The 243793-nt window shown below is 38.9% G+C and overlaps 5 protein-coding genes and 1 pseudogene across 18 annotated transcripts; 2 read left to right on the top strand and 4 right to left on the bottom strand.

The window, feature by feature from the left end:
• Positions 1 to 263: 263 nt before the first annotated feature.
• On the bottom strand, positions 264 to 168122 carry LOC120418805 (cell adhesion molecule Dscam2). 11 transcript variants are annotated; one of them, XM_039581290.2, is made up of 23 exons: positions 168003 to 168083; positions 166913 to 167168; positions 125169 to 125828; positions 84634 to 84755; positions 79140 to 79261; positions 76815 to 76873; positions 26597 to 26673; positions 23158 to 23347; positions 21798 to 22415; positions 21591 to 21718; positions 21212 to 21348; positions 19863 to 20749; positions 17279 to 18358; positions 17065 to 17217; positions 15861 to 17006; positions 14892 to 15041; positions 14596 to 14766; positions 13478 to 13629; positions 12851 to 12901; positions 11916 to 11994; positions 11684 to 11848; positions 5761 to 5938; positions 264 to 5498 (listed from the first exon to the last, which is right to left on the bottom strand). In XM_039581290.2, exons 3-23 carry the CDS (start codon positions 125221 to 125223, stop codon positions 5228 to 5230), a joined length of 5991 nt encoding a protein of 1996 aa, XP_039437224.1. In that variant the 5' UTR covers positions 125224 to 125828; positions 166913 to 167168; positions 168003 to 168083; the 3' UTR covers positions 264 to 5227. The 11 variants fall into 11 exon arrangements, with proteins under 11 accessions (XP_039437224.1, XP_039437223.1, XP_039437228.1 ...); XM_039581289.2 differs by having other exon boundaries at positions 166913 to 168122; XM_039581294.2 differs by having other exon boundaries at positions 11684 to 11830; positions 166913 to 168122.
• On the bottom strand, positions 115812 to 117105 carry LOC120418806 (40S ribosomal protein S14-like). 2 transcript variants are annotated; one of them, XM_039581303.2, is made up of 2 exons: positions 116723 to 117105; positions 115812 to 116665 (listed from the first exon to the last, which is right to left on the bottom strand). In XM_039581303.2, exon 2 carries the CDS (start codon positions 116622 to 116624, stop codon positions 116307 to 116309), a length of 318 nt encoding a protein of 105 aa, XP_039437237.1. In that variant the 5' UTR covers positions 116625 to 116665; positions 116723 to 117105; the 3' UTR covers positions 115812 to 116306. The 2 variants fall into 2 exon arrangements, with proteins under 2 accessions (XP_039437237.1, XP_039437236.1); XM_039581302.2 differs by having other exon boundaries at positions 115812 to 116660.
• An 11706-nt stretch (positions 168123 to 179828) lies between the features above and the next one.
• Positions 179829 to 211674, bottom strand: LOC120418846 (uncharacterized). 2 transcript variants are annotated; one of them, XM_039581370.2, is made up of 5 exons: positions 209421 to 209608; positions 191898 to 192393; positions 191579 to 191718; positions 185290 to 186017; positions 179829 to 180588 (listed from the first exon to the last, which is right to left on the bottom strand). In XM_039581370.2, exons 1-5 carry the CDS (start codon positions 209434 to 209436, stop codon positions 179935 to 179937), a joined length of 2034 nt encoding a protein of 677 aa, XP_039437304.2. In that variant the 5' UTR covers positions 209437 to 209608; the 3' UTR covers positions 179829 to 179934. The 2 variants fall into 2 exon arrangements, with proteins under 2 accessions (XP_039437304.2, XP_039437303.2); XM_039581369.2 differs by lacking the exon at positions 209421 to 209608 and adding an exon at positions 211036 to 211674 and having other exon boundaries at positions 179831 to 180588.
• Positions 211675 to 221983: 10309 nt separating this feature from the next.
• On the top strand, positions 221984 to 228720 carry LOC120418815 (transcription factor Jra). Its single transcript, XM_039581326.2, has 3 exons — positions 221984 to 223042; positions 227287 to 227548; positions 227620 to 228720. The coding sequence occupies exons 1-3, from the start codon at positions 222728 to 222730 to the stop codon at positions 227937 to 227939; spliced, it is 897 nt and encodes a 298-aa protein (XP_039437260.1). The 5' UTR covers positions 221984 to 222727; the 3' UTR covers positions 227940 to 228720.
• Positions 228721 to 235747: 7027 nt separating this feature from the next.
• LOC120418844 (ribonuclease kappa) lies at positions 235748 to 236737 on the bottom strand. 2 transcript variants are annotated; one of them, XR_005605630.2, is made up of 4 exons: positions 236548 to 236737; positions 236299 to 236418; positions 235942 to 236231; positions 235748 to 235878 (listed from the first exon to the last, which is right to left on the bottom strand). XR_005605630.2 is itself a non-coding variant. In XM_039581367.2 (3 exons), the coding sequence occupies exons 1-3, from the start codon at positions 236614 to 236616 to the stop codon at positions 236133 to 236135; spliced, it is 288 nt and encodes a 95-aa protein (XP_039437301.1). In that variant the 5' UTR covers positions 236617 to 236737; the 3' UTR covers positions 235748 to 236132. The 2 variants fall into 2 exon arrangements, 1 of the variants encoding a protein (XP_039437301.1); XM_039581367.2 differs by having other exon boundaries at positions 235748 to 236231.
• Positions 236738 to 239148: 2411 nt separating this feature from the next.
• Positions 239149 to 243793, top strand: part of LOC120418853 (uncharacterized) — a 5634-nt pseudogene continuing 989 nt past the window's right edge.

The raw sequence follows: 243793 nt of genomic DNA, 5'->3' as shown, positions 1-243793 counted from the left end.
TACTTGGGAAACTCTCCGCTTATCCTATCTTACACCTTTAGCATGAAAAAGTTGCTTGGATTGTTTTTCTCTGACATAGTTGCTTGGATTGCTTAAAAAGTGAAAAAATATCCCAAAAATATTTATTGTCTGACACACTCTAATCGAGATCCACTCCTATTTTCAACCAAGTAAAAGATGCCCCTTTCCATTTGCAACAACTCTCTTTTGAAAAATCAGCTGATTTATAACAGGTGAATTTCTTTCAAAATAAAACAACAATCTCACACTTTTTGTTATATAGAGTAAATTTTCTTTTCGTTTGTTTTGTTCTGGATTTTGTTGTGACAATTCATTATGTTTACAGTAAAATTCCTTAATACCAAAATGGATTTTGACGCCCAGCAGCAGCTGCTGTGCTCAAGTGCTTGTGCAGATTGTGTAATTTTGTTTGTCGGAATTGTGAGTTTTTTTTCTGGTTTTGCTTTCTTTTCCTATCGGTTCGCAATGCATTTTTTCTTCTATTTCATGTAAGCATCTGAGAAAGGAAACTATGTTCGAGGTATATTCCTGCTATTGTTTGTTTTGTATGTTTTTTTTTTTTTCATTTGTGTATGTCTGTATCGTTATGCTGTGTGCCGAGGATTTTTCTTCTTTTCTGTTTGTTTGGATGATGATACATTAACTGTTTATTTTTGCAGACACTGTATTTATATGATGCCGTGGTTTTTGTAGTCTATTGCAAATTCACAAATATAATCTTTTGTTTGTGCTCCAGCGTGGTTTGGCTGTCTGTCAATTAAAAACTATAATACGCTAAACACTCCTGGAATGGGTTCTTTCAATATTGTCATAACAGTGTTTGGCCTTCTTTGTTTTTTTTTTGGGTGCTAAACTCCTAGCAGTTCCTGCGCCTCTTGGCGCTTCCGATCGCATTTTTTTTGTTGCTTGCGTCGATCCAGTCTCTCGTTAGGCTCAAGTTTATTTGTGTGAGTGTGATTTATTGGCTAATCTCTATCAGTCGGATACACGTTTTGGCAACATTGGCGTGCCAGCATGGTTTGATCGCAAATTAAATGTGTCGGGTGAAAGCAGGTAAGGGTCATGTTTTCTTTTCTTTTGCTTCCTTTTTTAGTAACTGAGTGTGGACACGGTTGAGCGTGATGAACATATTTGCTGTGCTGTGAGTGAGTTTTCCTTTTGATTGATATTTACAGCGAAGAAGGCGGTGAAGCTATCGTTCTTACAAAATTATTTTGGTATTCCGAAACTTTGCCTACTGTGACGTATTTGGATCTGTACAGTATCTTGCAGGTAAGAGAGATATGTTGTGGAAAAAGTGTACTAAAAGTGGCAACAGTGATTTAAAAATATCGCATACCAAAATAAAATAAAAATTTCAAAATAACTGAAAATAATCTAATTTGTTTATTTTAATTAGTACCGAATTAATTGAAATTTAAAGTGGGGAATTTTACAATCAATTTCGTGTGAAGTTAGGTCCAAAGAGTTGCGAAGAAATGATTTTGTAGTTTTGAAATTCTTTTTTGTTATAATAAGCGAGATTTTAATTAGCAAGTTTCTTCTCTTTATTTGAAAATGGTTGTTATTATTTCTTCGTTCAACCTTTAAAAGAGAAAAAGTAATCTTATAAATTTATAACAGCTTAATAATCACATATTGATCACCATTAGTACATTTTTCAATCTTTTTTAATCGTGATTTCGCTTCTTATGGATTTGTATGTACACTTTCAATTTATAATCGATTTTTGGCTTTGCCTTTGTTTCTAATTTTTGTTTTTAAGATTTCCCTAGGGTTTTTTTACACAACTATAGAACAAAATTTCCTCCTTGTTAGGACGTCACTAAACAGGTGTAACTGAAGTTTCCGATCTGAACTAGTTTTTAATGCATTTTCTGCTCAACATGGCGACAATTGCGCGTGAAACATCCAATCAGTCGTGGTTGTGTTTAATTGTGTGAGTGTGCGTGTGTGCAGTAGTTATTCAACCTAATAAAATTTCCTATAAAAAATCAAATCGTTATCAACATGAATGGCGCGCGCCCTTCGTTCGTTAGGCTTATTGTACTCGTCACTCGACACTGGGTGAAAAATTGTTGTTTTCTTTCTTCGATTTCCTCGCCCTCTATAACTAAAGCTCGATAACGAGTGTGGCGACTCAGGAGGGAACGAACCTTGGGGTTGTGTGTGTGTGTGTATTGTGTATGTGTAGAGGGTCAATTGCTAAATTTTAATCCTATTTTCGCCATCAAGGGTTTCCAATCATTTTCTTAACAAAAAACAACTAGCTACTGGTTTTGCGTTGGCTTTGTGGGTGATTTGTGTGTTGTTCACCTCAATTTGTTAACCTAACATGTTCAAGTTCTCACTTTGAGTGGGGAATAACTACCGATTCGTTTTTAAAATACACAACTCCAATATAAAATAGTTTCGAGTAATGTACACTGCGGGTTCATTTGTGAGCAGCTCTTTAGATTTTACTCTCGAGATTTTTCTTTGTATGTTTGGTTTTGGATGCAACTTGATGTGCTCATTCTCTTTGACCGAAGAAACCATGTTGTGAACATACGTTTTCATACGTTTCTGTAAACGATTCATCAAAAAAGTACCAATAAACTCTTTCCTTCACTTAGGCTTTAAGAGTTTTTGCGATTTCAATTGATTTAAGGAGACCTTCTAGTATAAAGCTTTCTAGTTTCAGTGCAAAAAAATAAAATAACTTGAAAGTGAGAAACTCCTCGTCAGAGTATCGGGCGAAATCCGACCCAAAATCGTACTTAATTAAACGCAGCAGGTTCTCGTATATGAAAAGTAGTATCTCTTACGTAAAAAAATCCGGGGAATCGAGTGGTGATGCTTTTATCCACCATTTGGCCCCTATTCCCTGTTTTTAAACATTTTTACTCCATTGTATATTTAGAATGGAGGCGTTATGTGGCCATGCAAAATTCACATAACTTATGTGAAATTCAAAACTCACTTAATTTATGTGAAAATGTCTTAGGAATCCAGTAAAAATAACCAATTGCATCGCAAAAATCATCTAGGTTCCATTTACCCCGATACCGTTATGAAAGCATTTTTGGACGTTTTCAAATGTTCGGTCAGATTAAAAAAAAAATCTGATAATATTTTTATCGGAAAGATCAGACAATTTTACATAAGAATGACTATTTGCATTTGATAGTTTGAGGTCTTTTGTGGTCTCTGTTGCAAGTTTGTGCTTATTTCTATAGGCGTCCGAAGGTTATGTGTGGTGAGTCACCCAAAACCTGTTTTACGCAAATGGACCGGAAAGGGGGGGGGGGAGGAAAGCGCCCTTCTTCCACGGTGCCAAATATCAGACATACCGAATTTTTATAATTTGTTTGTTCTAAAAAACACACCGTGGTAAAGAATACATGCAAACTCCTTATTTTATACAACATTTTTTTTGGTTTAGTCTGTTCTAAAACGTTGTATAACCCTATTCGGGTTATTGCAGACTCGAAAAGAACATCAAATTTATCATAAAATGACATGTAACAAGAAAAAGCTGAGATTTTAGAATCATTGTTTAACCTTTTTTATGAAACATACGCTTTGCTGGGGTTTTGTGTACGCCATTATACACAAAGGTCCCGTTGACACCAAATTTCTATCTCCTCACGGTTTCGAGCTACAAGTCACTGGATCCGTTACGTCACCAGATATCGAAAAATGGATCTCGTAAGTAAAAAGTAAATCTTTCCTAGCTCCTTGGAGAGGAACACCTTTGAAGAGTATCGGGGCCGGCATTTACAAATCGGATTCAGTTGCAGTTTCTAATCAACTAATTTTAACATGTTAATTGTTCGTGTTAACATTCCATAGGTCCCCCCCTAAGTTTTGTGATAAGTTCCAGCTTAAGATGATACAATACCTTCGAATCCAGAAACGATCACCAGTTGTGTTGGTCCGAGCCGGGATTTGGACCCCGATCTTCCGCTTACAATGCGAATGCTTTACCACAAGGCAACGTGGCTCTTCCTAGTGCCAATTTCCACGGAAGTCGAAGGGGGTTCGAGGCAACTGCTGTGTGAGTTGGCCCATCAACTTCAAAAAGCAAACTTGATCGCAAGCTGTTGACCTACACGCCTATGATGATGGAATACATTCAAAAATGGCATATTTCGAACCGCCGAAACTGCCGAAACTAAGAGGACCGCAAACGGTTACCACTTCTTACTTCTCAAGTTAAAAAGTTCGTAGTGCATCTGATAAATTTCACAGATGTCGATATGCCCAATTCACATCAATACACCACACCACAACTGGTTCGGAGCGTCTGGTACGGTACGTCTACCGCATGCTTCCTCCCTAGTTGATTCGGTGAAATTTGTTCCGTTCACAGAATCTGTCTCTGCGGTTAATGCAATGCTTTATAGGCAGAGAGAAGGTGCTGTAGGTCTGACCACTTTAATTTTTACAATACATTTTCGGGATTACTTGGATGCACTGCAACCACTAGTGTTGACAAGAAAGGCATCAGTCTAACTCCACTCTAGTATCCAATCATCATTTTCCTCCTCCTTTGACTGTGATTGGCACGAACGGCACCAACCTAGCTTCAGCAAGTTTAATGCCTAGCACAACATTCAGCCAACTGAGCTTATCAAACCTTGTTTTGTAAGGGTGCATCTAAAATTGCACTAACATGTAATACAAGATGGCTTCTTCGACCACAAGGAACGCACGGGAAATGTTTCATCCAGCCAACAAAAAAATCATTTCTAATCTAAAATCCTGCTCTGGTCAAGTTTCGCACATTTCCACTCTATTTTCCTGTTGTCGCAATAAATTTTCATATCAAATAACTATCTAATATTCTGCATTGGTTTGCCCTAAATTATTCAATAACAATCTTTGTTTTCATCATAGTTTCACTATTTTCATTCGTTAGTTCTGTCTTCTCTACTGCACAAACGATGGATTGCTTGAGAGTATTTGGGGGGAAAGTGAGTGTTGTTTTTGTAACGGAATGTCTTAAAAAAGTGGGACCAAAACAGCCGCGGTTCAAGTCGTTGTCGTCGCGTGTTAAATTTCCAGCTTCAATTTCTTCTCCTCATCGTCCGCGTAGTTCAAATTGTAAAGAGATGCGTTGTATTTGTTGAGTCTTTCTTGTCGTTCGATTGATTTTGTTTTTGGTATATTAGTGAGCGGGTCAGCATTTTCAAAAATCCTGAAAATCGCTGTAACAATCCCATCACACATTGATTTGGAACGCTTCGCGCTGAAGCTTCTGATTGGCACGTGGTCGCGGCGAGTGATTGCTGCTCGTGCTCGCGCTCGATTTTTTCGTGCTCACCGTAAGCTGCTCGCTGGCAGCACTGCCGCCCAGCTGCTGAATCAGCCCGGTGGCCGAGGAGGGATTCACGGACGAGACGGCCAACGTGGCGTCCCGCCCGGCGAGCAGATCGGAGAATCTGGCCGGCGGCGTTATGTGGTGTTCGGAGTAATTGGGATAGTTAGATATACTGGAACGAGGAAGAAGAGAAGCGAAGTGTCGCATTGGTATTTGGTTGGCTATTTGGGTCCGTCGGAGCCGGCGACAACGGCGGAAGTTGAAGGTTGTGGTGCGGGTGGTGGGACGGTAGAAGGTGGTTGTAGTGGTGGTGGTGGTTGGGGGCGGTTATTGGGAGGCGGTTGTGGTTTTGTTGTAGTTGTTGTTGTTGTTGAAGAACAAGTTGTTGTTGTTGTTGGAGTTGAAGTAGTTGTTGTTGGTGGTGGCGCGCGTACCTAAACGTTGTCTCCTCGTTGTGGCTCGAGTAGCCGCTCGAACTCCGCACGTGACGCTTCTGCGAGGTCAGGTTCTGGGCCGACTTGGCCGACTTTCGCGGCGGGTAGGGTGGCTTTGCCTTGCGAGACACGCTCGAAGGCGAATTCTCAGAGGACGAAGATGTTTCGTCTTGAGCGTCTGGAAGAGAATGGAGTGTGGCGCGGTGGAGAAAGGTAAATTTAGAATTCGTATTTATCTATTTACTGAACTATTAAAAAACTGTTGACTATTATATCAAAGTCACTCAAAACAATATATAACAAAATGTTATAACTTTGTATTCAAAACACCGACCAATAACTTTTTTTTTTAATTCTTCAATCTTTCAATCTTTTTTTTCAGTACATATTCCTATTTCCGTCCTAAAGATATTTAGCAGCCATTTGCTTTCCTCACAGAGGAATGGCTATTAAAGCACTCGAAAAAATGAACTATTTAAACTCTCCTCCTAGACCCATGTATACTAGGGTGGTCCAAATCCGAGCTTACTCGGGGCTACCCCCTGAAATCAAAGATTGACCCATCACTAGGCTAAAATTCAAATTTGAGCTCATTCTGACCACGGGAACCCCTCCCTCTAATTGCTTGAAGTTTGTATGGGAAAAATTGTTAAAATATATGGAGAAAACTGTTTCACTTTTTTACCTGTAGAGGGTGCAATAGTCGTCCAATCTTTATCAATTCTCAGATGAGGAACATTCATTAAATTTGAAACAACTTTCTTGAAGACACCATATTTCTAGGTTTTTTTTTCAGATTCCTTTGTGGACCACCAATCAGTGAGGTACTCCTCGATATTAGCTCCTGAAAAGTGCTGAAAAGTGCAAAAATGCCTCACGGCAAGAAAAAGAGGCGGTCCTCACCAGCAGGATCGCGCAGATTTGAAGAAGCTAAAGAATGCCGAAGCGCTACCTGCAAAGTCAGGCAGTTTTAGCAAGAACGCTCAAAATTCGTCTGGAAACCAGTTCGCTATCCTTCCTGTGGACGTGAGCGAGAAGGAAGAATTTGAACGACGGGAAAAGGTGCCACCCATTTTTGTGAAAACATCGTCATCAGACTCGGTGCGAATGTGGCTGACCGGATTTATCAAAGCTGGTGCTTTACGAGCTTCCATTCGCTTGTGTTCTGATGGACTCAAAATTCTGCTACCTGGTAGAAAGGATTACAACTACGTTCGGGATTTCCTGAATAACACAAAGATTGAATTCTACAGCCATGACGATCCAGGGAAACACCCCATGAAACAGGTCCTCTGAGGCCTGTACGACATGGATGTGAGTGTTTTGAAAGAAGAGCTCAAAACTCTTAAGTTGAGCGTGATCGTCTTCAAGATGACGAGACACAACAAGGACATCAAATATCGTGATCAACTGTTACTGCCGCTCTAATCTAGTCCGTCCCATATGTATTTTGGTCATTTTTGAGATAAACATAGCAAAAGTATTGTTTTTATATGTACTTTGAGCCAATTTAATAAAAAAGTGATGTTTGTTCTGAAAATTCCAAAATAAAAATCACTTTCGTGCTGTCCCATATGCAAAATAAAGGCAAGTCAGTTCCTTCTAAAGAATTGTCTCATGAATTGATTGTATAAACGTGGAACCTTTTAAATATCAAGGACTAAGTTTCTATGAACCCGCAGAACTTAAGTAATGATTATAAGTAGTTCATATTTGCAAGAATATTTATAAATTTTGATGCGTAATATTGCAAACCATTTGTGCTTTTTCCATGCAAGGGACAACCACGAGTAAACAAACTACATACCATTATGAGTAATAATTCCATAAAATAAGTTCTGTTCAATCTTGAATTAATTGCCCTGGTCCTAGTTCTGGAAGAGGTTCTACTTCCGGTAAACGTAGATTGTGGATCACTAAATTTCAACGGTCCAGACGTTGAGACACGCTTTCAAATATCTCTTGCCTCTGTAGTATTTCAGTCTCGTTTATGATTACTTTTTCATAGTTATGAATTTTACTATAAATGAATGAATCTGAAATAAACATAAAATAGCTTAATTTTATACTATTTGTGAAAATAACTTGGAAATTACCCAACCAAACCTTGGAATGACAGTTTAACTTCTGGTGAAAATGTTCAAGCCTACCTTGATATCATTGACTGACTTGCCTTTATTTATAGAATAATACAGGCAAGTCAGTTCTAGTATGAAAATAACACAAATTTATCACTAATTTTTAAGTTTTATGACACAGATTCATGTTAGAAATATTTGTTCAACTAATATTGAAATAATTGTATAAAAATTTAGCAAAAAAAAAATGATTGGAAATGTGAAAAATGGTGCAACATTTTTTGGCCTTCTCACGTCGTTATCTCAGCATCCACTATTTACATATGGGACGGACTAGATTGGAGCGGCAGTGTACCTGGTTCATCTCGAGAAAGGATCGACAACGCCGTCTGAGCCGAAAGCAGTTCGGGCAATTTTCAACATCATCGTGACTTGGAAACGTTATCGTCCAGTGCACCGTGACGTGACGCAATGTTCGAACTGCTTGCAGTTTGAACATGGTGGAAGGTACTGTTTCGTCAAGAGTCGTTGTGCATCCTGTGGAGGTGAGCACAAAACTCAAGCTTGCGAAACAATCAACGAGAACATCGAAGCGAAATGCTTCAATTGCGGTGGCGACCATTCGACCAGCATTCACGGACGTGGATTTTCCTGCTTTGGCGTCACCAGGAGCGGGATCTGTTCGAGTGGTTCCAAATATGCAGCCATTGCCGGCGAATCAGCGGCAAAAAGTTGAAGAGAATACAACACCTCCAGGCTTCAGCAAACGAGGGAAAACCAGCCAGCTTCAACGGATTAAGGCAGCAGTGACTTGGTGGTGAAACCACAAGAACTTCTGAACATTTTCGTCGAGATGACAACAGCTCTGCGTGGGTGCAAAACTCGCCAGGAACAAGTTAGAACCCTTGGAGCATTCATCTTGAAATACAGTTCTTAGTTTACTCGTTCTAATGATTTTGAATATTTCAATAATTTAAGTTTTTTAGTTTTAAATTAGGATTAGTTGTTGAAGAATGTATTCGATTCAGTGCAATAATGTAAAACAATTTGAAGTAAATAAAATAAATGTAATCAGTTAATAATAAAACGAAAAATACAACAAAGATGACGAGCATTAAGCCATTCCACTTAGCATGAACAAGAAATGTATTTATTATAAGAAAGTTTTATATTAAAAAAAAGGATTTTTTTTCAGGTTAGTTATTAGCTTCTGAAATTGACAACTATTGCGCGGCTGGCTCAACATGACACTAACAGGCGCACTGCCAGGCAGGCATGCAGGTAAGCAAGCACGCAGTTGCATTTAAAAAAGTAGTTTCTAGAGCCGTCTGCGCAAAAATGGTAATTTTCAGAAACTAATAACTTTTCAACAAAAAATCCTTTAAAATATGAGGGCTTTTGTTAATTTGATTTGGTTAACCGCGGTGGATTTTCTTGAAATAATTCGAACTGTCAAAAATCCACCAAAGCATTTACCGGTGGATACTTTTCTACCACAGATTTTTGTGCGATCAATGTGGTAGATGCTTTGGTGGATTTTTGCCAGTTCGAATTACAGTCGACTCTCTGGTTGTCAATATTCAAGGGACCGTCGAGGAAGAGAATCGTCAGTTTACAGAACGATGCAAAATGAAGACTCGATTGAAAATATGTTTTTCTTGGTACTCAGCTATGGGAGAGAATCATGGCAACGTCCAGCAAACAAAAACAAACTAATGTCAAACACCCTTTAAAGCTTCGTTTCGCAAAGAAAAATGTCTATGCAAGTCATGAGATAGTGACAATATTGACAACCGGAAGATATTTTTAAAGCAAACAGAATCCAAGGGATCGTAGAGGAAGAGATGCTTCAAGCAAGAGAAAATATCGAGGAATAAAGCCAATCAAAGTATGCAGTTTGAAGGGACTGAAGAATTCATCGATAGATGGAGCAATATTGATATCGAGAAGATCGACAGCCAGAGAGTCGACTGTATTTCAAGAAAATCCACCGCGGTTAACCAAATCAAATTAACAAAAGCCCTATGGTGTCATCGGGAATGTTGTTCTAAATTTAATGATTTTTTTACATCTGAGAATTGATAACAGTTAGTGATGGGCCAATCTTTGATTTCAGGGGGTAGCCCCGAGAAAGCCCGGAATTGGATCACCCTTTTACACGATATGTATGACTAAGAATCAGGTTCTAAGAAATAATGTCTGGGCGTGGACATGTTGATCGAAAATATGCACAGAATTTTCTCAGCTTACTAAATGAATTTTGTCTAGTTTCGTGTCCCATACACAGTAAAAAATTGTGTAAATTTATAAGTATACCATTAAAAATTTTGGAAGGTTCAATATTACCTTTTTTATGATGAAATTTTAACTCAATTAAAACTGAAAAAGTGACATTACACGAGAAAGAGACACATTTTTTTCTGACATAAAACACTTTCTAGATTTGATACTACCATGATTTTGTTACTGTGTAGCTTGGTATTGAAAATTGTAAAATTTAAAAAAATTGCGCAATAGTTATTGGTAAAAACAATTATGATAGATGTTAAAAGGGTTGATTTTTAGATAACGTCTACAACTACGGGTTAGAAGTCGTAAATCAACTTTGACTTTCGACCTTTTTAGCAAGCAATGAGGCGTAATTTAATACAAACAGAAAGCCCCTGCAATATGAAAATATGAGCGTTTTAAAGTGAAACAACTTTTAGTTTTATGCCACAATGTACCAAAAAATCAAAAATTTCAATTATTTGTTATGTTTGTATAGATACAGCCTAGAAAGCTGTTTATTTACCTTCAACCCCCGGTGGTTGGTCACTTTTTTAGTTTGTATCCCGTTGGATTGACAAAGCCAAACTAAAAAGTGACGAACTGTCACTTTTACACGGATCTCACACATACTATTTAAGTCAAAACGTTTGGTAGTAAGTGTAAGCTCTGTGTAAAGAGTGTGTCAAACTAAAAAGTTACCCCGTTCGTTTGACAACAGTTGGTGTCAAACCATCGGGATATCAGTGTATAGTCCTTGTGGATAAACCTATGGTTTGATATAAGAAGGTCATAGAAAAGTGCCCATATGAATCTTAATAATGTAACAAATAAAAAAATTAAACCTGATTTAATGAGTAGATAGGCAGTGTTCTTTTATTACGCCATTACGGCGCCATTCTCAAAAGAATTAGCCTTTTATCATCGATATTTTTCTTTGAAGTATTTTTTTTTATTTGACTGCTAGTCTTCGACCTAAAACTTTGTCCTTAGACCCCTTAACCCCAGTGCCTCCTTCATTATTAAATTATTTAAAAGCTACGTCTTCTGTGAGTGTGTCTACAATCTGCACTTTTTTTTGGGACCATCCATCAAACACGTGGCAATTTTTTGGAAATCTCAACCACCCACCCCCCTACGTGGGCAATTATCCATACTAAAATGTCCACGTAGTTTATGGACACTAGCTTACACAGGGTAGGGCAACATACGGGTCAATTTGAACTAATTTTTCAATGTTTTAGAACAAAAAAAGGGTTTTGTTTTGAGGAAAACAGGCAATTTTCCAGTTAATCGAAAATAGCGAGGTCAAATTGATTTTAGGGAATTTTTCGTTGTATCAAAAATTTGTTCCTGAGGCAAAAATCTATCAAAATCTGGGTCCGTAGGTTTCCAAAACATCGCCTTTTTTGGGACACACTAATGACCCCTTTTTCAATGAAGATGTAAAGTCTGATCTGCATCATAAGATTTTTTTTTAAATGTATGTGATCTTATAATTTTAACTTGATGATAATTTTATTTTGTAAAACAAAATAAATGCACATAAATTAAACCCCTTCCTTACCCGGACTTACCTCTATGGTGACGGTAGTTGGACTGGTTTGAACGCGAGGCCATGTCGTTGTCGGACTCGGAACCAAGCGTATCATATTCTGTAATCGGTATATGAAGTGTTAGTATCTTCCTAACTTCGGAATCTGTGGATCCGGGATTGTCAGATTCTATAAATTGATTTATATCTAAAAATGGTTTGTTTTGCGGGAAACAGCGAGAAAACACCAACGTTATTCGAACTAGCGTACTCACCTATCGGCTCCGAGGTGGTCGGATCCCGCAGACGAGATCCGCCCTTTCTGCGTACTTTTGTGTACTCGGGTTCTTTGTTCTGATTTTTTGTTTCGTTCATAATTGCAAAAGTTTGGTTCATTTGAGATTTAGATTTTGTTGGGGCAGATTTTTGTTTGCGGAGCGAGCGAGTTGGGTTTGATTTCAAACGGTTTCGATTTTTTTTCAGGATGTCGAGGGAGAGAATCGGTTTTGGCCCGGTTGATATTATTTTGTGGTTTTTGGTCGTCGAAGATCAGGAAAGTCACATGGTTTTTGATTTATTGCAACACACGGAAGTACATTGAATTGTATGTTTGTTGAAGAGAAAAGAAGAAAGAAAAAGAAAAAGGGGGCTTCTGGTAGTTTATTCAAGACGTTTGATTTCTTTTGATTAGACAAAATTTTGCTTCTCTGCACTAATTTGATGGATGATAATGATGACTAAACTATTTTTGCCAATTGTTTTTCCTTTGGTTTTTGTTTGAATGTGATCTATTTTTTGTTTGTTTTTCGCTTGGGACATGAAACAGAGACAGAGAGAAGCTCGTGAGACAGAGAAAGTGAAAAAAGAAAGGTTCGGGCCTGGAATTCTCAATGATGAAGCGAATTCACGAATAACAGAGTGAATGGTTTTTTTTGGTCGGTGATGGTGGACGGGTGAATGAGATGAATATGCATAACATTCTTTTCATTATGGTGTTTTTTTAGCTGAAGATACTCGCACTAAAAGAAGAAATGAATGGTGATTAACGTGAATCTTTGATGAGGGTCAATGCTTCTACCATGTTTGCGTTCTGCTTTTTGGGAGTGAGAAGGGAGTATCAAGGACAGGGTTGGTGGAGGTAGTTTGGAGGTGAGAATTTTTTTTCCTTGATGTGAAGAGAGAAAACAAATGCTGGTGCGTTTGAACTCACGGATTTGTGCTTCTCAGGATCGGTTCTTGGTTTTTCGCACTGGCTGTTCGACTATACCGGGAATTGTACCAAATGGGAAAGAAGATATAAGAACTTGTACAATATGATTCCACAGGTAATGACACATAAAACTGGGAATTTTGCATTGAATTTGGTTGGCCAGATTGGAATATTTTATATGTCATTGTAAATATACAAATGATCATAGAGTGTGTTCGTAGAACACATTGTGATACCTTCATCTGATATCACTGTCAGGGTATGAACATAACAAAACCAACTCCACAATAAATTACTAAACGCAGGGATTTCAATCATGATGTTGAATTAGATGGAGTTATGAACGACAAACAATAGATAACTGAATACCATCCGGTTACATTTTAAGCAATGCAACAACATGACGGTATGATGGGGTGAACCTTCGTGAACAATACAATGATTTTCGAAACGTCTCAATGTGGGCAACAACAACAACAACAAAGGCACACCAATTGGCTTTTTTTGTTTGCTACAACTGTTCATCTTGTTCTCCTCGTTTTAAACTAATGCGATAAAAATGAGTGCAAGAGATGGCTAAAATATAGAGAAGTATAAGAAAGATTGATGGTATAAAAATAAACTTACATGATAGTTTTCGGTTTTTACATCATGATACACAAATGATCCTCTTACCGAATGATATGGTCCACTGTAAACATTTCCACTGTATGAACTTTCACTGTACGTTTGTTTGTTCAGCTGAAATGTTGCATACGGGCAAATGTCTTCAACGTATTCTGTAAATGGAAAAAAATCATGTTAGATGCTTGAGGCATGATTTCACTTGTATTACCCTGAAAAATGAGCAAATTATGTAAGAATTCCTCTAGATTTGCGTCTTTCCCGAATATTGGTCCCTTATTGAAATAATAAGAGCTTTAAAGTGTCTCATTTTATAAAAAAATGAGAAATTTTTTTTTGTGAAATTTTCTGAAGTTTTCGATAAAAATAAAAAATAAAATAAAACGCGGTCTAAAATTTTTCTTTTTTTAAACCTTTTCAAAAGTAAAGTTTGATTTTAAAATTTTGAAATTATTTTTTACTGAAAATATCAGAAAATTTTCCAAAACATTGATTTTTTTAACATTGATAATCGGGCCAAGTTTCCGAGATGTTATCAATTGAAAATTACAGCCAAATTAGGAGACACTTAGAAAAATTCAATTTCTTCTATTCGAATTCTTTGTGAAGCTGTATCACGGAAACTAATTGCCCTACTTTCAATGTTACAGAAAGAAAATTACAGAAAATTCTGAGCTATTGCAAATCATTTTTTTGGGAGTTGGCTTTTCTCAAGAACTGTTGTTCAAATGCAATAAAAACGAAAATAAATTAAACATAACTAGCCCGGAAGCCACCCCAGGCAACGGCACTGGTCTGAGGTTATCAAACATGTGGGAAGCTTTTTTTGGAAATGTGATCGCGTGGTTACAGGCCTCTTATATTGTTTTCCAGAATATTGGTTTGTTCACACACGTTTATTACATTATTAAACTGCAATATTTCCTAATCAAATAGTTTGACCGGAAATCGTCCCAAGGAAACTCTATTCGACCTACTGGGAAAACCCTCGCACAAAATTAACCACTCTTTCTATCATGGAGACGCATGGTTGCGCCATGACGCCCACGCGGCATCGAAAAACTACCGCACGTCCCCATGGATCAACTCAAGGCTTGCTTCGACGCTCCGACTACACTTACCATTTCCCTCGGCTTTGAAGCTGCCGGAATCGACCGAATTGCTGTTGCGACTGTTTTGCTGGGCCCGCACCGCCAGATACTGCTGGTCGCGGTTGTGCTTGTTCTGGATGTTGGCAATCGACGGCGACTCCGACATCGACGTTGACGGGATTCGGTTCTGGTTATTTAGCTCTGGGGACAAATAAATGCCACAGCCGGAATGCAAAAATGGGAAAGAAAAAGAGAAGACATATTTTATTCAGCGAACGAGAGAGGGTAGGCAAAATTTGGCGAAGCGAATGAAAAGGGCGAATTACTTCTTTTCCGGATGAGAAGCGCCGCTGCGATCAGTGCAAATAGGATTAGAATCGAGAGAAACAGCGGCAGCAGGACCTTGAAGTTGGCGTAAAATGGATTGTCCCCGAGGTGCGGCGAAACGGGATTCGTCAGGTCGGGGTGAACCATCACTGAAATGGGATGGGAGAAAGAAAGAGAGTTGGGGAAATGGTCGATTAATTATTGATAAACTTCTTCACAGGGATGATTTTCATTGGAAGTGAAATTGATATGCGTTCGATGGACAGATTAAGTCGAATTTCTATGCTTTATTTGAATTTGCATGCTTTCACTTTGTTGACAAGAGAGGAAAGGTGTCATCCATAAATTACGTCACGCTCTAGAGGAGGGGGGGGAGGGGGACTGTGACGTCAACTAGACTATTTCTTTAATAATGAAAATTCATTTTTAAAATATGGTTCAAAAGTTTAATGTTTGATAAACTTTACTCATAAATCAAACACGATTCAAGGCTTTAAGAAACAGAGTTTTTGATGGTAGATTTAAAATGCATAAAAAATTTGATGACTGATTCTTCGGCTCTTTTTTTATTAAAAATTCCCAAGTTTTTTTCAGCGTTTTGGCTGTAGTGGCAAACATAATTAATTTTCCTACAAAGAATTGTAATGTAGAATGAACCATATAGTACCTGTGCTTCCCCTGAAATGAAAATGTAGCGTGGCGGGGCAACATCGTAAAACTGGACTTTTAAAAGGCACACTATAACAATCGCTGCAGTTTTACTAGTTTGATTGTTTTAGACTTTTGCTCTTCTACACATTATCACGAAATAAAAAACGAATCTTTTGCTCCTTAAACTGATGGAATTGGTTGAAATTTGAGATTTTGCCAGCGATTTCTTTCCGTGACGGGACAACGAAAGAATTTTGGCCGATTTTAGCGTGACATACTATATGGATGACGCCAGAGCTAAAATAATATGATCTTACCTCCAGCCACGGTCAACGTGGTGTAGTTGTAGATGGCCATCGTCGATCCGGCATTGTTGTGTGCCGTCACGCGCAGCTGATACTTGGTTGCGGGCTGCAGTTCAGCCACCGTATAGACCCTTTCCGTCGCATCCACGTGCTTCGAAATCATGACCCACTGCGAGCGGCCGTAGATCCGATTCTCGACGGAAAAGTGCAGAATCCCACAACCGCCGTCGCCCCACGAGTCCAGCCAGCAGGTCACGCTCGTTGAGTTGTGTGTGATCATTTGCGAGTGCTTCGGTTGAACCGGAGGCAGCCCCTTGGTTTGCGAGTGGACAATGTCACACGGAAGACCAGTTCCGATTTTGTTGTTGGCTGTTATATACAGTTGGTACTTGGTACCGCACCAGAGATTCACCAAAAGGTGGGTGTTGGTTTTGGAGTCGATTTGAATTTCTTCCCAGTCCCCGTTCTCACGCTTGTAGTTGATTACGTAGCTGAGGATTGGAGAGCCACCGTTCCTGTTGTCCAACCACTCCAGTAAAAGGCTGTCCGTGTAGGTGTTGATGACTGAAAGACTCGGTGGATCTGGAGGTACTTTAATTTTAATATGATACACGATTTCATCCCTTCCCCAGTTGTTTTCGACGCTACACGTGTAGTTGCCAGCGTCGGAAGCCTGGCAGTCCTTGATATACAAGGTTCCATTCTTGGCAATCAGCTTCCGCGTGCCCGTTTCCATGGGTTGGTCATCCTGACGCCAGATGGTGACCGGTGCCGGAACACCAACTTTTCGGCAAGGCAGCACGAGGGTTTCCTTCCACGGTGTCACAATTTCCTGACTGAAGGATACAATTCTCGCGGGAACCTTATTGTTCGGTGGAACCGTAACAATCTCGGATTTCTCGCCTTCCCCGATTTTGGTCGACGCGGTCAACCAAAACTGATACGTCCCGTGCTCTTGGAGACGTACCGTTTCGTGGATTTCTGCGTATGGCACCAGCGTACGCTTGTGGGAACCTTCCTCACGACCTCCATCTACCAGGCTCATGTAGAACGTGTACCCGGTGATGATGCCGTTCCGGTTTGCGGGTGGCAACCACGATATGATAATCTTATTACTGGATGCCGGCACGGCTTTGATAGCATGCGGTGCAGATGGTACTACAAGGGAAAAAAATATTATTAGCTTGTAAAGCTCCGGATAGTAAATCGATCTTACCATCTTCGTGCGTCGTGCAGAAGAATGACGTCGTTCGAACGCCGTCACCAACCTTCGTGAAAGCGAGCACCCAAAATGTGTAGTTGGTGAATTTCTTCAGATTTTCCAACGTCATGTACTGGTTGTTGGTTTTGGCAGTGTGTGGTTCGCGTTCTGTGAAGGAGAAAGCAAGAATTAATTTACAGAACATCAAAGAATCATTCCTAACACTTACCGAAAAGATCGTCAATTTCGATGTACGACACTTTGTAGCCCTTGATTTTACCGTTTTGTCCCTCAGCTGCCGGCGGTGACCACGTGATGTAGATCGACGTCGAGCTCAGGACGTCACACTTGGGGCTGTCCGGCGGGGTGGAAGGCACATCCTCGAGGGTGCTCAATGAAATCTCCTTGCTCGGTGGGCCACTGCCCTGGCTGGTGTACGCTTGCACCACAATGTTGTACTGAGTGCACTTGTTGAGATTGGTAAGCGTCGTTTCGCCGCCAAAATGCGTCCGAACTTCGACGGTTTTAAAATTAAAGCCTTGGGTAGGATTGATGTCCTTGTCGTTGGGACCGGAGGCTTCCTGGTAGCCTACGTAGTAGCCCAGCAGGTTGCCGTTCCACTGTTCCCGGTCGGGCGCTTCCCACGAGAGGAAGATTTCGGTGGAACTCTTTGGTTCACCTTTGATGTTCAACGGTGGACCGGAAGGCACTTCTTCCAGGGTTGTCACCTGGATTACTTCTGAGTACTCGGACGCACCCAGCTTGTTTTCGGCCGATATTCGAATGTGATATGCTTTCGCTGGTTTGAGATTCTGCAGGGTGATGACGGTTTGCGTTCCGGCCACGGTAATGTGCTCGGCCGATTGCCACGAATCCGTGACCAGCTTGTACTCGACGTTGTACTTTTCGATGGGGCTATTCCCAGCAAACGGTTGACTCCACGACAGCTGAAGAGTTCTCGACTGTTGGGAATTTATGCGAAGGTTCTTCGGCGCCTCGGGAACCTCCTGGATAACCAACTGAATGGACATTTCATCATGCCCGAATGCGTTCGTTGCGTGGCACACGTAGATGCCGGTGTCCTGTCGGTAAGTGTGAGATATTCCCAACTCTGAAACCATTCCATCGTCCAACACCTGCTCCCGGATGTTGTACCGGTTGTCTAACGATTCGTCGATGTGCTGCTGGGAATTTTGCATCTTCCACTTGATGTCGATCGGATTGTCGCCCTGGACGTTGCACTGAATGTGAATTTGCTTATTGCGAGGTGAAGTGATTTGCTTGTTTTTCGTGTTGAAATGAGCAGGAACTGTAATTTAGAGAAAATATTTTTTAGAATTAAACTAATATAGCTTGCTATCGAGATAAAACTTAACTCAATAAATTAAAAACACAACATTTAACTAATCAAAAGGATTGACAAAAAATAATGTGGCTTGATAAGAAGATTATGGTCATAACATGAGAAAGATGGCTCAGAATATATCAATCAATTCATCGCTGGATCACATCATAACGCTCTTGATGCATTCCACCTCTCAAAACCGTCCAACTCGAAGGAAAGCATACTTGGGGATACCGTGGAGAATTTCCCTTATCCCCTTGAAAAAGTGGAGCATCAACACTTCCCATCTTCCAAATCACTTTCTTTATACCACACAGCAAAAAATCCGATGGTAAAATCGCATGCACATCACCTACGTTAAAAAAGACACTTTATATTACATAATACATGTACAATTTTTGTAAATACAAAAAAAGTAGCAGCCGACGGGAATCAAACCCAGCACCAACAGTAAGAAATGGCGCCTTAGCCTGGTCGGTCATCAGAACGATGAAGATTGTTCAGGATAAACGCATACATGAGCTTGACATTCCGGTCAAGTAGGTTTCCCATATTGATGGGCTACATATTTCTGGGTGTAATATTACATAGAATTGCATCAGATAATACAAAATTTATTTAACACCCAGGGCTTTTACGCAGCTGGATTAATACTTTTTTTCCTGTGCAGGTGCGCGATGAAGATGGGAGCAGCCGGGAAAGGATAGCTGTGATGGTGTTGTCTGTCCAGTCCTGGTAGGGTTAGTTCTCTTAACTTCCATCGGGATTGCCTCAAAAGGCAGAACCTCGGAAGGCCGAAATTCAAAATGCCGAATTTTGTCTTTTGCTCAGAAGGCAGAACGTCTCGAAAGGTAGAATGACTATGAAATTCAGAATATTGTTGATATTTTCACGATTTTCACTGATTATGATGTTCAAAGATACAGTAAACTAACGAACTGTGTTTTTTTTTTGTAATTTTAAGCGTCATTTCGCTTATAATAAGTACATTCTGTTTATGTTTACCGACCATATTGTTACCATGCATATAAATGTGAAAAGTAGAATGAATTACAGCATTTCAAAAGTGTATCAATCTTGTTGTTTATTGAATTATGGTGACGATAATCGAAATTTGATCATTCGTCACCAAGTACTTAAATGAATTCAAATAATTAAAATAATTTTTGCGGCAAATAACTAAAAACACAAAAAATGTAGTTAGCAATGCTATAAAGTTACACCATCTTTATTTCGAAACCAATTTTTGTTACATAACTATGGTTTATAAAAATAATAATAGCGAAACGCGCCCTGAAAGGCGGAAACGCATTCCAAACGAAGACGATAGAAAAAATACAAGTTGGTAAGAAGAGTACCCTACCCGAGTTGATACTTTTTTTTAATAACGGTGGTTTTTGGAGTTATGATAAAATGTCCTTTAAAAAAATCCACATTTATAAATAAAGGTTTACATAAAACCTCTTACCATTAACTTTGAGGAAGATGACCTTGCTGACACCGGAACCGATGGAGTTTTTCGCTTCGCATAAAAAATGGCCCTGCGATTCTTTGGTGATTTTCCGAAACTCCAGCGTACCGTTGGCGTGCAACGATACGTTCGGTTCGTACAGGAAGTCTTTGTACTCTCCGGGTGTGTTGCCGATGGCCTTCTTCCACGTGATTGTGGGCTTCGGATGGCCACCGGCTTGGCAGTGCAGCGCAACATCCTGACCGGCCTGGGCGCTCGAGTCTTTCGGTTCGAGGATCCACTTCGGCGGAACGTTCACGGTTAGGGGTACCGTGAAGGTCTCACTGCCGGCGACGTTGCTGGCAATGCAAGTGTAGTTTCCCGAATACTCCGAGGTGATATGTTCGATGACGAGACTGGCCGAGTATTCGTCCAAACGGCGAATCACCTCGTTACCGGTGCCGAGGATGGACTTGCCGTTGCGCTCCCACCGGAAGTTGACCGGAAGGTCACCCTCGAGGATTTGGCACGAGATGGCCGCCCGCATGCCCTCGCGCAACATGTTGGTCATCGCTTGGATGGGCATAATCTTGGGAGGCACTATGACTTGAATTTCGACGTTCCGCCTGGAGGTCTGCTTCTGTTTGTTCTGCGCCATGCATGTGTACGTTCCGGCATCCTCCGTCCGCTGGAGCTGCTCGATGATGAGTGTCCCATTGTTGTAGGCCCGCTGGCGGCGATTAATGGGCAACGTTTGACCGTCCCGCTCCCAGTGGATTTTATCGATCGGATAACCGGCCACCGGACACTTAATCACCAGGTCACTGCCGGACACGCCGGTGATTTTGGGCATTTCTCGGATGTAGGGAGCTCCGTAAACATTCACCCGGGCGCTGTGTGACACCCTAAATGAGCCGGAAAGCAAAGAAAGTAAGAAAAAACATGAATCAAATAGGAAACGACGGGGCAAAGTCAATATCCATTCCGTGTTTGTGTGAGAGTTTGTTGGATCCGAAAGCAATCTAATGGGGTCCGAGTGCCGGATGGTGCGTGTTTGTTAAACGGAGCACAACGAGGAGCAAGCGAAAGATTGATGAGTGAATATTTTATCAGCGTGGAACAAATCTGCCATTGGCAATCTGCCGCTGTTGATCGAATTCAAATAATAAACTTTTGTTGATTGTTTTCAAAATGTTCGAGTTCATGTGCTTTCCGTTGGACGGTGAAGCTGTTATTTGCTCTTGCATAGATTATTTTCTTTTTTGAATTTGTAAGGCAAATGACGACTGCTTTCAGATCCTAGAAATAGTTGGAAATCATACGGTAGGCCACCTCTTCCCAAGGGATCACCACATATGTCTACTTACTTGCCGATGCTGTTCTGGGCCACACAGGTGTACTCGCCACCGTCCTCCTCCTTAACGTTGGAGATATTTACATGGCTGATTACATCGTCGTGTATCGTTACGTACTGACCGACGACGAACCGAGAGTTATCTGGAATCTGGGTCGACGAGAAGAGAAAAAGAAAAGTCGGAAAAAGGACAGCGAAAAATATTTGAGATGAAATAGAGATTGCTTATCGTTGGCCATGCTGTGCTGGGTGGTCCTTTACAGAGGATCTATATAATACACAGATTTGTTGTGCCTCTCGAGATATTGAGCAGTGGGAATAATTTACTTCTCGAGAAAATATGCTCCACGACGACGATGATGGTGGAAAGAGAGACGAGAAAATTATCTTACCGGAAAACCATCCAACTTCCAGGTAAATTGCGGTGGTGGATTACCGGTCCCCACGCACTTGAGCGATACGGTCGGGCCTGGCTGGAGTGTCTGTTCGGAGAACCAATAGATCAGCTCCGGAGTGGCGTCTGTGGATAGGTAAAAAGTACGCTTCCATTAGCATACCGTTGTGGGCTAAATTTAAATGAATTAATTCCAAAAACAAACCTCCAAGTTGGAGCTCGGCCGTGGACTGGATCTGCTCCCACTCGTTCGACACGAAGCACTGGTACATGCCCTGGTCCTCCTTTTGGACGTTCTTGATCACGATCCGGGGTGTGTCGGTGTAGATCTCTATCCGGCTATCCCGGACGATGGGTTTCGCGTTGTGCATCCACAGCACCTCGTGGGCGGGAAAACCCGAGATGATGCACTGGAACTGGGCGTCCTTACTAACATCTACAGTTTGTACTGGGGGCTGCAGGTGAGCTGAAAGAGGTGCCGTCACCGTCAACGTCACCTGGATTGTCTCCTCGCCAGCGGTATTGTTCACCCAGCAGAGGTACTTCCCGCTGTCCTCGAGTCGGGCTTTGGCGATCTTGAGCAGACCGGCCGAGATGATGCTGATGCGTTCGTTCAGCTGCAGTGGGATGATCTGATCTTTGACCTCCTTGAACCACCGGTACGTCGGCACCGGGTGCCCTTGGGCTACACAAGGCAACGTCACTTGTGCGTTCACAACTATGTGTTTCAACGAGTGCTTCTCTACATTAATTCTAGGTTGTACTAGTCCTTTCGGCTCAGTCACTATCACTCTACCTGGATATGTTGAAATTTGTATCTCTCCTGTGAAATGAGAAAGAAAGTAAAAAAACAAATGTTTAAAACATTTTAAAAGGGTATTATTTAGTATTTTTCACCTTTCCTTTTTTGGGGGTTGATTTTAATAACATTTTAACACATTGGAAATCGATACATGAGTCCCTGAGATATCGTCATAATAAAAAAAAAACGCTCTCTTACCGAGATAATTCAGTTGCAGGTTTAATTTTAAAATGATGTTCTCAGTTTTCCTCTTTTTTAAGTTGATGTTAAACATTTGTTTTGAAATTCATTAAAATCAAATTGCAAATTTACCCAATACATATTTTTTTATGTTTAGTGAGTAGAGGTGATTTTCTGGCTGATCAATAGATTTTTTAAATGAAAATCTTATCGGTTAATACCGGCAATCCATCACTGTGTATTACTGTTGTAATACTCCAAACAATTTATTAGCAAGTTTATTGTTCTTAATTTATTTTTTTCATTTATATATAATTTAATGAAACATGGGTTGAAATGGGAAAGCAATTATTGTATATTATGGTCCGTACTTCCTCGGGGCTACCCCCTGAAATCAACGATTGAGCCATCTCAACTTTTCAGCAAAAAATCTTTTAAATATGGTGTCTTCGGAGACCCCGAGAAAACCCGGATGTGGACCACTCTATTGTACATAACACATTTTCTTATCAGGTAATCATCGGTTGCGCATATGTTTAAAATGATAAATAACAAAATTATCTCTGATTGATCGAAAACTCACCTGTTAGTCTATTTACAGTTCTGCACGAGTACGTTTTGTACGCGTCGCTGGGACCGGCGTTGTTGATGTACAGGTCGCCGTTCGAAAGCACGATGTACTTGCCCCCGATGTCGGTGTTCGGGTACAGGTGCACGCCGGAGTCCTGCACCCAGGCCGTGACCTGCACGTAGTCTAGGATGTAGCTGGGCACCTGATGGAAAAGAAAGAACCTAAATAAACTTGGTTGTTGCAAAAATGTAAGCTGCTGATAGTTTCCCAGATTTGCGGTTAGTGAATCAAAAATTCCCCTGACCATCGATTACAGTTCAAGTTGATGGCACGTCGACAAATAGAATCGGAAATGAAACTCTAGAAAGAACGCATGCGAATCACCCTTCTAAATGATTGATGGGAAGTAATTTCATTAGAGGGAAATTGCATTCTGTGATTGAAATTCAACATTTCGATGAAATTGCGGTTACGCTGGACGCTGCTGAGGAATTGATTTTTAATTAAAATCAATGTGGTTTTCACATTCGCTGTACTTCTTTCCCTGTTGGTTACAGCGCAGCATCAGGAAGTGATTTGTGGTCTTTGGGTTAAAGTTCATCGTGTGGCCTGTTAGGTAATATGATTGATTTACAACCATGGGTTTCACTGTTTTTGATAAGGCTGGTACAAATATTTTTAAAATTTTTTGTCACCCCCCCCCCCTTCAAAATTGGCCCGAAAAATCAGGGGGCAAAAAAAATATTTTTACAATAAACTTCAAAATTTCAATGAAAATTCAAGTGCAACCAGCTTAAAACAAATTAAAATACATTTTTCTGCGTTTAAAATCATTTTTAGCATGTTTGGGTTTATTAAAAAATCATAATTTTTTTGAAAATTTTCGATGTAAAATCTTTTTTTTCGATACAATTTTTATTGTTGTCAGATCTAGGATTTTTTGAAAACTAGAGATTGCAAAACAACTGAACTAGTGTAAAATGCATTTTAAAACACTTTTTTCATTTAAATTTGAAGACTATGGCTTGTTATTTAAATTTTTATATTTTTTTATTTTTTTGCCCCCCCCCCCCCCCCCTTGACCTCGGCCAGGGCCGAGGGACAAAAACTTTTTTAAATATTTGCATCGGCCTAATGAAACTGAATGAAAACTCTGGTGAAACGCTGTTATTTTAACGTTACCATATCTGTGACTGAAAAAAAGTATATTTCAAACATTTTTTTACTCATCCAACCTCTAATCAAAGATCAAAACATACAGCAAACCTCCTTTTCTTATTGTCGTTTTTTTCTGAACATAGAACTATTGCTTAAACATACGAAATTTCAAGAAATCGACCCACGATTTGAACGATTCGAATTGAAGAGAATAACTTGGAATGCAATCTTTTTAAACCGCTAATCCTGATGATGGTTTCAATTTTCGAAACCAGCTAAGACGATTCTCAAATTGCAATTTTCGGTTAACCGCATTTCTGCATCAACCCATCGGTAGTGTGTGGAATACACTTGCAATTAACCCTCTACTGCCCAAATTTTTTTTTCGAAAATATTTATTTTTCCCGTGTTCAGGAGGTCATTTTGAGCAACTTTTGTTCTACGAAAAACTTTACTTCTCTTGTTTTATGTTTTTCTTGTTTCATTTTTAGTATTTTAATTTGCATTTATCTTGTTTAGTTTATGTTTGTTTTTGGTAGTATTTGGCCTATTCTATCACCTAATATAATTACATTTTGCCTATTTAATTTTTTCACGTTTTTGCAGTCACTTTTTCAATTTTTTGCATGTTTTTCACATTTTTTGCTATAGAATGGCACCATCATCATTTAAATTGCAAAAAATGTGTAGAGGCATAGTCTGGGACACTACAAAAATTACTGCATACTTCTTTTTACTGAAAATATAGAAAATGTTACTAAAAACACAGCCAAAGTTGACCCCTAAAAAAATGACATTTTTAAAAACATTGGCAAAGTCACATAAAACAAGCTAAACTTGCAACCCTGAATTTTTCTAAAATTTTAAGAGTTCTTCTTTCCAATGCTTTTTAAAGATCAAAAATCGGTTGGAAAATTGATTTTTGGCGATTTTTTAGATCGAAGCCCGTCTAGAGGCAGGGTTAGGTTGTAGAGGGTTAACAACGCGGTTAAAAGTTGAGGCTTTCAGTGAACAATAAATGGTTAACCGCGTACTAATCGAATTTGATAATCCTAGATTGAATATTGCATTTAGTCCTAAGTTTATGCTATTGGAAGGTATTTATGTAAAAGAACTTATGTTACATTCACTCACCATGAATGTATGAAATTGAGTTTTACCATTTTTTATGAAACCGTACTTATTAATAAGTTTAAAGTATAATTTATTGCATCTCACTTCAAGTCAATAACAAAGTGCCATACATGTTCCAAAGAAGCAACTAAATATGCAGCTCTTTGTGAAAACACATGTCGCATTATTCAAATGAAGAGTTCTATTTTATTGCTCACATGTCTCGAGTGTGAGATCAAAGAAATCAGCACGCTATTTAAATCGAGTCTAGGAACAGCGGCAATCCGCCCAGAAGCAACAGGCGAAAGTTAGTCCTCCGGACCAGGGAAAGGGGCTGACAATTGAGTTTCTTACTTTTGTGAGGAAATTTTCTTCGATCAGTCAGTTTGCAAGCATGTGTGGGAAGGTGTGATGTTTTCCATTCCTCCGGTGAAAAGGTAACGACGGTGCTTTTCTTATACGCGTCGGTGTCAGCACGTACGGAAAAGTTATAATTTACATAATGCCATCACGTTCCGTGACGGCACACGCCCTCCCCAGTGGTACCACACACGATAGCAGCAATCCACTCTTACGCCCACACTTCTTCCGTTGATCGAGGTGGCAATTTGTAGAAGATAGGGCAACAATTTATCACACAATTGCAACAATTGTGAAGGAGTTTCGTTGAACTGACAAATTAATTCATTTGTATGAAATCGTTAATTTCGTAAATTTCTATCTAACGATCGATATCAATAAAATATTCCGATATCAGAGGTTGCAGTGAGAGCACATTTTGTAATCTATGTATTTATCTGATTGTTGAGTTTTCCTGCAACGCTTAGATTTTGAAATTTTACGGGTTTGTTTTAAAATTATGAAAATAATAAATCTCGCTTACTTTTTCAAAAAGTCCCATGTACATAGGAAACCCATGGCGCATTGGTTGTTTTGAAAACGTAATCTAGAAAAACTCTTGTTCGGTACATGAAAATAGTTATCTGATTTCCCGTTCCAATCTAAACTACAGAAGGTTTAACCAACGGTGGGTGTGTGAAATGTCAATGTGGTTTACTGGTTTGCTGTTCACTTTCCCAAGAACAACCAGATTCGCAACCCAAAGACATCTATCTAGAAAGTGGAAGGGGCTTCAAATGAGCACACCACGTGGCATGTGGCTTGTGGTTGACACACTTACCTGGCATTTCAGAACCGCCGTGTTGCCCGACATGACGTATTCGTCATGTACTTGTACATTATACTTCTGATTAACGACTGAAATGAGGGAAGAAGATAAAAAACAAGGTTGAGCGTTTTGAGAAAAAGTGTTTGGCTGGAAAAGGACGACGGTTTTTTTTTCTATTCTCACTCGCAAACGTGGTGTCTTATACGTGGATAATGGATCGCCGTTTAAATATGCTCGGAAATGTGCGTCGTCGATGTTGGTGAAATGAGGCCGGAAAGCCATCTGGTGGCGGAGGGAGATATATGAGACAAGCTTTCGCAGGATGATCGTGATGATGACATATATTCATCATATGTGGGAAACGTGACAGAATTAGAGTGACGACCGCAGCTCATAAATTTGCCGTATCGGGATTGCGTGGGTGGGCGGGTTTGTTGGTGGTGATGATGGGAAGTACACAACACAAGTGCGAGGAGGAGATAATGATCCAGAAATGTTGCCACAGGTGAATGTAATGACAGTTTGGAGCGAATTTGTTCCTCGAGTTTGTCGTTTGATTGGGGATGTTTTCTTGGGAATATTACATGCTTAAACAAATGTTCGTCAAACTTGTTTCTTCTTAAATTTTTGCCTTGAATTGAACACTTTTAAAAGATTAATCCAGAAAAGTCCGTAAAATTCTTGCGTTGAAAGTTGCATTTAGCGTGGTTGGGCTTTTTTAATAGCAATTTATGCAACAAGTTGCAAAAAAGAAAATTGTTCTGAGGTTTACCGATTTAGATAATAATGACGAGTGCAACACTGCCGTTTTACGGCGATATGATGTATACGCCATTGAGGTGATTTTGCTGTAGACACGATTTTCTGATTTTGTTCATTTTTTCAATTCTAAATGACTAATTTGAGGTCTGCTCTGTAGAAACTGTTAAAAAGTACAATAAAAATGTGGCCCCTACAAAATTTCTTGTTTTTTCCTATTCTCTACGATTTTAAACCACAAACATCATTTGGCCGAAAAAATAGCAATAAAAAATCACTACTTTTACTGCCCAATGATGTATGTATACATTGCTCGATCAAAGCGATCAAAGCTGGCTTAATTTTTTGTCCCAGCTATTTTGATAGCTGAGTGGATCCCGTAATGCATTGTCCACGTGGATACTTTAAGGGGAAATTTGTATGGAAATTTTGTTACGAGGGGGGGTCTAAAAATCCGATTTTTTGCGTTACGTAATAAAATAACGCTCCCTTAGCGATTGTCTATGCTCCATAAACACATTTTTTGCATGAACAATTGTCAGCAAGGGAGGTGGGTGGGTCTAGAATTTTCAAAAAAGTGTCTACGTGGATGTGGATAAGGTGTCATCCATTAAGTACGTCACATTAAAATCAGCCAAAATTTACTCCACCCCCCTTTGTCACGATTTCCCTTTGCTTTTAACACGCAACGTCACGCTTTCTCAAAACCCCCCTCTTCACTCAGAACGTGACGTACTTTATGGATGATGCCTAATGGACGTCCCCTTAAGAATTAAATCGAAATAATGTAATAAAATATTGCCCAGTCTTGATTTGGTCCCAAAACCTCAAATCAACATTCAAACAGTATTGAATTTGACTTCTATCAATTCTCAATGTATACATACATCATGATGAGTAAAATTGGCGTATACATCATTGTTTGTTTGCTTAATAAAATGGGCCCCAGAGCAGTTTTTTGAAAAATTCTTTCGTCAGGAGGTAGCTTTTAAGATTCTTTATCAGACTGTACAATAAAATTGAAAATGTCCAAAATGGCGTATACATCATATCGCCGTAAAACGGCAGAACAAGTTGCAAACATTTTTTTCAAATCCAAAAAAAAACATCATTTGAATGGAATGTTAAGTCAAACGTTCATTTGCTTAGTCAATCCATCGTTCAAATCATAATATCAGTAATTAGGCCGTTTGGAAAAGTAAGTATTATCATAAAAAAAAACAAAACAATCCACTTTAACGACCCCAAGATCTTTTGTGGGCTCTGTTGCAAGTGTCTGCTCATTTCTAGGCGTCCGAAGGTTATGTGTGGTGAGTCACCCAAAACCTCTTTTACGCAAATGGACCGACGTTTTACTGCCCCATCCGATAGAAGGCCAGGAAGATAAGGCGGGAATCGAACCCGCGCCCATAGCAACTTAGGGATCGGCAGCCGAAGCCGCTAACCACCGCGCCACGAGGCCCTCTCATCATATTCATAATAGAGTAGAAACAAAATATTTTGAATATAAGTGAAATTTAAATGTACAGTAACGTAAATTAATTCTTTTTCCAACGAAGATGTTTCTGAAATAAGGGGTACTCAATATAGACAAGTAGGGCAAATGTCCCTATATTGGACACAAGCGGCGAATTCATTCATTATTTCTTGTTCACTTAAAAACATTCTTAGATTCACTATCAAGATTTTAGCACTTCAGTCTCAATAGAATAATGACATTTGATTAGTTTTCTGCGCAAAACTCAAAACGCGTTTTCATTTTTCGTTTCACAATCACATTTCTGAATTGGCCTCAAATTAGGGACATAAGTAACTGTGCAGTATTGGTCTTGCCATCTTGAGTGCCGCCTTTTGTTACACTTAGAACGTTTTCCAACTTATATCCAGTGTGTAGTAGTACTGTAGTACGTAGAGCACTCTTAAAGAGAAGCGCCAAGGCACTCAAATCACTCAGAGGATCTCAAGGACTCGGGAGCATAGTATATTTTCTCTTCTTAACGAGCAACAAGTATTGAAATCGTAGAATTAAAATAAGCACACATTTGAACAGTTAATTTTCAATTATTCAGCAAATTGGGCATCTGCATAGATCAAGAAGCATTGTAGGTCATAGTGGTGTGTTTGGCGTAAAAGGAAAGCACATTAATAGGATGTTACTTGGCCTACGTAGCATTTCTTGGGTTAGATAGCAATTGATCCTAAGCGGCTTTTGTAAAAAAAAATTATCACAAATTATTTCGATTGTTCATTAAGTGTTCACTTAAAGCTCTCAACTAAAAAACAATGAAAATTCGATATGCTATAAAGCAAAAGGCAAATTAGTGCTGGATGATGCTGTTAGGACCTTTTGTTAATTAGGTAATTCGAAATTTGTTCCAAACAACAGCTTCGATCTTGGGCCTAACGCGATGCCCAGATTTTACCCAGGATTTGGAAGTTTTCCCTGGCTGATGGGAACGAAAGGACGGCAATCGTACCGGTTGTTATTTTGCTTCTCAATTACTAGTGGCCACTAGTTTTACAAGCATTGACTGTATGCCAGCTCCCCGTGCAAAACCTTCATACTTAGAAAACTCGTGAAGTGGAGTCTTGTCGCAAAATGAACGATACACGCTTGAGGAATCGTTGACGGAACATTAAGGTTTAATAGGGTGTCATTAGAAGGTTTTGACGTCGATTCCGTCACTAGTTTTGCACAAGAAAACATCCCATTTTTTGCAAAAAAAAAGTAAAACCCTAGCCAATTTATTGAACTTGGTATGTTTGTTTGGTTTGAAGTGTAAATCGTCTCATACGGTGAAAAATAATTCTGGATTTTTTTTGAAAAGGTTCAATAAACCAAATTTCCAGTTTTTGCTTTTTGGGTGTTTTTAAAACCGCCTTGAGTCAGGGGTATTAAAAAACACCCAAAAAGCAAAAACTGAAAATTTGGTTTATTGGACCTTTTTTTAAAAAAAACTCCAGAATTGGAAAACAGTGCCGTGCAATTGGCATTTTACGATTTTGTTAAACAAAGTCATGCACTTGCCTGAGCCTGCGTGAGCGGATTGCTCGGGAACTCAAAATTTGACAAGTAATGGACGCCTCTCAGTGAGCTACGGCACTTCTCTTTAAGAGTTCTCTAAAGCTCAGTATGATTCCAAGCCAGTCCGTTCGTATTAGATCTCATATTAATGAAAATTGTGAATTATTTTTTTTTGATGAATGCAAGGCAGAATGTCACACAAGTTAATTGCAATGGAGCATTTCCATTCGAGCAGTTTTTGGTTTTTTCTACAATGTATTCCTTATGGGAGAACTGTCATTTATACCACTCGAATCGGGTGCTCCATTGGTAATGTTTTCCATGCCGAAGTAGTTTGATGACGGTAAAAATGTACGAAGCACAGTATTTAATATCTTCACCCTAAAATTTTCAAAGGATCACCCTATGTGACATTCTTCAGCAGATAGAAAGGCCACAATCTTTGATATCATCTTGTCTCCTGCATTGTTAAAGGCTGTCTTTTTTGCCAATCACCTTCGTAACACCGAACAACTCTCCGTTCCCAAAAGATATCCGTTCCCCCCGGCGGTTGACGACGACGGTGGCGTAGCGGGAACAAGGATGTTTATTTTTATAGCTCACCGGTTACATTCACGTCGACGTGAGCATATACCATCATTTGAGCAAGCTCGATTGAGCATAACCTCCTCCCCCACTTTCCTATTCAGTCAAGCTTTAGTGGGAAAAAGTAGCGACGCAGCAAGAGACAGAATAGATAGAGAGAGAGAGAGAGAGAAAGAGGAAAAAAAGCCGGGAAAATCAATTTCACAGACTGTTTGCGAAAGCTCAAGTGTCGTGATTTGTATATTGGCCAATAAAACATGAGACATGGACCATTTGGAAAAAGCGCGCGCGCACACAATATTGGCGCGCACGGTGGCGATGCTCTGGGGACGCCACGCACGACGGTGGTGCACACGTGAGCAGCTTTTGTTTGTCCACCTGGTCGTTCTGGAGAAAGGAAAATTTCATCGCCCCCATTGAGAGGAGGCTCGTAGGCTGTCGTCTCGAAATCATCGACCGTGAATGACAAGAATGGACCACACGAAAAAGGTCGTAGGAATTTTTCTATCATAAGGGTTTTGAACACTATAGTTTGGCAATCGATATTATTTATAATTATAATCTTATATATTGACCGATTGCAAAGCTACACCAAATTTTCATCTTCTATCATGTTATGGTATTGCAAAATTTAATGGAGTTAAAATAGTGTATTGCTGATTCGCCTTTAGACGTGGCAAGTTCCGTCCACTGTTGCATAAGAAACAGGATTATTGACAGAAAAAAGCCCGCCAGTTGTTGGTCCAAGCCGAGCAAACTATTCCAGTACTTTGCTCGAAGCGCTGCGACAAGAACGTCGTTTCCAAGACAATGGCCTCGTCCTAATGAATTAAAAAAAAGTCACACAGCGGCCACAGTTGGAAAGTAGAGAAGAGAACTGAGTGAAGAAAAAAAAACGCCTTCCAATGCCCGGGAGCCCTTGAATGTCAATGAAGAACGAGCTCTGATGTAGCCATAGGGAGAGTTGGAAAAAGTAAGAAAAATAACTAAACAGAAGCCAACAATTGATGAGAAGAGCCAGGGCAATGTCACGGTGGCAGAAGTGACTCGAAACCTGGAGCCATCCGTGAGCTCCTCCCACACCAAGTTGCAACTCATTCGCGATTCTATTCCAATTGCATCTGGTTGTGTGGGTCGAAATAAAGAGAAAATATATAAATAAATTGAAAAATTTCTCCATTTCACTGTGTTCTTGCTCGCTGGTTGTTTTTTTTCAGTATGGGACTGTGTCTGGAACTTTATTGTCCCATGACAATGAGTCTTTCTCAAACCATTAGAAAGGGGCTTTAAAATACGAAAGGAAACTACGTCTAGCCATTCCGAGAGTTGGTCAAATAATGGGCAGAGAAGTAATGGCCTGGATTTGTGTACGTATCATTCGACATGGTCGTACTTTGTCCTAGGGAATTAACCTAATTAATGTTGTTTCAAGATGTTTTAGAACAATACAAGAACAATATAAAAAAAAGTAACGTTATTTTTTTACCTCATCTTTCATTACTGCCGCACATTCATCCGGCTTTCAATGTAAATTTAATTTGAATACTTTATCATTAAACAGTAGGGTGCCCAGAAAAAATGACCCCTGCTCCACAAGCGGAAAACGGTTTATTGGGTTATTTTAAGCATCTGTGTAAATTTTGAGCGAAATTGGATGAGATTAACCCATTGATACCCGAGCCTAAAGTTGGCGAAAACAATGTTTTTCATACAAAAATGACTTTTTTAAATCGCTAATAACTTTTCAGAATCGAGTTTCACAGCTTTGGTATGTTGTACAAAGTTGTAGAGCATTAAATTTTCAAAAAGAATCTCACTTTTGGGAATATTTGGATGGTAATAGCGCACCGTCCAGACCAAACCGTAAGAAACTTGGGTTTTCCATACATTTTTTCGATTTTTCCCATATAAACTTCACCTTCGAGTATCAATGGGTAAATGATTACCGATTTTGCTCATATTTGGCCCAGAGTCCTAAAATAGGTCAAGGAACAATATTCAGCTTGTGGAGCGAGGTTTTGAAAAAAGTGCCATATTCTGGGCACCCTATTAAACAGGGTTGTAGAATTTTATTGATCTTTGAATTATTGGAAAGGTTTTGGAAACAAATACCATGATAAGGTTCCTTTTTTTTTTTAAATACGATTTAAATTTTTTATAGCAAGTACACACATACATTTTCTTAGAATGTGATTCTAAGTAAATATGTATTTATAAAACTTCATCATCCCGGTACGAGGATTGAACTCACGACCTCTGGATTGGAAATCCAGCATGCCGTTAGTCGAAACCAATCCCCTACCGGTCAGTATTCCCAGTGAGCAGATTTACTCTTTGAAGGGATCTGAACATTGCCGAGCCAGACAGGAATCGAACCCATCACCTTCCGCTTGCAAGGCGAAACCCGTAACCCCACGGTTTCGGAAGCTCGGCAATATTGTATACGTGAATGTGAGCCTAGGTGGTCTAAATAAGACATTAATTTTTAAAGTGATGTTATAGCCTTTTATTTGTTAGAAAGCCAAAAAGATGCAGATGTTATGCTACAGACAAAACGAAATTGAAAAGAGAATTTAAAAAATAGTTTCAAACATTTAACATACATTTGTTATCACGAAGAAGGGGAACAGCAGATAATTGCATTGAGCACCTAATGTTATCATATCAGTTTTTTAACGTTAAATACAGATTTAAAAAGGAAAGTATAACACAAATTGAGTAATACATAGCTTAATAAGAAAAGAAAAAGCAATTTTTGATCAAAAGTCAAAGTCACTGTTCTTTTATAACAAACATGACTTACTGTAAAATGATAAATTCAATTACTTTAAACTTATTCCGATATTTCGATATTTTGATACTGAAACGGACTAATTTCCAAAATACTAATCCAAACTAAAAACTAGAGGTAGACAAAAAAGAGCGAACGAACGAATAAAAGTATTACGCAAAAAAACCATAAAAATCATCCCATTCTTAAAAATAGCCATTTTATGAAAAAAATGCTAATAAGCAAAAGAGCCGTTCAAAAATATATGTAATGCAATATAATCCCATTTTTTGTATCTTTTTATGTCTGATTTAGAATGTGATAATATGTTACGTTTTTCTTACACTTGCTAGTGCCTCAGTTAAAGAAATAAAACGAAACTATTGGCACTACGCCCCCCGGGGCATGGCCTTCCTCTAACGTGGGATTTCTGCTCCAGCGCCTCTGACGAGACAGGAGAAACCGGGACCGACGTTTTACTTCACCATCCGATAGAAGCTCAGTGGATAAGGCGGGAATCAAACCCGCGTCTCATAGCATCATCGGGATCGGCAGCCGAAGCCGCTACCCCTGCGCCACGAGACCCACAAAGAAATAATTGTTCCTAAATGGATTATGATGCAACACACAGCTGTAAGGAACTCCAAAACTCTGTTATGCACTTCAAAATAACTCATTGTATCTTGATTATTCACCAATAAAACCGAATTGAATTGAATTGAATAATATGTTACTTTTTCCATTCTTAATCATAGATAGGAACAACGTTTTGTGGAAACATTGGTTCTTGAAGTTCAATTTATGCACTTCAACAATATATTATAAATACATTATTTTTCTACCTTTTTTGATAACCATATAGTTTGAATATATCTGGGTGGCTGCAAACTACAACGCCAGTTTTTATATGGTCCAATGAACAAAAAAATATTTTGCTTTTTGGGTGTTTTTGAATACCCCTGACACAAGGCAGTTTCAAAAACTCCCAGGAAGTAAAATAACAAATTTTGTTTATTGGGCATTATTTATGACAAAAATAAACAAAAATCTCAAGATGTTTTCTTTTGCTTGGTGGTAATTCAAAAAGGAGATTTTAAACCCAATTTATTTAATTACGTGTGCAAATTAGGATGTCTACAAGATTACACCTAAACGGCGTCGCATGATTATGATGCATGGCTGTATGAAAGTATATCAGATTCTGCATGAAATCTGTCCTCATGCATTTTTTTGCGATCCCTATGATAAGGCATTTTTGCCCGTTACCGACAATTATCGACATTACCGACTGCTGTTACCTGGTATTGCAAAAAATAAATATATTAACAGAACGTGGGTTGAACCCCATTTTCTTGATTGTTGATCCGACACACTACCACCGCCATGGATGATTGATGAATGAATATTTTTCCTTTGGGAGTACATATGGTATTGATTTTGGTCTTATGACAAATTGTTGAGTTGTTAAACATTAAGTGTAGTATCCCAAAGAATAATACCGTGAGGTGATTTGTACATTAAAGAGTAACAAACATGAGTATTTTACGGGCATTCTGGTCGGTGAATCGAGACCAAATCCCAAATATGATCTTGATTGGTCGTAACAGAAGCTCTGCCCTTTGGACACTTATGTGATTAATTTCAACGTCAGTGGCAAGTAAACCAGATCCTTGCGGGGAATTTTGATAAATATAACATTGAAGTTGGGCATTCTTGAGCTCTTCACAGACCTACTCAAATAAGAAATGTAATTTTAATAAAACGCTTTTCATTGAAACATACTGCAACTCGGTAATTTTTCATGCAACACATGATGTGTCTTCTAAATGGACACAAACGTACTGCGGATTCATTCCTCGAAAAAGCAAAAAAAAAAAAAAAAACTTTAAATTCCATCTGCACTCTGCCTCTGACAGGGCTTTCGGAGACCGTCCAGAAAGAAGTGCTAGGCCTAACCATTTTTTTGTCTTTAATTTGATCGTTTTTCAGGCTGGCTGTCCTCTGCCCGGGGACCGAACCGGACTCGTCCTCGTAACGTAACTACATCTAGTCACTGGCAGCACTTTGCATGGCCACCATATTGTATCCTGCAGTATGCTAATGGCCTCTTTCACTTCACAGTTAGTGACGGTCGTTTGCCGCTTGTATCGTCGTCGTTGATGTCGGTACAGTCGTTTTGGCGCTGGGAAAAAATGTTTGAAAAAACTGACAGTTTTGTAACTCACTAATGTGCTCTGCACACAAGTAAGAGCTTTTAACTTTTCTGCACTAAACAGTACATGTTTGTAAATTGTTTTATTTTAACATTGTGGGCGCAGATAAAGATGCCTAACGTGTTTGAAGGATGGAGCATCACAGTTGGGAAAGTTTGTGATTCGTAGCATGAACATTTAATTAATTTACAGTTTCTGAGTATATACTTTCATTGTCGTTGTGCTAGATTTTGTTTAGATTAGCATTAAAAAATAACTTACGTTGACAATAAACATTCTTAGCGTTCTTTAGAAGACGAGCTAAACTTAAAACAATTGTGTAAGGTTACATTATCAATTATTTATCTTTTTTGATTGTAAATACATTTTTAAAAGCTTCCCTTTGGTTGATTTTATGTTTCGCCCTTTAAAGTGGTATAAATATGACTTTTCTCGAACATCTTAACACATGAAAAAATAATGGGAGACTGTGTCGAATTATTGAGTAATGATGTAATCCTTTACTCATTTCCTATCGATGTCTGCTGTATGATTTTGATGGCTCAACTTATTAACATAGAAGTGAGGTAAAGTTTAGATTTAACCCACATGAACAAACACATAAAAAACTATTTTTTCACTGTGCAATGGGATGATAGCTCAAAAGGGGTACAACATTCTTACGAGCTTCATCGCCACGAACAGCGGAATATTCTCCCCAAGCTGATGGCAAGTTGGTGGCAAATTTATGACCTCTGCGCGTTCATAAATTCACCCTCAACATTTCGCCACGAGAGGACGACCCTAGTGTTCTACCAGTCCTCTGATGCCTCACCATCCATGGTTTATATTACTGCCAGAAAAAGGACACGAAAGCCATTTCGAAGCCATGACCTTCGGTGCTGCTTCCTAAATTGATAATAGATCAAGTGGGGAGGTAATACGTTGGACTTAAGGGAAAAATTACATTACATTTTTAAAACTCCAACCATTATTGAAAGCCGCTTTGTGACATGAAAATCAAACTAAATCCTAAAAGAAATTTAATGCCAATAACTGGTAACATAATATTTGACTGCTTAATTATGCCAGATAGTATGTACTTTTCATCCGTGCTATTTTGACGTTCGGCAATCTCTCGGAGGAATAATTAATTTAAAAATATTTCAAATTAATTACTTGACACTGAAGATTTATAGCAGAACACGGACGTTTTAATTGCCTTAATTCAATATTCCTGGAAATGAATGCCGTGCAGTAGAACACGGTTGATTGAACCGTGGCGGTATCTAATTAGAATAAAGAGCCTTTTTAGGGGATGGGTAGGTTTTCTCAAAAGTGGTACTGGCATAACTTCTGCTAATGAGGTGAAGTATTATGATTTCATTTCATATTTAAAAAGTTGTTCATGTCAAACTTATTGAAAAGGTAATTACAATAATGACCAATCATTAAACACTTTAGAGCGATTTAAATTTTATCATCCATCATTGAGTATTTAATTTGATCTAATTGATTCAAATTATCATACATTTTTTTTAATGATTCCGTGGGTTTCGTGTACTGTTTTGTTTTTTAAGTCACGAGTTTTTTTACAAACATAAAGACAAGCATGCGAATAATTGCCTCAAAACGCATGTGCGCCAAGATAGCACGACAACGACGAATTAAAACTTCTTCCATTATGGCGAATCATGTAAGCTAAGAGCAAGATTGTCCGTCAGACGCTAACGCAGCCGCAGAACTTTGCGCCAGTTCGATTTTCCATGATCTGTCAGTGGATCAATCTACAGGGGTTGCTTTGTTCAATGGTCAATGTCAGGCAGGCTTGTTCTCAATTTAGTCTGAGTTTGTCATAACAATTTCCCTTTAGGATGGGATAATGGGATATTTTCTCATACTCAACTTCTACATATTCAATAAATAGTTAAATCTACGAGAAACCCCCTGTTGGTCGTCTTGCAGGGTTACCAAAACCGTCTGTTTTCCGACCTGAAGAAAATTCTTTCGGACGCCGGAATAAAGCCGCGGGAGATAAAAGTGCTCTCGTGCAAGTCAACAGTGACAGGTATGCAAACCCTGGTACCTGTTGTACTTCGACCGCGGTAGCCAGAAATTCGGCCACGGGTTGCGTAGCTGCAACCTTAAGCCCCGCTGCGTGAAGTGCGGTGGACCACACCTCTCTGAGGCGCGGCAAGGTGGACTTGGGGGACAAGGCAAAGCAAACCAAAGCGCGCATCAAGTGCGCCAACTGTGGAGGTAACCATACCAGCAACTACCGTGGATGCCAAGGGCAATTCAGTGAGCAAAAGAGTTCCTCAATTTTGCCCAGAGTAACGAGAGTTTCTCAATGTTCCTCCGAGTTACTCCGGTTGATTTTCACCGTTCCCACCTACATAGTTGAACCTTGTGTTTGGAAAAAATAACAAGAAGCCGTTGCTAGGGCTGTTGTTTGTTTTGGAAACTGACTTTTCGAAAAAATCTTCCCGTATTCCATACAATTTAAAAGCCATAATTGGCCGGAAAAGGGCTTTTTCACGTTCTTTGTGGAGACAGGCCATAAGTGGACGGCCAGGGGTAATCGGTTTACCGTTGCACCAAGGAATTTTGCAGAAACCAGATGGCAGAAGCGTGCAAAGGTCAAGTCCTTCCGTTCGTAACCTGTCCGCTTTTGACCTGTTTAATCTGTTCCTGATGCCGCTGCCCAACCAGATCCCGATCCCAAAAAAGGTGTTATGTCTATGAGCGGAAGGAGGAACAGAAACTACAATCGTGTGCCCGGCAATTCAGGCTTCCGGAATGACCAGGCCACCGTCCAGAGACTCCCAGCTCCTCCTCGTTTCTTCATAAAGGCGGTTCAAAGTCAAACCTAGACATGAAATCAAGATTTTCCAGGCTACCAAAGGGCAGCCACACCAACAGCATTTTCTAAAATTGTGAAGTTGTTAAATACATTTTATAAAATCCTTCATTTTGTAGTTTATTTTTAAGTTGAATCTGGATTGGTAATAATAAAGCACTATATTTTCGTTTCAATTGTTATAGCAGGAGGTCTTTTGGGGGCAACGCCAAGATCTCCTCATGCAGCGTTGATTCTGGAAAAATGTAGAGGTCCACCGGGGAAGAGATGGAACCACCGACAGTGTCGGTGATGGAACTCAGCCCTTGGGTGGTGATTACTGAGCTCGATTATGGGTAGAAACCTATCGCTTTTTAATGTCGCTGTTGGGCGTGAGTTGTTACGGGGAAGAATCGGTGGATTTAGTTCAGCAACTAATATAGATGTTCCATCAACTCTTGCACGACATCTGGTGCAGTGCTACTTCGCTCTAGAGAGAACCAGGTTGCAACTCCTCCAGCTCAGTAGGGGCCGCGTTTTCCAGTGAGGAACCAATAAGTTGCAGAACTACATTTACCGATTACTCCTCATTACAACTCGGACCTCACAGCGGCTCCCAGAAGAGAGGAAATAGCTTCCCACAACCGATCTATCTCCAAACGAATTGCCAAAATTTTCTGCTGACAGCCTGTCATTAAATTTTCTTTTATTGTTTGCAAACATTTCCTGACAGTGACTTTTCAAAAATCAAGGTACGGTATTAAGGTGGGAATGCAAATTTTTCTGGAGTAAGCTGAGGAAGCTGAGAAACTCGGAGTTACTCCCAGAGTTTCTCACTGAAATGCCCTTGGTGGATGCAGCGCACGGAAAACCTACCTCGAGGAGCAGGAAAAAAGGAAGAAGAATGCAGCAGCGTCCCACCCTCCTTAGCGAAGTACGGTACCTAGCGACAATGTGGCCCAGCAAGAAGTCACCGGGGAAGATTTCTCTACCCTGCCGGAGTTCTTTGCTCTCGCGGGGGAGATAATGACGCGGTTCCGGACCTGCGTAACAAGGCGGAGCAATTCCTGGCCCATGGGGAGCTGGTGATCAAGCACATCTATAATTGATTTAAATTTTTCTGTGATCTAGTTGTAAGCTGTCTCTATTCCTATCATTAGCAATTGTGTTAGTTTTTTGGAAACTTTTTCTTACTCTTGTTTTTGCATTTATTAACAGTAACAATTGCTCTAAACCGAATTATGACGTAACACACAGCTGAAATGAACACAAAAACTCTGTTAGGTTCATAATATTTACAAATTTTAATTTGATTATTCACAAATAAAACCGAATTGAAATTGAAAAAAAAATATTTGAAAGAATGGGAAGTAGTTCTAAATGCTTCTAATTCAACGCATTATTTACATTTGTTTCAATTTAGTTTTTAAAAATTGATTATTTTGATAAGGTAGTTTGGCTTGTTTCATTTAGTTTTGTCAATGTTTGAAAAATATCAGTTTTTTTATGCGTAAACAAACATCAGCATTAATTAAAGTCAAATTACTTTTGTAGTATTTTAGGCTTAGGCTCAACCACAGCCTGGTGCACCGAAATTTTCGTTTCAAAAAATTTTGTATCTCTTAAATTACGAGTTGTCCAAAATAATTTTGCTGAACACAGGATAAAAAAACAAAAATTGGGTGACTTAGTCAAATTCTTGTCCATATGAATAAAGTTCTATTGTTACCACCACTACACTGCCTAATGCGAAAAATTTTAGCCCACATAATTTAGTATACCATGTATCTTTTCGTTCAGGCCCAGCTTCTTCTAGAAGAATGATGAAAAAGTTTTTAACTCTAAAAAGTGAGAAATATAAGAAAACTCACTTTGGCAAATTTATCACTCAACTTTTCTTTCGTAAAATGTGTGCTTCGCATGACTTTGATACATGAATAACCTTTCTAAGGGCGAACTTTATCTCACTCAGCTTAGTTTTATGTTTTTACTTTTTGAGACTATGCTTAAGCACGGCGTTGCGTGTTTCATCTTTTAGCCTGATAGGTAAATTGCGTAACTTTGCTGTTAGCGCTACACGTGGCTCTACTTGAAAAATGGTGTTTTTCACAAAATGTGTTTTATTCTGCGTCTATTTCACGAAAATTTAAACAAAAAACACATTTTTGTTGCACAAGTAATGCAACCTTATGAAATAGGGATTTCACCGCGGTAAAGCGAAGCAAACCATTAACATCAAGATACGATTGAAGTGTTAAAATGAACTCTTTTTGTGCAGGTCCTTTACCCTTGGCTTATGCCCCCCGAGCGCGCCAAGGTTGTGCACCAACTTCCCACGGAACGGAACCGGGAGCCTTTTTATCAATGCCGGAAATCAGTAAACGCCGGGATGGAAATGAGTTTTCTTTGTTTTCTTCCGTCTCCTCGTGGCTGAAAAGGATGCCACCGGGTAGAGTAAGGTTTGAACTTTGCGTGGGAAAGGAAGGGGGGGGGGATTGTCCTTAGCACACAACAATAAAAACTAATTTTATTCAGCGTTGAGATCACGGAGCAAGTTGGATTGATTAATATTTAACGAAGAGATGTTTTTCTTTCAATTTATAAAAAAATGAACTATGTTCAATTTGTTTTCGTATAGCATGTTTTTTTCGTGCAGGAAACGTAGAAAAAATCAATTATTTTGCAAATGTTTTGAAGAAATTGCAGTTGGTTGAACCGTTTTCATCCAATTTGACTCATGATTGGGAAAAATCAATTTTCCTCCTTCATGAATATTACACGTATGCCCTCAGATAATGCTGATCCCACGTACGGCAATACTCGTTTTCCCCATTTGTAACCGGAAATATGAACAAATAGATCGTACGACGCCAATACACCTTAGTAAGAACCCCCATCAACTACGACGACGACGATGAATCTCCCTGAAGATACCAACCGGAATGACCGGAGCAATTCTTTTCCGAAAGAATTTAGACTATCTCGAGCTGGCGCCGAACGAAGGGAGAAGAAAAAACCTCGTCGGCATCCTTCTTTCCGGTTTCTCATCTTGTGCCCGATAATGGAGAAAATCATCCATCTCGACTCGATGTTTTCTATTAATCTTCGGCAAAATTGGAATGACGATGATGAAGGAATTTATTCATTCTCCAACCCCGTTCCTCAACCCACCGGGAGCAACAAGAAAATAAGCAATAGACAAAATGAGCTGGGGTGAAAAAGGTCATGTCGCGACATTTTTGTTCACGCTCTGGCGATCCTTTTCATATCGTGGAACTCGATAGCGCCACTATCTATCTATGCAAGCAAGCAAGGAAGCATTGTGTGCTTGAAGAATGGCACTACTAACTGCTTTGCATTAAGTTTGGGTTTGGGAATCAAGGCGAATCAAATACAAGGTCAGTCAAGCATTCGTCTGTAAATGGTAAGCCAACGGAGAGGGTCCTCCTTAGACAAGGCGAAGTGGATTGTCAGGCCGTCGCTGTCGTGCTAACTTGTCATACGTGCATTTTGAGCCAAATTGAGTTGAGACCGCCATTTTGTGCAGCTCACAATGACTCATCTTTTGACCACAAAGATCCCAAAAAATCGATTTCAATAGAGGAGAAAAACAACTCGCGACAAAATTTTGAGGCTAGGAATTTTGACAGGTAGGATTTTCATAAAGTATTCGCCTCCTTTTCTCTCCCACAGAAAACTGGGGACAATGCAGCTGTCAAACTAGGCCAAAATGTTAAAGTCACTCACAAAATTCCTAGCCTCAAAATTTATTTTGTCGCGAGTTGCTTTCCTCCTCTATCCTGAGATATTACAAAAAATCGAAAAATTCCGTGTTTTTTATCACCTTTCATATGAAAAAGTTTTCAGCTTGTCGTGCTATCTTGACACAGCCTGAAAATTGACAAAAGTGCGACAATTGGTCATAGGGATTTCAGGTCAGAACGCGTTTGACACAGGAACGAGCTCGTCTACCGTAAACATGTTCAGTTATAACTCGGGACTCTAGCAACCAAAATTAACCAAACTTCAGGACAATGCACATAATGGTCAACCAAACAAAACGTGTTTGTTATTGTTTACAATCGGTGCTCTAGTTCTTGTTTATTCAAGGTCAAACATTAAAACGCGTTTCTCTCGGAACATCAAAAAGCGACATACGACAAGTTAGCACGACGGCGTCGATACAATGATGAATACACAAAAAATAAAGGCTGTAGGGAAAATCTCGTTTTAGTTGTCTACTGTTTGGCAGGCATTTTGGCATAATAATGATGACAACAAATTTACGTTTTGGTTGCATGATGGAGTAATTCCATGCATTTTTTTTACAATTTTCCATGTATTCTAAAAAAAGGAACTCTGAAATAGATTTATGATTGACAAAAATACGTATTTTTCTACATAAGGTTGTTTCAAATATTTTTGGCATCCTCACCTTGCAGGGCAAAGGCCATAAATCACTTGAAACTGAATAAGATCTACTATACCCACTTTCACGTATACATATCTGCGCATTGATACGTGTTTGGTGGGATGTTTATCAAAATGATCGACTAAAGTCCGATAGATTGTAAAAAGGGTGGTTTTGGTATGAAAACCGTAACTGTAATGTAACCGTAACCGTTTTTATCGTAGAAGGGTATTTGAAATACCTTTTAAATGAATCCATAAGAAGAAGCATACACAATCTGGGATAAATATTGATCATATATAAACTCATCTACCGTAATCTGGGGTGAATCGGGACTACAGTCTGAATAGGGACAGCAGTTTTTAGAGCACTTAAAGCTTTTAAATTTAAAAATTGATGTACACATTTTGTTGGCCTGAGTCTGTTCTAACCGAAACCATCATGAAAAATCAAAATATTGTGCTCCAACATGGTTAAAACTGCTGTCCCAATTCGCCCCATTTGTCCCAATTGACCCCAGTTTACGGTACTCATCATACATTTTAACACTCAAACGCTCGGGTAGACATTTAACCCCTATTTTTTGCTTACGTGTACTTTGTACACACTTTGTAAGGGCAATTGTTAGAATGGCCAAAGCACGCGACTTCCCAAAAAATAAAATCTTTTAACTTTTGATAGAATTAATCAACTTGAATGCTTTGGATTTCTGAAGATCCAGATTTGTCTATTTGTTAAACTGCCACAAGGGGAAAAATATGGTCTAATTTAGCGGAGATATTCCGGATTCCTTCGGGGTACCTCGGGTTTTTGGTCAATACAACAAAAAAAAAATCCACAGAACAATGCCGGAAATGATACACCAATTGAAAGCATCATCCTATCAAAATAATTGACATGGTAAAATCTTACGGGGCACCGGAGCCGGTTCCGGTTCGACATCTGATCTTTCCGTTTCTGTTTCCGGTTGAATTACTTGTTTTGACTCTGTCTTTGTATTTGAGCATCAGCATAAGGGGTGAGATATGGGCAATTTTTAAACAATTGTTAATAAAGGTAGAGTTCATCAAATTCTAACAAATTTTGGGAACCTTTTGGTAAACTAGTTGAGAGAAATCCTACGTGAAAAGTTTTTCGATATCATTAAAGTTGTTTTGTTATTGAGAAATTACGAGAGGTTTTATCTTTTGTTGAATAGCGAGGAAAATTTTAAAATCTTGAGAATCTTCATCCTTTATATTTGTGGGTGTGTTAGGTTTTGATGGAGACGCATGGCTGCTTTAAATTAATAGAAGGTTGATGTTATTGATTTTGATACTCATACAATTTTTAACTCAATTTAATTGCAAAAAATGATCTAAAACTGTATCTTTTTGATTTTTTTGCCGAGCCACGTAGCCCAGTGGTAACAATTCCGCCTCATAATTGCTAGATCGGGGTTCAAATCTCGGCTCGGACCAACACAACTGGTGATCTTATCCCTTCTAGAATCGATTGCTTAGTAAAGGGGAGGGTGTGTATCGTCACAAACTGGACCTTATCACGACACCTCAGGGAGGTGACCTATGGAGTGTTAACATTACCCGAACATGTTAGGGTAATGTTGAGAATGAAATTCCCACTGAATCCGCTTTGTAAATGCCGGCCCCGATACTTTTCAAGGGTTTTCCCCCACTTGGCTCCGACAGCTCCGAGAGAGTAGGCGTGTGTGACGTGCGCGCTAAAGGCATCGTGCCTCGAGTTGTTTGACGGATGGAGGTGGAAGAGACCTCCGAGACGAATGATTTCCAACTCATCCCCGGAAATCGGAAGCGGAAGAAGACCCCTGAGATCACCGGAGCTGTCGTCGGAAAAGGAAAAGTGGAGCAGAATGTGCTCGATAACAACAAGTTCAGCTCGCTAGCGGAAAACGAAAACAACAACAATGCCAGCCCAGCAGGAGGAGGAGACGCCCCGGCGGTTTCACCACCCGGCCAGCAACCACCTTTGGTGGTGTAGAGCACCACGGATTTTTACAAGCTCGTGGCAATAGTGGAAGGTTGTAAATTTGGTTTCAACTCGATTTACAAACTAACCCGATTTGGAACCAAGGTGACCTGCTTCTCTGTCAAAGATTTTGACAAGTTGCAGGAGCTTCTCCAGAGGAAGAAAGTGGAATTTTACACCCACGGCCGAAGAAGCGAACGAGTTCACCGGGTCGTTGTTCGTGGTTTATGTAGAGGAGTGCTCGACACCTTTGTTAATCATCACCTTGAACCGAGAGGGTTGAACTTACAAAAGTGGTGAGGAAACGGGAATCAGCGTGTAGCAGGGGAAGAGGACGGAAGGTAGTTCGCGGAAGGAGAGAATTGGCGTGATTCAGGAGCAGTTCCGAAAAGGAACCTTCTACATCTGGCGACGAGGACAACAGGATGGAGTGAAAGTGAAAAAGTCAAGCGGAATTAGTGGACGGATTTGCAGTGAATGGAACCGACGGATTCTAGTTTTGCTGTTTTGTGAATTTCGGTGCCCCATCGGGGCGTAGCGCTGCCATGTTTTTCCATTGTGTTCTACGATTAGCAGGCGTAGAAAACTGTTATACATGCTTGGAATTTGACGTTGGATTATTTTTCGAATTCTGAGGAATTTGACGTGGGATTACATTACATTTTTTTTAAAGGTTGATTATGTTCAATTAAGGAATTTCAGAGGACTACAGAATTTTTACAACTTTGAGAATTTGGCGCATTTACTGAGGAATTTGCTTGATACTCTGAGGAGAGGTTGTATGTTCAAAACAAATAAAGGTTTGTTGTTACGGAACTCTGAGGAGTTTTCGCATTTTCTATGCACTATGATAAATACTCTGAGGAGTGATTTTTCGTTCAAGACAAATTGAGATTTGTTGTTACGGAACTCTGAGGAGTTTTCGCATTTTCTAAGGATTTGATCAATACTCTGAGGAGTATTTGTGCGTTCAAGACAAATTGAGATTTGTTGTTATGGAACTCTGAGGAGTTTTACGCATTTTCTAGGGATTTTGAGTAATACTCTGAGGAGTATTTTTTCGTTCAAGACAAATTGAGATTTGTTGTTGGAACTCTGAGGAGTTTTACGCATTTTCTAAGGATTTTGATTTATACTCTGAGGAGTATTTGTACGTTCAAGACTAATCGAGATTTGGTATGAAACTCTGAGGAGATAATTTTCTGAGGAAATTGTTGAATACTCTGAGAAGAAGTTTAACGTTCAAAACAAGTTGAGGTTTTCTTCTACGAAAGTCTGAGAAGTTAGCACATATTCTGAGGAGTTTACTAATCGATATTTTTGGTTGAAGATACTTAAGTGTTTAGTTCAGGTTGACTGTTCTCATTTCTCCACGCTGTTCTGGAGCGAGCAGCATTTGTGAGGAAAGCTAAAAAATGGGAAAGCTGTAAGTCGGATATATACATTTGTTTCGTGACACCCAATGAGACTATCAATGAAGGAAAGCAATATTCTTGCATTTCGGTAGCAAACAGCTGCAGAGGGTTTCACGATTTTCCCTGTTCACTTTGCAACACAGATTCTGCATTTGAGCGAGTTCGACTGAAATGAAATAGCGATAAATAAATATACTACTTTTGTCTTGGTGATCAAATAGCAGAAAATAGCGGCAGTTTTTGAAAAGTTTAAGTCAGGTGTGCGAGTCAGATAAGCAAGTTTTTGTCGTGAAAGAGGTCGGAGAGCACAGTGAATTATGAATGGGCAGATAAAAAAAACTTGGGAGGAGGTCCGACATAACCTAAAAGGAGTAATGTGATTTCGTTATGAGAATACGATAAATAACACAAGCTGCACGTTAGGATTGCTGGTTGCTGGTAGACGCCAGAATGGATGCTGACGTGATTGATATTCCACTTGCAACGTAAAAAGCCAGTAGCGTGTAACATGTACATGATCGATAAGATAGATAACTGATTTGTTGCTCATTGCATAGTTAAGCAGTTCCCCGTTAAATAAGATCCAGTAAACTAAAATTCTATTTGTGGAACTCCACCTAATTAAAATGAGGACCTCATTGACGGAGAATATGTTCGACGCGAATTGGGCGTAAAAATCGTAACCTTCGCAGTTTCGATATTACGTGTCGTATCAACTAAATAAACTTTGGGGGGGATGTAGAGGAGTGCTCGACACCTTTGTTAATCATCACCTTGAACCGAGAGGGTTGAGCTTACAAAAGTGGTGAGGAAACGGGAATCAGCGTGTAGCAGGGGAAGAGGACGGAAGGTAGTTCGCGGAAGGAGAGAATTGGCGTGATTCAGGAGCAGTTCCGAAAAGGAACCTTCTACAGTTTACCTGATCAACTGAAACCGGATGAGGTCAAGTACCTGCTGAAGAGGGATCTCAAGCTGGACGCGCTGGAGGTGCATGTCATCATGTGGAAGGAAAAGTCCACCGTGGACGAAACTCCGTACATTGTGGTCTTCCCCAAGGGATACACCAATCTGAAGAAGCTCTCTGCAATGAAAGTTGTGGCAAGCACTATCATCTGGTGGGAGGCCAACCGGAACAAGCGGCCGAACATGACCCAGTGCAGGAACTACTTGCAGCTGGGTCATGGAACCAGGAACAATCACCTCAAGGGGAGGTGCAACAACTGTGGGGGTCCCCACAAGACGGATGAGTGCAAAGTCATAGAAGCCGAGCCGAAGCGGTGTGCCAACTGCTCTGGAGCCCACGAAGCCACGGACCGCAGCTGCCCTAAGCGTGCGGACTTCATCCAGAGGCGCCAGCAGGCGTTGAAACCGAAACCGCCAGCAAGAAAGGCCGTGAAGCAGAGTCCAGCAGTTCCGGCGTTCACGCCGGCGGAGGTCCCTCCGCTGCCGGGCGCAGTTCCGGACTGAAAATCGAAGGATCGCCCTCGCCCCGCAGGAAGCAGCCAAGGAAGCAGTCGCTCCCGAGACGGTGGAGCCACGAAGGAGGAAGCCGGGGAGGTGCTCTACAGTTCGGCTGAGCTGTCGGGCATTTTCTCCGAGTACATCGCCAGGTTCAAGACCTGCAATACCCGTTTGGACCAAGTAACCCTCACTTGTTACATGATCTCGAAGTACGGAGTATAAGAAGTTGTTTTTTGTTATATATTTGTTATTTAACGATCCTCGGTCCCAACCTGGTCACAGCACCAAAAAGGACCTAATAAAAATAAGTTATGAAAAAAAGGGTTTTCCCCTCCAGAACTGGGAAAAAAATTATTTTTTTTAATTGTATATGACTGTATAATGACAGCTTCGAAAAACCAGCAAAGTTCATTTTCATGTTTCTTTTTTTAATCCGTATTTCAATACATGTATTCTATCTTGTGGCAAGCCTGCTTTAAGAAGAAACGTTGAAACTTTTCTCAAAATCACTGCGCAAAGTGTCATCAGCAGTAAGTGCACAACTTTGTATCGAGCCAATTTCATCGACCTCCGAAATTGCCTTCTGCCAACACCCCAACGTATCGTGATGCAACAAAAAGTGATGGCACACAGAAGCACTGAATAAATAACAACCATAATTTCATACTTGAGCAAACTTCCTATAGAGGGGGCATGTACGAGGGACTTTTTATTTTTTGGAAGATTGTCATAAATAGACCGTGCTGAAATCGTCTCCTACATGCGGCGGATGCTGCTGCCTTCAACGGTTTTGCTTCTCTTTTTCCCCGACTATCGTTAGTTGTTCGTCCCCAAAAGCTATAAATTCAATAAAAGTTTCTTTTTGTTCATCGCCCTTCTCTCCCTCCCCCAAGTTTGAAGCCTCCGGCGAGAGGAAGTTTTCACGTTTTTCCGACCTCACTCCACGCCCATCCTATAATACACTATTGCCTGGCTATGACTGTCAGTTTATTGTGCATGCAACAAATACACGTGATGTTCAAAACTTTGCTGTTTCCCCAGATTTACTGTGCTGAGTTGGTGGTCGAGAGTGTTGTTGTCGTGTTTGTTCGGGGGGAGCCTTGCTGCAGCCAGGGGGGAGGGGTTAGTCGGGACTACCGCCTCGCAGGATAGACAACGATGGAGATCGTGCTTTCTTGTGAATAAGCCGGAGCCAAAGCTTGTGGCATGCGTCGAAGTCTGAAGAGAGGGTGCACAATACGGGAGAAGGCTTATACAAGTTGGGCGTAAAACATGACGACACACATACACACAAAGTTTATACGAAAGTGACTTTGCCTGAGGATAGATGGTCCTTTGAAAAGCCACGTGGCAAAAACGATGAACTGAATAGGTTTGAAGATTTACACGGCAGGGAACGAGAACAACAGATTTAACAGCCAAACCAGATTCACGGCGTGATGTTGTGATTTTGTAGGTCGTAATCAAAATAAAGTTTTTCTCTTTTATGATGAGTTAGATTGAAAATGGAGTAATCGGATCCTCTAGTTGTTAACTTTTTTTCAAAATAATAAATAGTTTAACCATTGCAAATATATTCTAAACTTGTTCAAAGTCAGAGTGTAAATAAACTTGATTGTTCAAATTCTTTTCAAGAAACACCAATTTGTTCTTCTAAAATGTTTGCCATCAGATATCCTTTGATATGGCATGAGGTTGCCGCAGAATAATGATATTGAGATCATTGTAATTATAATCTTTTTTTTCCAAAAGCTCAAATTAAGTTTGAAAAAGCCCTCTAAAGCTCCATCATATAGTATTATAACCTACATTTTTCAACCACCTTGACACCGTCGACGTGTTTTGCGTTGGCTTATGCAACCTCGCTGAAAGTGGAGAACTTTTTAGCCTAATTAGCAGAATTATTGAGGCAAACCTTAATTTCCTTATTTCGTTTCGTACCACTCTCGAGCAGAAATGTATGGGTCCTAGTTACTCTATTTGCCGAGAGTGTAGCGCGGCGTTGGTTTGTACCCTGTTTAAGCCACGAGAAGGAGGTCGTTTTGTGAAAAAGTAACCGAGGTGCGTTGCGGTTTAGTGGGCAGAAACCAACCAAAGCTGGGAAGCATAATGAAACAGAGGAATAAATATCACATTAAAATGAGAAAAATACAACGAAAAGTCAAGCTCTTTGAAAGAGCTCAACAAGACAAAACGCAACAAACTACGAGAGTGACTCTTGAAAGGACGAGTCGAAAATACCAGCACGTTACGGAAGACGACCCCCGAAAATAATAAAAAGAGAGAAACATTCCACGTCGTCGCATTCGTCGGTCCCATCCCTAATGAGGATGAACCCGATTCTAATTGGGACGACTTTCGGTTTTGGTTCTCCACAGTGCTGGCCAGCGCAAATAATTAACGTAAGATTTTACATTAAGTCAGATTCCGGGTATTCCTGAAATTTGGACCGGAAACGGTTCATTACGGTGCGATTCGGTGGAAATTTTTCGTGGCAGGGAAAGCCACAATCCGATTATGGTTGGTGGTATTCCTGAAATTAGTTTGATCTTGATGAAATTGGGTGTAAATTGACTTCCTAATGTGGTAATAATAAAAGAAATAAAATGTAGAATTTTTAAATGCTTGGTAATATTCCAATTGATCCCCAACATTTTCAGTGAATCAGGAAGTATTTTTGGGCAACTTTTGTGTTGAGAAATCTTGACTTTTTGCTAAAATATTTTCACGGGGTCTTTTTTGGGGGGATATTATTTTTTGAAAAATAGCAAGAAAACTATCATATACATATGAAAGTGTCAAACATCCCCGTTCTTTTGCGGGGTGAACGAAAATCTTTTGTAGGAAAAAATTAAAGTTATCTTCGTTTGATGTTTTTGAACTTTTTTCCTATGGGACGAAATTTCGCCTATTTCAATTAAGTATTGTTATAAGTTTACATGGACATGACTTATGGTTCAGATCATATAATTTCTCATGGGAAATTATGCAGGGAACATTTTACCTGAAGCTCGCAAATTGATTGGAAATAAGGGGGAAAACTTATTAAGGTTCTATTGGAAATTTGGGAGATTTTCAGATAAAATTGCACACCCTCTTTCCCAAAAACTGCAATGTTTTTGATATTGAAATCATTATTTGGATGGATTCTCTTTGAAAAAATGGTTCTGGGCCCATTAAGTACACAAATCACTACAGAAAAATATAATTGGTTGGGTTTATGCTTAACTGTAAAAGTGAATAATTTTGGGTTTTAATCAAATCAACATGTTTTTGTGTGTACCGTTTTCATTATATTTTCACGTTTGTATTAGTCTTATCAAAACTTACTGGAGACCTCGTACTTATTTTGAGGTCAGATGATAATAAAACATCAATTATTTTTGGTTTTGTTGAGCAAAACAATTCATTTATTTTATTTTTCATTATTTAAAATATGGATGACAGACATTTTTACACATTTTTAACACAATTATTTGAGAATAAATTAAAAATTTCACACGCATTCGCAATTTTTATTGATTTTTTACACAAAATTTATGTTATCACTTATAATTACACTCCAACTTTGAAGTTTCAATACAAAAAATATAGCCCAAATGGATGTACAAATTAACAAAAGGCAAAGAAATAGAAATCCTGTGATTGTATTAAAACTGCAGATCTCAATTAGATAGAAAAAAATCATGTGGACTATGTACTCACAAAAAAGTGAAAATATAATGAAAACGGTACATCTTATAACCAAAACACACAAAAATATGTTGATTTGATTAAAATCCAAAATTTTTAAAATTGACATACAGTTGAGCATAAACTCAACCAATTATATTTTCGTGTAGTGATTTATGTACTTAATGATATTGATATTTGATATTTGATATTGAAATCAAAAACATTGCAGTTTTTGGGAAAGATGGCGTGCAATTTTATCTGACTTATATGATCTGAATCGTAAATCATGTCCATGTGGACTCATAACAATACTAAATTGAAATAGGCGAAATTTCGTCCCATAGGAAAAAAAGTTCAAACCTTTCAAACGAGGATAACTTTAATTTTAAACATTGAAAGGGATTTTAAAGGTATTTATTTCCCTTCTTATCTGCTATATCAAATGATTTTAAGATCTATCCATCAGGCCATGTGAATTAAAAAATCCCGTGGGATATCTCGATGTATAATATTTTGCCTTGTATTATTCCAAATGCAGGAAACTATATTGTCCAGGCATGAGCATGAGCATGGTTGACTGCCAATGAGCTGCTACTCCGTTATTGACAGATCAGCTGAAGTTAAACAATGAATCAAAAAATGATCAGTGGGAGCCAACCATCTGTTCACTGTTTAACCTCTGAAGATCTCTACTTTATTAGTCAATACCGGTGCCCTCCCAAAAAGCCTGCAGTTCAACGAAAGGGAGGAATGTTAGTCCGATAGTTGAAGTTGCAGACTCATCAAGCACATAGTTTTTCGTTATATACTTGTTGATACCGCTTGAGACCGTTGAATCCACAGCATCTCCTTCAAGCATCACGTGATTATTATTTTTTTGGGTTAGTAGGATAAGGTATTGGATTTTCGATGCCTCCTGAGCTACGATGCTATGGGGAGGACTTTCATAACAGACCCGTCGGCGAGCCTTCCGAGCAACGGTGCTATGGGAAGGTCTTTCTGGTTAGCACACACAATCACTCACACACAGTTATTTTGCTCCACTATTAACTCGACGATCCAAATTGTCAGTGCGTCTTTCGATCATTATATAGGGGTAATTCTCCGCCAACTCACACAGCAGTTGCCCCGACCCCTCTTCGATTTGCGTGAAACTTTGTCCTAAGGGGTAACTTTTGTCTCTGATCACGAATCTGAGGTCCGTTTATTGATATCTCGTGACGGAGGGGCGGTACGACCCCTTCCATTTTTGAACATGCGAAAAAAGAGGTGTTTTTCAATAATTTGCAGCCTAAAACGGTGATGAGATAGAAATTTGGTGTCAAAGGGACATTTATGTAAAATTAGACGCCCGATTTGATGGCGTACTCAGAATTCCGAAAAAACGTATTTTTCATCGAAAAAAACACTAAAAAAGTTTTAAAAATTCTCCCATTTTCCGTTACTTGACTGTAAATTTTTTTGAAACATGCCATTTTATGGGAAATTTAATGTACTTTTCGAATCTACATTGACCCAGAAGGGTCATTTTTTCATTTAGAACAAAATTTTTCATTTTAAAATTTCTTTTTTTTCTGACTTTGCAGGTTATTTTTTAGAGTGTAACAATGTTCTACAAAGTTGTAGAGCAGACAATTACAAAAATTTTGATATACAGACATAAGGGGTTTGCTTATAAACATCACGAGTTATCGCGATTTTACGAAAAAAAGTTTTGAAAAAGTTGGTCGTCATCGATCATGGCCGTTCATGGTCACCCGCGACAGACACGGACGACGAAACAAAGAGAAACGCAAAAAGTAACATTTTCAAAACTTTTTTTTCGTAAAATCGCGATAACTCGTGATAATTGTAAGCAAACCACTTATGTCTGTATATAATTTTTGTAATTGTCTGCTCTACAACTTTGTAGAACATTGTTACTTTGTAGAACATTGAGTACTTTGGAGTATTCTAGGGGTCATATTTGAGTTCAGCGACCCCAAATTAGTTAAATTTGACCTGTTGATAGCCTGTTACATTTCTGTATAAACATTTCCAATATTCTAACTTCGCCATATTGGCCGCCATCTTGGATTGCACATTCCCTGAGTACTTTGGAGTATTTTTGGGATCATATTTAGGTGGGTCTCGTGGCGCAGGGGTAGCGGCTTCGGCTGCCGATCCCGATGATGCTATGAGACGCGGGTTCGATTCCCGCCTTATCCACTGAGCTTCTATCGGATGGTGAAGTAAAACGTCGGTCCCGGTTTCTCCTGTCTCGTCAGAGGCGCGGGAGCAGAAATCCCACGTTAGAGGAAGGCCATGCCCCGGGGGGCGTAGTGCCAATAGTTTCGTTTCGTTTCGTTTGTGTTCAGCGACCCCAAATTAGTTAAATTTGACCTGTTGATTGCCTGTTACATTTCTGTATAAACATTTCCAATACTCTAACTTCGCCATATTGGCCGCCATCTTGGATTGCACATTCCCTGAGTACTTTGGAGTATTTTTGGGATCATATTTGAGTTCAGCGACCCCACATTAGTTAAGTTTGACCTGTTGATAGCCTGTTACATTTCTGTATAAACATTTCCAATATTCTAACTTCGCCATATTGGCCGCCATCTTGGATTGCACATTCCCTGAGTACTTTGGAGTATTCTAGGGGTCATATTGGAGTTCAGCGACCCCTAATTAGTTTAATTTGACCTGTTGATAGCCTGTTACATTTCTGTATAAACATTTCCAATATTCTAACTTCGCCATATTGGCCGCCATCTTGGATTGCACATTCCCTGAGTACTTTGGAGTATTCTAGGGGTCATATTCGAGTTTAGCGACCCCAATTTAGTTAAATTTGAGTAGTTGATTGAATTTAAAAATCCTTTTATTGTGATTTTTCCATTCAGCCGCCATATTGGACGCCATCTTGAATATCTCGGTTCCCTTTGAGAATCGGGAAAATCAACAGGCAGATTCGGATTCAGGAGGGTCGATTTAGTCTAGATCCATAAAAAAATGGCCTGTTACACGATTTGCTTCTAGACACGAAAAATGAGCACCTTTTTTGATTTCGTGCCTTGACTAACAGCATCTCCTTCAAGCATCACGTGATTATTATTTTTTTGGGTTAGTAGGATAAGGTATTGGCTTTTCGATGCCTCCCGAGCTACGATGCTATGGGGAGGACTTTCATAACAGACCCGTCGGCGAGCCTTCCGAGCAACGGTGCTATGGGAAGGTCTTTCTGGTTAGCACACACAATCACTCACATACAGTTATTTTGCTCCACTATTAACTCGACGATCCAAATTGTCAGTGCGTCTTTCGATCATTATATAGGGGTAATTCTCCGCCAACTCACACAGCAGTTGCCCCGACCCCTCTTCGATTTGCGTGAAACTTTGTCCTAAGGGGTAACTTTTGTCTCTGATCACGAATCTGAGGTCCGTTTTTTGATATCTCGTGACGGAGGGGCGGTACGACCCCTTCCATTTTTGAACATGCGAAAAAAGAGGTGCTTTTCAATAATTTGCAGCCTAAAACGGTGATGAGATAGAAAATTGGTGTCAAAGGGACATTTATGTAAAATTAGACGCCCGATTTGATGGCGTACTCAGAATTCCGAAAAAAAGTATTTTTCATCGAAAAAAACACTAAAAAAGTTTTAAAAATTCTCCCATTTTCCGTTACTTGACTGTAAATTTTTTTGAAACATGTCATTTTATGGGAAATTTAATGTACTTTTCGAATCTACATTGACCCAGAAGGGTCATTTTTTCATTTAGAACAAAATTTTTCATTTTAAAATTTCTTTTTTTTTCTAACTTTGCAGGGTTATTTTTTAGAGTGTAACAATGTTCTACAAAGTTGTAGAGCAGACAATTACAAAAATTTTGATATATAGACATAAGGGGTTTGCTTATAAACATCACGAGTTATCGCGATTTTACGAAAAAATGTTTTGAAAAAGTTGGTCGTCATCGATCATGGCCGTTCATGGTCACCCGCGACAGACACGGACGACGAAACAAAGAGAAACGCAAAAAGTAACATTTTCAAAACTTTTTTTCGTAAAATCGCGATAACTCGTGATAATTGTAAGCAAACCCCTTATGTCTGTATATCAAAATTTTTGTAATTGTCTGCTCTACAACTTTGTAGAACATTGTTACACTCTAAAAAATAACCCTGCAAAGTTAGAAAAAACACGAAATTTTCAAATGAAAAATTTTGTTCTCAATGAAAAAATGACCCTTCTGGGACAATGTAGATTCGAAAAGTACATTAAATTTCCCATAAAATGACGTGTTCCAAATTTTTTTACAGTCGAGTAACGGAAAATGGTAGAATTTTTAAAACTTTTTTTGTATTTTTTTCGATGAAAAATACTTTTTTTCGGAATTCTAAGTACGCCAGCAAATCGGGCGTCTAATTTTACATAAAAGTTCCTTTGACATCAAATTTCTATCTCATCACCGTTTCAGGCTGCAAATTATTGAAAAACACTTCTTTTTTTGCATGTTCAAAAATGGAAGGGGTCGTACCGCCCCTCCGTCACGAGATATCAAAAAACGGACCTCAGATTCGTGATCAGGGACAAAAGTTACCCCTTAGGACAAAGTTTCACGCAAATCGAAGAGGGGTCGGGGCAACTTTTCCCGATTTCGTGTGAGTTGGTAGAGAATTACCCATAGAAATGGCTTTTTCACCGCAAATAAATAAAACCTCGAAAAATTAAACACAATCCACCCGACGCCGTGCCTTCCGATCAACGATGATATAGGAAGGACTTTGAAAATCACATAACAATAAATTAAGACACACACAATTTATGACCAAAAACACACAAAAAAAAAAAACACTTTTCACTCCGAATATTTTTTACACCACCTTTACAAATTACGCACTTACCCCATACAAATAGCGATACAAAAGCACACACAAAAAATTAACCTGAATAATCACGACTTCGCGTCCCCACTTCCAACGCACCAATCCAGGAAATTATATTGTTCAGATTCATTAGAAATAGTCGAAAACAAACGTCTAATTGTCCATACAAACTTTTGTACAATGCATGGTGATATTAGTTCCACATAGAGATATTTTAGACAAAACTTCTGCTAATACAAAACAAAGCTCACATAAACAAGAGTTGCAAGTTTGTCGAAGATAAGCTTCAAACAGCCACTTAGTTCCTCATCAGCATTTATAATCAACTTTGTTAGTTTGCTGAAAGCACGCAAACAAGTTTATTTTCGAAGGATTAGCGTGACATGTGGGAACATAGCCCAGCATGGAAGGTGGTTCTCCCAACGAGATTTTACAACATCCATATAAAACACCCTCAACCCGAACATTGACAACCTTATTTTGCCTAGCTTTGCAAAAATGTTGTCGAGATTGTGTGTGTGCAGATTTAAAAGGGAAAAATATGCGAGGCAAAAAAAAAAATCAAGTTTCAAGTGATTTCCAGCCAGAGTGGATTCTCAACGGAAACCCCCAAAAACAAGGAGTGGAAAAAAGAGTTCGAGCGAATAAACAAGCGTTTACATAAATTCCCAGCATCTCGGCAAGGGCGTTCGACCGCCAACAGACTGGTAATGGTGCTCTGCCCGGTGACCTGAAGGAGGATTTTTTTTATTTTCTAGAACGTTTGGCGCTTTGTCATGGCGAGCGCTTGTTTGCGCAGGGAAAAAAGGGACTTTGCTCAAAATGCTCCAATGATCCTTTTTGTTTCTTCACGCAAATCTTCTCGGAATGAAGATTATCAAAGGCCGAGATAAATTGAAAGTTAAAGATGAGTCGACTTTCCTGTTTCTCCGGTGCGGTCACCGACAGAATTTTCATATTTACTTTCAACCAAAACTTAAATTATTATTAATTCACTGAAATTTTCTGGAATTTCACGAGAAACATAATCTTTGGCCTCATTATTATTTCATTTAGCAGCTTGAAACTATTCCGAGCTAGGTAGAATTTATATAAAAATCTTCATATCTCGGATTAGTTTTCAAAAAGACGTAAGAGCCAATGGTAAACAAAGCCTTTTTTGCATCGGTATTCGACCTACTTGCGAAAAACCAATTTCAAAAATGCTTAAGATTGTTCATCTACACGTCTTTTAAGTGCCCCAAACTAAAAATAAATGAAATTTTGTTACAATTTGGAGAAAAACGAATATTAGTGTCGAAGGTCACGGTGGCTCTTTCGGCTTTTTGAAAACTCGCCCGAGATATGTTTTGTCCCGCCCGTGTGGATCAATCGGACCGCGCACTGGACTCACAATCCAGAGGTCGCCGGTTTCATACACTTAGGAGACCAGGGCGGCGAAGTCCTTATAGATAAAAAGAAAGACACTAGTGGTTGATACTAGTCAACTTCGTTTTTTCATGTGTTTTAGGAACTTTCTGTAGAATTTATTTCACAGGTAAAGTTCATTTATACTGCAAATTCGGTCGATTTAAATCGATATTTGATGAAGTTTTTTTTCAAGTCTTTTGTTTATCAATCAAATCTCAATTGATTTGTATTTTATAACATGTTTGTACATTATGCTAAAGTACATACAGTATGTAAAAAAAGTATTTACACCCCTTGGGCACAATGCACATTTTGTGATGAAACATGTAAACAATTTAAAGTTTGACAAAAACCTAGTACTACGTTTTGTTCAGAAACTCATGCCGAACATTTTGCTACAAAAAGCTCATGAAAAGATGATTTCTATAAAAAGTTATATAACAAATATTATCACAAAAATCAAAAAAAGGTTCAAAAAAAGTTTGTACACCTTTCGAAAAATCAACATAAATAAAGTTATTTGTTGACAAATCACCATAAATCCAGTCTCCCAACTCCAAATAGGCATCCTTGACTGATTAAAAAAATAATTTGGATTGAATATAAAGTTTACTAACTACTTAGTATAAAAGTTTATAAAACTCTGGAAATTCTATAAAAAACTTATTTAAACTCACTTTTAATTAAACTAAATGAAATATATTACCATAGAATTGCTAAATAAACATTTTGAAGTGGGAATGACACCGTTTTGGGGTTCTTTGTATAGATAGAATAAATTTATCGTTGGAATTTCGTACAAATCCGGAATTTCGTCGTCGGGAAATCCGCCGGCATCCATACCGGTCCACGATTCACAAGTCAACTTATGTGGCATCGGAATGGGCATTAAAAATTTCCGATCTTTTGATACCCAAACATCTAGGTATTCTTTAAAAACCACGTTTTTTAAATACCTAAGCAAAAAGTAAGTTTGATCCACGAGAACAAAAATTACGAAATTACATACATTTTTTCAGGTTGCTCAAACGAAACCATAACCATAATGCCGGCGGATTTTCTGACGACGTAATTCCGGGTTGGTACGAAATTCCAACAAAAAATCCCCCCAAACCATTTTTTTCAAGGAAACTGCTTTGAAATCTACGTTAATAATCAAAATTCCTCTCTTTTGATCAGAAATTTATAAAGAAACTAACTTAATCCACGTATGTGGTTGGTGCCTTTTTCACTCTTTATCAAAAATTAGTAACTCGATGGGATTGGACACAAGTTTCATATATTTTTTTTAATATACGCAATAAAAAGGTAGACAAATATCACTTAAGAGGTCAAAACTCGAGACAGGGTTGCCAGATCTTCAATGTTTTGGACTTGTTGGAAAGGTTTTTCGATTACCTAACCAACGATCGTCAGATGATTGATCCAGCCATAGTTTAAATACATTTAAGTGAGATCCAGCTTCAAGAAAGTACAAAAATATCACTTAAGTGACCATAATTTAAGACTGGGATGCCAAATTCTTAATTTTTTGGACTCGTTGGAAAAGTCTTTTGATTACCTAACCAACGATGTATAACATGATGGTATTTGAGGTGATTTTCGGTCACTTATCAAACATCCGTATAAATACAAAAATGCATTGTCAAAACATTATAACAAAAATGAATAGGTACGTCTACGAGCTTTCTGAGAAAAGTTCGTTTTTAGAGCAGGATTATAGTCTTACCTCAGTGAGGAAGACAAAAAACCCTCGATATCAATATCAAGAATTCCAATGCTAATTTTGTTTTACGTATATTTGAGAAAACATAGTTTTCCCACAAAAAGGGAATTGAAATTGTCTGTCCTACCCAGGTACATGACAAAGAATATAATTTTTGAGTTGTAGTGGTTTCGTACATTGGATCACCCTAAAGCCACCTAAAGCAGAAGTTTCCGCCGCCCTGGTTCGATAGTGAGCTTGAGTAAATCTATCTGTGTTAGCATACACATTTTGACTATGATAATCACATAATCAAGAAGCAAAAACATGTGTCACGATGTGGGTGCTCGGAAATTTCGTACAGTTCTGTTGTGGTTGACAGGCGACGACGAGCAACGAGACGAAACAGATGAGACGAAATGGATAAAGTTTATCGTACATATTTGCACTCTTGTCACCACACCACACCACCACCGCCGTTGTATTTCTATATCACCACTCATCTTTGAGTTAAAGCTTCCCAATATGCTGGTAGAAGACCTGGAGGAGGACATAAGGAGCAAAGTTTGAGCTCTCGAAAGTTCGCTCCAAACGGAAATCCTCTAAGGGAACACGGAGATCAAATATTTACCGAAATTTAAACGAACGAACACAGAACCTCTTCAGTGTTGAATCCAGGTCCCCAACCTGATAGATGAAACTAGACTAGAACCGGTAAGTACCAAACAAAGTACGACCTACAGCTGGACTATGGCTACCGGCGTCGCAATCGTCAAGGACATTCTCCCGGTGTTTTTGGTAGTGCTGAACATAAATTTGTTTTACGGACAAATAAACAAACTAGTGTTGATTCTGCTCGCCCGGTGGAAAACAGACCCCGGTTGGAATATGATCCGTCCTCATTGAATCGAGAGCGCTCTTTTCGACACGTTTTGAAAGTATCGTGACATCGGTAGCAGCGGGAAGGTTTACGTCTTGCTCTACGCGAAGTGAATAATTAATTTTTAATCCAAAAGTTTATCCCAGTTTTCCTTCAAAGACTAGAAATACAAATGTTTGGAGCGCATGAAATTACCTGTGGGAATATTGAACAACTTTAGTGCATTGGTGGAGGAAATGTAAAGCAAGATAAGTTTCTACGTGCATTACTGTTGAGGACATATGATGTAAGATCGACATACTTTCATCCTCAATATCGTTGTGCTATATTGGCAAATAAATAAAGATTACTTTCAAAACGCTGCATATATTGAAAAGTATCCCATGAAATCACGATCAAAAAACGATTTGTCTTGAATTTTCCACTTACTCAAATTGTAAATTTCATTTGCATACATAAAACCACTCAACTTCCTTGCCGGAGATTTCCCATCCACAAAGCCAAGCACCGCAACAATCGTTATTTGCCCCAAAGCCATGTTATTGTGAAGAGACTTCAACGTTCAACTGAATCGTGGAAAACGGAAATGAATAAGGAAAACCGTGAAACACCCAAAACCCGCCCACCGACTCCACAGATTCCACGACAAATCTTGTCATGTATGGCCGTGAACGGCTGCTGCTGGGTTTCCATTGATTGTGTTAGTTTGTAAATTTCCTCGTCTCTATCAGCTGTGTGTCTGTCGACGGTCTGAATGAAATTGGGGGTTGTCGATAAAGAAAGAAAATAAGCACGATGAAAGATAACAACCGGAGCACAAATCGTTCTCGGGCCAATAAACGAAACCGAAATCTGGGATAAAGTTATCAAACAATAAAACAAATTTGCGGTTTGGAAGTTTCCCGAGGAGTGATGTTTGCTTTCGATGTATGGGGAAAACTTTTCATCCTTTGTCTTGTCAGTGTGTAGGACACGTTATTTGTTGATAATATTGGAAAACGAGTGGCTGCCAATAATAAGAGTTCTCATATGTTCAGTCAAATTTGGAAGAGAAAAGAAATATTCTAAAATAAATGTTTAAACGCAACAATTTGCTGAGTACAAGTCCGCTGTAGTTTTTTTTAACATTTTTTGCATACTAGTTGGTTTGTGACCTCTGTTCTTACCATGAAGCTGATTCATTCTAGCGACGCTGAAATTTCAAAGGTCAAAGGAAAATGTATTATAAAAAATAAATGCACACAAAATTGGTAGCTACTTACTCCCATACTTTTCTGCAAAAAACAAAACTTCTCTTTCAGACAGAACTTCTGCAAAGAGAGAGGCACAAGGTTTGAGAGGGCACCGAATACCTATGTTTACACTTCGATTATTTCGATTGACCCACACAGGCAGACAAAAAAGTCTGAAAGTGATGATAAAAATCATGGTTTCCAAACGATTGAACTGGTTTTTCCAACAGCAGTCTCCATTTTTAGACATAAATATTTTTTTTATCACTGATTTACTTGGGGAAATTTTCAAAAAAAGAGGTTGGCAAAAACTTGATATAAAATCTGCATGGGCATAAAAAACCTTTCAAAGTTCTTTAATTATTCACAGATAAAAATTATGGTCACAAACTTAAATGTCAAGTCCTTCAAAATGTGTCCCGAAACAAGGTGATTAAAAAACCCCACAAAGTATGCCACCCCCCTTTCGTGGTAAATATGGGGAATTAATCAAAGTTGATTGTTTGTTTCGTCCCGCCCGTGTGGATCAATCGGACCGCGCACTGGACTCACAATCCAGAGGTTGCTGGTTCGAATCCCGCGGCGGGCGCTCTAAAATTCTAAGTGTAAATATGGGTATCCGGCGCCGTCGCTCCGTGCCGTACTCAAACACTTAGGAGCCCAGGGCGGCGAAGTCCTTGTAGTTAAAAGGAAGACACTAGTGGTTGGTACTAGCAATGGTGGCCGACAGCTATAAAGTCAACTTCGTTTTTTTTTGATTGTTTGTTTGAAAATCTAAAATAAATGTCCTATTCGACCTTTTTTCTGATTCTGACTTCCAAAACAACCTGATTGAGTCTTACAAAAATGCTGGAATTTGTATGACCATTCACCTCCCAGACCCAATGTCACCCCTAATGACAGTACCAAATACCATTTGATCCTGCAAATTTCATTTGTATATTGCCAACAAGCGATGGAAGAATCTTCATCAAAAGAAAATCTCTTGACGCTCATCTAGAGAAAAAATCGAAAGGGAACTTGGCTCTCCTCCCTCGCGCACATCGCGGAACATCGATTTCTTTACTATTTACACTGACAGGTTCAATGCCACACTTCCAAAAATGACCTGTCACTGTTCGTAGATGATCAATGTTTGTAAATAAAAGGAAATAAATTGATTTAATTGGTGCTAACAATGGGAATCACAAAAAAATCTACTGATTGATTTAGTCGAAAAGTTCGGGAGCGATTTTCTTTTGCGTGTTTTGCCTCCACTTCTTTCGTGGTTGAAGAAAGTTCGCAAACGAAAATGTTTTTTTTTTTGCGATTATTCCATCCTTGTTGCCAACACTTGGTAAGATTTTCAAGATAAAAATGCAACTGTTTTTTTTTGTTCTCATGTGAATACATTTCTAGCTCACAATTGGAACCGGAGCATTTATTTCAGAGCATCCAATTTGCCGTCCAGGGGAAAAAATCCCAGGATTTCCCATAAAAACATAATTCCCTTTTGACATTTTTATATCGAATAATCTGATCGTTAGAAAATTACATGTAATGTTTTTTTGCTTACAATATTAATTTCTTTCAAAATTAAGAATAGATTCAAAATAAACTATTACATTTTAGGTTAACTTTTAAAAGTACACAGAAAAAAAAATCATGGTTATATTACATCTGGGAAGGGGTACATTTTTTATATCAGAAAAAAAGGTGTAATTTTACCTCTGCAAATGTGTAATTTTACCACTTTTCTGGTGTAATGTCACTTTTTCAGTCTAAATTGAGGTAAAATTACATCATAAAAGAGGTAATATTCAACCTTCCAAAATTAATGCTTCCAGATTTACATTATTTTTTTCTGTGTATACTAGGTGTTATATCATTTAAAAAATATATAGATATTAGCCGTTTCCCGCCAAAGCATAATTGTTATTTTTAACTTTTGTTTCCATGATCAAATGGATGAAAATCAAATTGTAATCATTAAATATTTCAAATAGGATCATGTAAGAAGAATTAGTTCAATTCGTTTAATCTATATATATCTATATATATACAGTTAAACCTCGTATAAGAGCGCCTCGCATATGCAACTTTGCATATACGAGTCATTCCACCTGATTCGGTTTTGTCGCAAGAGTTGCATATGCGAGGTACAGGGCTTATGGGATTTTGGCTATATGGGAGACATAGGCTATATTTTTATAAAAAATCATCTAAACTATACAAATTTATAGTGTTTTGGAATCGTTATGAAGTCAGCTATACAGCTACACCAAATTTACATGGTTTACGATGTTCTAGATCATCCGAAACTTCGTCAAGTTAAGGCCTATGTGTTCAACGCCGTACAAGTATGAGGTAGGCGATTTGACTGTGGTTTTTGACCACAGATCATATCCGGATAGCCTCAGGGAGGTTCAGAGACTAGTCTACCGATATGTGGTGATGTTCTGGGTCTTCTGTAGAGTCCCGGGAGGTACGTCCGATGGGTCTACCGTCGTAACACGGCAGAGGTCGGTAGTTTTAGACCTCAGATCATATCCGGATAGCCTCAGGGAGGTTCAGGGACTAGTCTACCGGTATGTGGTGATGTTCTGGGTCTTCTGTAGAGTCCCAGGAGGTACGACCGATGGGTCTACCGCCGTAACACGGCAGAGTTCGGTGTTTTTTGACCTCAGATCATATCCAGATAGCCTCAGGGAGGTTCAGGGACTAGTCTACCGATATGTGGAAATGTTCTGGGTCTTCTGTGGAGTCCCGAGAGCTACGCCTGAAGGGTCTACCGCCGTAATAGGGCAGAGGTCGATGGTTTTTGGCCTTAGATTATATCCAGATAGACTCAGGGAGGTTCAGGGACTAGTCTACCGATATGTGGAGATGTTCTGGGTATTCTATAGAGTCCCGGGAGTTACGACCGACGGGTCTACCGCCGTAACAAAGCAGAGGTCGATGGTTTTTGGCCTTAGATAATATCCAGATAGCCTCAGGGAGGTTCAGGGACTAGTCTACCGATATGTGGTGATGTTCTGGGTCTTCTGTAGAGTCCCGGGAGGTACGTCCGATGGGTCTACCGCCGTAACACGGCAGAGGTCGGTAGTTTTAGACCTCAGATCATATTCGGATAGCCTCAGGGAGGTTCAGGGACTAGTCTACCGGTATGTGGTGATGTTCTGGGTCTTCTGTAGAGTCCCGGGAAGTACGACCGATGGGTCTACCGCCGTAACACGGCAGAGGTCGGTGTTTTTTGACCTCAGATCATATCCAGATAGCCTCAGGGAGGTTCAGGGACTAGTCTACCGATATGTGGAAATGTTCTGGGTCTTCTGTGGAGTCCCGAGAGCTACGCCTGAAGGGTCTACCGCCGTAATAGGGCAGAGGTCGATGGTTTTTGGCCTTAGATTATATCCAGATAGACTCAGGGAGGTTCAGGGACTAGTCTACCGATATGTGGAGATGTTCTGGGTCTTCTATAGAGTCCCGGGAGTTACGACCGACGGGTCTACCGCCGTAACAAAGCAGAGGTCGATGGTTTTTGACCTTAGATAATATCCAGATAGCCTCAGGGAGGTTCAGGGACTAGTCTACCGATATGTGGTGATGTTCTGGGTCTTCTGTAGAGTCCCGGGAGGTACGTCCGATGGGTCTACCGCCGTAACACGGCAGAGGTCGGTAGTTTTAGACCTCAGATCATATTCGGATAGCCTCAGGGAGGTTCAGGGACTAGTCTACCGATATGTGGAAATGTTCTGGGTCTTCTGTGGAGTCCCGAGAGCTACGCCTGAAGGGTCTACCGCCGTAATAAGGCAGAGGTCGATGGTTTTTGGCCTTAGATTATATCCAGATAGACTCAGGGAGGTTCAGGGACTACTCTACCGATATGTGGTGATGTTTTGGGTCTCCTGTAAAGTCCCGGGAGTTACGGCCGATGGGTCTACCACCGTAACAAGATAGAGGTCGGAAGTTTTCGACCTCAGATCATATTCAGATAGCCTCAGGGTGGTTCAGGGACTAGTCTACCGATGTGTGGTAATATTCTGGGTCTTCTGTAGAGTCTCGGGAGTAACGGTCAATGGGTCTACAGCCGTAACTAGTCTACCGATGTGTGGTGATGTTCTGGGTGTTTTGTAAGATTTCGGGAGCTACGGCCGTTGGGTCTACCACCGTAACAAGATAAAAGTCGGAGGTTTTTGACCTCAGATCATATCCGGATAGCCTCAGGGAGGTTCTGGGGCTAGTCTACCGATGTGATAGGTCTTTTGTAAGATCCCGGGAGTTACGGCCGATGGGTCTACCGCCGTAACAAGATATAGGTCTGTGGTTTTTGATCTCAGATCATATCCGAATAGCCTCAGGGCCGTTACTTCCGGGACTCTACAGAAGACCCAAAAGATCATAACACATCGGTAGACTAGTCCCTGAACCGTCCTGAGGCTATCCGGATATGATCTAAGATCAAAATCCAGTGACCTCTGCCTTATTTCGGTGGTAGACCCATTGACCGTAACTTCCTGGGACTCTACAGAAGACCCAGAACATCACCACACATCGGTAGACTAGTCCCTTAATCTCCCTGAGGCTATCTGGATATGATCTTAGGTCAAAATCCACCGACCTCTGCCATGCTACGGCGGTAGACCCATTGACCGTAATTCCCGGGACTCTACAGAAGACCCAGAACATCACCACATATCGGTAGACTAGTCCACGAACCTTCCTGAGGCTATCCGGAAATGATCTGAGGTCAAAATCCACCGACTTCTGCCTTGTTACGGCAGTAGACCCGTCGGTCGTAACTCCCGGGGCTCTATAGAAGACCTAGAACATCTCCACATATCGGTAGACTAGTCCCTGAACCTCCCTGAGTCTATCTGGATATGATCTAAGGTCAAAAACCATCGACCTCTGCCTTGTTACGGCGGTAGACACTTCAGGCGTAGCTCCCGGGACTCCACAGAAGACCCAGAATATTTCCAAATATCGGTAGACTGGTCACTGAACCTCCCTGAGGCTATCTGGATATAATCTGAGGTCAAAAAAATCTGACCTCTATCTTCTTACGGTGGTAGACCCATCGGCCGTAACTCCCGGGAATCTACAGGAGACCCAGAACATCACCACATATCGGTAGACTAGTCCCTGAACCTCCGTGAGGCTATCCGGATATGATCTGTGGTCAAAAACCACCGACCTCTGCCTTGTTACGGCGGTAGACCCTTCAGGCGTAGCTCTCGGGACTCCACAGAAGACCCAGAACATTTCCACATATCGGTAGACTAGTCCCTGAACCTCCGTGAGGCTATCCGGATATGATCTGTGGTCAAAAACCACCGACCTCTGCCTTGTTACGGCGGTAGACCCTTCAGGCGTAGCTCTCGGGACTCCACAGAAGACCCAGAACATTTCCACATATCGGTAGACTAGTCCCTGAACCTCCCTGAGGCTATCTGGATATGATCTGAGGTCAAAAAACACCGACCTCTGCCGTGTTACGGCGGTAGACCCATCGGTCGTACCTCCCGGGACTCTACAGAAGACCCAGAACATCACCACATACCGGTAGACTAGTCCCTGAACCTCCCTGAGGCTATCCGGATATGATCTGAGGTCTAAAACTACCGACCTCTGCCGTGTTACGGCGGTAGACCCATCGGACGTACCTTCAGGGACTCTACAGAAGACCCAGAACATCACCACATATCGGTAGACTAGTCCCTGAACCTCCCTGAGGTTATCCGGATATGACCTGTGGTCAAAAACCACAGTCAAATCGCCTACCTCATACTTGTACGGCGTTGAACACATAGGCCTTAACTTGACGAAGTTTCGGATGACCTAGAACATCGTAAACCATGTAAATTTGGTGTAGCTGTAAAGCTGACATCATAACGATTCCAAAACACTATAAATTTGTATAGTTTAGTTGATTTTTTATAAAAATATAGCCCATGTCTCCCATATAGCCAAAATCCCATAAGCCCTGTACCTCGCATATGCGTGCTTCGCATAAGAAACCCCCATATGAGGTGCATATGCGAGGTTTAACTGTACAAAAATATTCGACGGTTTGTTCGAACGCGAATCAGTTCAATACGGAGCGTCGGATCGAGGTGCTCTTTGTTGCGTTGAGTTCGTAAAAGTCCAAGGAAGGTTCTTACGCCAAAAAGTGACAACTTTGGCCACTCTGGAACCGATTCCGGAAAATCGGCAGATTGTATGGGAAAAGCTGCGTAAAATCAAATTTTGATCACAGGAGGCTGAATAAGCAAACAACCCTGTTAGACTGAAGTCCCGCGGTCGTGCCTTTCGAAGCGTTATCTACTCGAAATCGATCTTGTCCTGCCATTTTCGAGCGTTTGTCCTGCGTTTAATCGGCGTATAGAAAATTAGCAGGCGGTGATAAAATTTATGACAGATCATTACTTTTCACAAAGCAAAGTCTTCAAAATAAATTCTTAATTACCAAATCCTTATAATTTTGTTGTAAAATGATATTAGTGCGAACAAACCAAATAAAAAAAATTTCCCTGGACGGAATCCAGCAGCGGTGGATAAATTGCCCTCTCCGGAGAAACCATTTTGATCGGTGAGGATTCGGTCCTCCGAGCAACATGACAATGTTCCGGTGAAGACCATCAGGGATAAGCAGTTGTCGGTCCTTTGGGCGGTGCGGTGGAGGAAGAGGTAAATTCTTAATTTGCTTGTTTTTTTGTTTTTATATTTTCTTATATTACCTTTTCTCTTAGACAAGGACACAAACAAAACATGCAAGAGCTGCTTCTTTGGATCAAAATCGGCACACACTGAAGACCGAGCTGAAGACAAAAATACATCAATCATCAATAGATAAATAAAAATTACTTGATTGCAAAAAAATAATACTTTTGATTGATTAAGCCCTAAATCCGAAACGTGAGCACCCGACAATGGCAGGACAACCTAAATAACAAAGTCGCCCGAAAACGGCCCGACAACGGCCCGTCAACGTCGATTTTCTCAAACGTCGATTTCGACGATCGTCGGACAAAGTGTTGCATATACGCACGAAAAGGGCCCGAATTCCGTCGGACAAACCGACGGAATTCGGGCCGTTTTGTCGAGCCGTCCGGCGGTTTTCGGGCCGTTGTCGGCCCGGTCCGTCTGTCAGGGAAGCTAAAAACGCCAGGAAACCTAAAAGGGCAGGACGAAGTTTGCCGGGTAAGGCTTGTAGTATTCATAAAATTTCAGTTTGAAATAAAAATTTTATGATGCACTGTTTTTTTTGTACTTTGAAAACACTTTCAACCGAAGTTATATATTAAGCTGAAAATCATGTGTCAAAATAAAACCATCAAAATCATAAAAAAACTGCTTCGTATTGTTTGAAAGGTACTCAAAGAATGCAAACATCAATATGTATCGTTCCAAATATTTGAAAGCATTGAGTTTTTTAAAGTTAAACAAACAAGAGAAATTAGATTTTCATGGAAAACTGAAAAGCTTTAAATTTTCTCTAAGAGCTGAAACCTTTGTCATATCGCCGCCGTAGTGCTAACTTGTCGTACGTGCATTTTGGTTAAAATTGAGTTAAGAACGCCATTTTGTGCAGCTCACATTACCTCGCCTTTTGAGCTCGACTGCCGTAAACATTTTTAATTATATTTTCGGGAATCCGGCAACCAAATTCAACCAAACTTCGGGGCCATGTACAGAATGGTCAACCAAACAAAACGAGTTTGTTGTTGTTTACATTGCGTGCTCTCGTTTTTTTTATTCAAGGCCAAAAAGTAAAACGCGTTTATCTCGAAACGTCAAAAAGCAACATATTACAAGATAGCACGACAGCGTCGATATACAACATTGTAGCAACATATTTATCAAAACCAAGAACCAAGAAAAGTTTTCAATTTATTTAAAATTTCCCGGAAATTCCTGGCATTTCCCGGGAAATTTGGTGAAAATTTCCCGTTTCCCGGGATTTTTTGTAACACTGGGAAATTGGACGCTCTAATTTATTTACCTCGTAAACCCAAATGGTTTATTTTTAATTCGAATAATTAACACATTAACCAACTTCTCAGGAAGAATGATTATTATCATTGTTTCATTTACCCGATAGAATCGTACAACAACCATACTAACGAATTATTATGAATGCATTTGAATTGATATGAGCAGGCAAGTCATTAGTGAGGATCACATCAGAATACAATTCTTTTAAAATCGTTTCATTTCAAAGTAATACGAATTGCAATTACAATCGCTGACTGAACTGAAAACATTTCAGAATGTTACAAAAGGGCAGATGAATGGCACAGAACAGGAAAACGTGCAATGCACCTCGCTATTAACGTCCCCATTCACACGGCGTCGGTATACCTTTTAAACCATCTGGAACTGATTGAAAGAGCAATTTCTCACACCTGATAAGTGCCATTGCTGCTGGATGACATTTTCCCAGCACACGATGACACGTCGATACATTCCGGCTCAGAGGACCATCCGGAGCAAAGCAAAGTCGAACTGTACATGACATCGGAAGATGCTACGGTTCTGTTCACCTGTATGACAGTTGAAAACGAGGAGGAAATAATTTATGTAAAATGGTATTTTAATTTCACCTTGCTTTGTTCTGTGTGTGATACGCTCCTCGAAGAGTGATTATCATAATTGCACCTCATTAGCGAGTGTTGCGTCACCAATGATAGCTCACGGCGTAGCACGTTTTGCAGCTATGATATTGGATATGTATCGTGAATACTGTTTTATTTAGTTATGAGAAGAGCAGGAACAAAATTTGAATAAACTTTAGGATTCGCTTTATCAAATCACGTAAATCATTAAAACATGTAAGTTTATGAGATTTGATTGGTGAAGGGATTTTTACTGAAAACGAGGTCGAAATACTACGTTATTCTAGAGTAAAAAGATAAGTGATTTTATCTTGAATTTACCAATAATTACGTCATCTGCGGATGACACGTTACACGGCGTGTTTTCTAGAACAACCTTATCAGAAAAAAATAGTCATCGTCACTTTCAAATGTGTCTTATAGGAAATTTTCTCAGCTTTCCAATGCTTCTAGAAGCGAAATGTTTCATCGGGAAATTCCTGAGATATCTCTATTTTAAGTTTTTTGTTTTAAATTTCTTAATTATTTATTGGAAACTTTATACTAACAGTTCAGAAAACTTATCAAATGATGTGTTTCATGAGTCATTTACTCATCAAAATGTTTGCACATTTTGAAGAGTAAGACAAGAAACAACTTTGTAGAAGGTTGCAAACCGCTAAACATTTTGAAAATTATGTTTTGTCTAAGTTTTTGAATATATGGGATTTATTCAGAAATTAAAATCCTAAAACAGTGTAAAAATGTATTTTTTACAAGAATTATTTGATAATTACATATTTTTTGTGTACAAATTTCACGTGTCTACTTTGATTTAATTTGTTCAACCGAAACTTTGGCAGGTTTGTGATTGTTAATGGTATTATTGAATTTTAATGAATAAATTTGATATTTTCTTAAGCAAACATTAACCAGGAACATAAATACAAATATGATTTGAAATCGAAAATGTACTACATATTACTGTAGCAAGCTTCAAAAGCCATATTTTCATGAGTATAAAATAAAGATGAAATTTTATAAAATGTTTTCTGTACAAAATGCACTTAAAAGGAGCAATAAAACTCGAGTCTTCCAATTCAGAATTCTGAAAACACCGTCGCAAACATTTATTTTTGTTTGAACAAAAATTAAATAGTATTTTAACAAAAAAAATCTAACAGAATTTTTCTTTCCAAACTATTTGAACAAAAATCAATACATATATATTTTTTCAAGATGAGAGTCTTATAAACTTCTAAAATATTTCTAATTCCTTGATCTTAGGAAAAAAATATTTAAAACAAAAAAAACTGAAACAGTCATTTCATACTAATGAAAAGTATTTCTCCTAAAGCTAGTAACAGTAATTTGCAGTATAATTTCGAGTATAAAACATGTTTTGTATCAGTGCAGCTAGTTAGTGTTTGATTAAGGAAATATGATATTTATTCATAAAAATCTTGTAATACCCTATCAATCTCAAACCTGTAGAAATTTCGGTTGTATCAGCTAATTCCAAGCTGAATCAGAGCAGACCGGTGTTATTTGTACACAACAATTATGTAATAATCTATTTGTTCTTGTAAAAATAATATTTCAATACGGTTTTATTATTTTATTATTTGAATAAATCCCACATATTCAAAAATTCGGTTAAAACTTAATTTTCAAAATGTTTAGCGGTTTGCAACCTTCTACAAAGTTGTTTCTTGTCTTATTTTGCACATTTTGGTCAGTAAAATACACATGAAACACATCATTTGACAAGTTTCCTGGACTTTTATTTAAAAGTTTCCAATAAATGATCAAGGATTTTAAAAGAACAACTTTAAATAGAGATATCTCAGAAATTTCCCGATGAAACATTTCGCTCTTAAAAGCATTGGAAAGCTGAGAAAATTTCCTATAAGACACTTTTGAAAGTAGTGATGACTATTTTTTCTCCTTAAGGTTGCCCAGAAAACACGCCGTGTATAAAATCTCTTACATGTTGATTTTTGATGAGTATTATCTAGGGTGGCAAGAGAAATTGAAAATTTTGGAAAAGCTCAAGAGATACCCCCTGGATGATTCTTTAGGCAATAATAAGTAACTGTGTTAATTTTGAGCCAAATCGGTTAAGGTTAAGGGGTTACTTTTTATTGTTGAAGTATGGGGAAAACGTTATTTCAGGATTTTAGCAGCAGGTGGCGCAGGTCTCGCCCAAAGTTGTCCAAGTGGGAGATTCCTGTAGGAAATTTAATTTCCTACAACTTTGTCGAAGGGTGCAAAAAGATCCGAATCGATCCTGGTGAGTTGTAAGCAAAGCGATGAAAAGAAATCGGCATGATTCGAATTCCCGGACGCTTCAAAACCCGGACACTTCGACTTGTTTTATCAATTGTTTGGATATAAGTTCGCATTATGAATGTCAAAACTGTGTTTTTTGATGAATTCCAACATCAACTTTCATTTCAAGTTTGTTTGAACGCTGCAGTTAATGCCAAAACAATAAAATAAAATTATAAGTTTACCAAAAATGCGAAACATTTCAACGGAATCATTTCATAGGCGTCCGAAGCACCGGAAAGGCAATGCAGAAATTTATGTTTTTGATTTTCTTAAATTCTAGCCATTTTTTATATAAACTATCGATTGTTTTGATGTTAATTGCTTATTTGAGACCTAAAGAATGCCATTCACTAACATTTCAGTCCAAATTTGTGCGATTCATAAGCAAAATCGAGTGTCCGGAATTCGAAGCAAAAGTGTCCGGATTTCAAATAAGCTTTTAACAGTGTCCGGGAATTGCAGCATAAAAAGTAAGTTTAGTTATCAAATTCTGATGAAAAATTGTTAGAAAAGACTTATTTTGCATACATTTTCTTAAAACTGACTGTTTATACTAAATCCTGATGGTATTTCTACATTTCCAACTTATTACATGATTTTTTGTCAGCTATAACAAAAATAATATGATACTAAGTGTCCGGATTTCGAATCAGGACGTTACTTAAAAGAATATAAGGGTATATAGGAAGTATATAAGAAAATACTTTTTACTAAAAAAATCACCAAAAACTAGGATCAACTCGGATCGTTTTGTACCCTTCGACAAAGCTGTAGAAAATTTAATTTTCTTCAAGAATCTTAACTTGGACAATTTTGGGTGAAACCCGCGCCACCTGGCAGAAAAATTCTGAAACGATGTTTTTCTGCATACATTTTTGCGATTTTTCTCCGCCAACTCAGACAGCAGTTGCCCCGACCCCTCTTCGAATTGCGTGAAACTTTGTTCTAAAGGGTGACTTTTGCCCCTGATCACGAATCCGAGGTCCGTTTTTTTATATCTCGTGACGGAGGGGCGGTACGACCTCTTAAATTTTTGAACATGCGAAAAAAGAGGTGTTTTTCAATAATTTGCAGCCTGAAACGGTGATGAGATAGAAATTTGGTGTTAAAGAGACTTTTATGTAAAATTAGACGCCCGATTTGATGGCGTACTCAGAATTCCGAAAAAACCCGTATTTTTCATCGAAAAAACACTAAACAAGTTTTAAAAATTCTACCATTTTCCGTTGCTTGACTGCAAAAATTTTTGGAACATGCCATTTTAAAGGAAATTTACTGATCTTTTCGAAATTTCGAACAAAATTTTTCATTTTGAAATTTCGTGTTTTTTATAACTTTGCAGGGTTATTTTGTAGAGTGTAATAATGTTCTACAAAATTGTAGAGTAGACAATTATAAAAAAATGATATACAAACATATGCTTATAAACATCACGAGTTATCGCGATTTTACAAAAAGTGATTTCGTGTGAGTTGATAGAGAATTATCTCCATATAAACTTCAAAGATAAAAAACGACTCCTTAACCTTAACCGATTTGACTCAAAATTTTCAAAGATACTTATTCTTGCCTAAGGAATCGGATCAGAGAGTATCCCTGATTATATCGATTATTTTTATTGTCACCCTAGTGTAATCTCGATGAAAATTCACAGTTTTAAACTGTTTCTCAAATCATATTTTCTCCCTAGAGTTCGCTATCATTTGCGCGGTTCAAGATTCCATGAAGCCTGAAAGTTTCTTGTTTCAAGTTAGAAATTGAAACTCCCCTTCCCCCTCGGGCAAATGCCACCGTTTGCGCTGTTCGCACGTGTCACGCGATTTTTGTGCTCGCAGCTTCTTTCGACACCGACTGGTGGTGGTCCTATCTTGGCTCGCTTTGCTGCTATTCGCGCCCTAAAATGGCTCCACTGGTGGAAGTATATTTGCGTTGCTTTTACGTAATCGTGTCCCTTAATGTCACCAAGTGGCTTTTTCCTGGCACTGTCAGCAGCTCTCCGCACCAAGGTATCTCGGTGAGGACGAGAAAGTTTGTTTGTTGTTTCTATTTTTTCGAGTATGTAGTGTAACGAATGCTTTGAAATTTCCGCACTTACGTTAAGGAAATCAAAGACATTGTTAGTGATTTCAGAGAGACTCCACATTGTGTGTACTAATCTATTTTTTAAAATTTAAAATTAACATATCGTATATCAAAAGAAAACAAAAGTTCTACAGTCATAACTTTAATCGTGAGATTTTTACTTTTATGAACTTGCTCGTCGTTTTTCCATGGTGGTTTGAGCCGGCTTTACCGTCGTATGCATTATGATATTTTACGATTATATTCTGTCATAAATTGTGCTTCTTATGTATCTATTACGGCTTACTTTTTTTTACATTTTAAAGAACGGTGTTACTTTGTAGATTGCTGCCTGTTTGTTCGCGGGGGTGACAATATACTTTGCTGCACGGTCTAAGGATACAACAATGACTGAAAGTGGTGATAAAGTTCTCAAAATATGGATAAGGCAAAGCCTAATCGGAGTGCAAATTGGGAGGTTTTTCTTTTGAGATCGTTATGGAAAATAAGAGGAATTCACTTCATGTTTTTTTCTATTCTGCATTTATTCTTGCATTAGTTAAATATCCAAACTGAATAAACGAGAGATTTTTAAACAAAATACTACAACTGCAAATCGATATTTGACTTTGACTTTTGCTAAAAAAAAGCTCAGGAAAAAATATTCTGCTTGTTGAGCGTGGTTGTGAACAAAAGTCCTATATTCTGGGCACCCTAGTGTATAAATGACTTGTATGGATCGTTATCATTTTTCAATATTGTGGGCCAAGGCTTGCACTTTTCGAAACTGAAATAACCCAGAAGAAGGTCATCATCTAGGACAAAAAAAAAAAGAATTTCGTGTTTAAAGTGCATCAATGTCTTACAAAATTGTAGAGATGACAATTTAAAAAAAAAAATTAAAAATAAAGGGATTGCCTGTAACCATCATGAATTTTCGGGATTAAAAATAAAATTCACGTTTATTTGTGTTTTGTTATTCGTACTGGTTTCCATGACTTTGTGAGCGTTTTCCTCTGAACGCCGAGTTGATTTACGGGTGCCACGATATCTCAAGATGGTTATGACCAATTTGGAGTAAGGACTCGCAAGACACAAGCATGACATTTGCGTGTGCATGACGAAGCTCGATTTAAAAAAACTGCATTTGAAAAAATACAAAAATCATAAACTGCTGATTTTCGTATATAAAAAAAAAAAACATAAAAATATTGAAAATCGGCCTTCGTCATGCACACGGAACCGGTTTAACGAGGCTTCACCAACATTTTGAGCCGTTTTGGTCGAAGCAGTGTGGAGATATCTTGGCACTGGTTTTTTTGAAACTACTCATTTGAAATGTCTATACCTCGGCAGTGGTTCAACCAAATGCCTTCAACATTATTTTGTTGAGACTAGTACACAGCTTCTGGTCTACCATTTCTCCTAAATTTCCTAACATAAGAACAGTTGGAGGACAAATCAAACTTAAAACGTCATTGTATGCTCGCGCATAGATACTTTCACTCCTAATTGAAAGCACATTCAACTGTGTGAGATATTTTCCCAAAGTGGCATGCCATTGTACTCTTTCGTTCTGCACTCAAATGGACCCTCTAATTAAAATGGAAACTGTGCTTCGCTGCACACAAGATGGTTTGTGTGTTTGGAAGGTATGTGTGTGTGGTTGTTTTCACCCCCCTCAGGGTTGGTGGTGTAAATTAATCATAATTACAAAGTGGAAACTTTCGCCCACGAACCGCTGAGCTCCTCGTTACCGCCAGAGTAACTCGCCTCTATAATTATTTTAAACGACAACTTTTGCAACTTTAGGGGCCCCAAAGGCTCCTCCTCGCACCCCCTCCCCTCCGGTAGGACCACGCGATGCAACAATGGCGTCGACATCGAACGAAAAAAAGAAGCAACTTTTCACGAGGAGGTTCACCGAGTGAGAAGAAAATTGGAATCCCGTCGTCCTTTCCGCGCGAACTCAACACCGCGGAGATGAAGTTGATTGTGTGGCATGGTTATGTGGTTGGTACAGGAAAAGAAAAACTTACCTCCTTTCACGTGCACCTCGCGACTCAAAATAGTACCGACTAAGTTTTTTAATTTACATCTGAAATAGAGAAATGGGAAACAAGCAGAAGGAAAGGGGTAAAGTTTAAGCAACGCGTAAGATAATTGTGGTTGAGTGAAATATTTTATTATTCCAGTACACAAGAAGAACAGCAAAAGTTTGATGATGAAGTTTTCTAATTAAAAATAAATGAATTAACTCCTACCGGCTGGTCAGGGAATGACAGCATGCTTGTTAATTTGTTTTATGATCAGATGTTGTACAGTCCAGACTCGATTATCCAAAAGCCTTTGTATAATCGAATCACGAAAAAATATACTTTTTCTGATATTTTTGATTGTTGAGCTTAGGTATGACCCAAAAGCAACTCTGAAGTGATTTACAATTTTTAAATCCAAGATGGCGGCCAAAATTACGGTGATGAATATTGAAAAGGTGCATTTTTTAATTTAATTGAAAATCAAAATAAAAATCACTTAAAATGGATCGTAGAACTCGAATTTGATGTTAAAAATATTAAAAGAAAAAAATACGAAAGCATTGTTCGTCATTCGATAAAATTGATATTGGCAGGAAAAATAGCATCTAAGCAATGAATTTCAGAATAATATTTCATTTTTCCAGCATTAGTTGTATAGTCAGTGGGGAGACATTGGGACTGGGTGATATGATTGGGTAAATGTATTTATTACGGATTTTGCATCAAAAGAAAAACTCAGAAGGGAACATGGCTCTCGTCTCTCGCGCACAAAAGATCGGTAAACACAAACCCAAAAAAAAAAAGAAAATCTAAATCAAACCATCCACTTTAACGGTCCAAAGGTCTTTTGTAGTTTCTATTGCAAGTTTCTGCCAATTCAAAAAATTATCATCTTGATCACGGAACACCGATTTCACTTCTACATTTTTCGTAGATGAAGGATATTTGTAAACAAAATGAAATAAACGAATTTCAGTGGTATTTACTAACACAGAGATGTATGTTTCGGGAGTGATTTTCTCTTGCGTGTTTCGCTTCCTCTCTCTTTCGTGGGTGAAGAATGAAATAAGTTTGTTTTATAATTTAAATTGGGACAGAGCATTTATTTGTTCAAACTGTTCTACTGTAATTTTCAAAAAGAATCTTCAGTCATCCCTCATATTTGTAACAGTATACATATCGGCCAATGTTCAAAATAGCATAGCAAATCGATAATTAAACATAATGATTTGGTTTTACCTTTTTTTACGTTTTATATCAAGTTTTCAAAGAAAAACATTAACCCTTGAAATCCAGAAATTCAGAACACCTTTTTCTTACGGATGTAAACAAACATTGGTTCTCTCCAGGAGTACTTATTTTTACAAAATGATGAATACACCCACTGAAACCAATGAATCTCAGTCTTAGTTATGTTTTATGAATGGTCGGATAACTGTTTTGGGAAAATATTAGTTAAATTCAGGTGTTCCACAATTGTGGAAGGCACAATAACATCACACAATTATGGAACAGGGAATTTGGAGGCAGTGTTTTGCTGCTCAGGATAAAATGGTCTTGAAATATAGTTTTTTGTTTTAAAAGTACTACTCCTAAAAAAAGTAGGGCCGACAAATTATCACAAAAGTGTTCCGAATATGTGGGATGCCTGTATCTGAACAGGAAACCAAATATATTTTCAGAACTTTTATGAGCATTTCCGGTAAGAACAGTCCTTTCTTTTTTTCATTCTTATTGTGCATCCTTTCAGACACATAATGGAATAATTTAGCATCCAGTAAAATTTTAATTAAAATCTTTGAATGATGAAAAGTGAACCATTCCGGGCGGAGAAAAAGTAAATAGAAAATAAAGATAATGAAACTATGACCGTTTGAGCATTCATTCTTTTTTTTCTCTCAGGTCCTGGCCCTCTGGCAAGAAGCAAAAGTGCGTGGAACACTGCCGGAATACTTTGGATCGGTGTCCCCCGGGGGGGGTCGTCGCATTCACACAGCGCGGAGAGGTTTTGTTTTAAGAGAGATATTACACTGACATGAAAAGGCGGATGCTTGGCTAATGATGGCTGGCTGGCTGGTTGGTTAGGCACCCGGCAAAGAACCTGGAATCCGGTTTCCCGACTAAGATTAGAGGGTGGAAATGAGTGCCTATCGCGGTATGCCCTTGCCTTATTATCGTTCGAAAGCCTTTGTAAATCTCTACAAAACGTGCTCATTGTTTGTTCCGGGGTTTAGAGGATGGAGAAAAAATAAAGGGTTGGCTGAAAATGTGACTTCGTTTTAAATGAAAAAAGAAAGTCGCACATGCACAAACACACATACTCACCTATAAACTGTGGAGTGAATTTCGTGGCGGAACTTATCCGCCGTGAAGGGATAAAAAATCAGACTTCCGTTTGGCGATGCGTACACCAGCTCGTGATTAGTTGTCGCTACCGACCACTCCATCTGGAATTGTAAGAGAAAATAGGATAGTAGAGTTATTTTTACAAACCGGCTTTGCGTTATTGGATTTTTGTCCTCAAATAATCACAATTGTTTGTTCTTAGAATCTTAAGGGCAAGGAATATGAAGAATAGCTTTAAACATTGTTTGTTTATTCGAGCTCAGGGCAAAACATTGAACCAAAAGTCGATTTGCAAAATCTTGCTCAGCTTTAATTTATTGCCTACGGCACGCGGTTACACCCAACGCAGACTAGCTCACTCAAAAAACCCTCGTTTCATATTTACTGACAGCTCCCGGACAGTGACGAGTGAAAATTAACACCGACAATATTAAGCTAAGGGTTAGTGCTTAGAATCTAAGAAGATTTTCAAGTGCCAGCGGGGTGGTGGTTTTCCACACAAAAAAGGAGAGGGCAGCATCCAGATTTTCCGGCACAATTTCATTACGGCGTTCATCGTGGGCTTGGGGCTGGTAATTGAGTGCTGAACTTATTATCGGAGGACCCACCGTCCGTGGATAGAACATGAACTTGAGTTGAAAAGCATTGGAAGGAGCAGCAGGAAGTGTCAGGAAATCGAAAATGGAACCAACTTTCTTGTTCGATTCAGTGTGACGGCAGATGGCGCTGAAGGTTAAGATAAAAGTTTAAAGAATATTGGAGGCATTTTGAAGGTGTAGAAGTTTTCATTGCCAAGCTGTTGTAAACGGATTTATCAACTTCTGTACTTAACTTAACATAATTTAAAATTCATATTATTATATTGTTTGATTAACTTATCAACTACAAAACCCCGTACAAACTTGATTTTTTATTTATTGTTCTACGTTTGTTACAATCAATCATTTTAAAAAGTGCCTCTAGGAAAACTTGATCCATACCAATAATCACTGAGATCTGCGATAAGTTTAATTGGTCGGTTTAGTTGCTTTTTTTTCATGTTGCTTTAAATATTTTGAAAATGCTGGTTTGAAATAATTGTTTTGAACGCTCAGCATGATTTAAAGAACTTATTTGATCAAATACCCTGCTTTCCCAAGTAGCACTCATAACTTGTCGACTGTTGAATAATAGTTAGACAATTGTTTTTGATAAACATACGAGAAAAAATCTGAACATAACTTAAATAACAGTTTGTTTCACTGCTTGTATAACTGGCTTATGTAACTATCGTGTTTTGTGCCACAAAAGTGTTAAAACACAGTCAACTTCACTCTTTTCCAACTTTAAAACACAACATAGGGTAAATTCTCACCTATTTGGGAGGTTTAGAACTCGCTCCTTACTCCATCCAATTTGCTGATTTACACTGTTTAAACAAATTATTTTGGAACACCTTCGATAGAAACTTGCTTGCTCACTTCCGTTTGAGATATTTATCACTTGATTTCAGTCGAAAACGCTTTTTATGAGCTGTAATTAAACGTCAAAATGCTGATATGCCAAGAAGCTGTTCCGTCATCTGCAATTTTTTCCTCGAACAGTTTGTTGAATAAGAATAATATTGCACTGTTTGTTTCACTGCTTATCTAATATTGTTATGTGACGGCATCTTCTGAAAAATGGGCGTGGCCAACCATTCTATAAATAACCTTAGGTTTTCTCGCTTTGTTACACAAATGTTATTGGAGAATGGGTTATATAACTGATAATCAACAAACATATTCAACTTGACATTGCATGTTGTTAGGTGGTGTAAATTTGTACGAGAGGTATTTAGAGTTTCAATAATGTTTATTTATCGAAGATTGCAATAATTTTAATTGTTGACCGATTAGTTTGAAACCTTATTGCCGGTAAAAGCTACAAAAATGTCAGCTTATGGAGTTCATGATAGAGAAAATAACAAATTAAAATCACACCGATTTCAATGTTGCTCCGTGGTACGGTAATAGAAATGACAGTTGAAACGGTTTGTTATAACTAAGTTGTATATTGGAGTTATAAAAACTGACTTGAAACAAACTTATATAACTTAATTTCCAATGACAGCCTTTTCTGGAGTTAAGTTGTATAGCTCACTGCTGTATAACAAAGCTGACAGCAGCCTTCTTATTGACGTTTAGGCCAGCTTGTTTACTATGAAGCCTCGTGGAGAGATGTGGAAGCGCGCCTGGACCTGCCGTGGAGATAACAACAAATCGTCGAAGTCATCGGATCGAATCTTGGGAAAGACGAAGTTCATCAAAAAAGGAAAATCTAAAAGTTCGCCATGAAGAGGGTTTCACAAGAATCACAGTTAGAGAGCGCGAAAGGATTTTTTTCATGCAATTTCTATTTTTTTCTAAATAAATCGGGCAGAAACAAGCGTACCAAAATAGTCAGAGATACTGGCTTCGTCGTTGATTGAAATTCTAATAAGAACTGTTTGTTTACATGTAAGTTGGGTAACGGTTAGACAACTGTTTTAAATCTATCTTTCCTTTTCAGTGTGCGCTTTGATTTGACAGCACAGCCGTTAACCACGCCCTCTTTTTTTCGTTGAATCTCTTGTTAGCTAGCACAGTGTTGTCAAATACATTTGTACAACTTACTCTGATAACTTGCATCTTATTCTGGCAAGTTATACATTAGAAAAAAGTGCGCTTTTTCCAATGCACAGGAGTTGTAGAACAAGTTGTGGTAACGAGGTCAATCGGTTATACAACCAGTTAGGAAATACGTTTATCTGACAAAGTGTGTTGCTTGGGTTGCCATAGTTGAATATTTAAGCATTCGACTCATGAAAAAAGTTCATAGTTTTGTATACAAAAAAAGGGATCAAGTCTCGCCATTCTTCCTTACTGGCAGGAGTGTAGCCAGAATTTTGGTTTGGGAGGGGGGGGGGGGTCTGGAAGAAGAAATTTTCTTCTTCTTTTCTTCTTCTTCCCTCTCTCTCATATGTCTTCCACAAATTTCGGGAGGAAGGGGGGGGGGGGTGCTTCAGCCCGAAGCCCACCCTCTGGAGTACAAAAGGATTCTTAGCAAAGATTCACAAAATTTTCATTTTTTTTCAATTTCAAACATGATTTCTAAATAAAAGATTTCATGTTTGTTCAGATTCAATAATTCAAAATGCGTATTGTTGTTTCAATCCCCAAAATTATTGACCAAACCATTAAATGGGAAAGCCAAATTGGCGTGTTTCGTTTTCTATCACACAAAAACTCAAATTTCAGCCATTTTTTTTTTGCATCAAGCTTCACAAGATTCGTTTTTCATATTGTGTGGGTTGAAGAGAATAAGTGTGAACAAATCAAACAGGCTAAACTGTAGCAATTATTGTGGTGTGCTTTTCAAAAGTCCAGTTTTACGATGTTGTCTCGTAACGCTAAATTTTTATTTAAAAAAACGTTTTTTTTTAATAGCAGTAAAGTTATTTTGCAAATCTAGGTATTCAAAAAATCTAAGGTATGTACTTTAAAGTTTACAGTGTAAACCGAAATTTCACGCAATGTTAAAATATATATCTTTAAACTTATTTAACCAGGCTGAAACTGATTATCAACGTTTTTTTAGTTGACTGCATCGATGCCACTCCTGGAGCGGCCGTGGCTGACTGGTTACGGTGTTCGCTTTGTAAGCGAATGGTCCTGGGTTCGATTCCCATCTGCTCTAAACGAGAAAGTATAGGATATTTTAATTTTGAAACTCTGAACATGAAGGAAAAATCAAAGTCACTCGAGTCGGGGTTCGATCCCTAGTCCTTTGGATTGGTAAGCAAAAATGCTAACCCATCGCGGCTAAATCGGTTCTAAATAAAGTTTGAATCCGATTGATGCAAACGTTCTTCAGGGCGGGGCTTGTCGATGGTCAGTGTTGTCGACAGTGATGTCAACCATCGCGACGCTCATTTTTGGTTCGCGGCACATTTTTCGTTTGTAGTGCTTTTCAGTTACGGAATTCGACAAAATGGTGTTCGAAGCACTTGTAGAACTCACCAACAGCAACATTTCTTCAGAACATTGTATAGCTGTAAAATTCATACGCAAAAAGTTACAAGAAGATTCCAGACCTCAGGACCAATGGTTCGCGATGCTTTCGTTTGCCTAACGCATTTTTGGTTGTAACTTTTTTTGTATTCATCAAAAATCAATACTATGTTCAGCAAAGTTGTACGATTTGGTGTGTTCTGCAAGTCCTTCATACACAACTTTGTCAAATTCCGTTTTTGAAAAGCACTACAAACAAAAAATGTGCCGCGAACCAAAAATGAGCGTCGCGATGGTTGACATCACTGGTTGTCGATAAAAAGCTGAGGTACCTCGCGCTCGGTTAGCTAGCGTAGAAATGGGTCACCGAAGCTCGGTAGAGCTAACCTTCCAAATGCCTATGCGAGTTATTTGCATGTACAGAATGTAGATCTAAAAATTTATGGAAACATCTCAATTTGTAAGTAGTGGCTGCAAGGTCCCGTTTGGTTGGTTGCACACACACACACACACACTTCCCCCCGAAGTTATACCGAAAAGTGGTCCCGGGGGAAAAGGACACGGCGTTCAAGGGCTGGGAATTTTTTTTCCCAACCCCACACCACCTGAGAAATGAATTCTCAAGTGTCTGGTAGCAGATTCCGACCTTGTAAAAAAACACACACACAAACTGCATTAAAACTAACCATAACCAACCAAAATGTATGATGGAAAGGTGAGAAAAAATATTACAAAAAATGATATTTTTGAACTGTGAAACAAGCAAAACAGGCTTCAGAATAATTCAATAAATCAGCATTTCAAAAGGAGACATAGCAATATTGTATCTATTAGAAAAGAGATTCAAGTTATTCAATTTTTCACAGAACTTTCTTGCATCAATTTCATTAAAGAGCACTCTTATCACAAATCGTGTCAGAGACTGCCAGGGGCCACAAGTGCTCGCTCATCAAAAGCCACCTCCCTTTTTCCATCCATTGCATCGACGTCCGACCACAGTCATCATCACCACGCCACCACCACCGCTGGGTTGCCAAACTTTTATAGCTTCAGCAACATCCGCTGACGACACCGACGACCGGGGGTCGCCGAAAGAGCACAAAATTAATAGGAAATTATTGTCGTCAATCAAACGATCGCAAGTGAGAAGTCAAAGAAGACGAAGGAGTGCGGCAATAAATGGCTTCGAACGATGCTAGATGGGTCGGTGGGTGGTGAACTTCGCCACATTGGCAACAACACGTGGAGGTGGTCCGGGAGGTAAAGCTCTCATCATACCGAACCCACCCGGCAATCAATGGCATTACCGATAATGGGAACGGAAAATGTTGATTTATTTCGCTTTATGGCAGTGATGCATGTTCGAATTGTGGTTATGTTGGAAATAGTTGAAGAGTTGATGCTATATTTGATCACGTGTTCAAACTCATGATTGAGAAGCTACGAATATGAGTGATACTTACATCGGGCGGTGGACTTCCATGACCTGTACACTCGATGTGAGTTCCAGAATTGTTGGAAAATTCGATGCGATGCAGCGGTTCGCTGAGAAATAACGGTCCCTGAAGATCGAGCAGGATGACACCTGAAAGAAAGTAGCAAAATGTGCAAATGAGATTAATGATGCCTTATGTATGTTTGAAAATGAGGAAAATGTTACTAATAAGTTGAAACATTGCCACTTAATCTCCCAAACATCATTCATTGGAGGAAAACCGACACTCATCGCTGATTGTTGAAATAAAGTACAAAGAAAACGAAAAAAAAAACAAATTATCACCAATTTTTCATCTCCTCTCGAGTACACATTTATATTCAGAGTTTGCCAAAGAACAGCCACAATAAGAAACCTCCATATATTTCAGTTTTCAGCGAGCGTAGCGTATTATTTTCCTATCCGTAGCCCATCTAAAACAATAGAATCATTAATTATTTATATCGGAGAAGATATTTTACTCCCATTTTTGCCACTCTCGCCTGGCTGTCCGAATGCCGGGAGATTTCCACCTGAGGAGGATGCTTCAGCCGGTGCCTTCTCTTCTTTCTTGTAAGATACTGGAGCGGCGAAGAGCATCCCGCCGAGTGCTGCAGGTATTTTATTTTATGAAATATTCCGCTATAAATCAGACGGTTCCGTCCATACCGCCGGCACAGCAACGTACACCATAGCCGGAGGAACGGGTTCTTGTCTGAGCCTCAAGTCAACCCGGAGCCCGGAACACGTGAAGGAATGTGCGATATTTTATTTACATTCCCCAACGAGCGGTGGTAGCTGGTGAAGGAAGCTTCTTGGGCCACAAATTCACATCAAGCAGGGCGTGGAGCAGCCACAAGAATTGAACATATCGAGACCTAGAAACTTCTCGAGTGTTTGACAGAAATGGGGTTCGATACCATAAAGCGGAAAATGGATGTGCCCTGTAGCGTAGCTTCCGCAATTTCATACAAACAAAAATCAAATTATTCGCTCTACAGCATTGCCTTGGCGTTCTCGATTGAGAAAATCCTACTCGAAACTAGGTGTCCGTAGCCTTGATTGTTGAGGCGTGTAAACCTCTTTTTACACCTCAGCTTCCATCCATCCCGGGATTCGAAGTGACGACCTTTGGATTGTCTACCAACTGCCTACCAGCGACTCCACCGAGGCAGGACCCAGGGAGACGTCTTCTACACCTGGATTGAGCTAACGACCTAACCCTCTAGGTAAGACCGGGCCAGCATTTACTACCCCGTCCGACGGAAGGCGTGGTCAGACAAATCCCAAGCCGACTGGGTTAGAGGCAACCACGCTTACCCCTACACCACGTACAGAAAGTCTTCTGTGTTCTCAGCGAATCTTATAACTGATTAATGTATTTTCCACTCACAAACATACTTTTATTTGGTTGTTTTCTAAGGTACAACCGAAAAAACACTCAACACTAAAGCGGCAAAAACACATTCTGATCAACAAAACATGGGAAATATTGATCGAACGGGATCACTTTTTAGTCTGACACCCATTTACACGGAGATCACGCACACTACCAAATGATTGGTTTGATAGTAAGCGTGTGTCCCGTGTAAAAAGTGACAGTTCGACAGGGTAACAGGGTAAACTAAAAAGTGACCAACCACCGGGGGTTGAGTGTATTTCAACTCTAATGTTGATTTATCTGAGAATGTTGTTTGAATAGCGGCAAAGTGCAAGTGACGAGAATAGGTTGAAAAAAATGTTAGGTTTGCACATTTTTAAAATAAATACCATTAGACAAGATGGTCAAACTTATTTGGAAACAGGAAAAATCAAGTGTTTTCTTTTTCAATGAAGGTGAAATATTCAAATACCAATGTATCAGCAGAATTGGGAGATCGTTTTTAATGTTAATATTTAGAAAAGTCCTGAATTAGTATTGTTTTTGGATTTTCTTAATTGCTAATGCCATCCTTTTTTACATTTAAACTTGAAAACGCTTCACGTTATCAAAAATATAACTTACAAAAGAGACTGTCCATTTTTTTTGTCCATTTGACCATTAGCTGGTCAAACTAAGGCGTAATTGTTGACCCTCAACATATTCTAGAATATTTTTTTCAAAAAAAGAACTGCTAAGGACTCTTAAATGAGCATAAACCATTACTACTCGAAACTAGATGTCCGAAGGCTTGATTGTTGAGGCAATTGCAAACCTCTTTTTACACCTTAGCTTCATTCCACCCCGGGATTCGAACTGTCGACCTTTGGATTGTGAATCCAACAGCCTACCAGCGACTCTACCGAGGCAGGACCCAGGGAGACGACTCCTACACCTGGACTGAGCTATCGACCTAACCTCTAGGTTAGACCGGGGCCAACGTTTACTTCCCTGTCCGGCGAAAGGCGTGATCAGGCAAATCTCGTCTCAAAATTTGCTACCGGGACCTTCTGGGATCAAACCCAGGCCGACTGGATGAGAGGCAACCACGCTTACTCCTAAACCACGGTCCCCGTGTTGCTTGCATAAAACGTAAATAGAGTTTTTATTTAAAAATTATATGAATATAAACAAAAACAACACGCATTATTAAATGGGTCTGTAAGATTAATTAGATAGGTGAATTAATAAAAATAAAATGATGATCTCGCACATTTATATTCCAAATTACACAAAGTCAAGAACTTCTCAATGAAATGAAACTCGTTCACATTTCCGTAATGGAAATTAAAATCAAATTTCACAGTTGCCTCTTCTTCCAACTTGCAGAAAATTCACTCAAAAGCTTGCGCTCAGCAAAGAGCACCATGATGAAATGTTTACCGTAATCTGGGGTGAATCGGGACTACAGTCTGAATAGGGACAGTAGTTTTTAGAGCACTTAAAGTTTTTAAATTTGGAAATGGATGTACACATTTTGTTGGCCTGAGTCTGTTCTAACCGAAACCAACCAGAAAAATCAAAATATTGTGCTCCTACATGGTTAAAAATGCTGTCCCAATTCGCCCCATGTGTCCCGATTGACCCCAGTTTACGGTACGAAAGCCATCTAAATATGAAGGTTAATGAATTTGTCAATAACAACGGTATCGTTGGAATGTGAACAAATGAATATCTTTGAATAAGTGTTTCATGCTGGTTTGAATAGCAAATTGATATCGCTTTCAATTTGAGGCGATGAGAGCATAACATTGAATGTTGCATCTTCGTATTTTGCGCCTCACCTTCAACATTATACTCGATATCAATATTATTGATATCGTTAACTGAGTTGAGTCGGGACTACAGTCTTAGTAGGGAAAGCGGTATTCAAGATTTTATTAATCAAGTCTCAAACAACTACTCGTATTCCCCTCATGTGTCCCAATTTGCCCCAGAGTTGAATCCTTTTTTTGGTAACGTTTTATATTATAATTTCTGTCAAAGAAAAAGTGTAAAAACTTTCTGTTTCTAGGCAAAAATGTAATAGCTATTCTCGGAAAGACATCGCATTAAACTTTTCAGTTTGCATTATCAGCATCTTTGGCATGTCTCGAAGATAATGAAGGAAGAAAACCCACCAAGAATTTGCGAAAAATACATTTGGTTGGCAAACATGATGCAAAACCATTATATCTATGTTTTTTTCAACTTTCTGTGGCAAACAATCGTAACTATCCGAACTACCACCTTTCGTTCGTCATGCGAAAACTCCGGAAGGATGCTGGCTATAGTTGAAGGAAAACCTTGGCAAACCGGAGAGCACAATCTGGGCGCCCTTGCCAAGTTTATAACAAAAACATGTCAAGAAACTGCATCTACCACCGTTGTACAAGGTAAGTATTTGCTGCAGAATTTCGTTTGGCACGTTTCGAGAAGTATTCTCGCAATCGTGAACGCCAAGGTAATGCTGAAGAGCGAAGGATTTGTTTTGATTTTTGATTTTTGCAAGTTTCAAAAAGCTTTTTGGAGATTTGAAAAAAAGCTACAATTAGCTTTAAAAAAAATGCAAAAATGTTTCGTCGCTCCCGAGAAATCAACAAATTAGTAAAACGTAACGCACCGCGTTAAAAAAGGGTTCTCTGTATAAATGTAGCCAACCTTAACTTTGAAACAGGGCTCTGAAGTGATCTGACACTTGCCAGATGAAAATAACAGCTTAGATTCCATGAAAATGTTATTGCTTGGCCCTAATTATTGCCAACCTTATTCAACGAGGGTTGTCATTTATAAATTATTCAGAACGCCTAATTTAAGCTCATTAGCCCTCGTTGCCAACTATTTCTGTCAAGTTAGTAGTTGTTATCTGTCAATAAGCTTTATGTGATATACTAAATTTGGCATACTTTTACCGACGATAATTGAAATGTAAAAGTACTCAATTTCAATTAGCCATTCTTGATCTCATTAAAATTTCAATGTTCTAACTCCTCAGTCAAATCCTTTCTAACCCAACCTTGGCACACTCAAAAAGCTAGGCGGACACTTTCTCTATAAAGTAATGAATTATTTTCCTCGAACGCAAAACCATCTGAATAGCACGAACCAACGCCTACTTCACACCTCGAGTATTTTCAACTGATGGATAGCGCCACTTCGGGTCCTGTCAACCGTCATCCCACCGGATCTTGGGCTACCGGCGGCAGAAGTGACGGCAGCGAGATGGTTTTTCAAACAGTACACGTACATGCTGAGGAGAGCGGATACCGACTCAACTCATTTACCCAAAAGTACATCAACTTTGGGGTTCGGGGTGGGTTAGTGCTGTCAGGAGAAACGTGACTCGTAAATTTTCAGCGTAATTTATTGCAAAAATAAATACGAATTATGACAATATCAAGCAAGAGGACGACTTCATTTCAGACAGTTTAGGGAAACATGGGTAAAATCTACTAGCAAAACAAGACCAAAAGGTAAAATTTTCTAATAACCAAGCGCCTCCATTCCAACGCCTTTTTCGTTTCGATTGATATGTATCACATTATTGTCACCAACGAAACGTGCGTACCTGTGCGATGAGTTTTCCCGCATCCATGACAACAGATGACGGAAACATGACAACTAGATGAATATTGCTTTCCACCTTGTGGCATCTGGTGCTCTCGGAACAACTCACCAGAGAATTCAAATTCCGTTTTTCCTTCGAGGGCGTGCTGATGAATTTATTAGCATTCCGAAGGGCATTTGCTTTCAGATTAATGACCATCTTTCGCCTTTGGAGGATTCCGGCAGGCAAGAAGAAAAAACAGTCTGCAGAAAGTTACAGTTTTTTTTCTTTCTCTATCGCACACTAAAGGGCTGCTGTTGCTTTTTGGTGCAGACAGTTTGAAATGCTTGGCATGTTCTCAACCTGACGCTTAATTAAGGCGACATGTCAAGACCTGGAGTAGTCTTGATGTTTTGTTTTTGCCCTGCACGTGCGGGGTGCTCTTAAAATAATGATCGCACTGTTGCTGATGGTCTGTAGGGATGCTGTCAGATACAGTCATGGCTACGTGACTGCATTCGTTGATGATTGATAATTTTTTTTAAATAAGTTTTCATTGGAAATTAATACTTATGTTGACCGCAAGAAAAACATCTAAAAAATCACTAATACTTGATTACTTAGGATTTTTTGTTTTGTTTGAATTGGTTTATTACACCAATTTTGAATAAATAATTTCCTTCTAACGTTTGTTGTTCGCCCTTTAGGTAAAAACTAACTTTATCCACAAGTGTGGTTGGTGCCTTCCTCACTACTTAACTGGTCATAACATGAGACAGGGTTGCCAGATCTTTAATGTTTTAGACTCATTGGAATGGTTTTTTGATTACCTAACTAACGATGGGTCGAATGGTGGATTCTGACATACTGTACACACAAGGTGAGATTCGCCTTCAAAAAAGTACATAAATATCACTTAACTGGTCATAACACGAGACAGGGTTCCAGATCTTCAACGCTTGAACTCATTGGAAAAGCCGTTCGATTACCTATCCAACGATATAAAACATGATCCGGATAACACATTTTTCAACATAACTTTTGAACTACTTATCGAAACTAAAATTTTATTGAAACTCGAACTCAAAAAAAATTAAACCCCCGGGTCTTTTGTGGTCTCTATTGCAAGTTTCTGCTCGAACCTAGGAGTTCGAAGGCTTGAATGGGGAGAGCACCCAAACCTCTTTCTACTCCAAGGAACCTTCCACCCCAGTGTTTGAACTGACGACCTTTGGATTGCGAGTCCACCGCCGCCAACGATTCCACCGGAGCAGGCTTGGTTTGGTGTGTTGTTTGTACTTATGGCATGGAGACGACTCCTACACCTGGAATGACTTAACGGCCTAACAACAACCAAGGCCGGGACCGACATTTTACTTCCTCATCCGATGGAAGGTTGGAGCAGATGGGAATCGAACCCAGAATCATCCGCTTACAAAGCGAACAGCGTAACCATTCGGCCACGCACTGCCACTGAAACTCGAACTATGGGACCCTAAACCAAGTCGAATGGAACTGGTTTGACCAAAATCGGTTCAGCCAGTGTTGAGAAAACTGAGTGACATTATTGGTAACACACATACACACATACGAACAGACATGTATTCAGTTTTCGATTCTGAGTCGATAGGTTTATATGAAGGTGGGTCTGCGATTTTTTTTTTGTAAAAAGTTCATTTTTACGAGCAGGGTTATAGCCTTACCTTAGTAAGGAAGGCAAAAGCCTTTAATTGAAATAGCGACAAAAATACTGGAAAATAAGACCAAATACATAAATTTCCAAAAAAAAAAAACAAACTGTCTATGGAGAAAATCGTTTATTAAACGAAATACCAAAGGCTGTAATAACTAATTGGGATACAGTTGAATGTTTCATAATGTTCTGTTGAATTCAATGTACCTAGTATTCGTCTTAAATATGGAAATGCAGACACTATTTTACCTTTTTTACCTTTTCCGTCTACTGAAGAAAAAGAGATCGTGAGGATGAAAGGAACATTTTTAAACCTCTACAAATTTTGATTTTGATGAACCATCATTCAGAAAATCATAGATAAATCTTTATAGTTTTTTGTTGGCCAATGCCGAATGATTTTATTATGAAATTAGTTCTGTGTTCACAATTAATTTGTTTCGTTTTTGTTTCTGTTTATCTTAGAAATGGTTCTCCAGACCATTTGCAGTCGTTTTTAGCACCAAACATCAAATTAAAGTTATTGACCGAATTGGACATATTGTAGAGCACGTGACTACAGTGCCGCTAAAATCTCGGTCCCTTTGCTTCGCATCTCTCCTGTTGAAAAGAATGGCCCAACATCATCCCCTTTTCTTTTATTTCAGTTTTTTTGTACACTCCTCCAAACGAGCCAGATTTTTCCCATTCACTCTCAACGGAGTTGGGCCTCTCGACATAACGAGAACGGTGTGTTTGTGTCAGTGTTTTGTGTGCGGATCGAAAGGCCAAGGAAAACGGAACGAGCGAAAATCCACAAAATTGCATGTTCGTGCTCGTGCATGAGCGGGAAAGCGGGTGGGAAAAGCCCGGGCACTTTGTTGAAGCTAGGACAAATTTCGGGTCGGAAATGCACCTCACGGAGAATTACTATTTATAAACAACTCCGAAGGGGGTTTATTTGAGCACACAAACACTCACCAAACTTGTACTGTTTGGTATTATTTGCTCGAGTGCTTTTCGTGATTCTGACAGTATGCTTTTTCCCGGCAAGGAGAGCTGTTTTTGTGTTTGATTTTTGCTGTTGTGCTCTGCTCAGAATAATTCTATTAATTTATAACAAACGCTACCGAACAACGACGCACGATATGTTACTGTTTTTTGACAAGAACAATTCAATGCGAACAGCTTTGACAAGACAAGAAGATTTCATTTATCAAGAGAAAGGTTAGGAGACTGACACACATTGAAAATATTTTTTCATCATTTAAAAAACAATAAAGAGTTTTTATAATGGTCAATTCCAGAAAAGTGGTTGTCTTCTTATTACAAAATTGCCAAATTTCCGGACTCAATTCTGCAACAATCTGATTATAAAAAATAACAAACAATGTTGTAAATAGTTTTGTAGACAGTACTTTAGAGGATGAATAAAACATTACATCGAAAGTTCCCGTAGTTTTGAAGATACTAAAATGTCTGTAACAAAAATCATGGTGCAAAAGTTCTGCTTGATGTGTACCGTAAATTCAATATCTTCTTTGTTTGAAGGTTATTCAAATTCAAGGGTAACAAATCGTAAACAAGTCAAGCCAAGCCAAATATCGAAGCTATGACAAAATGTTTGGAAGTTAACCCTCGACTGCACAATTTTTTTTCTAAAGTTTTTATTTTTCCCGTGTTCAGGAAGTCATTTTGAGCAACTTTTGTTTTACGAAAAACTTCTCTTGTTTAATGTTTTTCTTGTTTAATTTTAAGTTTTTTAATTTGCATTTATCTTCTTTAGTTTATCTTTATTTTTGGTAAACTAAACAAGATGGGCTCCTATCATTACATTTTTCCTTTCCAATTTTTCATGTTTTTAATGCCACTTTTTCAATTTTTTGCATGTTTTTCACATTATTTACTCTAGAATTAAATTGTAAAAAAAGCGTAGAGGCATAGTCTGTGACACTGCAAAAATTACTGCATACTTCTTTTTACTTAAAATATAGGAAATGTTTGTAAAAACCACAGCCAAAGTTGACCCCTTAAAACTGTCATTTTTAAAAACCTTGGCAAATTCACATAAAACAAGTCAAACATCCAACCTCAAAATTTTATAAAATTTTAAGAGTTCTTCTATCCAATGCTTTTTAAACATTAAAAATCAGTTGAAAAATAGATTTTTGGCAATTTTTTTAGATCGAAGCCCATCTAAATGTGGGGTTGGGTTTTTTTTTTTGAAATTAAATATGTCTTTATTGAACTTTCTTATAATAATTACATTTCATTTACATTCTAAGTGTTATGGCTAAATGCTCTTCATCTTTGTTGTATTTTTCGTTTAATTATTACTGTTCACATTCATTCATTTATTTCAAATTGTTTTACATTTTTGCATTTAATCGAATACATTCGGGAAAAAAAAGAAAAAATCACTTTAACAACTAATCCTAACTTAAAACTAAAATAAAAATTCTTTGAATTATTCAAAATCATAAGAACTAGTAAACTATGAACTGTATTTTAAGATGAATGCTCCAAGCGTTCTTACTTGTTCCTGGCGAGTTTTGCACCCACGCAGAGTTGTTGTAATCTCGATGAAAATGTTTAGAAGTTCTTGTGGTGAAAACAGGTCACTACTGCCTTCATCCGTTGATGCTGGTTGGTTTTCCCTTGGTTGCTGTCTAAAGCCAGGAGGTCTTGTGTTCTCTGCAATTTTTTGTCGCTGATTCAACGGCAATGGCTGCAGATTTGGAACCACTCGAACAAATCCCGCTCCAGGTGACGCCAAAGCAGGAAAATCCACGTCCGTGAAAGTTGGTGGTGTTTTGCGACGATTTGGTTGGTGCCTCGTCGTCGCTTGCTGCCGAATTTTTACAAACTCAGCTCGTTTTGGGCAGCTACGATTCTTGGTAGAATGGTCGCCGCCGCAACTGAAGCATTTCGCTTCGATGTTCTCGTTGATTGTTTCGCAAGCTTGAGTTTTGTGCTCACCTCCGCAGGTTGCACAACGACTCTTGATGAAACAATTCCTTCCACCATGTCCAAACTGCAAACAGTTCGAACACTGTGTCACGTCACGGTGCACTGGACGATAACGTTCCCAAGACACGATGATGTTACAAATTGCCCGAACTGCTTTCAGCTCAGACGGCGTTGTCGATCCTTTCTCGAGATGAACCAGGTACAGTTGATCACGATACTTGATGTCCTTGTTGTGTCTCGTCATCTTGAAGACTTCAATCACGTTCAACTTCAGAGATTTGAGCTCTTCTTTCAACACATTCCCATCCATGTCGTATAGGCCTCGGAGGACCTGTTTCATGGGGCGTTTACCTGGATCGTCATGGCTGTAGTATTCGATCTTTGTGTTGTTCAGGAAATCCCGAACGTAGTTGTAATCCTTTCTACCAGGTAGCAGAATTTTGAGTCCATCAGCACACAAGCGAATGGAAGCTCGTAAAGCACCAGTTATGATAAATCCGGTCAGCCACTTTCGCACCGAGTCCGATGACGATGTTTTCACAAAAATGGGTGGCAACTTTTCCCGTCGTTCAAATTCTTCCTTCTCGCTCACGTCCACAGGGAGGGTAGCAAACTGGTTTCCAGACGAATTTTGAGCGTCCTTGCCCAAACTGCCTGGCTTTGCAGGTAGCGCTTCGGCATTCTTTAGCTTCTTCAAATCTGCCGATCCTGCTGGTGAGGACCACCTCTTTTTCTTGCCGTGAGGCATTTTTGCACTTTTTAGCACTTTTTTTGGTGAGTGAGGGACGCACGTCTGACTCGCTGCTCTGTCAACCACAGTCTGGGGGGTTGGGTTGTAGAGGGTTAAGTTGAAGAACTCTTTTTTAGTCAATTTAATATCTTGACAGTCTAAGAAGTCAAAATGCTATCTGATTTAACAGATTCAATAAAACCGGAAACAGTTTTTGTTTCGTTTTACTTGAGCAAAACTTTCTCCAGTATAACTTCCCTCCTCGGCTCTCGCTTGCTCGCAAATCTTTGCACGAAAGTTACTGCTCGCAGATTTGTCGTTATCGTTGAATCTGCCCCCCAACCACCAAGCCGCATCATTTTGCCGTTGTCCGCAATAGTTAGTTGCGTTACGGCGTTCCGTCCACTGCAGATGTGGCCATAAAAGCAAATTGTGTTATTTACATAAGATACTTTGTGTCGCGACATAAATATTCCCAGCTCGTTCATCACACAGCGGGCTGAGTTTTTGCATTCCAATTATAAAGGCACTTTCTCGTGCTTGCTAGTACGAAGAAAAAAAAAACACTCTGAAATAGCGTAACACTGTTGCCTTTGCCATATATCCGTAGTAACAGTTCAATAGGGCGAATCTGCGTTTGTAAACAAACAGTCTATCCCTTTCGCTCAAGTGACAGTTCACGTCAAGTAAAAGGGGGACAGACTGCTTGTTTACAAACGCAGATTCGCCCTATTGAACTGTTACTACGGATATTTTTATCATCTGCCATCTACAACCGCAAGATTACGAGGCTCAATTCGGTTCTTTGGGGTTCTGAAGCTGAAGGCTTCTTTTTTCTGCCCTTTCACAGTTTATTTGTTGTTTCATCTTGGGGAAAACTACCCCAGCCAGTTCAGTCCAGTCGGCCACCAAGCTCGTGAAACCGTACACTTTCTTAAAATGTATATAAACTGTTCATGTTTACGGTTCCAGTTTCAGTTTTTCGTTTTTTTCTACCTCCTCCTGGGCAGCTGTTCCACCCTCATAGAGCTCGTGACCAATAGGGTGACCCCTGCGCTCATCAAGTCACGACACCTCAAGCAAATACTTAACGTTTTTGAACTGAAAATGAGCTTAATTTGATGTTTAGTTCAAAAGAAAAAAAAACATTTTGCAAAAGATTCACGTGATATGATGAGTGTCACCCTACTGGCCAAGGGGGGGGTCACTCAAACCACTGCTGCTGCTGAGGCTGTTGGTCATGGATGCTGCACAGGAGTTGTTGTTCCTGTCCCCCTAATACCCTCCTCTACCCAGGTTGGTCGTGCCACTCTGCTATGGTAAGCGGAGAGTGTTTCTCCTTATAATATAATAAGAAGAAAACATGCTTCTGATGTTTGCTTCCCCTTTTTCCGGATTTTACTCGCCGGCTAATACAACAAACACGGGGGTTCGCTCGGTATGTTTTTTTCCCTCTTGGGGACCGTCCAAAAACTATAACAGCGCTGTTTTTGAGTTTTAAAAGGATTTTTGGAAGAGTTTCAGATTGGTACAAAAGAGGTTTGAAAACAAGTGTCAATCACAAAACTGCTGAAAGAAATTTTGGACCTTTGCAAATATTTAGTGCATCTTGCTCACACTTTATATCATCAAAATACTTTGGAGTGAGCGAGATACACTAAACTCTTACAATTGTTTCTTTGGTACTTTGAAAAAGTCTAGATTTGATATAATGTAGAACAAATTCCTCGAAACATTAATTATAAATTAAAATATAGTAGAAAAGAGGTTATGTGTGTTACTTTGTTTCTGAATGGCCTCTCTAGCAAGGCTAGACGGCTCACCCCACCAAATTCAGCCTAGAAAAAAGCAAAATTCTCTTCACTAAAGGCACAGCACAGTTTGCTTTTAAATTTATGTTAATGTTTGGATTTTTCTTCGCGGACTGAGGACTGCGTATAGTTCCAGCAGTCGCAGTGGAAGAAGGTGTATTAGAACTGAATTGCTAGCTCAAACACTTTTGGTGTTGTTTTAGGGTGGCGAACCTTATACTCTACTCCTGCCGTTGCTGCTGCAAAGAATGTCGCTTTTCCAGCAGCGCTCTCACTCAAGTATATTTGCCGTCGACTTAGTCGCTCATCATCATCCTTCTTGCTCCTTACTACCAGCAGCACAGTTCATTATGATCGCTGTGAGAGACAACGACGACTGACAGAGCGCGGCCCCAGAGCATCTTCTCCACTTTGCGAATGTTTAATCATCTACTTTGTTGATTAAAGCTGAAAACGCTGGAAGTTGTTTGGATTCGCTCACGAGACGCTGTTCAAATTTGCGGAGCACTGAAGGAGTCTGTTTGGAGATCTCAGTTTTTTTTATGATTGGGGAGGATTATTGTATTAAATATGAATTAAAAGAGAAAGGGCATGGTTTCCCGCAATTAAAGTTTTAAAAATTGCAACCCAGAAGATTGAACTCATGACATTCTAGTTGGAAGGTAAACCTTGCAACCATAAACCCTTCCTAACTTGGCATCAAACGTCGAGAAGTAATCCCTTTTGCCATTACGCGCGTTACGTAAATCAGTGCTCGACGTGAAGTGACTCTCGTTGAGCCACACAATGAAACAGAAGGCAGAGTCTTGCAAACACGTGATTCGACAGCAAAAAGGACACAGCAGAGAAGGAAAAAAGAAAACGCTGGACCAATTTGTCATCATGGCAGCTCAAGATGCGAAATCCTATCAGCCATCATCATCATCATCAAACCGAACAACCGCACCCGTGTTCGACAGGTAGAATGTCGAACGCTGGCAGCAGCAGCGTGGGTAGTAGTGTGGTTCAGGGCCCCTTGGAAATGCAAAAATGTCAGCTAGACCGTTGCATTGTTGATAAAATCATTGTTCTATGTCTCCTGAAGCTCCCCTGAAATTTTCAGCATATTTGGTTCAGGTTTCGTCACAGCTCTTTAGCATTTAAGTTTACATGGTATTTGCATGGGAAATCTTCAAGTTTTTAATTTTCTTAACGCAAAAAATCTTCTACCGAATCAAAAATTCTGAAACTTCTGATATATATCAAAAATAATATAGGGAACAATTTTGTAGAACACTTCAACTTAATCTGAGCAGAACTGACTTAGTTATAAGTGGATTAAGTGAAGGTGTCGATGTTGTGTTTTGCAAAGGGCCTCTTTCGCCAAATTTTCACCTGATGGCTCACTTTGATCGATGGCAAATCGTTTGACAACTTGTTTGTTGTTGATGTCAGAAGAAAAAAAAATGGAACGGCGGTTTCAACTTCAGTGGAACAAATTAATCCGTTTTCTTCGTCTTTTCAGGTTAAATTTGAAGATAAGCTTTTGGCCAGCGAAGATCATGACTTGGACCCGATCTCTAGAACAAGACGGATTCAAGGATTTTTTTCAGCAACTTATTCAGGGCTTCTATTTAGTGTGGGAGTTGATGTGTTCCGTGGTGGTTTATTGAGGTGCTGACCGACGTTCGCGCTCCGGCGATGTACATGGGGCCAGCTCTACTCTGCCGTTTCCCCCTTACTGGGAGGGGGAAAGCTGGGGGAGGTCTATTGGTTGATTGGTGGCTTGTAGTTGCACCTGCAATCTTCGTCACCGGTGCAGCGTTTCTTCCACATGTGGGATGCAATCTTTAGTGCCGAATATTCTAAGGGAAAGCCGACAGACGTTACATCTTTTTCTAAACCGGGCATGCCGAGAAGGGGGGCCTCATTAGCGATGGAGCCAGCAGACTGAGGGTTGTCATCCTTAATGGCTATGGCGCGGAGGATGCCGCACAGGACTTACACTGACTACGCTGACCAAACCGGATGCACGCACACTAACTTAATCATCTGGTTCCGCACTTCCATGTGTAACGAGCGTGAACTGTCCACTCGGACCCCTGGATAGTAAAGATTGACTAGATTTAGGATAGATTTGTGGGTAATCGTGTGCGGGGTCCGGTGGTGTAATGATAAGCCTCTTGGCCTGGATTAAGTCCTAGTCGACCCAGATGGTATTTTTCGAGACGAGATTTGTCTGATCACGCCTTCCGTCGGATGGGAAAGTAAATGTCGGTCCTGGCCAAACCCAGAATTTAGGTCGTAAGCTCAGCCCAGGTGAGGAGTCCTTGTGAAACAAATCTGCCTGGATAGCGTCGTATTTGGCAGTTGGACTCGCAATCCAAAGGTCGTCAGTTCGACGTTTGGATTGCCTCACCGCCGCGATGTTTGCCCTTATAAGTGGTAATGATGGTCTCTTATAAGTGGTCAGCGTAGTCAGTGTAAGTCCTGTGCGGCATCCTCCGCGCCATAGCCATTAAGGATGACAACCCTCAGTCTGCTGGCCTCCATCGCTAATTGGCCCCCCTTCTCGGCATGCCCGGTTTAGAAAAGGATGTAACGTCTGTCGGCTTTCCCTTAGAATATTCGGCACTAAAGAATGCATCCCACATGTGGAAGAAACGCTGCACCGGTGACGAAGATTGCAGGTGCAACTACAAGCCACCAATCAACCAATAGACCTCCCCCAGCTTTCCCCCTCCCAGTAAGGGGGAAACGGCAGAGTAGAGCTGGCCCCATGTACATCGCCGGAGCGCGAACGTCGGTCAGCACCTCAATAAACCACCACGGAACACATCAACTCCCACACTAAATAGAAGCCCTGAATAAGTTGCTGAAAAAAATCCTTGAATCCGTCTTGTTCTAGAGATCGGGTCCAAGTCATGATCTTCGCTGGCCAAAAGCTTATCTTCAAATTTAACCTGAAAAGACGAAGAAAACGGATTAATTTGTTCCACTGAAGTTGAAACCGCCGTTCCATTTTTTTTTCTTCTGACATCAACAACAAACAAATTGTCAAACGATTTGCCATCGATCAAAGTGAGCCATCAGGTGAAAATTTGGCGAAAGAGGCCCTTTGCAAAACACAACATCGACACCTTCACTTAATCCACTTATAACTAAGTCAGTTCTGCTCAGATTAAGTTGAAGTGTTCAACAAAATTGTTCCCTATATTATTTTTGATATATATCTGAAGTTTCAGAATTTTTGGTTCGGTAGAAGATTTTTCGCATTAAGAAAATTAAAAACTTGAAGATTTCCCATGCAAATACCATGCAAACTTAAATGCTAAAGAGCTGTGACGAAACCTGAACCAAATTTGCTGAAAATTTCAGGGGAGCTTCAGGAGACATAGAACAATGATTTTATCAACAATGCAACGGTCTAGCTGACATTTTTGCTTTTCCAAGGGACCCTGAACCACACTAGTGGGTAGTTCAATGTTGATGAAGTTGCTATTGTTTCTTGCCGCTTTGTCTTTCTGCTGAGCACTGCTCAATGTACTGCTTCAGTGTAACGGCAGATTGCGTAAACATACTTTTTGTTGTTGTGAAAAGTGTAGCTTCAAGGACTAAAAACTTGTTTAGATTTTGTTGTGCTGTTGATAGTCGTTTAACATGCAAATATGTTGGGGTGAAACTGAAATCAATACTGACTTTTTTGTGGTATGTTTTGTTCGTTTTTAGTTTTTTTTCTGTCTGTGTTTTCTTTTTATTTCTTTCGTCTTAGGCTGGATTTTCATGGATCATGCAACGACATCGTAAGCACGAGCATCGAAATTTTTACGATGCTCTTGGATGGCGTTATGACTTAGCTTTGACGCAAACCTAAATAACGGGCAGACCGCCATTTTTCCCGCAAGCGTTTCAAGAAGGAACGGTAGAAAATGGGAGAGAAACGCTTGGGGAAACGTCAACACAAAGCAACACGTGCACGGAAAAACCAAAGATAAAAATTTTAGACAAATGCAGGGGAACTTTTAATTTAGAACCATTCTAAATTTATTTCCGGATAGAACAAAATAATATTAATATTAACAATGTTTGGCAGCATTTAGTAGAGCACAACAAAATAGACCAAAATAAGACCGGCGAGAACGGGAAGTATCTAATTATAGAACGAAAAATCAAAGTATCTGGAGTTTTTTTTGAAAAGGTCCTATAAACCAAATTTTCATTTTTTGCTTTTTGGTTGTTTTTGAATACCCCTGACTCAAGGCGGGGTCCTTTTCAAAAAAAAAACTCCAGGTATGCTATTTGAAGGGACTGAAAAATAATTGATAGATGGAGCCATATTGATATTGAGAAAATTGACAGCCAGAGAGTCAACTGTACAAACATGGGGTGAATTGAAATTCTGAAATTCTGAAATTCTGAAATTCTGAAATTCTGAAATTCTGAAATTCTGAAATTCTGAAATTCTGAAATTCTGAAATTCTGAAATTCTGAAATTCTGAAATTCTGAAATTCTGAAATTCTGAAATTCTGAAATTCTGAAATTCTGAAATTCAGAAATTCAGAAATTCAGAAATTCAGAAATTCAGAAATTCAGAAATACAGAAATTCAGAAATTCAGAAATTCAGAAATTCAGACATTCAGAAATTCAGAAATTAAGAAATTCAGAAATTCAGAAATCCTGAAATCCTGAAATTCTGAAATACTGAAATACTGAAATTCTGAAATTCGGAATTTCTTAAATTATGAAATTAAGAAATTCTGAAAATATGAAATTAAAAAATTTAGAAATTGAGAAATTCTGAATTTTTTTTCTTAATTTCTGAATTTCTTAATTTCTGAATTTCTGAATTTCTGAATTTCTGAATTTCTGAATTTCTGAATTTCTTAATTTCTTAATTTCTTAATTTCTTAATTTCTTAATTTCTTAATTTCTTAATTTCTTAATTTCTTAATTTCTTTATTTCTTTATTTCTTTATTTCTTCATTTCTTTATTTCTTTATTTCTTTATTTCTTTATTTCTTTATTTCTTTATTTCTTTATTTCTTTATTTCTTTATTTCTTTATTTCTTTATTTCATTATTTCTTTATTTCTTTATTTCTTTATTTCTTTATTTCTTTATTTCTTTATTTCTTTATTTCTTTATTTCTTTATTTCTTTATTTCTTTATTTCTTTATTTCTTTATTTCTTTATTTCTTTATTTCTTTATTTCTTTATTTCTTTATTTCTTTATTTCTTTATTTCTTTATTTCTTGATTTCTTTATTTCTTTATTTCTTTATTTCTTTATTTCTTTATTTCTTTATTTCTTTATTTCTTTATTTCTTTATTTCTTTATTTCTTTATTTCTTTATTTCTTTATTTCTTTATTTCTTTATTTCTTTATTTCTTTATTGCTTTATTTCTTTATTTCTTTATTTCTTTATTTCTTTATTTCTTTATTTCTTTATTTCTTTATTTCTTTATTTCTTTATTTCTTTATTTCTTTATTTCTTTATTTCTTTATTTCTTTATTTCTTTATTTCTTTATTTCTTTATTTCTTTATTTCTTTATTTCTTTATTTCTTTATTTCTTTATTTCTTTATTACTTTATTTCTTTATTTCTTTATTTTTTTTTCTTTACTTGCTTTTCTTCTTAATTTCTCCCACTCTTCTAACCTTCAGCCAGAACTATGATGCAATTATCAAATATTTATTCCATAAAAATAAATATGAAAAAAATCTAATTTTTTCCATGTTTTCAACTTTCCGTGCATGGTAAACCGTACACACTTTGATCTAGCGTACTGTTTAAAAATGTTCTATGTTTATGGGAAACACTCGTATCATAGATGGCAATCAACATTTTCCTTGAATGACATACATTTCATGCTGTGAAATAAAATCAAAATTCTTTCTTGTTATTTGAAAACGTAAAAACCCACTTTAAAATAATTTGAGGTAGCCTATCGCCTCTTTTCAAAACTTTGTCGACATCAACATCAGCCGATTCCATTGTTACCATTTTGGCATCGGAAAAATCTCATGTGTTTGCCACAAAACGCTTGAAACGCTTGCCTGCTTGAAATATTCACGGAAATATTTCACAGCGTTACTTGGTTTGAGTCCATGGTGTCGCGGCAGCAATATGGCTGACAGGACAGGCATCGAACTACGATGCACTGACATTTTAGCAAAGCATGGTAGTGACTATGCTTTCGATGTCGGTCATCTTACGATGCTCGTGCATCGAAAATCAAAAGTCGGAAAATCACATTTTCGGGGCTTTCCGGCAATTAGTATTTGTTGTTATTGTTCGTACTGCCATGAACAATCAATCTAAACTATTTTACCACTTAACTTGGTCGAAAAATATGAGTTTTCGACCAAATATGACCACGAGCATCGAAAGCCGCTTTCGATGTCGGTCATCGAAAAATCCATGAAAATCCACCCTTACTTGTTACTTTTTACTTCTTACTTCTTACTTTCTACTTCTTACTTCTTACTTCTTACTTCTTACTTCTTACTTCTTACTTCTTACTTCTTACTTCTTACTTCTTACTTCTTACTTCTTACTTCTTACTTCTTACTTCTTACTTCTTACTTCTTACTTCTTACTTCTTACTTCTTACTTCTTACTTCTTACTTCTTACTTCTTACTTCTTACTTCTTACTTCTTACTTCTTACTTCTTACTTCTTACTTCTTACTTCTTACTTCTTACTTCTTACTTCTTACTTCTTACTTCTTACTTCTTACTTCTTACTTCTTACTTCTTACTTCTTACTTCTTACTGCTTACTTCTTACTTCTTACTTCTTACTTCTTACTTCTTACTTCTTATTTCTTACTTCTTACTTCTTACTTCTTACTTCTTACTTCTTACTTCTTACTTCTTACTTCTTACTTCTTACTTCTTACTTCTTACTTCTTACTTCTTACTTCTTACTTCTTACTTCTTACTTCTTACTTCTTACTTCTTACTTCTTACTTCTTACTTCTTACTTCTTACTTCTTACTTCTTACTTCTTACTTCTTACTTCTTACTTCTTACTTCTTACTTCTTACTTCTTACTTCTTACTTCTTACTTCTTACTTCTTACGTCTTACTTCTTACTTCTTACTTCTTACTTCTTACTTCTTACTTCTATTCTACAAATTTGTGTGAATTGGCGGAGAATGTTCCTTTTCTTATGTTTTAATAATTAAAATTAAATTTTTACTTCCCACTTCAGTTTTCACATCTTTCCATAATATTTGATCGTTTCAAAGTGGTCTTTATATCCAAACATTGCTGACATTGTTTCATTTACATGTCACCAAGTAATCGCAACACAAATTTCAACTTAATTCGTCACCCGTGTCACCACCAAGTTTGAAAATTCTCTGCCTCTAATTTAGTTCGCACATGAACATTTCTGCTTCACGCCATTCAACAGGATGTACACAGGAAGGATTAGTCCGGAATCGATGTGGCTCATGCGGAAAGTTGTGCCTCATTGCCAGACCGTTCGACCGACCTTGTCGCTTGTCAAATTAGGAAGTTTGGTTCATTTTTAATGCGGCTTTGACCGGAAACGCAACCCGCGTCAGTCGAAACGCTAAATCGCAAAGAGCTGAGAAAGCAATCACCGAAATGAGAAAAGTTTTTTCCTACCTGTTTCAACCGATCCGTTTGACGATATCCGTTGTTGGAACGATGCAAGACTAGAGGCAGAGGAAAAAATGTGAAAGTGCGCGCGAATAGAGCTTGCTCACATCACGGGGCAGGTGAAATGCTGGTGTTTCAACAATACCGGAGCAGTTCGAGGAAGATGGAACCAATTTGCGCGGTTCGCATGATATAGAGTGAATAGATAATACTGTTCCATCGTGGTTGCATCCCACGCACCGAGATTCATCTGTGCACCCGGTAGGTAGTAATCATCCAACTCTCCCCGAATTGAATTATTCATTTTAGCAGGCAGATTTACAGCACACTTTTCCTACCTTCCGATTTATAAGGATGATCCCGCGATGCCATAAAGTTACTGTCCGGCAAACGTTTGATTTACTCTCTGCTGCTCCTCAAGAAGAAGCAAAGATGAACCGGGCGACAGGGTGGAACCCTCATCACTTTCGGATGAGTCTATAAATCTGTCGATATTGAAACAAATGGAAGCAATTTGGATGATATTTTTATAAGGATTTAATGGATTTCAACCATTCCCGCGACAGCTCCTCCCAAAAAAAAAAAGATTCGAACGGTATTGATTGTTCTTCGAACTGCAATTCACAGCAGCGCCGAGCCAAAATGAGATCAGCACTGTGAGAGCTCTGGCATCAAACTAAGTAATTTATTCAATTTTGATCCCTTTTTCCCACATCCCGCGAGACTTTTCGCTTTGTTGCCACAGTTTTGTTTGCCCACCACAGAGCAGCCAGAGCGGATTGGGATGGAAGTTTAGTTGGATTATCATTTATTGTGGGAATTTATTTTTGCCACCAGTCGGAGGGTTTATGCATTTTTGTTTTGAAAGCTTCCAGGATTCATTGAAAGCGCTGTCAGAAAAATCGACTGCAAAAACATTGTTGCTCAATGGACAGTATAATTTGATAATCAAGTTTGATTTGGATACCGTCATCAGGGGTGACATTCGGTTGGATGGTGAGTTTGGGTCATATAGGAGTGCAGAAATTTGTATGACCCAATATCACCTCCCAGACCCAATGTCGATGATGACGGTACAGCAGTAAAATGAAGTCAATTTAAATGATTTACTATGTTCAACTGGAGAACTTTTGGGGGCAAAACAAAAGAAATGAACAAGTTTTTTGAAATGCACGAAATGAGCTTTTGATGTACATTACAACAATGGAGGAAAGAAACTAAATCAACGTGGAACTGTTGTTTTCCTTAAGAAACTCGCATCTGCATATCTGGTAAGCAAATTAAATTACTTTTATCCCGTTGTTGGTGGAAGGAGTAAGAATTTTGCATACGTATGGGATCTATTGTTCGGTGAAAAAAAAGTCAGCTTGACCTAACTATGTTTCCATTGTACTACAAAACTACTTCAAGTTCTGGCAGATTTACAAAAATACCTGTCAGTATGCTGAACTTCCAATGTTTGGGGTACATTAAAAGGCCTTATTTTGAAACTGCGTGCCTCACACGGAAAAAATCAATTCTCGAAATCGTGAATTGAATTCACGAATGCGAGAACCACAAAGGAATATATGCACGTTTATGGTGCAAATGCACCATACTCATGAATAAATTCCTTCGTGGTTCTCCCATTCGTGAACTTAATTCACGATTACGAGAATTGATTTTTTTCTGTGCATTTTAACTCTACAATAACTTAGTGTTCTTATTGTACCTTTTAGTGTTAGTGTTGTTAAACTTTTTTTTATAACTATCTTTTTTTATAGGTCATTGCAAAAATTTAAAAGTTATCGCAGTTTTAGTGAAAAAAGTAAATTTTTTCCGTTTTCGTTATTTTTTCGATTTTGCACGCGGCGTGCCGAAAATCCCAGTATTTATTTTCAAAAAATCATATCTTGGCATCCTGTTAATGGACATATACATAATATTTTCAGACATATGCTCTTTGGTACAGGCATAGTAAAAACGACCTTTTAAAGATTGATATGACCTTTTCAAATGTTAGGCTAGATTTTTCGGTCTTCAAACTATTTTTCTATTTTTTTGATACAGTCAAGTAAAATTACGTCAATCGAATTCACAATAACCTTCACTTCCAGTATGACACACGTCAAGTAACGTGGAAATGTGCTCACTTTTCAGCAGCTACTTCATCCCATCTCATATCGTCTGTTGTGTGCTATCTTGTGACAACGACCATTTTGGTCGAAAATGAGTTGATGATGACGTTTTACTGTACTTGACAAACACTACAAGGTGCTTTAATCCTATTTTGGAAATTCGCTTCCGCTTCCCGGATATCGCAAAATACACTTGTGACATAGCCCATTTTATCATCAAAATCATCGTGCACACTTGTGACATTTCATATATCCTCAGCTGTGTGCTATCTGTGTACTTATCAAGAAAATCGATTTTTAAAGTTTGATGATAAATGTTTTCAAAACTATGAATGGTAGAGCCAAACTTTTTGAAGCAATCGGTTCGTATACTATCGCTTAACAAACGCTCCAAGTTTCAACTAATTTGGTAACACCAGTTAAAATATACAGTAAATAATGTAATCAAAAATCTGAAAAGCACGTGTCACAAGTGTGTTTCGAAAGTAAAATTGTACTACGTGTCACAAGTGTGCACAGAATTCCCATACAAACTAAAATAGACTTAAATCAATAGTTTAACCGATTTAATCAGTATAATTTCAAAAACAAAAGATTGCATTGCCTTCAGAAAAATCTAATCTAATCTAATCTAATCTAACCCTAGCGCAGCCAGTCTTTCGAGGGCATCCTGGAAAATGCCTTAGGTTGATTAACGCCTAGCATCCTCTTGTCATTATTAACAATTGCAGTGCCCCAATGCAATAAATTGCTTTGAAACATCACAAACGTTAAAGCGGCCAGGCCAACTGCGTAAAGTTCACCGCAAAGATGATTCGTTGAATTGGATTGAGTTTGAACACGAATGTTCAGACAGCAATACAGTTCTGAATCTACAGGGGAGGAAGAAACGTGGGGATCCCCCGCTCACGTTCCTATTTGAAAAAGCAATGAATCGTTGGGAGCACCATGCTAAGAAGTTTTGGTGCTCCGGGACCCTCGGGGATGGGACATTGTATTTCCACAAATGCCCTGGACACTATTTGCCGTGGTTATAGCGCCACAACTCGCTCACTGTTGGAGAAATATTTAAATTAGATCAATAAGAATAAACATTTTTAAGATGAGGGGATAGCTATGGGTTAGGGTGACTTAAACTTAAATTATCATTTTACAGGGGAATCAAAGGAAAAAAAAATGTCGATTGGGGTTGTTGCCTAGCGAGATCAAAACAAAATTTAAAGAACTCACCTTGTTAAAGCACTAGTGCTGGGCGCACTCACACATGCCCTGAAAAAGAAACGAGCCTACCTCAAATTTGGAGTTCCCTTGGTTAACCTCACCAGCTGGTGCCCGTGTGCGGCACATAACGTCATGATTCGAATTCCCGGACGCTTCGAAACCCGGACACTTCATCTTGTTTTATCAATTATTTGGGTATAAGTTCGCATTATGAATGTCAAAACTGTGTGATTTGATGAATTCCAATATCATCTTTTATATTAAGTTTGTTTGAACGCTATAGTTAATGTCAAAACAATTAAATACAATAAAATTGTAAATTTACCAAAAATGCGAAACATTTCACTTGAAACATTTCATAGGCGTTCGAAGCACCGGGAAGGCACAGCAGAAATGTGTGGTTTTGATTTCTTAAATTCTAGCAAATTTTTATATTGTTTTGATTGTTTTGATTTAACAGCTTATTTGAGAGCTACAGAATGCCTTTCACTAACATTTCAGTCCAAATTTGTGCAATTTATAAGTAAAATCGAGTGTCCGGAATTCGAAGCAAAAGTGTCCGGATTTCGAATCAGCTTTTGTCAGTGTCCGGGATTCGAAGCACAACAAGTTATTTTAATTTTCAAATTGTGATGAAAAATTGTTTGAAAAGACATATTTTGCTTGCATTTTCTTGAAACTGACTGTTAATACTACATCCTGATGATATTTCTACATTTCCAACTTATTACATGATTTTTTGCCAGCTATAACAAAAATGATATGCTACTAAGTGTCCGGATTTCGAATCATGACGTTACTCCGTGTGCTCCTCTCATGCCTTCGGACTCTCGCAGCACCACGAACACGATGACAGCTGATCAGCTCCGGTGTTGTCTGTGTATGTGCAGTGCTCAATCGAGCGCCATCCGGTGCAAAGAGAGCGCCTCCCCTGCTCTCACATTCAATGCTGGCTTTGGTGTACGAGGCGGCTCACGGCTCACCCCCTTTCTCTTCAGTTTGATCAACACGCTTGGCTTGGCATCTCACCTATCAACCAATACAGCAGCAGTCAACTAATCGGCAAACCACTACACACAAGCGTGCTTGGTCGATTCTTCTTTCACACACCAATGTAAATAAAGATCACTTGCTCTCAACCGAGCCTTTTGACAACGACATCAACATCAGCTCTTTGGTGTGTTGTCAGCAATACACACACTATCAACGCTAATGTCAACACATTTAAACTCCTCGTCGCAGCAGCTTCTTTTTGCCACCGCAGCAGACACAAACACACGTGCAACTCCTAGGCTTAGGCTGAAATCGAGCGTCGACCGACAACATAACGGGAGAGTCCCAATAAAAAAACATTTTTCGCTTATTTTCACAAAATTACAAAACCCATCACGCTTCCCACAAAATCACTACTGCCATTCTTAACGGATTCTTTTCTTTTTCACTGTGGTCGAACGCACGATTTTTCTTCCTCTCACTACACACCAATACTGTCTCACTAACACTGTACAAATACCCAGCGAAAGGCAAAGCCCGACTCCAACGCCATGCCACCATCTTGTCGCGGGGAAAAGTGAATTTTTTTTTCAATGAAAACACACAAATTCTATTCAAATTTGACAAAACTTCATCAACTACACATTCCCGTTGTTCGCGCGAATCGATTGAACCACTTTTCATGGATTAATTTTACTTTTTACTCAGGAATAAACGAATTTTGAAATCGCGCAACGAGAAAGAAGACCGAACCACGCAACCAGTGTTGCCTGTCTTTTCGCATTGCCTTCAGAAAAAATGTATTAACATAAATTTTCCAACACCAGGTATAACGTGTCACAAGTGTGCACGATCATTTTGATGATAAATTGGTCTATGTCACAAGTGTGTATTGTATCCGGGAAACGGAAACGAGTTTCCAAAATCGGGTGAAAGCATCTTGTAGTGTTTGTTAAGTATAGTAAAACGTCATCATTAACTCATTTTCGACCAAAATGGTCTATGTCACAAGATAGCACACAGCTGACGATATGTTGTTGGCAAATGTGGTAAATTTTTCAAATTTTTCGCAAAATTGTGTTGATACTTATTTTAAAAAGCAATTCTATTTTTTGTTTTTGAAAATACACTGATTAAGTCAATTGAACCATTTATTTGAGCTTATTTTAGTATGTATGGGAATTCTGTGCACACTTGTGACACGTAGTACAATTTTACTTTCAAAACACACTTGTGACATGTGCTTTTCAGATTTTTGTTTACCAAATTTACTGTATCTTTTAACTGGTGTAACTAAATCAGATGAAACTTGGGGCGTTTGTTTAGCTATAGTTTACACACCGATTGCTTGAAAAAGTTTGACTCCATCATTTTTAGTTTTGAAATTATTTACCATCAAACTTTAAAAATCGATTTTCTCGAAAAGCACTTAATGGTCGTTGTCACAAGATAGCACACAACAGACGATATGTAAAGCGCGGAAAACGGAATAAAACTTGATACGTTCGAAAATTTGTCTGTGTGTATGTGTGACAAATACCAGTCAGCGTGTCATTTCGACAAGTTTCTACCACCCGTTCGCCGCACCGGATGTCTTCCGGCGGCAGAAAAGTGACTCTTTTTGTACGCGTGGATGATGAGGGTGATGCGGCACGAGGCCTCGTGGGAGTTTCGCCAAAGTATTGGCCTCACGGATTCTGTGCGACCCTTTCACTTGTCAAGTTGAAGCGTTTTGGGGACGTAAGACGAAGTAAAGTCAAGAATGACGTCCTAGTGTATGCTGTTCTAGAATCTGGTAGTGACATTTTTATTGAATAGTTGTAGAAAAATGTTTACTCTCAAAAATATTGAGCGTGCAAACTGCTTGTCTGAGGTTTTAAATTAAAATTCTAATCTAATCTAATCTAATCTTAGCAGACCCTAGCGCAGCCAATCTTTCGAAGGGATCCTGAAGAGTGCCTTAGGTTAGATTACGCCTAGCACTCTTCTTGTCATTTATTAACATTTGTAGTGCGCCATTGCATCGGAATGCATTGAAACATCACAAGCGTTAAAGCGGCCAGGCCTACTGCGTAAAGCGGTATCGCAGAGATGATTTGTAAATGGGTTGAGTTTGAGCACTGAGTGTTCGAACAACAACACAAATCTGAATCGACAGGGGAAGAAGAAGCGTGGGGACACCACTATACGCTCCGAGATTTGGTTGTATTCGTTGGGAGCACCATGCTAATAAGGTTTGGTACTCCAAAACCCTCTGGGATGGGGCAATGTATTTCCACGAATTTATCTGAGGTTTCAAATTAAAATTGCAGTTAAAAAGACATATTCACTTCATGGACAAATGTTAAACGATAAGTTCAAGAAGGTATTAGAGTGTGAATAACATGCGCCAGGTAGCCGGCGAAGGTCGTATTTTTTCACTCTCAGTAAAACAGCGATAATACGAACAACATTTGCTATGTATGTGCAATAAATATTCAGCGTACCTATCGACATACGATAAAGAACGAACGACTGCCGGGTTGCACACATAAAATGTGCGCACAGGACAAGTGATGTGGTTTGGTGGCGGGAAACTCAATCAGAGTGAGATCCAGCAGCCCACTCGGGGGTGGCATTCGTCGTAATGATGCGAAGGCGAGTATGGCTGCGTGGAACATGCCAGTATAAAAAAAAGGAAGGCTAAGTGATTATTTGCCAACGGATTTTTTCTTCATTCCTCGCTGCTGCTTTTCAACCCTCAAGAGGTGCGAGGGTGGATTTTACGACGGTAGTTTGCACAGCCGCCTGAGTGATATGGTCCTCACCTATAAACCATCCAGCTGTGTGGAAAATTAGATCACGTGTGGTAGATGCTACGGCCTATACCGAAAAGGAAAGTACTTCACAGCAAAATCACGGAAGACTACACATAAAACAGGTAAATCCATGCATTTAAATTACATGGAAATGTGTAGCTCTTGTTTGTCTAAGATGAAAAAAAATACAGAAATTGATTTCAGCCCACCCTATAACTGTGCTTTAACACGTGAATCTGCGGAATCTGTAAGTTTGTGACCAAAAGTGACCCGTTTTGTGGACTGTTGGAGAATTAGCTCACCAAATCTTTTAGTAATTTTAAATGTAATTTCATACTAAAAAAAACGAAAATACTGCTGGCAAATATTTTGAAAATCGACTTCAGAAGCTATTATACTATGGCAAACAAACAAACAAACTTGCACATTTTGACAATTTGTCTGCTTTATTTGTTTGCCTGGATTTGTTTGTACAAACGTCTGCCTGCATACATTTTGCCTTGTTTGCGAGTTTGGCAAACTGTCAAACACGAAAAAGTGCTAATTTTTTTGTTTGTTTGCGGTAGTGTAATGACTCCTTCAGAGGTGCAGAATGTTTCCAGACCCCAATTATTGGTTTAGCACGATTTTTTTTTCATAATAATGGTCTGTTGGGGATCGCCTTTCTTCAGTGAGGAAGCGAAATGGTCTGACTTTGTTATAAGCCCTTTAGTAGACAATTCTTAGTAAGATAGTGCATGCTCAACATATTCAGGTAATTTTTCAAAGGGTGAAAAATAAACAGGCAAACGAGCAACGGGGTTCAGTATCTATGCATTTCAATTGTTTGAATCGATGATTCTTTTGCACGCCATAAAAACAAACAATAATATAACATCATACAAAAACACGAACATTATATTGTGAACCACCAGACAGTGCTCTTAGAATTCATTTCCAAATGCATCCATACAGGAATGCTTAATAAATACCCCACCTTGATAATTTTGTACGACGTTACAGCACAGTAAAAAACATTTAAATTTATCTGCAAATTCTCACGAAAATTAAGAAAGAGATATTTGCACAGTGTTCATTTGATGCCAAACGTAAGCAAACTCAACCCCACCATTTTACACAACAATACTATGCAAAACTTGCAAACGGGCTGCTGCTGCTGGCAGCTTCGAATATTACACGAGGCAGCGAGAACTTTGCCATCTGGCCCCAAACCCAACCTCGTCGCGAACTTCGACCTGCATTGTAATAGCAGCTTTCTTCCAACCTTCTGGATCCTACGTGGTGGTTCCAAGGCGGCAAAGGATCTCCCGAACGGTAAAGTATTCCAGCTGCTGGAGGAGAAAAACGAGATGCATTCCGCACGAGTTTGTACTTTTTTGAATGTTTTGCTGCTGCTGCTGCACTCTCTTTTCAACGGGTTCTCACGAGCATAGCACGTCGTAGGACCAAAGATATTGAGCAGAAGCTGGCGAATGGAACGAAAGGTGTGTGTGTGTGTTCTTCCGCAGCATCCCGAACTACTAATGAAAACTGCACGGAAAGCGCTGGAATTTATCTTCTATAGCATTCCTGGTGGTGTACGGTATTTGCAAACTAATAAAATGGTTGAATGATTATCGCTGCAGCTGCGGTGGTCTGTGCAATAATTGAAGCTACTTGGTTCTCAGGTCAGGATTGTTTGAAAGTAAATTGCTTGGTTGAAGGGAAAAGTACAACCAATTTTCTCTTTTGCCCTTTAGCATTTATGTTCTGCACAAAAAAGAGGGTCTTGCATTTAACAGAACAATTGAATCGCTCTATGTAAAATGACAACTATTCGTCAATAACTGAAACTTCTTTAAAATGTCTATTTTCAGTATAATTAGATTTTTATGTAAGCTTATTAGCTAACACAGCAAAAAAAAAATCGATGGTAAAATCGCATGCAAATGCATGCACATCACCTTTGTGAAAAAAAGACACTTAATATTACACTCTGGATGTGCAATTTTTGTAAACACAAATAAAAATTGCAACCGACAGGATTGCACCTAGCACACTTCTAATTAAACTATTTTTTTAGGCTGAAAATAATGTAACATAAACCTTCCATTAATGAAGTCATGACAAAACAATACAAATTTCTACACAATGTATTAAAGAATGAAATATACTCATATTTAAATGCAAACATAAATATTAGGGTGGGTCATTTTTTTCGAAAGTGCTCGGATCCGGCTGAAATAAAGACCATATTGTAGAGGGGACCCATAGGGACTCTCATACCAAATTTGAGCTCATTTGGTTGAAAACTGGCTTGTCGCTCGGGGGTTAAAGTTTACATGGAAATTACTATGGGAAAAGCGTGATTTTACTTCAAACGCTCCTACAAGCTAAGCGACAAACTTTAACCCACACTTACACTAGGTAACCGTGTCGGGGGTGGTCCAAGGAACATTTTTCTCTAAGGGTTCATGGTCATCCGTTCAACCCTGAGCTTGCGCAGAGCCGAAACATCCGGTGACGCCGGAATTCTTCAAAATCTCAGGTTTAACGGTCGACGCATGCTATGAAACTATGATTGACGCATCGGAAACACGACGCCAAACGTCAACATACTAAAGTTGAAGCACGAAACAACGGTTCGCCGTCGATTTCGCTGCAAATCCATCGCAAGTCAGTGTCCGGAAGTGTGCTGCAAAAGAAAGTGACCTGACGAGCTAGAAACGCCAGAACGGCAAAATCTTAGAGCGTACCCGCAGGCACCATTAGCAGCATCAACCGAAAAAAAGTTTCAAGTTGGGGGAAAGAAAAGCAGAGTGCGAAAAAGAAAGTCTCGAATCGGTAAGTTCAACTGATTGAACCTAGAACTTAAAAAGCTAAAAATAACCGTCACTTTTATTTTCGCAGATACGAGATTGGCGAAATTTTGCATATTTTTTTAGGAAACACCTCAGTCGGAACAGGTCCCTGAACCTATTGAGATCACCACTCTACGAACCTCCCGGAAACGATGATCAGTCAGTCATGTCGTAAGAACGCAAAGATAAACACCATCATCATTGACCGCTCGCTGCCTAACATCGTGGACAAAATGCGCGAACAACCAGCAGCGGTCAGAGACCTGAGCATCCTGGAAATGGAAATGCGAGGGGGATTATACCATAAGGGGGAGGAAAGCGACCATGCCGACGCGGAAAGCTTCATCGGCAGTTCGTTTCAAAGGGCGTTCCCGGGAGGCAAACCGGCTGTAGCCAGGACCGTGCAGTTAACTTGATCAAACCGCCGTACATGATGTAAACGATGGCCACCAACATATCCGTGTGGGATGTGGATCGGTAATAGTCACTTCCTGGACGGGGATCGTGAACTGGTGATGGAGGTTTTGGTTTTTTCGCGTCACACGGAATAGAATTTACGAATGTTATTATTATTTTTGATTGAAATAAATTATAAATCTTAAGCAGTTTATTCTTGAGCACCTTCTATAAAAGTGATTTATTTTATTGTCTTTCGAGCGGATTAGTTTCTAAACATCTTCCTCGACTTCCCCCAGCACTTGCATCTGCTCTCGCTTGACCTTTTGGATGGCGGCATTCGTGGTCGATTCCTCGTCAATTTCCACACGGCACATTTGCCCCCAGCGATGCCGGAAGTGCATCGACATGTGATTTGCAAAGGAGGTCAACTGTCCGCCGCCGGGTTGAACAAGGTTGTAGGTTCCTTATTCCTCCATTGATGTATCTTGTCCAATCGCCATTATCCACTTCTGATCTCGCACAGACATTCCTCGCAACAAACACTTCCCATGCCGTTGGTATCAGCCCAAATTGTTCCGGAACGTATCACCTCATCCCGCTATTTACCGGAAGTGGATGTACGCAATGATGTGAAGTATTCTCGGTCAACACTGCGGCCACTAGCCAATGGTTAAGCTCCAACGGGGGGTTTGTAAATTTTGGTGGGTAATTGTGTTGACGTTTGGCGTCGTGTTTCGATGCGTCAATCATAGTTTCGTAGCATGCGTCGACCGTTAAACCTGAGATTTTGAAGAATTCCGGCGTCACCGGATGTTTCGGCTCTGCGCAAGCTCAGGGTTGAACGGATGACCATGAACCCTTAGAGAAAAATGTTCCTTGGACCACCCCCGACACGGTTACCTAGTGTAAGTGTGGGTTAAAGTTTGTCGCTTAGCTTGTAGGAGCGTTTGAAGTAAAATCACGCTTTTCCCATAGTAATTTCCATGTAAACTTTAACCCCCGAGCGACAAGCCAGTTTTCAACCAAATGAGCTCAAATTTGGTATGAGAGTCCCTACCCAAGTAACCGCGGGACTGTATAAGGTAACTTTAAATCCCCTCTATATCAACATATAAAGTTTGTCTATAGAGTCTTGAAACTTTATATTCACTTTATACGCATGGAGGTAAAATTGAGTGGCGAAGTCTAGAGTTGATATAAAGTTATACAGCGGTAAAACGTCAAAATACTACTTTACCGACAGAACAAAAATAGAAAAATCAAAAAGCTTTGCGCAGCTCTTTCTCTCTCTTGGGAGAGTGCTTTTACGCTGGGATGACGATTTTGAAAGTTTGTTTGTTTTTTTTTGCTGTGTTGCTTTGCTTTCGAAATTCTAAACTGCGTGTACTGAGATGTTTCACCTAGATGCCCTGCGCCAACCGTCTCGTCCGTCCTGAAATATGTTTATTCAGATGATTTTTGCCGACTAAGTCTTCCTTGAGGAACAACTTCAGGAAAAACTGAAACACTTGCCAGATTAAAACAGAGCATTTATTTATGTTTATACTAATAGCACTAAATCACAAAATTCTTTGACGAACAGGACAGAGCACGGTGCGTCGACTGAGCACCCGGTCCCGGGGTCTTGGTGCGGTTTCCGCCGGTGGCACGCAGCGTGATTCCGAGCGACTTGCACTTATCGGCGACGTCCTGAGCAGCCAACAAAGCGGCGTAGGGCGAGGCCTCGTCACGATCGGCCTTGGCGTTCATGTTGCCGGTGACGCGCGAGGTTGTTTCTTTGCCCGAAAGATCCGTGACGTGGACGAAAGTGTCGTTGAAGCTGGCGTAGAGCGAAAACTCCTCCTTTCTAGTTTTGTTTTTGCAGGAAGCCATCGTAACTAGAAAATTGTATCTTGCGACGATAAGGAGCTGTTCTGGAAAAAAGAATAGTTTAATACTAAGCCCAGTTAAACTAAGTATAATTGACTCACATTTTTATAGACGCTGAACCGTGCGCCGAACGATTTTACCTGCAGCAAACATAAACATACCACGAAATACTGCCAAACTTTTATTGCCCTCACTAGTGTTAAGTTAGTGTTTTGAAACATTTTAAGAAATGTCAAAATGTGATATAACATTAAAAGCTTACTCTACAGTGATATATAAAGCTTACCACTAATGCTTCGAAACATTGTTGTGCTAAATGCTTCGAAACTTTAATTGGCTGTTCTATATGTCATTATACGGTAAGTAATAATGTTTCAAGCTACAAATGTTTCGAAACATTTGGAAAGACTATTTAAAGTGTCATAGCATCGGGAATGTTTATTTAGAGTGAATTTAGAGTTTTGATTTAGTGCTTGTGGTTACTTGGGTATGGGTCCCCTCTACAATATGGTCTTTATTTCAGCCGGATCCGAGCACTTTCGAAAAAAATGACCCACCCTAATAAATATCCTCTATGCTATTTCGATTGTAAAATCTGTAGATAATAAAAAAGTAAGCGTTTTTTTAAGAATGATCCACGGTAGGCGTTCAACTTAAATGGGCTTTTCCCTAATTAAAAATCAAAATCCAAAACTCGTTCAAAACTTGTGAGTTGTGATTTCATTAAAAAAATGTATAGAAAAACAAACACGACTAGTTAGATTTTAAGTTAATCAATAAAGTGTTAGAAGCACTTAGAATTATTTATGGAAGTAAGGCCGTTGCAAATATTTTTTGAAGTTTATGTCCCTCGTTCTGATCGAAGTAAAAAAGTAAAAAAAAATAATAATTACAGGCCATGGTGTGCATTTGAATGAAAAAAGTGTTTTAAAATGCATTATACACCTGTCCAGTTGTTGCAATCATTAATTTTCAAAAAATTCTAAGTGCTGACGAAAATTTTATTTTTGCGGGAAAAAAAGTTTTTGCGGTGCTGTACATTGTAATACCACACAAGTTCAAATTATTTTTAAACGAGCCCAAACATGGCATTTTTTATTATTCTCAGTTGATTAGACTTCTATTTCCATCGAAATTGTGATGTTTGTTGAAAAAAACAATTTTTAAGCGGGAGGGACATAAATTTTGAAATATATTTGCAACTGCCTTATTTGGCATAAAAACATATTTTAACCTTCGGGAAGTCGCGTGTTTTCGCCTTTGTTACAAGTGTCCTTACAAACTGTGAACAAAGTACACGTACGCGACTGCCCGTGGGTTAAAAGCAAAAACGATGCGCACCATCTTAGGGAGCGGCCGTGTCTGACCGGTTACGGTGTTCGCTTTGTAGGCGAATGGTTCTGGGTTCGATTCCCATCTGCTCTCAACGAGAAAGTGAAGAACACAGAAATTTGAAATTATGAATATGAACGAAAAATTCAATCTTGCTCGAGACGGGGTACGATTCCCCGTCCTTTGGATTAGTAAGCAAAATGTTAACCACTGGGCCATGGCGACTTTGTTGGGCTTGGACTGGAATTAGGAAGAGAACACGTTGTGGCGCTATAACCACGGCAAATAGTGTCCTGGCATTTGTGGAAATAACGTCATGATTCGAAATCCGGACACTTAGTAGCATATCATTTTTGTTATAGCTGGCAAACAATCATGTAATAAGTTGGAAATGTAGAAACATCATCAGGATGTAGTATTAACAGTCAGTTTCAAGAAAATGCATGCAAAATATGTATTTTCTAAAAAAAAATCATCAGAATTTTAAAATTAAAATGACTTGTTGTGCTTCGAATCCCGGACACTGATAAAAGCTGATTCGAAATCCGGACACTTTTGCTTCGAATTCCGGACACTCCATTTTACTTATGAATCGCACAAATTTGGACTGAAATGTTAGTGAATTGCATTCTTTTGAGACCTGAAGCTGTTTACATCAAAACAATCGATAGTTTATATAAAAATTTGCTAGAATTTAAGGAAATCAAAAACATAAATTTCTGCTTTGCTTTCCCGGTGCTTCGGACGCCTATGAAATATTTCCTTTGAAATGTTTCGCATTTTTGGTAAACTTATAATTTTGTTTTATTTTATTGTTTTGGCATTAACTACAGCGTTCAAACAAACTTTAAATGAAAGTTGATGTTGGAATTCATCAAATAACACAGTTTTGACATTCATAATGCGAACTTATATCCAAATAATTGATAAAACAAGTTGAAGTGTCCGGGTTTCGAAGCGTCCGGGAATTCGAATCATGACGGTCTCGGAGTAACAAACCTTCTTAGCATGGTGCTCCCAACGAATAAACCAAATCTCAGAGCGTGTTTGGTGATGTGTCCCCACGCTTCTTTCTCCCCTGTCGATTCAGAATTGTGTTGTTTTTCGAACACTCAGTGCTCAAACTCAAACCACTTCAAACGAATCATGTCTCTGCGATACGATTTTACGCAGTAGGCCTGGCCGCTTTAACGCTTGTTATGTTTCAATGCATTCTAATGCAACAGATGCTAATAAATGACAAGAAGAGTGTTAGGCGTAATCTAACCTAAGGCACTTTCCAGGATCCCTTCGAAAGATTGGCTGTACTGCTCTAGGGTTTGGTTAGACTATCCATTTTGATACTGCATTTTTACCTTAAAATCTCATGTTTGGAATTTCCACTAGTTTTAGGGTCAATTTTAAGAAATTCCAAAATAAAGTTAACAAATTGAAACTTGTGAAAGTTACGGACAAATGTCACTTTTGGGTCATTTTGGCCAAAATTTACAAAACTTCAGTTCTACGAAATCTTTGCATCCTTTTATCTAAGGTTTAGCCTAGCCAAATACCTTTCGATCCATTTAAAGAATTTTTGGATTTCCTATCACTTTTCCCAAAAAAATACTATAAGATAACTTTTATTTCTTATAGTAATTATAGGTAATTCTCTACCAACTCACAGGATATCGGGAAAAGTTGCCCCGACCCCTCTTCGATTAGCGTGAAACTTTGTCCTAAGGGGTAGTCCCTGATCAGGAATCCGAGGTCCGTTTTATGATATCTCGTGATGGAGGGGTGATACTACCCCTTCCATTTTTGAACATGCGAAAAAAGAGCAGTCTCGAAATAGTAGTTTATGCAACAAGTTGCAAAAAGAGGATTTTTTCAGCACGAGTCGTACATTTATCCAACGAGGTTCACCGAGTTGGATAAATACGACGAGTGCTGAAAAAATCAATTTTGCAACGAGTTCCATACAACATTTTTTGCAATTCCGAAAAACACCCATTGAGTGAAATTTTAAGTCAAATTTTCATGTATTTTGTCAATAAATCGTTTAAATCAAATAAATGTTGAAAAGTGTTACTTTTCGAAACAAGTGCTGAAAAGTTCAACTTTTCAGCACCGATTTCAGTGCTGAAAAGTAGAACTTTTCAGCATTTATTTTAAAAAGTGTTGCTATTCGATTCTGTTATTTTTGGTACAAAAAAGTAGGCTATTTCGTCGTTCAAGAATGACAGGAAAAGTAAGTAGTTTCACGACGGAATTGCAAAAATATTTTTACCGAAAAGCTCGTTCAATTCCCCATAAGTTTGTCTCTGACCACATTTCAATTGGATGGGCTTACAGATATAGGCTAATTACATTGCTCATAACTGAAGACATAATATTTTTTCAGTGTTGTATAGTAACCTGGATAGTAAATTAGCTTAAGAAATGTGGTCAAAGACAAATTTATGGGAGATTGAACGAGCTTTCCGGTAAAAATATTTTCGAGACTGAAAAATCAAGTCTGTCTTATAGAAATTTCCAAAAACCATCAAAAACCCAATTTTTTCAACATTTTTATTTTTATAACCGCTGTAACTTCACAAGGATTGAACTTAGGACAATGGTCAATATGGAGACTTTTATGTAAAATTGTCTGGAGAATCGACTCTAGTGTTCGGTTTTTGAGAATTTTGACGTTTAGAGCACTTTTCAGAAAAAAACAGTTTCAGTAAATGATTTTTGTATTTTTCAGGTGAGTTGCTCCATCCTGCATTTTTCGGGAGTCTTTTTGTAACATCGAAGGCTATTTTCACAAAAATTTTGAACGAAAAAAAATCGTGGGCTTACCTTTAAATTTGACTTTTAAACTTAAAAATAAAAAAAAAATCTCATTAAAGTGGAGTGTTTTTTCTTTCAGTATATTTTTTTCGGAAAGCCCGTCAAATTTGCTACAAGTTTGTCTTTGACCACTTTTTGATATGATGCAACGGCTTCGAGATACAGCGATATTTAAATTACGAAATACAAAAATATTTAAAACCTTTAAGCCCTTCTCAAATGTCATTATCGAGTGTAACAGGCTCCATATACACAAAAATGGCTTATATATGCCTAGGATAACATGTCTACAAAGTTTCATTGAAATCGGAGAGGGTCGGGTACAACCGATTCCCTATTTGACATGGAAATAAACAATCACATTGCGCACTTTTTGAGCGAGTTGTGGCGCTATAACCACGGCAAATAGTGTCCAGGGCATTCGTGGAAATACAAATGTCCCATCCCAGAGGGTCCCGGAGTACCAAACCTTCTTAGCATGGTGCTCCCAACGAATACAACCAAAATCTCGGAGCGTATGGTGGTGTGTCCCCACGCTTCTTCCTCCCCTGTCGATTCAGAATTGTGTTGTTGTTCGAACACTCAGTGCTTAAACTCAACCCAATTACGAGTCATCTCTGCGATACGGCTTTACGCAGTAGGCCTGGCCGCTTTAACGCTTGTGATGTTTCAATGCATTCCGATGCAATGGCGCACTACAAATGTTAATAAATGACAAGAAGAGTGCTAGGCGTCATCTAACCTAAGGCACTTTCCAGGATCCCTTCGAAAGATTGGCTGCGCTAGGGTCGGATTAGATTAGATTAGATTGGATTAGATTAGATAAACAATCACATTGCGCACTTCATTTTTTATAGCAATTTCCTGGTTCTCGAGATACAAGCGATTTGAGGTAAATATTTGAACTACGTTTTGAAGACCAAGGACAAGTTAAAATTTGGAAATAAAATTTATTGCCCATAATCAGTGGTGTCACGGTTCGCTTTTGAGCGTATCATAGCCACTCAATCGACGAACCTATCGGGTGAGCGCTTATCGAACGCTCAGAGCGGCATCATTTCTCTGCTCGCTTGCCGCTCCGCTCTGAACGGAGTAAAGAGAGCGTTCAGCGAACGGTTCGCCAACGGAGAATGCACTATGGGGTTTCAGGCGGCCATAAATCGAAAAACCGACATACTCTAATTATTTTTTTGGTATTTTTTTTCGAAAATAAACATTCTAACTAAGAAAAATCCGGAGTTTGAAAGTTGTAGGTTCAAAATTCACTGAATGGTAGACCTTCAAAGGCAAAAATGGTAAGAAAAAACATGTTTTTTGACAAAAAAATGATTATTTTTCATAGTTGTACTGTGTAGCTGTTATTGTATTTTTTCCTGCATCATTATATATATTCAGAAAGGTAATTGATTCAACTTTTCAATAACATTTTACAAAACACACTTTTACAGGCTAAAAAAAAATAATAAAAATCAAAAAAGTTGGATTTTTATTCAAAATTTAGTTTTTTTCAACTTTGTTAATGGAGTACTTTTTTTGTGTGCATTTGTGCGATCTGAAAATTTTGCAGCTTAAAATTTGAACCATGTCCTAACTTGTCTCCAAATTTTAAAGTGCACTTATGTGCACTTTTTGAGTTATGCCATTTTGAACATTTTGATTCTTGCAAGAAAAGTAATGATTTCGCGTATACGCTTGGTTAAAATCGCATTATTTACCTGCGGAGGCAGAAATGACGTACCTGCTATGTATGTTTTGAAATTGATTTGATATTCATGACTTTGTTGGTACTTAGGTACGTTTAATAAAATTAGAAATTTCTATTCAAAGTATTTTACAGTAACGATTCGTCGAATATTCATATCAGTTCGTTGTTGTGTTCTTTTGAAAGTATGGATAATAATACCGTAGTGTCCCTATACGATATAACGAAGCACTATTCTGAAAACGTGAGAACTGCTTTCGAGTATATTTGTAAGAATTACAACATTGCAGAAGTTCATATTTTAAGTAATCTAACGACAATCGCTTACGTAGTGATTTTGATTCAGAAGAATTTATCGTGGAAAACGTGAATTTTGTAAGTGGATCAACCAAAAACGTGGACGAGAATCCATACAATGTTCCATAAAATAAACCGTCTAAAATTCTAAAATACCGCAAAAATCAAATTTTAATTAGAGAGGAAGGGGGGGGGGGGAGGGTCTTCAAAGAGAGGTGGATTTTAACTCAAGAAAAAGGGGAGGTAGATTGAACGTAAATCAGAAACTTTAACATAGCATAAACCGCCATTCCGTGCATTAAATAGACAGAGCAAGAATATTAAAATTCACCACTTTAATGCATGTGGCCTCAAATATATGAAAAAATCGAAAATTAAACTTTTTTTTTGGAAAAATATCAAAATTCATTTGTTTTCATTATACTAAGTACAAACAACACAAAAAAGTCACAAAAAAGCAAAAAAATATTTTTGGCCGCTCGTTTATATGGAAATACCCCAAAGTGGAATGTAGGCACTGATAGAAAAACTTATTTGTTTTTATTCTTCACTCCCACAAAATTGTTCAAATTTGTTAACGATAAAGTTATCAAGGAACCATCCATAAACTACGTGGTAACCTTAGGGTGAGGGGGGGTCTATGGCGATTAACCACGCTCCATAGAAAAAAAGATTTAATTTGAATGGAAATTGTCCATGATGGGGGGGGGTGAGATTTCCAAAAAAGTGTCCACGTTTGTGGATGGTCCACAAGTCCTCAGTGAGTCCTCTGTTGACCCAGGACATAACAACATAGTATAAAAAAGTCTACCATACTCACTGGAGCTATGCGGGTATGATCTGCAGTCATAAACCGCAGACCTCTTGCTTGTTACGATAATAAATCCAGGGATAATAAATCCAGGGAGTCATTGGAAGACCCAGGACATCCCAATGAGTTGTTGAAGCCATGCTCTGTAGCCCTCCATTGTCACCATCTGTTGACAAAATCATGAAATGTTTTTCTCTGATTGCTGTTTTTTAGCTCTTCTTGCGAACCGCTCATTGATGGTCCCTCTCACTCTCATTCGCGATGAGAGAGCAAAGGTTCATGCGAACCACGGCAGACGTTCGGATCGTGGTTCGCTCGTGCTTGGTTCGCAATCATGAGCGAACCACGCTTGAGCGTCATGACGTATCGTTTGAACCACGATTCGAGTGAGCGAACCGTGACACCACTGCCCATAATTGAAGATTCGGCTATTATGTCAAAGCAAGTATTCCGAGAAAAACGTGGTTTGGTTTTTGCATCGGCCTCGTGGCGCGGTGGTTAGCGACTTCGGCTGCCGATCCCTAAGATGCTATGGGGCGCAGGTTCGATTCCCGCCTTATCCTCCTGGCCTTCTATCGGATGGGGAAGTAAAACGTCGATCCATTTGCGTAAAAAAGGTTTTGGGTGACTCACCACACATAACCTTCGGATGCCTAGCAATGAGCAGAAACTTGCAAACGAGCCCACAAAAGACCCGGGGGTCGTTAAAGTGGATTGCTTTGCTTTTTTTGCATCGGCACCCAAAACCAAATAATAACGTCATGATTCGAATTCCCGGACGCTTCGAAACCCGGACACCTCATCTTGTTTTTTCAATTATTTGGATATAAGTTCGCATTATGAATGTCAAAACTGTGTCATTTGATGAATTCCAACATTAACTTTCATTAAAAGTTTGTTTGAACGCTGTAGTTAATGCCAAAACAAGTAAATACAATAAAATTATAAGTTTACCAAAAATGTGAAACATTTCACTTGAAATATTTCATAGGCGTTCGAAGCACCGGGAAGGCAAAACAGAAATTTATGGTTTCGATTTCCTTAAATTCTTGCAAATTTTTATATATACTATCGATTGTTTTAATGTTAACAGCTTATTTGAGACCTAAAGAATGCCATTCACTAACATTTCAGTCCATATTTGTGCGATTCATAAGTAAAATCGAGTGTCCGGAATTCGAAGCAAAAGTGTCCGGATTTCGAATCAGCTTTTATCAGTGTCCGGGATTCGAAGCACAACAAGTCATTTGAATTTTAAAATTCTGATGAAAAATTGTTAGAAAAGACATCATTTGCTTGCATTTTCTTGAAACTGACTGTTTACACTACGTCCTGATGATATTTCTACATTTCCAATTTATTACATGATTTTTTGCCAGCAATAACAAAAATGATGTGCTACTAAGTGTCCGGATTTCGAATCATGACGTTATTTTAGTGAAATTCGAGTTTCAGAAGATGCGTTGCAATGTCCCCTATCCGTTTTTTCAATGCTTTATGGATTATATTTTTGGGATTCAAAGTAACCCACATACCTGTTTGATGATAAGTACCTTCAAAAATTTAAATAAAACTAATAATAAGCATAACTTACCTCTAAGTATGTACAACAAGCAGGAAGCCTTCAAAAGACCACGCACATCCATCATGATGGTGGCGGAGCTTTGGCAAAACCATAGACCGGTAAAACCAACAGCCGATGTGGTATGTTGCAAGCAACCCTTGTTCTCTGACTAGTGCTGCCACCTAAGACAGCAACTCCTCCGGTTGGTCATCTCGTTGGGCATCTTCCTCCTTGGGTGCTATTTCAGACCACTAATTGCAGCACTTTACTTCACTCTGCACATCTAAAGTGTACCTCAAGTCAGTAAATTTTCTCACCCAAAACGAACCAGTTCAACCGAGACGGGTAACGAGTGAGAGTTGCAAAATTGTAAAATTGTAAAACTTTACCGTTGTTACCTTTTCAATTACCAACTGTCGCACTTTGTTGTAACTTTAACTTTTTTTTTGTCCTGCTATTTGAAACTGGGGATTACGGATAACTACTCGCTCTATATACTTATGTACAATTAATGATTTCACACTTTTGGCAGTTTTGCCTGCAGCGGCAAAGCGACAGAACAACTTTTCAGCTCAGCGGATCAAGTGTGGTGACGAGGGTTGGGTTCCTGACTAAACTTTAACGATTCTTCTGCTGCTGCTGTTGGAATCAAAGTTCGGCGATCTCCCGCGTGGGGGTTTGGTGGTGATGCTGCAAGAGAGGGATAGAGAAGAACAAGAAAATGTAGATGTTGAAAAAACTTTTGCATTACAAGCATCCACGACGACGTGGAAGGGGCGAACCCAGAAGTGAGTTTTCCGAAGAAGTGCTTTCGCTTCGAGCACTTCTGGAATCCCTTGGAACACCGCCGGTGTATGCCATCTCGCTCTTACTCCCGCACCCGCCCAACGACGACCAATTTTGCATATTAATAATTAATCAGATAAGCGGTGCGATGTTTTATGCACGCAGATGTTGTTGCGCGGGGTTTATTACGCAAAGCGAATGTCTAAGTGAAACAAGAGTGCTGTTTCGTCAAATTTATGCTCAATTGAGTTGAGCTGAGTTGTCGTTGTTGTTTTTTTTCTTTCCTAATTTTTCGCGGCGTAAACAAGCGTTAAATGGAGTTTACCGTGCTCCTCCTGTAAAAAGACATCTAGAAGTAGCAACGGTACAGTGTCAACACAATGAAGCGACACGTGATGTTGAGTGACAGGGACGTCCGCCATCGTATGGAATGTGGCAGCGTGAACAAGACTGATGATGTTTGGCCGCTAATATGGGACGGTGCTTTTGATGTAGGATCGGAAATTTTGCATGTAGTGGATAATGGATTGATGATAAAGTTAGGAGAAGCACTCGAGTCCTAATTGATCTGTACACATAAAATGTAAGCATTTCAAACGCATGTTAAAGTATTTAATCATGTAAAATATCATCGTAGGAGCGGCCGTGGCTGACTGGTTACGGTGTTCGCTTTGTAAGCGAATGGTTCTGGGTTCGATTCCCATCTGCTCCCAACGAGAATGTTAAGAACACATAAATTTGAAATGATGAATATGAACGAAAAATCAAAGTCGCTCGAGGCGGGGTTCGATCCTCCGTCCTTTGGATTGGTAAGCAAAAATGCTAACCACTAGGCTATGACGACTTGGTGAGCGTGGACTGGAATTAGGAATACTGTTACAGAGAGCGAGGTGTGGCGCTATAACCACGGCAAATAGTGTCCAGGGCATTCGTGGAAATATAATGTCCCATCCCAGAGGGTCCCGGAGTACCAAACCTTCTTAGCATGGTGCTCCCAACGAATACAATCAAAATCTCGGAGCGTATGGTGGTGTGTCCCCACGCTTCTTCCTCCCCTGTCGATTCAGAATTGTGTTGTTGTTCGAACACTCAGTGCTCAAACTCAACCCAATTACGAGTCATCTCTGCGATATGGCTTTACGCAGTAGGCCTGGCCGGTTTAACGCTTGTGATGTTTCAATGCATTCCGATGCAATGGCGCACTACAAATGTTAATAAATGACAAGAAGAGTGCTAGGCGTCATCTAACCTAAGGCACTCTCCAGGATCCCTTCGAAAGATTGGCTGCGCTAGGGTCTGATTAGATTAGATTAGATTAGATTAATCATGTAAAATATCATCGCAGCGCATCGGTGCATTTCGCGCCACCGATCGCAGTGGGCTTACACAGAAAAAAATCAATTCCCGTAATCGTGAATTAAGTTCACGAATGTGGGATCCACGAAGGAATTTATTCATGAGTATGGTGCATTTGCACCATAAACGTGAATATATTCCTTCGTGGTTCTCATAATCGTGAACTGACTTCACGGTTTCGAGAATTGATTTTTATCTGTGTAGAAGATTATTTATGATTATTTCAGAACTACCACCTAAGTAGGCGAAAATTAGTACTGTGCGTGGTAGCACAAGCCGCGCGTTTCACAGTACATCATTAGTCTTCTTATCTGCTTATCCTTACCAACTTTTAACAGAGAGTAAAAAGCTAAATTTAAATATTTGAATCATTTTAAATAAGCACGACAGTCTTCGATCAGCACAGAAGCGAGTCAGACGTGCGTCCCTCACACACCAAAAAAAGTGCTTTAAAAGTGCAAAATGCCTCACGGCAAGAAAAAGAGGCTGTCCTCACCAGCAGGTTCGGCAGATTTGAAGAAGCTAAAGAATGCCGAAGCGCTACCTGAAAAGCCAGGCAGTTTGGGCAAGGACGCTCAAAATTCGTCTGGAAACCAGTTTGCTACCCTACCTTTGATTTTGAATATTTCAATGAATTTACTTTTTTTAGTTTTAAGTCAGGAAGGTTTTTCTTTTTTACCCAAATGCAATGTAAAAACTACCTTAATCCACCTATGTGGTTGATGCCTTCCTCACTTTTTACAAACAATGGGTAATATGAGTGATTTAGACACATATTTCAGCTATTTTTTTAGATCCAGAAAAATAAGTACACAGATATAACTTAAGTAGTCATAACTCGAGACAGGGTTGCCAGATTTTTAATGTTGTGGACTCGTTGGAAATGTCTCTCGATTACCTATTCAACGATGGGTCGGATGATGGATCCGGACATCGTTTACATTCATTTAAATGAGATCCGGCTTCAAAAAAGTACATAAATATCACTTAAGTAGTCATAACTCGAGACAGGGTTGCCAGATTTTTAATGTTGTGGACTCGTTGGAAATGTCTCTCGATTACCTATTCAACGATGGGTCGGATGATGGATCCGGACATCGTTTACATTCATTTAAATGAGATCCGGCTTCAAAAAAGTACATAAATATCACTTAAGTAGTCATAACTCGAGACAGGGTTGCCAGATCGTCAATGTTGTGGACTCATTGGAAAGGTCTCTCGATTACCTATTCAACGATGGGTCGGATGATGGATCCGGACATCGTTTACATACATTTAAGTGAGATCCGGCTTCATAAAAGTACATAAATATCACTTAAGCAGTCATAACTCGAGACAGGGTTGCCAGATTTTTAATATTGTGGACTCGTTAAAAAGGTCTCTCGATTACCTATCCAACGATGGGTTGGATGATGGATCCGGACATCGTTTACATACATTTAAATGAGATCCGGCTTCAGAAAAGTACATAAATATCACTTAAGTAGTCATAACTCGAGACAGGGTTGCCAGATCGTCAATGTTGTGGACTCATTGGAAAGGTCTCTCGATTACCTATTCAACGATGGGTCGGATGATGGATCCGGACATCGTTTACATACATTTAAGTGAGATCCGGCTTCATAAAAGTACATAAATATCACTTAAGCAGTCAAAACTCGAGACAGGGTTGCCAGATTTTTAATATTGTGGACTCGTTAAAAAGGTCTCTCGATTACCTATCCAACGATGGGTCGGATGATGGATCCGGACATCGTTTACATACATTTAAGTGAGATCCGGCTTCAAAAAAGTACATAAATATCACTTAAGTAGTCATAACTCGAGACAGGGTTGCCAGATTTTTAATATTGTGGACTCGTTAAAAAGGTCTCTCGATTACCTATCCAACGATGGGTTGGATGATGGATCCGGACATCGTTTACATTCATTTAAATGAGATCCGGCTTCAAAAAAGTACATAAATATCACTTAAGTAGTCATAACTCGAGACAGGGTTGCCAGATCTTCTATGTTGTGGTCTTGTTGGAAAGGTCTCTTGATTATCTAACCAACGATGGGTCGGATGATGGATCCGGACATCGTTTACATACAGTTAAGTGAGATCCGGCTTCAAAAAAGTACATAAATATCACTTAAGTAGTCATAACTCGAGACAGGGTTGCCAGATTTTTAATGTTGTGGACTCGTTGGAAATGTCTCTCGATTACCTATTCAACGATGGGTCGGATGATGGATCCGGACATCGTTTACATTCATTTAAATGAGATCCGGCTTCAAAAAAGTACATAAATATCACTTAAGTAGTCATAACTCGAGACAGGGTTGCCAGATCGTCAATGTTGTGGACTCATTGGAAAGGTCTCTCGATTACCTATTCAACGATGGGTCGGATGATGGATCCGGACATCGTTTACATACATTTAAGTGAGATCCGGCTTCATAAAAGTACATAAATATCACTTAAGCAGTCATAACTCGAGACAGGGTTGCCAGATTTTTAATATTGTGGACTCGTTAAAAAGGTCTCTCGATTACCTATCCAACGATGGGTTGGATGATGGATCCGGACATCGTTTACATACATTTAAGTGAGATCCGGCTTCAAAAAAGTACATAAATATCACTTAAGCAGTCATAACTCGAGACAGGGTTGCCAGATTTTTAATGTTGTGGACTCGTTGGAAATGTCTCTCGATTACCTATCCAACGATGGGTTGGATGATGGATCCGGACATCGTTTACATTCATTTAAATGAGATCCGGCTTCAAAAAAGTACATAAATATCACTTAAGTAGTCATAACTCGAGACAGGGTTGCCAGATCGTCAATGTTGTGGACTCATTGGAAAGGTCTCTCGATTACCTATCCAACGATGGGTCGGATGATGGATCCGGACATCGTTTACATACATTTAAATGAGATCCGGCTTCAAAAAAGTACATAAATATCACTTAAGTAGTCATAACTCGAGACAGGGTTGCCAGATTTTTAATGTTGTGGACTCATTGGAAAGGTCTCTCGATTACCTATCCAACGATGGGTCGGATGATGGATCCGGACATAGTTTACAAACATTTAAATGAGATCCGGCTTCAAAAAAGTACATAAATATCACTTAAGTAGTCATAACTCGAGACAGGGTTGCCAGATTTTTAATGTTGTGGACTCATTGGAAAGGTCTCTCGATTACCTATCCAACGATGGGTCGGATGATGGATCCGGACATCGTTTACATACATTTAAGTGAGATCCGGCTTCAGAAAAGTACATAAATATCACTTAAGTGGTCATAACTCGAGACAGGGTTGCCAGATCGTCAATGTTGTGGACTCATTGGAAAGGTCTCTCGATTACCTATCCAACGATGGGTCGGATGATGGATCCGGACATCGTTTACATGCATATAAATGAGATCCGGATATATGTGAAAACACATTTTTATACATAACTTTTGAACTAGTTATCGAAACTTCAAACAATTCAATAGCGATGTATGGGACCCTAAACCAAGTCGAATGCAACTGGTTCGAACAAAATCGGTTCAGCCAGTGCTGAGAAAACTCAGTGAGAATTTTGGTCACATACATACATACACACACACATACACACACACATACACACTCACATACACACACACATACACACACACAGACATTTGTTCAGTTTTCGATTCTGAGTCGATATGTATACATGAAGGTGGGTCTTCGAGCTTTTAATAAAAAGTTCATTTTTAGAGCAGGATTATAGCCTTACCTCAGTGAGGAAGGCAAAATGTAAAACAATTTCAAGTAAATAAATGAACGTGAACAGCTAATAATAAAACAAAAAATATAACAAAGATGAAGAGAATTTAGCCATACCACTTAGAATGTAAATGAAATGTAATTATTATAAGAAAGTTCAATAAAGACATATTTAATTTAAAAAAATAATAATAAGCACGACTATTTCGACGTCGTTGTGCTATCTTGTCGCACCCGCCATTTCGACGTTCCGAGAAAAACGCGTTTTAAAGTTTGACCTTGAATAAACAATAACGAAAGCACGCACGTTTTGTTTGGCTGTTGATACCTGGAGTCCCGAGCTATAATTACAAATGTTAAGGGTAGTCTTATTTGTACGTGCGTCAAACGCGTTCTGACCTGAAATCCCTTTGGCCAGTTATCGCAAAAAAAGCAAAGCAAATAAAGTTGAACTTCCGAACTCACGGTCAATTCCAAACGGTGAGTGATTGAGTCACCGAAGGTTGTTCAAATTTATTTTGCTCTAAATTTGTTCAAACTCACCTGTCATAATTTAGAAGAAAATCGTCACACGAAAAACATTCCTATGATTAGGTACGAATATTCAAACATTGGGATGCATAAATTCAAAACGTTATAAATTTTTGAGCCACCCACGTCAATATCGACAGCTACTGTTCTGAGGGGGTAATAGATAAATATATTCACAGTCGTGTTATAAATTCATGCACCCCATTTTGCTAGTGTTTCCACGTCAGATACCGAAACCCAAAGACTGAACGAACGTTTCTCACAAATCCTCCCAACCAGGAGACCAAACCGACCAAACGAAAAAGAGAGATATCTATGTGGAGTATATTTTATGAAAACTGTGTGGCGCTCGCTGTCGACCACTCTTCGCCGTAATTTATGCAATCCAAATGTGACCCCAGATCGGCCAACCGACTCCAACCGGTCCACAGATCTCCGATGGTTCCTGCCATTTGTAGAAGCACTGGTGTGGCAAGCGGCAGCGGCCTCAAAGTTTGTTCGACATTCGGCAAACACAGTTCCATGATTTATGGGAAATTTATATTCTAACTTTCCGGGGAGTGCATCAACACTTCGGGGGCAAGAGCAGTCAACGTCGCAGAATAATAGAAAATTTTCACTTTGCCTAGCACGAGGTGTAGAGGGAAGCTGGAGTATGGGGGAGAGGAGTCGTTTTGAAAAATTGATTTTGTACGCGATATCTAGTCGAAACATTCAACACCAGGGGAAATTGAATTTCATGCCATCGATGCACTTTACGGGGAAAAGTTTGATAGAATTGAACTACCAGCGGGAACCTATCCGGGTTAGTAAGACAATATCCGAACGATGAATCATAGTTCTTGAAGCTTTTCGGTTCATAAGACATAAAGTTTGATTGGATTTGAAAATATCTCCTTAGACATCATGTTTGAAAAATTACTTTTTTGCAATTTCGTCGTAAAACTATTTACTTTTCCTGTCATTCTTGAACGACGAAATAGCCTACTTTTCTGTACCAAAAATAACAGAATCGAATAGCAACACTTTTCAGCACTTGTTTCGAAAAGTAACACTTTTCAACATTTTTTTGATTTAAACGATTTATTGACAAAATACATGAAAATTTGACATAAAATTTCACTCAGTGTGTGTTTTTTGGAATTGCAAAAAATTGTGTATGGAACTCGTTGCAAAACTTGATTTTTTCAGCACTCTTCGTATTTATCCAACTCGGTGAACCTCGTTGGATAAATGTACGACTCGTGCTGAAAAAATCCTCTTTTTGCAACTTGTTGCATAAACTACTATTTTGCAATTCCGTCTTGAAACTTCCTACTTTTCCTGTCATTCTCGCGTGACGAAACAGCCTACTTTTATCTACTAAAAATAACAGAATCGAATAGAAACACATTCCAAACAAATGCTGAAAAGTTCTACTTTTCGGCACTGAAATGGATGCTGAAAAGTTGAACTTTTCAGCACTAGTTTTGAAAAGTAATACTTTTCAACATTTTTTTGATTTAAACGATTTATTGACAAAATACATGAACATTCGACTTATAATTTCACTCAATGGGTGTTTTTCAGAAATGCAAAAAATGTTGTATGGAACTCGTTGCAAACCTTGATTTTTTCAGCACTCTTCGTATTTATCCAACTCGGTGAACCTCGTTGGATAAATGTACGACACTTGCTGAAAAAATCTTCTTTTTGCAACTTGTTGCATAAACTACTATTACTAACATCTGGAGCTTACTGAAAAAAGTTATTCTGAAAATGTTTTCATTGGGGTATCCATTTTATGACACTTTAAAACATTTTCGGATCATTCACATTGTAGAATTGTAGAGAACAGCTGAACAAGTTTCCTAAAAAAGTATCAGATTTGGTTCAATATAAGCAGAGATATAATCGATTTCGTAAAATTATGAGTGACTTTTCCAAATTTCTTGATTTAATTCCCTTACACATGATGAACAATGCTTCCTGTTTTTTTAAATGATTGTTATAAAATAGCTCTCAAGAATTTTGTCAAAGTGTAATGTTTTTTTGTGTTTCATAGGAGAAAGTTACTTTTTATTTTAAGAAATTGAGCATATCTCTGCCTATATTGAACCAAAACTGACAAAACTGGTATCCCAAGGAATATTTAAAAGAATTTTTTTGAATATGTACATGAAACCATCGATTTTTAGTGACTTTTCCGAAGGAAATATTTCGATGGACTCCGTTAAATGCCGGGAAAGAGCCTTTCTTTCATGGTGCCAAATAGTGCGCCCATCCCGGGAATTCCCGCGACAAAAATCCCGGAATTTTTCCAAAACCGGGAATTCCCGAATCCCGGAATTTTCTCATGATTTGTCCTGAGAATTCCCGAAATTAAAAAAAAAACTAATTTTATTTTGGAAATTCAGATTTGGTTGTGGAAACAGATAACAAGTTGAAACTTAGTTATCGATAATAATTTTAAAGCATTAAAGTTATTATACTGCATATATCAGCTTTCATTTGAGTTATTGGGAAAATTTGTTAAATTTTTAGTATACGTAATGCCTAGCCCTTTGAATATTTTCTATTTATTTTCTTGAAGACTGGGAATTATGATTTTGAATTTGAAAAAAATATATCATATAAAATTTTTTCATTGAATTAGGAAAGCTGTTGATGCCAATTTTTTGCATAATGTTTTGATTGACATCATTAAAACTGGAACAGAACAAAATAATCAGTGCAGCGATATACAAATTTATTGCTCTTAAATCTCCTGTAACTATTCGACTGTATTGTTGATTTTCCACAACTGGCAGTAGTTGCACAAAGAAAATTTCTAAAATATTATTTATGTAAAACATGAAATTCAAAACCTATCTTAAATTTTTAATTAACCGGTTTAATTTAATTTGTTTTCGCTTTTTTTTATTACATTTTTAAATAACTTTTTCTGGTATTTCTAGTCACGTCATATACAAAAATAACTAAGAGAAATATTCAATTCTTCAAGCACAATGTATATTTAAAATTTTGGTTAATTTAAAATCAAAAGCACCACAAAAAAACATTTTTTATGTCTTTTAAACAATAAAAAAAAACTGCTGTCCTTGTTTCGATTGAAGTGTAGATTATCACCAACTAATTTTAATCTTGAAAACATAACCAATATAATGGAAACATAGATTGTAGGACTGTTTCAAAAATTTCTCGGGATCCCGGGAATTCCCGGGATTTCAAAAATATTTTTCCCGGTTCCCAGTAAATTCAAAACCCAGGAAAATTGGACGCCCCATGCCAAAGATCAGACTTTCCGATTTTGCCTTCCTCACTGAGGTAAGGCTATAATCCTGCTCGAAAAATGAACTTTTGAAAAACAGCTCGTAGACCTATATTCATGTATACCTATCGACTCAGAATCGAAAACTGAACAAATGTCTGTGTGTGTGTGTGTATGTGTGTGCGTATTCCCCTTGGTGCTCAAAATTCTTGCCAAGTTTTCTAAGCACTGGCTGATCCGATTTGAGTCAAATAAGTTGCATTTGATCCGGTTTGGTGCCCCATACTGCACTATTGAATTGTTTGAAGATCCGATAAGTAGTTCAAAAGTTACATATAAAAAAGTGTCAGAAATGCTAATCGGATCTCACATAAATGCATGTAAACTATGTCCAGATCCATTACCCGACCGTTGGTTAGGTTATCAAAAGACCTTTCCAACGAGTCCAAAACATTGAAGTTCTGGCAGCCCTGTCTCAAGTTATGACCACTTAAGTGATATTTATGTACTTTTTTGATGCCGGATCTCACTTAAATGCATGTAAACTATGTCCGGATCCATCATCCAACCCATCGTTGGATAGGTAATTGAAAGACCTTTCCAATGAGTCCAAAACATTGAAGATCTGGCAACCCTGTCTCAAGTTATGACCACTTAAGTGATATTTATGTACTTTTTTGATGCCGGATCTCACTTAAATGTATGTAAACTATGTCCGTATCCATTATCCAACCTATCGTTGGATAGGTCATCAAAATACCTTTTCAATGAGTCCAATTCATTGAAGATCTGGCAGCCCTGTCTCAAGTTATGACCACTTAAGTGATATTTATGTACTTTTTTGATGCCGGATCTCACTTAAATGTATGTAAAATATGTCCGGATCCATCATCCAACCCATCGTTGGATAGGTCATCAAAAGAACTTTCCAATGAGTCCAAAACATTGAAGATCTGGCAACCCTGTATCGAGTTATGACCACTTAAGTGATAATTATGTACTTTTTTGATGCCGGGTCTAACTTAAATGTATGTAAACTATGTCCGGATCCATCATTCAACCCATCGTTGGATAGGTAATTGAAAGACCTATCCAATGAGTCAAAACATTGAAGATCTGGTAACCCTGTCTCGAGTTATGACCACTTAAGTGATATTTGTGTATTTCTCTATTGAGAAACAAGCCTTACCTGATAAAATTCGTTCTGCCTTTTTTCGTTTGTTGACTCCTGTGATCAAAACTTGATTTTAACCTTTCCCATACAATCTGCAAATTTTCCGAAATCGGTTCCAGGGTGGCCAAGGTTGTAACTTTTTGGCGTAAGAATCTTCCTTGGACTCACGAACTTACCTTACGAACCCAACGCAACAAAGAGCACCTCGATCGGACGTTCCGTGTTGAATTGATTCGCGTTCGAACAAAACCGTCGAAATTTTGTATATATATAGAAGGGTTATTTTAAGCATCTGTGCCAATTTTGAGCGATATTGGTTGAAATTAAATCTACATTGATATCTGATCCTGAAATTGATAAAACAAATGTTTATCATACAAAAATGACATTTTTGAACCGCTAAAACTTTTCAGGATCGACTTTCACAGCTTTGGTAAGTTCTACAAAGTTGTAGAGCATTGATTTAGAATACGTATTAGGGTAGAGTAGTCATCAATGAGACACGGGGAACAATGATAAAATGGCACTCACAAGTCGTAGTTTCAACCAATCAGGCTCATATTTGGGGGAAAGGTGTGTCTACTGGATACACGTCTGCCATATAAGTGTCTTTGGTTATGGACGCTCCCTTGAAAAGTAATTCATAAATGTTTGATTCTGGGGTGTAAAAGTAAATCATGGACAAAAAATACTTTTTCGCTCGTAGGCTGCCATTTACACCAAAACTAATATTTCTTCAAATGTCTTTCGACGTTCCATAGGGATTAAGTTAAGCTACAATGTCCTTTCATTAGATTTGGACAAAATTTAGAATACACCCAGAATCCAGGACTGTCTCATTGTTCCCCACTCATTTCAGCCCATGGGTAACAATGAGACACTTTGATTTTTCTTCATTAAACTTTTCAAAATCGATGGAAATCTTTCAAAACATGAATTAAAAGTGATTTTTGGCATATTTATAGAGTTTAAACTTCATTTAACCAAAAATACAAAGTTATTTGGTATTAATATATGGATTTTACAAAATTTAAATACTTTTTAGTGTAACTTTTGTTATTTAAAGTTTCATGTTGGCAAAATTGCTCTAAAATGTTCAAGGCAAGTCACCTGCAATGGAACAATACAAAAACATGATGTTTTGCTAGAAAAATGTAGATTTTCGTAGAGTGTCTCATTGTTCCCCAGCTGTCTCATTGTTCCTGCCAAGTGCGTCCACAATGAGACAGTTGAATAACTCTGGCTGTAGATGTCGGATCGATCTCATATTTTGGTCAATGAAAGGACACATTAAAAGAAAGATAATGCAACTAAATGCTCTTCAAGACATGCTGATGAAAAAATTAGAAAAATCGTTGAAAGTTGAAAACCAAAAGTGTCTCATTGATGACTACCCTACCCTACTTTTTAAATTTAGAATTTTTGGGAATATTTGGATGGAAGCACCGTGCAGACCAAACCGTAAAAAATTGGGTTTTTCAAAACTTTTTTTTTCGATTTTTCCCATTTAAACTTCCCTCCTGATTATGAATGGGTAAATGTTAACAGATTTGGCTCATATTTGACCCAGAGTCCTAAAATAGCTCAAGGAGCATTAAGCAGCTTGTGGATTGAGGTTTGAAAAAAAGTTCCAATTTTACATAAAAGTCCCTTAGACACTAACTTTCCAAAACATCACCTTTTCAGACTGCAACTTGTTGAAAAACACTTCTTTTTTCGAATGTCAGATTTGTGTTCAGGGACAAAAGTTACCCCTTAGGACAAAGTTTCTCGCAAATCGGGGTCTGAGCCACTGCTGTGTGAGTTGGCGGAGAATGACCCATATGAATTTTGACCATCTTCCCACTGGGAAATGGAACGCCTTGATTGGCCTTACATCAGTCCTATTTTATCAAAATCAAGTTTTGTGTGAGGCATACAACTATCAAGTCTCAATGGACCAATTAAAATTTATAAATTTTTACCATACCGATCGATATGACTTGACTCTAAACACCTAGATAGACTTGAAACTAGAGGGTGACGATTCTCGAGATTTTCAATTTCCCGGGAATCGAGAGCTGTATTATACTATTTCCCGGGAATTCCCGGGACCCGGGAGCTTTTTTTTAAACTATGCAATAGTGCCAATAATTTAACAGAATTTCTTGGGCCAACTGTAAATATTATATGAAGAAATATTAACAGTTATCCGGAAAACCAGAATTTTAACAATTGGCGGACCTAAACATTGCAAAGAGTTGCAGAGTTATTTTTCCAAAATGTTATTTAATATTGAGGTTGATGCTAAACCCAATACTACTATTGACATAAAAAAGGAAATTACCTTGATACAGCGAAATTAACTTACTAAGAATAAAAAAAACTAAATTATAAGGTTTGCTATGCTCGAGAGATGATATAGAAAATGAACTTATTTTTAAAATGCTTTTCCTTCTTAGAAAAAATAAATTGAAATAAAAATAAAAAAAATATTGAGTTTTTCATTTCTGGGGTGTACCTGCAAAGTATGCTTCAATGTAACTTTTGTTTACACTCAATTATAGTTATTGGAATTTTTGACAAGTTAAAATTTATACTTCCTAAATAAGAATATTATAAAAGCATTGGTTTATTCGAACTTAAATATCGATCATTGAACACTCAATGTTCTGGACAATTTCGATTTTTTCAAATGGTTTTCTGATAAGTTTATATAATTTGGCTTTCAAATTTATAAGAATAAAAATTCCCGGGAGTCTCGACCAAATTTCCCGGGAATCAAGAGGTCCAAAAATGATCGATTTCCCGGGAATTTTTTCCCGGGAATTCCCGCTCGTCACCCTCTACTTGAAACCTTATTTGAAAAAAGAGGGTTATGGATTTCAAACACCTTCAACTAATTCTAACTGAATTAAACAACTTTCAACACTGCTTGCAGTGATAGCCGCATTCGCTGAGAAAAAAAATCAAGAATTTCTTAAGGGCTGGTCCAGCATACCACTCAACCCCTTCACATCGAGAGCATTCCTTGCTGTTTCTGCAATTTTCTCCCGTTAACTTCACACTAGAATTTTGCACTGAGCTGAACGCTACTGCAGAGCAAACATTAGCCCCATACTTTTCAATCCAACTTTGATCAAATTTACACAACTGCACAAAATCTTACTTCTTTCTTGCCACTCCAACGCGCTCCTCTCGACTTCTCTCGTAGGCAGCATCCTCATCACGGTGATGAAACTCACTGACTTGGATGGAATTTCGGTGCATCGGACCGATTGCGGCAAAAAGTTTGAGCAAAAATGTTTAACTAAGACGGAAAAGCAAGACAAAGTTCCGGGGAAATTGAGTTTGGCAACAAAACTTTGGGCCGGGAAGGACAGGAATGCTGCTTTTAGTCGCTTTCATCTGGAGTTTCGCATTCATTTTCGAGTGCCACTGCTGAATTTGGTCAGGTTTTGATAGCAAAACACGTCTAGGAAATATTTTGCACTGCAAAGAATGTCGCTTTTAGTTCCAGTGAAAGTGGAATGCACCAGGGCGTCGATTGGGTGTATTTACTGAATGAAAATTTGATTAGTTCTGGATTTACGAGAAGTTTTCAAATATTTAAAATTCATGACTGTCGAAAATATGCTAACAATGAGATTTCAGTAAGAATTAATAAAAAAAATACATTATTCCAGCACATAGAATCACTGCTTCGTGTCACTAAATCACGTTCAGCAAACATTTCCCTGGTGTACCGGTAGAAAATTGCTTTTCAGTGTAAACGATATCGGCACCACAATCGGAACCCGGTTCGGTTCTATTCCATCCCCACCGGGGTTGAGCAGAAACAAGTGCGGCATCTAGTTACAATCGTTCCGGGAATAAACCCTGACATCGGCAGATCAGGAAAAAACAAAATCGATTGAAAAATATTGAAAAATGAAACTTGATTTAACGATGAGATTGGAAAACGAATCTATTTACATCGATTTTCCAGATAACAATCACTGTTGGGTGAGTAGTCTTTTTATTTACACGTTGACAATAAATCCGCAAGAACAAAAGCATGAAATATATGCTCACAAATCAGCCACAGCTTTCTCACCAAAAATAAGCACCAACATAACACATGCTAAAGCCCACTCGAAGGTGGAACATAATGCCGCGGCAGCATCCCCTACACGCAAATACCATTAATTCATTCACCGCAGACTTACAGGAAAAGACAAGAAAATATCCTGTTCGCTCCATTGCTACTCCAAGCAAGCAAGCCTGACTTGCTTGCGCTGTGAAACCACCCACGAACAAATACGGGAAAATATTAAATATAAGCCAACAAATAGCGATTTGCAGGTTTTACGTTCCTGGAGCAAAGTAACACAGGGTTGAATTTGGTGGATACTTTGGAGTTAAATTCATTCTTATAAGAGATTTAAAATAGTTTAGAGAAAATTGCATACGATTCAAAAACAATTGAGAATCTAAGGGGGAGAGGGAATGATAGATTTATCCGAGTTCATTCTGTTTATTGGCGAATTTTCAGATTTTTTTTCTTTTAGTAATTCCATTTGAAAAGAGCCTAAACCAAAAAAAAAAGTTCTCCGATCGGGCTCGAAATTTTTCCGGGGTTCCTTAGCCGAAATAAATAGACCCGTATTTTTGCCGTTAGGGTGAACTACACCGTCCTTAAAACGGTAATTTTCGTCAATTTTCGTAAAACCCTCATTTTTTCAAAAAAAAAAAAACAACCGATTAAAGCTGTCTTGGGCGCAAATGAAAGTATGCCTTTCAAGGAAAAATAATTTTACGAACGAAAATTACAAAATTCAACCCTGAGAAAGAAACCGGAACCGGAGTGTTTCGGAGCTGAGCGTCTTTCGCGGCGCTGAAAAATGTACACACACACACACACACACACACACATCCCAACCCCTCATTCAAATCATCTTCCACGTGGTTCTAACCAGAGACGACTGCTACAACGATGGGGTTGTGGAACATCTGCGGCAGCAGTGCAGGTGAAAAGCTTCTCGACGCGCGCTCGACGCCCGAAACAAGATAAGAAAAATTAAAATTATAATCGTTTATCACACCGCCAACCGGCTGACTGAAACCGAAATATGGAAGCGGAATGAGATGGTGAAGCTTTTCTGCAGAACAACCGCGCCTCTACTCCACACTTTTAGGGTCTAACGGGGCAGGCCACACGCCGCACACTCCTCCGAAATGGGAATCATATTCCACCCACTTTCCATTTTCGAGGGGCCAATAAGACCGACAATAGCACACACAGCACCATGTCTTACTCGTGGGTGACTGTATGTGTGCTGTAGGTGGTCGTGAAATTTTAATTTCGCTTTTAAAGGATTTCAAAATAAGCCCACAAAAGTTAGAACGGGGCTTACACGGCAAAAGCACTCAGCTGGTTCTGCTGTTGTGTTTGGATGACATTCTCCACTTTTTTTGCACCCAATTTTGTGTACTCAGCTCATCATCGTTCTAGCTCGCCGTGTTTTGTTTCGAATGATGTCACTAATGGCTACGGAAAATTAAAATGACAATGAGATTACTCATCCGTAAGCAAAGTGTCTGTTCATACACACACATACCTCATTCCGCTGTGATCGCTATTCCATCCATTTGAGTTAAGAGGATTTGTTGTCTACGCAACGTGCCGTAACGAAATTGAATTTTGGATTACATCTAAGGATCGCGTTAAGTTTTTTTGCCTGCCATATTTATAAGATCTTTGTGAATGCTTATGCATGGTACACCAGATTTCTACTGTGATTTATTTTTTTGTTAACTTTTGTGTATACAATTATGTTTTAGAAATGCGATCAAATTGAATTTCGCAAATCTATTTTAAGTCCGTATTTATATTTAGATAGAATATTGTACATTATTTTGTAGAATACTAAAAATGTACGGGCATAATAAGTTTTGTTGTTAGAATGGACTGGGACTTGGAATTTAATATTTAGAAAGAAATAACAAATTTAATGAAAAATGAAAATAAGACGTAACACACTTCTTCGCATAAGCTTTCGAGTTACCTTATTTGGAAATTGAGTTCTTTGAATGTGAATGAGTTTTCTGTAAAATAATTTAAAAAATGCCATTGAAAAATGGTTTTGGCCACCTACAGCGTCCAGCCCAAAAAAGGAAATTTTTAGGTACTTTTTTCTCGACCCCTTTCCGATTTCATTGAAACTTTGCAGACATGTTATCCTACGCTTATATAAGCTATTTTTGTGTATATGGAGCCAGTTACACTCGATAATGACATTTGAGAAGGGCGTAAGTGTTTCAAATATTTTTGTATTTCGTAATTTAAATATCGCTGTATCTCGAAGCCGTTGCATCATATCAAAAAGTGGTCAAAGACAAACTTGTAGCAAATTTGACGGGCTTTCCGAAAAAAAATACACCGAAAGAAAAAAACACGCCACTTTCAAGAGATTTTTTGATTTTCAAGTTTAAAAGTCTAATTTGAAGGTGAGCCCACGATTTTTTTTCGTTCAAAATTTTTGTGAAAATAGCCTAAGATGTTACAAAAAGACTCACGAAAAATGTAGGATGGAGCAACTCGCCTAAAAAAATACAAAAATCATATACTGACACTGTTTTTTTTTTTTCAAAAGTGCTCTAAACATCAAAATTTTCAAAAACCGAGCACAAGAGTCGTTTTTTTTTCAGCTCCCTCCGTGTACACACGAGAGCATGCAGCTAGTGCTCAGTGCTCCATCGTTTTTTCGAGTTTTTTCGCCGTAATTGATTGTGGTTACCCGCGAGTTTGCTTCTCCAGCATGCCAAAGGCCGGCCATGGCCGTGGCAGTTCGAGTGCGGCCTCGAAAAACCCGCGAAGTTCGTCTACCGGCCGTGTGCAAAAAGGTAAACAAACCAACGCCGTGTCGGCCGCCATCGCGCAGGGGAGCGTTAGCGCTGAAGGCATCGACAAAAAGTTACTACATCCCGGATACGTTCCGAGATCACCAGTGCGAACCCGTTCCGGTACTTCCGGTGCCACGACCAGTGGCACATCAACATCCGCCAACATCCCCATCAGGAACGAGTTCCTGATGCTGAGCGACGACGAAGAAAATAACAACTCTGACGGTAGCAGCACTACCGACGACGACGATGATGGTCGTGCACGGAAAAAAGTGCCGACGTCAAAAAAGAACAATTCTCCAACGGAACGTAGACCACCTCCAATTTTTGTTTTGGACACGTTAGCGGACGATGTTGACGAGTTGCTGGAAGGCCTCGGATATTGTCTGAAAATCGGTAAGTCGGCAGTGCAAGTGATCACACTGACCAAAAAGAATTTCGACCTGGTGTTTGAAGAATTGAAACGTAGCAACTTCAACTTCTACACATTCAACCCCGAGAAGCCCCCTGTTAAGGTCGTCTTGCAGGGTTATCAAGACCGTCCGATCTCCGACCTGAAGGGTCACCTTTCGGACGCCGGAATAAAACCGCGGGAGATTAAAGTGCTCTCGCGCAAGACAACGGTGACAGGTACACACTGTACCTGTTGTACTTCGACCGCGGCACCGTCAAGATCCAAGACCTGCGGCGGACTAAGACGTTGGACGGTTTTTGGGTAAACTGGCGGTTTTACACCAAGAACCCGACGGACGTAGCGCAATGCCACCGTTGCCAGAAATTCGGCCACGGCTCGCGGAACTGCAACCTCCGGCCCCGCTGCGTGAAGTGCGGTGAGTCACACCTCTCGGAGGCGTGCGCACTGCCACGAAAGGCGGACTTGGGGGACAAGGCAGAACAAACCAAGCCGCGCGTAAAGTGCGCGAACTGTGACGGCAACCATACCGGCAATTACCGTGGATGCGTCGCGCGCAAGGCCTACCTCGAGGAGCAGGAAAAGATGAAGAAGAAAGCGTCCCACCCTCCTCAGCGAAGTACGAACGCAGCCGTTCCTGCAGCTGGACAGCGTACGGTTCCTGCGGAAAACTCAGCGTTCCCTCCTGGTTGGGGGCGTTCGTTCGCCAGCGTGGTCGCTGCCGGTTTCGGCAGTACGGCCCAGCAAGAAGTCACCGGGGAAGATCTCTTCACCCTGCCGGAGTTCTTTGCTCTCGCGGGGGAGATGATGACGCGGTTTCGGAGCTGCCGCAACAAGGCAGAACAATTCCTGGCCCTTGGGGAACTGATGATCAAACATATCTACAAAGGATAAATGACCTGTGATATAGATATAAGCTTTCTCTTCCTCTATCCCCTTTCCTTTGCAATTTCTGTAAGTTTTTTTTTATAGTTTTTTCTTACTCTTGCTAGTGCCTAAGTTAAAGAAATAATTGTTCCTAAATGGATTATGATGCAACACACAGCTGTAAGGAACTCCAAAACTCTGTTATGCACTTCAAAATAACTCATTGTATCTTGATTATTCACCAATAAAACCGAATTGAATTGAATTGAATTGAGTCGATTTTTCAGACAATTTTACATACATGTCTCCATATTGACCATCGTCCTAAGTCCAATCCTTGTGAAGTTACAACGGTTATAAAAACAAAAATGTTGAAATAATAGGTTTTTTGATGGTTTTTGGCAATTTCTATATGACAGACTTGATTTTTCAGTCTCGAAAAAACCATCAAAAACCCAATTTTTTCAACATTTTTATTTTTAAACCCGCTGTAACTTCACAAGGATATAAGCTAATTTACTATCCAGGTTACTATACTACACTGAAAAAATATTATGTTTTCAGTTATGAGAAATGTAATTAGCCTATGACCTGAGCCAGATTCTCACCACCATAGAAGCCGTCCATTACTGGCCGCTCCCGTCTCCATCGCGCACCAGGGACAAGGAAAGGGATTTAGAATCGATTACAAAGTAAAACTAAATATTTGTATTATTCCATTATAACAAAGGACAACCCTCCCCCTCTATACATGTAATGGTGCGTTCATTTATTACGTAACTGTGTAATATCAAGGGGGTGAGGGAGTAACGACCGTTTGAGGCACTATACAAAAAAATATGGAAAGTGTATTAAAAGGGGGTGGAGGGGCTCGTTAATGGTTTTAGCGGCAAATTACAAAACACGTGGACGTTGAAGAAAGGAGGTGTTTCATGTTCATATTTTCTGGAGAGGGAGGGGAGGGCTGAAATTTATAAATAAAGTGCCCATATCGTTTGTAGATGGACCCTTAGGGGTGATCTGCAAACAACGTAACTAATTATGCTGAGTTTTGTGCTGTTTAAATTTAATTTGAGGAAATAATAAAACTGTTTACCTGCGTAACATAACATTTTTAATAACAAACAACTAAACGTTGCGTTTGTAAAAAAATCAAATTGCGTGATTTTTATTGTTTACTGAATTTCACTGCAATTTGGCCTGCATAAAGGTGTGGGATAGCAAAAGTTCGTTGCATTGTATTAGAATGGACCCTTATGTGAATCATTTTATTATAAAGGGGCCATCTAGTAACCACGTGATAACTTTTTTGATAGTTTTAGAATGTTATGCCCTCTTGTGAAAATCGGTTTATACAAAAAACTTTTTTTTTTTCGATCGGAGACTACCGTCATCCTTTGAATGTGTAGTTTTCTGTTGGCATAAATAACAGTCCTTTTTTCGTGACGTTGCAATGCAATGAAATGTTAAACTTACACTAGCTCAAAAAATACTTAACATAAGATAAACTGCAAATCCTTGATATTTCCGTTTAGTGCATCTAAAAACCTACAAAATGCAATTATAATAATAATTTTTGGATTATTTTTCTCGGAAAACCCAGAGTTTTGAGAAAAAAGTTTTAAAACACTGATTTTATAACGAATTGATACATAACTTAACCAACTTGTACATAATGATATTCAAATGATCAATTAACGAAAACCATGATTTATTAAGCTTCAAGTAGTCTAGAATCGAGGAAAAATATCCAAATAGTTCATACACGCTTTTCAAAATTTCGTCCTATGGTGTACAATGCCGGTGAATGTGTCATTTATAAGTCTAGAATCGAGGAAAAATATCTGTTTGAATTCGACCCTATGCCCCACACAAAAAAATACAACAAAATGTCTTCAAGTTTATTTCGACAACCGTGGAAATTTTAATGCTCTGAAACAAATTGTATAAAAGTTCAAGTGTACCCCCTTAAGTGTACATATCATATAATCTTCAATTTTTTACAGGATCTTATCTCTTTACAACTTTTTGGACTTACGAAAAAATTGTAATAATATTTTTTGAATTTCTCTAGAACTATGGGAATCTATTGACCATTTGCCATAACCCAATGTGAAAATAATACATTTCGATAGACATAGCCAAACTATGGGAAAATCAATGGGTCACACCACAATATTCCTATAATTGGTCGCAGTGGTATTAAGGCCCCACACAAAAAAAATGACCAATTTTGTCAATGACATTATTATGACATTATTTATTAATCTGAAACTTTTATAAAAAAGTTGAAAATTTAAAAGTATTTTTTTATAACTAGTGATGTAACCCCAAGAATTTTTAATATTTCCTACACGCAGAAAAATAAGGCATATTTGAATCAACAAAACATTTTGTTGATTTGAAAATCAATATTTCTGTTGAATCAACGCTAAACGTCAAAGGGACCATCCATAAACCACGTGGACACTTTTTTGGGAATCTGATACCCCCCCCCCCCTTCGTGGACAATTGTCCATACAAAAAAATATTTTTTCGTACGGATCGTGGGCAATCGCCATACTCCCCCCCCCTAAAGTGTCCACGTGGTTTATGGATGGTCCCAAAGCAACTTTTTAAAAACAACAAAAGATTTTTGTGGAATTAAGAAAATCAAGGTTTGTTTCAACGCAAAATTGGCGTTGATTATATTCAACAAAAATTTTGTTGAATCAAACCTCGTACAGGCTGATTCTACTAAATATTTTTCTGCGTGTAAGTGTCGATGACGAAATTAATAATTAACGTAATTAATATTTTTATTTTTAACAAGCTTCGTTCTGTCTTTTTTTGTTTGTTGACGTTTTTAGCTTTTTTGCTTATTCTATTTAGCCTCTTGTGATCAAAATTATATTTTAAGTAACTTTTCCCATACAATCTGCAGATTTTCCAAAATTGGCTCCAGAGTGGCCAAAGTTGCCACTTTTTGGCGTAAGAACCTTTCTTGGACTTATACGACCCAACGCAATAAAGAGCACCTCGATTCGACGCTCCGTATTGAACTGGTTCGCGTTCGAACAAAACCGTCGAAATTTTTTATATATATAGTAGGGTGGGTACGGATTTCGAAAAGTTCTCAGATCAAGTTCTGGTGTGGTTTCCCTTGTAGGGCATACCCATAGGGACTCTCACGCCAAATTTCAGCTCATTTAGTTGAAAACTGGCTTGTCTCAAGCGGGTTCAAGTTTACATGGAAATTACTATGGGAAATTTTGAATTTTCGTTCATTCGCTCCTACAGGCCTGGGGAAAACATGTAGAAACTTCTAGGATGGCCAGAAATGAGCGGAATCGACTGGAGAACAACTTTCCCTAAGAGACCAGGTCGATTCGTTCAACCCCCATCGAGCTCAACGGCAATACATCCGGGGTTTTCGGAACCAACCGTTTTCCCCAGAAAAGCATCAAATTTTCCTTAGCATGCTATGAATGCTTGATGAACACCGCGACGCTACATGTCAAACAGCTACCACGTGATTGTAAAATTTTCAGCATAACATTTTTTTTCTTATTTGGAGGTTTAGAATACAGCTAAATAGTATCAGGATCACCATAAATGATAATTCTATAGTTCAAAAAGTAATAAAAAGTAATTTTTTATAGGCGATGCTAGTCCACGTGGTAGCTGTTTGACATGTAGCGTCGCGGTGTTCATTGTTTATAACATCACGAGTTATCGCGATTTTACGAAAAAAAGTTTTGAAAAAGTTGGTCGTCATCGATCATGGCCATTCATGGTCACCCGCGACAGACACGGACAACGAAACAAAGAGAAACGCAAAAAGTAACTTTTTCAAAACTTTTTTTCGTAAAATCGCGATAACTCGTGATGTTTACAAGCAAACCCCTTATGTCTATATATCAAAATTTTTGTAATTGTCTGCTCTACAACTTTGTAGAACATTGTTACACTCTAACCCTACAAAGTTAGAAAAAACACGAAATTTTAAAATGAAAAATTTTGTTCTAAATGAAAAAATGACCCTTCTGGGACAATGTAGATTCGAAAAGAACATTAAATTTCCCATAAAATGACATGTTCCAAAAAATTTTACAGTCGAGTAACGGAAAATGGGAGAATTTTTAAAAGTTTTTAGTGTTTTTTTCAATGAAAAATACGTTTTTTCGGAATTCTGAGCACGCCATCAAATCTGGCGTCTAATTTTACATAAAAGTCTCTTTGACACCAAATTTCTATCTCATCACCGTTTCAGGCTGCAAATTATTGAAAAATACCTCTTTTTTCGCATGTTCAAAAATGGAAGAGGTCGTACCGCCCCTCCGTCACGAGATATCAAAAAACGGACCTCGGATTCGTGATCAGGGACAAAAGTTACCCCTTAGGACAAAGTTTCACGCAAATCGAAGAGGGGTCAGGGCAACTTTTCCCGATTACCCATATGCAATTAGAACCGCTCAAATATTCAAATTTGATAAGAACAATTTGTTCCTCTGTTATTGAATTTTCTTCTAATAATTTTGGATAACGGAATGAGTTATTTTTAAAACAAATTTCTATTTTTAATTTGTGTTATTATAGCAGCTAATCTGGGCAAAAAAAACGTCACGCTAAAATCAGCCAAAATGTATCCCTCTCCCTCCCTTTGTCACGCTTTTCCTATACTTATAACATGCAATGTCACACTTGTTTCCTCCCGTAGAGCGTGACATACTTTATGGATAACGCCTTATTTGGATCAAATTTATCTGAACTGCATTCTGCTGCAAGATCTATGAGGGGAAATCGTAAATTTTAAAAACTAGACAGACGGTATGTAAAACTTTTATTGGAAGAACACCTTTTCATTGATTTATATGCTGTTTTAGAAAATATAGAAAATGACGTGAACCGTCTCTTTAAGAAATAAGTTTTAAAGCACATTAGAACAAGGAAACGATTCGGCAGATGTAGTTGTCAGCGCTGGCTCTGGCTGAAACAAGGAAATCTCCAAAAAAAAGGTTCTCAACTGGTCACTGCCGAACATAATACACTCAGTCCTGTGTGTTCAGCGAAACGAATTTGGGTTTTCCTTTGATTTATGGCAGACGACAGTAGAAAGGGGCAAAAAAAGAACCCTTTCGATGTGCAGCACTTTGCATGCAAAAGCTCTCGAATATGGCGGCTGTCAGCGTGTCACAAGTGGGTGAAAGCTTTCACATTCTGTTTTATGTTCTGCTGGTGCTGCTCGGCTCGACACATTTTAAGTGCTTGAGTAGAGCTAGCGCCCAATACGGGAAGGTAGGTACCGATCGGTTCATAACTCACCCCACGACGGGATTCGAAATGGAGCATTTCTGACGGTATTTTGAAGTGTTCATCAACGCTAACTAGGGAGCTTTCAACGCTGGAGTTGAGTGCAACATTGTTCTACTTTCGCAAGTGCAGGTCTTAGTTTGTTCTTCTTACTTGTTTTAAACGATCGATTTCAATGGCATGTAGTGGAAAGAGGTACATAGAACTCAAGCTATCCCAAGCTATTCCTTAGATTGTTTCATCAGTTTATCAGTGAGGGTGACCTTGACCCTTACGGTTACTATGGACTAAAGATGACTTATTTCTCAGATTTCTTAGTAAACTTTGAAGAAAAAGTATGGTCCATGGACTCAATCAAGAATGTGTCACCTGTTCAAATTTGAGGCACGTTTTTAACCAAATGAATTTTCTAGTTAAACAACATTTTGAATGTATTTTTGGGAACTGAATGTAACATTCATTACTAGAATGTTGTTCAAATATTACGTCCAGATTTTCCGGATTTCAAAACAGCCCCTCCTCCCTGTTACGCCCTTTTCCTATACCTTTAACATGTGCTGTCACAAGCAACAGAGCTCCCTCCCCCCTCCCTTTACCCCTATTCTCGGACGTAATTTTTGAACGAACCCAAATATTAAAAATGGTAGAGATATATCGTTTTCTGATCCATAGTCACTCTAACTTAAGGTTTTTGAACACATTAGATTGTTAAGTAAAATTTAGAAACTTATGGCTATTATATAATTTTAGGGGAAAACGCTTTTTAATTGAATTTGCTGATGGCACTAGAAAGACTTAATCTCGAACATTTTCTAAAAAAAATGTTGATACACTTAAAAAGTGAGCTTTTTAATTTTTTTGAGACACTTAAAAAGTGAACTTTTTAATATTTAGCCTATAGGCAAAAGCAAACCATTCTATTATTTTATCTTTAAAAACGTTACTAAATCCACCTTTAGGTGGTTGGTGCCTTCCTCGCATGCATAAAGTGAATACACTACACAGCCTCAAAAAAGTGTATAAATAACACTTATTTTTATCAAAATATCTGTGATCCAGCCTAAAAAAAAAGTGTATTAAAAACACTAAAGTACTTATAACTTATGATAGGATTGTCAGATCTTCAATCTTTTAAGCTCGTTGGAAAGGTCTTTTGATTACCTATCCAACGATGTGTCGCATGATAGATCCGGACAATGTTTTCATCAAAATATTTGAGATCCGGCATCAAAAATTTGTATGAATAACACTAAAGTGTTCATAACTTTTGATAGGGTTGTCAGATCTTTAATGTCTTTCTAAAAATGTATAGCATGACGGGTATTCTTACAAAAACCGCCCTTTTTACAATCTTCCGATGTTTAGCTGAAATCGTTTTTTAGCATAACTTTTGAAATACTTTTCTAAACTTCATAATATTAACTAGGGTCTTATGGGACCCCAAAACAAATCGAATGAGACCAAAACGGTCAAAATCGGTTCAGCCAGTTCAGAGATAATCGAGTGCATATTTTTTTGAAGCACGGGCTCACATCCAGACACACGCACATACATTTGTTCAGAATTTGATTCTGAGTCGATAGGTATACGTGAAGGTGGTTATATAAGGTCGATAAAGAAGTTAATTTTTCGAGTGATTTTATAGCCTTTCTTCATTGAAGCGAGGAAGGCAAAAACATTAATGTATGAATCCAAACCAATGGAGTCATAACTTTTCTTCAATATTCCTAATTTTTATTTCGACAACTTTTCTCATACTGTTTTTGATTACCTGTGATTAAAATCCGAACGATGGCCTCCAGTTTACTTTTTCGGTATTTCTCTTAATCAAAACACATTCAATTTCCGCTTCACAATCCTGATTAATATTTTTTTTGCTCCACACTTGACCTACAGAGTACCCAAATCTACCATCATTACATTCACTACACAAATTAAATCAATTCTATCAGCATCCATCAAACGCCACTTACTGTTTTCCCCCTAGGCTACTTCCGAACCAATTATCGCTTCCGTTGCTCGAAAAATACACCCGCACGTTTTTTGATGCACTCTATCCACTCCCAACAACGATCATTTCTCGGTACATCGAGTACATCACTCTTTCCTTTATTCACCGTTCCATTCACTCTGTTTGGGCGAGATTCAATTTAAGCACTTGTCAGTTATATTCACTATGAATTAGTTCGCCTCTCAATCCACTCACTTTGCTTCAAAATTTCACGTGCCCAAAGACCAAGAAACCTGCCAGCAAACAGCCACTTCGAAACCCATCACAATCATTCTCAAACTCTTGAGCGATTCCTTCCGATTGGGAGGTTGTTGTCGTCAGACAATCGTCATAACCGTAAAAAGATGGGAAATCTTCGTCTTCATCCTGGATTACGATTACGAAAGTCCACCACCGCGTCACCAAAATCCACTCCAAGCACCAGCGAGGGAAATAAGTTTTCCACCAGCTAACCACTTGAGCAAATTACATGCTGGAAGAGACAGCCGCCTCGGCACAGACAAAACACACTCACACCGTTGATGACAACGAGCGAAGACGGCTAACCGATTGGCACTTATCCGCCCCGAAGTCCGGAAATCCGTTTTTCCTTGGGAAAGAACATCCGTCACAGCGAACCTCAGAAATCAGACTGAAGAAGCACCGAACAGCACACCAGGACCAAACCGAACCGACTAAGGATGCTGAGCTGCCTCCGACGATGCTGTGGGTGGTTGGGTGAATTCTGTGGTGTGGATTCCCATTTGTCGGTTCCACTCGAGAAAGGTCGGTCTCTTCGGTTGATGCTGCTGATGCTGAGGCTGCTGGTATCAACAGAGGAGGAAAGGAAGAAAAAAACTCGCCGAGAGCGAAATGAGGGAAAAACTCCCTCGCATCTCATATCGTCTCACCATCTGCAGACTCTCGTCGTCCTCGTGCTCTATACCACATGATGGCTTGAAATTATGTTGTTCTGTGGAGGTATGGGGCTGATGAGTATAGAGAAAATACCTGCCCTGTTAAGTGAGTGAGGCAGTGGGCTGAGCAGACGTGATTTGCAACTCTGCTAAAACTTTCAATCATTATTTTTGCCTAGTATTTTTTCAAAGATCAAAATTTGCTGAAAATGACCTCCTAAACACGGAAAAATTAATATAAATCAAAACTTTTTAGCAGCGAAGGGTAAACGAGAAGGTTCTGTTTCATCGGCATGAATCAGAATCTAAATTTTGCAAATATTTTAGGTATAAACAGATTTTTTTTAAATACTTGTTTTCACGTCCATATGGAAGCGCGTTGTAAATGGCCATTCATGTTTTTTTTAAGTTAAGGTCTGCTAAAAACGAAACTTCGTAATTTACATAAAGGTTTTTGTGATGACAGTTGAACTTGACAGACAGCAATCTATTTATTTTTCGTCTGCAACAGACAGAACTTGTTTAAGTCGTGACGTATGGCGCAAGCAATCTCAAAGGATTTTTTTGACGACATTTTTTTATAAAACTCCTGTTAAACTGAAATCAGGCGATTGTCCACGCTCCTTTAAAAAAAGTTTTTTTGGACAATTGATCTTTTTGCATGAATTGAAAGCTTAAACATTCAACTATGTTTGGCTGATAAGGGTATTTCATCAGATAAGCTCTTAGAATAATACCAAGCGTTTTAAAAAAATATTTTAAACCGGCATTTTCAAAATGTTGGGGGTAATTTGATCCCCCTTTAAACATTTTGAAGAAATCTTAAGCAAAATGTTTCTATTCATCCAAACTTTTAATTTTCTATAAGATACAGCAATTTCACTTTCACCCTGTACGTTTGTGTTCAAAAAATAACAAGTTTAGCATGTACAATATTTTAAAAACTTAAAATTTTCTTTTTTAGACCAAAATTGAGCATGTTTACAAAAGCTGGTAATTTTTGTTTACAAAACTTTTGAAAAATGGTTCAAACTGCAGTTAGTTATGTACAACTATACTAAAGGAAACTATGTACGAAAACCCAGCCAAATTATTTAATCTTGAGGCTGATTCCAGTGACTGTAAAAATACAGGGATCAAGTCTCCCTAAACGCACTTTTTAAACAATTGATTGTAAAAATAGTATGACGCTAAATTTAACGTCAAATGCGTAAGGGTTTTGGAGTTGATATGTTTATCAAACAATTCATGTATAAAAAAAAAATTTTTGAATAATTTTTGAGTGTTTTCTATACTTATCAAAACAAAGAAAAAAGATCTCTTGGAAGTTTTTTGCAGCACTTCTTAGAAAAATGTGTGTAACTAAATCTAAACATTTTTTAATTTTTTTGTTTGTTTTCTACAATGAGATTTAGTCAATTTCGCACAACTTTCTAGAACAAAACTAATTGTTTTACCCATATGCTGACGAGATACAGGCTTGGGATCAAGTCTCCCCGGGGATCAAGTCTCCCCACTCTCCCCTACACAGTAACAAATAATGTAAATTTGGAAGCTGTAATTTTGGAAGATTGAATATTTCCTCTTTTATGATGTAATTTTACCTCAATTTAGACTGGAAAAGTGACATTACACCAGAAAAGTGGTAAAATTACACATTTCCAGAGGTAAACATACACCTTTTTTTCTGACATAATAGATATACCCCTTCCCAGATGTAATATTATCATGATTTTTTTTCTGTGTACATGCCCGAAAACATTTTTATTATACTCGGAACTCCGGCAACCATATTCAACCAAACTTCGGAACAAATCACAGAATGGTCAGCCAAGGGTTGTTATTAGTTTACATTGCGTGCTCTAGTTGTTGTTTATTCAAGGTCGAACATTAAAACTTGTCAACTTGACTGAAACGCGTTTTCTCAGAACGTCATAAAGCGACGAGCGTCAAGATAGACAAGCACGATCACGTCGATTTATTAGCTTTGGATATGATCCTAATTGTCAGCAAATGTAATATAGATTGGAGAATTGAAAAATTAATAAAGAGGTACACAGAAAAAAATAATGTATATCTGGAAACTTTAATTTTGGAAGGTTGAATATTACCTCTTTTATTATGTAATTTTACCTCAATTTAGACTGAAAAAGTGACATTACACCAGAAAAGTGGTAAAATTACACATTTCCAGAGGTAAAAATACACCTTTTTTTCTGACATAAAAGATGTACCCCTTCCCAGATGTAATATTACCATGATTTTTTTTCTGTGTAGTAACATCTCGCAAACGACATCTGCAATTACTTCAACTGATTATTTATAAACTATGATTTCGGATTGTAATTTTTTCATAATAATAGTATTTGAAGTATCGTCTTTTGTTTGAGTTTTAAAAAATAGTTTCCACAATGATCTAGGCAACAGCTAAATAAGATAATTTTAAGAGCCAAGATTTTCCTTAAAATTCATTTAACTTTTCAACTTCCAACCCCTCTAAAAAGTTGGAACGGTGTTTTCGACTCGCTGGTTTTCGAGCATAACTCAAACAATCGGAATGATTCGTTTTTCCAGTGATTTGTAAGGATGTCTAGACTATCCTAGAACTTTGCAAAACACGATTTGATCAAAATCGTAATTTTTGCAATCAAAAACATCGCCCGAGATTTCGCGGAGGCAATCGTCGCAAAAAAATACAGATTTGATCCAATCGAGTTCTGCCAAGTTCTAGGATTATCTAGACATCCTTACTATACACTGGAAAAAAGAATCGTCCAGATTGGTTAAGTTATGCTCGAGAACCAGCCAGTTGAAGTTACCGTTCCAACTTTTTTGGAGTCTCGGGCGTCCGTGTAAGTTTGACATGCGTTGGGCGTTCCAGTGTTAATCCATATGATAAAGCAATTTATTCATTTATAATGTTGTAGTGTAACAGTGAAACGATGTTAATCCGCTGTTTCACTATTCCATCCCACAGTAGAACCAAAAAGGAACATTCCTTCACTTTTCCCAACAATCCTTTTTTCCTCGATCCACAAATGATTTTCTCTCTCGATTTGCATTCATTAACACTCTAATGTTTCCGCCAGTCAGTCAGTATCAGCAAGTGCATTCGCTCTCTCACATTTTCTCTCTCTGAGACTGCTTTTTCTCTCTGAACTTTCTTCGCTGAACGAATGGATCGGGAAAGTGGAGAAGGAGGAGGAACAAGGTGGGGGTAGAGTGTGGATGCTACCAGAGGACGGTCGACCAAAAGGATGGAAAATGCCCATCACCATCGTCGCCTTCTTCTTCAGTGGCAAAGTAAACATCAGCAACAGAAGTAAGAAGGAGGGAGCTTTTCCTCGATTCCAACTTTTTCTTCCATCATACGGCTCATAACACCTGTGTTGGAAGGGGGATTTCATTTTACTAGAGCGGTGCAAGATTCTCGAAGATAATATTATAGTTGAAATAAATCAGTCCAATTAAATTTAAAGAAAGTGCTTTACATTATTACAATTTTTTAAAAGTTTATGCTTTTTAGGTTGTTAAAATTGCTGTTAAATTTGTTAAAACCACCCTATTATTAAGTTCTATTCATTGAAGGGTTAGAGTAATTTGCGAAGCATGTCGGGGGTGAAAACAGGCCCGCTCAGTTCCATTATCGTGTCCGTTCGCCTTCTTGCAATAGAAGTATAAGCTGGTGTCGACAATACACGTCGCTGTATAATAGGACCGACCACCATCACCACCACCACCCTAGTGGAAAAATATGTATTGTGAGAGGGTAAAAGTAAGAAAATACCACAACAAAAAAAAGGAAAATTCCTGCATTCTCTTGACAACGATCGGTACGCTCTAATACCACTCCATTAGCATAAAAGGATGCTGCGTGTGAGCAAATGAGTCCCGTCTGCTAAATACACTTTTGTTTATAGATTGGTCAATTACCAGCGGATTTTGACCCAAAATTACGGGACGCGAGATTTTTTCAAATCTAAATAAAGTTGTTTATGGACACCCTAGGGTTAATTTTTGAAGTAAAACGGAATCGGAAGAACGTGTCCTATCGTCGTTCTTCACTTAAGGACATGCCATAAATGAAGTCGATACACTTTTGTCAGCTTTTTTAAGTTCAATAACCCAAAAAATCCGCAAACTTAACGTATCCTCACAAATATTTTCCAGTCTGTAAACACAAGCAGCAACTGAAGAGTAGCTTCACCTTCTGTTTGTTACAGCTTATGCATAAGCATGGAGTCTTTTCTTCCTGTTTCGCCTTGCTAGTGCTGGTTGACTATCCTTTTTTTTAGAAAAGGTCCCAACATTATAGCAGCCTCAACAATGGGCAAAAAAGAATAAGATAGAGACTGCCTAGGACTCTTAGTACTCAAGCTATATCGATACATAACGATTGGTTGGTTTTACTTGCTTCGCAAATTTAGCTGAAGTCGTTGAAGTTTGTTATCGTCACTGTCAATGTTAACGAATTAAGTTGAAGGCATGGGAAAACATAGTGAAAATAATTTATTAGTTGTGGTTTGGTTAGTGGACCATCCAAAAACCACGAGGACACTTAAAGTTCCAAAAGTTGTCCACGCTCCACTGCCGTTCTACGCATTATTGTCCCATGTCAGTTTCGGACGATTTTGACTTTATGACACTTTTAAGTTTAGTCTGATGTGTACTTTAAGAAAAACACATAAAATCTTGGTACTTTGTTCGGAAACTTATTAAAAACAACACCAAATCTGTTTGTCCCATCGTTAAACTTCTACGCATAATTGTCCCACCAAGTATTTTCTTACACGTAATCATTAGTTTTACGAAACATTATGTCTTGTTTACCTGTAGTATACCAGGAGAATCACAAATAAGGGTGATAACCTGCTAACTGGGGCGATTAGTGACACATAGGGCAAATAGGAACTTACAGGACAATTATGCGTAGAACGGCAGTCCATACAATAAAAGTTTTTTTTTGTGGACAATTACAGAATACAGTCTAGACTTATCCGAAGGTTTGTATGGGACTTCAGATAATCGAATCGCGAAAAAAAACGTTTTTTCTTTTAAACATCAAATTCAGGTTATGCGACCCCATTTTAGTCAAAATTGGGTAGTTGACTGCCTATTAAATAATAAAATGCATTTTTTTCAATTTTTCGTTACTGCCATATTGGGCGCCATTTTGGATTTTAAAATTTTTAATCACTTTAGCGTAGTTTAAGGGTCATATTTAAGCTCGACAATCAAAAATTAGACCTTCAGATAATCGAGTCTGGGCTGCATGTAAAAACATTGAAGTGTTTTCTATAAAAAGAAGTTTGAGAAACAGAAAAAAACTAAAAAAAAGTATTGTTAAACCGTTGAAACGTCACTGGAGAATGTGTCAATGTATTTTTTACTGCCCATCTTCGCACAAATGTCCCATGTGTTAAAACAGTAAGCTGAGCAAAACGCAAGGTAAATTTGTATCTCACGTAAGGCTGGATTTCCTCCAGGCTTCTAGAACAAAGTATGTACTGCATATTTTTATGTTTTATGAAATAACACACAGTTTTAAACCAAATTGCATCAATAATTCAAAAGGGATCAAAAAATGGATTGTGACTATTATGCGAAAAGGGGCAGTAAAAGCTCTCCCATTTTTCCGCATCAAACTGAACAAAATCGAGCGATAAGTCATTTCAAGGAAGATTTAATGTACTTTTCAAATCTTTGATAACCTACGTAAAAAAGCAAAGCAAAGAAATCCGCCTACACGGTATTTTGTGGTCACTGTTGCAAGTGGTAAGTCACCCAAAACCTCTTCACCACGGGACCTGGCTGTGATAACCTACGTATTTCTTTTAAATTTAGATCAACATTTTCATTAAACAATTACCATGACAAAATTTTGAAATTTCAAATAGATGGGGTTTGTTTGCATGATTAAGCGATTTCGAACCGATTCTAACCCCTTTTAAAAGTTTTGACTTAGCCGGGTCTACAAACAATTTTGGAAGATCCAAACAAACTCAAAAGTCTTCGTCGATGGAATATTAAGTGTTGCTGCCTAACCGTGTCACCTGATAGGTGCGATCATCTATCAAACTTTCCACCAGCAATTATCATTCTGGCAGCACTCAAGTTAGTCGCAAACCTCCGTGACGATGAAGAGCAAACCGGTGGTGTACCCGTCCATGGCGCCGTAGCAAAACTTTAAAGCATCTTTCAACATCAATTAACTTCCAGCGAATTAAGCCGTAGCGGAGAACAAGCCCGCCAAACTAGCGCACATCGCTGGAGCACGTTTTTCGTCCGCAAAACCCTTCACTTCTTATCGGATTGGAGGAGAGAGAGCTTCCGTTTCCGCTTCTGCTCCTCCCTGCTCTCTCTCCTCTGAACCAATTGTGCGGAGCCGGAAAGTAAGCGCGCCAATGTCGGAAATAGATTTAAAATTTACATATTAATTAAAAAGCATTTTCCGCCGTCATCTTTGCTCTGCTTTACCGTAGACATCGTTGTCCCGACAGGCTTCACTGCTTTTCGTTTTTACCCTCAACTAACCCTCTTGGCAGCAGGGGCGATGCTTGATGGCACGGAAATTTTCGAACCACTGCGCCACTTATTCCACTCCAAGAGCCCGGCATAGTTCTACAACACTGCGCGGTGGCGGGCTTCATCATAACCGGATACTCCTGCAAGGTCCTGCGGCGGATCAACAACGGAGGATCTAGGTCGCCACCAAGAGCGGTACAGAGAGGGAGAAAGTTTTTCGAGTAGGTGCGGGTTATGTCCGCGGACCTTCTAAATCCCACGCAGTGACTGCTGCTGGCCGAGACTAGAATAAATACCGCAGTTTAAATGAACCGAAATTTAAATCTTTAATTTAATGCGCTCCATTCAGCTAGCTTGTGCAAACTGTTCTGCATGGAATGAATTTTATTCAGAAGCAGTTAGTTTTGAAGTTTTGTGATTATTCAGAATGAATAGTCCAGTGTTAAAAAAAACTTATTGATAAAGTTTTAAATGTTTTTGAATATGGTTATATTTAATTCATTTGAGACAAATCGAGATTTCTTACGTTTATCCATACTTCTAATCAACTAATTGATCAAAATTTATGCAATTTTAATGTCCTACAGATAACATTGTCAGTGTCGCAGAAAAATATGTTTTGGAGCTCAAATCTAAATGGAGTATTGGAACAACCATGGGTGTAAGACATTTTATAAATTATTTTTCAATTTTGTTGAGTAGCAATTTGACCTTATTTCTAATAAGAGATCAATTATTTAAACTTACAAAATTTGCTTTTGTGCAAACATTTTTGAGGGGGTAAAATTAGTTAAATTTTTAATTATATAATGTTATCATCAAAAGCCCAAAAAAACAAAAATGTTTTAATGTGGTTTAAGTTGAAGTATAAATTTAATGTAGCAATGCAGCAATTCCCCACGAAAACAGCCGCACGCAAAAAAGGAAAAATGACGAAATCGGCAAAAAGTCGACTTATTCGCTAAAACAGCGATTACTTTGAAATTTAAGCAATGACCTATAGTATAGATACATGTTTGGGTACCAAAAGTTGCGTATTTCAATTAAAAAAAATGATGCCCAAACATGTATAGGTCATCGCTGAAATTTTAAAGTTATCGCAGTTTCAGTGAAAAAAGTCGATTGTTTGCCGATTTCGTCATTCTCCCTTTTTATCGCGCTTCGCGTCTAAAAACCACGGTTTTATTTTGAAAAAATCGTATCTCGGAATATTGAAAACATAATGTCACCATTTTTTGATATGTAATGTGAAATTATCCGAAGAATCCGATAAACAAATTTTCAGACTTGAGCTTTTTGGTCACGAGACCCTAAGCATTTTAAGTTTTTCTTTGACCTTTTCAAAAGCTAGACTAGATATTTGAAATTTTGAACTATTTTTCCTAAAAAGCCTATCTAATACCCTTTTGTTTGCACCCAAGAAAGCAAAATTCGGTTAAAAAGGTGCAAAGTAATGATTTTTTTGAAAAAAATGTGGTTTTTGCGAAAATCGGAGAAAATTGCCATTTTTCAGACCAACCTAACACGGCGTAGGGCACCTTAATGTCCAAACAAAAAAAAATACGGGTCCAATTATTTGTACTTTTTTTCGAATCATGCTGTTTTCGTGGGGAATTGCTTAATGCTGGTTTTGACCTTGTGGTGAAAAATGGGATCGAAAAGCGGCTCTGTTTATAAATGCCAAAGCGGAACATTTTTTTCTATTCGCCAGAAGATGCAAATATTGTAATCGATCATTCCAAAACTGGTCATAAAAAGATTCATTTTTTAACAATTTATAAAAGGATGCAAAAATCGGAGTTGTAAGAACACACGTTACGCATTCTCTCTTTTGATCACCCAGGCTTTGATATTTTTTTTATCAAATTCTGATTTTTGTTCAAAAAAAAAGCTTTTCGACATAAAAACAAACAGAATATCATTAAGGAAACCGTGCATATACTGAATACTGTTTTGTTTTTCACTTTTCCTCAGTGAAATTTCTAGATTTTTATTACCTATAAATTCGACATTTTTCAGCTGTTTTGGTTCATTTCATAGCTATTTCGGTCAATAGTGGACCGTTGACCCTCTCATTTAGCTCGAACGTCGGTTGTTCCTATTTAGTTTCGAGTCAAGTTGCTTAATTTATCAATATTTCGATTTTCTTGAGTGGAATATTCAGTCAAACCAAGGTCGAATAATTAAGAAAATATAAACATGTCAGCAAACATTGTTCTGGATGATGGCATTGTGATTGCATTCATTTTTTGCTCATTGGCAAGGTCTTTTGACAACGTTTTCATCAAAATATCTAAAAAAGTGTACAAATAACCCTTAAGTACTTATTACTTTTGCTATGATGGGCCACATGACAGATCTGACAACGTTTTCATCAAATGATCTGAGATTCGGCATCAAAAAAGTATGTAAATAATTTTCAACTTTTGATAAGTATATCAGGTCTTCAATCTTTTAAACTCATTGGAATGGTATTTTATATCTTTTTAAAAAAGGTTCTTACAAAAGCCACACTTTTTGCAATCTTTCTACATCTTTCGACTTTAGTCAAAATCGTTTTTGCCTTCCTCACCTTTCTATGGAAAGGCTAAAAAAATCACTAGAAAAATGAACTTCTTAATTTGACCACCTAGACCCACCTACAAGTATGTACTATATATATCGACTCAGAATCATGTTCTGAGATATTTGTGGATGTGGTGGGTGGACACAAAATTGTCACTTGATTATCTCCGGATTGAATTTACGAATTTTTACCGTTTTGGTCTCATTCGATCTCCCTTGGGGTCTCATAAGTCTCTATTTAAAATCAGCAAGTTTAGTCAAGTACTTCAAAAGTTATGCTACCACACACATAGACACTTCTCGATGTGTATCCTAGGGTTTGCTGTTTCCTTCCAACAGGAATCCTTGCACACTTTAGATAGGTGTTTACTAACATTCCTTCCGTTCCCCAAAGGATAGCTTGGATCCGCCAAGGACCCCCTTATGCCCTGGTTAGTATTACACGCTCATCAAAAGATGAAGGCATAGTATCTCCCGTGATGGAATATTTTAACGCGGTTTAACGCGCAAGCAAACAGTGGGATAAGCGTTGTGGAGCGTCCTAAAAAGCTAATGCCAGTGTTAACATCCCACCACACACATAGACATTTGCCTAGATATTTATCGTGAGTAGATAAGTATACGTGAAGTTGGGTCTAGGAGGTCTAATTGAAAAGTTCAATTTCAAGTGATTTTACAGCCTTTCCTCATTGAGATGACAAAGAAAAAAATATACCTCATTCAAATTGATGGAAGAAATTTATAAAATTCTGTTAATTGAATCAATTGACAAAATCAGAAAAAAATCGTTCATTTTAGACGAAATGCTATATTAAACTGTTCCAATTTCATTAGTGTTATGTTCACTCGATCGATTGGTAATAATTTCAGACAGCAAAGCTCCTGCTCTAGTAATGTGACAGTTTACAATAAATAATGAAGCACTACAAATAAATTGAGCGTGTATTTTCATTTCCCATAACGTAGAAATTGCCAGTGCCATTGCAATTAGGTTTCCCTCACACTCTCCCGGTGAAATGGAATCGATGTCGATACCAGAGAGAGTATTTGAAACAATTGTGCAAAACGCACATGGCGGTCATGAACATCAAACATAGGTGTGTATTGTATATAAAATGCACATGTTCTGTGAAAATTACTCTCTTTCTGTCTCTCCTGAACGCATCTCGTCGTACACCGTATCCGTATACTACATCTGTTCGATGTGTACAACTCTTTTCAACGAAACATGCGCCAACAAAACGGCTGCTCTTCCCTCAGCCTCAAGTCCCGGACGACGTGGTCCACCACTCCCGATGACCATTAATCGATGCCCCTACGGAACGGCATTATTCAAAACGGTAGCTTCCGGTACTGAGAACAAAGGTTTCCGTTTCGAGCTGAGACTCGTATGTTTTTGTGATACACGACCTACCATCGACATCGTGACTAGAACAATTAATCCTTACGGCACATACGTTTGTGACACTACAACTCATGTATGAATGTGTACTCTCGAACCCTGCCATTTTGCAGACATTTAACGGACACATCATCCTACTGGTGCGGAAAATACTATTCCATCGAGTTTCATCGCGTGGAAATGAATTTGCAATTTGATCAATCATTTTGCCAACGGCGACGGCGAGCGTGCGTAAACGTGCGTCGTGAGATGCACCTGGTGTAAAAACACGTGTGCGTATGCGTGAATGCTTGATGCAACTTCTGTGTGCGTGTTAATCGTAGACGGCCATGCGTGACACTGCTGCCGGTTTAGATCCGGTTTATTGCTGATGCTGATGCTGCTGTTGTAGTGTTGGTGAATTTTCCCACGCATCCGTTTGCGTACGCAGGCGGCAGACAGTGTGCCATGACCTCCTGCAACGTTCAAGCGATAGGGCAAAGTGACCCTGCACGTTTAATTTGAACCTTGAATAATCGACTTTGACATGTTGAATGTTTATCGAGCCGGTACAAAATGAAATGTTTTGCGAACAATTCTTGGTAAGACCTTCCAGGTTTGATGAGTTTCAAAGGGGGTACATGACCTTCCTGTACGCACGGCAATGCGCAGAGAGTTATTTTCCAATATAATGTGAGAAAAAGGTCGAGGAGTCAGTCTAGGCTCGGCTATCCAAGTCTCGCTCTATGAAGCTTCAATAATAATTTTCGGAGGTTTCGGTCATTCGAAGTTCGATTATCCAAATTGTTAAGTTTTTTCTTTGCACAAAAATGTTTTATTGTGTTTTAACGTTTACAAACGAATGTTTCAAGCATTTGATCCTAGTTCTATCCACTATCAAAAAAAGGGAAAACAAACGTGCATCAAACTTCAACCAACAAAGGTAGTTCGGTGCAAAACTTTGAACCTGTACCCCAATATTTTCCCCAGTACTGATGCAGTATCCAGGCGTAGATAACACCAACAACGTCCCACACCATGCACTCACTTTTCGGACATGATTCCGGCACCTTGGCGGGCATGTGTCAGTATGTTCGGACAGAACCGGATGCGCACCCACACTAATGACAACGGGACTCCAGTGAAATTGCACATGACCACTGAGTACTGACCGCTCCGCTCCAATACATGCACATGGCGTAGTTTCACCATTTCGGGTGAAGAAAAATTTATTCAATGCTTCAGGATAATGTGCAACCATGCGCTATTATTACCTTTCTCTGTATACACTCTTGCACAAAGCTCCTACCACACTTGGTTCTCGAATGGCAATCTTCTGGTCCACGGAGAAAAAAGAGTTCCCAAAATCGTGAACAAGCGTTCATGAAAATGGGAACCACGAACAAAGTGTTCAAATTTCATGGTACGTTTTTCAAAATCGTACCATGGGATTTGAACACTTTGTTCGAGGTTCCCATTTTCATGAACGCTTGTTCACGATTTTGGGAACTCTTTTTTCTCCGTGTCGGTGGGGTCATACCATACCATGATGAGAAAAAGGTTTAACAGTAGAATTATCGCGAATCTGCGATTGTAAAATGTTCATGATTTTTTCACTGTTAAGTTCAAGGGAAACTTCTATTGGGAATTTATTTTTTTAAATTATTTTATTTAATCCCGTCCAACCCAAACTTCCCCGGCCGGTTCACGTACAGTCCAGGTTATTCAACTTTAGCCACACTTACAGGCTGTCGTAATTATTTCTCAAATGATTCAAAAGTTTTAATATTTAAACTGTCATCAATTTGGTGGTTAAAAGTTGGAATTCCACACACGTGTTGCATACCTCAGAGAGTTTGAATGGATTCTCATAGTTTAGTTCTCAGATGTTTGAGCAAAAGGTCAGGTAAAATCCAATGTTCGGTGCAACGATCAATATAGGCCACGGTGTGCTTCGTAGAACAAACTTAAGACAGAAAATTCGGCAAGGCTGATGAAAGAAGGGCTCTTTCCCGACATTTTGCCTAGAGCAACTTTTTTTTGAAGATTTTTTTCGATTTTATAGGAATTTTCTTGAGAAAAGTCGCTGAAAATCGATGGGTTCATGTGCATATCCATCAAATTTCTGAAGATTATGCCTTAAGAGACTCCTATGAACATCGTTTGAATGGGAGATAAATTCAGAAATTTTGGAGAAAATCACTATTTATTTTACGAAATTGGGTATGTATATCTCTGCTTTTATTGGAACAAAATTGATATTATTTTATGGAACTTGTTCAGAAAACTGACCTCTACAGTGTGATTGATACGAAAATGTATTAAAATGTCATAGTGGTATATGCCAGAGGATTAAAAAAATAATGTTGGGAACCTTTTGGGTAATAAATAGCTTTTAATTGAAATACTCTTAATTTAGCACTGTTTTATGCTCAAATTTCTATCCGAGCAATCAATTGCTGTAATTTCATGACAAATTGTATAAAGAAAAGATTGTAATTCGGTCGTTTTGACGTTTCCAACTTGGATTTTTGGGTTATTTCAAAGAATACCGTCAGTGGGGGTGCCTATGGGTCAAAAAACGATACACCTCTCGTAATTAATAACAAAAAAAATTTAAATAACATCGAAAATCTTTCAACGTAAATTTGTTCTTAGATAGTTTACTAACATTTACTAAATGCCAATAGTTTGAAAATTGACTTAATCCATAAATGGGTCAAATGAAACTAAAATGACGCTCAAATGCAACAATATGGTAAAAACAAGTCATTCAACAGTGTTTCTTGTTCGAGGGAATCGTATTGACATGCTACAATGTTTGAAGTAGTATTTACAAACATTTGGGTAGTTCTCGAGCAATTCCAACAAAAATATTGGAAAAATGATTTTTCGAGTGGTCTTTTTTTGGCCAAAAACGTACCTCAACTTTAGGCAGCTGCCAAAATAACAGGATTTGTGTTAGGAACGAGATTTTTTCAAATACATACATTTTTTGGGGGTCAAATATTGGTAAATTATGTAAAAAGGAGTCTTTTAAGGCATATTCTTCAGAAATTTGATGGATGCATATGAACCCATCGTTTTTCAGCGACTTTTATGAATAAAATAGACCTCTCGACGAAATATTTCGGTATACCCCACAAAATGTCGGGAAAGAGCCCTTCTTTCATGATGCCAAATATCAGACATGCCGATTTTTATCTTGATGTTCTCAGAAAAATTCACCGTGTAGGGAATGATTTTTCCATCTGCAAACCATATTTTTTTAGATATTAGGTCTCTTCATCGTCAAGAAAGCATGAAACCCAGGTTGTACGTTTTGCTCATTTCACTAAATAAATTCAAAAAAGTTCACTAAAATTCAATTCTGTTGATTGAAGCGTGTTAATGCGAGTCCAAATCTGAAGGGTTTATTGACTGCGATTAGTTGAAATAGAGATTTTTTCAGCACGATAATACGACGCATGATAATTACGACGAGGGCTGAAAAAAGACAACTTTTGCCTCGAGTCCTATACAACATTTTTCACAATTCCAAAAAGCACCCTTTGAAGGGAATTTTATTTCAATTGCGTTTAGTCAATTCACCGATAAAATCAAAACAATATTAAAAAGTATTACTTTTCAATACACGTTAAGTAGTTGAATTTTGATAAATGTGAGTTTTGTTTCATTTGAATGACATGTCGAGCGCCCAAAGCATGACATACAGAAATATCTTCCAGTATAAAATATTTTAAAAGATTATTCGATTTTTAGGTAAAACTACAAATTATCACCACGTAAACTTTCACTACAATTGCACATCACTAATTGAAAGCTCAAACATTCACTTATTACCAATGCAATTGAAATGAAGTCAACTTATCCTACAAGCCTGCAACAATGGCCCGGCTCAACTGACCAGGAAAAAATCAATTTTTCTTCGGTGCAGTCCATCTACTACTTTGCAATTACGCATCCAGCAATTAACGACAACTTCTCAATCGTTACGGCCAACGAGCTTCCCACAGCGAGAGGGAGAGAGCACGGAGAGCACGTTTTGCATAAAGACAAAAATCTCCGAAACTATCGATTTCTTGCATTCCGACATCCCCCTCACATCCCGACTCACCTCGTCACGGAAGCTGCAGCTGCTGCACTCACTGCACCAACACATTTGCATGCATCATCACAATCTCACCACCATCATCGTCGTCGGCCATTCCGTGACACACGTACACACGCGCACTGCCAAAGATCCTCAAAATGTTAGTCAATTAAAAATGCATTTCCTGTCTGCTGCCGTAGTGATTGAAAAGTTTTCACTTTGATTTTTCATACTTTGTTTAAAAAGGATTTCCATTCCCCATTTGGATCCTGCGGTTTTCCTGGAACAAAAAAACTTTTCACTTTTCCTCTCCCTTGTTGCGGTTTCCAATTAAGAAGTACGGAGTAATTATACATTCAGTACACATCGTCCCTTTTTGGCTTTCCGAGACATTGGCCGCAAAACTTTGCGTTTTCCACGATTTGTGCTGCTGCTCAAATCCTATCAAATTGTAATTTTCTCCGCCGCACACCGGCTCGTAAAAAAAAGAATGAACGGGAAAGGTTTCTTTTTCACCGCAGCACATAAAATTCTTCACCGAGGGAAAAAGAAAGCATATATCTTCAATTTAGTGTTTTCACATTCAACAATCTTTCCCGGCATCTCGTACGTTTACTGTTTGCTTGTTGCCCTCTTCCCCTTAAGACACACTTATTCGGCGGGTCACGTCGCCTATTTGATGCCAACAACCCACTTGGCTAGGGATGTCCCACTCCCCCATGTCAAGGGGGGCTTCTTTCCCGAAACGCTTCTATTTTGGTTCGATTCCGACTTTTCCTTGCGGCGCTTTCACACTCGATTGCCTCCGTAATCAAACAAATCCTCGAATTTCTTGTGCTTTTTTTTCGCACCACCACCTTGCGTCTTTTTCTTGTGCAACCCCACTTAAGAGGAAACACCGTCTCAGCAGGAGGGGGAGGCGGTCCGGATTCAAGAAAAGGGTTGCAATTTGTCCGTTCGGAAGCAAAACTTTGGCAATAGTCTTGAATTATGAGATTTTAATCCTTTTCTTCCATGCCAGACACATTCGGCCAGACACAAAAGTAGTAAGTAGCGCTTGTAGAGAGATTTTCTTCGCCCCCACCTTTTGCAGACACACACACACTGCACTTACCGGGTGCCTAAAGCCAGAGTCTAAGGGACCGACCGACTCGCCACTGGCAACACTTGATCAAGGAATGAGGCCTCGTCGGTTTTTCAATCGACGGACCGCGCTCGGCGGATACCTTGGGCCACGCTCGGTGTGAACTACCTACAATATCATACTATACAACACACTACGACGACGACGACCGCACACAGCATCATCATCATCCATCCAGTCTCTCTCACGCCGTAATGCAAGCAACTCTAGGATTGATGAGGAGAATGAGGAAAGGGTAGTACCCATTCAGGACATGCCGTTGCATAGTACTAATACGACACCATCTCTCACAGCATCCTTGCTCACCGGGGTGCAGTCAGGGTTGCAGTTGTGATGCAGCTGTGGTGTTGCCAATTTTCGTTACTCAACTGTAAACAAAATTGGAACATGTCATTTTATGGGAAATTTAATTTATTTCTCAAATCTACTAAGCTAAGCTTGTTAGCATATGCAAGCACAGAGGCATCTTAGTATGTGCTCGGTAGCTGCACAAAATTTTAAACAGCCATTTACGAGACAATTATAGAACTCAATTATGCAGATAATTAATTGTAATTTTCAGTTAACACCGCTTTTTATACCATGGATTACACCGACTAACGAAATTTCCACGGTTCTGGGTTCGTGCTTTCCCTCAAGTTGAGCCTGCGCAATTATTTTTGTCAACTTCAGTTTCAGTGTTATACAATGCAATAGCTAAAAAAATATGCTAAAGAGTTATATACATGCACGAAATCACAAAATTTCATGTTTCAGAAAATTTATTGACTCGACTAAAAAGATGATTTCCAATCACTCTTGACAGTTTCATGAAGATTGTTCACTATTAAACTGAGTAAGAGATGAGATGACGTCGGTCCCGGTTTCTCCTGTCTCGTCAGAGGCGCTGAAGCAGAAATCCCACGTTAGAGGAAGGCCATGCCCCGGGGGGCGTAGAGCCAATAGTTTCGTTTTAAGAGATGATTTGAGCCCAAAATTTTGCCATGCACAAAGCGAACTGTCAAACTTTCTGAACGTTTTTCTCTAAACACCGAGTTGATTTACGGGTGCGATATCTCGAGATGGGATGGGCCAAATTGGCTGAAATTTGGGGTGAAGACTTCCAAGACATATCCCGCGTGCATAACGATTTTTTTTTTGAAAATCGGCCTTCGTCATGCTCACGGGAACCGTTTAACGAGGCTTCACCAGCATTTAAAGCCAATTTGGTCAAAGCAGTGTTGAGATATCGTGGCACTCATTTTTTAAACTGTTAACTTCAAATTGCTATATCGCGGCAATGATTCAAACAAATGTCTTCAAACAAATTTTGTCAATAGATGAAAAGATATATTTGAATGTCCTGCAAAAATATTTCAAAAAAGTTTAAATGTGTGCTAATACCAACCTCTGACATTTTTGATGATTTACATATATGTAACCCCTTAAGCATTTTTCAAAGTTTTTTTTTAATTGAGCACTTCCATTCGAGCAGTTTTTGCTTTTTTCTACAATGTATTTCTTATGGAGCGAACTGTCAAAAACTGCTCGACTGCGGGTGCTCCATTCAGTGGAATTATTTCTATCAAATTGAAATTTCGCTTTTTTAGACCATGACAACATGCACGATTTTTATTTCACAAGTTACTTTTGTAAATATTTAGTTTGGAGATATTTATGCAAATTAATTTGAAAAGCAAGAGAAAAGCAGTTTAACGGAATCGTCAAATCAACTGATAGGAAGTGAAGAAAATTTCTCAAAATAGAACCCGTATTTTTCAGCAATGAGTATTTTGTGCCACGGGCCTCTACTCTGTGTCTCTTTTCTTTTTTTTTGTTTTTGCCGTGAAAAATCACTAGCCCTAGTCAAATCGTTTTGGCTTGATTCGCAATATTGACACTATTGTAATTAAATTTAAAAATTAAATTTGTCTTTATAGGACATTCTTATAATAATTACATTTAATTTACATTTTAAGTGGTGTGGCTAAATGCTCTTCATCTTTGTTGTATTTTTCGTTTTATTATTATTGTTCACTTTCATCCATTTACTTCAAATTGTTTTACATTTTTGCATTGAATCGAATACATTTGGGTAAAAAAGAAAAAATCACTTCAACAACTAATCCTAACTTAAAACTGAAATAAAAATTCTTTTAATTATTCAAAATCAATAGAACGAGTAAACTACGAACTGTATTTCAAGATAAATCCTCCAAGCGTTCTTACTTGTTCCTGGCGAGTTTTGCAACCACGCAGTATTGTTGTCATCTCGATGAAAATGTTCAAAAGTTCTTGTGGTGAAAACAAGTCACTGCTGCCTGCATCCGTTGATGTTGGTTGGTTTTCCCTCAATTGCTGACTGAAGCCAGGAGGTGTTGTATTCTCTGCAACTTTTTGCGGCTGATTCAACGGCAATGGCTGCAGATTTGGAACCACTCGAGTAGATCCTGCTCCTGGTGACGCCAAAGCAGGAAAATCCACGTCAGTGAATGCTGGTGGTGTTTTGCGACGATTTGGTTGGTGCCTCGTCGTCGCTTGCTGCCGAATTTTCACAAATTCAGCTCGTTTTGGGCAGCTTTGATTCTTGGTCGAATGGTCGCCACCGCAATTGAAGCATTTGGCTTTGATGTTCTCGTTGATTGTTTCGCTAGCTTGAGTTTTGTGCTCACCTCCGCAGGTTGCACAACGACTCTTGATGAAACAATTCCTTCCACCATGTCCAAACTGCAAACAGTTCGAACACTGTGTCACGTCACGGTGCACTGGACGATAACGTTCCCAAGTCACGATGATGTTGAAAATTGCCCGAACTGCTTTCAGCTCAGACGGCGTTGTCAATCCTTTCTCTAGATGAACCAGGTTGATCACGATACTTGATGTCCTTGTTGTGTCTCGTCATCTTGTAGACTTCGATCACGTTCAACTTAAGAGTTTTGAGCTCTTCTTTCAACACACTCACATCCATGTCGTACAGGCCTCGGAGGACCTGTTTCATGGGGCGTTTACCTGGATCGTCATGGCTGTAGTATTCAATCTTTGTGATGTTCAGGAAATCCCGAACGTAGTTGTAATCCTTTCTGGTAGGTAGCAGACTTTTGAGTCCATCAGCACACAAGCGAATGGAAGCTCCAGATTTGATAAACCCGGTCAGCCACTTTCGCACCGAGTCCGATGACGATGTTTTCACAAAAATGGGTGGCAACTTTTCCCGTCGTTCAAATTCTTCCTTCTCGCTCACGTCCACAGGGAGGGTAGCGAACTGGTTTCCAGACGAATTTTGAGCGTCCTTGCTCAAACTGCCTGGCTTTGCAGGTAGCGCTTCGGCATTCTTTAGCTTCTTCAAATCTGCGCGATCCTGCTGGTGAGGACCGCCTCTTTTTCTTGCCGTGAGGCATTTTTTGCACTTTTTAGCACCTTTCAAGAGCTAATATCGAGGAGTACCTTACTGATTGGTGGTCCACAAAGGAATGGCACCTTTGTATAAAAAAAAACTTTTCTTAAATTACTCATGTCAAAAACGCTTCCCTATTGTATGAGTAATTATGAGCGACTTCAGCGATAAGCCAGAAGCCGCAATAGGAAATCGACGCTGTTTTACCATCTTGTCTAGACGAATCTCGAGATTTTCAATTTCCCGAGAATCGAGAGTTGAATTTGGCCATTTCCCGGGAATTCTCGGGACCTGGAAGTTATTTTTTTTTACCATGCTAATAGTGGCAATAATTTAAAAGAAAAGTAAAAAATAAGTTTTTTTTATGCATTTACTTACAATTGATTCTTACCAATTATATGAAACGTTAAATAAAGTATCCTCATTACTTAGAGGAACTATATCTACCTTGTAATATTTTTTTTCTAAATCGGCAGACACCAGATTGTTTCTTGAGCTTTTTGGGACTCTGGGACTGACTGGGAATTTTAGTTTAAAATGTTTACGAATATTATATAATTTCTCAGTATCGGGATATTTGCAATATGATAAAAAGCGACTCAAACAACAATTTAAACTTGTTTTGTAAATATTCATTGAAAAACTATTTACAGTTATTGGGGAAACCCTAATGTTTACAATTGGCGGACAATTGCTTTACAAAGTTTGCCAGAATCTTTTCCCCAAATACAATTGAATATTGAGGTTGATGTGAAACACAAAATGACTTATTGACATTAAAAAATATATACCTTGATACAGCGAAATTTACTTAGAGACTTATGAGGATTATGAGGATTGCTATACTCGAGAGAGGATATGGAAATTGAACTTATTTTGAAAAAGCTTTACCCGCTTAGAAATAATAAATAAAAATCAAATTTAAAAAAAAACTTCAAATTTCATTTCAGAGGTGTTACTGCTTTTTATACTTTAAGGTTTATTTTGGATTCCACATTTTTTTGGCTTCTCTCAACTATAATTATTGGAATTAAAAATTTACACTTTCTGATTAAGAAGATTGGAAGCATTGGTTTATTTGAACTTAAACATCCAATGTTCAAAACAAATTAGAATTTTCCAAATAATTTTCTGATTAGTTTATATAATTTTGCTTCGATATTTATAAGTTTGAAATTTCCCGGTAGTTTCGAGCAAATTTCCCGGGAATCGAGAGGTCCAAAAATGGTCGATTTCCCGGGAATTTTCCCTCTAATCTTGGATCGGGGTTCAAACCCCGGCTCGGACCAACACAACTGGTGATCTTTTCCAATGTATCGTCACAATCTGGACCTTATCAAGACAACCTATGAAATGTTAACATTAACCTTAACATGTTAACATTAAGTTGATTAAAAAAATGTTACTGAATACACTTTGCAAATGCCGGCCCCGATACTCTTCATGGGTACAGGGAAAGATTCACTTACAAGGTAAGACAGCACGACAAAATTGAAACTTCATTCATATGAGAAGAGTGAAAACAAAGCACGCAGTTTTTTCGATTTTTGTTGAATAACTCCGGATGGCAATCGAATTTTGGGGATCTGTGAAGGTGAGGCATTGAAAGATGCACAAATTGGCGTTATTAACTCAATATGGCCCAAAATCCACGTGTGACAAGATAGCACGACAGTGACTTAGTAAAATCGTAAGTTTGTGCTAATATTGTCGATTTCCTAGAAACCTTCTTTGTATTTCATATAGTTTTGTTCACAGGAATTTATTAATCCTTAAAAATCTGCCTTAGTTACAAATAAAACCTTTTTTTTGTTGCGGTCTGTGATAAATGACTCAGACAAATCTTCCCGTTGAACTCCGTCAACATTTATGGTTGAAACGAATTAATGTGTTTCACGAAGATTTCTTCTAACAATTAAAGACGTGTGTGATTCAACATTTTAAATGTTTCAACCCTTTTGCAGTATCCCACGCCGTTACATAAAACATAGCACGTTTGCTTGTCGTAGTGCCACATTCCGGGTACTCTGCCGCCGGTAGTACGATACCAATCTCTTCGACGATGGATACAAATTTTGTCGAAATTGCACACTTGCATCCTTTCTCTCTCTCTCTCTCTCTCTCTCTCTCTCTCTCTCTCTCTCTCTCTCTCTCTCTCTTCGTTTGTGAATCTCGGTGAAAATTCTTCATCCATTGCATTGCATTGCATTGCATCGTACCAACACAATGAGAGACAGCCGCGTGCACCGATTCCACGTGCTCCTTGGAGAGAGGACCTACTCTTCTCGCTCTTCCTGGAGAGGAGTGTTTGAAGAGAGCACGAGAGCTCTAATGATAAGGATGCTGGCCACGGGTGATGGCGAGAAGGTGGACGAAATCACTACAGATCGATTGCAGCGTCAGAAGGTGAATCTTTGTGAGCGCATGTGGTCAGTGCGCATGTCCACTCATCGGACCCCGTCCCCCGTGGTCTCCTCTCCGAGTCTGTGGGGATCAACATGGTGCCGAGGACAATCATCATCACGTCGTCATCGTCATCATCGACTAGTACTATATACACACACACACACGGCGCTATCAATGACCCGCAGCATCCATGAATGTAACCGAAAACGGCGGCCAGCGTAGACAAGCAGCAGCACCTTCTCCCCCTCCGGATTTTGGGAAGGATCAGTAGGGCATGTCGGAGAGGAGCCAGGAAGGGATGACAGAGAGACTTCATAAATAAACTTCCCATTCGGTCACCCACCCACCCAAAACTCACACACGCACACTGGTGTCGACAGCAGTTACCGTACGAAATCTGATAAACATCGTTTGTCGAAACGTGCCACAACGCTCTATACAGATTAGAATGTCGATTGGCGAAATTCTCGATAATATCTGGGTCTCCCTGACGACTCTGTCCTACTCTAAAGAAGCTTGAATTTATAACCCTGACTTACAAAATTTAAACCCCAGAAAACCCAAATTTGCTGCAAGAGTGGGTTGGGGCTAATGGTTCCGGCTTTGACGGGGTTGCTGTAAGCTGTAATCTTCTGGGAACAACCAGAACACTAACTAATCTGCTTAATTTGATCGAAAACTATTTCCAGCACCACAGACCGGTACCGGATGGATGTGCTCCGACCACGCACACCACCACATCAATCTGAAGAGGCGCCCGTGGTCTGACACATAGCACGCGTTCTTGAGTTGGTGATTTAAAGATTTTTGGAAAAATGAAATTTGTTGTAGGGGAACAGCATCTAATTACAGCGTGCCTCTAATGTTGGCAGGTCAGAACTTTGACATTGAAACGAAACTATTGGCACTACGCCCCCCGGGGCATGGCCTTCCTCTAACGTGGGATTTCTGCTCCAGCGCCTCTGACGAGACAGGAGAAACCGGGACCGACGTTTTACTTCACCATCCGATAGAAGCTCAGTGGATAAGGCGGGAATCGAACCCGCGTCTCATAGCATCATCGGGATCGGCAGCCGAAGCCGCTACCCCTGCGCCACGAGACCCACACCATTGACATTGAATTAAAGCTAATTAAAAGAGCAATTCCAGCCCAAAACAGGAATTTTTTAGGTACTTTTTTCTCGACCCTCTCCGATTTCAATGAAACTTTGTAGACATGTTATCCTAGGAATATATAAGCCATTTTTGTGTATATGGCTAGTAACACTCGATAATGACATTTGAGAAGGGCGTACGTGTTTTCAATATTTTTGTATTTCGTAATTTAAATATTGCTGTATCTCGAAGCCGTTGCATCGTATCAAAAAGTGGCCAAAGACAAACTTGTAGGAAATTTGACGGGCTTTCCGAAAAAAATACACTGAAAGAAAAAAAACACTCCACTTTTATGAGATTTTTTGATTTTTAAGTTTAAAAGTTAAATTTAAAGGTGAGCCCACGATTTTTCTCGCTCAAATTTTTTTTGTGAAAATAGCCTAAGATGTTACAAAAAGACTCACAAAAAATGCAGGATGGAGCAGCTCACCTAAAAAAATACAAAAATCATTTATTGAAACTGTTTTTTTGAAAAGAGCTCTAAACGTCAAAATTTTCAAAAGCCGAATACAGGAATCGATTCTCCAGACAATTTTACATAAAAGTCTCCATATTGACCTTTGTCCTAAGTCCAATCCTTGTGAAGTTACAGCGGTTTTAAAAATAAAAATGTTGAAAAAATAGGTTTTTTGATGGTTTTTGGCAATTTCTATATGACGGACTTGATTTTCCAGTTTCGAAAATATTTTTACCGAAAAGCTCGTCCAATTTCCCATAAGTTTGTCTTTGACCACATTTCAATTGGATGTATGGGCTTACAGATATAAGCTAATTACATTGCTCATAATTCAAACATAACATTTTTTCAGTGTAGTAAAGTAAATTTACCATAGTTAATGATAATAAGGAGTGGAGGCGAATGGTTGTAAATGAATTGTTTGGAGTGATGAGTAATTTTTATTGTTTGCGTGCCTTATGTATTGTTTTTTTATTCTTGCTTAACAGTTTGCTGAAATCATTCTTATTTAGTTATCCAACAAATGATTTATTTAAACATTCATATAATTCCAAGATATTTAAGTTTCGATGCAAACTTTTTACCTTAAAATGGCTGTAACTCTTGACCCTTAGGTAAATAAATAGTAGTTTTTGCAATTCCGCTATGAAACTGTCAACTTTTTCTGTCCTTCTGGAAAAACGAAACGGCCTACTTTTCCCTACCCAAAATAACTGAATGGAAAATTAATACCTTTCAATAACAGTGCTGAAATGGGTGCTGAAAAGTTGAACTTTTCGACACTAGTATCAAAAAGTGACATTTTTCAATATTTTTTTGTTTTGAACGGTGAATTTACTAAACACATGAATGTTTGACATAAAATTCCATTCAAAAAGGGTAAGCAACTCGTTGCAAAACTTGATTTTTTCAGCACTCGTCGTATTTATCCAACTCGGTAAACCTCGTTGGATAAATGTACGACTAAACTACTATTATGCAACAAATTGCAAAAAGAAGATTTTTTCAGCACGAGTTGTACATTTATCCAACGAGGTTTACCGAGTTGGATAAATATGACGAGTGCTGAAAAAAATCAAGTTTTGCAACGAGTTAATTACAACATTTCTTGCAATTTTGAAAACGCTTCTTAAATGGAATTTTTTGTCAAACATTCATGTGTTTAGTAAATTCGTCGTTCAAAACAAAAAAATATTGAAAAATGTTACTTTTCGAAACAAGTGTTGAAAAGTTCAACTTTTCAGCACCCATTTTAGTGCAGAAAAGTAGAACTTTTCAGCACTATTATTGAATGGTATTAACCCAAGCAACACACTTTGTCAGATAAACGTATTTCCTAGCTGTTTGTATAACCAATTCGCCTCGTTATCACAACTTGTTCTACAACTCCTGTGAACTGGAAAAAGCGCACTTTTTTTGTTGTATAACTTGCCAGAAAAAGATGCAGGTTATCAGAGTAAGTTATACAAATGTATTTGACAACACTTTGCTATCTAACAAGAGATTCAACGAAAAAAGAGGGCGTGGTTTACGGTTGTGCTGTCAAATCAAAGCGCACACTGGAAAGGAAAGTTAGATAGAAAACAGCTATCTAACCGTCGACTAACTTACATGTAAACAAACGTTTCCTATTAGAATTTCAATCAACGACGAAGCTAATAAAAAATTGAATAAAAAAAAGAAAAACAATCATGGCGCGCATGTGATTAGTGTGAAATTCCCTGCATGGCGAACTTTTAGATTTTCCTTTTTTGATGAACTTCCTCTTTCCCAAGATTCGATCCGACGACTTCGACGACTTGTTGTTATCTCCACGGCAGGTCCAGGCGCTCTTCCGCATTGCTCCACGGGGCTTCATAGTGAATAAGCTGACCTAATCGTCAATAAGAAGGTTGCTGTCTGTTTTGTTAGCTAAAGAACGAAGGCTGTCATTGAAATTTAAGTTATATAAGTTTGTTTCAAGTCAGTTTTTATAATTCCATTATATAAATTTGTTATAACAAACCGTTTCAACTGTCATTTCGATTACCGTACCACGGAGTAATATTGAAAATCGGTTTGATTTTGATTTGTTGTTTTCTCTATCATAAACTCTATAAGCTGATAATTTTTGTAGCTTTTACAAGCGACATGTTTACAAATTAATCGGTCAACAATCGAAACTATTGTAATCTTCAATGAATACACATTGACAACAAATTCCTCATGTACAAATTTACACCACCTAACAACACGCAATGTCAAGTTGAATATGTATGTTGCGCATCAGTTATATTATCTATTCTCCGATAACATTTGTGTAACAAAGCGAGAAAACCTAAGGTTATTTGTAGAATGGTTGGCCACGCCCATTTTTCAGAAGATGCCGTCACATGACAATGTTGGATAAGCAGTGAAACAAACAGTGCAATATTGTTTTTATTCAACAAACTGTTTTCGTGTCAAACATTGCAGATGAGGGAACAGCATCTTGGCATATCAGCACTTTGACATTCAATTACAGCTCATAAAAAGTGTTTTCAAGTGAAATAAAGTGATAAATAGCTCAATAGGAAGTGAGCAAGTAAGTTTCTATCAAAATTGTTCCAAAATAAATTGTTTTAATAGTGAAAATAAGCAAATTGGATGAAGTTAGGAGCGATTGCATATTCCCTATGTTGTGTATAAAAGTTGGACAAGAGTGAAGTTGACTTTGTTTTAACACTTGTATGGCACACATCTCATGAGTTGCATTCGTCAGTTATACAAGTAGTGAAACAAACTGATATTTAACTAACGTTAACATTTTTTCTCATATGTTGATCCAAAACAGCTGTCTAACTATTATTCAACAGTCGACAAGTTATGAGTGCTACTTGGGAATTTTCCATTCTGTTATTTTTGATAGGGAAAAGTAGGCCGTTTCGTTTCTCCAGAAGGACAGGAAAAGTTGACGGTTTCACAGTGGAATTGCAAAAATACTTTTTTGCAATTCCGTCGTGAAACTAAATACTTTTCCTGTCATTTTTGAACGACGAAACAGCCTACTTTTCTGTATCAAAAATAACAGAATCGAATAGTAACCCTTTTCAAAACAAATGCTGAAAAGTTCTACTTTTCAGCACTGAAATGGATGCTGAAAAGTTGAACTTTTCAGCACTTGTTTCGAAAAGTTATACTTTTCAACATTTTTTGAATTAAACGATTCATTGACTCAATGCATGGACATTTATCCTATAATTCTGTTCAAAGGGTGTTTTCGAAATTGCAAAAAAAAACGTTGTATGGAACTTGTTGCAAAACTTGATTTTTTCATCACTCGTCGTATTTATCCAACTCGGTGAACCTCGTTGGATAAATGTACGACTCGTGCTGAAAAAATCCTCTTTTCGCAACTTGTTGCATAAACTACTATTTTATAGCTCTAAAAGTGTCCCAAATATTTCTCTGTTATCTTTGAAACTTAACCCTGAATTGCTACGTTAAATAAAATGGTTTTTACAAGTTTGCATAGATGTTTTTTTCTAAATTTGGTCGTAGAAGAATGCGAGATAATAGTGGTTTATGCAACAAGTTGCATTTGCATGAAATTTTTTTCAGCACGAGTCGTACATTTATCCAACGAGGTTCACCGAGTTGGATAAATACGACAGGTGATGAAAAAATCAAGTTTTGCAACGAGTTCCATACAACGTTTTTTGCAATTCCGAGAAACACCCTTTTGAACAGAATTGAGTCAATGAATCGTTTGAATCAAAAAAATTTTGAAAAGTATAACTTTTCAGCATTAGTTTTCAAAAGGGCTTTTATTCAATTCTGTATAACTTTGTAGAAGACAAAAATAAAAATATTACTGAAAAGTTAGATTTTCAAAATCATCCTAATAGGGAACCCCCCTAATTTTTAACCAAACCAAATTTTGCCCCTTTCCATTTGCAACAACTCTTCTCAAGGCACCTAAGTCCCAAAACTTCACCATTTTTCGGAAAATCAATGTTTCACTTGATTTTGCAATCTGGAAGTGGTTTTAGCGATTTCTAAAAAAAAACTATCGAAAAAAACTTTTCTAGATTAATCCACCTGGTATAAGTCACCAATTTCAATGTTGTTCTAATATTGAAAGTGCATCTTGATCCTTAATTTGCGATAAAATAAGCATTAATAAATAATTTTGCAATTGATTGCAATAAAATTTCGATAATTTGTTTAACAAATGTCTTTATCAGTAAGTAAGAGGGGGTTCAAGAAAGTATTGTATGATTTTCTATTGTCTAAGAAACGTTTCTATGAACAGTTGTCCACAAAGGGAGATGGGGAAATGTTACAAAGGAAGAGTAGGGTGTTTAAAATAAATTTGTTCACGTGTTAAATACAATGTTAAATAGAAAAAGTTTCTTTATATAAATAAATATAACATTTGTTTAAGAATGACATTACATTTATTGTATTTATTAATACGTACAGGGAAAAAGTTAGATACCAACTACAACATGAATTTATTACATTCATCCAATGATTATTAGGAAAGCCTCTCAATTATTAACAACATAATAAGGTCCTATGCTGCCAATGGGCACATTGTACGACGAGAATCTGTCACTATATCCTCGGAAAACTTTTGGTGTCGCCAAAGCCCGTTGGTGACCCCGACGGTAGCTGTTTTGCCTCTGTTGATTATTCGTCAGATAGTAACTGACCGCTGGAACAACCTCAATTTCGTAGCCGATCCCTCTACTCCCGGTAGAATAGGAAGCGGCAGGTTGAACGAAAATATCACTTCTGCGGGAAACCAACTGTGGCTTCGAATATCTCGTTGAACCAACTCTCGACACTGTACTGGTCGTGGTCGGAACAAAATAGCTCGGATTTGGGTAGTACACTTCCGGCGTAACAAAAGCCTTATTTACGCGGTACACATTCTGTACCGTCACCGGGTTTGGATTTGGATTGTGCTGCACTTGGTTGGTTTGAATGATTTGTGAGTTGGGAACGGCATTCGAAAGAATTCTCCTTGAGTTGATCGATGCCGTAGAGGACGGTGGAAGCACTCCCGACGGTGGCAGGATCGGCGCAATCGGTTGATAGCTGGGTGTTGGCATTTTCGCATAACCTGCCGCGGTCCACATTTTGAGCAATTTGGCCATGATGAGCTTCACTTCGACGTCCGGAATTGGCAGGGAATGGATCTGGGGGGAAAAGACAAACGTGACTCTGTTAAATATTTTGAAACAAACATCTTTCCATGAATACGACTTGATGAAGCTGCAAATTTAGCAGTTTTTGCACTTCCACCACCACTATTTAAATGAAGACAAAAAGCACCAGTTGATTGAATTGAATACATTAGCGTTCCACATTAAACTCTTTTTCGTTCTAAAGCAAAAGCACAAACTCTGTCATGCTGGAACCGTTTTTCTTGGAGTTTAAAATTTGCTCGAAAACTTTTCGACGACACGCTCACTAGGGAAAATTGTCATCGACAAAAAAAACACTTTTCGTGAAAATTCGCTTAATTGAAGTTATGGGTATAGTTTTTCGCTATTAGTGCAAGTGGTCGGAGCTCAATTTCTAGTTCGTTCTTCTCAAAAACCTCAACATCATCGAAGTGAAGGAGAGTACGACACAGCTATTCGATATTGTCAGGACCTCGTTCATTAGACAGTTGGTTCGGAATGTAAAAATTTGGCTCAGTTGCTCCGGTGCCGGTGTCATCAATCATTGATAAACACTTCCGCTGAAAGAATGCACGCTCTATCGGCTATGCTAATGAGCTACTTCGTTATTCGAAAGGAACAGCAGGAGGTAGATTAAAACATAGGAGAATCATTTTTTTGATATAAATTCATGCCTTTAAGAATGCAAACTCAGAACCGAGAGAGGCAATACAGACAAATAGGAATTGTTTAACAGTACCTTAAGTTGAAAATGTAAGCATGAAACATTAACCAAATTTATATTTTTTTTTATCGTTAAACAAATTGATCAAATTTGTAAGTGATCATAAACTCTAATATTTTTTCAATGAAGTCATCTTAAGCAACCATGCGCACCCATTTCCAACTCCTTATTTTTACTACCCCCTCAGATACACGTCAATTTCAGTATAAACGAGCACCACTCTCTCCCCACGTTGCTGACAGAATGGATTATCTGTATTTTTGCTAACATAAGGAGGTAGAAATGGGCACGCATGGTTGCTTAACATGATTCCATTGTATTTAAACCCGAAATATAAAGTTTCTTTATTGTAAGGAAACTCACTAAAATATAATTCTGTCGGAATGGAGCGTGTTCAGGGAGTTCAATACAAAAACTACACTGAAGCTTATATTGACATCAACTTCAAAAATGTCGAGTTGTCCATCCCTATTTTAAGTGCCTTTACAAAACAATGAATTTATATGAAGACTTTGCAACATAATGCTTTGCGTTCAGCTTAAACATCTCCTCAAAACGTTATTCACATAAACTTGTCAGCAATAGTCAGCGAAGACATCCGACAATTGCCCTATCACGTCAAGCACAGCACAACTTCAGGTAGGTACAACATGCAACTTCAAAAACCGCAAGATCACATCATTCCCACGTGGCAGTGCAGCGAAAGCATCTCTTCCCTTCACAACACTCTTACAGCTGAAAATGCAACCATCAGGCTGCGCCGGAAAAAGCAAACCCGGGCGGGTAAAGTTTCGCGTGTCGTCGCAACTTGCAGCGCTTTCTGGTTGGGATGGCTCAGCTGCAAAGTCTACGCGACTCGTCCTTAAGGAACAGAATAAGAAGAAGAAGAATAGTACGAGCCAAGAGACACATGTTGAAAGGAAGCAATCCAGTGCCATGACAAACAAGCTTCGTAGTTGGAGCACTTTGCTTTCCCTTTTCCACGACCACCCACCCAGCATGTCACTCCGAATCAACCCGGGATGGAACCGACCACCCACCGCAAAAAAGGACGGATGGTACCGGGTGGAAGTAAATTAGTCGGTAGAATGAACCTACTTCGTCTTGGTACCTTTTCTGCCCTCTTCTTCGTCTGCATCTCTGGCTGGCAAAGTCTCCCGGCTCATAACCTTGTTGCGGGAGCAAACTTTTTGAGCAAGTGTCTTCGTCAGCTTCTTGCTTCTTCAATGAGGAACTGAGGGTATAATGGCCCAGCTTAAGTCTAAAAATAAATGATTGAATTTCCTTTTTATAATAATTCAAGAAAAGCTTAACTTTAAACTTTGAAATCCAACAAATAATACAATTTTAAGATTTCAAGTAAATTTGAAGCGAAGGCTCATTTTTAAAAAGTCTGAAAATACCGTCACCAGGGATGACATTGGGTCATAAAAATTACTGAAATTTGTATAACCCAATATCACCCCCCAGACTCGATGTCACTTCTGATGATGGTAATTAAGACCATGAATATGCAGTAGGGTGACAATAAAAAAATCGACATCAGGGATACCCCTAGATTCGATTTCTTAGCCAAAAAATAAGTTACTGTGAAAATTTTGAGCGAAATCGTTAAGGGTAAAGATCGCTTTTTATCGTTGAAGCTGGTAAAAAAATCTTTTCATACAAAAACGTCTTCTTTAAATCGTTAAGAACTCGTCAGGGTTCACTCGGATCGATTTGGGGTCTTCGACAAAGTTGTTTGTCATAAAACTTTGAATAAGAATCTCAAACTTGACAATAATCAGACACATTTTCGTTATCTTTTGGCGAAAGTGTGATTTTTTTCGCTTTTCCCCATACATTTTTTCGAATTTTCCCATACAAACTTCAACGATAAAATAAGCACAGTTACTTATTTTTACCAAAAAAAACTAACTTAATCCACCTATGTGGTTGATGCCTTCCTCTCTTTTTACCAACAATGGGTAATACAGGGTTGCCAGATCTTCAATGTTGTGGACTCGTTAGAAGATTCAATTACCTAACCAACGATGTGTCGGATGATGGATCCGGACATGGTTTACATACATTTAAGTGAGATCCGGCATCAAAAAAGTACATAAATATCACTTAAGTGGTCATAACTCGAGACACGGTTGCCAGTTCTTCAATGTTTTGGACTCGTTGGAAAGGTCTATCGATTACCGGACATCGTTTACATGCATATAAATGAGATCCGGATATATGTGAAAACACATTTTTATACTTAACTTTTGAACAAGTTATCGAAACTTCAAACAATTCAATATCGATGTATGGGACCCTAAACCAAGTCGAATGCAACTGGTTTGGTCAAAATCGGTTAGGCCAGTGCTGAGAAAACCCAGTGAGAATTTTGGTCACATACATACATACACACACACATACACACACAGACATTTGTTCAGTTTTCGATTCTGAGTCGATATGTATACATGAAGGTGGGTCTTTGAGCTTTAAATAAAAAGTTCATTTTTAGAGCAGGATTATAGCCTTACCTCAGTGAGGAAGGCAAAACTCGAGCCATGGGGTATCTCTTACGATTTTACAAAATTTTCAATTTTTTTTTTTGTTACTTTTACGATTTTACAAAAATTTTTAAGCATATTTTTATTTGTGTCCCAGACTGTGCGTCTACGCATATTTTTTACATTTTAAATGATGATGTTGCCATTTTATTGCAGAAAATGTGAAATACAAACAAAAAATTGAAAAAGTGACTTAAAACATGAAAAATAAGAAAGGCAAAATGTTATGATAGAAGGTGGTAAAAAATGCCAAACACTACCAAAAACAAGTATAAACTAAACAAGATAAATGCAAATTAAAATACTAAAAATAAAACAAGAAAAACATGAAACAAGAGAAATAAAGTGTCGAAAAATATAATAAATAATAAATCTGAGCAGTATAGGATTAACCGTATGCTGTTGATAACGATGAAGTTTTCTCAAAATCTATTTTTTGTCAACTTGTCACAATTTCAGAATATATCATGATTGCATGGTCTGATCGGTACTACATTTCAAATTAACAGTATCAACATTTAACGAAGTCTGTTTTTTTGGTAGAAAAGTTATAATTGTGAACGAGTTTTAGGAGGTGTGAAGTTTTAAAGGTAAGGTTTTGAAAGCTACATAAAATAGCGTTCTTATTCAAGTCAAATAAAAATTGACATGTGTCTAAATAGCACGATTATAATAAATTTCTTCTAAACTCAAAAGAAAATCAATGCGTCAAAGTTATTTCCTTACACTTAATATGTTTATTTAATATTCTTAACATAAATAGAGTATCGGCGGAAAGTGACAGCTCGTTTAGTGGCGTCGGAAATTTTAACTCAAACTATGTTCGTGAACCATAAATGATACATTCATGATAAATGCAAATTTATATGTTTGAGGTTTGAATATAGTTGTACAACAATCAAATTGGTTTCATTTCAAAATCGCTTATCGCTTATGTCCAAATTGTCATTTTTATAAAAAAAGATTTCTTTGTGATTTAGTTATCGAGCTGTTTTGCATATATTTTTTTTAAAACCAATACATTTTTTACAGATTCCCCTTTCGTTTTTTCGTGGATTTGAGTAACATTTTTATTTTATGTCGGTGCAAGTATTGTCCAATGTTAACAGTCCTAAAAAGGTTGACCAAAAAACGAATTTTCTTATCAAACTTCCAAAAAAATATAAAATAAAAATCAAAATTTACATGTATTTTAAATTATTAACATTGGAATTGTGACCAATCACTCCACATTGCCCCACTTCCAGTGTGCACGTGTGTGTGCAGTGCACGCTTCTAGCAGAATCACGAAGAACTGTTTCAAGTCGAAGTTTATCGTCGGTTTCTTACAAGACGGATCAGAAACGCAAATATTTGTGCAGATGACAATGAACACTTAACTATTTCGGTTGGTTAGCAGACGACGATGATGTCGTACATGGAGAAAATTGAGTGACTTACCTCTTCGTTAAGACGCTGACGATGTACTACACCAGGATACTGTGCTGGGAAGGTTGAGGAGGGTTTGCCAATTTCCAACTTGGGTGGTAACAGATCACGACCAATCTGCGAACCAAGGAAGGCTGACTTGGTCGGGTCGAACCCGGACTGGGGGTCGGTGGAAAGTGTCCCCAAACTAGACACGTACACTTGCTCCGACGCCCGAGAAGGAGGAGATACCAAGCGTGACTGCTCCTGCCCTCCATCGCCTCCGCGAGCCCCGTAAGTGGTGGTTCCCTTATTGAATTTTGATTGAAAAACATCTCCCCTTCCAATCTCCGCCGAAGGTTGAACTCCTTGCCCTGCGAATCCTCCATTAAAGCCAGAACCGAACACGTTCGCTCGATTTGCCTGCTGCTGCACGTTGGGAGGGAAATCTAACTTTCCGCCCCCTTGGCCACCACCGTCATCTGCTGCCAGTAACGAGGTCATCATCGGGAAGCTCACCATCGACATTACCGAGGCCATCATTTTGCCGAAGTCGGCAGTATTTTTGCTGAGTTGCTCATTCTTTGCATAATATCGCTCACTTTCACCACACAGGACGTTCATGTACCAATCGCAGACAAAGTAACGCTGGTTGAAAAGTGTCCCATTTGGGCACAGGAAGGCGAACCCGTTGCCCGATTCGTCCGTGTTGGCGCACACCCTGAACACCTGGCAGCGGGCCTCAACGTCGGCGTAATAACCTGGAATAGAAAGTGCGAGAAGGCAAATATTAGAGATTGTGTGCAATGTCAGCACTGACGAAGAAATATCGATTTTTTACTTCATTAGGTTTCTCTTTATTATGCTAGAAACTTTACCCATAATATACTGAGAAAAAGACTATGACCATACACGGTGTGGGAGGAAGCAAAATGTTTTAAATCGAGAACACTCATGGGAGATTTTTACGTAGAAAATTTTGTTTCACCTTGCCGAATAAAAATATGTTCGATTCAAAATATTCTATCGGTTACAATTGCGTTTTTCAACAAAAAAAAGTGTTTTTTTTTATATTGAGTGAGATGCCCGGTACAAAAACAAATACAAATTGATCAAAAAATACTATTTTCGAAAATTTATGCTAAGCAAAGGTAAAATAAATGTAGAACATTTTGAAACACGACATATAAAAAGGCGAATCTATGACATTTCCCCGAAACCCATATTACCGAAGGGACATTTCCCCGAATGCCACTTCCCCGAAAAGACACTTCCCTTAATATTCATTTCCCCGAATTCCATTTACCCGAATTTCCCATTTCTCCTAATCGTCCACATCCCCGAATGCCATTTTCCCGAATGGGCCACAATCCCGAATGCCACTTACCCGATTAGTCATATCCCTGAATAGTCATTTCCCTGAACGCCATTTCCCCGAACGAGGTCAAGCGGAAATGCCCGGTGCCCCGGAGCGCGCACGCTCCTGGGCACCGGGCATTTCCGCTTGACCGCGTTCGGGGGAATGGCATTTTATAAGAAAAAAAATGATGACAATTTTTATCACATCAAACAACATATTTAAAGGTTCGTATTGGCCTTGAATGATCAGCTTTCTTTTTGGCTTCATTCAGAACAGACGTAGCATTTTAGGGGGGATTCAATACAATGAATATTGGTACAGATCTTTTTTATACATATATTCTCAAAACAAATACTGTTTTCTTATAGACATGATAATAATAATGCAATAGAAGTTTTGTTATTTTTTATGATTCAAAAAACATACCCTGCGATTTTCGTAGTACAGAACCCCGTACACACTGATCATTTTATTCGCATTGCTGGTTTGGGATTTGGCGAAAGACACAATCAACGAAAACTTTTAAAAAAAATTGAACCAGCCTTATGTACCTATTTGTGCGATTTTTGGGTTCTTTGACAAAAATCGAAAAAAGACAAATTTCCTTGCAAATTTGTCAAAAACAACATCTAATTATATACGGTTGAATACAAATGTTAATTGAACAAAAAAAATCTAGCACAGTCCAGACTTGATTATCCGAAGGCTTCGGAAAAATTTCACTTCGGATAATCAAAACTTCGGATAATCGAATCACGAAAAAAAAATTGTTATGCCTATTTTTTATTGTCGAGCGTATGTCCCCTAAACTACGTTAAAGTGATTTAAAACTTTTAAATCCAAGGCCAATATGGCGGTGTTGAAATTTTGAAAAAAAAAGCATTTTATTATTTAATAGGAAATCAACTATTCAAATTTGACTAAAATGGGGTTGCAGAACTCAAATTTGATGTTTAAAACAAGAAAAAGAAGAAAAAAAAATTGTTTTTGATTCGATTATTCGAAGTCCCATACAAACCTTCGGATAATCGAAACATCGGATAATCGAGTCTGGACTGTAATTGGGGCCTAAAATTAAGCTTAAATTTGTTGTGGTTTGGTTGAGCGTTTTAGCAGAATGCATTACTATGAATACAAAGAGACGAGTTGTTCCTTTTAATTCCGCTATAATTTGTGATATTATTGTTCACAACGATAAGGCTTATATTTCTAAGTACAATGATCCTTTGAACGACCGCAAAGGATTTAAAATGGATTTTTAATTCAATTTTTAAAAAATCACTTCACGGCCCTTCTTGGCATAAAAGCTTCTACTTGACAACTCGTTCCAAGGGGACCATAGTTGATCCATCGAAAAAAAATTGTCTTGTCAATAACTTTTTATTTGCATAAAAATGAAAAAAAAAGTTATCAGAAATGGTTTTTAATTTTGTTTTTTACCGTTGTTCATAAAAATTGACAAAGAGCTTTACTACCCAATTTACAACATTTAATCAACAGCATACCCAAAAAGCTGTTTGTTCGGTAAAATTGAGAAAGAAAATAACTGTTAGTCATGGAAAAGGCTTTAGCGAAAATGATGATTAGGGGATATGAAAATTTAAATTAAAATAAACGGCAATTGGCGTAAGTGTCACTTCGGGGAAATGGCATTCGGGAAAATGGCCGATTAGGGGAAATGATATTCGGGGATATAGCCGATTAGGGGAAATGATATTCGGGGAAATGGCATTCGGGGATGTAGCTGATTAGGGGAAGTGGTATTCGGGGATGTGGCCATTTAGGGGAAATGATTTTCGGGGAAATGGCATTCGGGGAAATGTCATTCGGGGAAATGAGCTAGACCCAAAAAGGCTTATTAACAAAATATTTGATTTACTTGAGCCACCTTGCGCCTCCTCTCATGGTACTCTCATGGGAAACACATTTTTTCTGAAAAACGCGATTTTCACCGATAGATAATTTTGAATCGAACATGTGATCTCGATTTATAATATTTTGCTTTCTCCATAATGTGCATAGTTTTATTTTTAATCCGTTTTATACTGATCAAAAGACAATCTATTTTGTATGTTATCGAATAAAAAATATTTTTTTTGTTCTTCAGCATTGCCTTGGCGTTTTCGATTGCGAGATTCCTACTCAAAACGAGTAGGACCTTAGCTTCCATCCACCCCGGGATTCGAACTGACGACCTTTGGGTTGTGAGTCCAACTGCCTACCAGCGGACTCCACCAAGACAGGGCCCAGGGAGACGACTCCTACGCCTGCACTGAGCTAACGACCTCAGCTCTAGGTTAGACCGGGGCCAACATTTACTTCCCCCTCCCAAGGAAGGCGTGGTCAGACAAATCTAGTCTTAAAAAATGCTACCAGAACCTGGGATCGAACCCAGGCCGACTGGGTGAGAGGCAACCACGCTTACCCCTACACCACGGGTGTTATCAAGTAAAAGTTAAAAAATAGTAAACGTAACAAAATTCAAACAAAACAGAAAATTAAACTTCATATATTGAAACAATTTACCAAGCGTGTTATGCGAAATCTGCATAATTAAAAATTTGAGGGCTGCACATTTGAAAAATTCAAAATGATTTAATCAAATTAAATATGTGTAAATGGAATGGTATGAATTGGTAGTTGTATAAATACTGATAGAGAAGTCTTCAAAGTATCTCGAGAAGAAGTCTTCATTAAAGTTGGAAAAGTTTTAATGGTTAGTTAAGAGAACTATGACAACATGATTAAATAAAGAAACTTATATACTCTCATGGTATGTCATGGTTATTTCAATAAAAACGAGTTCGAACCGGAAAAAGGAATGCACTGTCGGATTCTTTTAACATAATAGTTCAAATTTATTTCTAAGTTATAATTATTGATACGGAATTCAAAAAAATCTTCAAATTCATAGCCGAGTTTTTTTTCTACAAAATTGTTTTTGGTGATGATTTAGATATCTTAAAAATCGGTTTCAAATTAATTTGGAGTGGTTTTGTAACTTTTTAAGTACTTAACCTCAACTTTAAAAATATTTCATTAAAAGATAACGTACTCTGTTAAACAATAATTGAATTGTGGATTTTCAAATGAAACATAAAAAGTAGCCTATCAATTAACTTTTCACACTTTCAATCTGAAATTTGTAAGGATTTATCAAAGTCTTCAATTTTAAAAATAACAATTTCTAACGCAACTTTTATAAAAGCACTATTAAAAAATTTGTTTGAAAGATACTTGCATGGAAAATGTGTGGCCTACTCCAGTACATGCTTAAAAAAATATAAATCTTGAGACAAGTCTTACCGCTTCAATAATATTATTTAAATCATCCAATCACGCTTTATTTTGGGATTTAAGCTAAGTACACTTCAAGAAACAATCCTTGAAATTTTAACATAAAGTCAACTTATGTCGAACTAATATTTACATTTAGGAATACTACCCTGTAAAAAATAATAAAATTATTAGTTTAAAAAAATAACTTCTCAAATTTCCATTGATTATATAAAGTCATAAAATATGATCGATATGAAACTAACAAAAAGATGTTTAAAACGAGCCAAAATTGGGCTATTGAGATCATTCAACTGTGATTCTTTCCCGGAACTTAAACACCAAAAATAACTTAACATTTCTGCAGGAATCTCCCATTAGGTAGCAAATAAGATCTCATCATCAGCAGAACACGTGAGACCAAAACTGAAATCTCAACAAAAGATCGTAACTCATATAAAGAAATAAAATTCATCTACTGTATGGCCAAAGATAATCTTTTTAATTGATATCCCAGAGCGCCGACAACTCCATTTCTAGCTTTAGTATCCGAAGAATTTTCCCATCATCCCATGCATCGCAGAAATGACCAAACCTCCAAAGTTTTAGATCGCCAAAGATACGCCTCATAAAAACAAATTAAAACCCGCTGAGATCCTGCTGCTGCTCTACTCTGCTGGCTGTGATTCCATCAAATCTAGCTCATGCCGGTATACTCTTGGAGCGCGAAATTTATGCGCGTCTATAAACGCTTTAACTTTTTTAGTGTCTAGTTCTTGGCTAAAAAATTACCGTAAAATTAAACGTTTGTTTTGTTTGAATTATTTTGCCACTCTCAAGCTTGCTGAACAGTTCTTTCGAAAATCAGAATTTTTATCAATTTTTATTTTTTTCATTTACTACGCCAATTGAGTAAAACTTGAAAGTCTGGAACAACATTTTAAAAGAGCGTACACGCATTTTAACAGCTGTAACTATTTTGCAAGTTCCGAAACAACAAATAATTATTTAACAAATCCTATTGTTTAACACCTCGAATTTTGTGAAAAAGTTTCCTAAAAAGTTTCCTGCTCAGCAGTGGCTTAATGTTCCAAACAAAACAAACTCGAGCATCCCAAGCCAATGACTTTTTCCTAGGGACCTACATAGGGAAATGAAATGTTCTGGGAGAAATTTCAAACACTCAAAGTCATTCAAATTTAAGGTTGAAAAACTTGTAGTTTTTCTTTGGTGCTGGCACTTTTCTTGTACCGAACAAGCACAAACATAACAAAAACTATCAGATTATTATCAACAACAGTTTTACAATACTTTTGATTGTCGTCGTCGAGTCTCGTTTTTTTACCAAAATGATTTTAAATTGATTCCGACCTTGTTCTTACATGACCTTGATGCTCGATTGGAACCCCTATTTGACAGTTTGATTGGAACCCTGAGAGTGACATTTCGCCTCTCCATATAGGCTCTCTACTTTTTCCATACGGATTTGTCAGGAGAAAGTCACATTTTTAGTTATTTGAATTTTAAACATATCAGACAGTTTTGCAATTAATGCCAACGTTTTGTCGGTTTGTAGGACATTTCTTGCGAAAAATTGGATTAATATAACATTGATGCAAGGAAAACAAAAAAATACAATAAATAAATCCGTTTTACAAGAGAACTGCTCTCACAACTCCTACTCACCATCGTGCCTTCCTTGGCACTTAAAGCTCGTCTCGGGAATCCGTCCCAGAATGGGATAATCGACATCTGGCTCCCCGGGAAGCGTTGAGCGTAGATTGTAACCGTTCTGACCTCCACCATCACCATCACTGCCTCCCCAGCTGCACGTCCCCATAGAGAAGAGAAGAAAAACGAAATTTAATAGTAACATAACATATTCATCTGACTGCGCTGCATCTCCCGCATAAAGATGAACGTGTGTCACGAAGATGGCAAAAAAAAAACACGCGGCAGGAGGATGTAATTAAATTTCCGCCCATCAACGGCCATGCACACGTACCTTGTGCCGGGACTTGCTCGGTTCCGATCCCCCGGAACGATTGACGATGTCAAAGAATAAGTTGAAGGTGCTAACGACGCCGCTGGCAAGGACGTCGATTTGAAATTTGTTACAGCATTTTTCTCTAATGCTTCGCTTCCTTTATTGCGATTTCCGGCGCCTCCGTTAGAATACGAAATCGAGTTGGGTCGGTGCTGCTGGAGCCGGGTTGCGGTTGCTGTCGATAATGGGGTTCGACTGGCGTCGTCGTAGGCGGCTTCCATCATAAGTTCCAGATTGGTGCGGAAAACCTCCTCGGGGTTGCGGTGGCCGCTGTCGAACACGATCGACGAGTAAAACTTTGGCGGCAGGAAGATACGGGCCGGTTGTCGCGTGTCGAAGCCACCGTTCCGCAGCATCTCGAGCAGGTCTGGGTTCAGCATCACGGTACTCATCAACCCAAACGGTGACGAAGATGCTCCGGCGCCGGCTGTAAGAATTGCGCCCAGAAGGCAATCTGTGGAGGCAACGGAAAAAGGTAACGTTATTCTCGGGATGATTTAAATTTACATGAGTGCTGTTCAATCAACACCGTCGTAAAGATGTAGAATAGCAACGTGTACGTGCTAATGTACCGTTTGAGAAATTGATTTGATTATACACGCGTGGGTGAAGGCGGGTACACGTGTAACATGAAAGACGATGGTTACGAATCCTGCCAATTCGGTAATGTTTGGTTGGAAGGGTAAACGAGCTGTTGAACTGTTTGAAGAGTTTAACATGACTTGGGTTCCATTTTCGGGGGGTTTTATCGACTCATGTTTCATTTGTTTGGCGATATTTAATGAACTAAGAAGCAAAATTAGGCGAAAGCTCGTTTTCCTAATACATATAAATATTGTTTTGTGTTACTACCCTTAAAAAAAGAATGTTTAAAGAATAGGGTAGAGGACCCATAAATCGCCCACTTTATAGTAGGAATCTAAGAAATTTGACGAGAATTTAATGACAATATATGGTTTTCGGTGCTATTTGTTGTAGAACGTTGATAAACTATTTCATTTTAAGTTTCCACAAGGTTTTTATCATTTACGGGTTAATTTTTGTTGAAATTTTGCGTTTCAATAAAGTGCTCTAAAGTGCCTATTTTCGCCTCTCTAAATCCAATTTTCGCCCACCCTTGGAACCAGTTTTCGCCCACGATAAAAATCAAGAAATCAGACGAAATTTTGGCACAAAGCTAAGCAAATATGGTCTCCTGTTGATACATAACATGTTCCAGAAGCTCAATTTGATTGATGTGCACATATATTGTAGTAAACAAATTTAGGTTACAGTTACAATTAGCTCCATGTTGTTGTTGATTTTATTAGGGGAAGTTTAACCTCGCTCCCGAATTGACTTAATAGAAAAATTCGAGTACCTCTTAAATAAAAATATTAAAGCACATGTGCTATTTTGAACGATATTGTGTAACTACTTTTCCATCCTCTGCTCATTTTTTTCTCCTATGTACCAGTAAACTTTTACCATGTCCCATACCTTAGCTTAGGTTAATTTTTGAACTGATGTTTTCACCAAAACACCCTAATGAATGAAATAAAATAAAATGATTAATTAACCTTTAAAAATAGCCTAGAATGTTCCAAATATGTTTTCAAGTACATTTCGCTGCGATTATATAAGTTTTTATGGTGAACGAAAACTGGTTCTAAATAAAATCTGAAAACACAATACTAGATTTCGCCCTGGGCGAAAATTGGATCTCATGTTTTTTCATGACCCCAGAAATCGCCCACTTTATTTTATTGAAATAACCTTTGGTAAACTATTAAAAAGGTAAATCACTAGATTTTCATGAAATTCAGACATACAGTGAAGCAATGAATTATTCTATTCATTATTTGCGGACAAAATAAGTTGTTTCCCTTCATTAACATTATTACCCGCTGTAGTCGAAATTGACAAAAATATGGCGGCTGCAATAAGGCTTTTTTTTAATGCTTATAAAAACTTAATAAACAATAGAAATTCACTAGTAATGTTTCAGTTAGAGCTAGAAATTAATGAATATGTAAACCTGCATAATAAATTAAACCAAAAATGATATAAGTTAGCTAAATACAGATTAAATCCAGTAGGTGGGCGAAAACTGGAGCAGGGCGAAAACTGGGTCCTCTACCCTATAACAGTGACAATGACAAATTATACAAACATATAAAAAATATAGAATTCCTTTATTCTGGGAATTTTGCAACCTTTCTTTATTTAGTAATTCGAATAGCCCAATTACTAATTAAGGAAAGGAGGAAAAATTGCAAGAATGAAGTAATTTAATACTTTTTATACTTCACACGTCGTCTCACATTCTGCTACTGAGCATTTATTACAAGAACGAGCATACTTTGTTAAAATTAGTTTCTGTTTGATTTTCTTTGGCACAAATTTCTTGAAATCGTTTAATCTTCTCGATTTTTTATCCTCATTGAGGTAAGGCTATCCAGCTCGGAAAATGAACATTTTATAAAAACGCCCTAGACCTATTATGATGTATACATCTCGACTGAGAATTGAAATCTGAACAAATGTCTAAGTGTGTTAATGTATGGATGTGACCAAATAAACTCACTCTCAGCACATCTCAAGCCAGATTGGTCACATTCGATTCGGTTTAGAGTCCCGTAGATCAAGTTTGGTTATTTTTTGGAAGTTTTGAAACCCTTATTTATCGTCAAACCCCATCATATTATATATCATTAAAAAGATAAGACCTTTCATATGACTCATAAACTTTTAGGATTCGGCGAGCTTATCCCAAGTAACATTTTTTCCAGGAGTTCTACAAGAGCTCTTCAAGATAGCTACAGCATAGCAGTTTGGACCGCGGTAGGATAAAACTCTCTTCAAGTATTTTCCAAACTCCTGAAGTAGTTTTGAAGAGAATTTTATCCTACCGCGGTCCAAACGGCTATGCTGTAGCTATCTTGAAGAGTTCTTGTAGAACTCCTGGGCAAAAATGTTACTTGGGGATCTAAAGTTATGGCTCTTAAGAGATATTGATGTTTTATTGCGAAAGGGTAGTCGATTCCATCTAGAGGAGCGGCCGTGGCTGACTGGTTACGGTGTTCGCTTTGTAAGCGAATGGTTCTGGGTTCGATGCCCATCTGCTCCCAACGAGAAAGTTAAGAACACATAAATTTGAAATGATGAATATGAACGAAAAATCAAAGTCGCTCGAGGCGGGGTTCGATCCCCCGTCCTTTGGATTGGTAAGCAAAAATGCTAACCACTAGGCCATGACGACTTGGTGAGCGTGGACTGGAATTAGGAATACTGTTACAGAGAGCGAGCTGTGGCGCTATAACCACGGCAAATAGTGTCCAGGGCATTCGTGGAAATACAATGTCCCATCCCAGAGGGTCCCGGAGTACCAAACCTTCTTAGCATGGTGCTCCCAACGAATACAACCAAATCTCGGAGCGTATGGTGATGTGTCCCCACGCTTCTTCCTCCCCTGTCGATTCAGAATTGTGTTGTTGTTCGAGCACTCCGTGCTCAAACTCAACCCAATTACGAATCATCTCTGCGACACGGCTTTACGCAGTAGGCCTGGCCGCTTTAACGCTTGTGATGTTTCAACGCATTTCAATGCAATGGCGCACTACAAATGTTAATAAATGACAAGAAGAGTGCTTGGCGTCATCTAACCTAAGGCACTCTCCAGGATCCCTTCGAAAGATTGGCTGCGCTAGGGTCTGATTAGATTAGATTAGAAAGGGTAGTCGATTCCATCACTCGAATCAAGGTAATTGAAAGACTTTTCAAGTGAACTGTAAAGAACCCTTTAGTTCTGAAGTCCAAATTCATTTCACGACACATCTTTGGAAAGATTCCAGGTCAATCGACTATCAAATTCAAATCAAAATCAAATCAAATTATTCGCTCTACAGCATTGCCTTGGCGTTCTCGATAAAGAGATTCCTACTCGAAACTAGGTGTCCGAAGGCTTGATTGTTGAGGCCATTGCAAACCTTTTTTTACACCTAAGCTTCCATCCACCCCGGGATTCGAACTGACGACCTTTGGATTGTTAGTCCAACTGCCTACCAGCGACTCCACCGAGGCAGGAGACCCAGGGAGACGACTCCTACACCTGGACTGAGCTTACGACCTAACACTAGGTTAGACCGGGGCCAACATTAACTTCCCTGTCCGATGGAAGGCATGATCAGACAAATCTCGTCTCAAAATTTGCCACCGGAAACTTCTGGGATCAAACCCCACTTACCCCTACACCACGGTCCCGGCTTCAAATTATTGTTTAATTTTAATCTCAACTTACTCTCTTACTCTATCTAACAAAGATAGTAATTTGAAAAATGTGAGGAAGGCATTAACCACGTAGGTTAGTTTTTGTTTGAAATTTTATTCATGCCTCACGTTTCCGGAGGTCCAAATTAAGGGGTTGGTTCATTTCAGCTTTCAGCTCTTTCTACCATAATTCTTCTAGAAAAGACTAAGCTTTGATTAGAAAATAGCTTTATTCTTAGAACTAATTGTTAAATATATTTTTGTTTATAAAAACATGATTTTTTTGGAGGAATTTAGGAACTTGTTCTTAAAGACAAACTTGGCGCTCCACTTACCAAAATTGACGATTTTTGAGGCAGTAATGCGATTAGGGACTATCCATAAACAACGTGAGGGGAGGGGGGTTGGAGATTGTCCACGCTCCTTCAAAAATCAAAAAGTCATAAACTAAAATAAAAGAAAAACATTTACCACAGTTAAAAAACCAAAGCCATTTCTTAAAGAACACGATGGTGAAGTCAAAAATAAGGTTAAAATATGTTCTAAATATGAAAGTTAAGCAACATGTTTACATTTCCGCAACACACGCTGGAAAACAATTTATAACACTGACTTACACTGCCGCTCTAATCTAGTCCGTCCCATATGTAAAAACAGCAAGCCGAGAAAAACGCAAGACAAATTTGTCCCGCCCATAAGGCTACGTGTTAGGATTGTACAAAAAAGTGAAATTTTCTACTGTTTTCTGGAATAAACTTTTATATTTTATTAGTCTTTCTGAAAGTTCACATGATTTTGAACCAATCTGCATCATTAACTCAAAATTGACGAAATTACATATGGGACGGACTTGATTTGAGCGGCAGTACAAAAATGCCAAAAATAACTGAGCAGGCCCAAATCGAGGGGAAGCATAAAGTTTGGGGTCCTCAGAATCAAAATGCACGTGATTCTGGGGACCCCAAAGTTCATGCTTCCCCTCGAGTTGAGTCTGCGCAGAAATTTTGTTGGTCGGTGTAACTTGAGAATGGACTGCGTCAATCGTGATTCGATTCCTTAGTAAAAGGAAGTTAGAGTATCATGTGGTATCATCACATGATGGACCTTATGACCACACCTTAGTATTGGTGACCTATGTAATGTTAACATTCACCCGACCTATGTAATGTTAACAAAAATCCGATGGTAAAATCGCATGCAAAAGCAAGCACATCACCTTCGTCAAAATAAACACTTAATATTACACACTGCATGTACATTTTTTGCAAACACAAAAAAAAGGTGCAACCGACGGGATTCAAACCCAGCACCATCAGTAAGGACTGGCGCCTTAGCCCACTCGGCCATCGGACCGTTGAAGAGCTGAAAGGATAAACGCATATATGAGCTTGAAATTTCAGTCAAGTAGGTTTCCCGTACTGATAGGCTACATGTTTCAGGGTGTAAAATCACATAAAATTGTATAAAATAATGCAATATTTATTTTACACCCAGACCTTTTACACGCAGCTGGATTACTACTTTTTTAGCTGTGAATGGTAACATTAGTTGAATAAAAATTGCTACTGAATCCGCCTTGTTAATGCCGTCCCCTGTACTCTTCAAGGGCGTTCCCGTCTACGTCAAATTTTTCTTCAAAATTAATACTGGAATAACGTTCTACGGTTTGTAGTCACAGAGATTTGAAAATTTGAAAATGGATGCTTTCACAATTTTTGCGATTAAGGTTAAAATGGAAGGGCCGGTCCGATTTGAATCCTATTCTTGCTTGTGTTGATGGTATCAACTGTAACTCCTAATTTGAGCGTGTTTGGAAAAGGAGTGCTGATACGTTTGAGGTTGAATGACCCATATATGTTGCACTACTTAAATGATACTAAAAATGTAATACAATTAAAACATTGTCCAAAGAATTCTGTTCACATTTGAGAATCAAATGGTATGTTTCATCCTTACAAAGTACAACGTTGAACTAGCTGTTTTCCTTGAACCACTTATCTTAGCACATCAAAGAAAAAAAATCGAACCTATCCCAACAGTTATCTCGTTCACCCCGGTTTGGAATGTCTTCATCGAACAACGACTTTGTCTGTCGATGTGGTGGAATATGGTGTACGGAACGTGTCTGTTAATCTTTAGTGCTGGCAGTAAAACTTTATAATCTGCATATGGTTAAATATCTCCCTCTTTCTCCTCCTCTAGCTCCCCCAAAATCTACAGCCGACACAATAAAGGCTTTAATTTTCCGGCTTTAGCCGTATATTAGTTAAACGTCCCGGATCTAATCCTCACAAAGTTCTCCATCTACTTTGCTGTTAACAAGATAATCGGGGACTCTTGTTTCAGTCCATGTATTTTCCGAACCCAAATTGTGTTTCTTTTTTATAAGATCCCATTTGGAAACCTGAGTATTAATTTCAACAAGTAAGTACAACTTTAGACAATTCATTTGCGTTGTGTGTTTAAACTGAAAACACATTTTGTAAAAAGTATTTTAATCTAAAATAACATGCTGATTCATAACCTGACTCAGGTTCAGCATCAGCAACCGTTCGTATATCACGTTACTAACAAACCCAAATTTGTAAACTAATCGTTTTTATCGCTCTACCAAACAAAAACGCTAAGCTGACCCTGAGCGGAGCTTTGCTCATATCGTAAATAAGGGGCATTAAAGATCAGAGAGCTCACATCGGCGATACCCTAAACTGGGTGGATGACCGCTTGTTTGGCGTTTGGCGCCAGTTGAAGAAGCTTTTCGTCATAATTTGAATTCAATGGCAAGGTAAACAATAGTAATTATGGATAAAGGCTCCACAGCAATTATGGAGTTTGGAAGAATATTGTGATCTGGGGGTGTTGGATTTGGTCATACAAAAATTATGAAAATTGAATGACCCAAACGCCCACCCACCCCCCACCCACCCAATGTCACCCCTGATGACGGTGCATGCTTTTCTTGTCATTCTCGAATGCCAAAATAGCATACTTTTCATTGCCAAAATACAAGTATGAACAGTACATTTCAGTGAAGAAAAGTTCAACTTCTCAACACTTGTAACCACACATGCACTCCTCGTTTAGCAGAAACTTGTTTGGCATTTCGCGTAGTTGATACCCAGAATGTTGTGCCAGCGTAATCAGTCCATGAACCAATGTTTTCTACACAGAAAAAAAAATCATGGTAATATTACATCTGTGAAGGGGTACATCTTTTATGTCAGAAAAAAAGGTTTAATTTTACCTCTGGAAATGTGTAATTTTAGCACTTTTCTGATGTAATGTCACTTTTTCAGTCTAAATTGAGGTAAAATTACATCATAAAAGAGGTAATCGGCGACCTCGGCGTCCTTCTAGATTCGGAAATGACATTTAAGCACCATGTCTCTTCGATTGTTGACAAGGCTTCAAGACAATTGGGTTTCATTTTCCGCACCACGAAGCGTTTTACCGACATATACTGCCTGAAAGCTCTGTTTTGTTCGCTCGTTCGTTCCACTCTGGAATACAGCTCCGCCGTTTGGAGCCCCTATTACCAGAACGGTGTGAAAAGGATCGAAGACGTGCAACGCAGGTTCATCCGGTTCGCTTTACGCCGCCTGCCCTGGAACGATCCTTTCCGTCTACCCAGCTATGAAAGTCGGTGTCGATTGATTCATCTCGACAATCTCGAAGTCCGTAGGAACGTCGCTCGAGCCCTTGTAGTTGCCGATTGTTTAGCCTCTAGGCTGGATTGCCCTGCTCTTTTGCAACGCATAAACCTTCACGTGCCAAGCCGACCCCTACGCGACTCTACCCTGATTCGTCTCCCGTTCCATCGCACCAATTACTGCATGTACGGCGCTTTCTCCGGTATTCTACGAGTCTTCAATCGTGTATCGTCCCATTTTGATTTTAGTTTGTCCCGTGACGCCCTGAAGCATAGGTTTTTCACTCATTTTAGAAGCTAGGTTCAATTTTATGTGTAGCGATTAATTAGTTTTAGATTTGTGTACACTAGATTAAGGAGGTCATTGGGGCACAATGGAGCCTGTTGATCCTGACAATAAACAAACAATATTCAACCTTCCAAAATTACAGCTTCCAAATTTACATTATTTTGTCTGTTATGTATTATGCCAAAAACAAGAGGTTGTGAGGTACATTATTTTAAACGAAAATGTTATCTAGAACAAGCTGAGTGCCGTAAATAACAGCTCTTAGTCCCGATGCATGCCTGCTTGTAACGAAAATTAATTCTTTTCGATAAAGTTTTTGAGTTTGACACGTTTCTTGACGGCAAATAACATTCAGGTAAGAAAAAACGTTTCAATGGAAATAAAACAACTCAACGAGTGTTTTCCGCAATTCGTCGCCATCGTGCTTACTTGTCGTACGTGCATTTTGGGCCAAATTGAGTTAAGAACGCCACTTTGTGCAGCTCACAAAGTCTCACCTTTTGACCTTCACAGATCCCCAAATTTCGATTTCAATCCTGAGATATTCAACAAAAACCGAAAAAACTCCGTGCATTTTTGTCACTTTACATATGAAAGTAGTTTCAATCTTGTCGTGCTATCTTGTCACTCCATGAAAATTGATGTAAGTGCGACAAAAGGCCAAAGGGATTTCAGGTCAGGATGCGTTTGTCGCACGTAGAAGCTAGACTACCGTAAACATTTGTACCCAAGTAACCACAAGCACTAGATCAAAACTCTACATTCACTCTAAATAAACATGTTCGAAGCTATGTCACTTTAAAGAGACTTGCTTCGAAACATTTATAGCATGAAGCATTATTGCTAACTGTATAATTACATTTAGATCATCCTATTAGAGCTTCGAAACATTTAGCACAATAATGCTTCAAAGCATTAATGGTATGATTTAATATCTCTATAGAGCAGGGGTGCTCAAAGTTTTTGGATGCCGTGCCAATTTTGAAGCTCAAATGAATTTGCGGGCCATGCGTATAAAATTGATTATTTATATAATGAAATTACGTTATATTAATGTGAAAGACTAAAAAAAACATCTATTACTTGAAGTTTTTCTTTACATTTCTGTTTTTTTTTAACATTTTCGTTATTTAAAAGTAATAGAAAGCGGAAAATTTCAGTTTTCCATCAGTTTTGTTGATATAATTGTTTTTGGTATTTGAAAAAAGGTATTTAGTTGAATGTAATTGTGTTTTCATTTAAATTTTAAGTATTGTCTACATTTTGAAAATGAAAACATAAAATCAGAACAATTCATGCTACGGCATAATTTTATCTTTGAATTGTTACACTCATGAAAAATTGTTCAATTTTTTTCCAACAATAAGGCCGATGCAAATATTTACAAAAGATTTTGTCCCTCAACTCTGGCCATGGTCGAGGGGAGGCAAAAAAATTAAAAGAAATATGAAAATTGAAAATACAAGCCAGAATATTCAAAATTTCAATGAAAAAATTGTTGGAAAATGTTAGAAAAACACACTTAGATTTGCAATCATAATTTTCAAAATATGTAAGATTCGACGAAAAAAATAGATTTTTGCGAAAAACACTTTTTGTTGTTTATCGAAAGTTCACTAAAATTCAAATTATTTTTCAATAAACCCGAGCATGCCCAAAATGATACTAACCGCAGAGGAATGCGTTTTAAATGGATTTCAGCTTGCACTTAACAAACAAAAGCTTTGAAAAATATTTGCAACCGCCTTATTCTTCCGATTTAAATTTTTTCTGTCTGAATCAGATGGTAGTCAATCAGTTTCGTTATCCAACTGTCATGAGTTCGAATCCCGAGGTGGAATGTTTTTAAGTGCAAAGTAAGTTTGAGGCTCAGTTTATTGAAATGGTCATAATGACTTTTTTAAATATTTGATGAATATTTTGACAATATTTACTAGTTTCACCACAAGTTTCACTCACATTGAAACGTGTGAAAAAAGTTTCGCATTCGCATGGAGATGGTGATCTTATCCAGTCTGCATTTCGTCATGTTTGTGTGATGATTATCCAGCCCAGGTTGCTTAGAAATTGATTGAAAGGAATTAAAACCAATTCTACCAGGACAGGACAGCCAGCACCATGAAAGCCATCGATTGCCGGCCGCTCCCATCTCCACCATTCACCGGGGCAGCAATAAGCATTGGGAGCACGGGAAGTGTTGATGCTGAACTTACTTAGAAAAAGGTAGCGAAACCGCAGGCTCTTTTCCCAGCCCTATTGTGGAACTCGATCATACTGACCGTTTGATCAAATTTGATTGAATTTAAACAACAGAACTGCGTAAGCATCGCGTGGAGTTGGTAGTTGTGAATGGTAAGGGTCTGGGATTCGCCCATCAACGGGCCATTTTACTTGGTCATTCAAAATGGGATCGCGGGCCACAAAATATCACCTCGCGGGCCACGTTTGGCCCGCGGGCCATACTTTGGTCACCCCTGCTATAGAGTAAGCCTTTAATGTACCATAACACTAAATCAACTTCTAAAAATGCTTTGAAACTTTGACATTTCTTTTAATGTTTCAAACCACCAAATCAACTTTAGTAGCAGCAATAAATGTCGTAAAGAACTCGATCATAAAATGTAAACATTTCGGAAAATTGTTCCGTGCGGCTTTTTGGTACAGGTAAATTTTGATTATTTGGGACTATTTCGAAAGTGATCAGTTATGTTTATCATTCTGCAGGATCTGGGTGTTCATTTGAAGAAATTTAAATTGAAGATTGTGTTCGCGAGCACCATCCGTACAGGAAGAACCGGTTCAAACTGTGGCGGCTGTGCCGGAACCACCATCGTTGCCGACCAGTGCCGCAAGTGAACACGAAACTCACCCGTCGTAAGCCGGAGCAAGAGTTTGTTTTTCTCCGGGACGGGTAATGTGCTTGCGAGGTAGCTCAGTTAGCGGAGGAACCTCGCCGGCAGCGGAGGACACTTTAAAGACTTGAAGGAAAAGTTAGTGGCCAGCAAAAAGGGCATCTTAATTTTGCAGTTTATATAATCGTGAGTGAGGAAAAATAAACGAAGATTTTTTTGTTAACTATTTAGTGTTTTATATACCCCGAAAAAGATAAAGAAAGCCACACATTGTGCATGATGGTATCAGAAGATCAGATAAACAAGACTACGCAATAACTACAAATTGAACAAGTTTTGTTGTACGTGAGAAACATATCGATTAAAATCTTTTCCTAAAGCATACTCCTAGACAGGAGAGATGATCGGCGCGTGAAAACATCAGGGAACATTTAACATCAACATCTAGGTTCGATTCTTTAAAGTGAGGCATTGCATCAAAAAATTGTCCAAACAAGCTGAGAAAGCTCCTTCAAGTAAAAGAGAAAGAGAATAAAAAAACAAAGAGAGCGACGTTGAAAAGCTTTTTGGATTCCACGGCCAAAGTGTCGGTAAAGTAGTATTTGTTGTTTTTCTTTAGTGTAGTGTTACTCTATATCAACATTTTCCAGGGTTACTGTATATCACATCTGAACGTCGCCACTTTTAGCTTTTATCCCACTTTAAAAGGGAATATAGAGTTATGTTACCGTAATTGGCTTATTTTATATACCGATATAGAGTTGATTTAATGTTACTTTTTAGTGTCCCGTGGTTACTTGGGTAATTATAACTCGGGACTCCAGCAACCAACTTCAACCAAACTTTGGGACAATGCACAAAATGGTCAGCCAAACAAAACGTGTTTGTTATTGTTTACATTGCGTGCTCTCGTTTTTGTATATTCAAGGTCAAACATTAAAACGCGTTTTTCTCGGAACGTCAAAATGGCGGGTGCGACAAGATAGCATGACGACGTCGAATTGCAAAACATGTGGTCAACTCGATTCAAAACATGATGTTTACAGCACTCGCCTTATTTATTCGACTCGATGAATCTCGTTGGATAAATGTATCATGAAAAAATCTTCTTTTTACAACCGCAAAACTAAAAATTTACAAAAAAAAATCAATTAATACTAAAAAAGCGCCGGGTGTAGCAAAACATGCTAACTTTAATTTTATTATCATATTCTATGATACCTTACGGGAGACTCCGTTATGAAACGGATCAATCCCATTCCACATAGTATTTACTTTTCCGTGTGTCCCATACTTACAGTCCCAAAATCTGCATATTCCGAAAAATGTATACGATATCTTCCATGATGTCCCGCTAAACACACAATCAATGTTTAATGCTGCTAACGAAAGCGTTGGCCATTTTTGGACACTTTTTTCCTAGCTCCGAGCAAGGGGTTTCCAGCATCGTGGCAGACTGGTCACTAATCCGGAATTACTTGGAATTTGAGCAAGTAATTCTGTAATTCCGGATTTACTGAGTAATTCCAGAGTAATCCTGGTAATTCCTAATAATCCCAGTAATCCTGGTAATTCCATGATTCTTGTTTGTGAAAACATACTTCAGAAAATAATAAAATAATAAAAAATAACTGTTTAAAAGATAATTTCGATAAACTTTTTATAATTCTATTTATTGCCTATTAATTTTCATGTATGAAACCAAAGTTACAGCTAGTACGGGATCATTCGGATTTTGAGTAAGTAAGTAATTCAGTAATTCCAAAATTACTCCGCAATTCTGCAGTAATTCCTATAATTCTGGAATTACCTAGTAATTCCGTAGTAATTCGAGTAATTCCATAGTTACTCAGTAATTCGTGTATTTCCCATTAATTCAAGTAACTACTAGTTATTCTTAAAAGGTAAATCGGCAGAATGCATTTTGCTTTTCCTTGATGCTTTTTATGGTTGTAAGAAGTACAGAGTGGATTCGAAATGTCCGCCAATTTGGATGCTCTCTAATTCAAATGTATTCGGATGAAAAACACTCAAACGTCAAAATCAGTTGTCAAACTGACGTTGATGTTTACCACATTATTCGATGATTTCCAAGTAGGGCGTCCAATTTTCCAAGGTTTTGAGTTTACCGGAAAACGGAAAAAATATATTTTTTATCCCGGGAAATTTTTGAAAACGTCATGAAATCTATGTTTTCTTTATATTAGTTATGTTTTTAAAATCAAACTAGCACTAGCACTTTTAGATAGTTTTGAAGATTTTTTTTGTTCTTTGTTGTGCTTTGAATTTTAAATGCACTCGAACGCCAAAATCTTTTTTTTCAAAATGATGTTGATATTTACCCAATTGTTCGATGATTTCCAAGCAGGACGTCTAATTTTCCCAGGTTTTGAGTTTCCCGGAAAACGGGAAAAATATTTATTTATTCCCGGGAAGTTTTTAGTTTTTGAAAAAGTCATAAAATCTATGTTTTCTTTATATTTGTTATGTTTTTCAAGCTTTATATTTATAGAATTAGCTCAATACTATTAATGTCAATCTAAACAAGGATAGCAGTTTTTAGATAGCTTAACATTCCAACGCCCAAGGCTCCAAAAAAGTTGGAACGGTAACTCCAACTCGCTGGTTCTCGAGCATAACTCAACCAATCAAGATGATTCTTCTTTCCAGTGATTTGCTAGATGTTTAGATGATTATAGAACTTTGCAGAACTTAATTCGATCAAATCTGTAATTTTTGCGATCAAAAACATCGTTCCAACTTTTTTTTTTCGCGTGTAAAAAAAAATCGCCAAAAATTCCGCGGCGGCAGTCCTTTTAAAAAAGGTGGAACGATGTTTTTGATTGCAAAAATTACAGAATTGATCGAATTAAGTTCTGCACAATTTTAGGATCTAGACATTCTTACAAATCACTGGAAACAAGAATTGTCCCGATTGGTTGAGTAATGCCCGAGAACCAGCGAGCTGAAGTTACTGTTCCTCTTTTTTGGGAGGCTTGGGCGTCTGTGTAAGTTGGACATGCGTTGGGCGTTCCAGTGTTAAACAAATTTTTGCTGTTCTCTGTTGTGCTTTGAATTTTATATGCACCACATTTCTAATTCCATTTAAATAAGTATCTTATAAATATTTATTTATTATTTATTTCTATATGACATGAATAAAACAGCTTGAAAATTGGTTTAAGATGTCTAAAAACAAAAATGACAACAAATAAAATGGTACCAATTTATGTAAATTTTAGAAAAGTTTAAACTTATTAATTGTAATACTAATGTAATTTCCAGGCCAAATTATGATTTTTGTTTAATTTCGGAAATTCCCCGTACAACATATAAAAATCCCGGGAATTTTGTGCCGGGAATTCCCGGGATGGACGTACTATTGCCAAGCACGTGGTTTTGTGCATTTGACAGCTGTCATTCGATCCAATTCTCAATATGCTGGAAGCTAGGCAGTAATTCCAAGTTATTTTTATAAATTTGAGCAATGCTGCGTGGTTTCTGGAAATCCCAAGTAATTCTGAGAAATCAAAGTAATTCATGACATATTGCCAGTAATCCTGGTAATTCCATCTAGACTGGTCAGTAATCCTTGATGCTGGAAACCCCTTGGCTCCGAGTGTCCCCCGATTTGCACTCGTGAATCTATGTTTATGTTTATTCGTTTTTCATGTACAAAAGGCGAGCCATAAAAACCATTTCGGATGTTGATGCCGGCTCGTAAAACGAAAGAAGGCAACAATTTTTACATTCATCCCTCCAGAGCGGAGCCCCTTCCCACCGAATGTGTGCTGCTGGCCAGGCACAGTTTTCCGACCTTTAATGGTGGAGCGCTTTTTTCCCAGGATTTGTCGTTTTTGTGTGTGAGCGAAGGAAGAAATTGAGACAACTCGTTTTCGGTTTAATCAATCTGCTGCGCGTATTGTTTTACGAAGTGATCGTAAATTTGTTTTATAACCGTTTTTTGATACAACACAGATTATCGTTTATCACCGGGCGGGCCGGGATGCCGGAGCTGAGTTGTCACCATTTTTGCCCCTGTCGCGGCCCACACTATCGGGTAACAGGTAAACGATGGAACGTTCCAGCAACTGGACAGGATATCGCACGAGAGTCTATAACGCCACCTGTCGGTATAGACGAGACTCACAGCTCGGCACTGTCTATTTCTGGAAGATCGTTGACCTTGTGTAATAAAATGGGTAGAATCATATATGCTAATTTGTACGCGCGTTTTGTGAAGAACTCAACAGAGATAACTCAACTTTGTTTAGGAAATGTTCACACATTCACAACATTCCGAACAATATGATCACGAGTAATTTTTCAAAATGGAAATGTGAGCTCGCATCTAACAATGTGCTGCTGAAAATCCGTTGGCGTAACATATGGACACTATTAAAATTAAAATGTAAATTCATCGTTCGATTTGAATGTCGTAAAACGCTTGATGGGAGGGTCACCAATCCTCGGCAGGAGGCGTCCACTCTTATCGTTTCTAATTTATCAATTTTGGTTGGAATCCACAGCCAGTTTAATCACCATTCGGAGATCTGCTGCCGAAGTGTATCGATTTTGATTTGAAAGATTGTGCCAACACCCATTAAAAACACTCCGTTTCGCAAAATTGTCCCAAAACAGTCCATTCCCACTTGCGATCGAGCTTCGTTTTTCCTCAACCCAAGATGAAGATGTTCCACCAAATTCCTGACGAGTTTACAACTTCAAAAAGAATCTGCTTAAGCCGCGGCTCTGTCGGTCGGAATGACCCATTACCATTCATGGATGATTTAGAAAAATAAAAAATCTCAATTTATCCCGCGCCAACTCCGGTGACACTTATGCTCCATAAAAATACCTCGAAATGATTTTCTTCAAAGCTTTTCACGCCGACCGTTTTGGGGGCCGCTCGCGGCAGGACGAGATGACCAATGACTGACCATATGAGCAGAATCCCGCCAAAAATCTAAAAAGTAAAAAAAAAACGCCGCCGCCGTCGAGTGTCTGTGCCGCGAGGGGTGCGATGTATATTCAATTATCATTTAGATAAGCTCAGCACGGCAGCTTGTGGCGAGCGCTGTAAAATAAGGCTTTGCATAAATTAGCAAACGGCGGGCGCGACCAGACCAGAGAGGAACTCCGGCGCGGCCACACACTGACGGCCAGTTATGGCGCTGAGGCGGATCTGTCGCTTGCTCACACGAAACGATGTAACGACGACAAGTTCCGCGTATCGGGCTGCAGTAGCACGAGAATTGTTGGGGGAATTTATTTTTGGCGAAACTTTTCGGTCAACCCGTGACGGATTTGGAAAGAAAAAAATACCCAATCATTGAAGATTGAAGACCAATCATTAAAAAAATTTGAATAATCGAACAAAAATGGGTAAATAAATAACAGAAATCCACAAAAACACATCCTTCTAGGGGTTCGTTTAAATGCCAAGTAACAAAAAAAACTCGAAGTTCTCAATTTCTTTCACTCCTGTTTATCATTTTCAAACCAAAAAATATATAGTAGGGCAATTGTGACCCTGGTTCTTCATAAAAATTTCAATCCCATTTTCAAGTAAGCTTCTTTGGACGTAAAACTATGATTTTCAATACTAAGACTCTCTCCAGCACAAACGTCAGCTTTTCCATTATAAACCTATCAACACTGCTCCTTACAATTATCTTGAAGTAAAATTTAGTGTCGCACGGTGTTATCAAACAAGATAAGCTCAACGAAACACAAAAAAACAACATTAATGGCACAATAACTGTGAACTTTTAACAACATATTTATTTTATGTTTGTCAGTAGCCAGTGATTTGCAAAATTTAAGTTTTTTTGCGTGACAAACGCAAAATGTTATAAACAGAGGACACCCATCGAAGATATGCACGTAGAAACTTATGTTTCGTCTTCCTGATTGGGAATATGTTTGACTCAAAATACACTATGTGTGTGTGTGTGTGCAACCAATCAAACGGGACCACGCGGCCGCTTCTTACAAATTGAGTTGTTTCCATGTATTTTAGATTTTTTTTATTCTATACATGCAAATAACTCGCATTGGCATTTGGAAGGTGTTAGCTCTGCCGAGCTTCGGTGACCCATTTCTACGCAGGCTAGCCATGCGCGAGGTACCTCAGCTTGAATCGACAAGCCCCACCCTAAAGAATGATTGGATCAATCGGATTCAAACGTTATTTAGAACTTCCAAGCCCTTGTCAAATGGACAAAGGCCCAGCATGTATATAATTTGTAGTAATAGTATTCCTAATTCAACCAACTCAAGGGACGGGGGTCGAACCCCCGAGTTTCAAAAAATCATATTTCCTTAATTTTCTTGTTGGGAGCAGATGGGAATCGAACCCAGGATCATTCGCTACAAAGCGAAAACCGTGACCAGTCAGCCACGGCTGCTCCATAATAGGGACAACACTAGAACGCTCTCACCAAATTCTGGGATCATCCATCCAGCTCCGTAAACTCTTATGTAAATCCCCGCTTCCTTTGCATCTCTTGCGTTGCCGGATGTGGCCGCCAAGTGGTCCACACGACTGCCTCCGTCGCCGTTGAACTGGTTCCCAGCTTCCACAGCCACCTGGCCCCGATTTTCTCCGGAGTAATTACTTCTTCCTCGCCTGTGAAAATTCCACTCCACTCCCCCCCCCCCCCCCCTCCCCCACCACTCACTTCCTACACCAAAATTTTTACCAGCAGCAGGCACAGTTTTTAACACCTCCATTTTGAAATTTAGAATCAAGTTTCACAATTTTACAAAATAAACTCGAAAAAATCGAGCAATTTCACAATTTTTAGTCACTTGAGACGAACATTGTTTTCAGACTAAAACCCAAAGTCTGGCTTCAAAAACACTATTTGGTGACCGAGATTTCACGTCAAAATGTCACAACGCCCAATCCACGCGAACACCTCCGAAAAACCGTCGGAATTCTGGTTCCACTTTAACCCACCAAACTCCGGTGAAGTTACGGGTGAAGTACAACACGGATTCTGTAAACCGGATAATCGACCCGCGAAATTGACCCATCCGGAACATTCTTGAATAACGCGTACCGGAACACACCACAAGCAAAGAATTTCGAACGAGAAGACATGAAAAATGCGGAGCAAAACATTCAGCCAACCGATCCCGATCAAGGCTTGCTGCGATCTCCTGTTTGACTCAAAATACACTATCAATGAAAATTGATACTTTTCACAATGCAAATGAGTAATACTTGGAACCACTTTAATTAGAACTTTGAAAAGTAATGGCCTATCTACAATCACTTAGCTTAGAAAATTTCACTTAGCTTAGGAATTTGAATCAATGGAAATGAATCTGAGTTTCTACAATGGAAAAGTAATCAAATTAGAAACTGTCGTTTGGTTTGGAAAATTTCAAAATCTACGGTAAGTTGACGTTTCCATATCAAAGGTAAACAAACAACTGCATAGCAACGTATATCAGCCCAGCAAGTTTTCTAAGTTGATTGTGGATGACGAACGTAAGTTGCAGACTTTCCTAAGTAACTACTTTACTTAGATGTTCTAAGCTAAGTGATTGTAGATAGGCCATAAGGCTTGAATTCCGAAAATTGTAAATACTTTCATTGCAGGGATAAACAGTTGGTGTCAATCTAACGGGGTTCAGTTTTTTTATGCCTACTGATATTTTGATAGTCTTTGAAGGGAGGGGTGCTAAAATTTCAAATATAATCAGCAATGCATTAGGCCGATGCAATGTTTTGTCCCTCGGATCCACTATAGGCCATCCCCATACAAACAGGCGGCCAAATTATGTTTTTGCTTTTTAAATGTTTTTTTTTCATACAAATTTGGGTAATTGAGGAAATTTTAATAATATTAATTTTAACATTTTCAAAACATTTAGAGTTTTTTTTTCGAAAACACAAACAAATTTATGTGAGGATGTACTAGACTTTGCAAACACCAAAATTCAATTTAAAATGTCCCATATGCTTGTCTCTAAAATGCAACTCATAATCCATAAAATAAACAGTTATATTAAACCGTATCACATGTTAGTAACACGACAACTTACATCCGGCTAAGCTAAAATATCCTCGTGGCATTGTTCGCTTCCTGGCAGTTACTTCCATGGCTTCAACACTTGTAAGATAGCGCGGATTTTCCTTTTTTCCGGCAAATATGCACCTTGTTCACACTTCTTTGCCGTTTCTTTACGTTTCCTTTGCACAAACAACTCGACAAAGAATGGGGATGGGGAAACTGCAGCTGCAGGAAAAGCTCGAGGGAGCCCACGCAAGCCGAAATCGCGTACCCGCAAATCTTTATACAATAAAGCACTTAAAAATCCATAAATCTAATTTTGGTATCTTCTCTGTGCTATCTTCCGCTTTAGTTCAGCTTTCGGCACGAACAATCTTTTCGTGTAAAATATGCTTTCCTTTTTCTGTTGCCGTGAAAAAGGGGTGAGAATGGCACATTTTATTTTATTCTGCACAGCTTTTCCGACCGAGGCATGATTTCACTATTCAAACAAATTGACTCTTCGTTCTGCACAAGCTTTAAAAAGCCTTTCCAAGCACATGCCTAGATCCGCATTCCTTAAATGGTCAAATCCGTTCCGGGCGGCCGATTTTTATTCTCGAACTGATCGTTTCAATTGATGCTGACCGGTCGAAAGGTAGACTCCGACTGGGTGATGTATCGATCAAACGATTTGGTTTTGATTTTTTTTTCTTCTCTAACTTCTCGATCTTGTCCACGAGTGTCGTGTCACCAAGCTATCGAGAACCACCAGAATTTGATGACACCGCATGTCAAACAAGCTTTTTTCTTGTTTCTTCTCCTCCGCCGACCGACCAACTTTTTTAACATCTCGAGTTTCACCCGTCTCATGATCCACGCGAGACAAATTCATAGAGCACAAATTTATCACTATATATATCGAGCTGGATGGCGACACGGAACTGTGGCACATGCTTGTTTTAATTTGCCAACGATCATTTTTCGTCTAGAATTTATTCGCACTAGAATTTTTCTGTTACATTATGTATTATTATTTAGAAGTTTCAAACTTCTTCTAAAAATATTACCGCTGAAAATACCCAAAACGATATGACAAATGTCCCCAAAGCATGTTTCCTGGGGTTTTACACGATAAAGAACTGTAGAATGTTGAGCAAATCAATCAAAAATTGAAATGCTCGCGGATGTTTGTATTTTGGCAGCAAAAGCAGCAGCAGCAGAAGAGTGCTTCATCCGCAAATAAAAATAAGCAGCTAAATAGCTAATTTGTTTGGATTATCGCCGTAAGAACAACACTAAACTGGGAAGATTTTCAACTTTAAAAATGTATTCGAGATGCTTAACTTTGTTATCATTACTTTGCGAATGGTCAAAAGTAATTTATTTCCTTATTTGATACGTGTTTCAGTATTTTGATATATGAGCATAAATAAAATAATAAAAATCACTGGAAAACTATATTTTATTTTATGATAAGTTGAAACATGATTAGGAAATTCGAAATCATACTTTTAAAAATATTATTCAATGTTTTGTAGCTTGGGCCAGAACAAGGTCGAGGGGTAGAGCGTCCAATTTCCCGGGGTTACAAAATTCCCGGGAAACGGTTATTTTTCAACAAATTTCCCGGGAAATCCCGGGAATTCCCGGGAAATTTGAAATTTTTCGAAAATTATTCTAATCCTGTTTCTGATTGATCTTTTGCAACAAAATTGTATAGAACAGCAACTTTAATGGTCAAAATGAGTGTGAGGATCAATTAATGGCTTGACTGCTTGTAAAAAAATCATGCAACTTTGAGAAAATATATAAACTTTCCAAATTTTTAAATCATTCAGGTCGTCCCAAATGAAACGAAATATTATTAGTATTTTTGTTAAGAAGGATTTTTTTAAATCAAAGAGAGCGAGTTGTGGCGCTATAACCACGGCAAATAGTGTCCAGGGCATTCGTGGAAATACAATGTCCCATCCCAGAGGGTCCCGGAGTACCAAACCTTCTTAGCATGGTGCTCCCAACGAATACAACCAAATCTCGGAGCGTATGGTGGTGTGTCCCCGATGCTTCTTCCTTCCCTGTCGATTCAGAATTGTGTTGTTGTTCGAACACTCAGTGCTCAAACTCAACCCAATTACGAGTCATCTCTGCGATACGGCTTTACGCAGTAGGCCTGGCCGCTTTAACGCTTGTGATGTTTCAATGCATTCCGAGGCAATGGCACACTACAAATGTTAATAAATGACAAGAAGAGAGCTAGGCGTCATCTAACCTAAGGCACTCTCCAGGATCCCTTCGAAAGATTGGCTGCGCTAGGGTCTGATTAGATTAGATTAGATTAGAATACTTAGAAACAAATTCCTTTCACACAAACCTTTTTTTTACAAATTTGATTATATTCAATTTCCATACAACATGTTCAAGGTAAATAAAAGTCAAGCAAATCTCAATGTTGATCATGGCCGGAAGATGTAAATATCTTATTTTCAAAATATTTAAAAAAAACAATGAAAAAGTTTGTCAAAAATAAAAAAGTTTATATTCATTCCATAACAGCGTAAGTTTTGTTGTCCAACATATAAGCAAACAATATTCCTAGTAATTAATGCTTCAGCAATAAATATTATCTGAATTAAAACTTGACATGAAATTTACAGACAAGCTGATTAGTTAAATATTAACAGTAGATGGAAATAAATAAAATCAAATCAGGTTCTACAATTATAATTTTTTGTATAATTTCAAAACATTGATGGCAAAAAGGTAGGAAAATGTATTCTTCTGCTTGTATTTCAGGAATTCTCGGGAAATTTACAAATTTCCCGGGAAACGGGAAATATTTTTTTCCGGGAATTCCCGGGAAATTTTTTCCCGGGACAGGAAATTGGACGCTCTATCGAGGGGGAGGGTAACTTAATATCAAGCCTAAATTTTTATTTTTCAATTATGGTTCTATCCAAAAGCTCCAAAATATTTATCTAATATGTACCCAAAATATCCAAAATATGAACATTCATCTGACATTTTTTTTTCTAATGTAAGACAACCATCGTATTCTATCCCGTCTCTTTTTTAATATAAACGTATTATAAATTGGTTGTTCAGAGTAGTTCTCTAGAATTGTAAATTATTTCACGATTTTTAAATTTGTATTTTTATATTTGAATGAAACTTTCTCCATACAATGCCAACCAATATTTGTACGTAAATGTATGAAAAAGTTATATGGATAGAATTTTCTGATCGATTTGGTGTCTTGGGCAAAATTAGAGATTATAATTAGGACTTTTCAGAAAAAAAAGTTACACCCTAAAAATACCTATTTCTTTCACTAATACTTGGGTTCCCAGAGTAATATTTTTTAAATTTCGAATAAAATATAAATACAAAAAATGTGTTATGTAACTCATGCATTTGAATGAATAAAAAAAAGGTTTTTTGCAATTCCGCTATGAAACTGTCAACTTTTCCTGTTCTTCGGGAGAGACGAAACGGCCTACTTTTCCTCACAAAAAAACAGTGCTGAAAAGTAGTACTTTTCAGCACTGTTTTGAAATGTATCAACTAGAGGAAAAGAATGTATTTCCATCGGAACCTGATGTTGGCATATTTGCTTATAAAAATCATTTTCACCGGATATCAAGTGGGAATCAGTTTTAGAGGAAACAAGCAAGCAATAATCTCTAAAAACATAAAAAAAGATGTTTGCACAGTGAAATCTCAAGTAGCGAATCAAGAGTACCCAATGTACTGCTCGGCCATGCTTCCTTCGGAAGAAGCGCCTTCGGGTTTCCGGAAGCAGGCCATCCATTGCTGCTTCGCCCGCCGCTTCAATCCCCATAAATGTCGTAATCTGTGAGTGAATCACTCATCTTCACAAAAATCAACTTCATCCGAGGGTTGTTTGAAAAAATATGACAGAACAAAATATGTCAGTGCTCAGAGACTAATGAAATGTGAAAAATGGCTTGGTTTCTTTTTGAAAAAAATGTTGTATGGAACACGTTGCAAAACTTGATTTGCAAAACTTGTATTTATCCATCTCGGTAAACCTCGTTGGATAAATGTACGACTCGTGCTGAAAAAATCCTCTTTTTGCAACTAATCATACCATATCAAAATTGCAAAGAATAAGTAGAGCGAATAATTTGATTTTTTATTAATGATGTGCCAACATAAGAGGCACGATGGAGTTTAGAATTAAAGTCACTTTTTGGTAATAATTTTCGGAGATTTTGTCATTTTTCAATATTTCATGAGGGAAAGACACCCTTAAATATTTTTGAAATGCTGAGAAAATTTCTAACAATTTTCTTCTCTAAGATATTTAAAATCTGACAATTAGTTTCTGAGACACATCCTCATAAAGAATTCGAATCGATGAAAATGAGTGTTTCGAAGCATAGTTAGCCTATAATTTTCAACTTAAGAAATCTCGGAAACTATTTTTTCGTTATTTTTTTGTGTTAAAAAACATTTGTAAAATTTTCTAATCTTTTCTATAAAAATAATTTCAAAATTTCAAAATTTAGTCTAAAAAAGGATGTGAGTAAATTTCGATTTGTAGACTTCTTCAAAAGTTATGCATGATTGCTTGATCGACCCCGTTTTCAAATATGAATTGTTTAATTTTTATTTGTTGTCAAAAGTGTATAGAAAACTATGGAAAATTCTTATTTTGTTATACAGAACTTACTTTTAAAAATAAGTTTCTTCAAAGTCTAATCAAAATAGTAAGAAAGGCAAAGAGTCACTTTTCAGAGTTTAAAAATTATATTTTCATAATAAACTGTTTAACAAATTACCCAGAGAAAAACAAGTACCTAGTTCAAGTTTTGTAGCATTTTTATTGAAATGTTTTCCATGCGTCTCCAAGTCGGAATGTTTGAATTCCATACACGCAGAAAAAAGTTTTGTAGAATCAGCCTGTACGAGGTTTGAATCAACAAATTTTGTGTTGAATATAATCAACGACGATTTTGCGTTGAAACAAACATTGATTTTCTCAAGTCCACAAAAGTCTTTTGTTGTTTCGAAAAAGCTGCTTTGACGTTTAACGTTGATTCAACAAAAATAATGATGTTCAAACCAACAAAACGTTTTGTTGATTCAAATATGCCTTATTTTTCTGCGTGTAGTGAAAGGAAACCTCCAAAATTGACTTTCCCACCAATTTCCGTCATAATAGGTAATTCATTGAACCTAGGAGTTGTCATGAAGATTCATTAATTATGTAGCTTTTTCAATGATATGTCTCTAATCTTGTCGTATCCACACTTTACACAATTACACCTCATAAAAAGCATTTTCAACTGAAAACAAGTGATAAATAGCTCAATAAGAAGTGAGCAAGCAAGTTTCTATCAACAGTTTTACAAAATAATTTGTTTAAATAGTGAAAATCATCAAATTGGATAGAGTTTAGAGTGAGTGCTTAACCTGCCAAACATACGAGAATTTCTCCTATACATATCCAGATCTCATTGAGCATTTATGCTTTTTGTAAGCTTTTTCGACCAAAAAGCTTTCGCGCAATATTGAACGCAATCTTTCTAACAAGTTTTCTATCCACCTTTTAGTTTGGTACGTTTAATTTTTAAATGTTTTCGTTACAAAGAGATCCATATTAATAAGGCTTTCTAGTCAGAAATTTACCAATACATTCAAAGTATGTTTACATTACAGCTGGACGATTGTTTGCATCAGGTTTCCTATCTCTTTCTAGCAAAAGTTTTTTGTCAGGCGACTTCTAGCTGGTTTTTTTTACTGACCGCCCGATATGTCAGCCAACATACTTTGCAGGGCTGTGACAGCTCGAGCTCGATCATTGTTTGCATCAGGGCACTGTGACGAGAAGTTCATCATTTTTGAGTTAAATTATATTTTTTTTCACTGGGCCTAGAAAGCCTTATTATGTTTGCATTAATAATTAAATATGATTTTAAAATTCATTCAAAAGTAGAACGTAGCTGCTCCGACCATTGGCCTACAAGAAAATATCTGGAGTTTTTTTGAAAAGGTCCAATAAACCAAATTTCCAGTTATTGGACCTTTTCAAAAGAAACTCCACATTTGCTTAAAATAACTGCTAGATTTAGAGTCTGAAACAATAAATCATTTGATTAATGCATTCACGGAGAAAAAAGAGTTCCCAAAATCGTGAACAAGCGTTCATGAAAATGGGAACCACGAACAAAGTGTTCAAATAGCATGGTACGTTTTTCAAAATCGTACCATGGGATTTGAACAGTTTGTTCTAGGTTCCCATTTTCATGAACGCTTGTTCACGATTTTAGGAACTCTTTTTTCTCCGTGTTATATGTTATATTTGTAATGCTTCAAATTTAAATGAACTGCCAGGAACACGAAATCTATATTTTGTTATAAAAAATAGTTTTGATTCTTTTTCCATATGATTTGGTTTTATTCATTATTTTAACATTCCAACGCCCAAGGCTCCAAAAAAGTTGGAACGGTAACTTCAACTCGCTGGTTCTCGGCCCTAACTCACCCAATCAAGACAATTACTTTTTCCAGTGATTTGTTAGGATGTCTAGATGATCCTAGAACTTTGCAGAACTCAATTTGATCACATCTGTAATTTTTATTGACAGATAGAGCAATATTGATATCGAAAAGATCGAAGGCCAGAGAGTCGACTGTAATATGCCAACATTAGGTACACGTAGGATTTAGATGCTGATCATGTTGTTTTTTTTTTTCTACCTTCCGTAATCAGTTCAAAACAATGTTGATAAGTGTATCTGAAAAACGGAAATTCCATTCATGCTTCGTCCTAGGTCAGCTGCAAAAACTACCAACACAACCACTTTGAGAGGGCAAAGGCATTCACTTCCAACTACATAATAAGTTTGCCTCCAATGGCAAACCACCACACACCATCACAACTGTGGGGATTTCCCCAACGAGACCGATACATCACCTTAAATTCTGAGAACCGACCACGGCGCGAAAGCATAACTTCGCATAGCTTCGACGAGGTCCGGGAGATCGGGTAAAAAAGTGAGCACACATGTGTTCCTTTTACCCTGCTTTGCTTCTCACACGTTCGGACGCGTTTTGTTCGTGAATGGCGGGAACAAATTCCGTCATTATCAGCAAAACAGAGTGTTAGGTGAAGAGAGCAGAGACGAAAAACCCGATAATGACGAAAACAACCTTCCCGGCCGAGATCCAGTTTGACCAACGAAGACGACGACGCGTCGGATGAGTCATCATTGACGTCAGCAGTGATTGAAGTGATCGTTAAGGTTGTGGTGTCTGTTTCTTCAATGAAATTCAGGGGCCTACCTGTTTTGGATTCACTTTGCTTGTACGTGTTTGTTCAGGTCGTTTGGTTGTCGTCTTGGGACGATTTCGATTAGGAGTTGCTGGTTTACACAGGATAACGAGGAGGTCAAGCATTTTTTGGCGCCAACAATGGGCGTAATAAACAACTGGGTTGAGCCCAGAGCACTTACATCCGGTTGCATTCCACAGATTAGATACATTTGAAACGAGTTAATACTTCATTTTTCGATTGTTTCCAGAATGACTTGACTTGATTATGTTTTAAGTGTATTTCTGGAGCTCTATTTTTTTTTTTTTTTTGAAATGGTCCAATAAATTAAATTTTCAGTTTTTGCTGATTCAAGGCGGTTTCAAAAACACCCAAAAAGCAAAAACTGAAAATTTGGTTTATTGGACCTTTTCAAAAATAACACTCCAGATTCTATGAAAACAGGTTAACAGGTTTGAAAAAAAAACAAATTTCATGTTTCTATTGAAAAATAACATATGATAACTACAACCATCAATCTCGAAATAAAACTTGTTTTAAATGCAATTCAAATCGTTAAAGTCATCATTGAGATGTAAAAAATTGCCAAAATTTCAGCAGGTTCTCACATACTGAAAAATTCAGTATCATTTTGGGTGGGAAAACGACTGTTTGTATCAATTATGGGTTTTTTTGTTTCGGCTGATCATTCAATTAATAAGCGGTTGGTCCGTTTTATACCAATGCCAACGTTTCGATGCTACTGGGGGGCACCTTCATCAGGGCCTATTTATTTTATTTAGACAGTTAGGACATGAATTTTGACGTGAGAACTACAACAGAACTTACTAGGGCTTGACCAACTTAGTCAGGTTTCGTCGATCGGGCGATGTAACATGTAACGGCACAATATTTGGATATTTTTTATTGGTTTACGGATAGATCAGACACAAAACAACAAAAATAGTACGTCGTATTCGAAATTTCAAGTTTAACTTTAAAAACTGTTGTCCCTATTTAGACTGTATTCTCCATCCGCACCAGTTGACGGTAGTGTAAATTTTAATATTTTTAACTGAATTCCGAAAATTATCACGGTTTACAAAAAGTAGCTCTGAACCAATCGTTCCCAAATATTGTGGTGTTGTGTTGAGGCCTAGATAGGACCTAGATGGGTCCGGGAAATCGATTCATTAGCAAAGATTTCCTATGCAATTGTCAAGCTATCCCAATGCCAGTTACATATAGCATAGTTACGCCTGAGACAACCCTCAATCGGATCGAACTACAGTTTGAAGAGGGAACACAAAAAACTATGCTACGACGTAAATTAGCTAACTTGATTTTATGCAAACAAAACTTAATTGAATTGATAAAAATAATGGTTTAATCACCCCCTTCAATTGAATTCAAAAATGTAAAATATCTGATACAATTTTTACACCATTTTTTTTTGTCTCACAAGTTATATTAACGTTCATCGACAACTGTTTTTGCACAATATTTTGATATTTTTAAATTGTTTCGGCTAGAACAGACACAGAGAAACAATATTTGTAATCGATTTCAAAGTTTGAAGCTTTCAAGTGCCCTAAAACTGCTCTCCCTATTAAGACTGTAGTTCCGATGTGCCCTAGATTGTGGTGCACACGTTTTTTTATTATTTTTAATATCGGCTCATGCTTTTGATCTTTTTGTTTTTTTTTTTTGTAAGGCCATTGGACATTTTATTTCAATTTTTTGCAAAATACAGTTCAATTATCATGATCAGTAGTACTGGAGAATATTACGGTTCTGTTCAGCAACGGAGGGCAAACATAAGTCGTCTCTCATCCTCATTAGGGTGTAATATTGTAATATGGTTGTATGGATAAAAAATAAAGTTGTCCAAATTTAGTGAGCACAGCACTTTTTCAGTGCCTTTTGGGGTCATCAACAACTCCCCATAGTTTGGGAACGATTGGGTTAGTCCTCATTTTACGCAAATCGATTCAATTTTCCATATAAATCTTTCCATTTTTTTTTATTTTTGATATTTCAAAAATCCACGATTCACGTTATTTTAAAACCAGATTCATATTTGTTTTCTCTAGAAGGTGCTCTACACCTTTCCCGAAGAAAGTATGGTGTTAACTTGCTTCTATAAAAAGATACAGCGTGTTCAAAACTCGTCTAAAACGTGTTTTTTTGCTTGACAATCACGTTTTTGACGAGTTTTGAGGACGCTACATATTTCTTCTTTCAGGAGCAAGTTAGCACCATACTCTCTTCGGCAAAGTTGTAGAGCACATTCCAGAGCATCCGAATATAAGTCCGGTTTTGATAAACATGAAACGTGGATTTGATAAATATCAAAATCAAAAAAAAATGTTTTCCCCATGCAAATTTATATGGAAAATTGAATCGCCTTGCGCAAAGTGAGGACTAAACCAATCGGTCTTAAACTTTGGAGAGCTGTTTAGGGCCCCAAAAGGAACTGAAAAAGTGCTGTGCTGGAAAATCGATTTTTGATATTACACCCTAATGCTCATGCTCCAGACTCGATTATACGTAGTTCGTTATCCGAAGGTTTGTATGAGACTTCGTGTAATCGAACCATTATTGTGTTTATTTTTTATTTTCCTCATTTCAACATCCAATTCGAGTTCTGCGACCCCATTTTAGTCAAATTTTAATTGTTGATTGATCAAAATTACCAAATGCGTTTTCAATTTATAAAATCTAAATAACTTTAGAGTAGTTAAGGGGTCATAGTAGAGCTCGACAATCAAAAATAAGACATAGAAAAAAAATCGTGTGTCGAATAAACAGATTTCAAAATAGTTTTTAAAGAAAAACCCGATTACAGTTAAGGTGAAGCCGTTGATCATTTTCGAAGAAAATTGATCATCACTATAAAATATTCTGTATTAAATTCAATTTAACGAATTTCAGCACCAAAAGGAATCAGCATGTGCCGGTTGTTGCTTTCTTGAAGCCACTGAAGGAAATTTTGATCTAAATCAATTGTGCTTCAAAATTTATATAATTTTGTGGCACAGTCATTGACGGCCTAGTTGGAAATCATTGATTAATGACGATTTCCATAACTTTGCAAGGAATGGTATAATCGTTACCAAAAGGAATCAGCATGTGTAGAGCACTATTCTAAACAACTTGTGGAAGGAATTTTGTCAAAATATTGAAAGCGACGCAAAATTTATATCTTTGAACGAAAAATCGTGACAACGATGGAAGTCTTCACGTTAAACCGAACTGTAAAAAATATTTATTTTAAAGATTTTCTTTAAATTTACAGCAGTGCTTACTTATGATTTTTATAAGGTACAATAAATCAAATATTAAATAGGCTCCCCTCCCACAAACATTTACACACAAGATCTTCTGTTGTTATTAGCTTTAAGAAAATCAGAAAAAGGATCTAATAAAAATAATTTTATAAAAAAACTAAAGTAAAAATTTATTCAAGTTAAAAACAACGGATTTTATCATTTTTCTATCGCCAAATCTCCTCCGTCAAACCAACATAACTCATTAATTATTCCACACCCCACAGTTGAGGGTTCGTTTTCCGAATGAAACCAACATTTTTCAAGCTCACACACTCACACCATCGCCATTGACGTTTCGGCAGCCAATGGGCGCTCGCAGGGATGACGACTCGGGCTATTTTTAGCACCATGATTCATGAAAAGCAGCCAGTACGACTACGATTGCCTCATTCGTGCTTCAACCGTCGAGCGGAGAACATCGTCGTCGATTTCGTGCCACTTTTATTGGACAGCTCTCATTAGACGTCGAATTGCGGTATTTTCGTAATATTTGTGCTAATATTGTGCTTTTTGTAGAGATAAGAATATCGTCTAATTGCTTTTAAAATATATTACGACGAGAGTGAGCATGTGTGTGCGCAAAAAAGGTGTGAATTGTGAAACCTCACTCGAATGATTTTGTGTTGTTTACACGCAATATCGTCACAAAGAAGAAGTTATTGTTGAGTGTGTTGGTAGAAAAATTGGAATTTTTCTGCGAGACATTGTCACCGAGTAAGTGCAATAAGTGTAATGCAGTCATTGATTATTTTACACATTGCTGCGTATTGAGAACTGACTGGCACGTCAAAGGAGCCTAATCTGCAAAGAGAAAAATTAAAGGAGAATAAATGTGCATCTAAACGAAGTAAAAGGCATCCATAAAACGATCAAAGTGACCTTAGAGAGCAAAAGGCGAAGCATACTTCGATAAATAAATACAATATTGGCTGTGCTGCCTTGAGAACGATTACGGAACGTGGATTTTTTCCTCCCAATTCAACTGCAAAGCCTGCTGTGTGTTGGTGTGAATAAAAGCCTGTGGCGTAGATCGCGAGGGGCAAAAACAAACAAGTGTCACGCGGTGAGAGTGTGTTGGTGTGCCACATATTGACGCACACACACACACACCGACTAAACCGATAGGGGGAAAAATGCGGAATAATATCAGCAGCAACAACATGGAATCCTTGTACGACGATAACAACGCTCAGTATGTTCCGGCCACGAGTCAGGCTGCCGCCGGTACCACCAACACCGGAAATAGCCTGAAGCGACCGGCCACGTTGGAGCTGAACCCGGGCAAACGACGCAAGCCAATGTACAATGCGTCCGTCACGGCGCCACCCGTGCTCACGTCGCCGGATCTGCAGGTGCTAAAACTCGTCTCACCGGAACTGGAGAAGATAATCATCAACAATGCCGCCCTGCCCACGCCGACGCCGAGCAGTATCCTCTACCCGACAAAGGTAAGCAGCAAAACGGGGATTTCGTCTACCTACCTTTAAATTGAAATTTCGTTAGGGTAGACGATTCGAACTGTTATAGGGATCTTATGTCATGACCCCTTCTAAATAATTCTGCAGGTAAACAAGGGCGTCTATGTTGAACTATAATTGATAACATGCGTCCAAGAGTATGGGAAAAAGATAGAATTTTACTACCAAAAAAACACTCCTTCACCCTTTACGATTATACGCCACCAAAAGAGCAATAACTTTATTGCTAAATCGTAAATTTGGTGCCTTTATCCGATTCTGGATACTTCCACAGCACACAGCGCTTGAAAGTTCGGTTTGTCGTATTGGTGTTTGTTCGCAGAGTATCCGCTCGCTAATTTATGCTGTTTTGTTGACGGGACGGCGGCGACGTACGTGCACATATTACGGTGACTTGTCCTGGGGCGAAACGGAACACACAAAAAATACACCCCCTTTTGTTGGGTGTCTTTTGTTTGTGCCACATGGCTTCAGTATTTTTCAGTGAATGTATGTTTCAAAGTCATCTATGTCTTATGTACATAACTTTTGCAAAATGAATGTTTTAACAAATTTTCACAAATGAAAAACAAGAAAACTGAATTTTAAATGCAATCAAATTGCAATCAGCTGTCTACGACGACGACGATACGAAGTTGACTTTATAGCTGTCGGTCACCAGTGGCTAGTACCAACCACTAGTGTCTTCCTTTTATCTACAAGGACTTTGCCGCCGTGGGCTCCTAAGTGTATACACTACGCACAACGCATGGCGAATTCCTGATTTAGTGTGATATGAAAGTATGGCACGGAGCGACGGCGCCGAATACCCATATTTACACAAAGAATTTTAGAGAGCCCGCCGACCGAACCGGCGACCTCTGGATTGTGAATCCAGTGCGCGGTCCGATTGATCCACACGGCGGGACAACCGCTGTCTACCAAATTATTTTCTATCAAAAACAATTTTCATTAGAAAAAAATTAAACATGTGTAATAGATTGTAACTACTAAGAACAACGTTTTTTTCTGCATTTTAAATCAAAATGGCACATCAAAAATTTTTACAGCAAAAATGTTATTATCATAAATTCATGAACACTTTGAAAATTTTGGATTGTAGCACAGCTGTATAAAACATTTCGTAATACTTATTGACTAAAAAATTAGTAGTAAGTAGTAAACTGCACGTTTGATATTTTTTGGTCACGACTTTCATCTTCCTTGTAAATTTATGAAAATCACCATTAATCAATGATTGTCAACCAGGTAGTCAAATTGCTTCACCAAATTATATAACTTTTGAGATACATTTGATTTGGATCTAAATTCCTCCAGAGCCTTCAAGAAGGCCATAGCTGGAGTATGCTTATGCTTATTCATGTTGGTACAAGAATTTGTAAAAAAGAACTATAAACAGAGCATTTTACACAGTAAAAAAATCATCGTAATATAATATCTTTTATGCCAGTAAAAAATGTAATTTTACCTCTAAAACTTTGTAAGTTTACCAGTTTTCTGGTGTAATATCACTTTTTCAGTGTATGTATGATGTAAAATTACATCATTCAAGAGGTAATATTCAGCCACCAAAAATTACATCTTCCAAATTTACACATTGTTTTTTTTCTAGGTTTAAGGTTAAGCCGTCAATCCTTTTCAAAGAAAATTGATCATCACTCTGCACCGTTAAAAATGTGTAAATTTGGAAGATGTAATTTTCAAAATGCTTCAAAATTTCCTCAATAATCAACACCAACATAAACAAATGTAAACATTTAGTGTATCCCACTTACTACGAGGGACATTGACAAAAGGCGTGATAGAGAAACATTCAATGTTTACATTTTTTGTATGACCTAATCTAATAAAAGTCTAGAATTGTTATGGAGGGAAATTTTGCTGCATTCTTTCCACGCAAGTAAAAATAAAAACATTTAATTTGATTTCGTAAACATCAAAGTTTGTTTCGCAAATCCTTTTGCGTTTTTTCGTATATAGCGGTATAACCGACCGTTGACCCATAGACTAATTAAAGACTAAACACTCCGAACAAAATTTTCAAAAAAGTATGACTCATAAGCTGTGAACCGCGGGTACCACGGTGAACCGCATCGGCTAGCCCCTCGTATGACAGATCGACCTGGCAGCGCTGACTTTTTCGATTTCGTTTTGTGCTGATTTACGCGCGCATCTTGTTTATTTTTGTTTTGCTTTGCAATCAAGGTAGCAGCCTGCGAAGAAGTCAATCAGCTGTGCAGCAATATTTGTTTGGTGAAAGAGCGGGATTTACTAGTGGTCACTCCGGCGACACTATCATCCCAGTGCATCCCAGAGCTTCCCCAGGATAAGATTGCCGCCCTGACGGAACACATTCAGGAGGCCGATGCCGGTTCGGCCACGTTCTCGATGGCCTACGCCAGGCCCGTTTTGCCCTCGCCCTGGACCGTGCCATGAATGACGAAAAGAACGTGATCGAGTGTGCGTACGTACGCTCGGATATTTTCGAGGACATTTACTTCTCCATGCCGCTGCTGCTGGGTAACACAATCTCGAGAAGAAAATTGGTCAACCCAAGGTGAACGCCTACGAGAAGGAGCTGCTGAAAAAGGCCATTCTGGAGCTGAAGAAAACCATCCAGAAGGACGAGGAGTTGTCAAGAAGAACTATGTGAATTATTTTAATAACTTTCATAAATAAACCCTCAAGTACATGATACAAAGTATCCGCGTTTTTGTTTCGGCGGGTTTTGGTTCCGGGCCCTCTTTTGTGAGAGTCCTTCTACACATGGAACAAACTGTGCTGAACTCCGCTGGTAACTTCAAGGATGCGCATGCCCTGTCCCTGCTTGCTGACAATCTGAGCGGAAGGTTGATCGTCTTCCTCGTTGCCAGTTCCAGTTGTTGCCCCCGCGTACAGCTCGCCCATATCGGTGCCAGGGGAGGTCGTACTCTTTGTCGGTAAAATTGGTTCGGGGACAAATTTTCATTTGATGACGTTATCGCTGGGATTGGGAATGCCAAGTTGGCAGTTAAGGGAAAAGCTAGGGGCAAAGATCTTGGCCGTGCTGAGGTTTTTAAAGTAGGTGCAGTACGTCGAGGTCTAGATAGCGTCTCCAAGAACTTTCTAGCCTCTCAGGGCGAAGATTCCGGGTTGGAGGAAGTCGGTTTTGCCCCAGCGGTATTAACCGGAGGCGGCCCGCTTGGCAAACCCGACGGTGTTCACGTGATCGTTTTCTGGGAGGATACGACTGAAAGTCCGAAATCGATCGGGAGCTGCTTGTTGCAAAATCCCGGAATGACCTTCTAGCGAGGCGCGTCCATCACGCGGACACGCGGAATGTGAATCGCTAGAAATTCGACCACCCTCGAGATTCCCCCCGGACGATGGTTCACTCTAGTAATCATCGTCCTCATCCGGAACTTGTTCCGTTTGAATCAAAACAAAAACATAAACAATAACATTGCGCGAAATGTCATGTCAAAGTCAGAGCTGCCAGTTGATGACATATCGATCCGTCATTTTTGACAGTGAACCGGTCCTGCCGAGGGGTCATAAAAAGGTTGAGTCATGGTTCAGAGTCCACTGTGTAGTCTTTTATTAGTCTATGGTTGACCATTTCCAACGATGTTATCGACAGCTGTATTGCGAAAAAAAACATGGTGGAATAAGGATTGAACCAATAACTTCTTGGTTGGTAGTCTAACACATTAATACGGTCCTGTGGATCGCTGCATGCAAGCTGCTGCAAGTCCGTCCCATATGTAATTTCGTCAATTTTGAAGTAATGATGCTGTTTGGTTTGGAATCATGTGAACTATCAGATAAACCAATAAAATTTAATATTTTGTTCCAGAAATCCGTAGAAAACGCACTTTTTCGCCTTATGGGCGGGACAAATTTGAAGTGCGTTTTTCTCGGCTTGCTGATTTTACATATGGGACGGACTAGATTTGAGCGGCAGTGCAGTAGATCGCTGACATTTTTACACAGGGAAAATTGACATTTTCTGCAGCAAAGTTAGGATGAAAGATTTCGATGTCCTATATTTGAGGAATTGATAGGAAGGGCCGAATTTGCCTTACGTTTGCAGTTTTGAGTAGCAGGCTACAAGCTGTAACAATAAACTTTCTAAATATAATATTTATTTAAAATTAATAATTAGTTAAGAACATTATGTTTAAATATCTTATGCAATATTTAATTATTTCTTCTTCTTTTTTAACCATCTTCAGGCCACCACCGAACAGGAACAGTTTGCCAAAGGCTTCGACGAAGCACTACTCTCTATGCACGAAAAAGACAACATCAACAAGATGCACATCACCCACAACAACAACAACAACAGCACCAGCAATAACAATAACAACAGCAGCAGTAATAGCAGCAGCAACAGCAGCGGCAACAGTATAGTGGCAGCTGGGTCAACCCCCGTACCCACCTCAGGCGTTCACAGCAACACGATGAGCGGCGGTGACATCACCTACACTGACCTCGGTGAGTTCAACTCGTCGTTGAGACAAGTGACGAACTGTGGCTAATTATTGTTTCTTTCTTACTCTTTACAGACAGCTACCCGGGTGTCATCAAGGAGGAGCCCCAAACCGTGCCCCAGTCGCCACCGGTCAGCCCGATCAACATGGAAAACCAGGAGCGCATCAAGCTGGAACGCAAACGGCTCCGGAATCGGGTGGCCGCGTCCAAGTGCCGCAAGCGAAAGCTCGAACGAATCTCCAAGCTCGAGGACAAGGTGAAGGACCTCAAGACGCAAAACACCGAACTGTGCAGTATCGTGTTCAATCTGAAGCAGCACGTGATCCAGCTGAAGCAGCAGGTTATAGAACACCACAACTCGGGCTGCACCATCACGCTGACGGGAAAGTTCTAAAAAAAGCGCTTCGAGTCGGTTATTTATTTAAATGTACGCAATCCTATTTCAACTCATACTTGTTCTTCTTCTTTGTAACCACGCCCATCTTCCTGTTTTTTCTTTGTCCATTTTCATCGAACTTAAGTAAGACAAGAAAAAAAGATTACTAAAACATGCTACAGCAAACCGCTTTAAATACGACGACGAACAGAAAATGCCTTACAAAAAAAAAACGCGAACGGAACGAGCGTTAGTGTTAACCATTAGCAATGTAAGTCCCCCCTCCTTAATTCCTTAGAGAGTGTCGTCCCAGCGAGTAAAATTTTAAGACGCGCTAGAAAACAAGACGGAACCAGCAAGCAAGAAACTCTAGTCTCCAGATCGGGAATGCCCAACGCCAAGCAATGAAATTGTGTAACGCGTTAAGCATTTTTAAACGTTCCACTTTGGGTAACTGCCACAGCAGATTCGCACGTGTCATAAAACAAACTGTTTCGGTCCCGCTGTGCGTTACAAAGTATTTGTAAAGTTCAGATTAGCGAACGAAGAGCGCCAATTAAGTTGAGGTTAATTTTTACTACACTAAGTTATTGATTTTAGAACGCAGAGAGTCCACACGAGGGGCAAAGTCTCACTTAGTTTTTTTGTTTGGTTTTATTTATCAGTTTTGTGCGCGAAAAGATTTGGCAGAGTAATATGCTATTTGTTACAATCAATCAATGAAAACAATGCTAATTTAAAAAATGCAAATAAATGTAAACATTTGAAAGTTATTTACAATAAAGATTTTTTATTCTAACTGTTTTATTTAATTTTTACATGATCACGGACGAACAGACAATACACAAGGAGCAAGTCACTAGTTAGTTTGCAATACGTCGTAACAGCCATCGCGATCCCTGACACTTACTTGCTTTTTTTCTCTTAACGTGAAGACTTCCATCATTGCCATGATTTTTCGTTCAAAGATATAAATTTTGCGTCGCTTTCAATATTTTGACAAAATTCCTTCTACAAGTTGTTTAGAATAGTGCCCTACACATGCTGATTCCTTTTGGTAACTATTGTCCCATTCCTTGCAAATCTATGGAAATCGTCATCAATCAATGATTGCCAACTAGGACGTCAATGATTGTACCACAAATTTATATAAATTTTGAAACACATTTGATTTAGACCAAAAAAATTTTCAGTGGCTCCAAGAAGGCACCAACCGGCACATGCTGATTCATTTTGGTGCAGAAATTCGTTAAATTGAATTCAATCGAGCTGTCAAATCTGCAACATGGAGTAAAACTCTCTGTGAAGTTGCTGTGATGTTTTCCATGGCACTTCGAAAAGTTTAACTCCATGTTGCACGCACACACTCTCACTTTTAAACTCTCGATACAAAAGTTTTTAGAGTGATGATCAATTTCCTTCAAAAATGATCAACGGCTTCACCTTCAAGAAAAAAAACTCAACTTTAAAGGGAAAATTCAACTTTATTCAGCAATTATCACAAGTCAAGAGAGTTTTCCTTTCCTTAAAGAAGGAAACATTCAACTTTTGTCAGCAGTTGTCACAATAGAGGCGAAATCTGAACACTTCACACTTTAAAATTGATCACTTTTTGAAATAAAGTACATTCATAATAAAAATAAAACTTTTCTGGGGAATGGGTCATTCTGGGGCATTGGATTCTGGGGAATGGGATAGAACCGCTTCTTGGCTCAGGTTCAATCGGTTGTGTACTGCTTTTATGGTTCATCTTTTTACTTGATTCCGCACTTTTTTATTCTTTGCTTTAATATTGCAATGCAATTTTGAACCTTTTATAATCACTACTGCAGCAACAGAACCTTTTATAATCACTATTCTGCCGTTCTACGCATAATTGTCCCATGTTCAAAAAAGTGCAACTGAGAAAAACGCGATTGAAATTTTTCGACCGATTTCTGTGTTTCTACGCATAATTGTCCCGTGGGTTCCTATTCGCCCTATGTGTCCCTAATCGCCTCAGTTAGCAGTTTATCACCAAGGGGCTGGAAACTCTAATATTTTTTTAAAATACTGAGTATATTAACGATATTCCAGTATACTTGTTAGTATTCTAACCGAAAAGCAATAAACTGTTAGTATATTAAGATACTCTCAGTATATTGGTAAGTATACTGGCGATATGTAAAGGAAATAATAAGTATACTAACAGATATTTTGATATACTGGTTGACATAATAATTATAGCTCTAAGAGTTTCCAACCACTTGTTTATCACCCTTTTTTGTGATTCTCTTGCTATACAACATGTAAACAAGACATAATGCTTAGTAAAACTAAAGATTCCGTGTAAGAAAATACTTGGTGGGACAATTATGCGTAGAAGTTTAACGATGGGACAAACAGACTTGGTGTTGTTTTTAATGAGTTTCCGAACAAAGTACCAGATTTTATGTGTTTTTCTTAAAGTACACTTCAAACTAAACTTAAAAATGTCATAAAGTCAAAATCGTCCAAAACTGACATGGGACAACTATGCGTAGAACGGCAGTATTGTAGCAACAGAATTTACAGTGTTTCCATTTGCAGTGTTTCTGTTTCTGTTTCTGTTTCTAAAAATTCAAAAAACATCAACTAACAAATATATTTTTACTTTTAACAGATTGTATAATGTATTGCGCGTATCTAGATAATATCAATTTCAGCGATTTTACAAAACGCCAGGGTGGTATATCCGCATGACGTGCGGCTTGTTTGAAAAATAAGATCATAGCAACCGTTAAATATTCTGTCCGATCAAAATATCTGTCATTAATCAACTGTTTTCTTATTTAGTTGACTATTTCCTGCTTACAAAAAGAAATTTGCTGTACACGCGAAGGTTTGGTTTAGAATTGATAAGTTTTATTGTTACTAATAATTATTCATTTGAACAGCTAAAATGTTATACCCTGAAGACGATTTAATCACATATGACGCATTGAACTCAGCATCCGATTCATCGGAAGACGAATCGAGCTACGGGGAACCAGAATTTCTACTGGATCAATGCGATGAGGCCGATTCTGCTCCGTACCTCGTGGACGAACTTTTCGCGCGTGATCGATCGGTGAATAGAGAAGAGACGAACAACGCAAACGAACCACGTGCTTCCGGCTCAAAACCAAGATCAGTTTCCAAGAGAAAGGTAAATTATCTGTTTTAGTTGGTAAAACGTTGACGATGACATTGTTGTACGACTTACAGAATGGGTTGTCTGCATTGAACGAGCCGTCAGGAAGCAAGAGGCAAAAGGACAAGCCTTTAACGTTTAAAGGCGAAGTGATAATTAAAAACTTTAAGAACCAAAAAGGCGCAGATCCATGTGGTGTCTTGGATGTTCAAGCAGATGATTCAGATGGCGTGTTGCGTAAAATCTGGGATTATTGCGCTCCATTTGTACACCGTGGAGTTGTGTTCAATGACACCATTCATGACACAATAGCAGCAGAGAGCGATTCTTCGATTGCATTGGTTGCGTGGGAGGAAGACATGCCGTCTTACGAATCGTGCTGGAACTTCATGCAGGTCCACGATAAAATGAGCAAGCGGTACTTTTGTCCCTCGAAGATTGAGGCGAAGTCACTGCTAAGCTGGGAGGATAAAGATGAGTGTGTTATCCTTTTTAAGTACAGTGCTTCGGTTACTAGTAAGAAACGATGGACTCTGCTGAAAGAAAAGCTGTTGAGCCCAATTCTAAAGGATCGTGCGGGTGCTGAAGCGATTTCATCGGTCAACGCTGTGAAATCTGAGCTGAAGGAACGGCATGGCAGGTACCTCTGTGCCGATGATATCGTCTGGTTGTGCTGGGCCAACTACATCTGTACCATGCCTTCAGAAAATCGAGCAGCTTTGATCGACAACTCCCCACAAACACACATGGTGGAGCTATTTTCTACGGTGCCAATTCACAGCGAAACTCTGCTAGAAAAAGGTCGGCTCGATCTTCAGGTGGCCTCAACTGTAATTGCTTCTTACAGAACCAACATCGAACAGATGGAATCCGATCATCAGCAGCTGCTGAACCTTGCCAGCCTGCAGGGTCAAAGATTAGCCCACATGCGGGAGAAGCTGACTGAACACGAAGCGATGATCAACGCGATGAAAAGGACCGTGTCTGCGCGGGAAACCAGTTTTTCTGAAGAGCTAGCTCGTGGCGTAACCGACAGCAATGATGATCAACATGCATAAACTTGTTTCTACATTATATCCGAGTATTAAACTTCATTTCAACATTTACTTCATGAATCAGTACAATAAAAACTAATGCTAAACCTTACCTTACCTTACCTTACTGTGTGGGCCCGTATAGCGCCCCCCTGTCTATGGTTCGCAATATGCGTGCACGGGCATCAACCCCCTGTCTCCGCACGTCAACACACACAGCTGTCAGCGCACGGCAGCACGGCCTCAGTTCCTGTTCAGCAGTCATCCAGTCTGGTGGCATCTCGGCCACGCTCGGAGTCCTGATCCGTGGGAGCTAGGGTCTACACAATGGCGAATCCTGCCAGGAGAGCGTTTGTTCTTTTCGCTTAGCTCTAGTGTTTTGTTTTTCGTTTTCGGTGCACGCCAAGCGCGTTAAGTGACAGGTGAGTGAAGTAAAAAAAGGAAATCAGTCAGTTGATTTTCGGTTGTGGAGGAGGATCCGGCTGCTCAAAATCGAAATTTTGGTTTGCCTGTCACGCGGAGAGCGTGGACTTTTGGCTGAAATTTTTGATTTCTGCACCATTAGCATGGTTTGTTTTGCTGTGGTGAGAAAAAGAGCGGGAGACTGAAAAAAAAGTTGAACTGCGAGAAAGTGAAAGAAAATTTATGTTGACACTTTTGGAAGTGATGCCAGATTATCAATATCTGTACAATATCTGTGACTTTGTCTGCAGGTCCCAATTTAGTAATTTCATTGACTTTTGCTCATATTTTGAAAAAGTTTGGTCGTGCGTAACCCCAACTTAAAGTTTAAGGAAAAATCAAGAACAAGATGTTCCTTCTGCTTAGTAATTTAAGCTCTCGGTAACTAAATACCGCTAAATACAGAAGATTGGAATGTGGGCTGTGTAAAAAGCGGTCGAAGTTTTTTTCCTATCTTTTTCGGGGAAAAGAAGGAAATGGCTTGTAAATGTCACTCATTCCAGAGGTAGAGATGGCTTCACTGGAAGGCCTATGGAAGAGGAGGTTTGTGAATGTTCTATCATGTCTGACGTAGACTGGCTTGTGGATATCTTCAGTAAGACCTGTGGGGGAAGGATTTGTAAGTGCATGTCTAAGCAACGATTTGAAGAAGACAACAACGGCTTGTGAGCTCTCACTGAAAGGCCCTTACGGCTTGTGAACTCACTGAATAGGCCGCAACGATTCTACAACGGCTTGTGAGCTCTCACTGAAAGGCCCTTCCGGCTTGTGAACTCACTGAATAGGCCGCAACGACTTCAACAACGGCTTGTGAGCTCTCACTGAAAGGCCCTTCCGGCTTGTGAACTCACTGAATAGGCCGCAACGACTTCAACAACGGCTTGTGAGCTCTCACTGAAAGGCCCTTCCGGCTTGTGAACTCACTGAATAGGCCGCAACGATTCAGCAACGGCTTGTGAGCTCTCACTGAAAGGCCCTTCCGGCTTGTGAACTCACTGAATAGGCCACAACGATTCAGCAACGGCTTGTGAGCTCTCACTGAAAGGCCCTTCCGGCTTGTGAACTCACTGAATAGGCCGCAACGACTTCAACAACGGCTTGTGAGCTCTCACTGAAAGGCCCTTCCGGCTTGTGAACTCACTGAATAGGCCGCAACGATTCAGCAACGGCTTGTGAGCTCTCACTGAAAGGTCCTTCCGGCTTGTGAACTCACTGAATAGGCCGCAACGACTTCAACAACGGCTTGTGAGCTCTCACTGAAAGGCCCTTCCGGCTTGTGAACTCACTGAATAGGCCGCAACGATTCAGCAACTGCTTGTGAGCTCTCACTGAAAGGCCCTTCCGGCTTGTGAACTCACTGAATAGGCCACAACGATTCAGCAACGGCTTGTGAGCTCTCACTGAAAGGCCCTTCCGGCTTGTGAACTCACTGAATAGGCCGCAACGATTCTACAACGGCTTGTGAGCTCTCACTGAAAGGCCCTTCCGGCTTGTGAACTCACTGAATAGGCCGCAACGATTCAGCAACGGCTTGTGAGCTCTCACTGAAAGGCCCTTCCGGCTTGTGAACTCACTGAATAGGCCGCAACGATTCAGCAACGGCTTGTGAGCTCTCACTGAAAGGCCCTTCCGGCTTGTGAACTCACTGAATAGGCCGCAACGATTCTACAACGGCTTGTGAGCTCTCACTGAAAGGCCCTTCCGGCTTGTGAACTCACTGAATAGGCCGCAACGACTTCAACAACGGCTTGTGAGCTCTCACTGAAAGGCCCTTCCGGCTTGTGAACTCACTGAATAGGCCGCAACGATTCTACAACGGCTTGTGAGCTCTCACTGAAAGGCCCTTCCGGCTTGTGAACTCACTGAATAGGCCGCAACGACTTCAAGAACGGCTTGTGAGCTCTCACTGAAAGGCCCTTCCGGCTTGTGAACTCACTAAATAGGCCACAACGACTGGTGAACACTCACTGAAAGGCCTGTCTGGCTTGTGAGCTCAACGGAAGACATCAACGGCTTGTGATCTCTCACTGAAAGGCCTTTCTGGCTTGTGATCTCACTGAAAGGCCGCAACGACTGGTGAACACTCGCTGGCTCATGCCTGGTAAAGGTAAGGAAAGAGTTAAAATAGAAAAAGTGGGGAGGTACAAATGTGTATGGCACCATAGCGAACAATTGGATAAAGGAGAGAAGAAAGAAATGGTTTTGTAAAAATGTGTTGGAAAATACATCAAAAGAAAGGATAATCGATAATAATCAAAATAAAAATAAAAAAACAATTTGCGAGCAGCTTCTTCCTCTTTCATCGGACGGTCGTGTTCATCGTGGTGGCTGCAAGGGTGTCGGATACAATTTAGCGCCTCCACAATGATTTGAATATTATATCCTTGTCTCGAATCTAAAGCTGTCAGTTTTCAGCAGGAAGGTGCTCTCAAATGAGAAGCACCAGCGTTGCTGTATTTTTTTCTAGAGAAGGGGGGAGATGTGTGGGCCCGTATAGCGCCCCCCTGTCTATGGTTCGCAATATGCGTGCACGGGCATCAACCCCCTGTCTCCGCACGTCAACACACACAGCTGCCAGCGCACGGCAGCACGGCCTCAGTTCCTGTTCAGCAGTCATCCAGTCTGGTGGCATCTCGGCCACGCTCGGAGTTCTGACCCGTGGGAGCTAGGGTCTACACACTTACCTTTCTTAAAACTGTTTTCCACATTTGGCCCACATGCTCACATGAGCTCCAGATTTAGCCCGCCATTCAAAAACTTTGAACAACGTTTGTTAAATTGCATACTGGCCGGGCGCAACCAGTCCGAAAAGCTTGGACGCCCACCTTTCTTTGGTCTGTTAATTTTTGCCTAAAGGGTATGCAACAAGCAGTGAACTCACTTAACAGCTTGTAGAAGCGAGCTATTCAATAATTTTTAATTCAAGTTCCACATTAATTACGTATTTTGAAAATTTTGTCGAATAAATTCCAGTTATTGTATTATGAGTTATGTTTAATGTTTCAAATGAAGTCATAATAATGTAAATGTATGAACATAAATGTAAATACTCATTTTGCTATTATGCATCTAGTTGAAACCAATAAACAAAAGAGTTGTCGAAATGATTTAATAAATAAATAAAATATTTTTTTCCTTAGTTATGTTGACACAACGTGGTTGAAGAAAATCAAGAGAAATAGCTTTTTTTACACTTTATTCACTATATTTCCGTAATGTATGTTGGATTTGTATTTATAACATTTTGGTAGTCTGGCTCACAAACAGTGCGCGTGTCCATCGTTCTTTTCCGACACATAAGACAGAAATTCTAAAACAACGAAAAACAAATTTCATAGACGACGACCGGAAGTGTGAGGAATGTGGGGCTTACAATCTTCTGGGGCTTAAGATTTCCGCACGGGAACACAATCTGAATCCGTTTGTTTGTATGTTGATGTAGCGGGACGCGCGTATTACAGAAGAAACGAATATTTACAATCGTTGATTTTACAATAATTACTGATTTTTTTTAAAGCCCCCGGGTAATGGCCCCAGGGGAGGATGAATGTGGCCACGGAGCGTTTAAGCCACGGTCGTACGGCTGTTGGCGTAAAATTGCTGGCCGGAAACCACCAAAGTTACGACGTAGATGCAGGCTGCGATCCAGCAGTTGTACGCATTCTGCAAAGAAGGAAGAAGTATTTTAGTAATAGTTTTCATTTCTATGTAAATAATATTCGCTAATCACCTGACTGTAGGCACGATCGGCCGCTGCGTAAAAGTCGGCCGGAGTTGGATAATGCGCCTCCAGCGGAAGATCCTCAATCAGGGCCACACTGTGGATGTAGTAGAACACACCCATCAGCAGCTGAAAAGTGAAGAACGAGAAAACAAAATCCAGGTAAATCCAACTGGTCCTCCCTTTTCGATGCAAGGCCAAAATCGGATCGATGACTAACTTTGGCGACGACAAAAAGAAAATCCACGAAAAACTCACCAGCTGGATGATTCCCCACACGGAGATGATCAGTCCGCACAGGGACAGTTTTGGTCCACAGAAGGGCATGGCTGCGACGCGGATCGGAAGCTGGTTCGCTGGGAAAACCCGAAAAATTCAGCAAAACTCGCAAAAGTGCTCCAAAATTGATCACAAGACTCTCCTCCGTGGACCTCCAAAGTGCAGAGATAAAGGTGTCAAAATTTTAGTCATGTGACAGCTTTGTCAGCCCCGGTGCGATTGATACGGCGGCGTGTTGTACGGTAAAAAGAGTTTGCACAACTTAATGCAGCATCTTTTCACAGAAACTCAAACTTGGGTGATTTTAAACCCACGGGCAGACGCATACGCGGACTTTGTGAAATAGGGGAAATTCTTCATGTAGACTAATGGTTAAATTATATTTTTTTTTTCACTTGGCGTAGAAAGCCTTATTGTACGTTTCTCTCAAAAGTACACGCCGCGCGGCATTTCTGACTGTGCCGTGGCCATAAGGCTTTCTAGTCAGAAATTTACCAACACATTCAAAGTATGTTTACATGACAGCTGGACGTTTGTTTGCATCAGGTTTCCTATCTCTTTCTAGCAAAATTTTTTTGTCAGGCGACTTCTAGCTGGTTTTTTTGACTGACTGCCCGATATGTCAGCCAACATACTTCGCAGGGCTGTGACAGCTACAGCTCGATCATTGTTTGCATCAGGACACTGTGACGAGGAGTTCGTCATTTTTGAGTTAAATTATATTTTTTTCACTGGGCCTAGAAAGCCTTATTGATGCCAGCCGTTTTCTGCACTTTTGGTGCAATAAAAAACATACCTGGCAACAATGCCAGGCGATTCGAAGAGGAATTCACGCTTACTGGGGGAACTCAATTTTTAAGTTCGTTCAAGCAAAATGAAGTTCGGTTCAGCGATGTCAATTTTAAGATGGGTTTGTTTTGATTTTATTTCGCAAATTTGAGATCACTGAGCCGAACTTCATTTTGCTTGGTGACTTTGCTGAAATTTAAAAAGTGACAGTTCTGGGTGTTAACTGGCAGCCCTGTGAGCAAGATGTTAGCATTTTCAGTGACGGGTATCTATTTTTGACAGTTGATTTTTTGTTTATGTCGCGGCATCTGATGTTTATGTTCTATTGCTTGTTTACGCTTCAAACACTCCAGTCGCAAATAAATTGCTCTTCAGTTTCAAGCTACAAAACCCTGTTTTTTGCTGTACCTGCTGTGGTGGCAATAGGTTATGGGCCCAGACGACAGGAAGTTGTAGAGGAAGAGGATTTTGTGCGAAAGTTGCTGAAGGCTGGCCAAGGAAGTTGTTGGAGTTCGACAAGGCAAGTTGCTGGAAGTTAACGAAGGGAGTTGCCGGAAGGATGGAAGGTGGTAAGTTCGGGTTCAAGAGGTTGAGCTACGACAACTATGAAACCTGGAAGCGTCGTGTGAGGCAGTTCTTGACGCGAGAAGGACTCTGGAGTTACGTTGTCGGTGATGCAAAGGCAGAGGTGAAGAAATCTCCCGAGTGGGCGGTCAAAGACGATCTGGCACTGCAAACCATCGGGTACCTGGTTGACGATGCGCTGCAGAGAGAGATAGAGGATGCTGTTACGGCGAAGGAAGCTTGGGAGATGCTGCGGAAGTATTTTGTGAAGGATTCTTCAGTGGGCAAGGTGGCACTTATCAAGCGGCTTTCGAAGATGGAGCTCGCCGAAGGAGGTGACGTTCGAGAATTTTTGTTGGCAATGGAGGAGCTTTTCGAAAAAATGGGCAACGTTGGCGTTCGCATGGACGAGGACCTCAAGGCTTGTTTCATCTTGGCAAATCTGCCAGAGTCCTACGACAGCACTGTGGCGTCGATACACGGGCGGATGGACGTTCTTTCGATGAATTTCGTGAAGACAAAGCTGATGGAGGAGTACGATCGCCGCAAGGACAAGCGATCGCAAGACACGGAACAAGAAAAGGCAATGGTAGTGCGAAGTGTCCCAAACACGTGCAGGCCCCTGGATCGAGCCGGCAGTGCTACGTTTGTGGTAGCCCTGATCATCTTATGCGAGGTTGTGAACTGCTGAAGAAAGCACGAGCAGAGGATGAACGATCGAAGACTGGCGGGAAGCAGACCAAGGCTTTGTCAGCAGTTGTCAAGGTGCACGATAGGTCAAGCGACGAAGTGTGTTTTGCAGCAATTCAGGAGGAGTCATCGCAAGATTGGTACTTGGATTCGGGAGCTACAGTTCACATGACTGGACGTAAGGATAAGCTGGAAGAAGTAAAACGAACGGCAGCGAAGAATGTGAAGTTTGCGGACGACAAGGTGTTACAGTCGAGAGCAAAAGGAGATGTGAAGTTGTTTGCACGGGATGGTAACGGTTGTTCAACCAGTGTTAAGCTAGGTGACGTATCGTATGTTCCAGGGCTTTCAACTAATCTGGTCTCAGTAAGTGTTATCACACAAAAGGGGTTTGACGTTGTATTTAAAAGGGACCGATGCTATGTTATGAAGAGTGACAGAGTATTGTTGGTTGCGCAGAAGGTAGGAGAGCTTTACAAGTTTAATTGTTAGAGTACATCGTTATGGAAGAGGATAGTTAATGCTAAGCTCTTGAGGAGGAGTGTTAACTGGCAGCCCTGTGAGCAAGATGTTAGCATTTTCAGTGACGGGTATCTATTTTTGACAGTTGATTTTTTGTTTATGTCGCGGCATCTGATGTTTATGTTCTATTGCTTGTTTACGCTTCAAACACTCCAGTCGCAAATAAATTGCTCTTCAGTTTCAAGCTACAAAACCCTGTTTTTTGCTGTACCTGCTGTGGTGGCAATACTGGGGACTTAGCATTTTCAGAGTGGATGTTTTGGTAGGTAAGTTTGTGATATTGTATCTTTTATTTAAAATATCTCTTAATTTTTATGTTTTACAGCATCATTCATGGCGCCCCGAGTTGATTAACACTCGAGAAGAACCGGAAGCCAAGAAGCAACAAAAGTTGTTTTACGGGACGTTGCCATACAAGAGTAAAATCAATAAATACTTCCGGAATTTTTCGCAGTTTTACCATCTTTTTATATTTTTGTTTCTCCATATTTAGCTCTTGATACTCGTCGATGGCCCTCCTGGAAGACGACCGTCCCGCCGGGACCATCACCCATCGAAATGTCCGCCGGTAAAAGGACCGCCGGAAGCAGTCGAAAGCGAACGCTAACGGCATCGCCGGTTCAGACCGCAGATTCAGCGCGTTCTCTTGCACAACAATCTGGTTGCTCCCTTAATAATCCCGGCCGCGGTCAAGCTTGTAGAACCGATCGAGGTCCCGTTCAGGATCATCAACCCGCTAGTTCACGCCGTAATCTGCCGCCCTGATAATTCTCTGCTCGATTATGGTCTTTGGCACATGGCGCAGCCGGAAAAGGTGTTGATCGATGGACAAACTTTGCTATTACTTGACTCGAATACGAGTATCTGCCGTCGTTCCGCGGATGGGACAGTCGCGACGCGTAACAGTTGCTCGAAGCCTCGCTCCGAAAGAATATTAAGAAACCTTAAAGGTTGGGACGGGAGATTCGCGGCTGCCAATCCGTTTGTAATTGAGCCGGATTGTGATTGAGAGGGAGTAATCTTGCCCGAACCATGAATCCGAATCTGCTTCCACTATCCCTGGCGACCGGTGCCATCGACCTACTGCAGGAGATGCTCCTCGAGCGTGGGGCCATCCGGGCCGACTTTTCGCTGTACCAGGACTTTATGGACCAGCGTCTGCTGGTTCCGGAACAAGGCAAGTGCGACGCCGACGCGGCCCGCTTTCGCAACACTGGCAACCGGCTCTATCTGAACGGGAAGTGTGGGGAAGCTTTGGTATGGTGCTTCGCGGAGAAGGAGACGTCCCAGCTGGCCACGGTATACGGGAATCGGTAGAGCGGGAGGCGTGTGTGGTTTGATTGAGGTTAGGTTTTGATGTATGTTTTTTTTTATTTGAAGGTCGGCGGTTTACTTCGAGCACGGCGAGTACGACTTCTGTACAATATCGATCTGGCCAAAAAACATGATTTTCCGGAAAAGTTGATTCCGAAGCTGCGGGTCAGGGAGTTGAACTGCAAGCAGCAGATTGCCGCTAGCCGTTCGAAAGGCACGGTTCCAAGTCCGCGGATCGACATTAATGTGGACACCAACCCGAAGATTCCCTTTCTGGCCAAGGGAATGAGGGTTGATCACCAGCTAATCCTGGTCGCCGAAAAGGACTTAAATCCGGGGGACGTGATTATGGATGTGGAACCACTGCAGGCGGCGATTGATTTCAACCTGTGCTACGAAAACTGCAGCCACTGCGGAGTCAAGTTCAGCAACAGCTTGATTCCTTGACCGGGGTGCCTCTTTTCCATGTACTGCGGCAAGGAGTGTCGGCAGAAGAGCTGGAAGCTGTGGCATCGATTCGAATGTCCGGTGGCCACGAAGCTGCGCAATTTCTCCAACTTTAAACTGCTGAGCACTCCGCGTCTGTTTTTCTACGGTCTTTCTCTGTTCGATGACAATTTGGCCGAGCTGAAGCGGTTCTGCGAGGCGAACGAGCTCGTGGGGAGCCTAGGGTGCAGAGGTGAACCGGTTCGAGTTGGATTACAGCAACCTGGACCGACGTGAACTGTTCAGAATTCTACAAAACACGGAAGCTCGTCGCGACCCGATCGGAGAGTTGAACGGCTACTTGGAGGAAAAGCTGCTTTCTAACGGTTACTTCTTGGTGTTCTAAGCGAATCCATTGATGGTAACGGTCACCACTGGCCGTCGGAACTTTATGATCCAAACCTTGAACAAGCTCGCTCGCCTAGCTACCACCCTGCTCTCAAGCAACCGCGACTATCTCGGGCGCATAATTTCCTGGATCTTTCCGGCCATCCCTGCGATCCGACCGCATGAAGATGGTGCTGCTACGACCGGTTCCTGCCGGCAAACCCTTCGTCGAGTCGTTCGGACAAACCTGGTGGAGTTCCAACCCGGACCCCCCCTTCTCTCCCCCCAGGAATGCACTGCATTTTGGATTTAGATTATCGTGGTTCACCGGCGGCGACGCGGCTGCGAGATCGACTCGGAGTGGAGCGAAGAGTTTTCGTACGCCAACCAAACCATTAAACAATTGTTTGACAGGACGGATGGGTTTCAGTAAAATAACAGCGTGCACAGTGCCAGCAAATTGCTGCTGGCCACAATGGACACGATGACCAGATAACTTCCGGTTGGTGGTACACTCAAACCCCGATGGTTTGACACCAACTGTTGTCAAACGAACGGGGTCACTAAAACGTGACCCCGTTCGTTTGACGTTTGACACCCCTTTTACACGGAGTTCACACACACTACCAAACGTTTGTTTTAATAGTGTGCGTGAGCGCCGTGTAAAAAGTGACCGTTCGTCACTTTTTAGTTTGACTTTGACCAACCAACGGGGTACAAACTAAAAAAGTGTCAAACGAAAAAGTGACCAACCACCGGGGGTTGAGTGTACAATAGGGTGCCCAGAAAAAATGACCCCCTGCTCCACAAGCGAAAAACGGGTTTTTGGGTTATTTTAAGCATCTGTGTAAATTTTGAGCGACATTGGATGAGATTAACCCATTGATACTCGAGCCTAAAGTTGGTGAAAAAAAAATTTTTCATACAAAAATGACTTTTTTAAATCGCTAATAACTTTTCAGGATTGAGACTAACAGCTTTGGTATGTTCTACAAAGTTGTAGTGCATTAAATTTTCAATGAGAATCTCACTTTTGGGAATATTTGGATGGAAGTAGCGCACCGTGCAGACCAAACCGTAAAAAACTTTGGTTTTCCATACATTTTTTCGATTTTTTCCATACAAACTTTACCTCCGAGTATCAATGGGTAAATGATAACCGATTTTGCTCATATTTGGCCCAGAGTCCTAAAAACGGTCAAGGAACAATATTCAGCTTGTGGAGCGAGGTTTTGAAAAAAAGTCCCATATTCTGGGCACCCTAGTGTACAATGATTTGTTAGGTCATTTTAATGTTTTTTTCTTGATTCTAGGTACAAGCAGTGATTAGAGACCCTAAATAGGGAGACTGGTCTAAGCTGGCTAAATCGATCTGGCAACGTATGTTTTGAGCTTGGCAACACTGATAAGTTTTGCTGCGCGTAAAGGCAAATGCTCGTTTGGATACGTCAAACTCGCGTCTGTTTGGGTACGTCAAATTCACTTCGTCCAGTCTCCCTATTTAGGATCTCTAGCAGTGATCCGAGGCAGGCTACGCTGGCCTGCGGAAAATCAAGTCTTCTAAGCTTTCGCGCCCCGACATCAACGATAGCTACGACCGTGGCAAGACGCCGCGCAGAGGAGCATTGCGGAATTTATTTTGGAACCGCTGAGCAAGCTATTGATGCAGGTCGTCGAGGATGTGGATACCCTGCCAAAGTAGAGACCCTAAATAGGGAGACTGGTCTAAGCTTGCTAAATCGATCTGGCAACGTATGTTTTGAGCTTGCCAACACTGCCAAGTTTTGCTGGGCGTAAAGGCAAATGCTCGTTTGGATACGTCAAATTCGTGTCTGTTTGGGTACGTCAAATTCACTTCGACCAGTCTCCCTATTTAGGATCTCTATGCCAAAGCTGAAATTCGCGTAACAAAGGAGGAAATGAAGTGCAACATAAGGCCGCTGTTAAGGTTGATTTGTATTCGGTTCATTGGGGATTTTTATGGGTTTGTGGACATGTGCGTTGAACACGCAAGATTGGCCAAATTTACACGGAATCTGCCAGGACATGCTGAGCTGTGATCAGAACGCGCAGTTGATGGTGTACAGCTCGAAGATTGTACGTTTTCCAGGTGTTGGCGCGGATTATGAGCGAAACGTTGCACGCCGGGCAGGAGGTTCGAGTGCTTGGTGAGAACTACTCGTTCGTGGACGGGAAAAGATTCCTGTACGCTGTAGGTCGGGCTGTTGTTGATCTACGAGGCGCGTCATAAGGTCGAGTTCAACCGCGTCCAGGGAATCAGATGATCATCGCCAGGAATCGACCTGTGCATCTTCAAAACCTCGACTATCATCGATGTCAACATGAACGAGGACGTGTTTATCTACCGGCCGCTCAAGTTGAATACCCAGTCCATCATCAAGATCGCCGTCGAACCGGTCAACCCTTCGGAAACCCTAGAATAATGGACGGCCTGCGCAAGGTCAACACATCTTACCCATTACTCTCGACTCGATTGTATGAATCCGGCGAGCACGTGATCTCAGCACCGGTG

Source organism: Culex pipiens, chromosome 3 (assembly GCF_016801865.2).
Source record: "Culex pipiens pallens isolate TS chromosome 3, TS_CPP_V2, whole genome shotgun sequence".
Lineage (NCBI taxonomy): Eukaryota > Metazoa > Arthropoda > Insecta > Diptera > Culicidae > Culex > Culex pipiens.
The sequence above is the reverse complement of the archived record's forward strand: the minus strand, read 5'-3'. Positions and strand labels throughout refer to the sequence as shown.

Excerpts from the sequence above, each read along its gene's own strand:
- LOC120418806 (XM_039581302.2), bottom strand. The coding sequence starts at position 116,872 with ATGTTATATCACATTTTGACATTTCTTAAAATGTTTCAAAACACTAAC. Across the intron at positions 116,661-116,722 it reads GGTTCAGCGTCTATAAAAAT|CTCCTTATCGTCGCAAGATA; the intron begins GTGAGTCAATTA and ends TTTCCAGAACAG.
- LOC120418805 (XM_039581289.2), bottom strand. The coding sequence starts at position 125,223 with ATGATGGATGTGCGTGGTCTTTTGAAGGCTTCCTGCTTGTTGTACATA. Across the intron at positions 84,756-125,168 it reads CTTGTTGTACATACTTAGAG|GTGTCATCCTGCTCGATCTT; the intron begins GTAAGTTATGCT and ends ACTTTCTTTCAG. Across the intron at positions 13,630-14,595 it reads CTTCAAAGCCGAGGGAAATG|AATACGTTGAAGACATTTGC; the intron begins GTAAGTGTAGTC and ends TTCCATTTACAG.
- LOC120418846 (XM_039581369.2), bottom strand. The coding sequence starts at position 211,093 with ATGGAAGTAACTGCCAGGAAGCGAACAATGCCACGAGGATATTTTAGC. Across the intron at positions 192,394-211,035 it reads ATATTTTAGCTTAGCCGGAT|ATTGCCTTCTGGGCGCAATT; the intron begins GTAAGTTGTCGT and ends TTGCCTCCACAG. Across the intron at positions 191,719-191,897 it reads CGAGCAAGTCCCGGCACAAG|CTGGGGAGGCAGTGATGGTG; the intron begins GTACGTGTGCAT and ends GGGGACGTGCAG.
- LOC120418815 (XM_039581326.2), top strand. The coding sequence starts at position 222,728 with ATGCGGAATAATATCAGCAGCAACAACATGGAATCCTTGTACGACGAT. Across the intron at positions 223,043-227,286 it reads GTATCCTCTACCCGACAAAG|GCCACCACCGAACAGGAACA; the intron begins GTAAGCAGCAAA and ends AACCATCTTCAG. Across the intron at positions 227,549-227,619 it reads CATCACCTACACTGACCTCG|ACAGCTACCCGGGTGTCATC; the intron begins GTGAGTTCAACT and ends TACTCTTTACAG.
- LOC120418844 (XM_039581367.2), bottom strand. The coding sequence starts at position 236,616 with ATGCCCTTCTGTGGACCAAAACTGTCCCTGTGCGGACTGATCATCTCC. Across the intron at positions 236,419-236,547 it reads TGTGGGGAATCATCCAGCTG|CTGCTGATGGGTGTGTTCTA; the intron begins GTGAGTTTTTCG and ends TTCACTTTTCAG. Across the intron at positions 236,232-236,298 it reads CCGATCGTGCCTACAGTCAG|AATGCGTACAACTGCTGGAT; the intron begins GTGATTAGCGAA and ends CCTTCTTTGCAG.